This window comes from Chiloscyllium punctatum, chromosome 31, assembly GCF_047496795.1.
Source record: "Chiloscyllium punctatum isolate Juve2018m chromosome 31, sChiPun1.3, whole genome shotgun sequence".
NCBI lineage: Eukaryota > Metazoa > Chordata > Chondrichthyes > Orectolobiformes > Hemiscylliidae > Chiloscyllium > Chiloscyllium punctatum.
In genome coordinates, this window is record NC_092769.1 from 23,016,407 (window position 1) to 23,304,764 (window position 288,358).

Sequence of the window (288,358 nt, forward strand, 5' to 3'; positions counted from 1 at the left end):
CCCTCACCGGCAAGCAAACACCCCCACATTGTACCAACGTAACACACATCTGCCCACACCACTCCCACCATCAAGCTCACCAACACACATTCCTCCACAATCACACACACTTTTCCACAAGACGCACACCGTCACGCTCACCCCCACACACTGCACCACCCTCTCACACACTGCCCCACACCACACCCACCGTCACGCTCACCCACACACACTCCAGTATGATCACACACAGTGACCCACATCACCCTCAATTCATGCTCACCCCCACAAACTCCACCACCATCACACACAATGTCCCACACCACTCTCACTTCACGCTCACCCACATACATTCCAACACCGACACACACTGTCGCTCACCACACCCACCATCACGCGCACCCCCACACTCTCCAGCACCATCACACACACTGCCCAACCAGACCCACACCGTCACGCTTACCCACACACTCCACCACAATCACACACAGTGCCCCGCAACATCCACACCTCACACTCACTCCCAACACTCCACCACCATCACACACACTAACCCACACCACCCTCACCATCACGCTAACCCCCACACACTCCACAACACTCACACACACTGCCCCACACCAGCCCAACCTACACGCTCACCCCCACACATTCCACCACACTCACACACAGTGCCCACACCACCCACATTGTCACGCCCACACCCACACACTATACCACCCTCAAACAAACTTTCCCACTCCCACCCATCATGCTCGCACCCACACACTCCACCTCCATTACACATACTGATCTACACACGCCCACCGTCAAACTCGCCCCAAATACTCCACCAACCTTACACACACTGCCCCATTCCACCCACACCGTCACGCTCATCCCCACACTCTCCACCTCCATCACACTCACTGCCACACACCATGCTCATCGTCACGTTCACACCCACAAATTCCACACCAAATCACACACAGTGCCCCGCAACATCCACACCTCACGCTCACTCCCAACACGCCACCACTATCACTCACACTAACCCACACCACCCTCACCGTCACGCTCACACCCACACACATCCCACCACCATCACACGCACTGCCCCACACCACCCCCACCGTCACGGTCACCCAAACGCACTCCATCACGATCACACACACTAAACCACAACACCCTCACCGTCACGCTCAGACCCACACACAATCCACCACCCTCACACACACTGCCCAACACAACCGAAACCATCACGCTAACCCCCACACACTCCACAACACTCACACACACTGCCCCACACCACCCACATCATCACGCACACACCCACACACTATACCACCCTCACACACACTTTCCCACTCCCACCCATCATGCTCGCACCAACATACTCCACGACCATCACACACACTGCCCCACACTACCCCCACGATAACGCACGCACCCACACACTCCACCACCATTACACATACTGATCTGCACAACCCCCACCGTCACGCTCGCCCCAAATAATCCACCACCCTTACACACACTGCCCCATTCCACCCACACCGTCACGCTCATCCCCACACTCTCCACCACCATCACACTCACTGCAACACACCGCGCTCACCGTCACGTTCACCCGCACACACTCCACCACCCTCACGAACACTGCCCCACACAACCCCCACTGTCAGGCTCACCACCACTTACTCCACCACCATCTCACACACACTGCCCTACTGCACCCTCAGCATCACGCTCACACCCACACACTCCACCACCATCACACACACTGCCCCACACCACCCCAACCGTCACGCTCAGCCCCACACAATCCAGCACCATAACACAAACTGCCCCAAATCACCCCCACCATCACGCTCACCACCACACTCTCCTCCACACTCACACACATTGCCCCACCAGACCAACACCGTCATGGTCAACAACACACACTACACCACCCTCACACACACTGCCCCGCACCATCCTCACCTCACGCTCACTCCCACACACTCCACCAACCTCACACACACTGCCCCACACCACCCTGACCGTCACGTTCAACCCCACACATTCCAACACCCTCACACACGCAGCTCCACATCACCCCCACCGTCACGCTCACTCCCACACACTCCACACCCTCTCACACACAGCCCTAAAACCCCCACCTGAACGCTCACCCACCCCTAATCCACCACCCTCACACACACTGCCCCACACCACCCTCACAGTCACGCTCACCCCCACACACTCCACCACTATCTCACACACTGCCCCACACCACACCCACCGTCATTTTCAACCCCACACACTCCACAACCCTCACATACACAGCTCCACATCACCCCCACCATCACGCTCACCCCCACACACTCCACCACCCACTCACACACCTACCCAAACAACCCCCACCTTGAGGCTCACCCACACACAATCCACCGTCCTCACACACACTGCCACCCACATTCGACAACATCACGCTAACCCGCACACACCAAACAACACTCGCACACACTGCCCCACACCAGCCCCACCTACAAGCTCACCCCACACATTCCACTAACCTCACACACAGTGCCCACACTACCCACAGCATCACGCCCACACCCACACACTCTACCACCCTCACACACACTTTCCTACTTCCACCATCATGCTCGCACCCACATACTCCACCACCATCACACACACTGCCCCACACCCACACACTCCACCACCATCACACATACTGATCCACACTACCCCCACCATCACGCTCGCCCCACATACTCCACCACCCTTACACACACTGCACCATTCCATCCACACCGTCAGGCTCACCCCCACACACTCCACCACCATCACACTCACTGCACCACACCACGCTCACCGTCACGTTCACCTGCACTCACTCCACCACCCTCATGAAGACTGCCACACACAACCCCCACTGTCACGCTCACCACCACTTACTCCACCACCATCACACACACAGCCCCACGCCACCCTCAGCATCACGCTCACACCCACACACTCCACCACCATAACACCCCACACACTGCACCACCCTCACACACACTGTTCCACCGGACGCACACCGTAATGGGCACCACACACACTACACCACCCTCACACACACTGCCCTGCACCATCCTCATCTCACGCTCATCCCCACACACTCCACCACCCTCACACACACTACCCCACACCACCCCCAGCGTCACGCTCACACCCACACACTCCACCAACCTCACACACACTGGCCCACACCACTCTGACCGTCACGTTCATCCCCACACAATCCACCACCTTCACACACGCAGCTCCACATCACCCCCACTGTCACGCTCACCCCCACACACTCCACACCCTCTCACACACAGCCTCCAAAAACCCCCACCTGCACGCTCACCCACACGCAATCCACCACCATCACACACAATGCCCCACACCACCCTGATCATCGCACTCACACCCACACACTCCAACACCATCTCACACACTGCCCCACACCACACCCACCGTCATGTTCAACCCCACCAATCCAACACCCGCGTGCACACAGCTCGACATCAACCCCACCATCACGCTCACCCCGACACACTCCACCACCCTCTCACACACCGACCCAAACAACCCCCAGTTTCACGCTCATCACAAACAATCCGCCACCCTCACACACACTGCCCCACACCACCCTTACCGTCACGCTCACCCCCACACATTCTGCCACCATCACACACTGCCGCACACCACCCTGACCATCATACTCACACCCACACTCTCCAACACCATGTCACACACCCCCACACGCTCCAACACCATCTCACACACTGCCCCACAGAAACCCCACTGTCACACTCACCACCACACTCTCCACCACCCTCACACACTCTGCTCCACATCACCCCCACCAACAGGCTCATTCTCAAACAAAAGACCCACATCACAAACACAAACACAGCCCCACACCACCCCCTCTGTCACATACACCCCCACACACTCCACCACCCTCACAGACACTGCCGCACACCACCCCACTGTTACGCTCCCCGTCACATACTCCACCACCCTCACAGACACTGCCCCACACCACCCACACCGTCACGCTCATCCCTATACACGCTACCACCCTCACACACATTGCCCCATACGACCCTCACCATCATGCTCACCGCCCCACACTCCATCACCTTCACACACACTGCTCCACATCACCCCCACCGTCACGTTCAACCCCACACACACCACCGCCCTCACACACACAGCCACACACAACCCCCACCGTCAAGCTCGCCCACACACAAACCACTACCCTCACACACACTGCCCCACACCACCCTCACTGTCACACTCACCCACACACACTCCACCACCATCACACAAACACTGCCCCACACCACCCCAACGTGACGCTCACCACAACACACTCCACCACCATTACACACACTGCCCCACAACACCATCACCGTCACGCTCACACCCCCACACACTCTATTACCATCACGCACACTGCCCTAAACCACCTAACCATCACGCTCACAACCACACACTCTATCACCTTCTCACACATTGTCCCACACCACCCCCACCGTCACGCTCACCCCCACACACTCCAATACCATCCCACACACTGCTCCACACCAACCCCACCGTCTCACTCACCCCACACACTCCACCACCATCACACACACTGCCACACACCAAGCCAACCATCACACTCACCCACACACTCCAACACCATCTCACACACTTCACCACACCAACCCCACCGTCACGCTCAACCCCACACACGACCACCTTCTCACACATTGCCCCACACCACCCCCACCGTCAGGCTCACCCACACACATTCCACCACCCTCACACACACTGCCCCACACCACGCACACCCTCACGCTCAAACCCACACAGTCCACAACCCTCACACACGCTCCACCACACTACCCTCAATTCACGCTCACGCCCACACGCTCCATCACCCTCACACACACTGCCCCACACGACCCCCAACATCACACTCAAACCCCTACACATTCACCACCATCACACACCCTGCCCCACACCAGCCCCACCGTCATGCTCATCTCAACACACTCCGCAACCCGCACACACACAGCTCCACATCACCCTAACTGTCACGCCCGCCCCCACGCACTCCACCACCAACACACAAACAGTGCCCCACACCACCCCCATTGTGATGGTCACTTCCACACATGCCGCAACCATAACACACACTGCCCCACACCACCCGCACTGTCACGCTCACCACCACACACTCCATCACAAGCGCACTCACTGCACCACACCACCCGCACCGTCACGCTCACCACCACACACTCCACCACCCTCACACACACTGCCCCACAACACCCACACTGTCATGCTCATCCCTATACACTCCAACACCCTCACAAATATTGCCCCACACAACCCCCACTGTCACATCAACACACCCACACACTCCATCTCCATCACACACACTGCACCACACCACCCCCACCGTCATGCTCACCCACACACACTCCACCACCCTCACACACACTGCCCCACAAAACCCTCACCATCACGCTCATCCCCACACACTCCACCACCATCACACACACTGCCCCACACCACCCTGACCATCACACTCACGCCCACACACTCCAACACCATCTCACAGACTGCCCCACACCACACTCACCGTGACGCTCACCCCGACACAATCCATCACGCTGACGCATACTGCCCCATTCCACCCCCACCATCATGCTCACACCCACACCCTCCACCAGCATCACACACACTGCCCATAACACCCTGACCATCATGCTCACATCCACACACTCCACAACCATCTCACATACTGCCCTACACCACCCCCACATTCACGCTCTCCCCCACACACTCCACCACCATCACACAAACACTGCACTTCACCACTCCATTGTGAAGCTCACACCCCCGCACCCTGCACCACTATCCCACACACTGCCCCACACCACTCTCACCGTCTCACTCACCCCTGCACACTTGACCACTCACACAAGCACAGCCCCACACATCCCCCACCGACACACTCACACCAACACTCTCCAACACCATCACACACATTGCCCCACAGAACCACCAACAGGGTCATTCTCAAACAAACCACCACCATCACACACACAGCCCCACACCACCCCCTCCATCATGCACACCCCCACACACTACATCACCATCACACACACTGTTCCACACCACCAACACGCTCATGCTCATACCCACACAATCCACAACCGAAACAAACGTTAGCCCACACCACCCCCACCGTCTCGCTCACCCCCACACACTCCACCACACTTACACACACTGCCCCACACCACCCCCACCGTCATGCTCACCCCCACACACTCCACCATCCTTACACACACTGCCCCACACCACCCTCACCGTCACGCTCACACCTACACTCTCCACCACCATCAGACAAACACTGCCACACATCACTCCCATCGTGACACTCACACCCACACACTCCACCACCATCACCCACACAGCCGCACACCACCTTCACCATCACTCTCACACCCACACACTCCATCACTCTCACACACACTACCACACACCACCACCACCTTCATGCTCACCACCACACACTGCACCACGCTCACACACACTGCCCCACACCACATTCACCATCACGCTCACACCCACACACTCCACCACTATCACACACACACTTCCCTACACCACCCTCACCATCACGCTCACACCCACACACTCCACCACCCTCACACACAGTGCCCCACACCACAATCACCATCACACTCACACCCACACACTCCATCACTCTCACACACACTGCCACACACCACCACCACCTTCATGCTCACCCCCACACACTGCACCACGCTCACACACACTGCCCCACACCACATTCACCATCACGCTCACACCAACACACTCCACCACTATCACACACACACTTCACTACACCACCCTTACCGTCACGCTCACGCCCACACACTCCACCACCAACACGCACAAACTGCTCCACACCACCCCAATCGTGACGCTCACCCCCACACACTCCACCACCCTCACACACGCTGCCTCACATCTCCCTCACCGTCATGCTTACACTCACTCACTCCACCGACATCACACACACTGCCCTGTACCACCCCCACTGTCATGCTCACCCCACACACTCCATCACCCTTACACACAATGCCCCACACGACCCCCACCCTCACGCACAACCCCCACACACTACACAACACTGTCACACAGTGCCACAAACCACCCCCACAGTCACGCTCACACCCACACACTCCACCACACTCTCACACACACTGCCCCAAACCACCCTCACTGTCATGCTCACCCCCACACACTCCACCACCTTCACACACACTGCCCACACCACCATCACCATCACGCTCACACACATACACTCCGCCATCATCACATACACTGCCCCACACCACCCTCACCATCAGGCACAACGCCACACACTCCACCATCATTACACACAGTGCCCCACACCAACCCCACCGTCATGCTCACCCCCACACCCTACACCACACTGTTCCACATTGCCCCACACCACCCCCACGCCACGCTCACCCCCACACACTCTACGAAAATGACACACAATGCCTTACACCACCCTCACCGTCTCACTCACACCCACACACTACACCATCATCACACACGCTGCCCCACACCACCCCAACTCTCAAGCAAACACCCCCACACACTCCACCACTCCAACACACGGTGCCCCACACAATCCCACCGTCACGCTCACCCCCACACACTCCACCACCCCCACACACACTACCACCCTGTCACACATTGCTCCACACGACCCATACCCTCATGCTCAAACCACACAGTACACAACCCTCACACACGCTACCCCACACCACCCCCACAGTCACGCTCACCCCCACACACTCCATCACACTCACACACACTGCCCCACACCATCCGAACAGTCATGCTCACCCTCACAAACTCCACCACCATCACACATGCACTGCCCCACACCACGCTCACAATCATGCTCACCCCCACACATTCCATCACCCTCACACACACTGCCCCACACCACCCTCACCGTCACGCTCACTCCCCCACACACTCCACCACCATCACACACACTGCCCCTGACCACCCTGACTATCACAGTCACACCCACACGCTCCAACACCATCTCTCACACTGCCCCACGCCGCCCCCAGTCACGCTCACCCCACACGCTCCAACACAATCTCACACACTGCCCCACAGAAACCCCACCGTCACGCTAATACCCACACCTTACACCACCATCACCCACACTGCCCCACACCACCCTCACCGTCATGACAACACAAACACACACTCCACCAACATCACACAAAGACTGCCCCACACCACCCCCATCGTTACTTTCACCCCCATACACAACACCACCCTCTCACACACTGCCCCACAAAACACTCACCATCACGCTCACACCCACACACTCCACCACCATCACACACACTGCCCTATACCACCTCCACAATCACGCTCAACCCCACACGCTCCTCCACCCTCACACAAAGTTCTCCACACCACCCCCAGCGTCACCGACACTCCCACACACTCCACCACACAGTCATACAGTGACCAACACCAACCCCACATCACTCTCACAGCCACACACTCCACCACCCTCACATACACTGCCCCACAACACCCTCACCATCAAGCTCATCCCCACGCACTCAACAACCATCACACAACACTGCTCCAAACCACCCCCACCATCACGCTAGCCGCCACAAACTCCACCACCTTAACACACTGTGCCCTGCACCAATACCATCTTTACGCTCACACCCACACACTCCACCACCATTAAACATACTGCCCCACATCACCCCCACCGTCGCGCTTACCCTCACACACTCCACCACCATCGCACACACTGCTCTACACCACTACACCGTCACCCTCACTAGCACACACTCCACCACCCTCAAACACACTACCCCACGTCAACCCCGCCATCTCTCTCACACCCACACACTCCACCACACTCACACACATTCCCCCAATCCATGCCCCCAGTCACGCTCACCCACACACACTCCACCACCATCACACATACTGCCCCACACCATCCCCACCATCACACTCACCCCCACACGCTCCTCTACCCTCACACACACTGCCCCACACCACCTAAATTGTCACACACCCTCCTCATTCCTGAAGAAGGGCTTATGCCCAAAACATCGTTTCTCCTGCTCCTTGGATGCTGCCTGACCTGCTGCGCTTTTCCAACGACACATTTTTCAGCTCAGTGTCACACACTCCACCAGAATCTCACACTGCGCCATACCACCCCCACCATCACACTCATCCCCACACACTCCACCACCAACAACACACACATTGCCCCACACCATCCCCACCGTCCCGCTGAAACCCCCACTCACTCCACCATCATAACACACTCCACCATCATCACACACACTGCCCTACAATAGCCCCACCGTCACGCTAACCCCCACACATTCCACCACACTCACACACACTTCCCCACTCCACCCACACCATCACGCTCACCCCCACACTCCACCAAACTCACACACACCCCCACACCACCCTCACCGTCACGCTTCACCCCACACCCCACCACAAACATACACACCTCCCCAGTCCTCGCACACCATCACGCTCACCTCCACACACTCCACCACCATCACACACACTGCCACACACCACCCTCACTATCATACATCTCCACACACAACATTATCACACACGCTGCCCCAGACCATCCTCAGCGTCACGTTCACCCCACAAACTCCACCAACATCACACACATTGCCCTACTCCACCCTCACCATCACGCTCACACACACACACTCTGCCACTATGACGCACTCTGCCCCACAACTGTCACGCACATCCCACACACACCATCGTCTCACACACACAGCCTCACACCACCATCACCGTTAGGCTAGACTCCGCACACTCCACCACCATCACACACGCTTCATCCCACACCACCCTGATTGTCACGCTCACCCCCACACCATCCACCACCATCACACAAACACTGCCCCACACTACACTCATCGTGAAGCTCAGCCCTACCCACCCCACCACTATCACACATACTGCCCCACACCACCCTCACCGTCGAGCTCAGAACCACACACTCCAATCACCCCCACCGTCACACTCACACCCACACATTCCACCACACTCTCACACAGTACCCCACACTACCCCCACAGCCACGCTCACACCCACCCACACCACCACCCTCTTACAAATTGCCCCACACTGTCATGCTCACACCCTCACACTTCACCACCATCACAAAAACACTGCCCCACAACACCCCCATTGTGACGCTTACCCCCGCAAATTCCACCACCCTCACACACACTGCCCCACACCACCCTCACTGTCACCCTCACACACACACTCCACCACCATCACAAAGACTGCCCTACACCACCCACACCCTCACGCTCACCGCCACACACCCCACCACCCTCACACATACTGCCCCACACCACCCACACCATCATGCTCACCCTCACACAATACACCACACTCACACACACTGCACAACACCACCCCCATGGTCACGCTCACACCCACACACTCCACCACCATCAAGCACAGTCCTGCACATCACCTGCACCATCACGCTCACCCACATACACTCCACCACTATCACACACACTGTCCCACACCACCCACACCATCACGCTCCTACCCATACAGTCCACAACCCTCACACACGCTGCACCACATGACCCCAACGTCACGCTCACCCCACACACTCCACCCCATCACACACACCGCTTCACAACACCCTCACAGACACGCTCACCCGCGCACACTCAACCACACTGTTACATACACTGCTGCACAGCACCCCCGCAGTCACGCTCACCCCACACACTACACCACGCTCTCACACACACTGCCCCACACCACCCTCACCGTCACGATCACCCCCACACACTCCACCACCCTCCCACACACTGCCTCGCACCACCCCTATCGTGATGCTCACCCCACACTCACCAACACCCTCAAACACACTGCCCCACACCACCCTCACTGTCATGCTCACACTCACACACTCCACCACCATCAAACATACTCCCCCACAGCACCCCCACCGTCATGCTCGCCTCCACACATTCCAACACCCTCACACACTGTGCCCGTCAATAACACGACTTTCACGCTCACCCCTGTTTAGTCCTTACTTTCTTAAAAAAATGATATTACGTTAGCAGCCCTCCAGTCTTTTAACAGCTCACCTGTGGAAATCAATGTTACAAATATATCAGCAAAATGCTGAGCAATCTCTTTCTTTGCTTCCCACATACATGTGGGATACAACTGTTCAGGTCCCAGGGATTTGTTCACCTTTATTTGTTTTAAAGTGTCCAACACCTCCTTGTAATATAGACACTTTCAAGGTATCACTATATACTTCTTCCTCTCTCGCTCTTGTAACCTCCTCCACATTAAATACTGAGGAGAAATATTTGTTTAGTATCCCTCCAATCTCCTGTGGTTCCTTATACAGGTAGCCTTACTGATCTTTAATGGGTCCTATTCTCTCCCTAATTAATGTTTTGACATTAAAAGATGTGTATAATTTCTTCAATGCCTCGTTAACCGTATTTCTAAAGCCATCTCTTGTCCCCAATTTTCTGGCCCGATTTCCCATTGACTATACACTTGCTGCCCTTACACAGGATTCACTTGTTCTCTGCTCTGTTTATCTGACATATGCCTCCTTTCTTACCTCGATCAGAACAGCAATATATCAAGCCATCCAGCACTCCCTGCACCCACCAGCCTTGCCCCTCTCACTAATGGTAACACGTTGGCTCTGGACTCACTGAAACCAAGTTTTGATGGCCTTGCATTTTCCAACCATCCCTTTACCTGTGAATAGGGTATTCCAATCAGCCTTTTACCGGGCTCACGTAATACTTTCAATGTTGACCTTATTCAAAGTTAGAACCTTAATATTTACATCAGGTCTTTCCTATTCCAAAACTATTTTAAAACAAATATTTATGCATAACAGACTTGAAAGTGAAATAAGCACTTCCTGCCCCTCTGTAACAGGCTAGAGAGGCTGAATAGTCTCCTCGTGGCCCTCTGTAATAGACAGTAAAGACTGAAAGACCTCCTCCTGTCATTTTGTAACAGACCCGAGACATTAATTCACACAGCAAACCGTGGATTACGAGCTGCCATTAAACTGCATCTGATGGAGGTCCAACCCTTCTCAGTTACAGAAGCACAAACAACACAATGTACTCCAGATGCCCTCTCAGCTGCACTTAATACAGCTGCAGCGTCACATCTCATCGTTTTGAATGAGTCTGTTGGCAAAATATTTTAGATTTCCACCTTTTCAAGTAGCAACAGGCTATTATGTGCTGAATGGCCTTCGCTTATCCCTTTGTAAGCAGTCTCAATGCTCTGTCTCAAGGTTATGAAAGGGTTTGATAACAGGGCACTTAAAACCAGGAGGACCCTCACACTGGTCAATAAGTTTTATACTTTGGGGTAAGGTATCTAGAAACTTGCCCACTCAACTTTTTGTTATGCAACCGATCTGTTATTTTATAACTGCCTCCTTTCATAAACAGAGTGGAATATATATAGACCCCTGCAGTGCCTTTTAATACTCTCATATACAAGTTTTAAAAAAAAAGATTCAGAAGATTTAAAGATTTTTGGTCCATCCCTCAGCAACCATCATCCATTCCTGCCACACCCGGTAAATGTTCCCATTTATAGTGATGTGAAAAATGATGTGTGGAACTGGTTAACTGAACCTGTTTGCTTAGTCATTATTTGCAGATGCCGGTGTTGGACTGGGGTGTACAAAGTAAAAAATCACACAACACCAGTTTTTCGTCCAACAGGTTTAATTGGAAGCACACTAGCTTTCAGAGCTCCGCTCCTTCATCAGGTGATAGTGGAGGACACGCTTCTAAGGCACAGAATTTATCGCAAAATATTACAGTGTGATGTAACTGAAATTATCCATTGAAAATTACCCTGATTGTCTGTTGAGTCTTTCATCTGTTCGAATACCATGATAGTTTCATTTCTTTCATGTGTAAATCACAAAGTCTTTTTCTTTTAAATTTGCATTCTCAGGTTTGCTGTAACAACGAGTGTTAGCTAGACAATATGTTGAACGTGTTAGCCCCTGTGTTCTCTGTTTATACCATAATGTTTAGATTGATTCTAATCTGAAAAGTGAGTTAACAGTGTTTTACATGAATTCATGCAGTTTTTGAGCTTAGAGTTCTATATGAATGCATGCAGTTTTTGAGCAAAGTACAATGTAACTCTGCAAGTACAAATTCACCCCACAAAATAAATGTGTACATGTGGGTCTTTGTCTGTTTGTATGTGTGTGTTTGTCTGGGTTGGGGGTTGTGAGTGTGAGAGGGAGTGTATATGTGTGTGTAGTGATGTAGAGTGTCTTACATGATGTGAGAGGGTGCATGTGTGAGTGTGGGAGTGTGTGCGTATCTGGGGGGGGTTGAGTATCAGTGAGAGAGAGTGTATATGTGTGTGCATGAGTGTAAAGTGGTCTATGTCTCTGAGCGGATGCTTGTGAGAATTTGTATGTCTGTAAGGGTATGTGTGAGTGTCTATGTGCTTGTCTGTGTAAATGTGTGTGCGTATGTATATGCTTGTTTAGGAATGCCTGTGTGTGTGTGTGTGTGTGTGTGTGTGTGTGTGTGTGTGTGTGTGTGTGTGTGTGTGTGTGTGTGTGTGTGTGTGTGTGTGTGTGTGTGTGTGTGTGTGTAGTGCAATGGTGGTCACCTCTAATGTGACATGAACCCAAGGCCCCGGTTGAGACCCTCCCTATGGGAACCGGAATTTGCAATCAGCCTCTGCTCGGCCACTTTTCGCTGCTGCCTGTCCCGAGGTCCATCGTGAAGGATGGTCACCAGAAGGTCTGAGGTTGAATGTCCGGGACCACTGAAGTGTTCCCCAACTGGGAGGGGACACTCCTGTCTGTTGAGCGTTGTGTGATACCCATTCATCTGTTGTCGTAGCCTTTGCTCGGTTACCCAGTGATTGTTCAGTGACTGTGAATAATGCCAATCTCTATGGATTCCAATTATCCCGGTGGAGGGTTTCCATCTTTTAATGATAAATGGGCGCCGTTCCATGTGTTATCCCATAACATGAGCGGGAGCATCACTGACAGCACTGACAGGGAACAGCAGATTTAGAGAGTGGGGGAGGAGAGATCAGAATCTGAGAACATTCGGCTGGAATGTTCCAAACATGGATCAGAATCTGGGAACATTAGACTGGCATGTTCCAACAATAGACAGGAAGTTATCCAGTTATGTTTGGCGTCTTTCTGTACTTTATTGGTTGCCATTATCATTGCGGATCTATTACGCTCTTCTCATTATTCAATATTTTTATTGTCCTTTCCTGTCGATAGTTGGTGTTCCTGGTAAGTGTTACCGTCCAGAATTTTTGTTTTATAAACCGGTTATGACTGTATTACTGTTCTTTTATGTAGTCTACACTTCTTGTCACTATTATTTTCCTGTTGAAACTCTCATTCCAGTTATTCACTCTACAGACCACTACTAACTACATGAATGAATGTGTTCAATTACTGTCTCCCTCTCTGAGCTGGCAGTGTTACTCTCTATGTTAACCTACTCAATTTCAGCGGAGACCTACAATTTATTGTACCATTGCCTTTGTTATTTAAATATTAAGAGCAGGGAGGTCACTCTCTACTGTTCTGGTTACAAACTCCACTTCCTTCCACCGTTTCCATCACATCCCTGGCCAATATCTGCGACTGAAACAAACAAGTCACAACTGTGGGAGATCCCTTTGACCATGAGCTGATTCATGACACTATATCCTGACCATTTCTAACTTGAAATACTCCCCACTCCAGAATATATCTCACTGGTTTATTCCATCTGCTGTTTGAACCTTGAGCTATGAAGTACAGGCTTAGTGAAGTTAATGATCTGCTGCTGACACTCCCGGCTTCACACCTGCCGAAGCAAATCTGATTCGACCTCACACCAAACTCCCATCCATGTGTCATACATGTCCACGCCGATGTATATTGTTATTGTGTCTGGCAATGCCTTTATGTTGATATTCGCATACACTTTATCTCATCTGTCCATGAAACTTCTCTCGTTCTCTCTCCATCGATGAACAAAAAGCCTCCCAGTTGTTCATATTTAAAATAATTTCCCCCATTTGCATTCCTTCGTAAACAATGAGTTTCGCATTCAACCCAGCCAATCGCGCACAAACACGCACTCTGTCTCAGTCTCTGATGAACACACACACAGCAACTCTTCTCATTGTAGACATTGTAGTAAACTGATGCGAGTATAGTTAGCATATGATAGTAAAGTTTGCAATACTCTCCATGCTGAGCAGATAGTACAGTTTACTGAGCAACACACTCGCATGGTCTGCACAGCTCTCCATGCTGGGCTGTCATCTTGTCCCAGTTTATGTTGCTTGTGGTTTTCTGTGAAGCAGATTGAGAATTTGATGTAACAAACCATTTCAGCTGATCTGACAACGCCAGCGGTGCAGAACTGCTGTCTGAAAACAGTTTAAGTAAATAACTGATAAAGCCATTAGGTTTCATTAAAGAGGTGGTAACAATGGAAGGGCAGTGGCCAGCTCTCCCAGACCAGGTTTTCTCATTTTGTTTTTAGCTGCAGCATTCAGAAGCTGTTGGGGATCCCAGGAGGGTTGGAAGCTTCAATTCATGATCCCTAGCTGCTTTTCTCTCTGAGATCTCTGTTGATGTTGTTTCCCCCGGATTGGAAAACTGCTGTAAGGATCTGTATTCGAATATATCTTTATGCCAAGCGGTGTAAACCAAGCAGGTACTGTATCTATTGTTTATGTAAGTGTTTCAACACAAGCTATCCTGAAATGTTCTTTTCATTGATTGCATTTTGACTCAAGCATTTAAATAGATTATACTTTGCTTAATGTCGAGTGATTTGTCCAGTCACAACAGAACTGGTACGCACACTTCACATCTACATTCAAAATAAGGAAAGGTTTAGGTCTTAGCGGCCTTCTTAAAACATTCTTGTGGGATCTGTTCTTCTCCACAGCACTTGTAGGCGAGGAGTTTGTGACTTGCACCTGTAATTGAAAATTTACTGGAGGGGCTGGTGATGGTTTCCTGGAGGTTGTGCTGTGAGCTGCCTCAGAATTCAGGGAGACCTGAGGATTTGGTGACCCAACTCTCGATGGAACATGGGGACTGTAGTTGTAGCATCGGAGCCTGCAACATGAACAACAAATGGAGAAGAGGCTGCAGAGAGGGGATGCTCTGTAACCACGCAGTGAATGTGTCTGGGTAAAGAGATCTACTGTATCCACCCCGGGTGTTCCAGGAACAACTTCCCAAACTACACTTAACTCAGGAGCAGAATGTGAGCTGTCCATGACTAAACAAATGGCTGTTTACAGAATGGTGTCAACTCCTTCAACACGACCTGCAGCTTCATACCAAGGGTAACTGTTAGGGTAAATGTTTCATTCAATTTCTGTGATCTGAAACTTTCCAGGCAGGACTAGCTGACATATCCATCATCTTCAAGTATCTCAATATCAATGTCACCATTCGGTGATGGAGGATGTATATGGTGGATGAGGTAAATGCATTGTTTCTTCCACAGCAGAGAGCTACCGGGTGTATCCTTATTTTCCCAGTATAGTGGGATTCCCGATGGTGTACGTGGCAGCTGCGGAGTTACCATGTCAATGGGGAGAGTTAGCGGAACTGAAGGAGCTCTCTTTCTATTAATGTGACAGTGTGTCCATGCACAGTACATCACGTTGGTCAATACCTCTGTCCTGACAGCAGCTACAGTTCCTTCATTCAGAAGCAGGCAGACATTCTTATCGTCTTCGGGTCTCCATGTAAAAAGGAATTAATGTATTTTGTATAAAGGCCATCCCCTTGATACACATTTCAAAACATCATCCCACCAACAACCAACCACAACAAAATATTTCATGTATACGGAGAGCAATGGGGTCACTTGGACCATCAATGTGCAGACGATCAGGGATGGAGCAAAACCTCTCATGTCTGAACGGTTCTGAGTGAATCCCCAGTACTTAGTTTCATTAAGTCCTGTAATCCCTCTCCATTTTAGTAACTTACTCCCTTCAATTAATCCTGTAAGTGAAATTACAGGTTATATCATGTTATATTCCACCGGCCAAACTATGATCTGTTGGTTTTAACACTTTGTATCTATCTGCAGACTCTCCACCCTCTCTTGATAATGTAATCTCTTCCTTATCACAGAAACTTCACCAAACCCAGTATCAGTACATCTGTTCCATCCCACTGATCATTGATATAGATTGTAAATAGTTGAGGACCCAACGGCGGTCGCTATATGACTCAACATTTTATAACCTGTCCAACTAATTAAGACTGATTTATCCGGAGAGCCTCTTTCCTGTTTGATAACCACTCCTCCCCATTCCTGTGTAAAATATTCGAAGGGCTGAATAAGAACAAGGAGCATCAGTCAGCTATTCAGCCCATTAAGCCTGCTCCGCTATTGAATCCGATCATGGTTGATGTCATCTCTGCTCCACCATTGAATACAATCATGGTTGATGTCATTTCTGCTCCACCATTGAATACAAACATGGCTGATGTAATCACTGGTCCGCCATTGAATACAAAAATGGCTGATGTCATCTCTGCTCCACCATTGAATAAAATCATGGTTGATGTCATTTCTGCTCCACCATTGAATACAAACATGGCTGATGTAATCACTGGTCCGCCATTGAATACAAAAACGGCTGATGTCATCTCTGCTCCACCATTGAATACAAACATGGCTGAAGTCATCTCTGCTCCACTATTGAATACAATCATGAATGATGTCTTCTCTGCTCCACCATTGAATACAATCAGAGCTGATGTAATCTCTGCTCCGCCATTGAATACAATCATGGTTGATGTCATTTCTGCTCCACCATTGAATACAAACATGGCTGATGTAATCACTGGTCCGCCATTGAATACAAAAATGGCTGATGTCATCTCTGCTCCAACATTGAATACAATCATGGCTGATGTAATCACTGGTCCAGCATTGAATGCAAACATGGCTGATGTCATCTCTGCTCCACCATTGAATACAAACATGGCTGAAGTCATCTCTGCTCCACTATTGAATACAATCATGGATGATGTCTTCTCTGCTCCACCATTGAATACAATCAGGGCTGATGTCATCTCTGCTCTACCATTGAATACAATCAGAGCTGATGTAATCTCTGCTCCGCCATTGACAACAATCATGGCTGATATCATCTCTGCTCCACCATTGAATACAATCATGGCTGATGTCATCTCTGGTCCACCGTTGAATGCAAACATGTTTGATGTCATTAGTGCTCCACTATTGAATACAATCATGGCTGATGTCATTTCGGCTCCACCATTGAATACACTCATGGCTGGTGTAATTGCAGCCTCTGTTCCACTTTCCTGCCATCTCTGAATCCTAAAATTCTGGGGTCTCATGGTCGATTGCGCCACATGAGAAAATATCCACCCGACATCTACACAATCAATTACTCTTAGCATTTTGCAGATCTCAATGACATCTCCTTTCATTCCTATAAACTTGAGAATATCGGCTTTAACTGATCCATTTCTCTTCATTAGATAACCGTTTCATCTCTGGAATCAATCTAATGAACCTCTTCTGAATTACCTCCAATGCAAATGCATCCTTCCACAAGTCAGGGTACCTAAACTGTACACCAGTTGCAGCCTCGCTAATGCCTTGCATAGCTACATTAACACATCTTGCCTTTCTACTCTGTCATTTTCCAAAAGAAACACTGAAATTACGCTTGCATTTCTCATTACTTGCAGTACCCGCATGCAGGTTTTCTGTGATATGCAAGTGGACAACAATATCCCTCTGCTCCTAAACATTTTTAAGTTTATCTACGTTTAGATAATAACTTGCCTTTCTATTACGCTGGCCAATTTGAATAGCCCATACTTATCCGATTAATTTTCATTGCCAAATTATGACCATTCAACTAACCTATCCATATTTATTTTTATATCTCTTCCATCTTCATTCTGAAGTAACTTCCCACCAATGTTAATGTCCTCTGAAAATAGCATTTTCTATCCCGTCAACTGTGTAATAATATCGAACGTAAATAGTTGAGGCATGAGGACCGAAATCTCTGGAACCCCACAAATTGCATTTTCCAAAAGAAAATGACACGTTTATTCCATCTTACTGCATTTTGTTGGTTAACCAATCCTCCATCCAAGCTAATAAATTACTCATAAACCCATGTTCTCTGATCTTACTACTTACTCAAAGGAGAAGCGGTATATCCGATGCCTTCAGGAAGACCAAATACATTCCATCTCCAGGAATCCTACTGTCCAACTTGTTTGTCACATCCTTAAGTAATTCAAGCAAACAATTCGTCCTCGGTTTATCCTTCATAAAACCGTGTTCACTCTGATGGATTGTGGTATAACTTTGCAAATGTCCTCAACAACGGATTCTAATAATTTGCCTTAAATTGAAACAGTTTTATCGTTAATTTTTAACGTAATGTATACAGTTATTATAAATTCATCCCTTTTGATAACCTTTACGTTTTCTTTGAATTCCTGTTTAACGGGCACACGTTTTTAAAGGATCTTCTCCAATTGCTGTGCAAGAGGCATGTGTGGCTGAATGGATTCATCATCCTGCTGGTGTACAAACTCGTTGGGCTGATGTCTTTCTGGTTTTCCGATATTCTCATCTCTATGGCCAGAATGACCTCCTCTTGGTGATGGGTTAGAGGGTTGTGGGATTATGGAATATTCGTTTTGCTATGTAACATTTTGAGGGAAGATGGGTCTTCTCATACTTCTCCATAAGAGGTTGGAGGTACTGAACGGTCTCGTCATATATCCCTGAGATGGGGCTGAGGGAGTGATTGGTCTTCTGTTCTCAGACAACAGACACTTGTCTGAATTACCTCCAATTTTCTTATTAAGAAAATGTCCCCGATACTTTGTACCTTATCCAATTCCCCAACAAAGGATCGGAGGGGCTGAATGACCTCTTGTTATCCCAGTGCACCAAATCTCCAGTCATTGTGTGGTCTCTTCCAGTTCCTGTGTTACAGACTTGAGAAGGTTGAATGGACTGATCCTCGTGCTGTGTAACAGGATATTGGTGCAGCATAGCCTACTCTGGGTCCAGTTCTTTGACTTGAGGGGCTGATTGGCCTCCTCCTGTAACCTTACATCAGGCTCCAGGGTTGAAAAATCTTGTTCTGTTCTGGTGTAAAAGGGTCGAAAGCGTGAATATCCTTCTGCTGTTCCTGTGAAACAAGGTGGAGAAATGGAATAGATACCTCCATTTATTGTGTAATTGGCTTCTTTTGCTGACTGCTTCTGGTGTTCGATGTAAAAATATGATCATCTTTCATTCTTCTAAGCACAACCTGATCATCCTTTCCTTATAAGTCAATACCTTCATTGCAGGAATCAGTTGAGAGAACCATCTCTGAGCTGATTCGAATGTAACAATATCCTTTCGTCAGTGAGGAGATTAAATCTGTACACACTACTCCAGATGTGATCTCACTAAGATCCTGTACAGCAGCAGTAATGCTTTAGCAGCCTTCTGTAAGGTTCCCATCCAGGTTACAGCAGTCTCAGCTGGCTGGGGAAATACACAGCCTTGTTGAAAGATCATTGTCCTTCTCTACTCAACAGCATAACAGGAGATCTGAAGAACAGCATAAATGATGTGGTGAGATGATCTCTATCATTAATTGACCCAGAGCCCACGTCGTTCAGATTCTACAAAATCTAATAAGGTGGAGCTCAGAAACAGCAAGGAGGAGCAAACATTAATGGGAGTTATATATCAAAGTAATAAAACAGGAAAGTAAGACATACACGTTTGTGGCTACTGTAGTAATAATGTACTGTTTAATATGTATCTAAGCAGTGTTAAAAATACTGAATGCGACTCCTGGGAAAAATGGATCTCATGAGCATGTGTGAGATGGTTTTATTAGCTGTATGTCAAGCACCGAGCTCGAGTACAGGTTATTTAGGAATTGATGTTGGATGATCAGAAGAGCTAATTGAAAACTTTGCTGTAAAGAATTTTTTATTATATTAGATTACTAACAGTGTGGAAACAGGCCCTTCGGCCCAACAAATCCACACTGACCATCCGAGGAGCAACCCATACAGACCCATTCCCCTACATTTACCCCTTCATCCAGCACTCCCGGCAATTTAGCTTGGCCAATTCACCAAACCTGTACATTTTTGGCTGTGAGAAGAAACGGGAGGACCCTATGGAAACCCACGCAGACACGGGGGAATGTGCAAACTCCACACAGACAGTTGCCTGAGGCGGGAATTCAACTCGGGTCTCTGGCGCTGTGAGGCAGCAGTGCTAACCACTGTGCCACCCTGCAGCCCACCAGTGGGATCAGTGGCCACAATGCATTGTTTTTTTTTAATGATCTTTGGGAACACGGCAATTTTTGTTTTATTTGAAGTAACCGTTAGAAATCTGAGTCATGCAAGCCATGAAGGTGTGAGGAGGAAGTGGGGACTGCAGATGCTGGAGATCAGAGTAGAAGAGTATGGTGCTGGAAAAGCACAATCAGGCAGCATACTACGAGCAGGAGAATCGATGTTTTGAGCATAAGCCCTTCATCAGGATGAGGCTTGTGGGCGAAGGGGGCTGGGGGATAAATTAAAAGGGGGTGTGGCAAAGGGGAGATAGCTGGGAATGCGATAGGTAGATGAAGGTGCGGCTGAACGTGATAGGTGATGAACGTAGATAGAACGCTTCATCGACTGCATCCATTACACCCAATGTGGTTTTCTCGACATTGGAGAGACAGGACACCAACTTGTGGAGCATTTCAGAGAATATCGCTGGGACAGCCACATTGACCAACTCCACCGTGTTGTGGCTGAACACTTTAACTCCACAACCCACTCTGCCAAGGACATGAGGGTTCTGGACCTGCTCCATCACCACTCCCTAAGCACCAGAAGCCTGGAGAAAGATCCTGCCTTGGGATCCTCCAACCACAAGGGATCATGGTGGATTTCACCAGTTTCCCCATGTCCCGAAAGCCCATCTTATCCCAGTCCAACCTTCCAACTCAGCACCGCCCTTTTGAACATTCCTATGTGTCCACCTTCCATCCAATCAGCCCCACCTTCATCTACCTATTAGATGAAAGCAGGCAGCTTCGGAAAATGCCAAGTGTTGTAGTAAGCCAGTGGCTTCAGACAAATGTAAGGCCCAGTAAAGGATGGCCAAGAAACTGAGAAGAAAATCTAAAAAGGAAAAGCATGCAAACAACAGAAAAGCAAAAGACTGCTAAAAAGCTTCTGTCACTGTATGAAACCAAATCAAAAACAAGGTCAAATGTTGTACAGTGAGTGTGCAGACAGGATCATTTATTGTCGAGAACAGAGAAATCACAGGGAAAAGAAACAGTTAATTTGTGTCCATCTTCAAGGAAGAATATCCAGAAATTCTCCCAAAAATACCAACAGACCATGGGACTTATGTCAGTAAAGTCAAAGCTCATTCATATCAGAGATTAGGTCGTCATTGAAAAGAGAGCCGGATTTAGTATTGATAAATCTGACAGACCAGATGTAGTTCATACAAGAATTTCCGATGAAGCATCAATAGGCATTTTGGTTGCAATGCGGATTTTCATGTTATTTTCCAACACATTACTGAAAGGCATTTAGCCAATCTGAATAAGGTGAAGGTTATAAATATTATCCGACAGTTTAAGAAAGGATAAAGATGAGAGCGGTGAACTACGGACCAGTTAACTTGTCATCCGCTGTCGGGTATCTATTAGAATCACTTACAAAGAATGTGCTGCTAGATATATAGAAGGTAATGGCAAAACTGGGGAGCATGATAACGCATCGATGAAATGGAAGCCACAAGTGGCAAACACTTTTTGGAATGGTTTGAAGATGATTCTTGTAGACGTAGGCAATGAAGAACCATTGGATAACTTATCGTTGGATATTCAGGAGCAATGTTTTAAGTACTCACACAGTAAGCTCATAAGAAAAAATTAAAGCGCAAGGTATTGGGAAAAATATATGCAAGCGGGACAGTTAAAATTAGGTTGACATTCATGTGAATGTAATTGCAATTTAGAACATGTCGTGCACCAGTTGCACAGAATGTTGGTGAGACTAAACTTAAAGTATTGTGCACCGTTTGGATTCCCAATCTAAGATGCAATATACTGACTACAGAGGAAATGCAAAAGGTATTATCCAGATTAATCCCTAAAATGGCAAGATTGTCTGATGTGGAAACTCAGCCTGTGATCTTGAGTTTCAAAGGTGATTGTAGTGAAACTTAGAAATATCGAGGGGACTGAATAACAGAGAGATAAGGAGAAGTGCAAACAGGCGAGATTAGCGAGAATCCCACGATATTCTACACGTACAAGTAGAATAGAATAATCAACCAACAGTTCGTGTCCATTAGAAACCAAAGGAGACAATCTGTGTGTGAAGCTGGAGAACATTGATAGGTTTTTACATGAACCCTTCACATCTGTTTTACTTGGGAGAAGGAGGAGGCACGTACAGAATTCGAGCAAATGGACTGGAAAGTTCTTGAACAGATTGACGGAAAATACGAGCAGGGATTTGAGGCTTTATCCGGTATAAAATTGGACCAATCCCCCGGTCTGGATGAATTGTATGACAGGCTGCTGTCAGGGGCAAAGGAAGAAAGACCCTGACTGAAAATTTTATTTAGAATCTGACCATAGTGGAGGAGCCAGAGAAAAGGAGAACAACTAATAAGATTCCACTTCACAGTAAGGGTGGGAGAGATAGACCAGGTAACTATAGACAAGCGAGTGTCAGAACATTGTTAGGGAAACTACTGAAGATAATAGGGAAGGAGAATATTGAACTCCAATCAGAGTGGCAAGGTTTGATCAGGGATAATCTTCATGACTTTATCAGAGAGAAGTCACATCTAATGAATTTGATTGAATTAGTTTGAGGAGGTCGATTATTTAGTTTTGCAGCAAGGCCTTTGACAAAGTTCCACATGGGAAACTGAAAAATAAAGTGAAGTCTCACAGTATCAAGGCTAACTTGACAAGTTACAACAAAAGATGTCTTAGTGTCAGGAGACAGAGTGTGGTGGGAGAAGGCTGCTTGCGTCACTGCAGACTAGTATCCCCTAGTGTACCACAGGAATCAGTGCTGTGTCCCTTATTTTTTGTGGTATTCATAGTTGGTGTAGATGTGGGGAGGTGCGTAGAGGAGGTAGGAGTTGTGAGAAGGAAGTTTGCGTTTGAAACAATGATTGGCCGGGTGGTTTGCAGTGAGGAGGAAGGCTTTATGCTGCAGGATCAATGGCAGATGGAATGTAAACCTGGAAGAAGGAACCAGACAGTAGAGTACTCAACGAATGGCACCACAATAGGAAGCTCAGAGTGTGCTCCTCCACACATCCCTGAATGTGACTGGACAGGGTAATTGACTAGTTAAGAATTGGACCTTGGGTGCAGCATTTATTTATCAGTGTGTAGATTATAAGAGCTATGCAGGGCTTTGGTTATGCCAAGATGAAATTCTGTGCGGAGTTCTGGGAACAACATTACAGGAAGGATGTGATTGTACTGGAGGGTGTGCAGAGGAGATTAGCCAGGACGCTCCCTGGGATGGAGCATATCAGCTATGGAGAGAGGCTGGATAAGCTCGGGTTGCTTACTGTGGATCAGAGGAGGCTGCGGGGGATGTGATTCAGAAGGATAAAATAACTAGGGACGTGCACAGGGTGGATAGATGACAGCTGTTCCTTTTACTCAGAGGGTCAAGAACAAGGGAGCACACTTTTAAAGTGAAGGGTTTGAAGTACAGAGAGGATTTAATTTTTTTTCACCCAGAGGGTGTTGGGGTCTGGAATGCACTTGCTGAGAAGGGAGTATCATAGGTTACCCCACAACAGTTAGAAAGTGCTTGTTCGAGCACTTGGAAGTGTCATAGCATTCCCAGTTATGGGCCTGGTGTTGGAAAGTAGGACTAATATAGATCTTGCTGTATTTCTCGTGGCACAGAGTCTATTCTCCTGTGAGTGTATGGTGTCAAGTGTTGAGCATCTGAAGGCAGATATTGAAGGGTTTATGAAGAGTATATTCACAAGGGTGAAAAGTTAAACTTTAATAGCTTGTTAAATCACGTCAACGTGAGACGTATGAGAAAAAAAGTGCAGCTTCCTTACAAATTGAAACCAGAGAATGGGTAATGGGGAAGAGTAAAATGGCAGAATTATGAGGCCATTACTTCAGTTCTGTCTTCACAGAACTTTCTGACAATGCTAGGAAAACCAGGTCTGGTGTGGGAAAATGATATAGTACATGGAACATAGAACCTAATAAGCAAATGGTTTAGGAGAATTTATTGGGACTGAAAATAATGGTCATGGACAACAAGAACATAGATTTATGTAATGGGAATTATGATTGAGAAACAGACTGGGAGACAACTGAAAGAGAAACAATGGATGTAATTCATTTGGATTTTCAGAAAGACTTTGGTAAAGCACCAAGCCTACTTTGCAAAATCAAATCTTAGTGGATTGGAGCTAATATATGGGCATGTTTCTAGAGTGGGACAGCTGGCAGGAAACAATGAATAGAATTAAACAGACTCATAAAGCAGCAGCCTGACATTATCTGTAAGGTATAGGGTGTAAGTTTGATCGCTGATTTGTAGGTTTGCTATCCAGACGTTTCATTACCTGGCTAGGTAACATCATCAGTGGCGACCTCCAAGTGAAGCGAAGCTGTTGTCTGCTGCTTTCTATTTATATGTTTGCCCTGGATGGCGTTCCTGGGGTTTGTGGTGATGCCATTTCCTGTTCATATTCTGAGGGGTTGACAGATGGTTTCTAGATCTATTTGTTTGTTTATGGCATTGTGGTTGGAGTGCCAGGCCTCTAGGAATTCTCTGGCATATCTTTGCTTAGCCTGTCGGAGGATAGATGTGTTGTCCTATACTCAAATGGTGTTTTTTTTTCTCCGTGTGTAGGGCTACGAGGGAGAGGGAGTCGTGTATTTTTGTGGCTAGCTGGTGTTCGTGGATCCTGGTCGCTAACTTTCTTCCTGTTTTCCCTACGTAGTATTTGTGGCAGTCCTTGCATGAAATTTTGTAGATGACGTTGGTTTTGTCCATGGGTTTTATTGGGTCTTCTAAGCTTGTTAGTTTTTGTTTGAAAATGTCGGTGAGTTTGTGTGCTACTAGGATTCTGAGGGGTTTTAGTAGTCTGGCTGTCATTTCTGAAACGTCTTTGATGTTTGGTAAGGTGGTTAGGGGTTCTGGCTGTGTTTGGTCTGCTTGCCGTGGTTTGTTCTTGAGAAGTCTGCGAATTGTATTTTTTGAGTATCCGTTCATCTTGAATACGTTGTATAGGTGGTTCTCTATTTTCCGAAGTTCGTCTGTGCTGCAGTGTGAGGTGGATCATTGGAATAGTGTTCTGATACAGTTTCATTTGTGTGTGATGGGATGATTGCTGTTGTAGTTAAGCATTTGGTTAGTGTAAGCTATGATTCTATGAGTATGACTATGTCCCAACACCCCATCATCTTCCCCGAATATCTCTTGTCTCACCAGCAGGACGGACACAGCAGAAGTGGCTTCATAGTGGGATACAGTTGGAAGGAATTGCTCTGGGAGTCCTCATAAGTGACTCTGTATCCCATGAAGTCTCATGGCGTTAGTTAACATATGGGAAAGGAAACCTCCTGCTGATTGCCATGTACCAGCCTCTCTCCACTGATGAATCAGGACTCCTCCATGCTGAACAACACTTGAAGGAAACACTGATGATGGTAAGTACGCAAAATGTACTCGGGGTGGGGGATTTCAATGTCTACCACCAAGGGTGGCTCTGAATCAGCATTACTGATCAAGCTGGTCGGATCCTAAAGGATATAACAGCTAGACTGGGTCTGTGGCAGGTGGTGAAAGAACCAACTAGAGGAAAATACATCTTTCACCACATCCTTACTATTCTGCCAATTGCAGAAGTATCTGCCCATGACAATATTGGTAAGAGTGACAACTGCATTGTCATTGTGGAGACAAGTCACACCTCCACATTGAGAATAAGTTGATCATTTTGAGTAGCACTATCACCGTACTAAATAGGACAGACTTCGAACAGAGCTAGCAGCTCAAGTCTGTGTTTCCATAAGGTATTGTGGGTCAGCAATAGCAGCAGGATTGTCCTCCCGCACAACATCATGGCCTGGCATATCCCCCTCACAGCAATTATCATCAAGCCAGAGGATCAACTTTGGTTCAATGGAGTGTGCAGGAGGGCAGGAGCAGCACCGGCCACACTTGACATTGAGATGAAGCCACCAAACAGGACTACTTGTGTGCCAGACAACAGAAGCAGTAAGTGATAGACAGAGCTAAGTGATCCCGCAAGCATTGGATCAGATCTAAGCTCTGCAATCCTTCCGCTTCTCATCGAGAAACACTCGGGACAATGAAACAATTCACTGGAGGAATATATTCCACAAGTATCCCTATCCTTAATGATGGAAGAGCCCAACACTTCAGTATATACGATGAGGCTGATGCATTCGCAACAATCTTCAGTCAGAGATGCTGAGTGGATGATCCATCTCAGCCTCCTCCAGTGGTCCTCAACAATTCCGTTACCAGTCATAATTCGATTCAGTCCACCCGATATCGAGAAACGGTTGGAGACACTGGATGCTCCCTAAAGAGTACACATGCTGACAACAATATGGCTATAGTACTGAAAACGTGTGCTCCAGAATTTGTCACTGCCCTCGCTAAGCTGTTCCGATACTGTTACAACAACGACATTTACCCGATTATGTGGAAAATTACCCAAGTACCCCCTACACATAAAAAGCAGAACAAATCCAATCCGGCCAATTACCAACCCATCTTTACTCAGTAAAATGGTGGAAGGTGTCAGTGTTTTCAAGCAGTACCTGCTCAGCAACAACCTGGTCAATGATGTTCAGTCTGGGCTCCACCAGGGTCACACAGCTCCTGACCTCATTACCTTGGTTCAAACATGGACAAAAGAGCTGAATTCCAGAGGTGGGGTGAAAATGACAGCCCTTTAAAACAAGGCAGCCTTCGACCAAGTGTGGTATCAACGAACCTTAGCAAAATTGGAATAAATGGGTATCCGGGGCAAACAGCCCCTGGTTAGAATCATACCTGACACGTAGGAATATGGTCATGATTGATAAAGGTCAGTGAACTCAGCTCCAGGACAAGTCTGTAGGAGTCCCTCGGGCAGTGGTCTATGCCCAAACATCTTCAGGGCTGCTTCATCAATGAGCTTCCGTGTGTTACAAGGTCAGAAGTGGGGATGTTCGCCAATGATTGCACAATGTTCAGCAACATTTGTGGCTCCTCAGATACTGTAACAGGCCATATCCATATGGGACAATTTCGGGACAGTGTCCAGGCTGAGACGTGGTAAGTAATATTGACGCCACATATATGCCAGACGGTGACCATCACCACTAAACTACAATCTAATCACTGCCCCTTGGCATTCAATGGTGTTACCATCATTAAATCCGCCAGTATCAAAATCCTGGGGGGTAATCGTTGCTCAGAAACTCACTGGACATGCCGTGTAAACACAGTAACTACAAGAGCAGGTCAGAAGCAAGGAACACTGCGGCGAGCAACTCATCCTGACTTCCAAAAACCTGTCCATTATCTACAATGCATAAGACAGAAGTGTGATAGAATACTTCCCATTTGCCAGGATGAGTGCATCCCCAACAACACTCACGACGCTTGATACCATACAGGACAAAGCATTGAGTTTGAATGTCGTTTCATCCACAATGCTCCACCATCAACGCTCAGCAGCAGCAGTTTTTTTTACTATCTACAAGTTGCACTGAAATGGTTAACCAAAGATCCTCAGACACCATCTTCCCAGCACACGACAACATCTATCCAGAAGGACAAGGCAACAGATATATGGGAACACCACCATCTTAAAGATCACCCCCAAGCCATTCACTATCCTGATTTGGAAATATATCACTGTTCCTTCACAGTCACTGGGTCAGAATCCTGGGATTCCCTCTCTCATTGCATTGTGGATCAACCACAGTAGGTGGACTACAACGGTACAACAAGGCAGCTCACCAACACCTTCTCAAGGGGGACAAGGAACAGGCAACAAATGCTGGCCCAACCAGAGACACACAGATTCACGAAATAAAGGAACTGGGGAAAAAACACAGAGGAAGGTTGCTGAGGTACCGCAGGGATCTGTGCTCAGGCCCCAGCTGCTCACAATACCCATTAAATATTTGGTTGCGGATATCAAATACAATATATCCCAGTCTGCTGACAGCACTAAAGGCTGTGGGATTGTGGGTGCGTGAGGAGGATGTAAAACAGCTCCAAGGTGACTGAGACAAGTGGAGTGACTGGGCAAATACGTGGCAGATTGAGAGCAAGGTGGGTAGAGGTGACGGTGTGCCCTTTGGTGGGAACAAGAGATTGTCAGCCTATGTTTGAAACATGTTGATCTACAAAGCGATCTTCTTGTTGTTTCCTTCTGAGCAGCGCTCCACGGTCCCTGCAGCACAGTGATTTCTCAACCCAGATGTCAATACTGGGAATGGCATTTTAACAGTGACCGATGTACATAGACCCACAAAGTGGGGAGCTGTAACATTGAAAAGGATCTGGATCTCCCTGTACACCAGTCACTGAAAGCAATTTTACAGGAACAGAAAGCAGTTAGGTATATAAATGGTGCGTTTACCTTCATTTCAGGAGGATTTGAATCCAGTATTAAGGGAGCTGTACAGGGTCTTGGAGAGACCCAACCTCGAAAATTGTGCAGAATTGTGTGCAGTTTTGGTCTCCTTAACTTATAAAGGACAAACCTGACATTGCGAGATAGCAGTGAAGGATGACCAGACTGATCTCTGTGATGACAGGCTTGTTGTGGGAACAGAGTTTGGGGCGACTGGGCCTGTATTCCATGGGCTTTAGGAAAATGAGTGGTGATCTCAGTGAGATATATAAAACTCTGACAGGGTGTGACAGATTGCAAGCAGGGATGATAAATCCCCAGTAAGTGGTGTCTAAAATAAGGGCCCACCGTATTAGGTACAGGTAGGTCATTCTGCATCGAGATGAGAATAAATATCTGCACTCAGCGACTGGTGAACCTGGGGAATTCGCTCACACCCTGGAGGCCAAGACAATGAATATATATAAGGATTTACAGGCAATAAAGGGATGAGGGGAGAGCATCAATACGGTGTGGAAATAAAAGGCCAGTCATAATTATACTGAATTGGGTAGTAAACTCGATGGAACAAGGGGAGTACTGTACTTCCTAATTTATAGCTTCGCAAGGTTAATCACATTAATGGATATATTCATTGAGTGGGATAAGTGCATTGAGGAGATGTTGGGACATGAACTGGAATGGGGGAGGCTCAATGTGTTGCACGACCTCCTCCTTTCGTGGTCTTTCTGTGTTGTCTGTGGGAAAATTGTCACAAACTCTCAGATGTTCGGAAGGAGGTCTCTGCAGGGGTGACAGGATTGTGTTTACCGTTCCCTTTTCCGACACGGAGGCTGGTGCCGGGTGTTCTGTCTGGTTTTATCATTTAAGAGCTCGGAACAGTTTGATACAATAGAGTGTCTTGCTTGGCCGTTTCAGAGACCATTGAAGAGTTTATCACATGTCTGTGTGTCTAGAGTCGCTTTTAGTCCAGACCAGGAAAGCACGTGAGATTCACTTCCTGAAAGAACATTGGGAAAGCAAATTGGTGTTTAGAATTGACATTGGCTTCAAGGTCACTGTTGCTGACACCAGATTTTACATCTTAATATTTTATTAATTATTTTTAACTTCGACAATCAGCCAGAGCATTAGCCTGGCCTGGATTAGTAATCCAGTGACATCTCCACAACAGCACCATCTCCACATGGAGACCAATAAGAAACCACACTGAGCAGGTTATGTCTGGGTTGTTGTGTGGGCGGCACAGTGGCACAGCGGCACAGCAGTTAGCACTGCTGTCTTACAGCGCTGGAGGCCCGGGTTCAACTCCCACCTCAGGCGACTGACTGTGTGGGGTTTACACGTTCTCCCCGTGTCTGCGTGGAGTTTCTCCGGTTTCATCCCACAGTTCAAAGATGTGCTAAATTGCCCATAGTATTAGGTAAGGGGTATGGGTGGGTTGCACTTCGGCGGGTGGGTGTGGACTTGTTGGGCTGAAGGGCCTGTTTCCACACAGTGATGTGATTAAATCTAATCTTGCTAGCTCTGTTAAAAATAACTCACACCAATTTGACTACCGTGATTGTCCTGAGAGAGTGGCTATGGTCCAAATGTAACTAATCTCCTCTTAGGGGATTGGACATAGCTGAATAATTTTCCACATTGCCAGGGAGATGTCAGAGTTGGATCTGGAATGAAACAGCTTCCCCAGGGACATGGCCTCTTGTGCAGCACAAGTAATTAGTCCTATTGCAGGAGTGGGGTCAGGATGCTGTGCATTTGTCGAATCTACAGTGTTCAGCTGTTTCTTCATGTCACATGCAGTGAATCGAATTGATTAAAGACTGGCATCTGTGATTGTGTGGGGATCATGATGAAGGTGAGTTGGATTATCCATACAGCACTTCTAGCTGAGGATGTTGCAGATAAAGCATCCTTGTATTTTACTCTGATGTGTAGGTCTGTTCGATTATTCAGAATGGGGATGTTTGTGGATCCCTTTCCTCCAGTCATTTGTTTAATCATCCACCACAATTTATGACTGAATGTGGCAGGAATGCGGAGCTTCCATTAGGTTTAGGTTCACATGGTTCTAACCCTGACATGTTCACTCACAGTCATTACTGAAACATAAATGGTGTTGACGGTAATGGCAGGCTAAGGAGATTATCCCCGGGCAAAATGTTACAGGTGGTGGTTGAATGGTGTTCTGCTTCTCCTGCTGCTGTGGTCTACAGCACGGCATGAATACGCAGTTTTGAGTTGCAATATCTGAAATGCAACTCTGCTGTCTGTCCCCGAGTTCACATTGAGATCCTTTCACCCATCAGCCCTGCACTCAATGATTTACTCTGGTTTCTGATTTGGTAACACTTTCATTTTCATAATCTCATTCTGCTGAGGTCATGCTTCCAATCTGACACATTCCATAAAAACATTTAACTGATCTTCATTCAATTGTTTAATTCATCTGAATCGTTTTCCTTGAGTAGTACCATCTTCTCCCTTTAAATTAATTGTGTTTCCCTCTGTTTCTCTCCCTGACCATGATTAAGAGCTCCATCGTGTCAGTGATGCCAGCCTTATGTAGTTTCAGAGCCAAACTATTCTCTGGATTCCCAATCATCTTCACCACATTGTATGTTTCCTCTTTTGGTTTGATGCCTTGTCCTCCCATAAGTATGTTTCATCTTTTTTTGGGGAGAATTTCTGATATCCTCCGAATTAACCACAGAAATTCCTGCCTTTGCGGTTCCATGGTCTTCCCTGCTCGGCTCTCCTTCCAATAAACTCTGGCCAGCTCCTCCCGAATGTCTTTGTAGTTACATTGCTCAATTATAATCACATTACATCAAAAAGGCAGCAATAGATATAAACCGAAAAAAGGAGTTTTGAGAGATGGGACATAAAGAATAATTGGCAAATTTATTAACTAGATACAAAGAGAGAATGAGAGAGAGAATATAGATGAGGAAATTTGAAAGATGATAGAATTAGATTATTGAAAAAAGTAGATGCAAATTCCTAAATGTTTTGGCAATTCCTATGTGCTGAGGTCCTTTGTTCAGTGCATGTACAACAGAGTAATCTGTTCAAATGCTGGGTCTGATACCAGAATTTAAATCTTCAATAACATGACAGACACTAGCTATGGAAAGAACCCAGCAGGCCAATATTTTGAATTCCCTGGAGAAAGGGGATTAACTGAAATAAGTTGGTATACCAGAAACAAGAGTTTATAACACACATCCTGATAAGAATGAGAGATTACAGTCGAGAATTCCAGAAAAGGAGGGAACATTGAGAGAAGAGGAACATAACACTTTAGATGAGCATCGAACAATGATTTATAAATTTTATACATCATGTGCATCATTTTTCGATAACTGTGCCTCCCTTATTCGTTTAGAATGTGTTGTTCCCATCCAAAAAATATCTGATTAAACAATATATGCAAAATCATTTTTTTGCCATTGAAATTGTCCTGTTGTCGCGTTATCAAGATATATGAACACCAACTGGCCATCAAATGGCATGACCCACTATCACTATGTTCCATAAAACAGACAAAGAAGGGCACCACTTTGACTTGAACAACATACACACATACAAAGACATACAAGGACGTTCTTAGAGGAATGGCATTCTAACCAGTAATCCATCAATAAATACATCAATTTAGATCCTGTCTGCCTTCTCTTGGAATTAAACGGGAAATGACATCACCCACCTTAAGAAACCAAGACGTATAAATAGAGAGGCTGGACATACCACCAACAGTTCAGCGGGACTCTCACTGATAATGTCATCTAGTCATGGTGACGAAACGTCTTAAAATAAGCCTTCAAGTTCACCGAGCTAACTTGCATGCACATAAATTGTTATTTTTCGTTAATTAGTTGAGTTTCGGAGTTCTCTGTCACACACGTTTTAACAGATTTAGATGTGAGGTGAGCTTTTCTGGGTGTGTGGTTTTAATTAACAGAGGGGTTCGATATTGATGTCATAGCAGTTTGCGGCCTTGTCGCATGGGATTTGAACTGATTTGGGATACAAAAGGCCCCAGCAGATTCCAACACGTGGCAATTAGTGACCTCGATCTTCAAATAAAACCGATGGGAAAATTCATTTAATTTTGTTAACTTGTGGTTGGTTAAATTAAAAGTGAGAGAAATGGCTTTTAACATTGCTAAAGTGGTTCCCAAATTTGCCAAGGAAGTTTACAAAGACAGAAGAAGGAATATGTTTAGAATTAGCAAATAGGTTGGAATTGGGTTTAACCAAGGACAAAAGGAAAGCTGAAATTGTAATGGAGATGGTCAACACTTTGGTGAATCAAAGAAACAGGCAACTGCAGTAGAGTTAGAAATACTAAAATTGCAAATATGGCAACTGGAGTTAGAAGATGAAAAAGGGATAGAAACAGAAAGAGAACAAAGAGAAAGGGAAAGATACGAAAAAGGGGGAGAAAATTTGAAATTCAGAAGCTGGGAATTAGACAAGAAAGTTAAATTAACAGGAGAGAGATGAAGGGAAAACGTAGGGACGTATACAGCTTTGTTAATACATTGCTGTATTTCGGTGAGAAAAATGTAAAAATCTGTTTTTATTTGATTTTTTAAAAAATGGCTCAGCAGATGGCGTGTCCAGTGAAATTGTGGGTAATGTTCCTTCAGACTAAGCGGGTGGGCACAGCTAGTGAGGTATGTGCACCGCTGTCAGATGAAGGGTCAAGAGATTATGCAGATGTCAAACGGGGTATTTTGAGCGGTTATGCACTGTTACTAAAAGAATACCGACAGAGATTCCGAAATATAGAGGCGAAACCAGGTCAGACTTATGTTGCATTTGAAAGAGTTAACCACAGTCACTTTGATAGATGGGTGCTGGCCTTAAAAATGGATAAGACCTGTGAGGCTCGAAGACAGATTATTCTGCTGGAGGAGTTTAAGGACTCATTTCCTGAGACGGTAAGAATTTGTGTGAATGAACAGAAAGTTCAAGAAGTGAGAAGCACGGCAGAAATGGCTGGGAAAAATGCATTGGTGCATGAGATGAAATTTAGCTTCTGGGAGGATTTTCATCCGGTGAGGGATAGAAATTGGGAGATGGGGAGATCCTACACGACAAAGTGAACAGTAGAGCACACTGACAATAGTTTCGTAAAGTTGAAAAAAGAAGCCCAAGGGGGTTGAAAGGAGGTGAAAGGCCTCAGGTGTTCTCACTGCAAGGAAGTGAAACACATAAAGTTACAGTGCTGATGGTTTAAGAAAGGCAATAGGAAAAAGGTGTTTTCACTGCAGTAAGCTGGGACACACAATGCTGGGCATTGAAGGGAGACACTTTGGGATGTGGCAAAAGAGGCTAAGCCAGTGGCATGAGTGAAACTGGTAAAGGAAACCCCAACTGGAGCCGATGAGCTGCAGGGGAGTGAACAGCCGAAGCAAGGGCTAGGTATGGAGTTAGTACCTGATCTCCGTAAAGAATTTGCTTCTATGGATAAAATTTACTCAGAAAGGGCGGGGGGATGGGGGGGAAGGTGAAGGACAAGAAATTAATTTTTTTATGAGATACGAGATCTGCTCAGTCTCTAATAGTTGAGAAGTGAGGTGCCTGAAAAGCACAACACATCAGGCAGCATCTGAAGAGCAGGAAAATCGACATATCAGGCTTAAACCCATCGTCAGGAATGTGGTTTGCGGACAAGGGGGCTGAAAGATAAATAGGAGGGTAGGATCTGGGCTGGCGAGAGGGTCACTGGGAAGGCTATAGGAAGATGTAGGTGGGAATGATGACAGTGATATGTCGGAGAGGAGGGTGGAGTCGATAGGTGGAAAGGAAGATGGACAATTCAGACAGTTCAAGAGGGCGGTGCTAAATTGAACGGTTGGATCTGGGATGAGGTTGGGTGAGGGAAGGTTTGGAAATTGGTGAAGTCGATGTTGATGTTGCATAGTTTGAGGGGTCCAGCTGTCCTACCACCTATCCACTTCACCCTCCTCTCCGACCTATCAACACCACGCCCCACCTGCTTACACCTATCACCTTCCAAGTTACCTTCCACCCAGCTCTACCCCCACTCTCCTATTTATTTCTCAGCCCCCTTCCCCCTTCCTTACCCCCTCCCCCAATTTCCTGATGAAGGAACTATGCCTGAAACGTTAACTCTCCTGCCTCCCAGATACTGCCTGACCTGCTGTGCTTTTCCAGCACCATAGTTTTTAACACGGATCGCCAGCATCTGCAGTCCTCACTTTCTCACAGCCCCTAATAGTAAGAGATGGAAGTATTTTCACTCTTTCTGACATGTTACTCAAAAGCGTGAGAAATTGTGGAAGTTAAGGTTGGGGGACAGAAACATCAGGTTGGAGTACCAAATCAAGATTGGTGAAGTAAAAGTGAGAGTGAGTGACAGACTGTCAGTTCCAGGAATACGGTTTATTCTTGGGAACGGTTTAGCAGGATCCAAGGTGGGAGAGACACCCCTTGTAGTGGAGAAGTCAAATGAAAACTGGGGAACTGAGGAGTTAAAATAAATGTACCCAGGAATTTTTCCACACTGTGTACTAACAAAATCCCACTGTCATGAGTTACAGCATGAAGGAAAACTAAAGAAAAAGACAAAGGAGTTGATGTTCAGTTAACTGAAACCCTGTTTGATGTAATGGTGCAGGAAAATTACTGAACATGGAGAGAAACGGTAGGTCAGTGCAGAAGGAAAATGGGCCGAAGTGCACTAGATCATGTTACCGGGAGCATACTGTGTTATGGGTAGCACAGGAACTAACTGCAGGCGGTCACCTCGGTGCACTGAAGACTCGGGCTAAGGTACAGAAGCATTTCTACTGGCCTGGAATGCACAAGGACGTGGTTAATTTTGTTGTACATGTCAAACATGCTAAATGGTAGGTACGTCATAGGCAGTAATAAAACCAGCACGTTTGTTGCCAATTCCTGCATTTGAAGAACCTTTCCTGTAGGTTATGATTAATTGTGTAGCTCCCCTTTCGAAAATAATAGTGGAAACTAATATTTGCTGACCATAATGGATGTGTCTCCCAGATTTCTAGAGGCAATTCCATTACGGAGTGTGAAGGCAAAACGGGAGGTAGAGGGGTTGGTAGCTTTCTTTTCTCGCTGTTGCGTAACCAGAGAGTGTCAGTCAGACCAAGGGTCTCATTTTACCACTCAGCTGTTTAAGGAAGTCATGGAAAGCTTTGGCATACAGTACTTCAAATCAAGTGCGCCCCATCCTGAATCCCAGGGAGCCTTGAAAAGTTGTCATCAGACAATGAAGACCATGTTAACAGCGTAATGATTGGGATAAAGGTGTCCCATTAAATTACTTATCATAAAAGATGCCCCAAATAAATCTACTTCGTTTACTTCATTTGAGTTAATATTCGAACATGAATTGAGAGGTCCTTTAAAATTTATTGCATATAATTTGACAGGACTAAAGTCGGAGATCTCACACTTGGATTATGTATGTGAGGTGAGGGAGAGTTTAAATGGAGTAGGTGAGTTTGCTCAACAGCACCTGAAGTGGGGACGGCATAGAGTAAAGCAGGTGTGGATGACGTATTAGTATTGCCAGCAGTGGTAGAAAATCCCTTCAAAGCCAGCTTTAGTGGCCGATTTCAAATTAAAAAATGTTGAGTCAATTAAATTATCTCGTAAAGATACCGGATATGACAAAAACGTTATCAAGTATGTCATGTGAATGAATAATGCTCCGGCAACAGTTAAGACTCAGGAATAGAGTTGCGGCCAGATGAACAAATTGTGCACTTTATTTGTATGATGTAGTGATATTTAGCATGTGAGTGATTACAAGAAGCAAACTTGGTAATAAACTTAAAGAAAACAAAAGTCGTGAAGGCAGAGGTGACGTTCTTGGGACATTACATTGGACATGGAAGGTTGACCCCATGGAACACAAAGACGAAGGGCTTGAGGAATTTCCACGACCATCTTCGAAGAAAGAGTTGCTTCAGTTTTTCGAACTGAGTGGCTTCTATCGGAAGTTTGTTGCACCACTGCTGGATTTCCCAAAGATGAACAGAGAATTGTGGTGGACAGAACAATTCCAGGAGGCATTTGAGAATTTTAAAGCAGGTTTAATCACCGCACCAGTTTTATCTGCACCAAATATTTTGAAACACTTTGGAAATTGTGTCTGATGCTCTGGATATAGCGGTCGGAGATGTATTGATGCAGAACGGTGATAATGGAATTGAATTTCAAATTTGCTACTTGTCAAAAAGCTCAATATCCAACAGAAATAAATACAACATCCCCATTATTGAAAAAGAATGATTGAATTCTGTACTGGCCTGACAGTATTTTAATGTTGACATGACAAACAAATTGTCAGAGACAGTTGTGGACAATAACGACAATCCTCTCATATTGTTTGAGATATTAAAAGACCAAAATATGAGACTATTTCATTGGAGTCTTATGTTACCAACTTTAACCTGACAAAATGGGTATTCTGTGGGTCGTAAAAATGTTACAGAGGTAAAAACAATGACTGCAGATGCTGGAAGCCAGATTCTGGATTAGTGGTGCTGGAAGAGCACAGCATTTCAGGCAGCATCCAAGGAGCTTTGAAATCGACGTTTCGGGCAAAAGCCCTTCTGTTTTATCGTGAATTTAAAGGAAGAAGCTTTGGTAAAAATTTGACTTATAACAGTGTGCAGAAACAATATGAATTGGTATAACTGAGATTAATACTTTTGTATTTCATAAAAATGGGATTAAGAATTAGAGGAAAAGAAATGAAGCCATCTTTTCATTCTGTTTGTTCACATATTTTTCTTCCTGAAGGGGAGATGTTATGAAGCTGAAAGCATGTCTGGTCACTTTAAGACAGAACGGGTTTTGCTGAATAGAAAGTACAGCCACAGATGCCTGCTAAAGGTCAGACTGTTCCACATGTCACCATTAGCTGGGAATTGGATATCTGAGTTTTGGTTGCTGTTTTGTCAACAATTCAAATGCAATCCAGGAGTTTAAATAACTCTCAGGATACCAGAATCCAACGGAATGTGAATATTATTGTTTGGACACCTGGAAGCAATCAAATTGTGAGAATTATTGTTTCATGGGGAGTATATAATCTCAGCATTTTGAACACTAGAGGGAGAGCCACTGCCATCCAACAACAGGGTAACTTCTGTAGAGCAGGAGTGCTAACTGGCCATTTCAAGCACTCGCTATCAAAGATACATGTTCATATCAAACCTACTTGCAGTAAAAGAAAAGACCCAGGGAGATCAGCAGCTGGAAGACTGAACAAAGCGGGGAATATGGAGACATTGTGTACTGAAATTGTAATGTTTAATATGTGGGTTGTTGGAACAGCATATTTTTAACAGAGTTGGAGTCAGATAGTAAGTAGCTAAGACAAGCGGGGCTTTGATTTGTGAATAGTTGTTGTTTAGAGTTCACTATTACAGTTGGGAAACTAACTTGCTAATGTTTGTTTAAATAGTGGAATGTAGGAGATCTGTGTCACTCATATTTTTACAGATTACGAGGTGAGGCGAGCTTTTCTGGGTGTTTGGTTTTAATTAACAGAGGGGTTCTGCTCTACCTTGTAAATGCCCATCCACACTAACCCCATTTCCCTGCAGTTGGCCCATATCCTTCGAGTCCTTTCCTATCCACATATTTATCCAAATGCTTTTGAAATGTTGTTAATGTATCCCCTCAGCCACATCTGCTAGCAACTCATCCACGTAGCAGCCTCTGTGTAAAGAAGTGGTCCCTCAGGTTCTCTTTTATTCCTTACCCTCTAACCTTAAACTGATCCCATCTCGTCCTCGATTCTCTGAACCTTCGAAAAGACTGAGAACATGCACCCTATCCATAGCCCTCATGAACATATACAGCTCTATAAGGTCCCCCCCCCCCCCCAGTATCATACACTCGAAAGAAAAATCTTAGTTTGTCCAACCTCTCCCTATAACTCAAACCTTTGGGTCCTGGTAACGGCATTGTAAATTTCTTCTGCACTGTTTCTAATTTCATAACATCGTCCCTATAACAAAGGTGACAAAACTGAACACAATACTCCAAGTGCGGCCTTACCAATGTCCTATGTAACTGCAATATAAATTCCCAACTTCTATACTCAATGTCCTGCCTGATGAAGGCCAGTGTCCCAAATGCCTTTTTCACTGTCCTGTCTACCTGTGACTCCACTCTCAGAGAACCATGCACCTGAATGCCAAGGTTTCTCTGCCCACTACATCCCGTCAGGCGCTCCCATTCACCATGAAACTCCTACCTTGATTTGAGTTTCCAAAATGCAAGACCTCACACATCTATATTAAATTCCATCCTTTTCTAGGCCCACTTCCCCACCTTTTTAAGGTCCTGCTGCAACTTCTGATAAACTTCCTCACTGATCACGCTACCACTTATTTTAATGTAATCTGCAAATTTACTAATCATGCCTTGTACATTCTCAACCAAATCATAGATAACAAACAGCTATGGACCCAGCCTCCACGCTGAAAAGCATCCTTCCACAAAACCATCTGCTTCCTACCATCAAGCCAACTGTGTATCCAATTGGCCAGTTTCCCCAGCATTCCACGCGATGTAACCTTACCGAGCATGCTGCCATTTGGAAACTGATCAAAGGCCTGACTAAAATCCATAGAGACTACGTTTACCGCTCTGCCTCGTCAACCTTCTTGGTCACTTAATCAAAGAACTCTAACAAATTTTGGAAGCATGATCTCCTAATCACAACCGGTTCGTATCAAGACCTGTGTAAGTCATTGGTGCAGTCAATGGTATTCTGCGCTTCATTGTAAGATGATTTCAGTACATAATTAAAGCCATCTTCCTGATGTTGTAGAGCTTTGCTGAGAGAGTATTTGGGGCACTGAATTGATCACCTTTGTCTGGGATGAGCTCCTTACCACAGACACGGGTGATAGTAACATGAGGATAGAGTGAATAAACTGAGTGTTTAATCTGAGGAGCTGTGAGAGAAGAAGAAATGGTGATGTTAAACCACGAGGAGTGGCAGCGATCACTTATTTTCAAAAGAGACATTGATAGGGTGAGAAATTGCATACTTTAACCAGGATTGATTGGTTTCATTATTGCCATGTGTACCTCAGTACAGGTAAACACTTTATTTATGAGCAATGGAGGCAGATCATAATACCCATGGCCAGACAGATCATAGGGTGGAAATATGCTTGGACAGAGTAAGGCATACAGGTTACACTGAACAGGACATGCACTAGACAAGATCAACATGAACACGATCACCATTATTTGAACTTAGAGAGTCCGTTCATCAGTCTAACGTGGCTTTCCTAATAGTTTATATGGCTACATTAACTCTCCCCACGTTATTGTGCAGTCGGCGTGTGAACCCTGTCCTGAACGTCAGGTTGCTCACAATCCCCAACAGCTGCCACAATACCTTCCATCTAAAACAGGTAGCCTTTCCTAACAGCTTCCGCCCTACATAGAAAACACCAGGCTATCTTCTAGGAGATGCAAGATACCTTCTGGAGACTTCACACAAGACATATGGCTTCCCTTATCACCACTAGAAAACCACGTTAAGGGCCCACGTGTGTATCATGAGCAACGGAGCCAAGAGAAACAACGTGGAGCAGTCTGTCTGTGCAGCCTCTGCTCCAATTGTTCATCAGTTAGGAGAGAGTGAGGACTGACGATGCTGGAGATCAAAGTAGAGAGTGGATCGTTGGAAAAGCACAGCAGGTCAGCAGCATCCGATGAGCAGGAAAATCAAAGTTTTGGGCATAAGACATTCAGCAGGAATCAGCATCAATTACCTCATTCTGCTCCCGTGTAAGTACATTGAAGCAGAAATGGCCTCCTACTGTTCCTGTGTAAGTGGCTCAAGGGACTCACTGGCTTCTTCCTTGTCCAATTGGACAGGGCCAAGGGCCTGACTGGGTTACCCATGGTTCCTGTTTGACAGTTAGATGTGCTGACAAGTGCGACAATGCTGCAGCTTTTAGAGTTTATTTTGTCTGGTTTATTTTGAGAGAGATTGAACGATTGTTACCAACCTGGCTAGTTCAGACCTCTTGAGTAAACAGCTAACGAGGACTTCGGTTAATTTTAATGCAGCCTGAATGGTTGTGGCCAGCTCTCATAGATTAGGATCTCTGGGTTTTGGTTTCTCAGTAACATCAAAAATTATAGGTGTCTCCACAGAGTTGGAAGCGTCAGTGAATGTCTCCTGGCTGCTACTCTCTGAATTTTCTCTTGATGCTGTTTTCAATTCCTGGATTGGAGAAATATTTGTGACATTCTGTGTCTGAATTTTCCTTTTTGCCAAGGGCTGTGTTTATGGCAGTTTCCTATGTTGGAATAGTTCACTAGTAATAGTTCTGAGATCTATTATTCTGTTAAGCTGTCCAATAGAATTACGTTATTCTAAAATACGTTTTCTTTGGTTTTATTTCACCTTCCGTGTTGAAATAAATGGTGTTTTGCTTACCACCGAATAGTTTGATCAGTCGCATTGCATCTGTAACAGAAACCTTACATTTCCTTTAAAATAAGAAAATGTTAGAGTCTAGGCTACTGCCTTCAAACATTTTCGAAGGTCTCTGGTGTGATCCATCAAACTATACTCCTCTTCCTGAGTAATAGGATGGAGGCACTGAATGGGCTGTCCCTCTTCTTCTCCAATAGTGTCAATGGGCTGAAAGACTTCCTCATATTCCTGTGAAACCAGCGTGAGGTGCTGAATTAACTCTTGTTTTACTGTGGCAATGTGCAGTGCCCGCCAGTGCTTTTACATGAATGTTACAGTCACTTTAACAGCACAAGTCTCAATGGAGTCTGGATCCTGTTACACACGGACAAAGACCAGTTCAAGAGCTGACGGCGGACAAAAGGTTCTGAATATTGTGTAATCTTCAGTGATCATCCCCACTTCTGATCTTATGGTGGGGAGGATTTGAGCGGGGAGACATTGATGAAGCAGCTGAAGATGTTTGTGAAAAGGAAGCTGCCCCACAGATGTGACCCAGGACTGAGATGATGAACATTTTACTTTGTGCCATGTTTGACACCAAACACTGGGGAGTTTACTCTGATTCCCATTAAGTCCAGTTTTGTTAAGCTCCTTGATGTCAACAGAAGTCAACCACTGCCTTGATATCGGGGCCAGTCATTTTTACCTGAATCCTTGTCTCTTTTGTTCACATCAATAAACCATGATATAGGAGCAGCGAGTGCTTTCTTCAAACAGGTGGTATTGAATGTCAGGATTTCTATTCTCAGGATTGTTCGGGGAGCGAGATGACTGAAATTATTGAAGAGGAGGTAGATGGATACTGACCTATCAGAGAGGTGAGGGCGATGAGGAATTGGGCATTAAAGGGGATTTCTGACCGAGAGCAGATCAGACGATCTTAGTGAAGGGCAAGGCAGGTTTGTGGGGAGTGAACGACCTGCCCCTAATTCTGATGTTCTCACACTCTGTTATTGGAAAGTTAGTGTGTGTTATTTTCATGAATGTTCTGTTATTGTATATTGCAGTCAGGGAGACCAGACGATTTTGTCAGCCATTGCTTGGTGAGGTATGTGGGCTGTATTCACAGTGAATCTGGGTCTGCAACATGACCAACAAATAGAGCACAAGTTGCAGATAGGGGAAGCTTTGGAAAGAAAGATGAGGGGCCTGTTTCATACCCAGCCTGGAGTTTACAATTATATTTCCCAAATCACCTCAAAGCGCGTGTGACAGGCTTGAGAGGCTGAATGGTCTCTTCTGTTTCTGTGTACCAGGTAACAGGAGAAAATAGCCTCCAACTGCTCCTGTCTAGCAGGTGTGAGGTGTTGAATGCAACACAGAAACATGGGACTGAGGAACAGGAGCGGGTCATTCGATACTTTGAGCCTTCTCCACCAGGCACTAAGACTGTGGTTCAATCAATGCGAACATAGAGGCATGATAAACTTACAGTGAAGAGAATTCCAACTTGAAAGGACCTTTCAGAATTTTTCATCATCCCTCTTATAGAATCGGGAAGTCATGCAGAACAGAAACAGACCCATTAATCCAATCTGTTCACTCCGATCAGATATCAAATCTGATCCAGTCCCATTTGCCAGCATTTGGTAAATATCCCTCCTCTTTCAGATACTTTTTTAATGTGCGATTGTAACCGCCTTCAGCACTTCCTCTGACAGCACTTTCTGTACAGACACCACTCTCTGTGTGAAACATTTACCTTCCAGTCCCTTCTAAATCTTTCGCCCTCTCGCCTTCAGCCTTTGCCCTCTTATTCTGGACTCCCCTACCCTGGGGAGCAGAGAGTGGCTGTTCAGAATATCCTCTATAATGTCACCCCTCAACCTCTGAAACTTCGCGGGAAACACCTCAACCTCATCAACTTCTCCCTAAAGCTCAAACCACCAGTCCTGGAACATTCGTGTAAGTCATTTCTGCAGAAAACCGAGTTGTACACAGTTTTCTTAAAGTGGCCTCACCAACATCATGTACAGATGCAACATGCCACCATAACTCCTTTACTCAATGCTCTGAGTGATGAAGGCAAATGTGCCAAATGTGTTCAGCACCAATCTGTCGACCTGCGACTCCACTTTCAAGGAACAATGTCCCTGCAGACCTCGGTCGCTTGGTTCTACAATACTCCCCAGGACCTTACCATTAAGTGTATAATTTCTGCACTGATTTGCCTTCCCAAAATGCAAAGCCTCGTAATTAACTAAATTAAACTTCAAATGTCACTCCTTACCCCTTTGTCCCATCTAATTGTGGTCTTGTTGCAATCTGAGATAATCTACTACACCACCTTTCTGATGTCATCTGTGACCTTACTAACTATGGCCCCAATATTCGCATCTAAATCCTTTACATAAATTATGAAATGCAGTGAAATCAGTCCTGATTCTTGCAGCACACTACTGCTCACAAGCCTCCAGTCTGAAAAATGTCCCTCTTCCTTCAAGCCTATCGTGACTAGCTTCTTCTGCATCCCACTTGACTGAAACTTACTCATATGTCTACCAATCAGAATGAAATACTAGCTATGAAGAGAGGCTGAGTAGGTTAGGTTTATTTTCACTTGAAAAAAAGAGATTGACGAGGGACCTGATTGAGATTTACAAAATCATGAAGGGTATAGACAGGATGGACACAGACAAGTTTTTTCGTAAGGTGAAGGATTCAATAACGAGAGATCGTGCTTTCACGGTGAGCGGTGGAACGTTTAAGGGGAAATACGCGGCAAGTACTTCACACAGAGAGTGGTGGGCATTTGGAACGCGTTGCTAGCAGAGGTGGTAGAGGCAGCCACGGTAGATTCATTTAAGACGAGTCTGGACAGATGCATGAGTAGGTGGGGATCAGAGGGTACAGATGCTTAGGAATTGGGCGACAGGTTTCGACAGCACATTTGGATCAGCTCAGGCTTGGAGGGGGAAGGGCCTGTTCCTGGGCTGTACATTTTCTTTGCTCTTTGTTCTTTAAATGAACACCTTGCTGAAGTCCACGTAGACAATGTCTATCATACTGCCTTCATCAATCTTCTTTGTCACTTCTTCACAAAACTCAACCAAATTAATGAGACATGATTTCCCATGCAGAAAGCCACACTGTCTACCCTGATCAGCCCTTAACTTCCCAAATGTATTTAAATCCTGTCACCGAGAATTCCCTCCAACAACTTACCCACCACAGACATCAGGCTCACTGGTCTATAGTTCCCCGGCTTTTTGGATCACTGTTTCCTTTTCTAGTCCCACTCCTCCACTGCTTACAACAAATTTTAAATGTAACCGGGTTGGTGATATGGCCGATGATATTGGTCTCAGACTGGTTAAGGGTCAGATTTAGGAACAAGTCAGGCTAGTTTCTTTAATCTGCTAAGATGTTATTCTGCGTCTGAAGATATTGTACTCACACAACTGATAGCAATGGGATTTCATCCTGGGAGAATTGGATTTGGTTGAATTCCCTTTGCTTTAGGCAGTGAGGAGATTCCAGTGGTCAGGGATCACCCAAAGGGTAGCACGGTGGTTCGCACTGCTGCCTCACATCACCAGGGACATGGGGTTGATTCCAGTCTTGAGTGACTGTCGATGTGGAGTTTGCACATTCTCCCCTTGTCTGTGTGAGCTTCTAAATGTGCGATCTAGTTTCCTACCACAGCTCAAACTATGTAGGTTCGGTGGATTGGTCATTCTAAATTGTCCGTAGTGTTCAGTGATTTCTAGGTTAGGTGCACTAGCCAGGGGTAAATATAGGGAAATGGGTTTGTAAGGTTGTATGGACTTGTTGGGCCGAAGGGTCTGTTTCAACACTGCAGGGATTCCATAAAAATAAGAATGGTAACGATAACTTTCGAGTTTTTTTTAGCTCGCACACATTGTTGTGATGAAGAACAATGAAGGAGAGACAGTGTAACAGGCCATTCCTTCTCGGGCAGGTTACACTTTCTCCCTCTTTGAGCTGAATCACACAGTAATGTCATCCTCTCCCAATATGGACCATGTGAGGTCTCCTTGTACATTGTGCATCATATTCCCTGTTCCATGCAGGTGCATCATTGCTGCTGTCATACACAGAGCCATACTCTTAGCAGAAAATGGTCTCGGTCGATTTGAAATATGTTTACATGGCCCTGCGTCATTAAAAAATAAAATGTTTAATTAAGTCAGAATACCTGTGTTAAAATGAATGCATTTTTTAAAGAAAGACAGAAATTGCTGGAAAAGCTCAGCAGGTCTGTAAGAATCCAGATTCCTTTTACATGCTGTAATTGTACCAGCCTCCACCACTTTCTCTGGCAGCTCATTCCATACTCACACCATCCTCTGCGTGAAAAGGTGCCCTTTAGGCCACATCAAAACCTTTCCCCTCTCACTTCCAAACAATGCCCTCTAGTTTTGGACGTCCAGTGTGGTAGGGGCCACAGTATATCTCTGTAACAGCGTTGAAGTTGGATTGAGGGAGCAACACATTGTGGGCGGCACGGTGGCTTGCACTGTTGCCTCACAGCGCCAGATTCCCGGGTTCATTTCCCACCTCAGGCAATTGACTGTGTGTTGTTTGAACATTGTCTGCGTGGGTTTCCTTCAGGTGCTCTGGTCTCCTCCCACAGTCCAAAAATTTGTAGGTTAGGTGAATTGGCTACACTAAATCACCCGTAGTGTTCGGTGTAGGGGAATGGGTCTGGGTGGGTGCGCTTCGGCGGGTCGGTGTGGACATTGTGGGCCGAAGGGCCTGTTTCCACACTGTAAGTAATCTAATCTAATAAAGAAATACTCAATTTGCCTCGTAAACTGTTAAAATATGACGGACAGAAAACTCCCAAATTCCACTGATTAATTAAAAACACCAATTTATTTTTCACTCTGAAAGTAAATAATTTACATTAACTATTCACAACTAGGAGACCCCCCCTTTCTCTGAACTGCTTATCACCCGACTCCAGCTCTATAGCAATATACTGTTGCTGGGTCTGCCATCCTCTCATACCACAGGTGCTTGTCAGCTCTCAGTTCAGAACAGCATTCACCCTCGCTTAAAGGTACAGTACATACTTTCGAATTCATCACATTATACCCCTGTGGAGATTCTGAAACATCCACGACCCATCGAGGTGTCCCTGTCCTCTCCGACTCATACCAGGGTCCTCCCCACATGGCGGGGGGAGGGGGGAGGGAACGGATATCGGGCACTCCACCACCTGGCTTCGCCCTTTCTGTACTATTCCAGGCTGTTTCTCCTGGAATGGGAGAAGCAAAGGGAACGAGGGTGGGAGCGGGTGGCCCTGATGTTAGCGCTGGTGTAGGTGGGGATAATGGTAAATGGTGAGGTTTTCAGAGGGAGCCTGTCGACAGCTTTGTATCCATGCAGTGTTATTGATGTGGGGGTATAGTGGACGGGGTGACAGACAGAGAGAGAGAGTGTGTGAGAGATAGACAGAGACAGAGAGAGACAAACAGAGAGACAGAGACAGAGACACACAGCGAGAGAGGGAAGGTGCTGCATTCTGCAGTGAGAGTGGTGGAGCATGAGCCTTGTTCGGTGTCGGTACTATAACAGGTACACACTGAGTGTGAAGGAGCAGAGAGAATACGGTGACCCTTATTCTGACAGAGTGGGCAAGGTTATCGATGCTTGTCATGTATTGCTGGGCATTTCTTCAGACCACAGATACTGCACTGACCTGGGTGAGGAGCTCAGACCATGCTCGGTGGGTCTGGTGGTGTGGCATCCTCTGGGAAGAGAATGGTCCCCCTCTGTACTAGCCCATCCATCAGGACCTCCGTGTCCCTGTCGACAAACCCTTATCTGCCAAGCTCAGGGTAAACTTTGCAGGGCAGCGCAAGGTTGAGAAAGCTCAACCTTGTACCCAATGGCCTTTTAAAGATGGCGCCAGTGTCAGGGATCAGGGAATATCCAGGGGCATCCGAGGGATGGTGAGTACCTCCAGCCATGATGGGGAGGACAATCGGTTTAATATTGAATGAGAGGGACACCATGGGGTGGGGTTTGGTAGTTAATGAGGTGAGTTCGATAAGATAGCACCAGGAAACTAGCTCAACCCCGTGTGGATGATCCCTCTGTCACAGACCATGAAAATGTCACTGAGACAAATTATTGTTAGATTTAGCCCAATGAGTTAAAGACTCTGCTGACCCTACACCCAGATACAAAACTGCAGAACAAATACTCATCCAATACTCTGCATCATCTGAACTCCCACCAATATCCTGTTCACCTACCATTCCTGGAAACACTGGCTTATGTTACACGATGCTGTTAAATGTTTTCCTTTCAGCATTCTGACACCTGGGAACACATCCTTCCATCACACTGTCTCTCAGTCTCCACCTCTCTGTCTATTTCCCATACCCTTCCCATTTGTTATTGTTTAAACGGATTCCCCCTCCATCTCTGTATCTCTGTGGCAGTGATGTTCACACTCATAGCACCCACTTGTCAGGGCACAATGGAGAGATGGATTTGGAAATGGATGACAGCTGCACATCCTGTGACTTCCAGCATGGGCTGCAAGTTTCCCCACACTGGGCAGGGATCTAACACAGTGTTACAGATCATTGCACTGGGGTGGTGTACACAGTCCTACATGCTGGAGGGTAACTGCTCCTGGGTTACAGATTAATATACAGATGATCACTGCACATTCCGCTGTGCTGGTCAGACTATCTGGTTGAGGTTTATAGATAATGCAATGATGTGGTCTGCACAGCTCACCGCGCTGGACAGATATATGATCTGGAATAATAGATCATTGCCCTGATCTGATCTGTGCAGTGTTTCTCTCTGGACAGATTGCTGGATTGTATTGATCAGTGCAATGTATGAATCTGGACAGATTGCAGTGTTGTACTGAGCAGTACACTGGCCTGGTCTGCACAGTGTTCCACGGTGAACAGATATCTCCTCTGGGTGTATGGTTTCTGGGCTGGTTCTGTGACGTGGATTGAGAATGTGGTATATCTAACCCTTTCAGCTGATCTGGGAATGCCTTTAGTTCCCATTCCTGTGATTGGACCCTCCGTCTCTCACCCCATTAATGTTACAGTGTGTTCAGGCACGGTACATCAGGTTGGTGGGTTGGGTAGGGGGGGAAGGGGATGGACAGGTCAAGGGGTTCCTCGGAACGTTCTGTCCCCAACATTCTATCACTGACATTCCCTGGAATGTTCTGTCCCCGACATTCTAATACTGACATTCCCCGGAATGTTCCATCCCCAACATTCTATAACTGACATTCCCAGGAACGTTCTGTCCCTGACATTGCTTGTGAACGGCCGGACGTCAGTGAATTGAACAAACGATAAGATCCTGAGGGAAGAGATTCCGTTCCAGAGAGAAGGAGACACTGTTCCGAAGTCACCTCAGGCAGTTAAAGGGGTGAATACGTTTTCCCTGCGTTTACATTTCTTCCCGACACAGGATCGACCACAATTTGGCCAAAAATACAGAAATTTCAGAACTCCATTTGTCTTCAGGAAACTGGGAGAGAATCCTTCAGGACAGCAACGTTTCCACCCTCCGTATTAGGAACTGGAAAGAAGTGACCTGTGTCTGCTCTCGAGTGATCGAGTGTGTGGGAATGTTCTAGAAACCATCTGTCCTTATGGATGTGTCTCTCTGTGTTTGGGGAGGGAGGGTTTCTTGTGGTTAATGTCACATTTTTGTCAGTAATTCCGACCTTCCCGTTTGTTATTCCATTTCCAATTACTTTAATAAATCCCTGAATACAGGGACACATTTGAAAATCTCACTGGGTCCCAGATCAAACGGGTCTCTTTGCCTCCAGGCTGATGGATAATGGGTTTGTTTTCATTCCTCACAGTTAACGTAGTGACCATCTACGTCCTGCTTTATAAAGATTGTGGATTGTCTCCATGTGTCAGATGTTACCTGGGGGCCATGGCAGCGGCGGATCTCCTGGTCATTATCCTCGACCTGATCCTGAGACACATTCCCATTGTTTATTGGGAACAGTTTTATTTCCTGGAGTCCATCCCCGTGTGTAATATTCACGCCGTTCTGTTTTATGCAGCCACTGACTGTTCTGTCTGGTTCACCGTCACTTTCACCTTTGATCGGTTTGTGGCCATTTGTTGCCAGAAGCTGAAAAGTAAATATTGCAGTGAGAAAACGGCGGCTGTGGTTCTGGCAACAGTGACTGTGCTGAGCTGTTTAAAGAATATTTTTTGGTATTTTATGCTCTCGCCTTGGTATTCGCTAATGAACCAGCCCTGGCTTTGTTATGCAACACTCGCTATTGAATCCTCCAGTGTCTGGGTCACAATCGAGTTCCTCCACCACATTCTAACCCCGTGTGTCCCATTTCTCCTGATTCTGCTGATCAATGTTCTCACCGTCAGACACATTTTAGTGACCAGCAGAGCCCGCAGGAGACTCCGCGCTCACACCAATGGGGCCGCTAAGTCTGACACAGAAATGAGAAACCGAAAAAAATCCATCGTTTTACTGTTTGCGATCTCGGCCAATTTCATCCTGTTATGGTCAACGTTCATGCTGTATTCTATATGGAAACGGATGTATTTGATTGGGTATCAGTCTGTGTATCTCAATAACTTTGTGGGGGAATTGGGCTTCATGCTGCAGATCTTCAGTTACAGCACAAACACTGTGATTTATGTCGTGACGCAGACTAAGTTCAGACTGCAGCTGAAGAATGTGCTGAAATATCCCTTCACCCAAATAAATAAATCAATCAAATTCCCTCATTAATCAATCCATCCGGGATTTTCTTTTTTCAGTTCAGTGTTTCAGCCATGGAGCAGCCTGTCTCTATGGCAACAGACTGATGGGAGCGCTGGTTTTCTCCATCCTTATCCCCCAGGGGGGTTACAGGGAAACATTTCAATGTTTCTCTCAACTCAGCGGCCAGTTAGAATTGGCACAATTTCACGGACTGTACCCATCACTTCCATTTGTAACCAATAAAAATGCTCATTAAAGCGTGCCGAGCAACAGAGTGACCGATGTTGTAATGTGTCTTTGTGTTGAAGAAGCTGACTTGGAGAGATTCAGACTCAGCCCCAAGTCCTGGTCCTCAGAGAAGGGGAGGGCACCGTGCCCTGATCTCAGGGGCTGGGTTTAACTCCCTCTGTCCGCCAATTTGAACGTGGCCTCCGATCTCCTCTTCCTCACTTTTCCTCGTCGATTCTCTCCCCCCCCTCTCTCTTTCTGCACTCTCTCTATTTCTCACCAGCTCTCCCTTTCACTCTCCCTCACCCCTCTCTCACACACACCCATCCCCACCTCGGTTTCCCTACCTGTCTCCATTCTTCTCTGTCACTCTCCCCTAAACTCTCACTCTCCTGCCGAATCTGTCTCTCTCCCGCAATTCCGTCTCTTCACCATTTCCCCCTTCCTCCTCCCACCTCTCTCTATCTTTTCATCTCGCACACGCCTGCACACGCATCCTCACCACCAACCCACCTCGCTCGCCCCCCCTCCCCCCCCCCACACACATCAGTCTCTGGGTCAGAGGGAGAGGGAAGAACCAGGGAGACAGAATGTGTCAGAGGGAGAGGGAGGGATGGAGGGAGGGACAGGAGCGAGAGAGATTCAGTCAAAGAGAACGGAGGGAGGAGGGAAAGGAGGGAGGAGTGAAAAAAGAGAGAGACACTGAGGGAGGGGGATCGGGAGTGAGAGAAGGTGGAGAGAGAGTGAAGGATCAGGGAGAGGGAGATGGGGAAAGGGAGGGATAGGGCGAGGGAGCAGTGAGATACGGGAGGAGATAATGAGAGAGAGGGGGCGAGAGAAAGAGTGGTGTGAGAGGCAGGTGAGGGAGGGAACGAGAGAGGGGCGCAATAGAGAGGAGGTGAGAAAGACGGGGTGAGAAGGGGCGATAGAGGTGACCCGAAGGAGGGGATGAGGGAGGTGTCGAGAGAGGGGACGAGAGAGTGGACGATAGAGGGGGTAAGAGAGGTGATGAGAGAGGCAGTAGAGAGAGGGAGAGGGAGCAATACAGCAGGCGAGAATGGGGGTGAGAGGGAAGGGTGAGACAGAGCAGGCTAGAGAGAGGGGCGAGGGTTGGGGGTCGAGAGAGGGGGTGAGAGAGATAAGGCAAGAGAGGGGCGAGAGGGAATGAGAGAGGGTGTGAGAGAGGGGGGCGAGAGAGGGGTGCAAGGTAGGGCATGAGAGATGGGGTATGAGGGGGCAAGAGAGGGAGCTTGAGAGGGGGAGAAGTGGGGGTCGAGAGAGATTGAGTCGAGGGAAGGGGGTCGAGAGATTGAGGGGGTCAGTCAGGTCGCGAGAGAGCGGGCAAGAGTTGGGTGTAAGAGAGGGATGGCTAGAGAGAGGGGTGAGGGGAGGGAGTGAGAGATGGGTAAAGGGGGTGGGGTCGAGATAGAGTGAGGGCGAGAGAGGGGGCGTGATAGAGAGGCCATGAGACAGGAGGGGATAGAGGGGGACGAGCGAAGGGGCCTAGAGAGATTGCGGCGGGGGGGCAGATGGGGGCGTGAGAGTGGTGCAAGAGAGGGGGTTGAGAGAGCGCCCGAGAGAGAGGGGATCTGACAGGGGGGCGAGGGGAGGCGAGAGAGCGGGGCGAGAGAGAGGGACGAGAGAGGGTGCAAGAGAGGGGGCAAGCGAAGGATTGTGGGGGGACGACATCGCCGGGCTAGGGAGGGGAAAGCGAAAGAGGGAGAGTGGGTGGGAAAGGGGGCCAAAGGGGGTCTAGAGAGGAGGATGGTGAGAGGCATGAGAGGGTGTAGAAAGAGAGGTAGATAGAGAGTGGAGCGTGAGAGAAGTGGCGAGAGAGGGGTAAGAGAAAGATGTGAGAGCGAATGAGAGAGTGGGGGACAAGAGAGGCGAACGAGCGAGGTGATGACAGATGGGGTAAGAGAGAAGTTGGGCAAGGTGAATGGATTGAGAAAGGTTGGGGGGAGAGGGGGGGACGAGACGGGGCGGGGGGGCGAGAGAGGGGGGCGAGGGGGGGCGAGAGAGTGGCGAGAGAGGGGGGTGAGAGAGGGGCGAGACAGATTGGCGAGAGAGATGGGGTAAGGGAGATGGTGAGAGAGGGGGTAGAGAGAGGGCGAGGGGTACGTGAGACGGGGTTTGAGAGGGGGCGAGGGAGGGGGAAGAGAGAGCAAAACTGAGGGGGCGAGACAGGGGGCGAGAATGGGGTTGAGAGGGAAGGGGCGAGACAGAGGGGGCTGAAGAGAGGGGTGAGGGGGTCAAGAGAGGGTGTGCGAGAGAGGGGGCGAAAGAGGGAATGAGGGGGATGAGAGATGGGGGAGAGAGGGGGGCGAAAGTGGGGGCAAGGTAGAGCATGTGAGATGGGATAAGAGAGGGCGCGAATGAGGGAGCTTGCAGCCGGGCGAGGGAGGGGGTTGAGAGAGGAAGTTTAGAGAAGAGGATCAAGAGAGAGGGGCAAGACAGGGGGCGATAATGGGGGTGAGAGGGAAGGGGGTGAGAGAGAGTGGGGCTAGAGATGCGGGGTGAGGGGAATAGGTCGAGAGACTTTGGGTGGAGAGTGCGGAGAGAGAGGGACGAGAGAGGGGGCTAAAAGAGAGGAGTGAGAGGAGGGGTTCGAGAGAGGTTGAGTCGAGAGAGTGTGGTGGAGAGAGAGAGGGGTCAGACAGGTTGTGAGAGAGAGGCACCGAGAGAGCACAGACGAGTGAGGGGGTAAAGAGAGGGACGGCTCGAGAGAGGAGCGAGAGAGTGGTGAAAGGAAGTGGGCTCGAGAAGGAGTGGGGGCGAGAGAGGGGACGTGCTGGAGAGGCCATGAGAGAGGAGGCAATAGAGGGGACGAGCGAAGGGGCCCATAGAGATTGGGACCAGAGTGGAGGGCCTGATGGGATGTGAGAGTGGGGCAAGTGAGAGAGTTGAGAGAGTACCCGAGAGAGAGGGGGCCTGAGAGAGGAGGGTGAGGGGAGGTAAGAGAGATGGACGAGATGGGGATAAGAGAAGGGTTGACGGGTTGGCGAGATCTCCGAGCTAGAGAGAGGAACGAGAAAGGGGTAGAGAGGGGGGCAAGAGGGGGTCTAGAGAAGGGGCTAAAGAGAGGCTTGAGAGAGAGGGTGTAGAGAGCGAGGGAGAGAGAGTGGGGCGTGAGAGAAGTGGCGAGAGGGGGGACCAGAGAGAGAGGGGAGAGGCGGGCGAGAGAGAGAGGTGAGAGAGAGTGGGAGGCGAGAGAGAGGCAATGAGAGAGTGGGTGCGAGAGAGGCGAACGAGGGAGGTGATGAGAGATGGGGTAAGAGAGAAGTCGGGGAAGGGGAATGGGCTGAGAGAGGTTGGGTGGCGAGAGGGGGCGAGAGAGAAGGGGAAAGAAATGGGAGAGAATGGGGGAGAGGAAAGTGGCGAGAGAGAGGGAGCTAGAGTGAGCCGCGAGGGGTAGGGGCCGAGAGAGGTTGGTATGAAAGAGGGGATGAAAGAGAGTGGGGCGAGAGAGAGTGGGGCGAGAGAGAGTCGTTCAAGAGAGAATGGGGCTAGAGGGAGGGGGTGAGAGAGGGGGCGAGAAGGTGACGAGAGATAGAGGAGCTAGGAGACGAGGCGAGAGAGAGGGAACGGACCAAGAGGGGGGTGACGGGAGGTAGTGAAAGATAGGGGGTCGACAGACGGGGGCACGAGTGAGAGGGAACGAGAGAGAGGAGTGCAAGAGATGGGTGCGGGGTGGGAGAGTGGGTGAAAAACGGGCAGAGGGAGAAGTGCGAGAGACGGGTTAGAGATTTTGGGGTGAGGGGAAGGGGCAAGAGAGCGGGGGCAGAAGGAGGGGGAGTGGGGTGGGAGTGAGAGAGTGAGGGGGCAGGAGAGGGTGCGAGAGATGAAATGAGAAAAGGGGCGAGATAGAGGGCGCGAGAGAGGTGGCTACAGGTTGGGGCGAGAGAGCAGGGCGAGAGGTAGGTGAGAGAGGAGATAAGAGATAGGGGCACGAGAGAGAGTGGACGAGACTGGGGACGAGAGTGGGGTCAAGAGTGGGGACAAGAGTGGGGGGCGTGAGAGAAGGGAGAAAGAGGTGGGAGACTGGTGGGGGTGAGAGACTGGGGCGAGACGCAGGCGAGGTAGCGGACTAGAGAATACGAAAGAGGTGGAGAGAGAGGGGACGAGAGAGTGAGAGACAAAGGGGGCGTGAGAGTGGTGTTGATAGAAGTGAACAAGATGGAAGCGGTAAGAGAGAGGGGGCGAGTAATGGGGTGAGAGAGGGGACGAGAGAGGGGTAGGAGAAATAGGCTGTCCAGAGAGGGGGGAAAAGGGGGATGGGAAGAGAGAGTGGGGGCGAGAGAGGGGAGAGAGATTGCATGAGAGATGAGGCAAGAGAGGGTCGAGACAGGAAAGACAGGTGGAGAGGGAGGCCAGCGAAGGGGCTTGAGAGAGGGCTTGGGGTGAGGGAGGTGGGCAAGGGAGGGGACCAAGAGAGGGGGACAAGAGAGAGGGGGGCAGGAGCGTGCGAGTCGAGATGGGGGCGAAAATGAGGGCGAGAGGGAAGGGGTGGGAGAGAGGGATCGGGGGAGGGGTGTGAGAGAGTGTGTGGTCAAGAGAGGGAGGTGAGGGAAGTGAGCGAGAGAGTGAGGCACGAGAGAGGGGACGGCAGAGGGGGGCAACAGATGGGGCAAGAGATGGAGTACAAGAGAGGGAAGTGATCGGTGGACGAGGGAGGGAAAGAGGGAGAGGGCGAGAGAGAGGGGGTGATACACTGGGTGAGAGTGGGGACGAGAGAGGTGTGCAAGAATTAGGGAATCCAGAGAGGGGGCAATTGAGAGAGGGGAAGAGAGAGAGAGGGAGCGACGGAGGGGGGCAACAGACAGATGGAGAGCGAGAGAGGGGAGTGAGAGTTGGGCGATGGAGGGAACGAGCGAGAGGATGAAATAGAGGGGGCGAGACAGGGGAGAGAGAGGGGACGAGAGAGGGGTACGAGAAATAGGGTGTCCAGAGAAGTTCCAAGAGAGAGAGAGGGGAACAGAGAGTGGGGGCAAGAGAGGGGAGTGAGAGAGGGCGAGAGCAATGGGGTAAGAGAGGGGGCGAGAGAGGAAACAGTGGTGGAGAGGGAGGCGAGTGAAGGGGCTTGAGAGAGGATTGGAGTGAGGGATATGGACGAGAGAGGGGACCAAGAGAGGGGGACAAGAGGGAGGGGGACAAGTGAGAGCGATTTGAGACAGGGGGCGAGAATGCGGGCGAGAGGGAAGTGGTGAGAGAGAGGGGTCGAGAGAGGGGTGTGAGGGAGAGTGTTGTTGAGAGTGAGAGGTGAGGGAAGGGGGCGAGAGAGTGAGGTGCAAGAGAGGGGGCGACAGAGAGGGGGCAACAGACAGGGCGACAGATGGGGTGCGAGAGAGGGGAGAGAAAGGTGGGCGATGGAGGGGACGAGAGAGATGGGGCGTGGGAGAGGGGCGAGTGAGAGGGGCGAGAAAGAGGGAGTGAGAGGGGTCGACAGAGGTGGATGTGAGTGAGAGGATGATACACGGGCGAGCGAGGGGGCGAGATAGATGGTACATGTGAGGGAGACGAGAGATAGTGGGTCGAGACAGGGGCAAGAGAGAGAGGGGAAGAGAGAGCGGGGACGAGAGAGCGGGGATGAGAGAGTAGGGGACAATAGAGCGGAGCAAGAGACAGCGTGAGAGTCGCAGGAAGAGGGGGCGAGAGCGGAAGTAGAGAGGGGAGAGCGGTGTGAGAATAGTCTTGAGAGGGGGCTTGGGAGTGGGTGAAGGAGGGGGCGAGCGAGGGGTTCGAGAGAGGGAGGACAAGAGAGGGGGTGAGAGAGAAGGGGTGAGAGTGAGGGTTGAGGGGAGGGAGCGAGAGATGGGTCGAGGGAGGTGGGGTCGAAAGGGACTGGGGTGAGAGAGGAGGAGGGAAAGAGGGGCCGAGAGAATGGATTTACGAGAGGGGGCGAGGAAGGGTGCAGGGGGTCGAAAGAGAGGGGGCGAGAGAGTTAGGCAAGAGGGGACGAGACGGTAGACTGAGAGTGGGGCGAGAGAGGGGCGTTAAAGGGGGCCAGGGAGCGGGGAGAGAGAGAGGGCTGAGAGAGAGGGGTCTAGAGACAGGGCGCGAAAGAGAGAGGGCGAGAGGAAGGAGTGCGAGAGAGAGTGTTGCGAGAGTGGGGGGCGAGGGAACGGGCGAGAGAGGGGATGAGAGAGTGGGCGAGAGAGGGGTGCGAGAGAGAGGTTTGAGAGAGGGAGCATGGGAGGGCGCAAGAGAGAGAGGGGCGAGAGATGGAGGTGGGCGAGGGAAGGCATTGAGAGAGAGGGGCGAGAGAGGTTGTGAGTGAGGGGATGAGAATGGGCAACAGAGAGGGGAGCGAGAGAGAGGTAGCACAGAGAGAGTGGACGAGAAAGAGGGCAAGAGAGGTGGCTGAGAGAGAGCGGACAAGAGGGAGTGTGTGAAAGGGAGTAGAGAGGGGGGAGCGAGAGAGAGGGGGAGAGAGAGAGGGGGTGAGAGAGGGGTGTAAGAGAAGGGGGTAAGAGAGGCAGCGTGGGAGGGGGCGGCGAGAGAGAGGGGCGAGAGACAGGAGTGCACGAGAGTGGTACAAGAGAGGGAGGTCTGAGAGTCGGTAAGAGAGGGGGTGAGAGAATGGTGTGAGAGACGGAGCATGGGAGGGGTCAGGTGATTCGGGGAGAGAAAGTGGAGCGAGGAGACTGGGCGAGAGAGAGGGGGCGTGGGGCGGGAGGGAATAGAGGTGGGGCGAGAGAGAGGGGCGGCGAGAGAGGGTATGAGAGAGAGGAGTGCAAGAGAGTGGGGCGAGAAAGTGGATTGAGAGAGGGACCGTGGGAATGGGTGACAGAGAGAGAAGACAGATAGAGGTGGGAGACTGGAGGGAGTGAGACAGTGACTGCAGGAGGGTGTGAGTGAGGGAATGACAGTGGGCGACAGTGAGGGTGGCGAGAGAGAGGTGGCAGAGAGAGAGTGGACGAGAAAAATGCCGAGAGAGGTGGGAGAGAGGGTGGGTGAGAGATGGGGATAAGAGAGAGGGGGCTGAGAGAGGAGGGTGAGAGAGAGTTGGCGTGAGGGAGGGGAGCAGGAGGGAGGGGAGCGAGAGGGAGGGGAGTGAGAGAGGGCGCAGGAGAGGTGGGGTTAGAGACAGAGGGCGAAAGAGGGGGTGAGAGAGAGGAATGCAAGAGAGGAGTGCGAGAGAGGGGTGCGAGCGAGGACGGCAAGAGAAGTGGCGAGAGATTGAGGTGGGTGAGGGGAGGGATTGAGAGGGGGGGCGAGATCGGGTGCGAGTGGATGACGGTGAGGGGTCGAGAGAGAGATAGCAGAGAGACACTGTCAGCGAAAGAGGGCTAGAGAAGTGGAATAGAGAGTGGGTGAGAGAGGGGGCAAGAGAGAGGGGGAGAAAGAAGTTGGGTGAGAGAGATGTAGGGCAGGGGAAGGAGCTAGATGGGCGTACGAGAGAAAGGGACGGGGCGACAGGGGTCGTGGGACGGGGAAAGAGGGTTCAAGAGAGAGGGAGGTGATAGAGAGGGTGTGAGAGAGAGGCAGCTGAGAGAAGGGGGCCGAGAGAAGGGGGTCCGTGAGAGGCAGGCAAGAGAGGGGGAACAAGAGAGAGGGTGAGACAGAAGGATGAGAGAGAAGATCGAGAGAGGGGCCAGAGAGACAGGTGGAGAGAGAGAGAGAGGGAACGAGAGAGAGGGATGTGAGTGTGACAGAGTGAGAGGCGGGTGAGGGAGGTGGCGTGAGAGGGGGTGAAAGCGGGTCTAGAGAAGAGGTCTACAGAGAAGCTTGAGAGAGGGGGCGAAAGACAGTGGGGGGTGTGAGAGGGGCGAGAGAGTGGGGTGACAGAGTGTGGGCGAGAGAAAGTTAGCGAGAGAGAGGGGATAGAGAGAGGGGCCAAGAGAGAATGGAGAGCAAGGGGGCGAGCGAGGGTTCAAGCGAGGGGGGGGGGGAGAGAGAGAGTGGGGAGAGAGAGGCGGTCTAGAGAGAGGGGGCCGAGAGAGAGGGGGCCGAGTGAGAGAGGATGGAGAGAGGGGGCCGAGAGAGAGAGGATGGAGAGAGGGGGCGGATCGAGTTGGTGAGAGAGAGGAGGCAAATGAGGGGGAGAGAGAGAGCGGGTGAAGAGAGGGTCGAGAGATGGGGCGAGAGAGAGTGAGATGAGAGGAGGTGGGGCGAGAGAGAGTCCGTCGAAAGAGAATGGGGCAAGAGGGAAGCGGTGAGAGAGAGGGGGGTGAGTGAGCGACGAGAAATAGATGGGTTAGGAGACGGGACGAGAAAGAGGGAAGGGACCAAGATGGGGGGGCGATGGGAGGTAGTGAGAGAGAGGGGGCACGACTGACAGGGGGCACGTGTTACGGGATGAGAGAGAGGAGTGCAACAGATGTGTGGGGGCAGAAGAGTGGGTGAGAAAAGGGTAGAGGGAGCAGTGCGAGAGAGGGGTGAGAGATAGTGGGGTGAGGGGAATGGGCAAGAGCGCGGGGGCCGAGATAAGAGGGGGCGAGGGCAGTGAGTGAGAGAGAAGAAATGAGGTAGAGAGAGAGAGGAAATGAGAGAGAGAGAGGTGCAAGAGAGAGAGGGGCGCGAGAGAGAGGGGACGAGAGAGGGGACGAGAGAGGGGACGACAGACGGGGGAGTGAGAGGTGGGGGCGAGCGAACCGGGTGAGACGCAGGCAAGGAAGGGGACTAGAGAGGGCGAGAGAGGTGGAGACAGAGGGGATGAGAGAGTGAGTGAGACAGGGGGCGCGAGAGAGAGGTGTTGATAGAAGTGGACGAGATAGAAGGAGCAAGAGAGATGTGACGAGACAGGGGTACGAGAAATAGGGTGTCTAGAGTGGGGCAAAAGAGAGAGGGGAAGATAGAGTGGGGGCGAGAGAGGGGAGAGAGAGGGGGCATGAGAGATGAGGTAAGAGAGGGGCGAGAGAGGAAACAGAGGTGGAGAAGGAGGCCAGCGAAGGGGCTTGAGAGAGGACTTTGGGTGAGGGAGATGGGGGATGGGGGGACGAAGAGAGTGGGACAAGAGAGGGGGGCGCAAGAGCGTGCGAGTCGAGACGGGGGCGACAATGAGGCTGAGACGGATGGGGTGTGAGAGAGGGATCGAGAGTAGGGGTGTGAGAGAGAGTGTGGTCTAGAGAGAGAGGTGAGGGAAGTGGGTAAGAGAGTGAGGCGCGAGAGAGGGGATGGCAGAGGTCGGCATCTGACGGGGCGACAGATGGGGTGCAAGAGAGGGAAACAAGAGGTGGACAAGTGAGAGGATGACGCGGGGACGAGAGCGAGGGGGCGATATATTGGATGAGAGAGGGGACGACAGAGGTGTACGAGAAATAGGGAGTCCAGAGAGGGGCAAGAGAGAGGGAAAAGAAAAGAAAGAGGGAGCGACAGAGGGGGGCAACAGAAGGGGCGACAGATGGGTTGCAAGAGAGGGGAGCGAGAGGTGGACGAGGGAGGCGACGAGGGAGAGGACGAGAGAGAGAGGGCGAGACAGGGAGTGAGAGAAGGAATGAGAGATAGATTAAGAGGGCGAGAGAGTAAAGAGAGGTGGAGAGGGAGGCGAGCGAATGGGCTTGAGAGAGGATTGGATGTGAGGGATGTGGGGGAGAGAGGGGACCAATAGAGGGGGAGAAAAGAGAATGAGGTGAGACAGGGGGTGACATTAGGGGCGAGAGGGAAGGGGTGAGAGAGAGAGGGGTAGGGAGGGGGTGTGAGGGAGAGTGTTGTCTCGAGAGAGGTGAGGGAAGATAGGGTGCGTGAGAGGGGAGCGAGAGGTAGGCGAGGGAGGGGACGAGAGGAGGGGCGAGAGAGAGGGGGCTGACAGAAAGGGGCCAGGTGAGGGGTTGAGAGAGTGGACTGTCGAGTGAGAGGGGAGCAAGCAGGGGGCGAGAGAGGTTGCAAGCGGGGGGAGCAAGAGAAAGGGCGAGAGATGTGTTGAGAGAGGGGTCGAGATAGTGGGGCGAGAGAGTGAGCGAGTGTTGGGCGCGGGAGGGGTCAGTAGTGGGAGGTGAAAGGGAGGCTAGAGAGGGGGCTACAGAGTGGGGTTGATAGAAGGGACTAGAGAGGGGGCAAAATAGGAGGAGGGTGAGAGGGTGGGGGCAACGACATGGGTTATGGGAGGTCAGAAGGGAGTGAGAGAGAGGAGGCGAGTAACATGTGGGCGAGAGAGGGGGAAAGAGAGTGGACGCGAGACAGGGGTGCAAGAGAGAGGGGTGTGAGAGAGATGTAGGTAATAGAGAGATGGGCAAGGGAGGGGGATGACAAAGGCGGGTGTGAGAGAAGTAAGATAAAGGATGGGCGAGAGAGAGACGTGCAAGAGAGAGGGGGGAGAGAGAGGGGACGAGTGAGAGTTGGGCGAGAGTGAGTTGGCAAGAGAGAGGGGGACGAGAGATGGTGGAGAGAGAGAGAGAGAGAGGTGGGGTGAGAGAGGTTGGATGAGAGAGGAAAAAGAGAGTGAGTGGGCGAGAGTGAGGGGGCAAGCGAGTGGGGCGAGAGGGGGGAGAGAGTGGGGCGAGTGAGAGATGGGAGAGAAAGAGGGGGTGGAGAGAGGGAGGCGAGAGAGGGGGCAAGTGGGAGGAGGTGGAGGGAGGGGGTGTGAGAGAAAGGTGAGAGACCGAGTGGGCGCGAGAGAAGGAGCAAGAGAGAGGGGGAGCAAGAGAGTGTGGAGAGACATGGGGAGAGAGAGATGTTGGGTGAGAGTGATGTGAGGCGAGAAAGAGGTTGAGCAAGAGAGAATGGGCGGGGGCGTGAGCGAGAGTGGGGGAGAGAGTGGGTTCCGAGAGAAGGGAGCAAGACAGGGCATGAGAGATGCGGCGAGAGAGGAGGAAAAGTGAAAGGGGACGAGAGGGGTGAGAGAGTGCTTGAGAGGGGGCTTGAGAGGGGCCTTGAGAGTGGCTTTGAAGGGGTCAAGGGAGATGGGGCAAGGGAGAAAGGCGGGGCGAAAGAGCGAGGCGGGGCGAGAGAGCGAGGCGGGGCGAGAGAGCGAGGCAGGGCGAGAGAGGGAGCTGGGGTGAGAGAGCAAAGCGGGGCGAGAGAGCGATGCGGGGCGAGAGAGAGGCGGGGCGAGACAGAGGTAGGGCGAGAGAGAGGCGGGGCGAGAGAGAGGCGGGGCGAGAGAGAGGCGGGGCGGGAGAAAGAGGCGGGGCGAGAGAGAGAGAGGCGGGGCGAGAGAGGGGGGGCGATAGAGGTGGGCAAGAGGGGGGTGAGAGAGAAGTGGTTGAGAGTGGGGGCGAGAGAGATGGGGGTGCGAGAGAGAGGGGGCGAGAGCAAGGAGTGAGAGAGACGGGGGGAGAGAGAGGGGTCGAGAGAGGGGGAGAGAGAGAGTGAGAGAGGGGGAGAGCGAGAGTGAGGGAGAGAGAGGGGTCGAGAGAGAGGGGAGAGAGAGAGTGAGAGAGAAGGGAGAGAGAGATGGTGTAAGGGAGAGGGGGCATGTGAGAGATGGTCGAGAGAGGGCGCAAGGGGGGTGAGCAGGAGGGGGCGAGAGAGGGGTAAGAGAGAGTTGAGGGAGAGAGGGGGCAAGAGACAGGGGTAAGCGAGAGGGGGAGAGAGAGATGGGAGAGACCGGGAGAGAGAGAGATGGGGAGAGAGAGGTGGAGCAAGAGAGAGGTGAGGCCAGGGAAAGAGGGCGAGAGAGACGGGGCAAGAGAGGGGACAAGAGAGAAGGGTCTGAGAGAGAGGGGATTGAGGGTGGGTGGGAAGTGAAAGAGATAGAGGGGTGTGAGAGAGTGGGGGTGCTAGAGAGGGGGTGAGATAGAGGGGGCGTGATAGAGTGAAGCGAGAGAAAGGGGGATGAGAGAGAGGACGATGAGAGCGGGGGAGAGAGAGTTGGAGGGAGAGAGTTGGCGAGACAAATTGGGAGAGAGGGGAAGAGAGACGGGGAGAGAGAGGGGGATGAGGGAGAGGGGGATGAGAGAGAGGGGGGCGAGAGAGAGATGGGCGAGAGATGGTGGGGAGAGAGAGGTGGAGAGATAGATGGCGAGCTGAAGGGGAGAGAGAAGTGGAGCGAGAGAGAAGGGGCGAGAGAGAGGGGTCGACAGAGGGGGTGAAAGTGGGAGGGGGCAATTGGGAGGGTAGCGAGAGAGGGGGTGAGGGTGTGCGAGTGAGAGGGGCAAGAGAGCGGGGGTGAGTGACTTGGGGCGAGAGAGAGAGGAGAGCAAGAGAGAGGGTGGAAGAGAGAGATGGAGGCGGGAGAGAGGAGACGAGAGAGAAGAATCGAGAGAAAGAGGCGAGAGAGATGGGGAGAGAGGGGGAGAGAGAGAGGTGGGCGAGTGAGAGGGGCGCGAGACAGGGGGGCGAATGAGCATGGGGTGAGAGAGAGGGGGTTGAGAGAGAGGGGTGTGAGAGAGAGTGGGGCGAAAGGGAGAGGGGTCCAGAGAGTGTGGGGAGAGAGAGGGGTGTAAGAGAGGGTAGCGAGAGAGGGCCTGAGAGATGGCGTGAGAGAGGCGCCAGTGAGGGGCCTTTATAGGCGGCTTGACAGCGACCTTGAGAGGGGAGTTGAGAGTTTGGGGATAGAAAAGTGGGCGAGAGAGTGGGGGAGAGAGAGAGATAGAGAAAGTGAGAGTGGGATAGAGTGGGGGAGAGAGAGAGAGTGGGGGAGAGAGAGAGTGGCGGAGAGAGAGAGTGGGTGAAAGAGAGAGAGAGAGTGGGGAACAGAGAGAGAGGGTGGGAGAGACAGTGGGGGAGAGAGAGAGTGGGGTGAGAGAGATAGTGGGGAGGAGAGAGAGGGGGTGAGAGAGAGTGGGGGAGAGAGAGTGGGGGAGATAGAGAGAGTGAGGGAGAGAGAGTGGGGGAGAGAGAGAGGGGGAGAAATAGAGAGTGGAGGAGAGAAAGGGGGGGAGAGAGAGAGAGTGGGGAGAGAGAGAGATTGGGGGAGAGAGAGAGAGTGGGAGAGAGAGAGAGTGGGGAGAGAGAGTAAGTGGGGGAGAGAGAGTGGGGGAGAGAGAGAGTGGGGAACAGAGAGAGAGTGTGGGAGAGGGAGTGTCAGGGAGAGAGAGAGTGGGGTTGAGAGAGATAGTGGGGGAGAGAGATAGAGGGGGTGAGAGAGAGTGGGGGAGAGAGAGTGGGGGAGAGAGAGGGAGTGAGGGAGAGAGAGTGGGGGAGAGAGAGGGGGGGAGAAATAGAGTGGAAAAGAGAGAGGGGGAGAGAGTGGGGAGAGAGAGAGAGTGGGGGAGAGAGAGTGGGAGAGAGAGAGAGAGTGGGAGAGAGAGAGTGGGGAGAGAGAGAGTGAGTGGGGGAAAGAGAGTGGTGGAGAGAGAGTGGTGGAGAGAGTGGGGGAGAGAGAGAGTGGGGAAGAGAGAGAGAGTGGGAGAGAGAGAGTGCGGAGAGAGAGAGAGTGGGGAAGAGAGAGTGGGGGAGAGAGAGAGAGTGCGGGAGAGAGAGAGTGGGGGAGAGAGAGAGTGGGGGAGAGAGAGAGTGTGGGAGAGAGAGAGTGGCGGAGAGAGAGTGTGTGGGGGAGAGAGAGAGAGAGAGAGGAGAGACAGAGAGTGTGGGGAGACAGAGAGTGGGGGAGAGAGAGTGGGTGGGAGAGAGAGTTTGGAGAGAGAGAGTGGGAGAGTGGGGGGAGAGAGAGTGGGGGAGAGAGAGAGTGGGGGAAGAGAGAGGGGGGGGAGAGAGAGAGTGGGGGAGAAAGAGAGTGAGTGGGGGAGAGAGAGTGGGGGAGAAAGAGAGTCAGTGGGGGAGAGAGAGTGGGGGAGAGAGAGTGGTGGAGAGAGAGTGGGGGAGAGAGAGAGTGGGAGAGAGAGACTGGGGGAGACAGAGAGTTGGGGAGAGAGAGAGTGAGGAGAGAGAGAGTGGGGGAGAGAGAGAGTGAGGGAGAGAGAGAGTGGAGGGGGAGAGAGAGGGGGGAGAGAGAGTGGGGAGAGAGAGAGTGGGGGAGAAAATGAGTGAGTGGGGAGAGAGAGTGGGGGAGAGAGTGGTGGAGAGAGAGAGTGGGGGAAAGAGAGAGAGTGAGGGAGAGAGACAGAGTGGGGGAGAGAGATTGGGGAGAGGGAGATAGAGGGGGAGAGAGACAGTGAGTGGGGGAGAGAGAGAGTGTGGGAGAGAGAGAGAGAGAGAGGGGAGAGAAAGAGAGTGGGGGAGACAGAGAGTGGGGGAGAGAGAGTGTGGGGGAGAGAGAGAGAGTGGGGAGAGAGAGAGTGGGAGAGAGAGAGAGTGGGGGGAGAGACAGTGGCGGAGAGAGAGAGTGGGGGAAGAGAGAGAGTGGGAGAGAGAGAGAGAGTGGGGGGAGAGAGTGGGGGGAGAGAGTGAGTGGGGGAGAGAGAGTGGGGGAGAGAGAGAGTGGGGGAGAGAGAGAGTGTGGGAGAGAGAGAGTGGCAGAGAGAGAGAGAGTGTGGGGGAGAGAGAGAGGGAGAGGGGAGAGACAGAGAGTGGGGGAGACAGAGAGTGGGGGAGAGAGAGTGGGAGAGAGAGAGAGTGGGGGAAGAGAGAGAGGGGGAGAGAGAGAGTGGGGGAGAAAGAGATTGAGTGGGGGAGAGAGAGTGGGGGAGAAAGAGAGTCAGTGGGGGAGAGAGTGGGGGAGAGAGAGTGGTGGAGAGAGAGTGGGGGAGAGAGAGAGTGGAAGAGAGAGACTGGGGGAGAGAGAGAGTTGGGGAGAGAGAGAGAGTGAGGAGAGAGAGAGTGGGGGAGAAAATGAGTGAGTGGGGAGAGAGAGTGGGGGAGAGAGTGGTGGAGAGAGAGAGTGGGGGAACGAGAGAGAGTGAGGGAGAGAGACAGAGTGGGGGAGAGAGGGATTGGGGAGAGAGAGATAGAGGGGGAGAGAGAGAGTGAGTGGGGGAGAGAGAGAGTAGTGGGGAAGAGAGAGAGAGAGAGGGAGAGAGTTTGGGGGAGAGAGAGAGTGGGGGGAGAGAGAGAGGGGAGAGAGAGAGTGGGGAGAGTGAGAGTGGGGGAGAAAGAGAGTGAGTGGGGAGAGAGAGTGGGGAGAGAGAGTGGTGGAGAGAGAGTGGGGGAAAGAGAGAGAGTGAGGGAGAGAGACGGAGTGGGGAGAGAGAGTGTGTGGGGGGAGAGAGAGATTGGGGAGAGGGAGATAGAGGGGGAGAAAGAGAGTGAGTGGGGGAGAGAGAGAGTAGTGGGGAAGAGAGAGAGAGTGGGGGAGAGAGTTTTGGGGAGAGAGAGTGGGAGAGAGAGAGTGGGGGAGAGAGAGTGGGGGAAAGAGAGAGTGGGGGAGAGAGAGAGAGATTGAGCAGAGAAAGTGGAGGCGAGAGAGAGAGTGAGGGAGAGAGAGAGAGTGGGGAGAAAGAGAGTGGGGGATAAAGAGAGTGAGTGGGGGAGAGAGAGAGTAGTGGGGAAGAGAGAGAGAGTGGGGGAGAGAGTTTGGGGGAGAGAGAGTGGGAGAGAGAGAGTGGGGGAGAGAGAGTGGGGGAAAGAGAGGGTGGGGGAGAGAGAGAGATTGAGCAGAGAAAGTGGAGGCGAGAGAGAGAGTGAGGGAGAGAGAGAGAGAGTGGGGAGAAAGAGAGTGGGGGAGAAAGAGAGTGAGTGGGGGAGAGAGAGTGGGGGAGAGAGAGTGGTGGAGAGAGAGAGAGTGGGGGAAAGAGAGAGTTTGAGGGAGAGAGAGAGTGGGGGAGAGAGAGTGTGTGGGGGAGAGGGAGAGACGAGAGAGAGAGATTGGGGAGAGAGATAGAGGGGGAGAGAGAGTGAGTGGGGGAGAGAGAGAGTGAGTGGGGAAGAGAGAGAGAGTGGGAGAGAGAGTGGGGGAGAGAGAGAGTGGGGGAATGAGAGAGAGTATGGGAGAGAGAGGGGGAGAGACAGTGGGGTGCGAGAGAGGGGAGCAAGAGCTTGCTTGAGAGATGGGGCAAGAGAGGGGGCGAGAGAGGGCGAGAGAGGGGCTTGAGGGCGGCCTTGAAAAGCGACTGGATAGGTGATTTGAGGGGGGGGCGAGGAAGGCGGTGTGAGACTGTTGGGCAACAGATAGGACGCGAGTGAGAGGTGGGCAAAAGAGATGTGGGCAAGACAGGGAGTCGACAGAGAGTGTGGTGAGAGACAGCGGGATGAGAGAGGGGAGCCAAGAGTTGGGTTTGAGAGAGTGCGGCGAGAGAGGAGGGCGAGAGCATAGGCCGAGAGAGAGTGGGGTGAGAGCAGGGGCGAACAATGTTGTTGAGGGTGAGAGAGGAAGCAAGAGAGCGGGTGAGAGCGGGACAGAGAGGGTGGGGCGAGTGAGACGGGGTGAGAGAAGGTTGCGAAAGAGGGATGGTGAGAGGGGCTGAAAGAGGGGCTAGAGAGTGAGTGGGCGCGAGAGAGAGGGTGAGAGGATGGAGTGCGAGAGGAAGTGAGAGAGGGTGTGAGATAGGTGTTGAGAGAGTGGAGCGAGAGAGAGGGGTGAGAGAGAGGGGGTGTCGAGAGAGAGGTGGGCGGGAGGGAAATGACAGGAGGAGGCAGGCGAGAAAGGGGTCTAGAAAGAATTGGTCGAGTGAGAAAGGGGTCGAGAGAATGGGTACGAGAGAGTGGGTGAGCGAGGGGTTGAGAGAGGGGGGCGGGTGGGGGAGGTGGGAGAGAGAGGGGGTAGAGAGAGGGAGCGAGAGAGAGGTTGGCAAGAGAGACGGGGTCGAGAGAGATAGAGAGGCGTCGACAAAGAGTGGGCGAGAGAGAGGAGGTCGAGAGAAAGGGAGCCAGAGGGGATGGTGGGCGAGAGAGGGGGTCGAGCAATGGGGCTAAGTGATGGCCTAGTGGTATTATTGCTGGAGCATTTATCCAAAACCCCAGCTGGTTTTCAGTGGAGACAGGTTTGAATCCCACCATCAGATATGGTGGAATTTGAAAGCAATCATTTTTAAAAATGTTATTAATAATCCATAAATAGGTATGAAAGTATTGCGGATGGACGAAAATCCCAAACACAGGTATTAACCAGTCTGCCATGCAGAACCTTGTCAAAGGCATTGCTAAAGTTAATGTGGACGTCGTATGCTGCTCTGCTTTGATCTGTCACTTGTCTACCTCCACGAACACTCAGTCAGGTATGTGAGACATAATTTTCGACACACAAATCCATGATGTTTATCGCTAATCTGTCCTTGCCTTTCCAAATGCATGATGATCCTTTCTCTCAGAACCTCCTCCAAAAACTTAACCACCTCTGCCATCAGTCTCACTGGTTTGGTACAAATATCTCTGTGAGGGGCCCTACAATTTCTTCCCGAGATTCTCACAAGGCGCTGGGATACATCTGATCATGTCCCAAGGCTTTATGAACTTTGTTTGCATTTTAAGACATCCAGCACCTCCTGTTCTCCAATGAGAATTCTTTTCAAGACATCACTATTTAATTTCTCAAGTTCCCGAGCTTCCATGTCTTTTTGCACAGTAAATTCTAACGCAAGATATTTGTTCTGTATCTCCCACATCAACAGTGATTCCACACAGACAGCCTCATTGACCTTTAAGGGGCCCTATTCCCTCCCTAGTTATTTTTTAGCCCTTGTTGAAACATGTCAAAATGCTTCTGAAATTTCAAGTATCCCCCGACTTTCTCTCCCACCCCCCAACCGTTATCTATTCTGCCAGTTACAGTCACACCAAAATATGGAATCCAACAGATTTAAAAATATTCCTCTCTTGTAAAATCACGTGTTGCCCATTGTTTCTAAAAATCCAAATATTATTTATTGCTATATACTTTACAATACTCTCCTGCACCTTTCCAACTTACTGGCAAGCTAACAGTGTTTGGTTTCATACTGAGTGCACAAACGGTTTTGGGAATTCTTGTGGATCAATCTGTAAAAAGGTAGTTTACAGGGTCAGCAGGTAAAAATGAAGGCAAATCAAATGCTGGCATTCATTACAGAGGGAATGCAGTCAAAAATAGGGAGGTCTTTCTAAAACGATGCAAGGTACAAGTCAGACCACACCAAGGTTATAATGAACAGTATGCGTGCCCTAAGGAAAGACATTCTTGTGTTGGAGGCAGACCAGGGAAGGTTCACTCAGCTGATCCTGGAGATGGCGGGAATTTCCAACGAGAAGAGGTGGAGTAGATTGACCTTGAATCCATTGGGGTATTGAAGAATGGGAGAGAAATTGAATGATAGTCCAGGATTCTGAGGGGCTTTGCCAGGGTAGATGCCGTGAAGTTAGAATATCGAACAGTACAGAACAGTAATAGACCCTTCGGCCCATCATGGCTGTGCTGACCATGATGTTATTCTAAACTAATCCCATCTACCTACATATGGGCGATATCCCTCTATTCTCTGCCTGTTCATGTTGCTGTCTAAAATCCACTTCAAAACTTTGTTCTCGTTGTCACTTCTGTATCCAATTTATCAACTGCTTTGAATTCCAAAGATTATGGTTTGATCTTCCAGATCTCCCTTCGTATTTCTCACCTCCACCAAAGCGACTCGAAATTTTGATTCCCGGATTAAACTGGTTGTCTCACTGGTACACTGACTGTATCCTAACCTAACAACACAACTGGACTTTGTTTGGCTTTTTGCTGATGGCGCTGAAATCCTTCACTAATCACATCCCAGCCATGGTTATTCTGCAGCCACATCTCCATAATCACAGTTCGATTGTATCTGTTCACTACAGGTAATGCTATCATTCCATCTGTCTTGCTGCAAATGCAGGGCTCGTTTCACTGAGAGAGGGTCTTTGAGGGGTGGATCGAGGTCACAGAGTTAGAGAGCCGTTTGCGGGCTGGACAGGCTTAAGGACAGTTACAGGTGCCAGAGAATGTTCGTAGGAGAAAAGAATTATTGTTTGAAGGAAATTACAAAGACAGCGCCGCTTTGATTAGATTCCACATAAGGATATGTGTAGGGTTGTGGCTCCTTACAGGGATTATGTTGAGCAGGGTGTAGATACATTTGGACGATTTGAGGATGTGGTACACTTAACAACAGTATGGTATCTGAATAATATTACAGGCATAGCGAGGATAGTATGGACTGAAGAATATTACAGGGATAGGGAGAATGGTATGGACTATAGAATATTAAACAGATAGGGAGGATGGTATGCACTGCAGAATGTTAGAGGGATAGGGTGGACTGTATGGACTGGAGACTTTTGCAGGGAGGTGGTATGGACTGAAAAATATTAAAGGGATAGTGAGGAAGTTACGGACTGGAGTAAGTTCGAGGCAGAGCTGATTTTAAGGGCTGGAAGTTATTTCAGAAAGAAGTGATTGTTGTGCATGCACGAAGATATGACAGGGATCAGGAGGCATGTTGAAACTGGAGGAGGTTACAGTCATCGAGAGGGCTGTGAGAGACTTGAGTAATTTATGAGCATAGGATGGAGCTGCTTACAGATAGAAAGGAGTATATAGTGGCCTCAAAGCAGTGACACCAATACATAGGTATATCGAAAATAAAGGATTTGAAGGGATTACACAGACCGGGAAGGGTGTACGCATTGGAGGAGATCATTGGAGAAGGATGGCTTCGGAGACTAAACAATGTTAAAAAAAAGGGTGTTGTAACAGTGGAACAGGTTTCTGCAAGTTGGAGCATATAGACCTGAAGGAGGTTACACAGTTAGCATGCCTTTCAGGTCTGGTGTGGACTACACAGTATTGGGGGTTGTAGTGACTGGAGGCATTTCCACAGATAAAGAGAGTACCAGTGATAGAATTCACAAAAACAGGGAGGATTGTAGGGTTTGCAGGTCACTACAGAAATTAGAAGAGTTGTAACATGGAGGGGCATGGAGAAATGAGATGTTATAGAATTTCAGAAGTTTGAAATTACTGCAGGCAGTCGGAGATCATGGCAGAGTTGTAAGGTCAAGTGGAGGTTCCAGAGCTTGGGAGGATTGCAGGGACTTTATGAATGTGTACATGGAAATAGGGTTGTCGGGACTGAATCTCTGAACAGAGACAGAGAGAACAGCACGGGATTACAGAGATATGGTGAGTCGTGGTCTCTGGTGGAAGTTCCACGTTGATGACTGTTTTGTGGTAGACACAAAGCAGGGTGTACTTGGAGAAGGAGCATATGGTGGGTATCAATTCTCTAGATGCCTTTAGATAGAGGTGGACACCGCAGGGGATACAGTGTTTTATCTCCACCGCTGCCCCCTCCCCACAACTCAACTTTGATTTCGTCCCTTCTCACTTCTGTCACTTGGAATGGTTTGCTTGGCCCGTATTGGGCTTTGTTTGGAAATATCAAATTGGTTACACGGGTGGTTTACTGCTGGTGATGATATGTCTAGATTAGAGTGGTGCTGGAAAAGCACAGCAGGTCAGGCAGGATCCGAGGAGCCGGAAAAATCAACGTTTTGGCAAAAGTCCTTTTCCATCACCACTCTAATCTAGGCTCTGGTTTCCAGCATCTGCAGTCCTCACTTTTGCACTGCTGGTGATTATTTGTTAACCAAAAGCAAAATGGCATAATGATGGTTTTGATGGTGGGAAGGATGCTGTGATAACATTTCTGGGTCGGAGAAATGGGGAAAAAGAACGCTTCACAGCTCACAGAATGAGAACTGAAAAGCAGTTAAATCAAACCAAAGGTTCAGACAGGGAGGGAATATTTCCCTGAAGTTTGAGTAGCTGGAAAGCGATGATGTCCGTGAATAGACAGGATTATGTTTCACAGAGTGGTTGAAAGTTTTACAACTGTTATATTCAGAGAGTTTAATTTTTCTTTAATTTTATTTGTTGTGGACGAAACTTTTACAACATTTTAAAACCAAAATTTACAAACCTTGTGTTAAAGACAAATGTTAAATAAAATCCATCTTAACCATCCCTCACTGAAAGCTGATGTGGAGGTGCAATCTCCTGGAGAATCCCTGCCCTGCTTACTTTTTTCTACCCGGGCTCCATGGCCATTTACATACCTGGGAGATAGCAGCAGGAGGCCATTCGGCCTTTGAATCCTGCTCCACCATTCAAAGGGAAACAGCTGACCATCCAGCTCAGTCTCCTGTTCCTGCTGTGTTCCAATCCCCTTTTTTGACTTTATCTCGAAAAACTACATCTAACTCCTCCTGTGGCTTCACTGCCTTTTGTTCCCGTGATATTGTTGTGTTACTGTGTGAGTGTAGGCAGGGGTAATGTGATGGTGCTGCCTCCTGGAGAATGCACTCAGCATCCCTCATCATCCTGCAGTAACATCAATTGGGTTTCAGCAACGAGAGATAGAAACTATTTCCAGGATATGGGCATCACTGGCTCCGCCAGCATTTATTCCCCATCACTAGTTACCCTTGTGAAGATGGTAGCGAGCTGCTGTCTTGAACCATTCACAGTCCATTTGGCGCAGATAGACCGACAATGCTGGGAGGGAGAGTGTTGCAGGAATTTAGCCGAGTGATTCTCTGTCTTTGGTTCTTCAAATGCTGGTTAACTTAATCATGATTAAGTTGTCTAGATCATGAGCTGTGAACTCGCTGGCGTTTCATCAAGCTGGATATCTGAGTGAACTGCATCCCACACTCAGAGCAGGAGAATGGCCTCTCCCCAGTGCGTATTCGCTGGAGTACAGGGAGGCTGGATGGTGTACTGAACACAGTCCCAATGTGCGAGCACCTGAATGGTCTCGCACTGGTCTCCTGTGATGGGGAGAGATATTCACCATGCCAGGGGATACTGGGTAAAGATTCCTCACACAGGGGTCTCGTGAGAGAAGGTCAGGACAAACTGTACACATTCACGAAAGAATCAATAATGAGAAGGCACAGATGTAAAGGGATTGACAAAAGAAGTACATGTGACATGAGACAAAACGTTTTCTTGCAGACAAAGTTTATGGTTAGGAATGATCTGCCAAAGAGTGTGGTGGAGTCAGGTACAATGAAGAGAATAGAATTGAACAGTTACTGGAAGTGGATGAAAGGGAAGGTTGATGGGATAAAGGTCGAAGAATAGCATTGCATGAGGTGATCCTTTGGAGAGCTGATGAGCCAAACAGCCTACTTTTGCGCAGTAATAATTCTGTGAACATTTCATTCTGAGCCCTCTAAGGAAATATCATTTCAGTATGATTTCCTAACAATCCTCCCTCCCTCCCACCTCAAATGCCTTCATCACCATAACACCTCACAATTACTGAAGCCTCATTTTGACACTGCAAACCTTCTAATGTCTGCAAAACCCTCTTGTCCTGATATTCCTCCCTATCTCTGTAACTCCCTCCACCCTCCAGTGCCCTTCTGGGGAACTTGGCAGAGGAGGGAAGATTTGTAGAGTCCGGGCCATGTTACGGAGGTAGAATCCTGGGAATTACAGATTTAGTCTAATGTTTGTTGTATTGCAGATTATTGGCGGGACTCTATATACAGGATTTATAACTGCTTGGAAAATCATAGTTAAATTTTAGACAGTCAGCATGGGTTTGTGAGGGGTCAGGTCATGTCTCACAAACCTTATTGAATTCTTTGAGGATATGACAGAATACGTTGATAGCTCGTTCAGAAAAGAAGGATGATTGGGATACAGGGAAATCTATCTGTCTGGATACAGGATTGGATGGCCCACAGAAGACAGAGATTGGCAGCAGATGGAGAGAATTGAGCCTGGAGCTCAGTGACCAGTGGTGTTCTGCAACAGTTGGCTCTGGGACTCTGTTCTTTGTGATTTTTTATAAATGATTTGGATGTGGATGTTGGAGAGTGGGTTAGTAAGTTTGTCAATAACATGAAGGTTGGTTGAGTGGTGGGTAATGTGGAGGGCTGTTGTAGTTTGCAATGGGGCATTGACAGGACGCAGAGCTGGGCTGGAAGTGGCAGATGGAGTTCAATCTGGAAAAGTGTGAAGTGATTCATTCTGGAAGGTCGAATTTAAATGCAGAATACTGAGTGAAAGTCAGAATACTTGGCATTGTGGAGGAACAGAGAGATCATGGGGTGCATGTCCATTATTCCCTCAATTTGCCACGCACGTTGATTGGGTTGTTAAGAAGGCATATGTTGTGTTAGCTTTCCTTCGCAAGGGGATTGATTTTAAGAGCCGTGAGATTTTACTGCATCTTTATAGCGTCCTGGTGAGACCACACTTGGAATATTGTGTTCATTTCTGGTCCCATTTTTACAGCAAGGATGTGCAAGTTTTAGAGAGTGGACACAGGAGATTTACCAGGATGCTGCCTGGAATAGAGGGCATTTCTTATGAAGAAAGTTTGAGGGAGCTAATGCTTTTCTCATTGGAGTGAAGAAGGGGGTGGGGCGACCTGGTAGAGGTGAACAAGATGATGAGAATCACTCAGAGAGTGAATTGTCAGAGACTTTTCCTCCCATGGAATAAATGGCTATTGCAAGGCGGCATAATTTTAAGGTGATTGGAGGATGGATAAGAGGATAGAGAATGGTAGGTGGTTGGAATGCACTGTCAATGGTGATAGTAAAATTAGACACATTCGGGACATTTAATAGACTCTTGGACAGATACATGGATAATAGTAAAATGAAGGGTATGTAGGTTAGTTTGATCTTACAGTTGGATAATAGGTTGGCATGAAATCATTGCTGATGGTTCTTGGGTGGAACTGTTCTGTGTTCTATGTTCTGTCTGGTAAACTGGGTAATAAACTCAGGTCATTGCCAGAAGGATATGGCATTCAGGAGGAGCTAGTGAACGATACAAAATTTGCTTGATATTTGTGAACAGAGAGTGATGGGTGACATGTTGTTTTTCTGACTGCAGGCATGTGACCAGTGGTGTAGTGGGTCCACTGTTGTTTGTCATATGGATAAATAGTTTGGGTGGGAATATTCGTTTCTTGGTAAGAAAGCTTCTGGGCTGACACTGAAATTGGTGGTAAAGTGGTTAGTGGAGAAGATTATATATGATACAACAAGATTAACAGTACTGCTGGCATAATGTGCTGAAGAATAGCATATGGAGTTTAATTAGATCATGTGAAGTGTTCCATTTTGATGAAACAAACCAGGGCGGGACTTGTACAGTTAATGTTCGGGCCCTGGGTAGTGTTGTCACTCAAAGACACAGGGATGCAGGTACATAGTTCTTTGAATCTGGTGTCACAGGTAGACAGGCTGGTGAAGCAGGTGTTTGGGACGGTTACCCTCATTGGGGAGAGCATTGAGAGTAGGAGACGGATGTCATGGTGTATCTCTAAAAGACATTGGTGAGGCTATCATAAAAAAACATTGTTGTTCAGTAGGAAGAACTCATCTGGTTCACTGACCTCCTTTGGTGAAGGACATCGGACATTCTAACCTGGTCTGGATGATATGTTACTCCAGACGCACAGCAATATGGCTGACTTCAAGCTGCCCTCTGGATAATTACTAGTGGGGTCAAAGAATTTTCGTCCAGGCAGTGACACCCTCATCCCATGAATGAATAAATAAATGAACATATGTCCCTCCCTATCTCTGCAAACACCTCCAGCTGCAGCAATCCGTACTGGCTTTTCAACACCAATCAGGCCCTGACCACTCTCTGTAACATCTCACCACCTCCAGCAACTTCACCTCTCCCTGTTCATATCGTGTCAATAAACCCTGACAATGATTCCCCTTCCCACAGCCCTTGCCTGCTAGCAGACCCTTTGCAATCCATTTAACATTTACTCCTCAAACACTCTCTCACTTCAAGATTTTAACTATTTTGTGGTGATCCTGTCAACCTCATAATCTAGTATGATCCCTTTTGTCCTGAGAGAGAGACCAGTGGGATTTCTTGCTGAGGTTTTTACTGTTTCAATAAAATGTCCTTTTGTTGAGTGTTTTCTACTGTTCCATTAAATGTATTGAAACATTGAAATGGGAATGCTCAGAAATACTGGCAGTATCTGTGGTGCGAAAGCAGAATCAATATATGGTAGGACACTGGCTCTGGCCAGGTTACTACTCTCATAGTAATCAGGGATGTGTAGGTTAGGTGTATTAGTCACGGTTAAATGTAGCGTATGAGAATAGGCTAAAGGGTCTGGGTGGGTTACTCTTTGGAGGGTCAGTGTGGGTATGTTGGGCCAAATGGCCTTTTTTCATGATTCGACGATTCTATGCATTCTTCATAAAAAGTGTCTTTGGTGCGAGGATCAGGGATGTCTCCGAGAATGCTCAGGGCATACTGAAGGAGAGGGTTTACAGCCAGTGGTACACATTGGTATCAATAACATTGGCAGGAAATGTGACAAGATCCTGCAAGGACAGTGCAGGGAGATTGGCCTGAGTGGAAATGCAGGATATCCAGGTTTGGAATCTTGGGTTACTCCTCGTGCTAGGTGGAAGTGGGATAAGGAAGATGAAGAGAGAAAACTTTAATATGTGGTTGAAGAACTGGTTCAGGAAGAGGGTTTCAGATTTAGGCTCGTTGGGCTTTTGTCCAGGGCAGGTGAGCCCTGAAAAAAAGGCCAGGGTCCATTTTAACTGGAGTGACACCAACATCCTGGCAGGGAGGTTTGATGATGCATCTTGGGTGGAGATAAATGAATAATGCAGGGGACTGAAATCCAGAGCAGCAGGACAGCAACTGATGTGAAATTAGAGTTTAATAGAATAGGCAGGGCCAGTCTAATGATTATGCTGAGGAAAAAAATCATAGCAATTTTAAAAATGTGAGTGGAAATAATAGGTTCAGTATTATCGGAGAACAAAAATAAGAATGGAGCGTCTGGAGTGCGCCAAAAGTATTAAAGGTGTTAAACAAATCCAATAGAACTTCCGTAAATACTTTGTACCTAAATGCATGGAATATTTGGAAAAATGAAAGCACAAACAGAGTTAAAAAGATACGGCCTGGTGGGGCTAACAGAAAGGTGGTTACAGGAAGGTCAGTGTTGAGAAGTGAAATGTCCAAGGGTACTAATTACTCAGACACGAACGTACAGCAGGTTGAGTTGCTGCATTGATTAAGAATGATATCAAGCCTGCATTAAAAATGACATTAGCACGAGAGACCAAAATGACAAATCAGTTTGGATCCAAATAAAGCACATGGAAACAAACCTGCTTCTTGGAGTAATTTCATGCCACAATACTCCCATCCTCCAAACATACTTTCAAAAACCAGGGAATAACAATGGCTTGTGAGAAGGGCACAAGAGTGAGCAATCTGTATATGCATATTGGCTTAATCAATCAATTTGGCAAGGGTAGCCTCAAATAACGATGCGCAGAATGTATGAGGGATTATTTCTTAGAACAACAAACCAGAAAACTGGCTTTTAGATTTGGTGTGAATAATGAAGAAGGAGTGATAAATCATCTTATAGTAGAGGAACCTCTAGAAAGAGTGACCATAACATGCTGGAGTTTCACATTCAGATTCAAAGATACAAGTGTTTTAGTATCGGACAGGGATAAATATGTGGAAGGATTGGCCCGAGTGGACTCGAAAAAATAACATTGAAGGGCAGAACATTTGAATAACAATGGCAAATACTTAGGAAGATAGTAAAAACTAATCAATTAAAGTTCATACCTTAACAAAGAAGACTATGATAAGATGAAAGTGATGTCCTGGTGGTATTATCGCCAACTGCTGATTCAGCGATCAAGATAATATTCTCGGAACTCAGATTCAAATGCTGCCACTGCAAATGCTAGAATCTAAATTCAACATCAATCTGCAATTAAGCTTTACAGATTAATGGTGAGATCACTTTCACTTCAAAATTATGTCTCCTTTGTATTGAGCACTCGAGTAAGGGGAAGAGCTGCTCTCTGTTCCAACTGTCCAAAAACCTCATGCTCTTAAATGCCTCAAGCAGGAACTCCTCTCAACCTCCTCTGCTTCAAAAACATCTAACCCCTCATCATAGTTTGAGTACTCTCTCTTCTCTTGTTACTTCTGAAATGTATCACCTCACATTTATCAGTCAAATCTCATCAGCCATTTATCTAGCCACCTGAACAAGCCATTTATATCATTTTTAAACTAGCATGTTCCTCCTCACTGTGAACCACCCACCTAACCTTTGTGTCATCCATAACATTATTTATCATTCCCTCCAAAATCCATCCCTCACATTCTCATCATCATCACTTATGAAGCTCACAGATAAGACTTGTCTTATTTCTTCTGTTCTTCAGATGTTTTTCAAAGGAGAAGAATTAAGAATTCCAGTTTCTTGTTCTTCCTATTTTTGGTGAATTTACAGCGTGACGCAGTTGAGGACTTTTTATGAGAGAGCCACAGATGTTTTTGGACATGGAGCTGAATTCTCCTTTTATACTATTCTTCTCTGTATGTTTTATTCATAATGCTTGCAAGTGTTTAATATTGGACTAGGTCGGGCTTACTTCGTCTGCTACATTTATATTTTACGTGGACCTGGATAATGTTCTTTGTAACATTCCCCTGCAATACTCAGAGCAGAAGGAATTTTTCATCTGCAGGATGGTCACAGGCTCATATGATTGCTTGAAAGAGCTGGAGAGATGAGGATAAAGATTCAATTAAATGCTGCACAATTACACACGGTAGGAGATCAAATCATATCGCCAAGTCTACCTTGCATTTGAAACAAATTATTAGAGCATATGCCCAATCTTCTTTAAATTGTAAAAAAAAAAGTTTTAATACGTGTTCTTAGAGCAGTATGGATCTTACAGCCGCTCGTGGGATTGCAAGCATAGTTAAAGATTAATTATAGTTTTTTATTCAATTTAATGTAGTTCATATTGTTTATTAATATAAGATTATTTTTCCATTTTGTTTTATTAAAATTCAAAACCAAACCATAAACAAACACGCAAAATAATATTTTTCTCAAAACGAACATTGTTTTAATGAGCTTTTCAACGGGGGCGGGGAGGAATCTACAAAAGAAACTAGAAAAGTCTATATATGTTTCAAAAGTCTTCTTCTTAGTTTTAAATGCAAAAGTTTTTTTTGTTTCAAAAAGTATTTTTAAATAGGAAGGATGTGCCGTTATTCTGGAGAGACCTACAAGCGTTCAGCTCTGGAGAAGACTTTTTTCCTCGAGAAATTTATTAAAGAGGAATATCTTTGTTGAGTTAGTTTTCCAAATGGTTAATTTTATTCATTTTTTATATGTTTGATAAGTATCAGGATGTATTTTCTAGTTTAATGTCATGAAAAATTCTGTTTATAGGCATAACAATATTAAGGCCAGATATTTCAGTTAGAGAGGGAGAAAGCTGGGAGTTATTATCCATCAAAATCAGTCGGACAGCTGGGTGACTGTCAGGACAGGTAAGAAGGTAGTTCAACAATCTCCGGTGGCTATTCCTCTATCAAACAGGTGTTCAGCTTTTGGAACTGATGAAGGGGTTAGTCTCTCTGAGGAAAATTGAAGTGCCATCGGTTATTGGACTGTTGGAAAAATTCTTATGTTAGGCAGCATTTGAGAAGGTTTTTTATAATTATTGAGACAGGGGTCTCTCCTGTCAGAGGCATAAACAGGAGATTCTGTGGCAGTTAGCGAAAATTTAGGATAGTTTATTGGTTTCCCGGTACTAGGATTAAGAACGTCTCCGAAACTCTCAAGCATATTTGTAAAGATGTGATTTAGAAGCCAGAAATTATTGTATATATTGGTATGAATGACATTTTTAGGGAAAAGATTAAAACAGTCCGGAGGGAATTAAAGAGGTGATGTAGAGGATTAAAAAGAAAACCTTAAAATAGGAATTTCTGGTTTGCTCCCAATGACAAATTCAAGCAGGGAAGGGAAAAAAAGGAGAAAAATCAATGGCATGAAGAGCTGCTGTGTTATTGACAGATTCAGAATTTCCGGAGATTGGGATGTCTTTTGGAATAGAAAAGGCCCGTTCCAAAAGGATTGGTCGAATCTAAACGGAAAAGCCACCGATATCTTAGCAGGGAGATTTGCTCATCCTATAAAGAAAGACTTTATATTGACAGACGAGGCAAGTGGAGGTACTCTAATTAGCAGTGTAAATTGTAGGTTGGATGGAGAAATCTCTGAATATGATGAGAACATGCCAGTTGGAAAAGAAAGATGAGAGTATCAGAGTATATAGTAATTCTGAAGAACGGAAATGCATTTACTTCAGTGCAATGGGTTTTACAGGGAAGGCTGATCTACTCAGCGCATGTTTCATAACATTGGATAGGGACATTATAGCTATTATACGAAATTGGGTGAAAGATGTTCAAGATCTTTCAATAAGAACAGGCAAGGCGGTAAAAGAGGAGGAGGTGTGCTTTTTTTAGCCAAGGATAGTATAACGCTGGCTCTGAGAACTTTTGCTGAGGATTCATCTATTGAGGTAGTGTGGGCTGAGGCGACAAACAGGAGAGGAGCGGTCACACTGCTTGGAGTTTTTTTTATAGCCTCCGCAGAGTTCCAGGGAGGTGGAAGAGAGGATTAGCAAAATTATTCTGGGTATGAGTGAAAGAAACAGGGCGGTCAATATGGGGGACTTTAAATTTCCGAACATTAAGTGGAAATGATATAACTCTCGTACATCGGATGGATCAGTTATTGTACAATGTTTACAGGAAGGTTTCCTGACACATTATGTCGAAGGGCCGACAAGAGGGGAGGCCACAATGGATCTGGTGCTTGGTAGTGAGCCAGGTAAAGTGTTTGATTTAGTTGCAATTGAACACTTTGGAGAGAGTGACCATAATTCAGCGATATTTAGTTTAGTGATGGAAAGGGATAGGTACATGCCAAAGGTCAAGTGTTATTGATGGGGTAAGGGCAATTACAATGCGATTAGGCAAGGATTAGGATGCATAGAATGGGGTAGCAAAATACAGGGGATGCAGACAGTGGAAATGTGGAGCTGGTTTCAGGAACAGTTATTGTGTGTCCTTGATAGGCATGTCACTGTGGGACGAAGTGAAAAGGAACGGGAACCGTGGTTTACGAAAGAAATTGCATCGTTTGTTAAGAAGAAGAAAGAAGCTTATGTGTTGATGAGGCAAAATATTCAGATGAGACGATGGAGAATTACAGATCAGCTAGGAAGGATTTGAAGAGAGAGTTAAGAAGAGAATAGAGAGGAGACGAGCAGTCTTTTGCAAATTGAATAACGGAGAGCCCTAAAACTTTCTAGAGGTATGTGAGGAATAAAAGGATGATTAGGTTAGGAATAGGGCCAGTCAAAGACAGAAGCGGGATGTTGAGTGTGCACCTTGTGGAGATCGGAGAGTTACTAATCGAACATTTCTCACCCGTTATCACTCAAGAAAAGGAGAATATTGTAGAGGAGAAGAATGAGGTACAAGATATTACACTAGAAACTATCGAGGTTCATTACAAACAGGTGTTTTCAATTCCGGAAGGAGTGCAAGTAGAGAAGTCCCCTGGACCGAATGGGATTTAACCAAGGATTCTCTGGGAAGCTAGGGAGGAGATAGCAGAGCCTTTGGCTTTTATATTTGAGACGTCATTGTCTACCGGTTTAGTACTCGAGGACTGTAGCATTGCAAATGTTGTGCACTTGTTCAAGAAGGGCAGTAGAGATGATTCATGTAATTAAAGACCAGTGAGCCTTACTTCTGTTGGAGGAAAGGTTGTGGAAAGGATTATGTATAATCCTCTAGCAAGCAACAATTTGATTTCAGATATTCAATATGGTTTCGTCAAAGGCAGGTCGTGTCTCACAAATCTCATTGATCTTTTTGAGAAGGTTACCAAGCATGTAGGTGAGGGTAGGGCAGTTGACGTGGTATACATGGACTTTGGTAAAGTCTTTCATAAGGTTCCACATGGTAGGCTGTTGCAGAAAATGCAGAGGCGGTGTTGGCGGTGATTTTGCAGTTTGGATTTGAAACTAGCTTTCTGAAAGAAGGCAGCCAGTGGTGGTTGACAGAAAATATTCAACCTGGAGTCCGATGACTAGTGGTGTGCCACAAGAGCCGGTTTTGGGAAAACTGCTGTTTGTCTTTTTTAAAATTGACTTAGACGCAGACACAGGTAAATGGATTAATACATTTGCAGACGACACTAAAGTCGGTGGTGCAGTGGGCAGTTTGGAAGAATGTTACAGGTTGCAGGGGGACTTGGATAAACAACAGAATTGGGCTGAGGTTGCAAATGGAGTTCAATGCAGCTAAATGTGAGGTGATGCACTTTGGGAAGAAAAACAGAAAGGCAGATTGCTGGGTCAATGGAAATATTCTTTGTAGTGTGGGTGTGCAAAAGGATCTTGGAGTCTATGTACATCGATACCTGCAAGTTGCCTTCCAGGCAGATAGTGCTGTTAAAAAGGCATACGATTTGTGAAGTTTCATTCGTAGAGGGATTGAGGTTCCGGAGCCGCAATATCATGCTGCAACTGAACATAACGCTGGTGCGGCCACACTTGGAATATTGTGTACATTTCTGGTCACCCCATTACAAAAAAGATGTGGATGCATTGGATAATGTGAAGATGTAGGGGGTAGTGTAATTTTTAAACGGTTAGCTGCATTTTAGTCTTTTCTACCTTATAGTAAACACAAGCAGACACTCGAAACTGTTGCCGGACCTCCCCCATGTTTACATGAATGAAACAAATGTAACAGCTTTCCTCGATAGTTGAGAGACCGCCCTTAACCACAGTTGTACAACATCATCCATATAAGGAAAGAACGGGGAGCTCGAACACTGATTGGCCAAGTGAATAACAAAATAATCGCAGGCACCAGAACCCAAATAAGGAAAACAGTGGGGAACCCGAGCACTCATTAGTCAAGACAGCAGTAGGAGATCCAGCCCACATATACGTGTATATAATGCGTGGCGATTATTATGCTTGTGTGTGGACCTTTGGGAACAACGCCCGACTTTGCAAAGTTGAATGAAAAAGTTTTGGACAGACTCCTCCGTGTCTTTGTTGCTGGGAAGGGAAATAAAAAGTGCCGGAGATGGGGCTGGAGAGCCACTTATCTCGCAAAATTGGGGGCTCGTCCGGGATGAAATAATTATTGCCGGGGGAGGGGGGGGGGGCAGTCTCTTCGGCTCACGGATCAAGCCTGATTACAACAAAGAAGCGTCTAGTATATATTTATACTTCTCACTGATCAGCTTGGTCTGTCGGCTGTCGGCCAAGAGAGGATGTGACCCGGCTCATTTAAATATAATTTTGAATCCTGGAAAAGGAACACACGGACGAGTGCTGGGACGACCGGTTAGTGACTATACATGGGGGTACATACATTTAAAAAGGCCAGACAACACCGTGCACGGATCAAGGTAAGTTTCTTTTGTTCTTCCTTGTTGGCCGCGTGGTTTTGACGGTCTTCTGTGAAAACGCTTTGGGCGTTTAAGACCAGGACCGAAGATAAACCACTGGAAATTGTGGTTTTGACGGTCATCTGTGAAAACGCTTTGGGCGTTTAAGACGAGTACCGAAGATAGACCATGGGAAATCAGACTTCTAGATTTACTAAGTAAAAGTCAGGGAAGACTGCAAGTGGGAAAGAAATACCCCCCGATAGTCCATTAGGACGGAAGTTAAGTCTATGGACGGACAGCAGTCGTAGAACGAAGGACTTAAAGAAAGAGACCATGATAAATTATTGTTGTTTTATATGGACCAAAGAACCTATCCGCGCCCCCTCGGTAGTTTGGCCCGAGTATGGGTCTGATGAAGACTGGGTGTGTCAAATCCTAAATGTATATGTTAACAGAAAACAACCGTTTGACCCAGAGGAGAGCAAATATGCTGCCGCCTGGTTGGCGGGCGACGGCGAGAGTCCCACGCGTCTCTATCCTCTGATTCCCCAAACAGACCCGAGGAAGCCCCAGATGTCTTGGGACATCCTCACCGACGGTTTGCCACCGTCTGCCCCGCCCCCGTATATACCACCCGCGCATAACCAGGCGTCCAGCGCGGACCTCCCTCCTGCGACGGATAAATCCGAGTCCCAGCAGGCTACGACCAATGAGGAAAGGACTGCTGGGGGGGGGGGGAGCACAGGAGGGGGCGCAGAACTCACCCCAGGCACTAGGAAATCAGTCCGACTCGAGATGCGGAAAGGTCGAGAAGAGGGATTGAGAGCTGGGAGGAGTGACAATATTGAACAGCTGAACCCCTTCCGAGAGGTGCCGTTTGGGAACGAACGGACCGGGTTCGTAGTCCAACCTTTAAATTCTGGGGATATCCGGCAACTCCGTAATGAACTACCCCGTCTACTGGACGACCCCGTCAGTGTGGGAATACAACTGGACCAATTTCTGGGGCCCAGTATATACACATGGGCTGAACTGCAGGCCATGATGAGAATACTATTTAATTACGATGAAATTGTTATCATCCGGAATAGTGCAATGGCCATTTGGGATAGGGAGCATCAGGACGGCCCTCAACGTGGAGAGCAGAAGTACCCCGTAGAGGACCCCCGGTGGGATCATAACGACGCGGGGAGACGGGCAAATATGACAGATCTCAGAAGCCTTATAATCAGGGGGAATCCAAACCTGCGTTCCCAAACAGCGGAATTTAGCGAAAGCATTTGAAGTTGGACAGAAAAAGGATGAATCCCCGAGTGAGTTTTTAGACCGTTTGCGGGAGTCCATGCGAAAGTATTCAGGTTTAGACCCCGATGGGGAAATAGGCAAGGGCATGCTTAAGGTGCACTTTGTGACTAAGTCATGGCCTGACATTCAGAAGAAATTACAGAAAGTGGAGGATTGGGCTGAAAAGGATGTTGCAGAATTATTACGGGAAGCACAGAAGGTGTACGTTCAGAGGGATGTAATAAGGGAGAAACATAAGACAAAATGATGGTGGCAGCCGTACGGGAAGCTTGTAAGTCCACCGGAATGGGGGAGGGAGGTTATGGGGTGGAAAGAGGAACGTCGAAGAAAAGTTGGAGAGGGAGAGAAGCGAGACGGGGCAGAAGTGAGAGAGGAGGATCTTATGGAATTGAGCGCCCTCAGAAGGTCAGATGTTACCATTGTGGGAAACTGGGACACTTCAAAAGGGATTGTCCCGAGTTTAAAAGGGAAAGAGAAGGGATGTATGAAATGGAGTGTGAACAAATGGATTAGGGAAGTCAGGGGAGGATCCGAACACGGGCCTACCAAGAACCCCTGGTAAATTTACGGGTGGGCCCATTTAGACAAGATGTTACCTTCTTAGTTGACACAGGCGCCGGCAGGTCCTCAATTCCCCTCCATCCTCGGGGGGTTGGCTTCCAAGCTAAAACATTAAACATTTCAGGAGTTAAGGGTGGGGTTTTTAGTGCGAAAATATTCGAACCACAACCCTTGCGGCTGGAGGAGGAGGAGCTCCAAGTGGAACTCCTTCACCTCCCCCATCTTCCCTATGGGTTGTTGGGACTGGATTTGATAGTCCGTTTCGGATTACGAATAGAAGTGGGAGAAGAGGAAGAATTAGCCACTACCATGTCATACCTTAGTGAGTCCCGATTGACAGAGATATACCCTAGGGTTTGGGTCGCGAAAGGGAACCGGGGGGGACTCGCAATTCGACCTGTGGAGGTAAAATTAAAGCCCCAGAGCCCCGACATCAGAGTGCGCCAATACCCCATCTCTTGGGAAGGGAGGCAGGGCCTGAAGACAGTTATGGAAGACCTAATAAAAGATGGATTGGTAGAGCCCTGTACGTCACCATACAATTCCCCCATCCTGCCGGTCTGGAAGTCGGACGGAAGCTACCGAATGGTTCAAGACCTATGGGAAGTAAATAAAATTGTCCAAGTACGGCACCCTGTGGTACCGAACCCATTCACTATTCTGGGGCGAATACCCCCGGACCACGGCTGGTTTAGTGTTATAGACTTAAAGGATGCCTTCTGGGCGTGTCCCCTGGACAAGGACAGTAGGGATCTTTTTGCTTTTGAATGGGAGGATCCTGATACTGGCAGAAAACAGCAGTACAGGTGGACCGTGCTCCCCCAAGGATTCACTGAGTCCCCGACTCTGTTTGGGCAGATTCTGGAACAATTATTGGAGGGACTAACCTTGTCCCCGGCCCTTAAGCTTATACAATACGTGGACGATCTCCTTTTATCCGGACCCGCGGACGTCCTACTTGGGACTAATGCCCTGTTAAATTACCTAGCTGAGAAGGGGTTAAGAGTGAGTCAGAAGAAGCTCCAATATGTCGAAAAAGAGGTTAAGTACCTGGGACACTTGATAAGCCAGGGACAAAAACGAATAAGTCCGGAAAGAGTGCGGGCAATAATCGAACTAGGCCTCCCAACGACCAAAAGGGAGTTGCGGAAGTTCTTGGGACTCTTAGGCTATTGTCGGTTATGGATAGACGACTATGCCCCCCTTACTAAAGACTTGTACCTAAAACTCATTGAGGAGGCACCCAACAGAATAAAATGGGAGGAGGAGAAAAAGTTAATTGGAATCCTAAAAGAAAAATTGATGGCCGCACCTGTTTTAAGCTTGCCGGATTTTAGTAAGACATTTCGTCTCTTTGTGAACTCCAGAAAGGGAACCGCTCTTGCAGTATTGACCCAGGATTGGGGGAAAAAAGGAAGCCCGTGGCTTTCCTGTCAAAAATTCTGGATCCAGTCTCCCGAGGGTGGCCGGAGTGTGTCCAAGCGGTGGCAGCCACGGCAAAGCTGGTAGAGGAAAGCAGGAAGTTGACTTTCGGGGCCCCCTTGACAGTCACTACTCCCCACCAGGTTAGAACTATCCTGAATCAGAAGGCCGGGAGGTGGCTGACTGACTCGAGAATTCTGAAATATGAAGCCATATTGTTAGACCGAGAAGACCTCCGAATAGAAGTCGGGGGCTGCCAGAACCCGGCGGACTTTCTTTGGAAAGGGGAAGGGGAGGAGGAACTGGAACACTGCTGTTCAGACATAATAGAGTACCAGAGTAAAGTGAGGGAAGATCTGAAGGATACCCCCTTACATGCAGGAAGGCGGTGGTACATTGACGGGTCCTCTCGAGTGATAGATGGGAAGAGACACAACGGTTATGCAGTCATTAGTGAGACTGGTTGGGAATTAGTGGAAAGTGTACGGCTACCGAATGCCTGGTCCGCACAAACGTGCGAATTGTACGCCTTGCACCGGGCTCTGAGGAATTTAAAGGGAATAGCCGGGACAATCTACACTGACTCTAAGTATGCCTTTGGGGTAGTACACACCTTTGGGAAGATCTGGAAAGAAAGGGGAATGATAATAGTGGAGGAAAGGAGTTGGTCCACGAGGAACTAGTAGCCATGATCTTGGAGGATTTGTTGCTGCCACAAGAGATTGCTGTAGTACATGTGAAAGGACTCCAAAAAGACGATAAAATAGAGACCCTGGGGAATCAATTGGCAGATGAACAGGCAAAATTGGCTGGGATGGGGAAGGAAGAAATAAACTGCCTGGTAAGGATTCCCCAGATATCCGAAATTACCGAAGTGCCCACGTTTACTGACAAAGAAGAAACTCTTCTTGCGTCTCTGGGTGGTACAAAGGATAGGGAAGGCAAGTGGACCTTACCCGAATGGCCGCCAGCTACTAAATCGTCCGTTGACGCGGGACATTATTGCCCGTCTACACCAAGGGGGTCACTGGGGCGCCCAGGCACTGTGTGATGCCTTCCTGCGCCGATATGCTCACCCTGGTCTGTACACGGTAGCCAAGCAGGTCACAGGAGATTGCATAACATGTTGAAAGATTAACAAAAGGGGGCTGCGGCAGCATGCAAGACAAGGGGGTAGGAGTCCGGCCTATAGGCCGTTTGAGTATGTCCAGGTCGATTACACTGAGATCCCCCCCATAGGTCGCCTGAAGTATCTATTAGTAGTTGTAGATCACCTGACAGGATGGGTGGAGGCTTTCCCCACTACCACGGCAATGGCAACTCAGGTTAGCAAGATTCTACTCGAGCAAATCATCCCACGATTTGGGCTACCCCGCGCTATTGACTCTGACCAAGGGAGCCACTTCACCTCAACCATCCTCCAGAATGTAGTGCAAGCAATGGGGATTGACTGGGATTTGCACACCCCCTGGCATCCCCCCTCCTCGGGCAAGGTCGAAAGAATGAACCAGACCATCAAAAAGCAGCTAACCAAACTCACTAGTGAAATCGGCCTGCCTTGGAACAAATGCCTACCCCTTGCCCGATTGCAAATTCGCACCCAGCCAAGGCGGGATTTGGGCGTCTCCCCTTTCGAAATGCTGTTTGGCCTCCCGTTCCATGGGCCGAAGGGGGAATCTCCTGTATTCGAGTCTCGGGATATGTTTGTGCAAAAATATGTGGTGGCTCTGGGGTCTGCTCTAACCCGTTTACGCCAACAGGGACTTTTGGCACAGACGCCGCCCCTCGAGTTTGCGGTGCACACCGTCAAGCCGGGCCAGTGGGTCCTGATTAAAAGCTGGAAGCAACGTACCCTCGATCAAACTTGGGACGGTCCCTTCCTGGTACTTTTGACTACCGAAACGGCTGTCCGTACGGCCGAAAAGGGCTGCACACATTACACTCGAGTCAAGGGACCAGTGCCACAACCGACGGAGGACGAACGAACCTCTCTGACAAAGGCATCCAAAGAACAGAGACCCTGAGAACGAACTAATCAGACTTTGGCGAGTCTCAAGGAACTGTGCCCTCTGGCTACAGGTGTCGCGATAAAATGCGGTCAATCGTATTGTTAACTTGCTGTGCCATTATCCTTGGGCTGGGTCATAGTGTGCGTGTTACCCAATTTGGCCTCCGGAAAAAACAACTAGAGGACCGTCAGTGGTTCTCCATCTCCGTTCTTGCCAACAAACCAACATAGACATTTAGCTTAGACCTATGTGGGTTGGTGCCCTGTAGGACTAAAAGTGAACGGAATCGAACTCAGCGGAACCTAGAGAGAAAAAGGGGATGCCAGGGTCAGACGTTAGTATTACAATTGCATGGTAGGGAAGGCCTAAATAGGCCTCCTGCCCCCGGGGTCCAGGCTATGGTGTCAGTTGTCCGTGATCCCATCACCCCTGGACGGGATTGTGGGCAGAATCAGTGCAATCCGCTCTATCTGACCGTAAAGAACTTGGGAAAGAACGGGGCGAGCCTTAATGGAACCATACTGGGTATTCGAGTTGGGGGCGAGGCAGGACGGGAGGGGTTGCAACTGTGCAGCACGTATATCACGGTCATTGAAGCTGAGTCTGGGGGCTCATCCACCACTGATGAGCAGGAAAAGATTAGAATAATTGAGGTGACGGATTTGGAAAAGACCTTTGAAATAGAAACAGGATACGGGGAGGCGAATGCCTGGATGGAATGGGTCAAATATACTGTGAGGAGCATGAAAAAGAGTGATTGCTACGCATGCACGAGTGCCCGCCCTAACCCTCAGGTGGTCCCATTCCCGCTGGAATGGGAGAAACACCCACGAGCCTTGGACTGCATGATAAGGCTGTACCAGGACCGAGAGGCCTGGAACGACTCCACTTGTCGACCCTTGAGTTTGAAGTTTCCCCCCGTCAGGGCTGAGGGGGCGCCCCGCCCGCCATCATTCTCAGGGGTAACGGGTACGCACCAGGTCTGCGTCTCTCGGACGGGACTACAGTGGGACAATGATGTGGGGACATTTGACACGTGCAGTGGATCAATTCGGCTGGTCAATGAAACTACCGGGGGCGGGAATTACTCCCACATTCATCTGCCTAGGGCAGACCTCTGGTGGTACTGTGGTGGGAGGGTTCTTCGACTGACCCTGCCCCAAAAATGGACGGGCACTTGTGCAATCGTTCAATTGGCCATCCCATTCACCCTGGCATTCGAAAAACAAGAGTAACCCCGTTCTAGTGGAAGAACTGAGAGAGCTTTGGAGACCTCTTTCGATGATAACATATATTTAGATGCCATAGGGGTCCCCAGGGGTGTTCCTGACGAATACAAGGCTAGGAACCAGATCGCGGCGGGTTTTGAGTCGTCACTGTTCTGGTGGGTGACCATCAATAAGAATGTGGATTGGATTAATTATATTTACTACAATCAGCAGAGGTTCATTAATTATACCCGGGATGCAGTGAAAGGAATAGCAGGTCAACTGGACGCCACTAGTAGGATGGCGTGGGAAAATAGGTTGGCCTTAGACATGATGTTGGCAGAGAAGGGGGGTGTTTGTGTAATGATAGGCACTCAGTGCTGCACTTTCATCCCCAACAACACAGCCCCTGATGGGTCCATCACCCGCGCCAGGATGGACTCACCACATTGGCGGACGAACTGGCCGAAAACTCGGGCATCGACTCTGGCCTCACGGACTGGTTGGAAGCTTGGTTCGGTAAATGGACGGGGGTGGTCGTTCCCTTTATTGTCTCATGTATAGTGGTGGCAGGGGTACTCACTGCCCTTGGGTGTTGCGTTATTCCCTGTGTCCGGGGATTAACACAACGACTGATCGAAACCGTCCTTACTAAGAGGGATGTTCCCTATGGGCTGGTTGAACGAATGAATCTCGAGATGGAACAACGTGAATCCCTCTTGGGCGGGGGCCGTATTAGAGACGGGCAGGTTGATGAACAAGCTCGGGAGTTATTAAATGCCCTGGAGAAGAAACTTACGGTTTAAAAATTACAGACCGTAAGAAAAGACACGGGGGATTTGTAGGGGGTAGTGTAATTTTTAAACGGTTAGCTGCATTTTAGTCTTTTCTACCTTATAGTAAACACAAGCAGACACTCGAAACTGTTGCCGGACCTCCCCCATGTTTATATGAATGAAACAATTATAACAGGTTTCCTCGATAGTTGAGAGACCACCCTTAACAACAGTTGTACAACATCATCCATATAAGGAAAGAACGGGGAGCTCGAACACTGATTGGCCAAGTGAATAACAAAATAATCGCAGGCACCAGAACCCAAATAAGGAAAACAGTGGGGAATCCTAGCACTCGTTGGTCAAGACAGCAGTAGGAGACCCAGCCCACATATACATGTATATAATGCGTGGAGATTACCATGCTTGTGTGTGTGTACCTTTGGGAACAACACCGACTTTGCAAAGTTGAATGAAAAAGTTTTGGACAGACTCCTCCGTGTCTTTGTTGCTGGGAAGGGAAATAAAAAGTGCCGTAGATGGGGCCGGACAGCCACTTATCTCGCACAACCCTGACACTTAGGTCAACGAAGTGATTCCCAGACACTCTGGCAGACTGCAAATCAAACGGGAAAATACCTTGGGAAACCAAATCATTTCTGATTAGAGTGTAGGGAATCCCATCTGCTGAATAGACAGAGTCCTCACGATCAACACTTTCTTTGTTCTACCGGCCTACAAAGTTTACCACTTCTAATATTCGAGAAAGGAATTCTGATTATAAAATGTTTTAAAAACAGGAACAATCTTCTGAAGACATTTCCAATTTGAATTAGAATTTTTTACCCTTTCACACGGTAACAGCCGTTCCTGAGGAAGGAGTTTCCAAGAGCTGTGTCCCAGAGCTGGGCAGGAAGCCGCTGATTGAAACTGCAGTGGCCCCTTTCTGTTGGCAGCAGGGGCTTGTAGAGAGTGGGGTCACATTTTGCTGCACGTGACTGTCTCACTCATTGAGGACTTAGGGTCAGTCATCGATGAGTTGTCGCGGTTGTATTGTCAGTACATGGTCGATCTCAATACTTGATGTGAAATATTTGAGGCTCTGTGCTCTTTTTGGGCTAGGACAACCAACATTTCAGCCAAATGCTCTGACCATTTGAGACACAGCAACTGGCAGCAAAATTGTGCGTGTACACATCCAAACGCAGAGTGATCGAGAGGATGTGGACAGCAGTAGTTCTCATTATTTTAAGAATCAGTTGCTCATGTTCCCGTGTTTATCCCAGAGAGGGTGAGAGACCCGAGGAGTAACAAACACACCCACAAAGCAATATCAGGACCTGTGTAGTTCTGTCATAAAAAGCTGCCTGCAGTGGTTCTATTGCAAGGTTTGGTTCAAGCCCACGACGCAATAGAGACTGGATCCTAAACCCAGCACATTAAACCTCTCTGGATTAGTGGTGCTGGAAGAGCACAGCAGTTCAGGCAGCATCCAAGGAGCAGTAAAATAGACGTTTCTGGCAAAAGCCCTTCATCAGGAATACAGGGTTTTGCCCGAAACGTCGATTTTACTGCTCCTCGGATGCTGCCTGTACTGCTGCGCTCTTCAACACTACTAATCCTGAATCTGGTCTCCAGCATCTGCATTCATTGCTTTTACCCACATTAAACCACTCGGCGACGCTCGCTGATGATAACTAAGCGCCAAACCTGTCAAGACTAATGTGTCAGCATCGCTTCACTTCAGGCAATATCCCCTGACACTTTCTATGAATACCTTAGCATAATTTGAAATGTTTACACGGTCTGGACATTATTGAGAAGCTGAATATTCTTCGACAGTTTTCCCCGGAGCTTCTGGCCTGAGGGATGTCCTTGGAAAAGTTTACAAAATCATGAGGTAGAAGAGCAAAGAACATATTCATTCTACACCTTTTCAGAAGTTACATGAGTTTACAGTGAGATAGCATAGGTTTAATGTGAGAGCAGTACAAAATTGAAAGGGACATGAGCGACACTTGTTTTTAATACAGACATTTTTGTGCGTGTGGAATAAATTGCCACATTTAGTGGCAGAGTTTGGTTTACTCACAACACTTCAAAGGCATCTAAATGGGTATGCAGACAGGAATTGTTCGGAGAGATAAGGGACAAATATTGGCAAATATATTTAGATTAGTTACTGTCATCTGTTCAACAGGTGCAAGTTGGATAGGAAGGTTTGCTTCCGTGCTCGGTAATTCTGTGACACTCCAGTACCTGACAACAGTTTGAATAGACCACTTGCAAAAACGCATGCTGTTTGTTACTAAGTCAGCGTGTTTGAATTTTATTTTTTTTTTGAGGCGTAATGTTTTGAAATGACACAGAGAGGAATGTTTTCCAGACATTTACAGACAATGACCATTCTCCTTGATACATTCCCAAATTCTCCATCAAATAATTTCGTTGACTAAAAAAAACCTCACAAATCGTGTTATCCCCTTAACACTCCAGTGAATCCAAAAATTGACAGCTCTTTCGGTGGACCAGGTGCAAAACTCATTATCAGACACACAAACTCATTACTTCTGTCTGTGGGGCAGTGCGAGACGTGTATGTCAAGAACTGCTCACACAAATAACACCGAAGCAATTCCAAACGGAGCTTCCCGACATTCTGGAGATTTAGTGCATTGCCAAGTAAAAGAAAGTGCTCAAGTAACATTAAACAAAACAGAAAAATGTGCCATGCAAAGTGAATATTACCAATTATATTCTCGATTAAATTAGGTCAACAATGCGGTGGTGCCTCCATCTGATCGAGCTAGCCAATCTCCAGCCTCCCTCACCAGGACAGTAATGAACGAAATGAGAGAAATATAACAAAGTTTCACGTTGCGATTGCCCACCTTTTAGCCATGACAACAAAAAAACGACGGAACGGATTCAGTGCAGGATCTGGCTTCACAACAGCGGTGAAATAACGACGTCCACTCACTTTCAGGGAAAACTGTGAACAAGTCACATTGTCCAGAATATGAATACACAGCGCAGGCTGTTTAATTCCCATATTCTACTGCTGCCCCGACATTCATACGAAAATGTACCTTTCAAAGAGAGCGTTTGTAGCTGTGGAATGACAGTGGCAGCTGCTTCCCCTCGCTCTTACTGCCGCCCTTGGTCGTGTAGGGGCTGCAATTCTCATCTTACACGCGGTAGTTGAGTGTGCAATTCTCTGTTGTGGAAAAGCGGAGTGTTTTGGAGCAGAAAGATGTGAAGTTCGGATGCTTCTGGTGTTCTTGTTGAAAAGTTCGGTGACACTAGGAAGAAGGTTTGCACACTTTTCGTCCCTTTCTGGGTGACAATCTCAGCGCTGCAGAGGTTCCTGTGAAGCGCTGCTCTCATGTTTTGGTCCGAATTCATTTGGTTTCATTCCCGCTGCTTCCGTTTGTTGGGATTGCAGATTGGGTCCAACGGATGGAATCCATGGATAAGTGCCCTTCTTCCATGAATTGTCTGGCTGTCTTCTGCTTGCCCTGTCCTATTATTGTTGTGCTATTCTAGTCGAATGTGTGGCCCCTGCCGTTTGTACACATTGCGACTAGGGACTGTTGGACTGACGCCCACACAAATTCTTTGCCAAGAACCAATATCCACCCACCTTCATTCGCAAATGCATGGCACACAAAGTTCGCAACGAGGATTTGCTATGAGGTAATTTTTAAATCATGCTTCCCTGTGTTAAAAACAAATTCTGGAAAACGATATCCAGATTCCTCCGAACACTCGGACATATGACAGCACAGAAACCGAGGACCTCACTCAGACAACAACTCATGAGAAAACAAGGCCCAATACCCCATCATGTGCCGTTCAAACGTGGTTGACGAGATTCCACGCATGGACTGCACGAAACACGACATAGGAGAAAGAGGCTGACAACGAGAGAACTGCATTCATAATTTCATCTGGACTGTAAACGCCTCGGACAGCTGTTCCTTGCAGTTATGCACAGAATATTGAATGTCTCTGATTCCAGGGCTTGGAATTCGGATGATATGACCGTCTGCAGCACTGGTTACTTCCTTATGTGAGGTAACTCCTGATGGAACACAGGCCACACTCTATTGCTCATTGAGAAATACATCCAAAATAGGACCTTAGAGCAGCATTTCTGTTGTCCTGCTGGTGCTGTCCCTGACATGCCCTGTGGCACTGCACTTATTCTGTGTTACCTGAGGGTTCGGCACATTGTTCCACGATCGTATTATGGGCAGAAATCTGCATTTTAGCTTCAATAACGGGTGTATGAAGCGTAGGTCCACCATTCTCTATTCTATTTTTCTCTTCCTATGCACAACTGCAATACAGTAAAGGATCAATTGATATTGAAAGATGATATACAGAGGCGTGTGAAATACCGAAGTTTGAATGACATTTATGCAATGGTTAGAGATTACCTTGATTCAGGAAAAAAGGATGTAAAGTCTGTTTGGCTGCAGTTGAGGAACAGTGAGGAATGGACTCACAAGCACGTGTAGTTTACAAGCCCACTCGCAGGAACCACAAAGCGAAATAAATCGTACAAGGGGGAAAAATGTGTGTGAGTGACAAAAATGGCAATAGTCATGCGTGATCTTATCTTCCCATCTAAAACTCTCGGTTCCATGGTAAAACCGTTTGGAGAACCAAAATCAAAAAAAAAATCCCACATGTCCCATAAAACATCACGAGGGATATCTTGGTAATTGATTACTCTACTGGTGACTTAATTTTACTATTTTCTTGGAAACCACCTCTTTTATTGTGAGCATCAGAAAAGGCTTTGTTTTGCCAGCAAGAATTAAATATGTGATTAACCTTTGTTCGTTTCATGTATAAGAACACTGTGACTCCTCTGCACCGCACTTCTTTTGCATTTCTATCGATTTTAACACTAGTGTGTCTTTTGATTCTTCCCAACAAGGTATATGACCTCGCATTAACTACACGAAACTGCATCTGCCAAGAATACTCCAATTGTTGGAGGGAATCCTGAGGAAAAGAATGTACATGTATTTGGAAAGGCAAGGACTGATTCGGGATTGTTAACATGGCTTTGTGCGTCGGAAATCATGTCTCACAAACTTGATTGAGTTTTATAAAGAAGTAACAAAGAAGATTGATGAGGGCAGAGCAGTAAATGTGATCCATACGGTCTTCAGTAAGGCGTGCAATAATGTTCCCCATGGGAAACTGATTGGCAAGGTTAGATCTCATGTAACAGCAGTGGACTTAACACCAACCCTGGTGGTACGTCGCCAGGACCTAGACACCAAGAAGAACATGTTCCATCAACTACAACACTGTTTTCTATTGGCAAGCCAATTACTGATCAAAGCTGGAATCTCTCCCACAATTCCATTCCTCCGCATTTTGTATAATAGCCTATTGTGGGGAAACTTATCGAACAACTTGCTGAAACCCAAATACACCACATCAACCGGGTTACTGTCATCTACCTGTTTGGTCACTTTGTCAAAAAAGTCAACAAGGTTCGTTAGGCAAGGTCTAACCATCACAAAACCGTGCTGACTGTCCCTGATCAGATTATTCATTTCGAGATGGTCATAAATCCTATCGGTAATAACCTTTTCCAACACGTTACCAACAACTGCAGTGATACTCACTGGTCCGTAATTACCAGGGTTGTCTCTACGAAACTTTTTGCACAAGAGAACAACATATGCTATGCTCCATTCCACGGGCTCTATTCCTGTAGACAACGATGATTTGACGATCAATTCGAAAGGCTCATCAATCTCTTCCCTTGCTTCTCAGAAGGATCCTATACAGATCCCATCCGGCCCAGGGGACTTGACTGTTTTCACAACCTTCAGTATTTCTATACCTAATCCTTGTGAACCTCAATCTCTACTACACTAGATGCAAGTATCTCTGTATCTTCCTCGCCAACATTTTCATTTTCTATAGCGAACACTGTCGAAAAATATTAATTTAGTGCTTCCCCTATCTCCTCTGACTCCACACAGAACTTCCCACTATTATCCTTGATTGTCCCAAATTTAACTCTCGTCATTCTTAGAGATAATGCTTTAAATATGGAACATTTCTGATGAAGAACTCGAGTTTCCCAAGTCTACCTGGGTTGCAAGACAAGCTTTCTGAACTTCGAGTAGAAATTGTTCCAGCAGGAAAAGCATTCACAACGTATGCCAGCAAGACCCGAACCTACGTGGGGAAAGCCAAATGGACGTCTAAAGCCATCGCCGTAACCACTCGGCTATGACTACAGACAAAACTACAACCTTGAGCAGTGACCAAATCAGCTGTGAACTCATTAACAGCTGCCGCTGACTTGGGTTAAATTCTTCCATCTCCTTTCATACCTTTGCTGACATTTCTAAGGTGCGAGACACCAATGTAAAAGAAGAAAAGCACAAAGTTAGGAATAGATATTTGCAGCCAAACTGAGTCAAAATTATTTATTGAAAGGAAAATCACACTTGGCAATTTGCTAGATCTTTTTGCGAACATGACCAGCAGAGGTAATCAAGGGAGCTATTGATCTGAGTATTCTTGGACATGAAACAAACAAAGGTTAGTGACATATTCATTTCTTTTTCTGGCGAACGAAATGATCTTTCCTGATGGTTACAATGAAAGAGATGGTTCCCAATAAAAGACAGAGATTAAGTCGCTTGTAGATATACTTCAATGTGATACGATTCACTTTCAGCCCCTAATTATCCCAGAGATGGAGGGGGTGAGTTACTTTTCTTCACTCTTCAAATCCACAGCATGGAGGTAGAGACATGAAACCGCTAGAGATGGAGTTCTTGAATTGGGAACCAGCGACACTGAAGGAACTAGGCAAAAGTGAGGACTGCAGATGATGGAAACTCGATTTTAGATCAGAGTGAATCTGGAAAAGCACAGCAGCATCGGAGGAGCAGGAACGTCGGTGTTTCTGTTGCCAGTCTTTCTGTGTTCTGCAAACAAGTTTCGCTTTTGGCTCAGATTTCCAGCAACTGCAGCAATTTATATTATGTTAACCTTCATAATGTTTTGGACAAAACCAATGACCTGCTCGCTTGGGAAAATTGGCAGAAGTACTGGTACACCGATATGTTAGCTGAACAATACAACCATTCCATGAGCGGGAACATGATTCGGGCCACGGTGCTGAGAGTACCGAATCCTCACAAGTAAATAACAAGACAAGGCGAAAGATATTATCGAATTTGGTGTAAATAAGACACCCTTTATGAACATTTTCCTTGCAGATAATTTTCAACTTGTCCTCGAAGATTTACAAAGTGGGAAAAGGCCATTCCACCTTGTGCATTGCAGCTAATCAGAGAGCCATCTATTCTAGTCGCAGTTTCCAACTTTGGCCCAAAGTCTCATGTGTTCTAATGTTCCCAGGGCAAATGTCAATGACTTTATCGTGTGTTCGTAAATGGCACAATAATGGGGCAGATGTATGACACTTCCACAACGACTTGTAACTCTTTTGAGGAACTCATGCTCATTTTCACCCACAAAGGGAGACACACAGAAAGATACCCCCAAACCGACAGAGGTCTCCGTTGTGGTGAGCTGGATTTTGAAATGGACAATAGGACAAATGCAAAAGCACAGAAGCGACGTCCCGACAGGACTTCACAGAGGAGCGTCAGCGTGAACCACAGTTGAAGCGAAAAATTCCCCATGAGCCAGGCAGGATTACGGACCGATTATCTTCTGATCTGAAGTCAGACACGTTATCCATTACGCCACTGGCACAAAGGACATGTGGAATGTTGGCAGAATGTCGATATGTAATGCCATGGACTTTCACGGAATCAGAATTAATAAGGTGAACAAGCAGCGAAGATAATCACCAACACTGCTTCACTTCGAAGTTTCCAATTTGTGAAGCAGTGCCTTTCACTGGCAAAGGAGAAACATTTGTCCTCAGCTGTTTGCTTCAGTGTCTCCTCCTTCTCTGCTGGAAGTTTCCATCGTTTTATTCACAGTCCCGACGCGATTTCATGATCCACTCCAGTGAAAACGTGTCATGGTGTCGTCCAAGCAAGACCCTGCCGAAACTCAGCGAGAGACATCTGATCATTTCGAGCTCAGGATGTGGAATTAGACGAGCTGCGTGACACCTTTTATTGGCGCCGCCACTTCACTGCAAATTAGCGGCTCAAAACGAGCCGTTGTTCGCATCAGCTTGATGTGTACCTTCCTGCAGTGCATTTGCTAAACAACATCAGATAGATCCCATCCGGCCCAGCTGACTCATCTGTTTTCACACTCTGCAGTATTTCCAATATCTCTTCCTTGTGAACCTCAATCTCTTCTAGTCTAGACGCAAGTATCTCTGTATCTTCCTCGCCAACATTTTCATTATCTATAGCGAACTCTGTCGAAAAATATTTATTTAGTGCATCCTCTATCTCCTCTGATTCCACACACAACTGCCCACTATTACCCTTGATTGTCCCAAATTTTACTCTCGTCGTTCTTTAATTGCTGACATTCCTATGGAAAGCCTGATTCTATCTGCCAACAACTTCTCTGTCTCCTTCTGGCTCTTCTCCGATCTCCTTTTAGGTCTTTCCTGATATCGGTGGAATCCTCTAGCGCTCTGAGTGTTAACGTTTTGTCCTAACATGAGACTTCTTGTTCTTCTTGACCAGGGATTCCACTTCCTTAGTTAACCACGGCTCATGCATTCTATATCTTCCTCCCTGCCTGACAGGTACATACTTATCTAGGACACACAGGAGCTTTTCCTTGAATAAGCTCCACATTTTTAATGTGCTCACCCCCTACAGTTTCCTACACCATTTATCACTTCATAAACCTTACCTCATGGCATCGTAATTTCCCTTCCACCAGCTGAAACTCTTGATCTGTGGAGTACACCTATCCCTTTCCATCACGAAAGTAAACCTGAGAGAATTGTGATCGCTGTCTCCACAGTGCTCACCTACTTCCAAATCTAAAACCTGGCCAGGCTCGTTACCCAGTACTAAATCGAAAGTGGCTTCTTCCCTTGAAGGCATGTCTACATACTGTGTCAGGAAGCCCTTCCGCACACACTGGACCACCAAAACTGACCCATCTATTGTGCTCGTACTATAGTGATCTCAGTCAATATTTGGATATTGTCTTGAGTGTTCCAGAGTTTTTCATTGTCCCACAGTCCAGATGAAGTTTGTATTCCTCACGTACGGGAGCGAGAATTCTTTCAATGTCTCAGATCAGTTCCTGTGCCGAGAACATCAGAGTCAATGTCCCTTCCTCTACTCGGACTGACAATTTACACTTCTTCAATCTCCTATGATTCCATTTCCCAAAGAGTTTCTCAAGATTTCCAAAGCTGGAGCCTAAATTATATGGTTTGCTTCCTAAACATTTTTCCAACTGCTAACTGACCATTTTTTCACAGTATCTCTTCACAATCCTCTGGCTTGCACCATGTCCAGGGATGAGAAGTCCCATTTGGTGGAGAGAGTTCCAAGGCTGGTGAGTTTCACTTTGGAACAAAGATGGTTAAGTGGCAATTTCCTGTGGTTGTTTGTAATGATGGGAGAGGGAGCGGTGGGGAATGAGCACTCTGACGAGCAGGAGGAAATGTTGCCAATGAGCAGAGTCAGAGAACAGAGGACAAGGGATGAAAGGAATCTAATGAAAAGCAGCACTTCTGCTCAGGGCGTTCAATAACAACTGCAGAAACCCGATGTGTCGAGCAGTGTATCTGGAAAGAGAAACAGTGATAATGTTTTAAATGTGGAGCATTTCTGATGAAGAACTCGAGTTTCTCAAGTCTAATCAAATTACAGGCCTGGTTTGCAAATCAGGCTTTTAGAACTTTGAATTGTTCCAGCAGGAAAGCACTCATAACGTAGTCAGCAGGATTCGACAAAAACTGAACCATCTATAGTACTCGTATTGTCGTGATCCCAGTCAATATTTGGATAGTGTCTTGAATGTTCCAGTGTTTTTCATTGTCCCAGAGTCCAGATGAACGTTGGCAGATTCTCGATATGTAATGCCATGGACTTTCACGGAATCAGAATTCAAAAGGTGAACAAGCAGCGAAGATAATCACCAACACTGCTTCACTTCGAAGTTTCCAATTTGTGAAGCAGTGCCTTTCACTGGCAAAGGAGAAACATTTGTCCTCAGCTGCATGCTTCAGGGTCGCCTCCTTCTCTGCTGGAAGTTTCCATCGTTTTATTCACAGTCCCGACGCGATTTCATGATCCACTCCAGTGAAAACGTCTCATGGTGTCGTCCAAGCAAGACCCTGCCGAAACTCAGCGAGAGACATCTGATCATTTCGAGCTCAGGATGTGGAATTAGACGAGCTGCATGACACCTTTTATTGGCGCCGCCACTTCACTGCAAATTAGCCGCTCAAAACCAGCCGTTGTTCCCATCAGCTTGATGTGTACATTCCTGCAGTGCATTTGCTAAACCACTCGGTCATGACTACAGACAGCACCGCACCCTTGAGCATTGCCCAAATCAGCCGTGATCTCATTGATAGCTGCCGCTGACTTGATGAGTGAAATGCATCCATCTGCTTTCATACCATTGCTGTCATTTGTAAGGTGCGAGACACCAATGTAAAAGAAGACAAACACAAGTTAGGAAAAGATATTTGCAGCCAAATTGAGTCAAAATTATTCATTGAAAGGAGCTATTGATCTGAGTATTCTTGCACATGAAACAAACAATGCTTAGTGACATATTCATTTCTTTTTCTGGCGAAGGAACTGGTATTTCCAGATGCTCACAATGAAAGAGAATTTTCCCAATTAAAGAAGGCAAATATATCCCATCTCACGCAGACACCATCGTGAGCGCTGCTGTTTCACAATGCCACAGAGTCAGGGTCAATTCCCGCGTCAAGCAACTGAATGTGTGGAGTTTGCACATTCTCCCCGTGGCTGCGTGCGCTTGCTCTGGTTTTCTCCCACAGTCCAAAAATGTACCGGTTAGTTGAAATTGCCGTGCTAAATTGACGGGGTTAAAGGAGAGGAATGCATTTGGGCTCGGGCAGGTCGGTGTGGAGTTGCTGGGCCGAAGGACCTGTTTGCACATTGTAAGTATTCTAACCTACAGTAATCAATGACCAAGGTACAGCGCACGTTGTTTGATGGGGCAGATATAACTTTTCGATTGTTTTTCTTCAAAGTTTCTTTACAATTCAAACAGGAGAGGAAGAAGGGAGATGAATGCCTCCCATAATTCTTGCCTTCTTTTATCATTCACAGGCGGTATTTTTTCCTGTACGCTTTTGTTTACACTATGGTTACTGTTAGTGTTCTTGTCAGCCACATCGGCTGGTTTCCTCTTTCCTCAATGTTCCTCATCTCTACCCAAACACACTTTCCATCCTTATCTCCTGAATCAAAGTAATCTCTAACCATTGTATAATTGCCACGGAAACTGGGCTTTTCACACGCCTGTGTATGTCATTTCCCAATATTAATTGATCGTTTACTGTGTTGCAGTTGCACACAAGAAGAGGAAAACAAAATAGAGGCCGGTGGTCCTGGGTTTCAAACATACGTAATGGCAGCTAAAACGCAGGTTACTGCATACAATGTGATCATAGAAGCATGCACCAAACCGTCAGGAAGCACACAATAAGAACAATGCTGGATGTCATGTCAGGAACAGGACGAGAAAAAGAACAGTAATACGTCTCTTGGGTACTATTTTGGACGTATTTCTCAATGAGGTATCGTGTTTTACATATGTTCCATTGAGATTTACCTGCAGACGGTCGAGTTCCAAGTCCCGGAGTCAGACACACTCAGTGCCCTGCGTGTACCCACAAGGAACAACTGTGAATGGGGTTTACAGGGCAACTGAACTGCCTGAATGCAGCTCGATGGTCGTCTCCCTGCTTCTCCTCTATAGTTTTCTGTGCAGTCCCTGCGTGCAATCTTGTCAATTACGTTTGTCCGGCACAAGATGGGCATTGGTCACTTGTCCCTGAGAGAGGCTGTTGGTTTATGTGTTGTCATACTTCCGAGTGGAAGGAGGAATCTGGCTGTCAGTTCCCAGAAGCTTACTTTAATAAATGGAAGCGTGCTTTTTAACTTGCCGCGTGGCATATACTCGTTGCAAAGTTCGTGCACTGCGAATCACGTTGCGGGACTATCCAATTTTGGCAAAGAATTTGTGTGGCAGTCACGAGTTGCCACGACCAGCTATCCCTAATAGCAATACGGACAAATGGCAAGAACTACAAATTCGATTAGAGCAACACAAGTTTAATGTGACAGGGCAAACAGAAGGCAACCAGAAGATCTCTGGGTGTAGGGCAATCACCCAAGGTACCTTTTCATATGAAAGTCTGTGCATCAGTAGAATCTGGGAACAAAGTATTCTATGTTCGTTATTAAGTTTCCAGACAACTTGCGTTGTTCCCCGTTTACTCTGAATGTGAATAGACATAGTTATTTCACCGTTATTTCGAAAGAAGATCCTGCATTGAATTTTGATGTTGTGGCGAAAAGGTGGGCAATCGCGATGTGAAACATTGCTGTGCTTTCATTTCCTTCATTACTGTCCTGGTGAGGGAGAAGGGTGATTGGCTCTCTCGATCAGATGGGGGCACCGGCGCATTGATGGCCTAATTTAATCACGGATATACTTGGAAATGTTCACTTTTAATGGTTCGTTGTTGTGTTTAGTTTTATGATACTTGAGCACTTTCTGGGAATTGGCAATACACTAAATCTCCAGTCGGTTTGGAATTGCCTCGCTGTTACTTGTGCGAGCAGTTCATGTCAGAGACAACTCACAGTGCCTCACAGACAGCACTTAAGCTTCGGTGTGTCTGATTATGGTACTGCCTTTTCAGTTTTGATTCTGTTCCACGATAAGAGCTGTCAGTTTTTGGATTCGCTGGAGAGCAAAGTGGGTAATGCGATATGTGAGGTATTTTTCTTCAGCCAAAAACTTAATGGCGAACTTGGGAAAGTGTCAAGGAGAATGGTCATGGCAGCAAATATCCGGAAAAACTTCATCTCTGGATCGGTTGGGCTCATCCACCCTCCAAACAAAATAGCCAAACTCGCTGGCTGAGTTACAAGCATCATGCATTTCTTTGCAAATGGTGTGTTCAAACCGTTGCCGGTGGCTGGAGCATCTCAGACTTGTCGAGCATGGAAACATCTTGCCCTTGCTGAATAGATAACCGAATTATGGCTTCATATTTCAGAATCCTCGAGTCAGTCAGCCACCTCCCGGCCTTCTGATTCAGGATAGTTCTAACCTGGTGGGGAGTAGTGACTGTCAAGGGGGCCCCGAAAGTCAACTTCCTGCTTTCCTCTACCAGCTTTGCCGTGGCTGCCACCGCTTGGACACACTCCGGCCACCCTCGGGAGACTGGATCCAGAATTTTTGACAGGAAAGCCACGGGCTTCCTTTTTCCCCCCCAATCCTGGGTCAATACTCCAAGAGCGGTTCCCTTTCTGGAGTTCACAAAGAGATGAAATGTCTTACTAAAATCAGGCAAGCTTAAAACAGGTGCGGCAATCAATTTTTCTTTTATGATTCCAATTAACTTTTTCTCCTCCTCTTCCCATTTTATTCTGTTGGGTGCCTCCTCAATGAGTTTTAGGTACAAGTCTTTAGTAAGGGGGGCATAGTCGTCTATCCATAACCGACAATAGCCTAAGAGTCCCAAGAACTTCCGCAACTCCCTTTTGGTCGTTGGGAGGCCTAGTTCGATTATTGCCCGCACTCTTTCCGGACTTATTCGTTTCTGTCCCTGGCTTATCAAGTGTCCCAGGTACTTAACCTCTTTCTCGACATATTGGAGCTTCTTCTGACTCACTCTTAACCCCTTCTCAGCTAGGTAATTTAACAGGGCATTAGTCCCAAGTAGGACGTCCTCCTTCGTGGGTCCGGATAAAAGGAGATCGTCCACGTATTGTATTAGCTTAAGGGCCGGGGACAAGGTTAATCCCTCCAATAATTGTTCCAGAATCTGCCCGAACAGAGTCGGGGACTCAGTGAATCCTTGGGGGAGCACGGTCCACCTGTACTGCTGTTTTCTGCCAGTATCAGGATCCTCCCATTCAAAAGCCCAGAAGGCATCCTTTAAGTCTATAACACTAAACCAGCCGTGGTCCGGGGGTATTCGCCCCAGAATAGTGGATGGGTTAAGTACCACAGGGTGCCGTACTTGGACAATTTTATTTACTTCCCATAGGTCTTGGACCATTCGGTAGCTCCCGTCCGACTTCCGGACCGGCAGGATGGGGGAATTGTATCGTGACATACAGGGCTCTACCAATCCATCTTTTATTAGGTCTTCCATAACTGTCTTCAGGCCCTGCCTCCCTTCCCAATAGATGGGGTATTGGCGCACTCTGACGTCGGGGCTCTGGGGCTTTAATTTTACCTCCACAGGTCGAATTGCGAGTCCCCCCCGGTTCCCTTTCGCGACCCAAACCCTAGGGTCTATCTCTGTCAATCGGGACTCACTAAGGTATGACATGGTAACGGCTAATTCTTCCTCTTCTCCCACTTCTGTTCGCAATCCGAAACGGACTATCAAATCCAGTCCCAACAACCTATAGTGAAGATGGGGGAGGTGAAGGAGTTCCACCTGGAGCTCCACCTCCTCCAGCCGCAAGGGTTGTGGTTCGAATATTTTCGCACAAAAAACCCCACCCTTAACTCCTGAAATGTTTAATGTTTTAGTTTGGAAGCCAACCCCCCTAGGATGGAGGGGATGAGAGAGAGGGGTTAGAGAGAGAGGGTGAGAGAGAGAAGGGGTGGGAGAGAGAGGGGTGTGTGTGTGTGAAAGAGAGAGAGGTGAGAGAGAGAGGGTGAGAGAGAGGAGTGAGAGAGGCGGGAGAGAGAGGGGAGAGAGATGAGTGAGAGAGGGGGGCGGGAGGGGTGGAGAGAGAGGGGGAGAGAAGATAAGGGAGCTAGAGAGGTGAGAGAAAGAGATGGGTGTCAGAGAGAGGAGTTTGAGAGAGAGAGGGGCTGTAAGAGAGGGGTGAGAGAGGGAGGTGAGAGGGGTAGGTAGGTGAGTTGGTGTGTGGGAGATGGGGGTGGGAGAGGGGTTGGGGGGTGAGGTAGGTAGGGGGGAGATAAAGGGGGTGTGAGGGGCGTGGGAGAGAGAGGTGTGTGAGAGGGAGCTGGATGAGAGGGGGTGAGGGGGGCTGATAGAGAGAAGTGGGCGAGAGAGAGAGAGTGAGAGTGAGTGAGAGGTTGGTGAGAGATGGGGAATGAGAGAGAGGGGAGGGTGAGAGAGAGGGGGTTGAGAGAGAGAGAGCGACGGGAGTGAGAGAGAGAGGGTGGGAGAGGGAGAGGAAGAGACAGAGAGGGTGAGAATGAGGGGGTGTGAGAGAGAGGCGTGAGAGAGAGGGAGTGAGAAGGAGAGAGAGGGGATGAGAACGAGATAGAGAGAGGGTGGGAGAGAGAAGGGGTGAGAGAGAGGGGGTGAGAGAGAGAGGGGTGAGAGAGCGAGGTTGAGATAGAGAGGGGTTGAGTGAGAGAAGGCGGTGAGAGAACGAAGGTGGGTGAGAGAGGGGAATGAGAGAGAGGGGGTGAGAGAGAGCAGTTGAGAGAGAGGGGCTGAGAGGGGGGAGAGAGACGTTGAGAGAGAGAGGGGTGAGAGAGGGGTTGAGAGAAAGAGAATGAGAGACAGAAACGAGGGGAAAGGGGGTGAGAGAGAGAGGGTTAGAGAGAGACGGGAGACAGGGGGTTGAGAAAGATGGGTTGCGAGAGAGAGGAGGTGAGGGGGAAGACTGAGTGAGAGGGAGACGGATAGAGAGAGTGACAGACAGAGAGAACGATAGAGCAAAAGTGAGAGTGACAGACAGAGAGAGAATGATCGACAGAGAGAGAGAGAGAGTTCGAGCGAGAGAGAGCGAACAAGAGAGACCGTGAGATAAGAGAGAGAGGGAGGCAAGAGAGAGGGAGAGAGGCAGGGAGAGAGAGCGTGAGAAGAGGGTGAGAGAGAGAGAGAGAGCAAGAGTAAGAGAGCGAGCGGAAGAGTGAGAGAGAGAGAGAGGATGCGAGAGAGAGAGAGGGGGGGTGAGGGAGGGGTGCGAGAGAGGGGTGCGAGAGAGAGGGGCGAGAGAGGAGGGGAGAGAGGAGGAGAGAGAGGGCGAGGGAGGGGGAGGGAGAGGGAAGGGAGAGGGGGCGGGATTGGGGGAAGAGAGAGGGCGCAGAGAGGGGGAGAGAGAGGGGGCAGAGAGAGGGAGAGAGAAGGGTGAGAGAGAGGCAATGAGAGAGGGGGAAGAGACAGGCGGAGAGAGGGAGGTGAGAGAGAGGTTTTGTGAGAGAGGGAGTGAGAAACAGGGGTGTGAGAGAGAGAAGGGGTATGAGAGAGAAAGGGTGGGCGACAGAGGGGGTGGGAGAGAGAGAGAGATGTGGGCTAAGAGAGAGAGAGTGTGTGGAGAGAATGAGAGTGGGGTGAGAGAGTGAGCTGGAAGTGAGGGAGAGGGGTGTGAGAAACGGGGGAGAGAGGGGTAGAGAGTGGGGGGGCAAGAGAGGGGAGAGAAAGGGGGGAGAGAGAGATGAGAGAGAGGGGGTGAGAGAGAGGGGGGTGAGAAAGAGAGAGTGTGAGTGAAAAAGAGAGAGTGTAAGTGAGAAATGAGAGCGTGAGTGAGAAAGAGAGAGCGGGTGAGAGAGAAGGGGTGAGAGAGATGGGGTGGGGTGAGAGGGGGTGAGAGATAAGGGGTGTGAGACAGAGGGGGAGGGACAGAGAGAGAGACTGTGGTGAGAGAGAGAGAGGGGTGAGAGAGTGAGATGGGAGTGAGAGAGAGGGGAAGTGAGAGAGGGGTAAGAGAGAGAGGGAGTGAGAGAGAGGGAGTGTGAGAGAGAGGGGTAAGAGAGCGAGGGGTGAGAGAGAGGGGTTGAGAGAGAGAGAGGGGTTGAGAGATAGATGGGGATGAGAGAGAGAGAAGGGGGGTGAGACAGAGAGGGGGTGAGAGAGAAAGGAGCGGGAGCGCGGTTGAGAGAGGGGTTGAGAGAGTGGGAGAGACGGGTTGAGAGAGGGTAGTTGAGAGAGAGGGGATGAGATAGGGGTTTAGAGAGAAGGGGAGAGAGAGGGGGAGGGGGGAGAGAGATGGGGAGAAGGGGTTGTGAGGAGGAGAGGGGTGAGAGAGCGGGTGAAAGAGGGGGCAGAGAGAGGGGGAGAGAAAGGTGAGAGAGAAGAGGAGAGAGAGGGGAGAGAGAAGAGGGAGAGAGAGTAGAGAGAGGGGGGAGAGAGATGGGGAGGGGGAGTGAAGGGGAAGGAGTGGAGGAGAGGTGGAGAGAGGGGGTGAGAGAGAGGGGAGAGAGGGGGTGAGAGAGAGGTGTTGAGAGAGAGAGGGTTAGAGAGTGAAGGGGTGTGAGAGAGAAGGGGTGTGAGACAGAGGGGGTGGAAGAGAGAGACGTGGGGTGAGAGAGAGATTCGGGTGGGAGAGTGAGAGTGGGGTGAGTGAGTGAGATGGGAGTGAGAGAGAGGGGATGTGAGAGACAGGGGGAGAGAGGGGGTAGAGATTGGGGCCTATAGAGGGGGGGAGAGAGAGGGGAGAGAGAGGGGGAGAGAGGGGGGTGAGAGAGGGGATGAAAAATTTGGGCAGAGAGAGGGGGAGAGAGAGGGGGTTTGAGAGAGGGGGTGAGAAAGAGAGAGTGAGTAAAGAAGTGAGAGAGTAGAACTGAGAAAGAGAGAGTGATTGAGAAAGAGAGCGCGGGTGAGAGAGAGGGGGTGAGAGAGAGGGAGTGGGGTGAGATAGGAGTGAGAGAGAAGGGGTGATTTAGAGACAGAAAGTGGGGAGGGGATAGTGAAAGAGTGGAGTGAGAAGGAGAGGGTGTGAGAGAGAATGGGCGAGAGAGAGGGTTGAGCGAGAGTGGTGGGGGGGAGGGTTTAGAGAGAGAGAACGAGGGGTAAGAAAGAACGGGTGTGAGAGAGGGAGAGAGGGTGAGGGGGTGAGAGAGGCAGGGATCAGAGAGAAGGGCTGAGATAGAGGGGCTGAGAGAGAGAGGGGTGAGAGAATAAGGGTTGGAGTGAGTGAGGGGATGAGAGAGTCAGCTGGGTTGAGAGAGGGGGTGTTGAGAGAGAGGGGGTGAGAGAGAGAGGGAGTGAGAGAGAGGGTGAGAGAGAGGATTGAGAGAGAGGGTGAGAGAGAGAGGAGTGAGAGATAGAGGGGTTGAGATAGAGGGGGGATGAGAGAGAGGGGGCTAGGGTGAGAGAGAGAGGGACAAGAGAGAAAGGGTTGAGAGACAGAGGGGGGGTGAAAGAGTGAGGGTGTGAGAGAGTGAGACGATGAGAGTGTGAGGGTGGTTGACAGGGAGGGAGTGAGAGAGAGGGACGAGAGAGAGAGGGGCGAGAGAGAGAGGGGTTGAGAGAGAGAGGGGTTTGAGAGAGAGGGGGTGAGAGAGGGAGCGGGTGAGTGAGAGTGGGCGATATGAGGGGGTGAGAGGAAGGGGAGAGACAAAGGGGGAGAGACAAAGGGGGAGTGAGAGTGGGTCTGAGAAAGATTGGACGTGAGACAGAGAGGGGATTGGGAGAGAGGGGAGAGAGAGAGAGGGGTTGAGGGAGAGAGGTGATGAGAGAAAGGGGTTCAGAGAGAGTGGGGGAGATTCAGAGAGGGGTTGAGAGACAAGGGGGTAGAGAGAGGGATTGAGAGAGGGATAGAGGATGATAGAGAGGGGTTAGAGAGAGAGGGTGAGAGAGAGAAGGGGTGGGAGAGAGAGGGGTGGATGAAGGAGTGGTGTGAGTGAGAGGGCGATGTGAGGGGAGTTAGAGAGAAAAGGGGAGAAACAAAGGGGAATAGAGTGGAGGGAATAGAGAGAAAGACTGGAGGTGAAACAGAGAGGGGCTGGGAGAAAGGGCCTGGGAGAGAGAGGGGTTGAGAGAAATGGGGTGAGAGTGAGATGTGGTGAGAGAGAGAGGGAGTGAGAAGGAGAGACGGGGATGAGAAAGAGACAGAGAGAGGGTGGGAGAGAGGGAAGGGGCGAGGGAGAGAGGGGTAAGAGAGAGGGGGTGTGAGAGAGAGTGTGGGTGAGGATGTAAGAGAGAGAGTTTGGGAATGAGAGAGAGAGGAGTGAGATAGAGCGGTTGAGGGGGGTGAGAGGGGGGGTGAGAGAGAGAGAGCGGTGTGAGAGAGAAATGGGTAAGAGAGAGAGATAGAGAGCAAGAGGTGAGAGAGAGGGGGTTTAGAGAGAGAGGGGGTTGGAGAGAGCGAGAGAGAGTGGGTGAGAGAGAGAGGAAGATGAGGGGGGTGAGAGAGAGAGGGTGTGAGAGAGGGATTGAGAGAGGGGGGGTGAGAGAGAAAGGGGTGAGAGAGAGAGGGGTGAGAAAGGGAGAGAGTGCTGAGAAAAGGAGAGGGGAAGAAAGAGAGGGGAGAGAGAGAGGGCTGAGAATGAGAGAGAGGGGAGAGAGAGAAGGTCAGAGAAAGAGTGAATGTGAGGGGGGTCAGAGAGAGGAGGTGGGAGAGAGAGTGGGAGAGAGAGGGGGTGAGAGAGAGGAATTGAGAGAAAGGGGAGAGATAGAGAAGGGGTGAGAGAGAAAGGGGGACAGCGAGAGAAAGAGGGATGAGAGAGATGGGACGCGAGAGAGAGAGAGCAAAAGGTGTGAGAGAGGGGGTGAGATAGACAGTCAATGATGTGTTGAGAGAGAGAGAGAGACAGGCTGAGTTAGAGAGACAGGGGTGAGAGAGAGCGGGTGAGAGGGAGGTAAGAGAGAGAGGGGTGAAAGAGAGAGAGGGGGTGAGAGAGAGGGGATTAGATAGAGAGGGGGGAAAGAGAGATGGGGTGTGAGAGAGATCAGGGTGGGAGAGACTGGGGAGAGAGAGAGAGGGCTGAGTGAGAGAGAGGGGTGAGACAGAGGTGTGTGAGAGAGAGAATGGTAAGATAGAGAGGGGTGAGAGAGAGAGGTGTGCGAGAGAGAGGGGGGTAAGATAGAGAGGGGTGAGAGAGAGAAGTGCGAGAGAGAAGCGGTGTGAGAGAGTGGGTAAGAGAGAGAGTGGTGAGAGAGAGGGTGAGAAAGAGGTGTATGAGAGAGAGGGGGAAGAGAGAGAGAGGAGTTCGAGAGAAAGGATGAGAGAGAGAGGATGACAGAGAGAGGGGTGTGAGAGAGATGAGGTTGAGAGAGAGATGTGAGAGACAGGGGCTGAAACAGAGGGCCTGAGAGAGACTGGGTGAGAGAGGGGGTGAGAGAGAAGGGGTGAGAGAGAGGGGGTGAGAGAAAGAGAGGTGAGAGAGAGAGGGGTAAGAAATGGAGGGGTTGGAGAGAGGGAGGGTGAGAGACGGTGTGAGAGAGAGGGGTGAGACAGAGGGTGAGAGAGAGGTTGAGAGAGAGGTGTGTGAGAGAGATAGGATAAGAGAGAGAGTGTTGAGAGAGAGGGTTGAGAGCGAGAGGGTTGAGAGCGAGAGGGTGAGAGAGAGCGAGGGGTTGAGAGAGACAGGGGGTTGAGAGAGAGGTGTGTGTGAGAGAGAGAGGGTAAGAGAGAGGGGGTAAGAGAGAGTGTTGAGAGAGAGAGAGGGTGAGAGAGAGAGGAGTGTGAGAGAGACAGGGGTTTGAGAGAGAGGTGTGTGAGAGAGAGGGGTTGTGAGAGAGCAAGGCGCTTAAAGAGAGGGGGTTAGAGAGAGAGGTGAGAGAGAGAGGGGGTTGAAAGAGAGAGACGGGTGAGAGAGAGAGAGAGAGGGGTGAGAGAGGGGGGTGTGTGACAGAGAGGGATGTAAGAGAGAGGGGCGAGTGAGAGAGAACGGGTGAGAAAGAGAGAAGGGTGTAAGAGAGAGAGGGGGTGAGAGAGAGGGTGAAAGAGAGGTGTGTGAGAGAGGGAGGTGTGAGAGAGATAGGAGCTGAAAGAGAGGGCCTGAGAGAGAGGGGATGAGAGAGGGTGTGAGAGAGAAGGGCTGAGAGAGAGAGGGTGACAGAGAGAGAGGTGAGACAGAGAGAGAGACAGGTGTAAGAGAGAGAGGGGTAGGAGAGAAAGAGGGCGAGAGAGAGGGGGATGTAAGAGAGAGGGGTGTCAGATTAGAGAGGGTGAGAGAGAGCGTGAGAGAGAGAGGGGTGAGAGTGTGAGAGGAGTGAGAGAGAGGGGTGAGAGAGAGAAGCGGTGTAAGAGAGAGAGAGGGGTGAGAGAGAGAGGTGTGAGAGAGAGAGGGGTGAGAGAGAGAGAGGGATGAGAGAGTGAGGAAGGGGTGAGAGAGAGAAGGGCTCTGAGAGCGATCAGGGTGGGAGAGACTGAGGTGAGGGAGGGGATGTGTGTGAGAGAGAGGGGCTGCGAACGAGAGGGTGAGAGAAAAAGGGTGAAAGAGAAAGCTTGAGAGAGAAGGGTGTGTGTGTGAGAGAGACGGGTAAGAGAGAGAGGGGTGAGAGAGAGAGAGAGGTGAGAGAAAGAGGGGTGACAGAGAGAGAGGGGGTGAGTTAGAGAGCGGGTGTAAGAGAGATCGGGGTGGAAGAGAGAGCGGGTGTGAAAGAGACCGGGGTGAGAGAGAGAGAGACAGGCTGAGAGAGAGAGGGTGAAAGAGAGGGGGTGAGAGAGAAGGGTGAGAGAGAGGGGGTGAGAGAGAGAGGATGAGAGAGAGACGGATAAGAGAGAGCGAGGGGTGAGGGAGAGAAAGGGGTGAGGGAGAGAGTAGGTGTGAGAGAGATCAGGGTGGAAGAGAGAGCTGGTGCGAAAGAGACAGGGGGTGACAGAGAGACAGGCTGAGAGAGAGAGGGGGTGAGAGAGAGACGGGCAAGAGAGAGAGAGGGGTGAGAGACAGAGAGGGTTGAGAGAGAGAGGGGGGTGAGAGAGAGAGGGGGTGTGAGAGAGATCAGGGTGGAAGATAGAGAGGGGTGAAAGAGAGAAGGGGTGAGAGCGGGACAGGCTGAGAGAGAGAGAGACAGGGTGGGGGGTGAGAGAGAGGGTTTGAGAAAGAGGGGTAAGAGAGGGAGGGGTGAGAGAAAGAAGGGGTGTGAGAGAGATCGGGGTGGAAGAGACAGCAGGTGCGAAAGAGATGTGGCTGAGAGAGACAGGCTGAGTTAGAGAGACAGGGGTGAGAGAGAGGGGGTGAGATAGAGTGAGGGGAAAGAGAGAAGAGGGGTGAGAGAGACTGAGGGTGAGAGAGAGAGTGTGAGTGGGAGAGGTGTGTGAGAGAGGGGAAAGTGAGAGAGAGGATGAGGGAGAGAGGCGTGATAGAGAAGGTTTGTGAGAGAGATCAGGGTGGGAGAGACTGGAGAGATAGGGGGCTGAGAGAGAGAGAGAGGGCTGAGAGAGAGGGGGTGAGAGAGAGAGAGGGAGAGAGAGAGGGAGAGAGAGAGGGGGGGTGAGAGAGAGGTGGGTGAGAAAGAGGTTTGTGAGAGTGAGAGAGGGGTAAGAGAGAGGGCTGAGAGAGAGAGAGGGTGAGAGAGAGAAGCGGTGTGAGAGAGGGGGGTAAGAGAGAGAGGGGTGAGATAGAGAGGTGTGTGAGAGAGAGGGTGAGATGGAGATGTGTGTGAGACAGGGGAAAGTGAGAGAAAGGATGAGGGAGAGAGGGGTGTGAGAGGGACGGGGTTGAGAGAGGGGTGTGTGAGAAAGAGGGGCTGAAAGAGAGGGCCTGAGAGAGGGGGGTGAGAGAGGGGTGAGAGAGAAGGGGGAGGAGAGAGAGGGTGAGAGAAAGAGAGGTGAGAGAGAGAGAGGGGTAAGAAATGGAGGTGTAGCAGAGAGAGAGAGTGAGAGAGGGGGTGAGAGAGAGGGGGCGAGAGAGAGGGTGAGAGAGGGGTGTGAGAGAGAGGGGTAAAAGAAAGAGGGGTAAGGTAGAGAGGGTTGAGAGAGAGAGGGTGAGAGGGAGAGACAGGTGTGAGAGAGGGAGGGGCTGAAAGAGAGGGCCTGAGAGAGATGGGGTGAGAGAGGGTGACAGAGAGAGGTGAGAGATAGAGAGAGGGGTAGGAGAGAGAAAGGGCGAGAGATAGGGCAATGTGAGAGAGAGGGGTGTCAGAATAGAGAGAGTGAGAGTGAGGGTGAGAGAGAGGGGTGAGAGTGAGAGAGGGGTGAAAGAGAGAGAATTGGTTTAAGAGAGATAGCGGGGTGAGAGAGAGAGAGAGAGAGGGCCTGAGAGAGAGAGAGAGAGGGTGAGAGAGAGAGGTGTGAGAGAGAGGTGTGAGAGAGAGGGATGAAGAGAGAGGGATGAGAGAGTGAGCGAGGGGTGAGAGATCAGGGTGGGAGAGACTGGGGAGAGAGAGGGGATGAGAGAGAGAGAGGGGGCCTCCGAAAGAGAGGGTGAGAGATAAGGGGTGAGAGAGATAGGTGTGTGTGTGTGAGAGAGAGAGAGACGGGTAAGAGAGAGAAGGGTGAGGGAGAGAGAGCAGGTGAGAAAGAGACAGGGGGTGAAAGAGAGACAGTCTGAGAGAGAGGGCCTGAGAGAGATGGGGTGAGAGAGGGTGACAGAGAGAGGTGAGAGATAGAGAGAGGGGTAGGAGAGAGAAAGGGCGAGAGAGAGGGCAATGTGAGAGACAGGGGTGTCAGAATAGAGAGAGTGAGAGTGAGGGTGAGAGAGAGGGGTGAGAGTGAGAGAGGGGTGAAAGAGAGAGAATTGGTTTAAGAGAGATAGCGGGGTGAGAGAGAGAGAGAGAGGGCCTGAGAGAGAGAGAGGGTGAGAGAGAGAGGGGTGAGAGAGAGAGGTGTGAGAGAGAGGGATGAAGAGAGAGGGATGAGAGAGTGAGCGAGGGGTGAGAGAGAGAGGGGCTGTGAGAGATCAGGGTGGGAGAGACTGGGGAGAGAGAGGGGATGAGAGAGAGAGAGGGGGGGCTCCGAAAGAGAGGCGTGAGTGAGACGGGGTGGGAGAGAGAGAGAAGGGTGTGAGAGAGGGCGGTGAGAGAGAGGGTAAGAGAGAGAGGGTTAAGAGAGAGAGGGGTAAGAGTGGGGGGTGGTTAGAGAGAGGGGGGTTAGAGAGAGGGTGTGTTACAGAGAGGGTGTGAGGGTGAATGAGGGACAGGGGGCTGAGAGAGAGAAATGTGAGAGAGAATGAGAGTGGTGAGAGTGGGAGGGGATAAGAGAGTGAGAGGGCTAAGAAAGAGAGGGTGTGAGAGAGTGAGAGAGAGTGAGAGGGTGAGAGAGAGGGGAGAGAGAGGGGATCACAGATAAAGCGGGGAGAAGGAGGGAGGGGGAAGAGAGAGAGAGAGAGGGGTTAGAGAGAGAGGGGTGAGAGAGAGGGCGTGAGAGAGAGAGAGGGGTTAGAGAGAGAGAGAGGGATGTGAGAGTGAGGGGGTGAGAGAGGATGTGTGAAAAAGAGGGGTGAAAGAGAGGCGGGTGTGACAGAAAGGGGATGAGAGAGAGAGGGTGAAAGAGGGGCATGAGAGACGGGGTGAGTGAGAGAGGGTGATAGAGAGATGGGTGAGAGACAGAGAGGGCCTGAGAGAGAGGGTGTGAAAGAGATTGGGTGAGAAAGGGAGGGTGAGAGAGAGGGGTGAGAAAGTGAGAGGGCTGGAAGAGAGGGCCTGAGAGAGGGGGGATGAGAGATGCAGTGAGAGAGAAGGGGTGAGAGAGAGAGGTATGAGAGAGAGAATGTGTGAGAGAGAGGGGGTGAGAGAGAGAGTGAGCTGTGTGTGAGAGAGAGAGGGGTAAGAGAGAGACGTGTGTGACAGAGACAGAGGGGTGAGAGAGAGGTATGTGGGGGGTGTGTGAGAGGGAGAGGGGCTGAAAGAGAGAGAGATGGGTAAGAGTGAGAGGGAGAGGTAAGAGAGAGAGAGGTGAAATAGAGAGAGGGGTGAGAGAGAGGGATAGAGAGAGAGGCGTGAGAGAGATGGTGTGTGAGAGAGATCGGGGGGAGAGACTGGGGAAAGAGAGGGTCCTGAGAGAGAGGGGTGAGAGAGAGAGAGGGGTAATAGAAAGTGGGGTGTGAGAGAGAGAGAGGGGTGAGAGAGAGATGTAAGAAGGTGGTGAAAGAGAGAGATGGGTAAGAGATAGAAGGGTGAGAGAGAGAGGGGGTTGAGAGAGAGGGGTGAGAAAGGGGGGGTAAGGTAGAGAGGTGGTGAGGTAGAGAGAGTGTGTGAGAGAGATCGGGGTGGAATAGAGAGTGGGTGAGAAAGAGACAGGGGTGAGAGAGAGACAGGCTGAGAGAGAAACGTGTGAGAGAGAGGGGTAAGAGAGAGACGGTGAGAGAGAAAGGGTGAGAGAGAGAGGGGGGGGAGAGTGAGAGGGGTAAGAGAGAGAGGTCAGGGTGGGAGAGACTGGGGAGAGAGAGGCTGAGAGCGAGGGGCTGCGAAAGAGAGGGTGAGAAAGAAGGTGTGAGAGAGAGAGAGGCTGAGAGAGATAAGTGTGAGAGAGAGAGATGGGTAAGAGAGAGAAGGGTGAAAGAGAGAGGGGTGAGAGAGAGAGAGGGTGAGAGAGAGAGGGGTGAGAGAGATAGGGGTGAGAGAGAGAGAGGGTGAGAGAGAGGAGTGTGAGAGAGAGGGTGGGAGAGAGAGGGATCAGAGAGAGAGGGATGCGAGAGATAGGGTGAGAGTGAGAGGGGCTGATAGAGACATCAGGGTGGGAGAGACTGGGGGAGAGAGAGGGGCACAGAGAGAGAGGCTGCGAAAGAAAGGGATGAGAGAGAGAAGTGTGTGAAAGAGAGAGACACAGGTAAGAGAGAGAAGGGTGAGAGAGCGAGAGAGAGCGGTGAGAGAGAGAGAGGGTGAGGGAGAGAGCGTATGTGAGAGAGATCGGGGTGGAAGAGAGAGCGGGTGTGAAAGAGACAGGAGGTGAGAGGGAGACAGGCTGAGCGAGAGAGAGAGAGGGTGAAAGAGAGGGTGAGAGAGAGAGAGGGGTGAGAGAAAGAGGGGTGAGAGAGTGAGGGGTGAGAGAGAAGGGGTGTGGGAGAGATCGGGGTGGAAGAGAGCAGGTGAGAAAGAGACAGAGGATGACAGAGAGACAGGCTGAGAGAAAGAGAGAGAGAGAGGGTGAGAGGGAGGGGTAAGAGAGAGGAGGTGAGAGAGAGATGTAAGAGAGAGAGAGTGGTGAAAGAAAGAGGGTGTGAGAGAGAGGGCCTGAGAGAGAGGGGGTGAGAGAGAGGGGCTGAGAGAGAAAAGGTGAGAGAGAGGGGTGAGTGTGAGAGAGGTGTGAGAGAGAGTGGGGTAAGGGAGAGAGAGGTGAAAGAGAGAGTGGGGTGAGAGAGATCAGGTTGGGAGAGACTGGGGAGAGTGAGAGAGGGGGCTGAGAGAGAGAGGGCTGAGAGAAAGTGGGTGAGAGAGGGGATGAGAGAGAAGGGGTGAGAGAGAGAGGGTGAGAGAGTGTGGTGTGAGAGAGAGAGGTAAGAGAGAGAGGGGTGAGAGAGGGAGAGGGGTGAGAGAGAGGGTGTGTGAGAGAGATCAGGATGGGAGAGACTGGGGAAAGAGGGGGGCTGAGAGAGAGAGGGCTGAGAGAGAAGGGGTGAGAGAGGGGTGTGAGAAAAGGGGTAAGAGGGGTAAGAGAGAGAGGTGTGAGCGAGAGGGATGAGGGAGGGGGAGGGGTGAGAGAGAGAGAGTTGTGAGAGAGATTGAAGTGGAAGAGAGAACGGGTGAGAAAGAGAGAGGGGTGAGAGAGACAGGCTGAGAGAGAGAGAGGGTGAGAGAGAAGGTGTGAGAGAGGCGTGAGAGAGCGAGAGAGGGGGTAAGAGAGAATGAGTGGAAAGAGTGAGGGGTGAGAGGGTGAAAGCGAGAGGGGGGATTAGAGAGATCGGGGTGGGAGAGAGAGCGGGTGAGAAAGAAGAGAGGGGTGAGAGAGAGTGGGGGATTGAGAGTGGGGGAAATAGTGGGGCAGAGAGTGGGGAGAGGGGGAGAGAGGGGGTGAGAGAGGGGTGAGAGAGAGGGGGAGAGAGAGGGAGAGAGAGAGGGGGAGATAAAGGGGTGAGAGAGGCCAGAGAGAGTGGGGAGAGAGGGGTGGGGAAGGGGATGAGAGAGGGGGAGAGAGGGGAGTGAGAGAGGTACGAAAGAGAGAGGGAGAGAGAGGGGGGAGAGAGGGGGAGAGAAAAGGGGTGAGAGAGAGGCGGGAGAGAGGGGGGAGAGATAAAGGGGAGGGAAGGGGATGGAGAGGGAAAGGGGAGAGAGAGCGAGGGGGAGAGAGAGGGGAAGGGTGTTGAGAGCGAGGGGGTGAGAGAAAGGTGGTGAGAGAAGGGAGAGATAGAGGAGGGAGAGAGAGAAGGGAGAGAAAGGGGAGAGGGTGAGAGGGGGAATGAGAGCGAGGGGGTGAGAGAAAGGGGGTGAGAGAGGGGGAGAGAAGGGGAGAGGAGAGAGAGGGGGTGGGGGAGAGAAAGGGAGAGTGGGTGAGTGAGAGAGGTGGAGTGAGAGAGGGGGAAGAGAGCACAAGAGGGGGCGAGAGAGAGGGGAAGAGAGTGAGAGGTGGGGAGAGAGAGAGGGTGAGAGAGAGATGGGTTGAGAGTGAGAGGGGGTGAGAGAGAGGGGTGAGAGAGAGGGGTGAGCGAGCGAGAGAGGGGGCGAGCGAGAGAGGGTGGGGCAAGGGGGGCAAAAGAGAGAGAGAGAGAGAGAGGTGCAAATGAGTGGGAGGGAGGGGACGGAAATGAGACAGAGAGTCTGAGAGCGAGAGAGCGCACGAGAAGGGGACAAGAGAGAGAGAGAGACAGTGATAGAGAGAAAGATAGATAGCAAGGAGGCAGAGCGTGATAGGGAGAGATAGAGGGCGATCCAGTGACAGAGGGATGACAGAGAGAGGGACGCCAGGGAGAGAGAAGTCGGGTGAGAGAGAGAGTTTGGGTGGAGATTGAGTGAGGGGGTGAGAGAGAAAGAGAGGGTGAGAAAGAGAGAATGAGAGGGAGGGGGTGAGAGAGAGGGGGAGAGCGAGAGAGAGTCAGAGAGAGATGTCCCAGGGAGGACGAGTAGAGCAGAGGTGAGAGCAGGTCCCTCACAAGATGATGGGAATGAAGCCGATTATGTTGCTGTTTCTTACCCAGCTCTGTGTCGATGTCCTGTCTTCCGGGTCTGAATACAGAAGGTCACTAACCCCTCCCTGTGCTGTTTACTGTGAGTGATCTTACCGGCTGCAGGATTTACTGAAGGCTGCAGACCTCCCTCTCCATCCCTCCCTGACTGACCAACCGTCTTTGATGTGGTTATGGACGAGACAAGAGTTAGGAATTCGGCTGAGACAGGAACATCCTGATGAGCTACAGGAGACAGAGAAACAGACAGAATGGGAAATTAGGCTGATGCAGTGAGGGTTACACATGGAGAATGGCCCTGAGTCCCACAGAGATCTGGAAAATACCAGTCTCCATCCCTGGCCTGTTCTGCTGCGTCTCTCTGGAATGGGAAATTCCATTGGCTCAGGATCTGGAGTAGCTGCAAGAGTGAGAGTCACTGACAGAGGCAGCAATCAGACCCACACAGTGAGGGATACCACATGGAGAGAGACTGAGTGATATCACCAGAGTGCAGGAAGGTATCAGGATCACACAATGGTCATGATAAAAGGGTTGAGATTCATGGTGCACGGGGATCAGGACTCAGTGACAGGTGAGATACGAGTGGGACAGGTGATGGCCTCGTGCTATTCTCACCCGACTGTTCATCCAGATGTTAATGCCGGTGTCCAGTATAACCCATCCAACTGCCTAATATCCTTTTAGGAAGGAAATCTATAATAGACAGCGGGTCTGGCCGACACATGATCCAGACCCAGAGTTGACTCTAAACTGCTCTCTGTAATCATCCAGCAAGGCACTCAGCTCAAGGGCAGCTCGGGGTGGGCATGCGATGCTGGCCAGCCAGAGACAGCAACATCCCATGAGTGAATTAAACACAACACTGTTGGGAGTTGTCCCTTAGGTTCCTTTTCTATCTTTCCCCTCTCATCCTGAACATAGGCCCTTCAGTTCTGGACTACCCCACCCCTGGGAACAGTGTCCTGGCCAATCATGTCGGTAGGCTGATGGGCAGGACTTTAAACTGACAGAGAGGATGCAGGGCCAGGGTTCAGGTGAAAGGAGCTTTCCAAATCCAAAGAGAAATGGCAATCTAGCTGAAGACAAGCAGAAAGGAACAGGAAGAGACAGAGTTTAACTGAAACTGTACGTCAGTGAATTGGACTGTGACAAGAAATTGTGGAAAGAGTCAGTTGTGATGTTCTTTTCTGTCCTGGATAAAGTCTCTGCAATAAGGTGGATGGACTGGGGCACAGAGATAAATGAGATTTAGTGGTGACGGGGTGAACAAAAGGTGGAACATGAATATTTTATTGTACACCTCCTTGAGGGGTCTCAGGAAGTGCAGGATGGGTAACCCTGACAGTAATGGGTAACAAAGGCATTACAGAGAAAGCATTTGGCCTCAGATGACGAAGCTGAATCAGTCTGAATGCAGATTCTGGGTAACACGTGTCAGAAACAGAAGCAGGAGAACAGTTCAGAGGCTGCCTAACAGCATTTCATTGCTCAGCCCTGTTACACATTCCAATGTATTCCTCTGTAATACAAAGACACTGTGATAATTCTGGGAGACTTCAGTCTTTGTATAATCTGGGACAGTCACATCGGCAAAAGGGATGTTCTCCGAACTCCTCTTTGAATGTTTGTGTCAGTGTTTCTTTGAATAACACATTGTGCAAATGGCCAGGGAGGTGGCTATCTCAGATCGACCGTTGGGTGATGACGTTGAGGGAAGGAGTCATGTCACACTGAAATTTCCTCTGGGAAATTGTAGTGTAGTGGAATTCAGCGTGATGATGGATTTTTAAAGTGACCATAAAGCACACCCAACTATCACAACCAAAGCCATTGACATGTGTTTGAGAGGGGAACAGACTAAGGTAAACAGGGGAAACAGTGAAGTGTATGGCTGGAAATGGACAGTGGAAAACATTTACAGTCATAGAGATGTACAGCACAGAAACAGGGCCTTCGGTCCAACTCATCCACACCACCGACATATCCTAACATAATCTCATCACATTTGCCAGCACTTGGCCCAAATTCCCCTCAACCCTTCCTGTTCGTATACCCATCCAGGTGCCTTTTAAATGCAGTAATTGTACCAGTCTCCACCACTTCATCTGGCAGGTCATTCCATACACGCAACACCCTCCACATCAAAACGTTATCCCTTAGGTTCCTTTTATATCTTTCCCCTCTCATCCTGAACCTATGCCCTCCAGTTCTGGCCTACCCCACCCCAGGGAAAAGACCTTGCCTGTTAAACCTAACCATGCCTCTCATAGCTTTATAATCCTCCATATGGGTTACCCCTTGGTCTCAGACATTCCAGGGAAAACATCCCCAGCCCATTTAACCTCTCTCTTTAGCTCAAATCCTCCAATCCTGTCAGCATCTTTGCAAATCTTTTTTGAACCTTTTCAATTTACACAACATCATTCTGATAGGGAGGAGACAAGAATTGCACGCAATATGACAAAACTGGCTTATCCAATGTCCTATACAGCCACAAGATGACCTCCCAACTCCTCTACTCAATGCACTGATCAGTAAACACAAGCAGACCAAACACCTTCTTCACTATCCTATCGACCCACAATTCTCCTTTCAAGGAACAATGAACCTACACTCCAAGGTGTCTTTGTTCAGAAACATTCCCTGGGAGCTTAACATTAAGTGTTCAAGTCCTGCGAAGAGTTGCTTTTCCAAAATGCAGCACCTCCCATTTATCTAAATTAAACTCCATCTCCCACTCCTCAGCCCATTGGCCCATCAGTTCACCATCCCGTTGTAATGTGAAGTAACATTCTTCACTGTCCACTACCCCTCCAATTTTGGTATCATCTGCAAACTTACTAACTATACCTGCTATGTTCACATTCAAATCATTTATATAATTAATGGAAAGTAGTGGACGCAGCACCGATCCTTGTGGCACTCCACTGGTCACAGGTCTCCAGTCTGAAAAAAAACACCCTCCACAACCACCCTCTGTCTTCTACCTTCGTGCCAGTTCTGTCTCCAAATGGCTGGTTTTCCCTGTATTCCATGAGATCGATCCTTGCTCTCCAATCTCCCATGTGGAAACATTTCGAATACCTAACTGAAGTCCATATCACTCACATCCACCGCTCTGACCTCATCAATCCTTTTGTTACTTCTTCAAAAAATATCTTGAGCCATGATTTCCCATGCACAAAGCAATGCTGACTATCCCCAATTAGACATTGCCTTTCTAAACACATATAATTCCTGTCCCTCATGTATCCGTCTTTCCACGTGCCCACGACTGACGTCAGGCGAACCAGTCTGTAGTTCCCTGTCTTGACCTTACCACCCGTCTTAAACAGTGGCACCACGTTAGCCCAACCTGCAGTCTTCTGGCACCTCACCTGACTGATCCCTACCCAACACTGGACTCACCCCCTCTCTGACTGATCCCTACCCAACAATGCAATCTCCCCCCCCCACACTGATCCCTACCCAACACTGCAATCCTCCCCCTGACTGATCCCTACCCAACACTGCACTCACCCCCTCCCTGACTGATACCTACCCAACACAGCAATCTCCCCCTCCCTGACGGATCCCTACCCAACACTGCACTCACCCCCTACCTGACTGATCCCTACCCAACACTGCAATCTCCCACTCCTCGACTGATCCCTACCCAACACTGCAATCTCCCCCTCCCTGACTGATCCCTACCCAACACTGCAATCTCCCCCTCCCTGACTGATCCCTACCCAACACTGCAATCTCCCCCTCCCTGACTGATCCCTACCCAACACTGCAATCTCCCCCTTCCTTAGTGATACCTACACAACTCTGTACTCACCACTCCCCGCTCCCCGAAGGTTAGATCGCATGGAATCCAGGGGGCATTGGCAAGCTGAGTATACAATTGGCTTGATGTTAGAAAGCAGAGGGGAACAGTCAGACTGGAGGCCGGTGACCTATGGTGTGCCTCAGCGGTCATAGAATCATAGAATCCCTCCTCTGTGGAAACAGGCCCTTCGGCCCAACAAGTCTACTGGCCCTCTGAAGATTATTTCACTCAAACCCATTCCCCTACTTTATTACTCTGCATTTACCCCTGACTAATGCAACTTACTAACACATCCATGAACACTATAGGCAATTGAGCATGGCCGATTTACCTGACCTGTCTATCTTTGGACTTTGGGAGGAAACCGGAGCACCCAGAGGAAACCCACGCAGACATGAGGAGAACGTACAAACTCAGTTGGGGTGGCATAGTGGCTCAGTGGTTGGCACTGCTGCCTCACAGCGCCAGGGACCGGGGTTCGACCGCAGCCCCCGGTGACTGTCTGTGTGGAGTTTGCACATTCTCCCTGTGTCTGTGTGGGTTTCCTCCGGGTGCTCCGGTTTCCTCCCCATTCCAAAAATGTGCAGGTCAGATGAATTGGCCAGGCTAAATTGCCCATAGTGCTAGGTGCATTCGTCCAGGGTAACTATTGGGCAGGGAGAATGGCTCAGGGTGGGTTATTCTTTGGCAGGTCGGTGGGGACTTGTTGGGCCAAATGGCCTGTTTCCATACTGTAGGAAATCTAACCCTAACAGGATCTAACCCACACAGACCATCCTGTGAGGTTGGAATTGAACCCAGATCCATGGTGCTGTGAAGCAGAAGTGCCAACCACTGATCCATTGTGGCACTGAGCTGGTCAGTGATAGGCCCATGGCTGTTTGTTATCTATATCAATGATTTGGATGAGGATGTTTAAGGCATGATTAGTAAGTTTGTAGATTACACTAAAATAAGTGAGGAAGGGTCTCAGCAATTGCAAAAGGGCCTTGATCAGCTGGGAAATTGGGCTTAGAAATGGCAAATGGAGTTTATTACAGACAAGTGCGAGATCTTGCATTTTGGAAAGTCACATCAAGCCTGGGGTTTCATGAGGAATGGTAGGACCTGAAGGAGTGTAGTGGAGCAGAGAGACCTTGGATTCCAGGAGCACGGCTCTCTGAACTCAGGGAGAAGGGGCAGTGAAGAAGGATTTTGGCACAATGAGCCCTTCACCAGTCAGGGCATGGAATATCGAAGTTGGGAAGTTCTGTTGTAGTTGTGCAGGATGTTAGTGAGGCCGCACTTGGAGTATTGTGCTCAGTTTTACCAACCTTGCTATAGGAATGATGTTATTAAACTGGAAAGAGTGCAGAAGAAACTTATAAGGATGTTGCCAGAACTCAACTAGACAGATGTGGAGAGAGGTTGGACAAGCAAGGACATTTTCTTTCATGTGTAGGAGACTGAGGGGGTGTCCTTTTAGAGATGTTTAAGATCATGGGAGGCATGGATAGGGTGAATGCACTCAGTCTTTATTCAAGGCTTGGAGAATTGAGGATGAAAGGGCATCAGTTTAAGATGAAAGGGGAAGATTAAAAGGGAACCTGAGGGACAATGCTTTTACACAGAGGGTGGTACACAAACGGAATGAACTACCAGTGCAAGTGGTCAAGGAAGATACATTTAAGAACATTTAAAAGACACTTGGACAAATACATGGAGAGGAACGTATTGGAAGGATATGGGTCAAGTGCAGGGAAATGGGGTTAGTGTGGATGGGCCAGTTTGGGCCAAAGAGCCTGTCTCCATGCTGTAGAACTCTATGACTATGAGTATACCCAGGTGTCCCATAATACAGAAGCGGCCAAAGCAATCAGAACACGAGCCGGTCCAAATGTGAAACAGTCCTGCAGAATTTCACAGGAAGCCAGCCTGGCCTTGCAGCGAAAGATTCCTGGTACAGGAGCTGTAGTGAGAAGCCCATAGAGAACTGGGGAAGGAAGCTGGAAAGCTCACTCCACTGCCGATAGCCTGGAGGACCCCCGGCTGGGATAAGGCAGCTGGGATCCGGTAACCCCAGGGAAATCTACAGGCTGTGACAGAGCTAGGTTTCTGACACAATGAGCAGGACAGAAGGTTGCAGGAAAATCTCACCCACATGGGACTACTCCAGTTACAATTGGGAAGAGCACAATCCAGTGAAAGGAGGGTCTCTGGGGATGGGGAGGCAGCCTCAGGTTACATTGACAATCTGGAAGGACAGTGTATGAGCTCCAAGCAGCTGCATGGGTCCTGTACACCTGCAACATGGAACAACACACATCAGGCCCTAGTAGGAGGTGCCAGGAGCAAATACAATCCCTAGGGAACCAGGGCTCCTCCCAGAATGGGATAATGTGTGCCTTTGGGGTTCTACCTCCCCAGGGAGATAATGACAGGCCCCACACTGACACATCCACACCCTCCCACGGATGGGGAATCCCACTGCCTGTCTCCCAGGTAACTGCACCTTTTGCCCCCAGTTCTGGCCCACAGCCGAACTCAGATTCCTTGAATCCTGTGGTTACCCAGTGTAAAGCCGCTTATGGTCTCACTCCGTACACAACAGCCGTTCCAGGCACCCAGCTGGTGGGCAGCACCAAAAAGGCCACTCTGTTTGTTCCTGTCTCAAACCCAGATACATTTTTGGATGAGATAGACCGACAGTCTGTCATACACGGACTGGATGCTGACAAACAAATTAAATTAATCACCAAGTGACTTTGTCCACCAGGCCCTGAGGGACAACAGTGAGCGAGGGGCATCCATGATGAAATGAAGGCAGCAATCCTTCATGCTCGAGAAAAGTCCCATCCCGGATTAGTGACAAACAGTTTAAATATTTGTTCCAGGAGAACACCCACACGAACATGTCTCATTGACAGTTACAGCAGCTCACCAACGACTGGGTTAATTACAGCTGCAAGGACACTTCGGTGGGGCACTGGGCTTGGTGCGAGGGATTCCAATTATCCCAAGTGACAAAGTTAGGATGGAGATCTTTGAAGTCGAAAGTATTGGAAATATATTTAAAAAGTGGATGGGTTATCATGATTCCCTCCCACATGCTGTGGAGACTGAGAGGACATTGACAGGGACCACACTTACGTAAATGTGAAGGAACAGGCCAGACCATGACATTCCCATCGCCTGTCATTAACGAATTCGGCTCCTCTCACATCAAGCTGTGGTCCGAACTACACTCACCTTGATATATCTCGGGATCCCGGTGGTTAGGATTGCAGGCTGTTACAGATGGGTACGATCATGGTGAATAATGCCTGGATACATCCCCAGGGACTGGAAGGTAGATGGAACTCCCCGGGTGATCACCTTAGTTTCATTCATTTGCAGTGTTTGAGTGTTCCTGGCTGGGCCCAGTATTGATTGCCTGTCCGTAGCTGCTCGGGAGCTGGTTTTGGTGGTGAGCTGCCCCCTTGAACTGTTGCAGGTGGTGGATCCACAATGTCCTTACGGAGGGAATTCCTGGAGTTTGAGCCAGCAGGTCTCATTCACTTGCATTTATTCTGCCCACCGGATGTTGACTATGCATTACAATTCTGTATGGATTCTCAGAACGGAATATGTTTTGTCAAAACAGTTCGGAGTGCCACAGTCACTCAGTGGTTAGCACCGTTACCTCACAGCGCCAGAGACCTGGGTTTGATTCCATTCCTGAGCGACTGTCTGTGTGGAGTTTGTACATTCTCCCGACACCTGCATGGGTTTTCTCCCACTGTTCAATGGTGGGCATTTTTGACAGATTGCCCATAGTGTCGAGGGATATTCAGGTTAGCTGGAATAGCCATGGGAAATTTAGGGTTTCACAGATATCATCAGGGGATGGATCTGAGTTGGATTCTCTTCAGAGGGTCATTGTGGACTCGATGGGCTGAAGGGCCTGTTTCTGCTCTGTAGGGATTCTATGGTATCACTTATCAGCCATATGACAATCAGCTTGACCAATGTACAAAATGGTTTTCGCTCAAACAGCAGGCTACTCTGACAACAAACATAACCAGCTTTTAAAATTAGGTTTGTTATTCATTGTATAAGCTTCTTTCTATTCAAAAGACTGGGTGGGGGAGGGGGAATTGGTGAAATGTTGCTGCCTCCTTGCTAAAACACAGATAGACAGCCAAGAGATGCTGGGTATATTGGACAAGTTATACTCCCAAATCACAAAAGCCAGACAGCAGCCAGTTGTTTATCCCATCAGCACAATGTCAAAGGCAACAGTTCTCCTGGGTAGACATGTCCCTAATAACGTCTCCACTAAACAAAGGAGGGCCCAGACAGGAAGGTACCGGATCCTGCTACACAAAGAAACTAACAGGAACAAGCCATCCAAATGATTAGCAACGCTTCAAACTAATAACTGATTCTCCGAATTGGCCAGAAATATAGAAAATTCTGAGAAACCATCCAGAAATGAACAAAACCAGGGATCACCTGCAGACTGATCTCTTGAATTTTCTGGAGGCTTTCTGAGGTGATCAACATGGCAAGGGACAGAGACCAGCTCACCATGCAGAGAGAGGGAGAGAGAGAGGGAGAGAGATACAAGCTGAAGGAAACCCCAGGAGCATGGGAGACAGGGAGTGTGAAAAACCATTGAGAGAGAGAGAGCTGGAAACAACTGGAATACTGAGTGTCACCCCTTCAGTCTGTCCATGCTTTAACGCCTGTTTGTCTCAGTCTGACTTCCCTTTCTCTCTTTGTCCTTCTCTCTCCCTGTCTGTCTCTTTCTCTCAATCTGCCTTTCTCTCACACCCTCCCTCTCACTGTCTGTCACTGCCCCTTCTTTCTCTCATCCCCTTCTCCATCCCCACTCTCTCTACTCTCTCTTTTTCTCACCCTCCCTTTCTCTTTTTCTTCATTTCAGACCTCAAGATGCTCACCCTATTTTGACCCCCCTAAAAACATTTGCCCCTCATTTTAACTCTCCTCACAAATTTATTCCCTTCCCCAAATACCTTCCCTCCTAAATACCTACCTTACCCACTGTGCCCCCCTCAAATATTTGGATGCCCCCCCCAACGTTGCTGTGAGCCCCAATCCCTGGGGCAGAGGGAGTTGAGTGGAAAAGTGTGGAGCTGGAAAAGCCCAGCAGGTCAGGCCTGAACCGTCGACACTCCTGGCTGAACCTCTGTGCTTCCCCAGCTCCACACTTTGTAACTCTGACTTTCCAACATCTGCAGTCCTCACTTTCTCACACCGATAGATGAGTCTGGGTTGACTGACTGGCCTCTGACGGTTTTAATGCACAGCAAGATCCCAGTCCGAGAATTACAGAAGGTTTGTATCACAGATGGAGTCCTTTCTGCTCATCATCCCCCCTCACCCTTTAAATGATCCTGGACCGGTTCAGGATCCTCATGATTGGCCCCTGAATGGCTTCATTGACTATCCTTCCTGTGGAGACCTCTTCTCCACCCTGTCTCAGACTTTGCATCACATGCTATCCCTCCCTCCATCTCTCTCTGACAACAGCCCCTCCTTTCCCCACCAACCCCAAAGCCCCATCAAACCCTCCCCCTGTCTCTGGCTGTCCCACTCTGTCCTTGTCTCCCACTCTCCCCCTTCACATGCAGACTCACAGGCCCTGGGCTGGAGGACATAGTGCAGAGACTAACTCGCCTTTTGACTGACTGCTGTAATGCACAGCAAGACCCCACTCTGAAACCATCGCCAAGTACACACACTGTCCTTCTCCCTCAATATATGCCCTTCTCACTCTCTCTCCCTCCCTGTCTCTCTCACTCTGTCCTTTTCTCACTCCACCTCCTTGACTCTTACTGCCCATTTCTCTCTCTCCACTTTCTCCATCTCCACTCTCTCCATGTCTCGCTCTCTTTTTATCACTCTCCCTTTCTCTTTCTCTTTTTCTCTATTTCAGACGCACTCAGAAAAGTACTTCATGTTCCTTCCATTCACCCCCTCCCCACAGTCGGTGTAAAACCTAGGAGAGACCAGGCACTGAGGCAAGGTCTTCCCATTGCCCCTTCCCCAATCACTGGGACAGAGCAGAGGGGTCCAGGGAGAAAGAGGGAGAGAAACTGCAGGAGAGAAAGAGAGATGGACGGACAGACAGTGAGAGGGAGGGAGAGAACAAGAGAAAGACAGGCAGGCAGAGGGGGGTAGAGGAAGTGAGAAGAACTGAGAGAGAGCAGGACAGAGACAGACAGAGAGAGAGAGAGTGAAACTCCAGGAAGAGAAATACAATGTCAGACAGATGCAAGATGAAAATGTGGACAGGGAGAGAAATTCAGGCAGACAGCAAGACAGAAATCCCAGGGAGAGATATGGAACAGAGAGAGAGAGAGGAGTTGCAACAGCAGAGAGATAGAGCTGAGAGAGTGGGGTGGTGGTGGGGGCTGTGATGTTGCTAGAGTGATGTACAGACAGGAATAGCAAGATCCCACGGAGCTGAGAGACAGATGCAGAGAGAGATGAGCAAGGTGTTAGTTTTGTGAAAGATTAATTGATTAAGCATTCCTGAAAAACCTGGTGAGGTGACAAAGGAGGAAGGGAATCTACTGGGAATTGTAAACAGGACAGAGATGTGAAGGATGTTGAAAGATAGGGATTGAAGGAAAGATGTGGGAGAGAAAACTGGGAACACAAAAATAGACATGAGAGCTGCAGAGAGAGAGGGAAGCAGTGAAATCTGTGAGATCAGATCCCTCTCTAGCATTTTGCTCCTTTGTCTCTCCCCGTTCCCACAGACGGCCTGAATCTCCTGTTCCTATTTCGGATGGTCTTATGTTCTTAACACCACCTCCCAGCTCTTGGCCCCCACACTGGAGGTTATGACTCCACAAGGCCCTGATCTGTAGAGTGCTGCACTCTTCCGTGAGTCTCGGAGGGAACCAGCCTGATTTGGATTGGAGTTGCAGCCTTTCAGTGAGAAGTGAAATCTCCTTGAGGCTCCCCTCAGTCTCTCACTGTAAGGTGGAGCAGGCCAGTCTCGGGGAAGCAAACAGCAGGCCAGGTCTGCCCTGTCCTCCAGCTCCATTTCAGAAGGCCACATGGGAGGGGCTTGTTTCCTTCATCAGCTTCCCGTGTTCTCCCTTCTGGGTTAGAGTGGGGGCCGAATGGCACTGCTTCTGGCTCCTATTGAGGTGCAGGCTGTCTATGATTGGGTTATACAGGACATGCCCCTGGAGTGAGGTTGGTTAGCTCAGTTGGCTGGGCATTTAGATTACCACACTAGCTAGTATTACTCTGGAGGACGGGGTAAAAACAATGACTGCAGATGCTGAAAACCAAATACTGGATTAGTGGTGCTGGAAGAACACAGCAGTTCAGGCAGCATCCAACGAGCAGCGAAATCGACGTTTCGGGCAAAAGCCCTTCATCAGGAATTACTCTGAAGGACTCTCCTTCCCAACCTCTCCCCCTCAGCTGGGCCATGGTGACCCTCTGATTTAAACACCACCAGACACCACTCTGTAATGAGGAGCTGTCCCATGCTCCGGTAAGACTACGGTCATATTATATTGGTTTGTACCTGGAGCACTATGTGCAGGACTAGTCACTGCATTGCCAGAAGGATGTTAGTGTGTGGGGAGGTTTACTGGATGAATCCCCACTGGAATGAACAGCACTCTCTTTCCCCCAGTTAAGCCACCCTGACAGGTTTTGAGTCGTTGGAGACACAAGGACCAATTCACCTGAAACAGCAGCTGGGCACACAACAAGACTGGCTAGTTTACACACACACACACACACACACACACACACACACACACACACACACACACACACACACACACACACACACACACACACTCACTCCCTCAAACACACGCATTCCTCTCTCTCTCACACACACGCACACAAACACACACTCAGACAGGCACATCCATAAACACATAATCCCTCTCTCATACACATAGACACACAGAGATACACACACATGCACTCTCTCTCTCACACACACAGACACACACTCGCTCTCTGTCTCTCTCTCTCTCACACAGAGATACACACACACAACCACGATTACTGAACAAACATGGAGGAAGGTTCAATGGAGAGATTACTTCTCCTAGGACTGAACCCTGATCTCGCATGATGACTGCTCTAGGGAGACAGGCAGCAACTGCAAATGACTTGTTGGATTTTCCTGTGCACCACGTCTTACATCGACAGTGTTGGTCTGTTTGGGTGCCTGCTTTTCTGGAGAGTCTCCAAGCACCAAGTGACCATACATTGACAACAGTTTTCCTCCAATCCATGTTTAAGACACATGGTGATGTTATTTTTCAATGGTTGTTTAAAAAGATCTGAATCTTCTAAAATGGACGTGGCCTCCATCCCAAATTGCGACACCTGTGTGCCTTGCGGACCCTGAGGGAATGATCAGTGAAGTGTATCTGTACCTTCCTATATTCTGCACCTTGTTCCACCAGATAGTGCTCCCTCATACCTCAGAAAGCACCACTCCATTGTGTTTACCCACAATGCCCCTCAGACAGTACCTCCACAAAATATTGACACCGTTAACACCTCAGAACACAGCCCTGCCCAACTTTCAGACTGCATTCATCCACAAACCCCTTCAGATTGTAAGGACCCACATCCACCGCAGTCCAAGATTGGAGCCCCGGTCCTCAGAACATTATTGGGTCTCTTGATAAATCCTTGAATTCTTACAGTGTAAAATCAGGCCATTCATCCCATCAGGTCCACATCGGCTGTCTGAAAAGCATCCCACCTACACTCACACTCTCTATTCTATCCCTGTAATGTTGCATATCCCATGGCCACCCCACCTAACCAGCATATATTTGGATTGTGGGTAGAAACCGGAACATCCAGAGGAAACCCACAGATACAGGGAGAATGTGTAAACTCCACACAGACAGTGGCTGGGAGCTCGAATCAAAGTTGCATCCTTGGTGCTGTGAGGAAGCAGTGCTTACCACTGAGGCACCGTGCTGTCTTGTCTCCCTGGATGTCATGTCATCTAACCTTTTACTAACCAGTCTCCCATGTGAAACCTTCTCATCTACCTTCTCAGTCAACCCTTCAAAACCTCTATCAAGTTGGATAAACCATCTCCACAAGCCATGCTGACCATCCCTAATCAATTCTTGCTTTTCCAAATGCATGTAAATTGTCTCTCAGAATGCCCTCCAACAGCTTACCCACCACTGCCATCAGGCTCACAGCTCCATAGTTCAATGGCTGTTCCTTGCAGCCTTACTTCAATAATGGCACATCATTAATCACCCTCCAGTCTTCAGGCACCTCACACGTTGCCACTGATCGGTCCCTCTGACAAGGCCATCTACATCCTTCTGTAATCTAAGGCTATCATGCTCAGTATTTATCACCCAACCAATCTTCATATCATTCATGAACCCAATGATTAACCCTCCACCATTCAAACCTAAATCTTTTCGATCAACCACATCAGCAAGACCCCAACAGTGAGACATGAACAGACAGAGATTTCTAATTGGGCCATCACTGTCTGCTTCCTGCCACTCAGCATTCTGCGCCTAATTCCTTGGATCTTGAGTTTTTATGCTCACTATCAGTTTCCAATATGGGTCCTGATAAAAGCCTGACTGACCTCCAAGCAGGCGACAGGAAAGTATTGCCCTTATTTACACACCTGGTCACCTCCTTAAAAAGTGCAATCCCATTGGTCAGACCTGACCTCCCCTTATCACAAGCATTCTGACTGTTCTTCATGAACTCCAGTCTCTTTAAATGCTGATTAATTCTATATCCCAAAATTGCTTCCAACAGACGTCCCACCCACGATATTAGCCTGACTGGCCTGGAGCTGCCTGGTATATCCCATGTCCCTTCTTGAATAACAGTACCACATGGTCAGTCCGACGACACCTCTCCTGTGGCCAGAGGGGATTTGAAAATGTTTGCAAGTGTAACTGCTCCTTCCTCCATCACCTTATTCGGTAAACTGAGATACATTTCCACCGTCTTTGGAGATTTATTGGGTTGTAAGAAGGCCAGACCACCCAGAACCATCTCTCTCAATATATATGCTCATTGATTTAATTGTATCACAGAGCATCTTCACGATTTCATACCAACCCGGTCCCAATGAGCATTGACAAAATTAATCCATTCACTGTAGCCTCTGGGTCCATGCACAAATTCTCACTGTGTTCCACAACCTAATCTTTCTGTCATTATCAATTCACTCTTAATGTCACTGTAAAGTCCTTTCAGATTTTTATTTCCTCTCTTAGTATTCCTCTCTCCCAGGCCATTAGCCTGCGATATGATTTGGAGGAGTGTGGGATGTCAGTCTGGATGTGGAGTAGCATTGGGAAGCTCAGAAATAAGGAACACACGATTGTGCTGAGTGTGGGGCAGTGGGATTCATTTGGGATGAGCACATGAAAGCTGAGGAATAAACCTTAGCCCTGCAGCATGAAAATATCCCTTGGAGCTGGTAGGTCAGTCACACGAAACGAAAACTTGATCCTTGGGAAAAGAGGGTGGTAACCAAATGAAGACGGTCTGTTTGAACACAGTCTCTGGAATCTGGACGTGGGAATCATTGCTGAGCAGGGTATGTAGGAAGCAGAGGCAGAAATGTACTGAACAATTTCAGATATTCCTCTTAGGCCACAAGACATGGAAGCAGAAATTAGGCCATTCAGCCCATTTGATAGTGTGGCACTCACACAGTCCTGACTCTCTTACAATGCAGGTATCCCCCAGACTGATGTGCTGACAGTGCAGCACTCCCTCAGAAATGATCCTCTGACAGTGTGGCACTCCCTCAGTACTGACTCTCTGACACTGCAGCACTCCCTCAGTACTGACTCTCTGTCAGTGCAGCACTCCCTCAGTACTGACTCTCTGTCAGTGCAGCACTCCCTCAATACTAACATTCTCACAGTGCAGCACTACCCCCAGATTGATCCTCTGACATTGCGGCAATCCCCCATTACTAACCCCCCTGATAGCGCAGCACTCCCTCAGTAGTATCCTCACACAGTGGAGCACTCCCTCAGTACTGACCCTCTGACAGTGCAGCCCTCCCTCAGTAATGACCCTCTGACAGTGCAGCACTCCCTCAGTACTGACCCTCCGACAGTACGGCACACCCGCAGTGCTGACTCTCTGACAGTGCAGCCCTCCCTCAAACTGACCCTCTGAGAGTCCAGCACTCCCTCAGAACTGACCCTCTGACAGTGCAACACTCCCTCAGTACTGACCCTCTCACAGTGTAGCAATCCCTGAGTACTGAACCACTCACAGTGCGGCGCTCCCACAGTATAGAACCTCTGAGAGTGTAGCACTCCTTCAGCACTGACCCTCCGACAGTGCATCTCTCCCACAGTACAGTCTCTCCGACAATGCAGCTCTCAACAGTACAGACGCTCTGACACTGCAGCACTCCCTCAGTACTGACTCTCTGTCAGTGCAGCACTCCCTCAGTACTGACTCTCTGTCAGTGCAGCACTCCCTCAGTACTAACATTCTCACAGTGCAGCACTACCCCCAGATTGATCCTCTGACAGTGCGGCAATCCCCCATTACTAACCTCCCTGATAGCGCAGCACTCCCTCAGTAGTATCCTCACACAGTGCAGCACTCCCTCAGTACTGACCCTCTGAAAGTGCAGCCGTCCCTCAGTAATGACACTCTGACAGTGCAGCACTCCCTCAGTACTGACCCTTCGACAGTACGGCACACCCGCAGTGCTGACTCTCTGACAGTGCAGCCCACCCTCAAACTGACCCTCTGAGAGTCCAGCACTCCATCAGAACTGACCCTCTGACAGTGCAACACTCCCTCAGTACTGACCCTCTCACAGTGTAGCAATCCCTGAGTACTGAACCACTCACAGTGCGGCGCTCCCACAGTATAGACCCTCTGAGAGTGCAGCACTCCTTCAGCACTGACCCTCCGACAGTGCATCTCTCCCACAGTACAGTCTCTCCGACAATGCAGCTCTCAACAGTACAGACCCTCTGACAGTGCAGCACTCCCTCAGTACTGACCCTCCGGCAGTGCAGCACTACCTCCGTACTGACCCTCTGACAGTGCAGCCCTCCCTCAGTACTGACCCTCTATCATTGCAGCTCTCACTCAGCACTGCTCCTTTGACACTGCAGCACACCCTCAGAAATGACGCTCTGACACAACAGCATTCTCTCAGTACTCACCCTCTGACTCTGCAGCACTCTCTTTGCACTGACATTTCTACAGTGCAGCATTCCCTCTGTACTGATACTCATACAGTGTGGCATTCCCTCAGTACTGACCATCCGACAATGTAGCACTCCCTCAATACAGATGCTCTTACAGAGCAGCACTCCCTCGATACCGACCCTCCGATAACGTGGCATTTTATCAGTACTGACTCTCCGACAGACCAGAACTCCCTCAGCACTGACACTCTGACTGTGCGGCACTGCCTCAGTCCTGCACTTCTGGAAGTCCAGCACTGCCTCAGTAATGACCCTTTGAGTGTGCATCACTCTCTCAGTACTGACCCTTTGGCAGTGCAGCACTCCCTCAGGACTGACCCTCTGAAACAACACTCCCTCAGAACTGACACACTGACCGTGTAGCGCTCCCTCAGTAATGACCCTTTGAGTGTGCATCACTCTCTCAGTACTGACCCTTTGGCAGTGCAGCACTCCCTCAGGACTGACCCTCTGAAACAACACTCCCTCAGAACTGACACACTGACCGTGTAGCGCTCCCTCAGTAATGACCCTTTGAGTGTGCATCACTCTCTCAGTACTGACCCTCTGGCAATGCAGCAATCACTCAGTACTGACTGTCTGACACATAGTGTGGAGCTTCCTCAGTACTGACCCCCTCACAGTGCGGTGATCCCTCAGTACTGACCCCCTCACAGCGCGGCGATCCCTAAATACTAATCCCCTCAGAGTGTGGTGCTCCCTCAGTACGGACCCCCTCACATCGCGGTGATCCCTCAGCACTGATCCCCTCAGAGTGAGATGCTCCCTCAGTACTAACCCCATCAGAGTGCGGTGCTTCCTCAGTTCTAACGCTTTCACAGTGCAGCGCTCCCTCAGTAGTAACCCTCTCACAGTGCGACACTCTGACATCATGGCCATCCATTAGTACTGACAGTCAGAGAGTGCGCACTTCATCATTACTGACTCTCTCACTGCACAGCAATCCCTCCATCCTGACTCACTGACAATGCAGCACTACGTCCACACTGATCCTCTGATAATGCTGCACTCCCTCCACACTGACCCTCTGACAATTCTGCTCTCCCTCCACACTGACCCTCTGACAATGCTGCACTTCCACCAAACTGATTTTTGTGTCCTCTTTGTCGACAGGAGTAGTGCCAGCGGACTGGAGGCTAGCAAACGTGGTTCCCTTGTTCAAGAAGGGGAGTAGGGATAATCCTAGTAACTATAGGCCAGTGAGTCTCACTTCTGTTGTGGGCAATGTCTTAGAGAGAATTGTAAGGGATAGGATTTATGCACATCTGGATAAGAATGATGTGATCAAGGATAGTCAGCATGGTTTTGTGAAGGGCAGGTCGTGCCTCACAAACCTTATTGAATTCTTTGAGAAGGTGACTAAGGAGGTAGATGAGGGGAAAGCGGTAGATGTGGTATATATGGATTTTAGTAAGGCGTTTGATAAGGTCCCCCATGGTAGGCTACTGCAGAAAATACAGAGATATGGCATTGAGGGTGAGTTGGAGGTTTGGATTAGGAATTGGCTCTCTGGAAGAAGACAGAGGGTAGTAGTTGATGGCAAAGGTTCATCTTGGAGTGCCGTCACTAGCGGTGTTCCGCAAGGATCTGTTTTGGGACAATTGCTGTTTGTCATTTTTATAAATGACCTGGAGGAAGGGTTAGAAGGTTGGGTGAGCAAGTTTGCGGATGATACGAAAGTCGGAGGAGTTGTAGACAGTGAGGAAGGATATGGCAGGTTACAGCGGGATATAGAGAAGCTGCAGAGCTGGGCAGAAAGGTGGCAAATGGAGTTCAATGTAGCTAAGTGTGAAGTGATTCACTTTGGTAAGAGTAATAAAAAGATGGATTACTGGGCTAATGGTAGACTACTTGGTAGTGTGGAAGAGCAGAGGGATCTTGGTGTCCATGTACACAGATCTCTGAAAGTTGCCACCCAGGTAAATAGTGCAGTGAAGAAGGCATATGGCGTACTGGCTTTTATTGGTAGAGGAATTGAGTTCCGGAGTCCTGAGGTTATGCTGCAGTTGTATAAGACTCTGGTGCGGCCGCATCTGGAATATTGTGCGCAGTTTTGGTCGCCATACAAGAGGAAGGATGTGGAGGCACTGGAACGGGTGCAGAGGAAGTTTACCAGGATGTTGCCTGGTATGGTAGGAAAATCCTATGAGGAAAGGCTGAGGCACTTGGGGTTGTTTTCATTGGAGAAAAGAAGGTTTAGCGGTGATTTGATAGAGGTATACAAGATGATTAGGGGGTTAGATCGGGTTGACAGTGAGAACCTTTTTCCACGTATGGAGTCAGCTATTACAAGGGGGCATAGCTTTAAATTAAGGGGGGGTAGATATAGGACTGATGTTAGGGGTAGGTTCTTCACTCAGCGAGTCGTAAGTTCATGGAATGCCCTGCCAGTAGCAGTAGTGGACTCTCCCTCTTTATGGGTATTTAAGCGGGCATTGGATAGGTATATGGAGGATAGTGGATTAGTGCAGGTAAGGTGGGCTTTGATCGGCGCAACATCGAGGGCTGAAGGGCCTGTACTGCGCTGTATTCTTCTATGTTCTATGTTTATGATCCTCTGACAATGATGTACTCACTCCACACTGACCCTCTGACAACGCTACACTACCTCCAAACTGACTCTCTGACAATGGTGCACTCCCTCTACACTGATCCTCTGACAATGCTGCACTTCCTCCACACTGAACCTCTGACAATGCTGCACTCCCTTCATACTGACCCTCTGACAATGCTGCACTTTCTCCACACTGACCCTCTGATAATGCTGCACCCCCTCCACACTGACCCTCTGACAATGCTTCACTCCCTCCACACTGACTCTCTGACAATGCTGCACCCCCTCCACAGGAATCCTCTGATAATGCTGCACCCCCTCCACACAGACCCTCTGATAATGCAGCACTCCCACCAAACCGATCCTCTGAAAATGCTTCACTCCCTCCACACTGACTCGCTGACAATGCTGTACCCCATCCATACTGATTCTCTGACAGTGCTGCACCCCGTCCATACTGATCCTCTGCCAATGCTGCACCCTCTCCACATTGATCCTCTGACAATGCTGCACCCCCTCCCTACTGATCCTCTGATAATTCTGCACTCCTTCCACACTGATCCTCTGACAATGCTGCACTCCCTCCACATTGATCCTCTGATAATGATGCACTCCCTCCACACTGATCCTCTGACAATGCTGCACCCCCTCCACACTGATCCTCTGACAATGCTGCACTCCCTCCACATTGATCCTCTGATAATGCTGCACTCACTCCACACTGATCCTCTGACAATGCTGCACTCCCTCCACACTGATCCTCTGACAATGCTGCACCCCCTCCACACTGATCCTCTGATAATGCTGCACTCCCTCCACACTGGCCGTCTGAAAATGCTGCACTCCCTCCACACTGATCGTCTGACAATGCTGCTCTCCCTCCACACTGACCCTCAGACAAGGCTGCTCTCCCTCCACACTTACACACTGACAATGCTGCACTCCCTCCACACTGACCCTCTGACAATGCCGCACTCCCTCCACACTGACCCTCTGACAATGCTGCACTCACTCCACACTGGTCCACTGACAATGCTGCACTCCCTCCACACTGACCCTCTGACAATGCTGCACTCCCTCCACACTGGTCCACTGACAATGCTGCACTCGCTCCACACTGACCCTCTGACAATTCTGCACTCCCTCCACACTGACCCTCTGACAATGCTGCACTCCCTTCCCACTGATTCTATGACAATGCTGAACTCCCTCCACACTGATCCTCTGACAATGCTGCCCTCCCTCCACATTGATCCTCTGATAATGCTGCACTCCCACCACACTGATCCTCTGACAATGCTGCTTTCCCTCCATACTGATCCTCTGACAATGCTGCACTCCCTCCATACTGACTCTCTGACAATGCTGCACACCCACCACACTGATCCTCTGACAATGCTGCTTTCCCCCCACACTGATGCTCTGACAATGCTTCACTCCCTCCACACTGACTCTCTGACAATGCTGCACCCCCTCCACACCGATCCTCTGACAATGCTGCACCCCCTCCACACCGATCCTCTGATAATGCTGCACACCCTCCACACTGATTCTCTGATAATGTTGCACTCCCTCCACACTGATGCTCTGACAATGCTTCACTCCCTCCACACTGACTCTCTGACAATGATGCACCCTCTCCATACTGATCCTCTGATAATGCTGCACCCCCTCCACACTGATCCTCTGATAATGCTGCACTCCATCCACACTGATCCTCTGACAATGCTGCACTCCCTCCACACTGATCCTCTGACAATGCTGCACTCCCTCCACACTGATCCTCTGACAATGCTGCACTCCCTGCACACTGATCCTCTGACAATGCTGCACTCCCTCCACACTGATCCTCTGACAATGCTGCACTCCCTCCACACTGATCCTCTGACAATGCTGCACTCCCTCCACATTGATCCTCTGATAATGCTGCACTCCCTCCACACTGATCCTCTAACAATGCTGCACTCCCTCCATACTGATCCTCTGACAATGCTGCATTCCCTCCACATTGATCCTCTGATAATGCTGCACTCCCTCCACACTGATCCTCTGACAATGCTGCACTCTCTCCACACTGATCCTCTGACAATGCTGCACTCCCTCCACACTGATCCTCTGACAATGCTGCACTCCCTCCACACTGATCCTCTAACAATGCTGCACTCCCTCCATACTGATCCTCTGACAATGCTGCACTCCCTCCACACTGACTCTCTGACAATACTGCACCCCCTCCATACCGATCCTCTGACAATACTGCACCCCCTCCATACTGATACTCTGATAATGCTGCACCCCCTCCACACTGATCCTCTGATAATGCTGCACCCCCTCCACAATGATCCTCTGACAATGCTCCACTCCCTACACACTGACCCACTGACAATGCTGCACTCCCTCCACACTGATCCTCTGACAATGCTGCAGTCCCTCCACACTGATCCTCTGACAATGCTGCACCCCCTCCACACTGATCCTCTGACAATGCTGCTCCCCCTCCGCACTGATCCTCTATAATGCTGCACTACCTCCATACTGATCCTCTGACAATGCTGCTCCCCCTCCACACTGATCCTCTGACAATGCTCCACCCCCTCCACACTGATCCTCTGGCAATGCTGCTCCCCCTCCGCACTGAGCCTCTGATAATGCTGCACACCCTCCATACTGATCCTCTGACAATGCTGCTCCCCCTTCACACTGAACCTCTGACAATGCTGCACCCCCTCCACACTGATCCTCTGACAATGCTGCACCCCCTCCCTACTGATCCTCTGATAATTCTGCACTCCTTCCACAGTGATCCTCTGACAATGCTGCACTCCCTCCACATTGAACCTCTGATAATGCTCCACTTTTCCACACTCATCCTCTGACAATGCTGCACCCCCTCCATACTGATCCTCTGACAATGCTGCACCCCCTCCACACTGATCCTCTAAGAATGCTGCACCCCCTCCACACTGATCCTCTGACACTGCTGCACTCCCTCTACTCTGATCCTCTGACAATGCTGCTCTCCCTCCATACTGACCCGCTGACAATGCTGCACTCCCTCCATACTGACCCTCTGACAATGCTGCAACCCTCCTCACTGATCCTCTGATAATGCTGCACTCCCTCCACACTGATCCTCTGACAATGCTGCACTCCCTCCATACTGATCCTCTGACAATGCTGCACCCCCTCCATACTGATGCTCTGATAATGCTGCACCCCTCCATACTGATTCTCTGATAATGCTGCACTCCCTCCACACTGATTCTCTGACAATGCTGCACACCCTCCATACTGATCCTCTGACAATGCTGCACCCCCTCCACACTGATCCTCTAACAATGCTGCACTCCCTTCACATTGATCCTCTGATAATGCTGCACTCCCTCCACACTGATCCTCTGATTATGCTGCACTCCCTCCACATTGATCCTCTGATAATGCTGCACTCCCTCCACACTGATCCTCTGACAATGCTGCACTCCCTCCACACTGATCCTCTGACAATGCTGCAACCCCTCCACACTGATCCTCTGACAATGCTGCTCCCCCTCCGCACTGAGCCTCTGATAATGCTGCACACCCTCCATACTGATCCTCTGACAATGCTGCACTCCCTCCACACTGATCCTCTGACAATGCTGCAACCCCTCCACACTGATCCTCTGACACTGCTGCTCCCCCTCCGCACTGAGCCTCTGATAATGCTGCACACCCTCCACACTGATCCTCTGACAATGCTGCACTCCCTCCAAACTGATTCTCTGACAATGCTGCTCCCCCTTCACACTGATACTCTGACAATGCTGCACCCCCTCCACACTGATCCTCTGACAATGCTGCACTCCCTCCACATTGATCCTCTGATAATGCTCCACTTTTCCACACTCATCCTCTGACAATGCTGCACCGCCTCCATACTGATCCTCTGACAATGCTGCACCCCCTCCACGGTGATCCTCTAATAATGCTGCACCCCCTCCACACTGACCCTCTGACAATGCTGCACTCCCTCCACACTGATCCTCTGACAATGCTGCACCCCCTCCACGCTGATCCTCTGATAATGCTGCACTCCCTCCACACTGGCCGTCTGAAAATGCTGCACTCCCTCCACACTGATCGTCTGACAATGCTGCTCTCCCTCCACACTGACCCTCTGACAAGGCTGCTCTCCCTCCACACTGACCCTCTGACAATGCTGCACTTCCACCACACTGATTTTTGTGTCCTCTTTGTCGACAGGAGTAGTGCCAGCGGACTGGAGGCTAGCAAACGTGGTTCCCTTGTTCAAGAAGGGGAGTAGGGATAATCCTAGTAACTATAGGCCAGTGAGTCTCACTTCTGTTGTGGGCAAAGTCTTAGAGAGAATTGTAAGGGATAGGATTTATGCACATCTGGATAAGAATGATGTGATCAAGGATAGTCAGCATGGTTTTGTGAAGGGCAGGTCGTGCCTCACAAACCTTATTGAATTCTTTGAGAAGGTGACTAAGGAGGTAGATGAGGGGAAAGCGGTAGATGTGGTATATATGGATTTTAGTAAGGCGTTTGATAAGGTCCCCCATGGTAGGCTACTGCAGAAAATACAGAGATATGGCATTGAGGGTGAGTTGGAGGTTTGGATTAGGAATTGGCTCTCTGGAAGAAGACAGAGGGTAGTAGTTGATGGCAAAGGTTCATCTTGGAGTGCCGTCACTAGCGGTGTTCCGCAAGGATCTGTTTTGGGACAATTGCTGTTTGTCATTTTTATAAATGACCTGGAGGAAGGGTTAGAAGGTTGGGTGAGCAAGTTTGCGGATGATACGAAAGTCGGAGGAGTTGTAGACAGTGAGGAAGGATATGGCAGGTTACAGCGGGATATAGAGAAGCTACAGAGCTGGGCAGAAAGGTGGCAAATGGAGTTCAATGTAGCTAAGTGTGAAGTAATTCACTTTGGTAAGAGTAATAAAAAGATGGATTACTGGGCTAATGGTAGACTACTTGGTAGTGTGGAAGAGCAGAGGGATCTTGGTGTCCATGTACACAGATCTCTGAAAGTTGCCACCCAGGTAAATAGTGCAGTGAAGAAGGCATATGGCGTACTGGCTTTTATTGGTAGAGGAATTGAGTTCCGGAGTCCTGAGGTTATGCTGCAGTTGTATAAGACTCTGGTACGGCCGCATCTGGAATATTGTGTGCAGTTTTGGTCGCCATACAAGAGGAAGGATGTGGAGGCACTGGAACGGGTGCAGAGGAAGTTTACCAGGATGTTGCCTGGTATGGTAGGAAAATCCTATGAGGAAAGGCTGAGGCACTTGGGGTTGTTTTCATTGGAGAAAAGAAGGTTTAGGGGTGATTTGATAGAGGTGTACAAGATGATTAGGGGGTTAGATCGGGTTGACAGTGAGAACCTTTTTCCACGTATGGAGTCAGCTATTACAAGGTGGCATAGCTTTAAATTAAGGGGGGGTAGATATAGGACTGATGTTAGGGGTAGGTTCTTCACTCAGCGAGTCGTAAGTTCATGGAATGCCCTGCCAGTAGCAGTAGTGGACTCTCCCTCTTTATGGGTATTTAAGCGGGCATTGGATAGGTATATGGAGGATAGTGGATTAGTGCAGGTAAGGTGGGCTTTGATCGGCGCAACATCGAGGGCTGAAGGGCCTGTACTGCGCTGTATTCTTCTATGTTCTATGTTTATGATCCTCTGACAATGATGTACTCACTCCACACTGACCCTCTGACAACGCTACACTACCTCCAAACTGATCCTCTGACAATGCTGCAATCCCCCGTCCTGACTCTCTGACAATGGTGCACTCCCTCTACACTGATCCTCTGACAATGCTGCACTTCCTCCACACTGAAACTCTGACAATGCTGCACTCCCTTCATACTGACCCTCTGAAAATGCTGCACTTTCTCCACACTGACCCTCTGATAATGCTGCACCCCCTCCACACTGACCCTCTGACAATGCTTCACTCCCTCCACACTGACTCTCTGACAATGCTGCACCCCCTCCACAGGAATCCTCTGATAATGCTGCACCCCCTCCACACAGACCCTCTGATAATGCAGCACTCCCACCATACTGATCCTCTGACAATGCTGCACTCCCTCCACACTGACTCGCTGACAATGCTGTACCCCATCCATACTGATTCTCTGACAGTGCTGCATCCCGTCCATACTGATCCTCTGCCAATGCTGCACCCTCTCCACATTGATCCTCTGACAATGCTGCACCCCCTCCCTACTGATCCTCTGATAATTCTGCACTCCTTCCACACTGATCCTCTGACAATGCTGCACTCCCTCCACATTGATCCTTTGATAATGATGCACTCCCTCCACACTGATCCTCTGACAATGCTGCACCCCCTCCACACTGATCCTCTGACAATGCTGCACTCCCTCCACATTGATCCTCTGATAATGCTGCACTCACTCCACACTGATCCTCTGACAATGCTGCACTCCCTCCACACTGATCCTCTGACAATGCTGCACCCCCTCCACACTGATCCTCTGATAATGCTGCACTCCCTCCACACTGTCCGTCTGAAAATGCTGCACTCCCTCCACACTGATCGTCTGACAATGCTGCTCTCCCTCCACACTGACCCTCAGACAAGGCTGCTCTCCCTCCACACTGACCCACTGACAATGCTGCACTCCCTCCACACTGACCCTCTGTCAATGCCGCACTCCCTCCACACTGACCCTCTGACAATGCTGCACTCCCTCCACACTGGTCCACTGACAATGCTGCACTCCCTCCACACTGACCCTCTGACAATTCTGCACTCCCTTCACACTGACCCTCTGACAATGCTGCACTCCCTTCACACTGATTCTATGACAATGCTGAAATCCCTCCACACTGATCCTCTGACAATGCTGCCCTCCCTCCACATTGATCCTCTGATAATGCTGCACTCCCACCACACTGATCCTCTGACAATGCTGCACTCCCTCCACACTGACTCTCTGACAATGCTGCACACCCTCCATACTGATCCTCTGACAATGCTGCACCCCCTCCATACTGATCCTCTGACAATGCTGTACCCCCTCCACACTGATCCTGTGATAATGCTGCACCCCCTCCACACTGATGCTCTGACAATGCTTCACTCCCTCCACACTGACTCTCTGACAATGCTGCACCCCCTCCACACCGATACTCTGATAATGCTGCACACCCTCCACACTGATTCTCTGATAATGTTGCACTCCCTCCACACTGATGCTCTGACAATGCTTCACTCCCTCCACACTGACTCTCTGACAATGATGCACCCTCTCCATACTGATCCTCTGATAATGCTGCACCCCCTCCACACTGATCCTCTGATAATGCTGCACTCCATCCACACTGATCCTCTGACAATGCTGCACTCCCTCCACACTGATCCTCTGACAATGCTGCACTCCCTCCACACTGATCCTCTGACAATGCTGCACTCCCTCCACACTGATCCTCTGACAATGCTGCACTCCCTCCACATTGATCCTCTGATAATGCTGCACTCCCTCCACACTGTTCCTCTGACAATGCTGCACTCTCTCCACACTGATCCTCTGACAATGCTGCACTCCCTCCACACTGATCCTCTGACAATGCTGCACTCCCTCCACACTGATCCTCTAACAATGCTGCACTCCCTCCATACTGATCCTCTGACAATGCTGCACTCCCTCCACACTGACTCTCTGACAATACTGCACCCCCTCCATACCGATCCTCTGACAATACTGCACCCCCTCCACACTGATCCTCTGACAATGCTGCCCTCCCTCCACATTGATCCTCTGATAATGCTGCACTCCCACCACACTGATCCTCTGACAATGCTGCACCCCCTCCATACTGATCCTCTGACAATGCTGTACCCCCTCCACACTGATCCTGTGATAATGCTGCACCCCCTCCACACTGATGCTCTGACAATGCTTCACTCCCTCCACACTGACTCTCTGACAATGCTGCACCCCCTCCACACCGATCCTCTGATAATGCTGCACACCCTCCACACTGATTCTCTGATAATGTTGCACTCCCTCCACACTGATGCTCTGACAATGCTTCACTCCCTCCACACTGACTCTCTGACAATGATGCACCCTCTCCATACTGATCCTCTGATAATGCTGCACCCCCTCCACACTGATCCTCTGATAATGCTGCACTCCATCCACACTGATCCTCTGACAATGCTGCACTCCCTCCACACTGATCCTCTGACAATGCTGCACTCCCTCCACACTGATCCTCTGACAATGCTGCACTCCCTCCATACTGATCCTCTTTCAATGCTGCACTCCCTCCACACTGATCCTCTGACAATGCTGCACTCCCTCCACATTGATCCTCTGATAATGCTGCACTCCCTCCACACTGATCCTCTAACAATGCTGCACTCCCTCCATACTGATCCTCTGACAATGCTGCATTCCCTCCACATTGATCCTCTGATAATGCTGCACTCCCTCCACACTGATCGTCTGACAATGCTGCACTCTCTCCACACTGATCCTCTGACAATGCTGCACTCCCTCCACACTGATCCTCTGACAATGCTGCACTCACTCCACACTGATCCTCTAACAGTGCTGCACTCCCTCCATACTGATCCTCTGACAATGCTGCACTCCCTCCACACTGACTCTCTGACAATACTGCACACCCTCCATACCAATCCTCTGACAATACTGCACCCCCTCCATACTGATCCTCTGATAATGCTGCACCCCCTCCACAATGATCCTCTGACAATGCTCCACTACCTCCACACTGACCCACTGACAATGCTGCACTCCCTCCACACTGATCCTCTGACAATGCTGCAGTCCCTCCACACTGATCCTCTGACAATGCTGCACCCCCTCCACACTGGTCCTCTGACAATGCTGCTCCCCCTCCGCACTGATCCTCTATAATGCTGCACTACCTCCATACTGATCCTCTGACAATGCTGCTCCCCCTACACACTGATCCTCTGACAATGCTGCACCCCCTCCACACTGATCCTCTGGCAATGCTGCTCCCCCTCCGCACTGAGCCTCTGATAATGCTGCACTACCTCCATACTGATCCTCTGACAATGCTGCTCCCCCTTCACACTGATCCTCTGACAATGCTGCACCCCCTCCCTACTGATCCTCTGATAATGCTGCACTCCTTTCACAGCGATCCTCTGACAATGCTGCATTCCCTCCACATTGAACCTCTGATAATGCTCCACTTTTCCACACTCATCCTCTGACAATGCTGCACCTCCTCCATACTGATCTTCTGACAATGCTGCACCCCCTCCACACTGATCCTCTAATAATGCTGCTCCCCCTCCACACTGATCCTCTGACACTGCTGCACTCCCTCTACACTGATCCTCTGACAATGCTGTTCTCCCTCCATACTGACCCTCTGACAATGCTGCACTCCCTCCATACTGACCCTCTGACAATGCTGCAACCCTCCTCACTGATCCTCTGATAATGCTGCACTCCCTCCACACTGATCCTCTGACAATGCTGCACTCCCTCCACCCTGATCCTCTGATAATGCTGCACCCCTCCATACTGATTCTCTGATAATGCTGCACTCCCTCCACACTGATTCTCTGACAATGCTGAACACCCTCCATACTGATCCTCTGACAATGCTGCACCCCCTCCATACTGATCCTCTGACAATGCTGCACTCCCTTCACATTGATCCTCTGATAATGCTGCACTCCCTCCACACTGATCCTCTGACAATGCTGCACTCTCTCCACACTGATCCTCTGACAATGCTGCACTCCCTCCACACTGATCCTCTGACAATGCTGCACTCCCTCCACACTGATCCTCTAACAGTGCTGCACTCCCTCCATACTGATCCTCTGACAATGCTGCACTCCCTCCACACTGACTCTCTGACAATACTGCACCCCCTCCATACCGATCCTCTGACAATACTGCACCCCCTCCATACTGATCCTCTGATAATGCTGCACCCCCTCCACAATGATCCTCTGACAATGCTCCACTCCCTCCACACTGACCCACTGACAATGCTGCACTCCCTCCACACTGATCCTCTGACAATGCTGCACTCCCTCCACACTGATCCTCTAACAGTGCTGCACTCCCTCCATACTGATCCTCTGACAATGCTGCACTCCCTCCACACTGACTCTCTGACAATACTGCACCCCCTCCATACCGATCCTCTGACAATACTGCACCCCCTCCATACTGATCCTCTGATAATGCTGCACCCCCTCCATACTGATCCTCTGACAATGCTGCTCCCCCTCTACACTGATCCTCTGACAATGCTGCACCCCCTCCACACTGATCCTCTGGCAATGCTGCTCCCCCTCCGCACTGAGCCTCTGATAATGCTGCACTACCTCCATACTGATCCTCTGACAATGCTGCTCCCCCTTCACACTGATCCTCTGACAATGCTGCACCCCCTCAACACTGATCCTCTGACAATGCTGCACCCCCTCCCTACTGATCCTCTGATAATTCTGCACTCCTTTCACAGTGATCCTCTGACAATGCTGCACTCCCTCCACATTGAACCTCTGATAATGCTCCACTTTTCCACACTCATCCTCTGACAATGCTGCACCCCCTCCATACTGATCTTCTGACAATGCTGCACCCCCTCCACACTGATCCTCTAATAATGCTGCACCCCCTCCACACTGATCCTCTGACACTGCTGGACTCCCTCTACACTGATCCTCTGACAATGCTGCTCTCCCTCCATACTGACCCTCTGACAATGCTGCACTCCCTCCATACTGACCCTCTGACAATGCTGCAACCCTCCTCACTGATCCTCTGATAATGCTGCACTCCCTCCACACTGATCCTCTGACAATGCTGCACTCCCTCCACCCTGATCCTCTGATAATGCTGCACCCCTCCATACTGATTCTCTGATAATGCTGCACTCCCTCCACACTGATTCTCTGACAATGCTGAACACCCTCCATACTGATCCTCTGACAATGCTGCACCCCCTCCATACTGATCCTCTGACAATGCTGCACTCCCTTCACATTGATCCTCTGATAATGCTGCACTCCCTCCACACTGATCCTCTGACAATGCTGCACTCTCTCCACACTGATCCTCTGACAATGCTGCACTCCCTCCACACTGATCCTCTGACAATGCTGCACTCCCTCCACACTGATCCTCTAACAGTGCTGCACTCCCTCCATACTGATCCTCTGACAATGCTGCACTCCCTCCACACTGACTCTCTGACAATACTGCACCCCCTCCATACCGATCCTCTGACAATACTGCACCCCCTCCATACTGATCCTCTGATAATGCTGCACCCCCTCCACAATGATCCTCTGACAATGCTGCACTCCCTCCACATTGATCCTCTGAAAATGCTCCAATTTTCCCCACTCATCCTCTGACAATGCTGCACCCCCTCCATACTGATCCTCTGACAATGCTGCACCCCCTCCACACTGATCCTCTAATAATGCTGCACCCCCTCCACACTGATCCTCTGACACTGCTGCACTCCCTCTACACTGATCCTCTGACAATGCTGCTCTCCCTCCATACTGACCCTCTGACAATGCTGCACTCCCTCCATACTGACCCTCTGACAATGCTGCAACCCTCCTCACTGATCCTCTGATAATGCTGCACTCCCTCCACACTGATCCTCTGACAATGCTGCACTCCCTCCATACTGATCTTCTGACAATGCTGCACCCCCTCCTTACTGATCCTCTGATAATGCTGCACCCCTCCACACTGATCCTCTGATAATGCTGCACTCCCTCCATACTGATCCTCTGATAATGCTTCACCCGCTCCACACTGATCCTTTGACAATGCTGCACCCCCTCCATACTGATTCTCTGACAATGCTGCACTCCCTCCACACTGATCGTCTGACAATGCTGCTCTCCCTCCACACTGATCCTCTGACAATTTTGCACCCACTCCTCACTGACCCTCTGACAATGCTGCCCTCCCTCCATACTGACCCTCTGACAATTCTGCACTCCCTCTACACTGATCCTCTGATAATGCTGCACTCCCTCCACACTGATCCTCTGACAATGCTGCACTCCCTCCATACTGACCCTCTGACAATGCTGCATTCCCTCCACACTGATCCTCTGACACTGCTGCACTCCCTCTACACTGATCCTCTGACAATGCTGCACTCCCTCCACACTGATCCTCTGACAATGCTGCACTACCTCCATCCTGATGCTCTGATAGTGATGCACTCCCTCAGTAATCACTGTCTGACCGTGTGGAAGTGGTCCTATACTGACCCTCTGACAGTGTGGCCCAATCTCAGGACAAAACCTCTGACACTACAGCACTTCCTCAGTACTGACTCATAGACAGGGTAGTACTCCCTCCGTACTGACCCATTGCCTCGGTCCTGCCCCTCTGACAGTCCAACAGTGCCTCAGTACTGTCTATCTGATAGTGCAGCACTCCTTCAGTACTGACCCTCTGACAGTGTAGCACTCCCTCAGTACTCACCCTCTGACAGTGTGGAAGTGGCCCTATACTGACCCTCCAACAGTGTGGCCTAATCTCAGGCCAAAACCTCTGACAGTACAGCACTGCATCATAACTGACTCTCTGACATTTCAGCACTGCCTCAGTACTGACTCATTGACAGTGTAGTACTCTCTCAGTACTGACCCTCTGCCTCAGTCTTGCACCTCTGACAGTACAGCAGTGCCTCAGGGTACTGTCGATTTGACAGTGTAGCACTCTCTCTGTACTAACCCTCTGACCGTGCAGCACTCCCTCAGTACTGACCCTCTGGCAATGAGGCACTCCCTCAGTACTGACCCTCTGATGGTGCAGTGCTCTCTCAGTGCAGATCCTCTGACAGGGAGGCTTGCCATCTGGACTGACCCTCTGACAGTGTGGTGCTCACTCAGTACTAACTCTCTGACAGTGCAGCACTCTCTCGGTACTGACCATCTGACAGTGCAGCACTCTCTCGGTACTGACCCTCTGACAGTGCAGCACTCTCTCGGTACTGACCCTCTGACAGTGCAGCACTCTCTCGGTACTGACCCTCTGACAGTGCAGCACTCTCTCTGTACTGACCATCTGACAGTGCAGCACTCTCTCGGTACTGACTCTCTGACAGTGCAGCACTCTCTCGGTACTGACCCTCTGAAATAGCACTCACTCAGAACTGACACTCTCACTGTATAGCGCTCCCTCAGTACTGACCTTTTGAGAGTGCATGCTCCCTCAGTTCTGACCCTCTGACAGTGTAGTGCTCGTTCAGTCCTGACCCTCTGATGGTGAAGTGCTCTCAGAGTACAGAGCTTCAGACAGTGCGGCATTCCCTCTGGATTGAACCGCTGACAGTGTGGTGCGCCCTCAGTCCTGACCCTTTGACAGTGTAGTACTCCTCAGAAATGGCCCTCTGGTAATGCAGCAGTCCCTCACTACTGACTGTCTGATAGTGCGGTGATCCCTCAGTACTCACCCTCTGACAGTGCAGCACTCCCTCAGTACTGACCCTCTGACAGTGCAGCACTCCCTCTCTCCGGACGCTCACACAGTGCAGAGCTTCCTCAGTACAGACCATCTGACTGTGTGGCTCTGCCCCCATACCGACCATGTGACAGTGTGGTACACCCTCAGTACTGACCTCTGACAGTGCAGCACTCCCTCTCTCCGGACGCTCACACAGTGCAGAGCTTCCTCAGTACAGACCATCTGACTGTGTGGCTCTGCCCCCATACCGACCATGTGACAATGTGGTACACCCTCAGTACTGATCCTCTGACAGTGCAGCTCTTTGACAGTGCAGCGCTCCTTTAGTTCTGACATTGTTACAGTGTAGTTCTCCCTCAGTACTAACCCTCTGAGAATGCACCGCTCCATCAGTACTGACCCTCTGACAGTGCAGCACTCCCTTAGTACTGACCATCTGACAGTGCAGCGCTCCATCAGTACTGACCCTCTGACAGTGCAGCACTCCCTCAGTACTGACCCTCTCACAGTGCGGCGCTCCATCAGTACTGACCCTCTGACAGTGCAGCGCTCCCTCAGTACTGACCCTCTGAAACTGCAGTACTCCCTCAGTACTGACCCTCTGACACTGCAGCACTCCCTCAGTACTGACCCTCTGACAGTGCAGCGCTCCATCAGTACTGACCCTCTGACAGTGCAGCACTCCCTCAGTACTGACCCTCTGACAGTGCAGCACTCCCTCAGTACTGACCCTCTCACAATGCGGAGCTCCATCAGTACTGACCCTCTGACATTGCAGCACTCCCTCAGTACTGACCATCTTACAGTGCAACACTCCCACAGTACTAACCCTCTGACAGTACAGCACTCCCTCATCACTGACCCTCCGACAGTGAAGCTCTCCCTCAGTACTGACCATCTTACAGTGCATCACTCCCACAGTACTAACCCTCTGACAGTACAGCACTCCCTAGGTACTGACCCTCTGGCAGTGCAGCACTCCCTCAGGGCTTCATGGTAATTTCAGACATGATAGAGATGGAACCAACAATGTTGGCATCACGAACCTGTTAGCTGACTTTAATGACCCCCCTTTGTAGCAGAGGGATTCAATCCCTCTGTCAGTGCAGCACTCCCTCAGTGTTGACCTTCCTACAGTGCAGCACTCCCTCAGTACTGACCCTCTAACAGTGCAGCACTCCCTCAGTACTGACCTTCCGACAGTGCAGCACTTCCTCAGTGTTGACCTTCCGACAGTGCAGCACTTCCTCAGTGTTGACCTTCCGACAGTGCAGCACTTCCTCAGTGTTGACCTTCCGACCGCGCAGCACTCCTTCAGCACTGACCCAGTTTTTTTTCTATTTCACAGAGTCTTGTGGAAATTTGGACACATAGGGTTTGCAGATTCTGAGGAAGCATGAGAGAGACACACAAACCAAACCCTGTCTGAAACTCTCTGCAATAGACTATTCAGAGGCACAGAGTCACTGAGATGAAACTCTCTGCAATAGACTATTCAGAGGCACAGAGTCACAGAGATGCACAGCTTGGAAATGGACGCTCCTGTCCAACTTGTCCATACCAACCAGATATTCTCATCTCATTTCATTCCATTTGCTAGCACTTGGCTGATATCCGTCTAAACCCTTCCTATTCACATACTCATCCTGATGCCTTTTAAATGTCGCAATTATACCAGCCCCCATCACTTCCTCTGGCAGCTACCTGCATGCCCTTGAATAAGTGCTCAAACATTCATACTGTCGATACAAACTCTAATAAACACCAACCTACGAAAGGATATCATTGTCATTTTCAACTGACCCTTTGCTTCTTCATTACGCTGATTTGAACAGAGGTAAAGAAACAGAGTTAGTGACCATCGACCTTCACCCTGTTATAAAACTTACTTTCAAATGTGGCTTGTATGTGATTCCCACACCCTCTAATAGTTGCCTGGAAGGAGGGAGTGGGGTGTACTCTCCTGCTGCAGTCCTTGGGTGTCCCACAGTGATGTTAGGGAGGGAGCTCCTGGAGTTTGACCTGAACCATGTAATGAGCTCTCTTACTGGAGTGCCTTTTTTAAAGTTGGGAAGTTAATATAGACCAGGAGGACCCGAGAGCTGCTGTCTTCTCAGAGAGAGAGGCCTGGTGGGTCACACACCTCAGGTGAGGGGCGAGGTTGAGAAGCTGGGGCCTTCATGGTCATTTCAGACATGATAGAGATTGAGCCAACAATGTTGGCATCACGAACTTGTTAGCTGAGGTAACTGACCCCCTCCCCCCCTTTGTAGCAGAGGGATTCAATCCCTTGAATAGAGCAAGCTTGAGAATTCAACACTAAAATCAATCTGTACGGACGCGCTAGAGACCTGAAACATCAATACAGAGATTGCTGAAGAAGCTCAGCATGTCCTGCAGCATCTCTGAGGGGAGAGGGAGAAAGAGACAGAGAGAGAGTTCACCTTTCAATCCAGTGATTTCTGCGGTAAAGTTCCTTCAGAACAGACCGTTTTGAGGAAGGGTCACTTGACAAAGGCACTTCACAAAGATCCTGATCATTGTAACTTTGTGATGTTAGTTCAGAAGGAACAGCTCAGACCTAACATTTCGGTGTGCCTTTGTTCTGTATCTGTTCTCCCATGTAGCCCGCCCTCCGAATACAATACCTTACACAGCCTTAAACCTGTTTGTCAACTTTCAGCAGAAGCAGCCTCAGGGCATTGCACACAGACTGAATTACTCAGTGACGCTTGGATCAGGTCAAGTTCTCAAGTCAACAGATGTTGGGGAAATTCAGCACAATTCAGCAGGTAGCAATAGTGAAGAGAGAGAGGAACAATTCGCATTCCAAGTGACTCTTCCTCAAAACGGTCTGTTCTGAAGGAACTTTCCCGCAGAAATCACTGGATTGAAAGGTGAACTCTCTCTCTGTCTTTTTCTCCCTCTCCCTTCAGAGATGCTGCCGGACATGTTTAGCTTCTTCAGCAATCTCTGTATTGATGTTTCAGGTCTCTAGTGCGTCCGTACATATTGATTTTAGTGTTGAATTCTCAAGCTTACTCTATTAAAGGGATTGAATACCTCTGCTACAAAGGGGGGTCAGTTACCATAGCTAACAGGTTCGTGATGCCAACATTGTTGGTTCGATCTCTATCATGTCTGAAACGACCATGAAGGTCCCAGCTTCTCAACCTCGCCCCTCACCTGAGCTGTGGGACCCACCAGGCTTCTCTCTCTGACAAGACAGCAGCTCTCGGGTCCTCCTGGTCTATAATAACTTCCCAACCTTAAAAAGGCACTCCAGTAAGAGAGCTCTTTATATGGTTCAGGTCAAACTCCTGGAGCTCCCTCCCTAACATTACTGTGGGACACCCAAGGACTGCAGCAGGAGAGGACACCCCACCCCCACCTTCCAGGCAACTATTAGAGGGTGTGGGAATCACATACAAGCCACATTTGAAAATAAGTTTTACAACAGGGTGACGGTGGATGGTCACTAACTCTGTTTCTTTACCTCTGTTCAAATCAGCGTAATGAAGAAGCTAAGGGTGGGTTGAAAATGACAGAGGGTCAGTACTGAGGGAGCACCATACTGTCAGATGGTCAGTACAGAGAGAGTGCTACACTGTCAGCTGGTCAGTATTGAGGCACTGCTGGACTGTCAGAGGTGCAGGACCGAGCCAGAGGGTTAGTACTGAGGGAGTGCTAAACTGTCAATGGGTCAGTACTGAGGGAGTGCTGCATTGTCAATGAGCCAGTACTGAGGGAGTGCTGTACTGTCAGAGGTTTTGTCCTGAGATTGGGCCACACTGTCGGAGGGTCAGTATAGGGCCACTTCCACACTGTCAGAGAGTCAGTACTGAGGGATTGCATCACTATCAGAGGATCAGTGTGGAGGGAGTGCTGTATTGACAGAGGATCAGTATAGAGGGAGTGCAGCATTGTCAGAGGATCAGTATGGAGGGAGTGCAGCATTGTCAGAGAGTCAGGACGGAGGGATTGCAGTGCAGTGAGAGGGTCAGTAATGATGAAGTGCGCACTCTCTGATGGTCAGTTCTAATGGATGGCCATGCTCTCAGAGTGTCGCACTGTGAGAGGGTTACTACTGAGGGAGCGCTGCACTGTGAAAGGGTTAGAACTGAGGGAGCACCGCACTCTGAGGTGATTAGTACTGAGGGACCACCATGATGTGAGGGGGTCAGTACTGAGGGAGCACCACACTATGTGTCGGACAGTCAGTACTGAGTGATTGCTGCATTGCCAGAGGGTCAGTACTGAGAGAGTGATGCACACTCAAAGGGTCATTACTGAGGGAGCGCGACACGGTCAGTATGTCAGTTCTGAGGGAGTGTTGTTTCAGAGGGTCAGTCCTGAGGGAGTGCTGCATTGCCAAAGGGTCAGTACTGAGGGAGTGCTGGACTATCAGAAGTGCAGGACTGAGGCAGTGCCGCACAGTCAGAGTGTCAGTGCTGAGGGAGTTCTGCTCTGTCGGAGGATCAGTACTGAGAAAATGTCACGTTATCGGAGGGTCGGTATCGAGGGTGTGCGGCACTGTAAGCGCATCGGTATTAAGGGAGGGCTACATTGTCGGAGGGTCAGTACTGAGGGAGTGCCACATTGTAGAAAAGTCATCATAAAGAGAGTGCTGCAGTGTCAGAGTGTCAGTACTGAGGGAATGCTGTTGTCTCAGAGCGTCATTTCTGAGGGTGTGCTGCAGTGTCAAAGGAGCAGTGCTGAGAAAGAGCTGCACTGTCAGAGGGTCAGTACTGAGGGAGTGCTGCACTGTCAGAGGGTCAGTACTGAGGGAGTGCTGCACTGTCAGAGGGTCAGTACTGAGGGAGTGCTGCACTGTCGGAGGGTCAGTACTGAGGGAGTGCTGCACTGTCAGAGGGTCAGTACTAAGTGAGTGCTGCACTGTCAGAGGGTCTGTACTGTTGAGAGCTGCATTGTCGGAGAGACTGTACTGTGGGAGAGATGCACTGTCGGAGGGTCAGTGCTGAGGGAGTGCTGCACTCTCAGAGGGTCTGTACTGTGGGAGAGCTGCATTGTTGGAGGATCAGTACTGAGGGAGCACTGTGCTGTCAGAGGGTCAGTACTGAGGGAGTGCTGCACTGTCGGAGGGTCAGTACGGAGGGAGAGCTCCACTGTCAGAGGGTCAGTACTGAGAGAGAGCTGCACTGTCAGAGGGTCAGTACTGAGGCAGTGCTGCACTGTCAGAGGGTCAGTACTGAGAGAGAGCTGCACTGTCACAAGACCACTGTCTTGTGGTCTACGAGGAAGATCTGAAATTATTCAGTACATTTCTGCCTCTGCTTCCTACAAACCCTGCTCAGCAATGATTCCCATGTCCAGATTCCAGAGACTGTGTTCAAACAGACCGCCTTCATTTGGTTACCACCCTCTTTTCCCAGTGTTGGAGTTTCCGTTTCGTGTGACTGACCTGCCAGCTCAAAGGGATATTCTCATGCTGCAGGGCTGAGGTTTATTCCTCAGCTTCCGTGTGCTCATCCCAAATGAATCCCACTGCCCCACACTCAGCACAATCGTGTGTTCCTTATTCCTGAGCTTCCCAATGCTAATCCACATTCGGAATGACATCCCACACTCCTCAAAATCGTATCACAGGCTAATTGCCTGGGAGAGAGGAATGCGAAGAGAGGAAATAAAAATCTGAAAGTATCTTACAGTGACATTAAGAGTGAATTGATAATGACAGAAAGATTAGGTTGTGGAACACAGTGAGAATTTGTGCATGGACCCAGAGGCTACAGTGAATGGATTAATTTTGTCAATGCTCATTGGGACCGGGTTGGTATGAAATCGTGAAGATGCTCTGTGATACAATTAAATCAATGAGCATATATATAGAGAGAGATGGTTCTGGGTGGTCTGGCCTTCTTACAACCCAATAAATCTCCAAAGACGGTGGAAATGTATCTCAGTTTACCGAATAAGGTGATGGAGGAAGGAGCAGGTACACTTGCAAACATTTTCAAATCCCCTCTGGCCACAGAAGAGGTGTCGTCGGACTGACCATGTGGTACTGTTATTCAAGAAGGGACATGGGATATACCAGGCAGCTACAGGCCAGTCAGGCTAATATCGTGGGTGGGGCGTCTGTTGGAAGCAATTTTGGGAGATAGAATTAATCAGCATTTAAAGAGACTGGAGTTCACGAAGAACAGTCAGAATGGTTGTGTTGAGGGGAGCTCGGATCTGACCAATGGGATTGCACTTTTTAAGGAGGTGACCAGGTGTGTAAATAGGGGCAATGCTTTCCTGTCGCCTGCTTGGAGGTCTGTAAGGCTTTTATCAGGATCAATATTGGAAACTGATAGTGAACATAAAAACTCAAGATCCAAGGAATGTGGCAGGAAGCAGTCAGTGATGGCCCAGTTAGAAATCTCTGTCTGTTCATGTCTCACTGTTGGGGTCTTGCTGATGTGGTTGATCGAAAAGATTTAGGTTTGAATGGTGGAGGGTTAATCATTGGGTTCATGAATGATATGAAGATTGGTTGGGTGATAAATACTGAGCATGATAGCCTTAGATTACAGAAGGATGTAGATGGCCTTGTCAGATGGACCGATCAGTGGCAACGTGTGAGGTGCCTGAAGACTGGAGGGTGATTAATGATGTGCCATTATTGAAGTAAGGCTGCAAGGAACAGCCATTGAACTATGGAGCTGTGAGCATGATGGCAGTGGTGGGTAAGCTGTTGGAAGGCATTCTGAGAGACAACTTACATGCATTTGGAAAAGCAAAGATTGATTAGGGATGGTCAGCTTGGCTTTGTTTGTGGAAATGATGTGTCCAAGTTGATAGAGCTTTTGAAGGGATGACCAAGGAGACAGATGAGAAGGTTTCACATGGGAGGTTGCTTAGTAAAAGGTTAGATGACATGGCATCCAGGGAGAGAGGACAGCACAGTGTCTCCGTGGTTTGATTCTAACTCCCGGTGACTGTCTTGTGGAGTTTACACATTCTCTCTGTATCTGTGCGGGTTCCCTCCAGGCGATCCAGTTTCCTCCCACCACCCAAATATGCCATGGGAAATGCAGCATTACAGGGATAGAGTAGAGGATGTGAGTCTGAGTGGGATGCTGTTCAGACAGTCAGTGTGGAGCCAATGGACGGAATGGCTTGTTTCTACACTGTAGGAATTCTAAAATTAATCCAGAGAGACAAGTCACGTTCTTGGGACCTGGGCTCCAATCTTGGACAGGGGTGGATGTGGGTCCTTACAGTCTGAAGGGGTTTGAACGCAATCTGAGGGGGGAGCTGGGCTACATCCTGAAATGTTGAGGATGTGAATGTTTTGTGGAGCTACTGTCTCAGGGGCTTTGGGGTTAAACAAAACAAAGTGACGCTTTCTTCGGTATTGAGGGAGAACTTTCTGAGGTATTGAGGGAGAAATATCTGAGGAATTGAGGGAGCATTATTAGAGCTACTGAGCGAGAACTATCTGAGCTATTGAGGGAGCAATTTCTGAGGTATTTAGGGAGTACTATCTGAGGTACTGAGGGAGCACTATCTGAGGTATTGAGGGAGCACTGTCTGAGGTACTGAGGGAAACTTATCTGAGGTATTGAGGGAGCACTTCCTGAGGTACTGAGGGAGGACTATCTGAGGTACTGAGGGACCACTTTCTGAGGGATTGAAGGAGCAATTTCTGAGGTATTGAGGGAGCACTATCTAAGGTATTGATGGAGAACTATCTGAGATATTGAGGAAGCACTTTCTGAGGTACTGAGGGAAACTTATCTGAGGTATTGAGGGAGCACTTCCTGAGGTACTGAGGGAGGACTATCTGAGGTATTGAGGGAGCACTATCTGAGGTATTGAGGGAGAACCACCTGAGGTACTGAGGGAGAACTATGTGAGGTACTGAGAGAACACTTTCTGAGGTATTGAGGGAGAGCTATCTGAGGTATTGAGGGAGCACTTTCTGAGGTATTGAGGGAGCAGTATCTGAGGTATTGAGGGAGCACCATCTGAGGTACTGATGGAGAACTATCTGAGGTATTGAGGGAGTACTATCTGAGGTATTGAGGGAGAACTATCTGAGGTATTGAGGTAGAACTATCTGAGGTACTGAGGGAGCACTGTCTCAGGTACTAAGGGAGAAATATCTGAGCTATTGAGCGAGCACAATCTGAGGTACTGAGGGAGCGCTTTCTGAGGTATTGAGGTAGAACTATCTGGGGTATTCAGGGAGCACTATCTCGTGGTACAGAGTGCAGAGGATAGAAAGGAACAGATACAATTCCCTGATCATTTCCACAGGGTCCCCGAAGCACTCTGGTGTCGTAATTTGAAATGGAAGCCACTCCCCATTTCAGAAGATTCAGATCATTTTAAACAATCAGTGAAAAATAACAGCAGCATGTGTCTGAAACGTGGTTTGGGGGAAAACTTTCATCAATCTATTGTCACCTGTTGCCTGGAGACATTTTAGAAAAGCAGGCACCTAAACAGAATAATGCTGTCGATGCAAGAGGTGTTGCACAGGAAGATCCAACATGTCCATCTGCAGCTGCTGCCTGTCTCCCTGGAGCAGTCATCATGTGAGATCAGGGTTCAGTCCTCGGAGAAATCATTTCTCCAGCAATACCTCAACCATGCCTTTACAGGTGTGTGTGTGTGTGTGTGTGTGTGTGTGTGAATGTGTGTATTGTGTGTGTGTGTTGTGTGTGTGTATGTGTATGTGTGTGTATGTGTGTGTGTGTATGTGTGTGTGTATGTGTGTGTGTGTGTATGTGTGTGTATGTGTGTGTGTATGTGTGTGTGTATGAGTGTGTGTGTATGTGTGTGTGTTGGTCTGTGTGAGTGTCTGTGTGTCTGTATGTGCTTGTGTGTCAGTGTCTGTGTATATGTATGCGTTCGTCTGTGTGTGTGTTGTTGGTGCTTTGAGCTGCTGCTCTCCCTCTCTCCCTCCCAAACTGGATCCCTGATGATTTTCACCCTTCACTCCCACCTGTACAGTGGTGTGAGGAGGCCAGGTTTGTGTGTGTGAAAGAGTGGATGCATGTGTATCTCTGTGTGTCTGTATATGTGTGCGTGAGAGAGAAAGTGAATGTTTGTGTGTGTGTGTGTGTGTGTGTGTGTGTGTGTGTGTGTGTGTGTGTGTGTGTGTGTGTGTATAAACTAGCCAATCTTATGAATATAAAATCCAGCTGCTGCTTCACGTGAAATGGTCCTCGTGTCTCCAAAGACGCAAAGGCTGCAAGAGTGAATTAACTGGGGGAAAGAGAGTGCTGTTCATTCCAGTGGGGATTCATCCAGTAAACCTTCCCCACACACTAACATCCCTCTGGCAATGCAGTGACTAGTCCTGCACACAGAGCTCCAGGTACAAACCAATGTAATGTCACCATAGTCTTACCAGAGCATGGGACAGCTCTTCATTACAGAGCGGTGTCTGGTGGGGATTTAATCAGAGGGTCACCAGGGCCCAGCTGAGGGGAGAGGTTGGGAAGGAGAGTCCTTCAGGGTAACCCCAGCTGGTGTGGGAATTAAACACACGCTAGTGGTTTTACTCTGCATTATAAACCAACTGTCCAGCTAACTGAGCTAACTGACTTCACTCCAGGGTCATGTCCTGTATAACCCAATCATAGCCAGCCTGCACCTCAATAAGAGCCAGGAGAAAGGCCATTCGGCCTCCACCCTAACCCAGAAGGGAGAGTACGGGAAGCTGATGAAGGAAACAAGCCCCTACCATGTGACCTTCTGAAATGGAGCTGGAGGACAGGGCAGACCTGGCCTGCTGTTTGCTTCCCCGAGACTGGCCTGCTCCACCTTACAGTGAGAGACTGAGGGGAATCTCAAGATTTCACTTCTCACTGAGAGGCTGCAACTCCAATCCAAATGAGGCTGGTTCCCTCCGAGACTCACGGAAGAGTGCAGCACTCTACAGATCAGGGCCTTGTGGAGTCATAACCTCCAGTGTGGGGGAAAAGAGCTGGGAGGTCGTGTTAACGACATAAGACCATCCGAAATAGGAACAGGAGGAGACCATTCATCACCTCGAGCCTGCTCTACTATTCCATAGGATCTTGGATGATTTAGCATTTGATTTGGGAGCTGAAACCCGGACAGTACAGAGACAGAATCAAATTATTCTGCTATAAGGAATCATCAGACAGGGGGTGGAACCAGAGAGAGAGAACACACACACACACACACACACACACACACACACACACACACACACACACACACACACACACACACACACACACGTTGTGGGATTCCGGCTGTCTGTGGTAATTTTACCACAAGATGCGAGCTCTACACTGAGGAGAGACAAAGGTGCAAAATGCTAGAGAGGGCAGCTGCACAATCTGATCCCACCGATCTCACTGTTTCCCACTCCCATGAGAGCTCTTATGTATATTTCTGTGTTCCCAGCTGTCTCTCCCACATTTTTCCTTCAATCCCTATCTCACAACATCCTTCATATCTCTGCCCTGTTGACATTTCCCTGCAGATTCCCTTCCTCCAACACTCTGCCCCTTTGTCACCCCATCATGTTTTTCAGGAATGCTTAATTATTCAATCTTCTACAAAACCAACACCTTGCTCATCTCTCTCTGCATCTTTCTCTCAGCTCAGTGAGATCTTGCCTTTCTTGTCTGTAAATCATTCTCGTTGCATCGCAGCACCCACCCCCCACTCCACTCTCTCAGCTCTGTGCTGCTGCTGCAACCTCTCTCTCTCTCTCTCTCTCTCTCTCCTATATCTCTCCCTGGGTTTTATCTCTTGCTGTCTATCTGACCTTCACTCCCTGTCTTTGCCTCCCCTTTTCCCCCTTGTATCTGTCTGACATTGTATTTCTCTTCCTGGGGTTTTACACTCTCTCTCTCGCCCTTTCTCTCTCTGCCTCTCTCCTGCTCTTTTTCTGTTCTTCTCACTTTCTCTCCCACCCTCTGCCTGCCTGTCTTTCTCGTGTTCTCTCCCTCCCTCTCACTGTCCGTCTACCCATCTCTCTATCTCTCTTGTAGTTTCTCTCCCTCTGTCTCCCTAGACCCCTGTCCCAGTGACTGGGGATGGGACATTGGGAAGAGTTGGTCTCTGTGGCGCTGGATGCTGTGCAGTTAATGCAGGGGGATCAACCTTTTCCTGGTCTCTCCCGAACGTTACCCCGACTATGGGGAGCGGGTGAGTGTAAGGGACATAAAAGTACTTTTCTCATTGAGTCTGAAATGAAGAAAAAGTGAAGGGGAGGGTGACAAAAACAGAAAGAGAGACATGGAGAGAGTCGGGATGGAAAAATTGAGGAGAGAGAGAGATGGGCAGTGAGAAACAGGGAGAGGAAGAAGGACACATATGGAGGGAGAAGGACAGTGTGCGTGGATGGGGAATGGTTGCAGAGTGGGATCTTTCTGTGCATGACAGCAGTCAGTCAAAAGGTGTGTTCGTCTCTGCACCATGTTCTCCAGCCAAGGAGCTGTGGGTCGACATGGGAAGGGGGAGATTGGGAGACAAGGGGGGAGTGGGAGAGCCAGAGATGGGGGAACTGTTTGATGGGGTTTTGGGGTTGGTGGAGAAAGGAGAGGCTGCTGTGAGAGACAGAGAGATTGAGGGAGGGACAGCATGAGACGCAAAGTCTGAGACAGGATGGAGAAGAGGTGTTCAAAGTTTGGGAGAAGATTTGTAGCTCGGGTGCTCGTTGTTATGGTTCTGTTCGCCGAGCTGGGAATTTGTGTTGCAGATGTTTCGACCCCTGTATTTAACAAACACATCGACCTGGACCCAATATACCGGGCATTGCAACGGACAGCTGGAACTGACAACCGGAAGTGGCAGATTCAAACCACAACAAATGCCGGAGGAAACATCACATAAACGCTTCACAGGAGGCTCCCAAACACTGAGGATGTCACCTAGACAGGGGACGAAACGTCTGTAACACAAATTCCCAGCTCGGCGAACAGAACCACAACACGGAGAAGAGGTCTCCTCAGAAAGGATAGTCAGTGAGGCCATTCAGGGGACAATCCTCAGGATCCTGAACAGGACCAAGATCATTTAATGGGGGAGGAGAGAATGGGCAGAAAGAAGTCCATCTGTGATACAAGCCTTCTATCATTCTGGGACTGGGATCTTGCTGTGCATTAAAACAGCCACAGGCCAGTCAGTCAACCCAGACTCATTTACCTGTGTGAGAAAGTGAGGACTGCAGATGCTGGAAAGTCAGAGTTACAAAGTGTGGAGCTGGGGAAGCACAGCGGGTCAGCCAGGAGAGTCAAAGGTTCAGGCCTGACCTGCTGGGCTTTTCCAGCTCCACACTTTTCCACTCAACTCCCTCTGTCCCAGGGAGTGGGGCTCACAGCAGTATTGGGGGCAGTGAAATATTTGAGGGGGGCTAATTTGGTGAGGCAATTATTTGGGAGGGAAGATAATTGGGAAAGGGGATAAATTGGGGAGGACAGTGAAAATGAAGGGCATAGTATTTTTGAGGGGGTACAAAATTGGGTGAGATCTTTCAGGTCTGAAATAACGAAAAACAGAAAGGGAGGGTGAGAAAAAGAGACAGAGATGGAGAGAGTGGGTATGGAGAAGGGGGATGGGAGAAAGGTGTGCAGAGAGAGATAGGGAGAGGGAGAGAGTAAGAGAAAGAGTTTGTGTGAGAGAGAGAGAAACAGACAGAAGGACAGAGAGAGGGAGAGAAGGGGAAGTCAGACTAAGACTGAGGAGTTAAAACATGGACAGACTGAAGGGGTGACACTTGTTATTCCAGTAGGTTCCAACTCTCTCCCTCAATGGATTTTCACATTCCCTCTCTCCCATGCCCCTGGGCTTTGCTTCAGCCTGTCTCTCTCTCTCTCTCTCTCTGGTTCTGCTTCTGGGTCTGCGAAACTGTTTTCTCTCGCCCTCTCTCTCTCTGGATGGTCAGATGGTCTCTGTCTCTTGCCATGCTGGTCTCCTCAGAAGGCCTCCAGAGATTCAGGCAATCAGTCTGCAGATAAACCCTGTTTTTGTTCATTTCTGGATGGTTTTCAGGAACTTTCTCTCGTTCTGGCCAATTCGGAGAATCCGTTAATAGTTTGAAGCATTGCCAATCATTTGGATGGCTTGTTGCTGTTAGTTTCTTTGTGTAGCAGGACCTGATGCCTTCCTGTCTGGGCCCTCATTTGTTTGGTGGATACGTCCGTCCAGAATAACTGTTGCCTTTTACATTATGCTGTGTCTGCGCTGTGCCTGGTGTGCGTGTTTTGTGATTTGGGAGATTTCCTTGGCCAATAAACCTTGGCTGTCTATCTGTGTTTTAGCAAGGAGGTTGTGACATCTCCCCCAACTCATCCACTTGAGTGGAAAGAAAAGAAGCTTATGCAATAAATTACAAACCTAATTTTAAAAGCTGGTTATGCTTGTTGTCAGAGTAGCCAGCTGTCTGTGCAAAAGCCATCGTGTACGTTTTCCAAACCGATGGTCTTATCGCTTCACTTGGAGGTCCCCACTGAGGATTCTACCCAGCCAGGTAATGAAACATCTGGATATCAAACCTATCAGCGAGCAAACCTACACCCTAAGTCTGAGAGCTGATAAGTGATATCATAAAATCTTGACAGAACAGAATCAGACCATTCGGCCCATTGAATCCACAATGACCCTCTGAAGAGAATCCAACTCAGACCCACTCCCCCAATGACATCCTTGAAACCCTGCATTTCCTATGGCTATTCCAGCTAGTCCGAATATCCCTTGACACAATGGGCAATTTAATATGGCCAATCTGTCGTAATGGCAACTATGGGCAGGAAATCAAATCTGGCCCAGCCAGGAACACTCAAACACTGCAAATGAATTAAACTAAGGTGATCACCCGGGGAGTTCCATCTACCTTCCAGCCCCTGGGGGGTGTGTCCAGGCATGATTCACCATGATCGTACCCATCTGTTACAGCCTGCAATCCTAACCACCGGTATCCCGAGATATATCAAGGTGAGTGCGGTTAGGACCAAAACCGATGTGAGAGGAGCCGAATTCTTGGATAACAGGCAATGGGAATGTTATGGTATGACCTGTTCCTTCCCATTTACATAAGTATGGTCCCTGGCAATGTTCCCTCTATCTCCACAGTAAGTGGGAGGTAATCATGGTAACCCATCCAAATACCGTTTTTATACAACTCCAATAATTTGGACTTCATCCTAACTTTGGTCACTTGGGTTAAGTAGAATCCGTCATAACAAGCCCAGGTGTCCCACCGAGAGTGTCCTTCCAGCTGTTATTAACCCAGCCCTTGGTGAGCTGCTGTCACTGACAGTGAGAGATGTTGGTGTGGGGGTTCTCCTGGAACAAATATTGATGCTGTTTGTCACTAACCGGGATGGGACTTTCCCTTGGCTGGCCTGTCTGAACTCTTCCTCCCTCATCTGTTCCATCATCCCGTTACTGCACAGGATGTGGTTTTACTGCTCACCGTCATCTCTGATTGGGCCGTGAGTTATCTGGTTAATCGTGTTGGCGTGACCCTCCAGTTTGGCCACTAAGTGATGGTTAGCCTGATTCTCCACGAGTTGTCCCATGGTCTCCTCTGGGTTTTCTGTATTCAGTCTTTCTCAGGTTCATTAGAGAGTTGTTGGGTCAGGATCCTGAGTTTATTCTCCAAATTAGCCAAGTCAACGTACTGACCGGTAACACTCCTGCCCTGCATACCATGGCTACATCATTAAGGAGTTCTCTTTTCTTTTGTCTGTAAAATACTTTTCTGGGTTCTGTGTTTTCCCTCAAATATCCCTGTCCTTTGTCCCATTATCCTGTGGGTCAGTTGGGAACATGAGTATTTTAATGGGGAAGGACACCACTCTGATTACTGTATCCCTGATACATTCATTATGATTTGTGTCAGTTTGTGATAAATGTTCGTGAACAAGGAATTCCCTGTGAGTTTAGTGACTAGTCCATTATGAGAGCATGGTATGTGTGGGACAAGCTTGGGGAGGAGCCTTCCCTCCTGGTCTCGGCCCGTTTTTAATTTTGTTTCTGAGGAATTCGCCCTGGTGGGCTTCCTGGGATATCACTGTCCGAAAATGACCCCTAGTCCAGGGTGTGTGCTCGGTATCCTACTACCATGCACCCATTCTCCAGGAAACTCTACCAATCGCTTCTGATCCCTGAGCTCCTGTAACACAATGTGGAAATCCCGAAAGTCTATTTCGTATTCAGCAATTAATTAGCAGAGAGCCCAAGCCTCATTACAGGCGCGTCTGACGGCTGGAATCCCAGGTTTCCCTCCTCCTTTCTGAGATATGGGAGACAAAGGGTCGGGCCCAGTTTCTCATCACTAAGAGAGATGCAGGTCATATCCACAAAAATCCAGACAAACTGGGCCCAGAGTCTCCGGGCGAAGCTGACGGGGGGAGGGGAGGGGCATTCCTTTGGTTGTTGTTCTGCATTTATGTAGCGCCTGTGCAGGATATGCCTTATCCTGCCCTTGCGCAGTGAGGACCACTGCCTTCATCTCATCATGGATGTCCCTCCATAGCTGTTGGCCCTCAGGGAGGGCTGAATGGCCTGCTGGACTAAGGCACATGGCGATTCATTTGGTTTGCTCCTCAGCATCCACTCTGTGTATGACAGACTGTCAGTCAATCTCATCCAAACATGTATCTGTGACAGAGAGGGGATCTTTTTGGTGCTGCCCACCAGCTGGGTGCCTGGAATGACTGTTGTGTACGGAGTGAGACCATAAGTTGCTTGACACTGGGTAACCACAGGATTCATGGAATCTGAGTTCGGCTGTGGGTCAGGGCAGTGGGCAAAAGGTGCAGTTACCTGGGAGACAGGCAGTGGCAGTCCCCATCTGTGAGCGGGTGTGGATGTGTCAGTGTGGAGCCTGTCATTACCTCCCTGGGGAGGTAGAAGCCCAAAGGCACACATTATCCCATTCTGGGAGGAGTCCTAGTTCCCTAGGGATTGTATTTGTTCCTGACACCTCCTACTAGGGCCTGATGTGTGTTGCTCTGTGTTGCAGAGGTACAGGACCCATACAGCTGCTTGGAGCTCATACACTGTCCTTCCAGATTGTCCATGTAACCTGAGGCTGCCTCCCCATCCCCAGAGACCCTCCTTTCACTGGATTGTGCTCTTCCCAATTGTAACTGGAGTAGTCCCATGTGGGTGAGATTTTCCTGCAACCTTCTGTCCTGCTCATTGTGTCAGAAACCTAGCTCTGTCACAGCCAGTAGTTTTCCCTGGGGTTACCGGATCCCAGCTGCCTTATCCCAGCCGGGGGTCCTCCAGGCTATCGGCAGTGGAGTGAGCTTTCCAGCTTCCTTCCTCAGTTCTCTTTGGGCATCTCACCACAGCTCCTGTACCAGGAATCCTTCACTTCACGGCCAGGCTGGCTTCCTGCCAAATTCTGCAGGACTGTTTCACAATTATCCCGGCTCGTGTTCGTGTTTCTTTGGCTGCTTCTGTATTATGGGACACCTGGGTATGTTCATAGAGTCATAGAGTTCTACAGCATAGATACAGGCTCTTTGGCCCAAACTGGCCCATCCACACTAACCCCGTTTCCTTGCGCTTGGCCCATATCCTTCCAATACGTTCCTCTCCATGTATTTGTCCAAGTGCCTTTTAAATGTTATTAAATGTATCCTCCTTGACCACTTGCACTGGTAGTTCATTCCGTAAGTGTACCACCCTCTGGGTAAAAACATTGTCCCTCAGGTTCCCTTTTAATCTTCCCCTTTCACCTTAAACTGATGCCCTTTCATCCTTGATTCCCCAATCCTTGGATAAAGACTGAGTGCATTCACCCTATCCATGCCTCCCATGATCTTAAACACCTCTAAAAGGACACGCCCTCAGTCTCCTACACATGAAAGAAAATGTCCTTGCTTGTCCAAACTCTCTCTATATTTGTCTAGTTGAGTTCTGGCAACATCCTTGTGTACCTTTTGCAGTTTAATAACATCCTTCCTATAGCAAGGTGGATAAAACTGAACACAATATTCCAAGTGCGGCCTCACTAACATCCTGCACAACTACAACAGAACTTCCCAACTTCGATATTCCATGCCTTGACTGGTGAAGGGCCCAGTGTGCCAAAAGCCTTCTTCACTGCCCTGACTACCTGAGTTCAGAGAGCCGTGTCCTTGAATCCAAGGTCCCTCTGTTCCACTACACTCCTTCAGGCCCTACCATTCCCCATGAAACCCCAGTCTTGATGTGACTTTCCGAAATGCGAGATCTCGCCTATGTCTGTACTAAACACCATTTGTCATTTCTCAGCCCAATTCCCCAGCTGATCAAGGCCCTGTTGCAATTGCTGAGAACCTTCCTCACTTATTTTAGTGTAATCTGAAAACTTTTTAATCATGCCTAAAACGTCCTCATCCAAATCATTGATATAGATAACAAACAGCAACGGGCCGAGCACTGACCAGCTCAGTGGCACAGTGGCTCAGTGCTTAGAACTGCTGCCTCACAGCACCGTGGATCTGGGTTCAATTCCAACCTCACAGGATGGTTTGTGTAGGTTAGATCCTGTTAGGGTTAGATTTCCTACAGTATGGAAACAGGCCATTTGGCACAACAAGTCCACACCGACCTGCTGAAGAGTAACCCACCCAGTGCCATTCTTCCTGCCCAATATTTACCCTTGACGAATGCACCCAGCACGATGGGCAATTTAGCCTGGCCAATTCATCTGACCTGCACATTTTTGGATTGTGGGAGGAAACTGGAGCACCCAAAGGAAACCCACGCAGACACAGCGAGAATGTGTAAACTCCACACAGACAGTCACTTGAGGCTGGGGTGGAATCCGAGTCCCTGACGCTGTGATGCAGCAGGGCCAACCACTGAGGCACCAAGCCACACCAACTGAGTTTGTACGTTCTCCACATGTCTGCGTGGGTTTCCTCTGGGTGCTCCGATTTCCTCCCACAGTCCGAAGATATGCAGGTCAGGTAAATTGGCCATGCTCAATTGCCTATAGTGTTCATGGATGTGTAAGTAAGTTGCATTAGTCAGGGGTAAATGTAGAGTAATAAAGTATGGGAATGGGTTGAGTGGAATAATCTTCAGAGGGCCAGTGGACTTTTTGGGTCGAAGGGCCTAGTTCCACAGAGGAGGGATTCTATGTTTCTATGACCGCTGAGGCACACCACTCGTCACAGGCCTCCAGCCTGACTGTTACCCTCTGCTTCCTACCATCAAGCCAATTGTGTATCCAGTTTGCCAATGTCCCCAGGATTCCATGCGATCTAACCTTCTGGTGGGGGGGGGGGGGGGGAGGGGGAGTGAGTGCAGAGTTGTGAAGGTATCACTAAGGAAGGGGGGGATTGCAGTGATGGGTAGGGATCAGTCAGGGAGGGAGAGATTACAGTGTTGGGTAGGGATCAGTCAGGGAGGGGCTGATTGCAGTGTTGTGTGGGGATCAGTCAGGGAGAGTGAGATTGCAGTCTTGGGTAAGGATCAGTCAGGGAGGGGGTGAGTGCAATTTTGGGTAGGGATCAGTCAGGGAGGGGGTGATTGCAGTGTTAGGTAGAGATCAGTCAGGGAGGGGGTGAGTGCAGTGTTGTGTAGGGATCTGTCAGGGAGAGGGAGATTGCAGTGTTGTGTAGGGATCAGTCAGGGAGGGGGTGAGTGCAGTGTTGGGTAGGGATCAGTCAGGGAGGGGGAGATTGAAGTGTTGGGTAGGGATCAGTCAGGGAGGGGGTGAGTGCAGTGTTGGGTAGGGATCAGTCAGGGAGGGGGTGAGTGCCGTGTTGTGAAGGGATCAGTCAGGGAGGGGGAGATTTCAGTGTTGGGTCGGGATCAGTCAGGGAGGGGGGGATTGCAGTGTTGTGTAGGGATCAGTCAGGGAGGGGGTGAGTGCAGTGTTGGGTAGGGATCAGTCAGGGAGGGGGTGATTGCAGTGTTGGGTAGGGATCAGTCAGGGAGGGGGAGATTGCAGTGTTGGGTAGGGATCAGTCAGGGAGGGGGTGAGTGCCGTGTTGTGAAGGGATCAGTCAGGGAGGGGGAGATTTCAGTGTTGGGTCGGGATCAGTCAGGGAGGGGGAGATTGCAGTGTTGTGTAGGGATCAGTCAGGGAGGGGGTGAGTGCAGTGTTGGGTATGGATCAGTCAGGGAGGGGGAGATTACAGTGTTGGGTAAGGATCAGTCAGGGAGGGGGAGATTGCAGTGTTGGGTCGGGATCAGTCAGGGAGGGGGAGATTGCAGTGTTGGGTAGGGATCAGTCAGGGAGGGGGTGATTGCAGTGTTAGGTAGGGATCAGTCAGGGAGGGGGAGATTGCAGTGTTGGGTCGGGATCAGTCAGGGAGGGGGAGATTGCAGTGTTGGTTAGGGATCAGTCAGGGAGGGGGAGATTGCAGTGTTGGGTAGGGATCAGTCAGGGAGGGGGTGATTGCAGTGTTAGGTAGGGATCAGTCAGGGAGGGGGAGATTGCAGTGTTGGGTAGGGATCAGTCAGGGAGGGGGTGAGTTCAGTGTTGGGTAGGGATAGAGGGAAATCAGGAGGGAAAAAGGGGACATGATATTGTTTGGCAAATATGTTTAAGGAGAATGTGAGTGATGTGGACTTCAGTAAGGTATTCGAAATGTTTCCACATGGGAGATTGGAGAGCAAGGATAGATCTCACGGAATTAGGGAAAACCAGCCATTTGGAGACAGAACTGGCACGAAGGTAGAAGACAGAGGGTGGTTGTGGAGGGTTGTTTTTTTCAGACTGGAGACCTGTGACCAGTGGAGTGCCACAAGGATCGGTGCTGTGTCCACTACTTTCCATTAATTATATAAATGATTTGGATGTGAACACAGCAGGTATAGTTCGTAAGTTTGCAGGTGACACCAAAATTGGAGGTGTAGTGGACAGTGAAGAATGTTACTTCACATTACAATGGGATGGTGAACTGATGGGCCAATGGGCTGAGGATTGGCAGATGGAGCTTCATTTAGATAAACGTGAGGTGCTGCATTTTGGGAAAGCATCTCTTCGCAGGACTGATACACTTAATGTTAAGGTCCCAGGGAATGTTTCTGAACAAAGAGACCTTGGAGTGCAGGTTCATTGTTCCTTGAAACGAGAATTGTGGGTCGATTGGATAGTGAAGAAGGTGTTTGGTATGCTTGTGTTTACTGATCAGTGCATTGACTAGAGGAGTTAGGAGGTCATGTTGTGGCTGTACAGGACATTGGATAAGCCAGTTTTGGCATATTGCATGCAATTCTTGTCTCCTCCCTGTCGGAATGATGTTGTGTAATTTGAAAGGTTTCAGAAAAGATTTGCAAAGACGCTGACAGGATTGGAGGATTTGAGCTAAAGAGAGAGGTTAAATGGGCTGGGGATGTTTTCCCTGGAATGTCTGTGGCCGAGAGGTAACCCATATGGATGTTTATAAAGCCATGAGGGGCATGGTTAGGTTTAACACACAAGGTCTTTTCCCTGGGGTGGGGTAGTCCAGAACTGGAGGGCCGAGGTTCAGGATGAGAGGGGAAAGATATAAAAGGAACGTAAGGGACAACGTTTTGATGTGGAGGGTGTTGTGTGTATGGAATGACCTGCCAGATGAAGTGGTGGAGACTGGTACAATTACTGTATTTAACAGGCATCTGGATGGGTATACGAACAGGAAAGGTTGAGGGGAATTTGGGCCAAGTGCTGGCAAGTGAGACAAAATTATGTTAGCGTATGTGGGCAACGTGAACGAGATGGACTGAAGGCCCTGTTTCTCTGCTGTCCATCTCTATGACTGTGAATGTTTTCCACTGTCCATTACCAGCCACACACTTCACTGTTTCCCCTGTTTACCTTGCTCAGTTCCCCTCTCAAACACATGTCAATGGCTTTGGTTGTGATTGTTGGGTGTGCTTTATGGTCATCCATCATCACGCTGAATTCAACTACACTGCAATTTCCCAGAGGATATCTCAGTGGGACATTACTCCTTCACTCAGCATCATCACCCAACGGTCGATCTGAGATAGTCACCTCCCTGGCCGTTTGCACAACGTCTTATTCAAAGAAACACTGACAGAAACATTCAAAGAGGAGTTCGGAGAACATCACTTTTGCCGATGTGACTGTCCCAGATTGTACAAAGTCTGAAGTCTCCCAGAATTATCACAGTGCCTTTCTATTACAGAGGAATACATTGGAATGTGTAACAGGGCTGAGCAATGAAATGCTGTTAGGCAGCCTCTAAACTGTCCTCCTGCTTCTGTTTTTGACACACGTTACCCAGAATCTGCTTTCAGACTGATTCACCTTCATCATCTGAGGCCAAATGCTTTCTCTGTAATGCCTTTGTTACCCATTACTGTCAGGGTTACCCATCCCGCACTCCCTGAGACCCCTCAAGGAGGTGAACAATGAAATATTCATCTTCCACCTTTTGTTCACCCCGTCACCACTAAATCTCATTTATCTCTGTGCCACAGTCCATCCACCTTATTGCAGAGACATTATCCAGTCCAAAAAAGAACATTACGATTGACTCTTTCCACAATTTCTTGTCAGAGTCCAATTCACTGATGTGCAGTTTCAGTTAAACTCTGCCTCTTCCTGTTCCTTTCTGCTTGCCTTCAGCTACATTGCCTTTTCTCTTTGGATTTTAAAAGCTACTTTCACCTGAATCCTCTGCATCCTCTCTGTCAGTTTAAAGTCCTGTCCATAAGCTTACCGACATGATTGGCCAGGACACTGCTCCCAGCAGTGTTATGTTTAATTCAGTCATGGGATGTTGCTGTCTCTGGCTGGCCAGCATCGCATGCCCACCCCGAGCTGCCCTTGAGCTGAGTGCCTTGCTGGATGATTACAGAGAGCAGTTTAGAGTCAACCCAATCGCTCTGGGTCTGGATCATGTGTAGGCCAGACCCGCTGTCTATAATAGATTTCCTTCCTAAAAGGATATTAAGCAATTAGATGGTTATACTGGACCCCAGCATTAACATCTGGATGAACAGTCGGGTGAGAATAGCACGAGGCCATCACCTGTCCCACTCGTAGCTCACCTGTCACTGAGTACTGATCCCCGTGCAACATGAATCAAACCCCTTTCACTGTGACCATTGTGTGATCCTGATACCTTCCTGCACTCTGGTGATATCACTCAGTCTCTCTCCATGAGGTATCCCTCACTGTGTGGGTCTAAGTGCTGCCTCTGTCAGCATCTCTCACACTTGCAGCTACTCCAGATCCTGAGCCAATGGAATTCCCCATTCCAGAGAGACACAGCGGCACAGGCCAGGGATGGAGACTGGGATTTTCCAGATCTCTGTGGGACTCAGTGCCATCCTCCATGTGTAACCCTCACTGCATCAGTCTAATTTCCCATTCTGTCTGTTTCTCTGTCTCCTGTCGGTCATCAGGATGTTCCTGTCTCAGCCGAATTCCTAACTCTTGTCTCGTCCATAACCACATCAAAGACGGTTGGTCGGTCAGAGAGACATGAAGAGGGAGGTCTGGAGCCTTCAGTAAATCCTGCAGCCGGTAAGATAACTCACAGTAAACAGCACAGGGAGGGGTTAGTGACCTTCTGTATTCAGACCTGGAAGACAGGACATAGACACAGAGCTGGGTAAGGAACAGCAACATTCTAGGCTTCATTCACATCATCTTGTGAGGGACCTGTATTCACCTCTGCTGTACTGGTCCTCCCTGAGACATCTCTCTCTGACTCTCTCTCTTTCTCTCTCTTTCTCCCTCACTCACCCCCTCACTCTCATTCTCTCTTTCTCACCCTCTCTTTCTCTCTCACCCCCTCACTCACTCTCCACCCAAACTCTCTCTCTCACCCGACTTCTCTCTCCCTCGCGTCCCTCTCTCTCTCATCCCTCTGTCACTGAATCGCCCTCTATCTCTCCCTATCACGCTCTGCCTCCTCGCTATCCATCTTTCTCTCTCTCTCACTCTCTCTCTCTCTCTCTCTCGTCCCCTTCTCGTGCGCTCTCTCGCTCTCAGACTCTCTGTCTCATTTCCGTCCCCTCCCTCCCGCTCATTTGCACCTCTATCTCTCTCTTGCCCCCCTTGCCCCCTCTCTCTCGCTCGCTCGCCCCTCTCTCTCACCCCTCTCTCTCACCACCTCTCACTCTCAGCCTATCTTTCTCTCAACCTCTATCTCTCCCCACCTCTCACTCTCTTCCCATCTCTCTCTGCCCCTTTTGTGCTCTCTTCCCCCTCTCTCACTCCACCTCTCTCACTTACCCCTCTCTCCCTTTCTCTCCCCACCCCCTCTCTCCCCTCTCCACTTCTCTGCCCCCACCCCCTTTCTCTCACCCCGTCGCTCTCATTCCCCCCACCCTCTCCCCTTTCTCTCCCTCCTCTCTCTCCCTCCTCTCTCTCCCCCCTCTCTCACCCCCTTTCTCTCAACCCCTTGCTCTCAACCCCCCTCCACTCTCTCTCCCCCCTCTCTCCTCTCTCTCTCTTTCCCTCTCTCCCCACTCTCTCACCCCACTCCATCCCCCTTCCCTCCCCTTTCTCTCCCACCCTCTCTCTCCCGCCTCTCTCTCACCCCATTTCTGTCCACCTCTCTCCCCCTGTCTCTCGCCCTCTCTCTCTCATACCTCTCTCACACACCTCTCTCCCCCTTTCTCATCACCTTCCCCACCCCTCTCTCCCCACTCTCCGGCCTCTCTCACCCCTTTCTCTCCCCCTCCCCCCTCCCCCTCTCCCCACTCTCTGCCCACTCTCTCCCCCACTCTCACTCCCCCATTCTCTCTCACCCCCTCTCTTCTTTCTCACCTGCACTCTCTCCCACCCCGATCTCTCTCAACCCCCCTCTCGCTAGCAATCTCTCATCCCTCACTCTCCTTCCACTCACACTCTCTTACCCCCTCTCTCACCCCCTCTCTCACCCCTCTCTCCCTCACCCCACTCTCTCTCACCTCTCTCTCTCTCACCTCTCTCTCTCTCACCCTTATCTCTCTCAGCATTTCTATCTCACGCCTTCTCTCTCACCCCTTCTGTCGCAGCCCCTCTCTCTCTCAGCCCCTCTCTCTCTCTCCCCAGTCTCTCCCACCCAGATCTCTCTCAGAGCTCCGCTCTCCCTCACCCCTCTCTCTCACACACCTCTCTCTCACGCTCTCTCTCGTGCATTCTCTCTCTCACCCCCTCTCTCTCTTATCCTCTCTTTCACACACCGCTTCTCTCTCTCTCAGCCGTCTCTCACTCTCACCCCTTTCTCTGTCTCTCATCCCACTCTCTCTCACCCTCTCTATCTCACCCCTTCTCTCTCACACCCTCTCTCACCCCCTCTCTCTCAGGCCCTCTCTTTCAGTCCCTTGCTCTCTCACACCACCCTCTCTCTCACACATCTCTCTCTCAACCCTGTCTCTCACTCCCCTTTCTCACACACCCTTCCGCCTGTCTCAACTTTCTCTCACAATCTCTCTCTCACCCCTTCTCTCTCACCCCCTCTCTCACAGGCCCTCTCTTTCAGCCCCTCTCTCTCTCACACAACTCTCTCTCACCCTCTCTCTCAATCCCCTCTCTCTCTCTCACTCTTCTCTCTCTCTCTCACCCTCTATCTCTCTCATCCCCTCTCTCTTACCCCTCTCTCTCACACACACCTCTCTCTCACCCTTTCTCTCACCCTCTCTCTCTTACCCCTATCTCTCACACACCTCTCTCTCACACCCTATCTCTCACCCTCCTCTCTCACACCATCTCTCTCATACCTCTCTCTCTCACCCCTTCTCTCTCACCCCTCTCTTTCAGCCAATCTCACTCTCTCACCCCCTCTCTCTTATCCTCTCTTTCACACACCGCTTCTTTCTCTCTCAGCCGTCTCTCACTCTCACCCCTTTCTCTGTGTCTCATCCCACTCTCTCTCACCCTTTTCTATCTCACCCCATTCTCTCTCACACCCTCCTTCACCCCCTCTCTCTCAGGCCCTCACTTTCAGTCCCTCGCTCTCTCACACACCTCTCTCTCAACCCCCGTCTCTCTCAACCCCTCTCTGTCTCTCACCCTATCGCTCTCAACCCTCTCTCTCTCAACCTTCTCTCTCTTACCCCTCTCTCACACACCTCTCTCTCACCCCCTCTCTCACCCCCTCTCTCTCAGGCCCTCTCTTTCAGCCCATCTCTCTCACATCTCTCTCTCTCATCTTCTCTCTCACTCCTCTCTATCTTCCCCCTCTCTCACACACACCTCTGTCTCTCACCCTCTCTCTCACCACCCTCTCTCTCACCCTCTCTCTCTCTCACCCCTTCTCTCTCACTCCCCTCCCTCACCCCCTCTCTCTCAGGGCCTCTCTTTCAGCTCATCTATCTCACACCCCTCTCTATTTCATCCTCTCTCTCTCATCCTCTCTCTCTCTCACTCCTATCTCTCTTCCCGCTCTCTGTCTCACACCTCTCTCTCTTACCCTCTCTCTCACCCCCTCTCTCTCTAACCCCTCTCTCTCTTACGCCTCTCTCTCACACCGCTTCTCTCTCTCACCCGCTCTCTCTCTCACCCCCCTCTCTCTCATCCCTCTCTAACTTACCCCTCTCTCTCTCTCACCCCGCTCTCTCTCACCCCTCTCTATCTTACCCCTCTATCACACACACGTCTCTCTCACCCCTTCTCAGCCCTCTCTCTCTCAGCCCCTCTCTCTCTCTCTCCAGTCTCTCCCACCCTGATCGCTCTCACACCCCTCTCTCTCTTTCCCCTCTCTCTATCTAACCCCCTCTCTCTCACACCTGTCTCTCTCTCACCCCCCTCTCTCTTTCAACCCTCTCTCTCTCTCTCTTACCTCCCTCTCACCCACTCTATCTCACCCCTGTCTCTCTAACTCAGCCTGTCTCACTCTCTCTCACCCCAGTCTCTTTCTCAGCCTTTCTCTCTTCCACCCCAATCTCTTTCACGCCCGCTCTCTAACTCACCGCCCCTCTTTCTCTCACCCTTCTCTCTTTCACCTGTCTCTCTCTCTCTCAGACCCTTTTCTCTCACCGTCTCTTTCACAGCCCCTCTCTCTCTCTCATCCCCTCTCTCACCCCAGTCTCTCCCACCCTGATCTCTCTCAGAGCCCCTCTCTCTCTCACCCCTCCCTCACTCTCTCATCCCTCTCTCATCCCTCTCTGTCTCACTTTCTCTCTCTCACCCCTCTCTGTCTCACCTTCTCTCTCTCACCCTCTCTCTCACTCATTCTCTCTCACCCTCTCTCAGGCCCTCTCTTTCAGGCCCTCGCACTCTCTCACGCCTCTCTCTCTTACCCCTCTCTCTCTCACTCCCCTCTCTCTCTTACACCCCTCTCTCTCTCTCACCCATCTCTCAATCTCACTCCCCTCTCTCTCTCTCACCTTCTCTCTCTCTCACCCCTCTCTCTCAGGAACTCGCGCTCTCACACCCCCTCTCGCTCACACAACTCTCTCTCAACCCCGTCTCTCTCACACTCCTCTTTCTCGATCATTCTCTCTCTCTCAACCCTCTCTCTCTCTTACCCTCTCTCTCTTACCCTCTCTCTCTCACACACCTCTCTCTCACACCTTTCTCTCTCTCTCACCCTCTTTCTCTCCTACCCCCCTCTCTATCTTACCCCTCTCTCTCACCCTCTCCCTCTAACCACTTCTCTCTCTCCCTCTCTCTCATCCCCTCTCTCTCAGGCCCTCTCTTTCAGCTCCTATCTCTCTCACACCTCCCTCTCTCACACACCTCTCTTTCACCCTCTCTCTCACCCCCTCTCTCTCTTACACCCTTCTCTCTTTCTCACCCGTTCTCTCTCACTCGCCCCTCTCTCTTACATCCCTCTCTGTCACACACCCCCCTCTCTCACCCCTCTCTCTCTCTCTCACCCGTCTCTCTCTTTCAACCCCTCTCTCTCTCACCTCTCTCTCTAACCCCCTCTCTTTAAGCGCCTTGCTCTCTCACAACCCCTCTCTCTCACACACCTCTCTCTCAAACCCCTGTCTCTCTCACACTCCTCTCTCTCTCACCCTCTCTCTCTCTCAACACTCTCTCTTACCCCCTCTCTCTTACCCTCTCTCTCTCACACAGCTCTCTCTCAACCTCTCTCTCTCTCACACCCCTCTCTCTCACACCCTCTTTCTCTCATCTCTCTCTCTCTCTTACCCCTTCTCTCTCACCCCTCTCTCTCACCCCTCGCACTCTCTCACCCCCTCTCTCTCACACCTCTCTCTCACCCTCTCTCTCAGGCCCTCTCTTTCAGCCCTCTCTCTCACACACCTCCCTCTCTCTCACAAACCTCTCTCTAACCCTCTCTCTCAACCCTCTCTCTCTCACACCCTTCTCTCTCTCTCACCCTTCTCTCTCTCTCTCACCCTCTCTCTCTCACCCTCTCTCACTCAACCCTCTCTCTCTTACCCCTCTCTCACACACACACACCTCTCTATCTCTCACCCTATCTCTCTCCTACCCCTCTCTCTCTCACCCTCTCTCTCTCACCCCTTCTCTCTCACCCCCTCTCTCTCAGGCCCACTCTTTCAGACCCTCTCTCTTACACCTCCCTCTCTCTCACACACCTCTCTCTCACCCTCTCTCTCACGCCCCTCTCTCTTACCCCTCTCTCTCACACACCTCTCTCTCACCCTGAATCTCTCTCACCCCCTCTCTCTCATATCTCTCTGTCACCCCTTCTCTCTTACCCCTCTCACTCACCCCTCTCTCAGGCCCTCTCTTTCAGCCCCTCTCACTCTCGCACCCCTCTCTCTCACCCCTTTCTCTGTTACCCCCCTCTCTCACACCTCTCTCGCACACCTCTCTCTCTCACTCCCTCTCTCACCCCCTCTCTCACTGCCCCGTCTATGACCCCTCTCTCTCTCACCCCCTATTTCTCACACACCCTCTCTCTCTCATCCCCCTCACTCTCACACCCCTCTCTCTCTCTCCCCCCTCTCACTCTTACAACCCTCTCTCTATCACACCCTCTCTGTCTCATACATCTCTCTCTCACCCCTTCTCTCTCACCCCTCTCTCAGGCCCTCTCTTTCAGCCCCTCTCACTCTCTAACCCCCTCTCTCTCACACCTCTCTCACTCACCTCCCTCTCTCTCTCTCACACCCTTCTCTCTCACTCACCCTATTTCTCTCACACACCTCTCTCACCCTTTCTATCTCCCCCTCTCTCTCTCTAACCCTTACTCTCTCACGTACCTATCTCTCACCCTCTCTCTCACCCCCCTCTCTCTCATACCTCTCTCTCTCACCCCTTCTCTCTCACCGCCTCTCTCATCCCCCCTCTCACACCTCTCTCTCACCCCACTCTCTCACCCCTCTCTCTCTCACACCTCTCTGTCACACCCCCTCTCTTTTACCCATCTCTCTCACAACCCTCTATTACCACTCTTTCTCTCTCATGCCCTCCTTCTCACCCCTCTCTCCCTCTCACGCCTCCCTCTCTCACCCCCTCTCTCTGTCACCCCGCTCTATCTGTCATCCTCTCTCTCCCCTCTCTCTCACCCCTCACTCTCTCTCACACGCTCTTTTTCTTAGCCCTCTCACTCTCTTACACCCTCCCACACTCTCCACTCTCATTCTCTCTCACCCCTCTCTCTCAGCCCCCTGTCTTTTACCCACCCTCACACCCTCTCTGTCACTCCCTCTCTCTCTAACATCCCCTCTCTCATCTCCGCTCTCTCACCCCTTTCTCGCTTTCCCCTCTCTCTCACCCCTCTCTCTTATCCCGCTCGCTCTTCCCCTCTCTCTTTCAACCCCTCTCTCTTACCTCTCTCTCTCACCCCCTCTCTCTACCCCACTCTCACTCACCCCTTTCTCTTTCTCACCCGCTCTCTCCCCCACCCTGATCTTTCTCATCCTCCCTCTCTCTCACCCTCTCACCCTTCTCTCACTTTCACTTCTCGCTCTCTTATCCCCTCTCTCTCACGCCCCTCTCTCACGCCTCTCTCTCATCTTCTCTCTCTTTCTCTGCCTATTTCTCTTTCACCCCCTCTCTCTTTCTCCCCAGCTCTCTCTTCTCTCCGATCTCTCTCACAACCCCTCTCTCTCACCCCTTCTCTCTCATCGCTCTCTCTCACCCCTCCCTCAGGCCGTCTCTATCAGCCCCTCTCACTCCCTCACCCCTCTCTCCCTCACCCCCCACTCTCTCACCCCCTCTCTCTCACCCTGTCTCTCTCACCCATTCTCTCTCGCCCCCTCTCTCAGGCCGTCTCTCTCTCTCACCCCCCCTCTCTCTCAGCTCCCTCTCTCTCTTACACCCCGCTCTCTGTCACAACCCCTCTCTCTCACCCCTCTCTCTCTCACACTTATCTGTCTCATCCCTCTCTCTCACCCCCCTCTCTCACCCCTCTGTCATAGCCCCTCTCTTTCTCACCCCCCCCCTCACATCTCTCTCTCTCTCTCACCCCGCTCTGTCACCCCCTGTCTCCCTCACCCCGCTCTATCTGTCATCCTCTCTCTACCCTCTCTCTCACCCCTCACTCTCTCTCACACGCTCTCTTTCTTAGACCGCTCACTCTCCTACCCCCACCCACTCTCTCCACTCTCATTCTCTCTCACCCCCTCTCTCTCAGCCCCCTGTCTTTCACCCACCCTCACACCCTCTCTCCCACTCCCTCTCTCTCAAACACCCCCTCTCTCTCATCCCCGCGCTCTCACCCCTCTCTCGCTTACCCCTCTCTCTCACCCCTCTCTCTTTCAACCCCTTCTCTCTTACTTCTCTCTCTAACCCCCCACTCTCCCCCACTCTCTCCCCCCTCTCCCCCACTCTCGCTCACCCCCTTTCTCTTTCTCACCCGCTCTATCCCCCACCCTGATCTTTCTCATCCTCCCTCTCTCTCACCCTCTCACCCTTCTCTTTCACCTCTCGCTCTCTTACCCCCTCTCTCTCACGCCTCTCTCTCATCTTCTCTCTCTCACCCTCTCTTTCTCTGCCTATTTCTCTTTCGCCCCCTCTCTCTTTCTCCCCAGCTCTCTCTTCCACTCCGATCTCTCTCACCCCCCCTCACAAACCTCTCTCTCTCTCACCCCTTCTCACTCATCGCGCTCTCTCACCCCTCCCTTAGGCCCTCTCTATCAGCGCCTCTTACTCTCTCACCCCTCTCTCTCCCTCACTCCTCACTCTCTCACCCCCTCTCTTTCACCCATTCTCTCTCACCCCCTCTCTCAGGCCCTCTCTCTCTCTCACCCCTCTCTCTGTCAGCTCCCTCTCTCTCTTACACCCCTCTCTCTGTCACACCCCCTCTCTCTCTCACCCCTCTATCTCTCTCACACCTCTCTGTCTCATCCCTCTCTCTCACCCTCCCTCTCACCCCCTCTCCCACCTCACCCTCTCCCAACCCATCTCTCTCACCCCTCTCTCTCACCCTTCTCTCTCTCACCCCCTCTGTCACACCCCTCTCTTTCTCACCCCCTCACATCTCTCTCTCTCACTCCCTCTCTCTCTCATCCCCTCTCTCCCTCACCCCGCTCTATCTGTTATCCCCTCTCTCTCACCCACCGCCCTCTCTCACAGTCTCTCTTTCATAGCCCTCTAACTCTCTTACCCCCGCTCTCTCACGCCTCTCTCTCACTTCTCTCTCACCCTCTATTTCTCTGCCTGTCTCTCTCTCACCCCCCTCTCTTTCTCACCCATTCTCTCTTCCACTCCGATCTCTCTCACACCCCCTCTCTCTCTCTCTCACCACTATCTATATTACCCTCTCTCTCTCTCCTATCTCTCTCTCACCCGCTCTTTCACCCTTCTCTCTCACCCCTCTCACCCCCTCTCTCAGTCCCCTCTCTCTATCAGACCCCCCTCCTCAGTCTCTCCCACCTGATCTCTCTCACACACCTTCTCTCTCATGCCTGTCTCTCTCACCCTCTCTCTCTCACCCCTCTCTTTCTTATCCCTCTCTCTATCTCACCCCCTCTCTCTCAGGCCCTCTCTCTCTCACCACCTCTCTCTCTTATCTCTCCCTCTCACCCTCTCTCTCACCTCCTTCTCTCTGTTTCAGCCTCCCTCTCTCTCACCATTTCTCTCTCACCCTTGTCTCTCTTACCCCCCCCCTCTCACACCTCTCTCTCACCCCTCTCTCTCTCACCACTTCTCTCTCAAACTCTCTCTCTCATACCTCTCTCCCTCCCCCTACTCTCTCCCCGCCTCTCTCATTCCACCTCTCTCAGGCACTCTCTTTCTGCCTCTCTCACTCTCTCACCCTTCTCTCTCTCTCTCTCACCCCTCTCTCTCACACCTCTCTCTCACCCTCTCTCTCACTCCTTCTCTCTCAGCCCTCTCTCTCATCCCTCTCTCTCAGCCCTCTCTCTCTCTCAGCTCCCTCCCTCTCTCCCCAGTCTCTCCCACCCAGATCTCTCTCACACACCTTCTCTCTCATGCCTGTCTCTCTCTCCCTCTCTCTCTCTCACCCCTCTCTTACTTATCCCTCTCTCTATCTCACCCCCTCTCTCTCAGGCCCTCTCTCTCTCACACCCTCTCTCTCTTATCTCTCCGTCGCACCCTCTCTCTCACCTCCTTCTCTCTGTTTCACTCACTCTCTTACCCCCACCCACTCTCTCCACTCTCATTGTCTCTCACCCCCCTCTCTCTCAGCCCCCTGTCTTTCACCCACCCTCACACCCTCTCTCTCACTCCCTCTCTCTCTCAAACACCCCCTCTCTCTCATCTTCGCTCTCTCACCCCTCTCTCTTTCAACCCCTTCTCTCTTACGTCTCTCTCTAACCCCCTCTTTCTCCCCCACTCTCTACCCCCTCTCTCCCCCACTCTCACTCACCCCCTTTCTCTTTCTCACCCGCTCTATCCCCCACCCTGATCTTTCTCATCCACCCTCTCTCTCACCCTCTCGCCCTTCTCTCTTTCACCTCTCGCTCTCTTACCCCCTCTCTCTCACGCCTCTCACTCATCTTCTCTCTCTCACCCTCTCTTTCTCTGCCTATTTCTCTTTCGCCCCCTCTCTCTTTCTCCCCAGCTCTCTCTTCCACTCCGATCTCTCTCACACCACCCGCCTCTCACAAACCTCTCTCTCTCTTACCCCTTCTCTCTCATCGCGCTCTCTCACCCCTCCCTCAGGCCCTCTCTATCAGCCCCTCTTACTCTCTCACCCCTCTCTCTCCCGCACTCCTCACTCTCTCACCCCCTCTCTCTCACCCATTCTCTCTCACCCCCTCTCTCAGCTCCTCTCTCTCTCACCCCCTCTCTCTCTTATCTCTCCCTCGCACCCTCTCTCTCACCTCCTTCTCTCTGTCTCACCCTCCCTCTCTCTCAACCTTTCTCTCTCAGCCTTCTTTCTCTCACCCCGTCTCTCTCTTATCTCTCCCTCTCATCCTCTCTCTCACCTCCTTCTCTCTGTTTCACCCTCCTTCTCTCTCACCCTTTCTCTCTCACCCTTCTCTCTCTAACCCACCTCTCTCTCTCACACACCTCTCTCTCACCCTTCTCTCTCACCCCTTCTCTCTGAAACCCTCTCTCTCTCATACCTCTCTCCCTCCCCCCTACTCTCTCACCGCCTCTCTCATCCCACCTCTCTCAGTCCCTCTCTTTCAGCCTCTCTCACTCTCTCACCCTTCTCTCTCTCTCTCTCACCCCTCTCTCACACCCCCACCCTCTCTCTCTCTCTCTCAGCCTGTCTCGATCTCACCCCTTCTGTCTTTCACACCTGCTCTCTCTTCCACCCCGATCTCTCACCAACCTCTCTCTCATCCCCACACTCTCTCTCACCCACTTCTCTCTCTCTCAGCCACCTCACCCCCTCTCACCCAGCTCTCTCTCACATGCCTCACTCTCTCCCAAACCCCCATATCTCGTCTATCTCCCCCCACCTTACTCAACCCTCTCCCACACCCTCTCCCACCCCCAACCCCCACACACCCCCTCACCCACCAACCCCTCTCACCCACTTCTCTCACCCCCCCCTCTTACAGCCCCTCTCTCTCTCAAACCCCTCTCTCTGTCACCCCTCTCTTTCTCTCACCACTCTAACTCTCTCACCTTCTCTCCCCCTCCCTCTCCCCCTCTCTCACCCCCTCTCTCACTCCTCTCTCACCCTCTCTCTCTCTCACCTCTCTCTCTCACACACACACCCCTCTCTCTCACGCCTTCTCTCTCTCATCCAGTCCCTCTCTCACGCCCTCTCACTCTCACACCCTCCCTCTCTCCCCCCTTTCTCTCCACCTTCCTGCTCACCCCTCTCTCTCTCACAACCCCTCTCTCACGCTCCCTCTCTCATCCCGTCCCTCTTTCCCCCTCCCACTCTCATCCATCCTCTCTCAGACTCTCCCTATCTCACCCCTCTCTCTCAGCCCCTCCCGCTCTCACCCACCCTCTCTTGCACCCCCTGTCTTTCTCACCCCCTTCTCTCTCACTGCCTCTCTCTCTCTCACCGTTTCTCTCTCACCTTGTTACCTCTCTCCCCCTCGCTCTCTCTCACCCCGTCTCTCTACACCCTGCTTTCTCAGTCTCCACCCTCTCTCCCCTTTACACCCTCTCTCTCCCCCGCCCTCTCTCTTATCCCCTCCTCTCTCTCGCTCTATTACTTTCTGTCTTTCGCTCCCTTTTTCTCTCTCTCATTCCCCTTCCCTCTCATGCTCTGTCTAACGCCCCCGCTCTCTCTCTCTCTGTATACCCCCTCTCTCGCACCCTCTTTCTCTCGTTCACCCCATTTCTCTCTCTCTTTTGACCTCTTTCTTCCTCCGTCCTCCTTGCTCTCGCTCTGTCTCTCTCTAGCGCCCACTCTCACCTCATCTCCCTCACACCCCTCTAACTCTCTCATCTGTTCACTCGTTCTCTCTCTCTGTCTCTCTCTCTGTCTCTCTCAACCTATCATTCACTGTCTATCTCACCTCCTTTCTCACCCCTTTCGCTCTCTCTCTCGCGTCCCATCTCTCTCATCCCTCTTTCTCTCGCTGTCCCCCTTTCTCTCTCACCCCTTCTCTATCTCTCCCCCTTTCTCTCAATCCCTCTCTCTCACCCCCTCTCTCTCCTACTCTCTCTCCCACCTCCTCTCTCACCCCCCTCACATTCACTCTTTCTCTGACCTTCTCTTTCTCTCCCCTCTCTCACATTCTCAGCCCTCTCTCTCTCCTCTCTCCCTTTCTCCCCCTCTCCTCTTTTCTCAGCCCTCTCTCCCTTTCTCACCCCTCTGTCTCTCACCCTTTCTCTCTCACCCCCTGTCTCTCAACCCCTCTTCTCAGCCTCTCTCTTACCCTCTCTCTCTCACCCCCCTCATCCTGCTGTCTCTCTCACCCGCTCTCTATCGCTCTCTCAAACCCCCTCTCTCTCTAAACCCCCTCTCTCTCACCCCTTGCTCTCTCTCTCTCTTACCCATCTCTCTCACACCTCTCTCTCTCACCCCCTCTCTCTCACCCCCGCAACCACACTCTCACTCCTCTCTCTCTTTCCCAAACTCTCTCTCTCTTACATCCTCACCAGCACTCTCTCTCACACCCCCTCTCTCTCTTACCCCTATCTCTCTCGCCCCCTCCCTCTCTCCCACCCTCTCTCTGTCTCTCATCCCCTTTCTCTCCTTCTCACTCCTCTCTCTCACCCCATCTCTCTCTCACCCCATTTCTCTCAACCCCTCTCTCTCCCATGCCCTTTCTCCCAGCCACTCTCTGTCTCAACTCCAGTCTTTCTCTGACCCACTCTCTCCCTCTTTGTCTCTCCCCCTTTCTCTCTCACCCCCCTCACATCGCCCTCTCTCACTCACCCCACTCCCTCACTCACCCCTCTGTCTCCCACCCCCTCTCTCTCACCCTCTTTCTAACCCCTCTCTCTCATCCTCTCTCCCTCTCTCAACCCCTCTCTCTACACTCTTCTCTGTCAACCCCTCTCTCACTCTCCCCCACTCTCTCTGAACCCCTTTCTCTCAGCCTCACTCTCTCTCAACCCCTCTCTCTCTCATAAACCCCTCTCTGTCTCACGTCCAATCTTTCTCTGACCCACTCTCACTCACCCTTTGTCTCTCCCCCTTTGTCTCTCACCTTCCTCTCAACCCCTCATATCGCCCTCTCTCACTCACCCGCTCCCTCTCTCTCACCCCCTCTCTCTCTCAACCCCCTCTCTCTCTCAGCCCCATCTCTGTCTCACCCCCTTCTCTCCCTCAAACCTCTCTCTCAACCCCTCTCTCACACTCCCCCACTCTCTTCAACCCCTCTCTCTGCACTCTCTCTCTCACTCCCTCTCTCTCTCTCACCCCCTTCTCTGTGCCACTCTCTGTGCCACTCTCTCTGTGGCCCTCACTCTGCCCCCCTCTCTCTCTGCCCCCCTCTATTTGTCCCACTCTGTCTGCCCCCATCTTTCTTTGTCCCGCCTCTCACTGTCCCCCTCTCTCTCTGTGACCCCCTCTCTCTGTACGCCTCTTTGACCACTCACTCTGACACCCTATCTCTCCCGCACTCTGTCCCCCTCTCTCTGTCCCCCTCTCTCTGACTCCCTTCTCTGTCCCCATCTCTCTGACTCTCTCTCTCTCTCCCCCACTCTGTCCCCCTCTCTCTGTCCCCCCTCTCTGTCCCCCTCTCTCTGACTCCCTCTCTCTCCCCCACTCTGACCCCCTCTCTCTGTCCACCTCACTCTGTCCCCTCTCTCTGACCCCCTCTATTTCCCCCACTCTCTGTGCCACTCTGTCGCCTTCATTCTGCCCCCTCTCTCTCTGCCCCCCTCTATTTGTCCCACTCTGTCTGCCCCCATCTCTCTCTGTCCCCCTCTCTCACTGTCCCCCCTCTCTCTGTCCCCCTCTCTCTGTCCGCCTGTTTGTCCACCTCGCTCTGACACCCTATCTCTCCCCCACTCTGGCCCCCTCTCTCTGTCCCCCTCTCTCTGTCCCCCTCTCTCTGACTCCCTCTCCCTCCCCCACTCTGTCCCCTCTCTCTGTCCCCCTCTCTCTGTCCTCCTCTCTCTGACTCCTTCTCTCTCCCCCACTCTGTCTCCCTCTCTCTGACTCCCTCTCCCTCCCCCACTCTGTCCCCTCTCCCTGTCCACCTCTCTCTGTCCTCCTCTCTCTGACTCCTTCTCTCTCCCCCACTCTGTCTCCCTCTCTCTGTCCCCCTCTCTGACCCCCTCCACCTCCCCCTCTCTCTGTCCCCCTCTCTCTATCCCCTCTCTCTCTGTCACCCCTTTCTCTTTCCCCCCGCTCTCTGTCCCCCCTCTCCCTGTCCCTCTCTCTCTGTCACCTTCTCTGACCCCCTCTCACTCTGCCCCTCTCACACTGCCCCTCTCAATCGGCCCCCCTCTCTCTGTCCCCACTCCCTCTGCCCCCTCTCTCTGTGCCCGCCGTCCCCCCTCTCTCTGATGGCCTCTTTCTGCCCCCGCTCTCTCCCCCGCTCTTAGTCCCCTCTCTCTATCCCTCCTATCTCTGCCCCATCTCTCTCTGTCCCCCTGTCTCTCTGTCCCCCTTTCTCTGTCCCCCCTTCTCTCACCCCCTCTATCTCCCCACTCTCTGTCCTCTCTCTGTGTCACCCTCTCTCTGCTCTCCTCTCTGTGTCCCCCCTCTCTGTCCCGCCTCTCTGTCCCGCCTCTATCTGTTCACCCTCTCTGTCGCTATCTCTCAGTCCCCCTCTCTCTGTACCCCTCTCCCTGTCCCTGTCTCTCCATCCCCCTCTCTCTGACACCCTCTATCTCCCCCACTCTCTGTCCCCTCTATCTGTCCCCCTCTCTCTCCCACCCGCCTCTCTCGGACCCCCTCTCTCTCCCACCCGCCTCTCTGTCCCCCTCTCTCTGTCCCCTCTATCTCTCTCCAGCTCTCTGCACCCCACTCTCTGTCGCCCGCTCTCTGCACCGTCTCTTTCTGACCAGCTCTCTGTACCCCACTCTCTGACCCCCTCTCACTGTCCCCCTCTCTCTGTCCCCCTCTCTCTGACCCCCTCTCTCTCCCCCACTCTGTACCCCTCTCTCCCCCCACACTCTGTCCTCCACTCTTTCTGTCCCCGTCTCCCTCTGTCCCGCTCTCCCTCTGCCCGCCTCTCTCTCTCTGCACCGCTCACTTTCTGTCACCCTTTATCTGTGACCATCACTCTGTCCCTCTCTCTCTGTCCCCCCTCCCTCTGTCCCCCTCTCTCTGTCCCCTCTCTCTGCCCCCTTCTATCTCCCCCACTTTCTGTGCCCCTCTCTCTGTCACCCTCACTCTGCCCCCCTCTCTTTCTGCCCCCCTCACTCTGTCCCCCTCTGGCTGCCCCCATCTCTCTCTGTCCCCCTCTCACACTGTCCCCTCTCTCTCTGTCCTCCTCTCTCTGTCCCTCTCACTCTCTGCCCCCTTCTCTCTCTGTCCCCATCCCTCTGTTCCCCTCACTGTCCCCGTCTCTCTGACTCCCTCTCTCTCCCCATTCTGTACCCCTCTCTCTGTCCCCTCTCTCTGCCTCCCTCTATCTCCCCCACTCTCTGTGCCCCTCTCTCTATCCCCCACTCTCGTTGCCCCCCTCACTCTGTTGCCCTCTCTCTCTGTCACCCTCTCTCTCTGTCACCTTCTCTTCCCCCCCTCTCTCCCTGTCCCCCTCTCTCTCTGTCCCACTCTCTGTCTGACCCCTCTCTCTCCCCCACACCCCGTCCCCCTCTCTCTATACCCCCTCACTCTGTCCCACTCTCTCTGCCCCCCTCACTCTGTCCTCCTCTGTCTGCCCCATCTCTCTCTCTTCCCTCTCTCTCTGTCCCCCTCGCTCTCTGTCCTCCTCACTCTCTGTCCCCCTCTCTCTCTGTCACACCCCTCTCTCTCCCCTCTCTCTGTCCCCCCTCTCTCTGAACCCGTCTCTCTCTGTCTCCCTCTCCCTAGTGACCCCTTTCTCTCTGTCCCCCTCACTCTGACCCCCTCTCACTTTCCCCCTCTCTGTCCCCTCTCTCTGACTCCCTCTCTCTCCCCCACTCTGTCCCCCCCTCTCTCTCCCCCTCTCACTGTCCCCCTCTCTCTGTTCCGCTCTCTCTATCCCACTCTCTATCCCACTCTCTGTCCCTTTCTCTCTGTCCCCCCCCTGTCCCTCTCTCTCTGACTCCCTCTCTCTCCCCCACTCTGTTCCCCTCTCTCTGTCCCCCTCTATATCCACCTCTCTCTGTCCCTCTCTCTCTTTTCCCCTCTCTCTGACCCCCTCTATCTCCCCCACTCTCTGTGCCCCTCTCTCTGTCGCCCTCTCTCTGCCCACCTCTCTCTCTGCCCCCCTCACTCTGTCCTCCTCTGTCTGCCCCATTTCTCTCTCTTACCCTCTCTCTCTATCCCCCTCTCTCTCTGTCCCCCTCACTCTCTGCCCCCTTCTCTCTCTGTCCCTCTCTCTCTAACGCCATCTCTCTGCCCGCCTCTCTCTGTCCAACGTTGTCTCTGTCCCCCCCGTCTGTCCTTCTCTCTCCCTGCCCCCTCTCTCTGTCGTCCAATCTCTCTGTCCCCTTCTCTATCTGACCCTCTCTATCTCCCCATCTCTGTGCCCTGCTCTCTGTCGCCCTCTCTCTGCCCACTCTCTTTTCCCCTCTCTCTCTGCCCCCATCTCTCTCTGCCCCCCTCACTCTGCCCCCATCTTCATCTGCCCTTCTCTCTCTCTGTCCTTCTCTCCCTCTGTCCCACTCTCTCTCAGTCCCGCTCTCTCTCTGTCCTCCTCTCTCTCTGTCCCCCTCTCGCTTTCCCCCCTCTCTCTCTCCCCCCCCTCTCTGACCCACCACTGTCCGCCCCTCTCTGTCCCCCTCTCTCTCTGTCCCCCTCTCTCTCTGTCCACCTCTCTCTCTGACCCCATCTCTCTCTGTCCGCCTCTCTCTGTCCGCCTCTCTCTGTCCCTCTCTCTCTGTCCGCCTGTCTCTCTGTCCCCTTCTCTCTCTGCACCCATCTCTCCCTGCCCCTCTCTCTCTCTGTCCTGCTCTCCCTCTGTCCCGCTCTCTTTCTGTCCCGATCTCTCTCTGTCCTCCCTCTCTCTCTCCCCCCTCTCTGTCCCCTACTCTCTCTGTCCCCCTCTCTCTCTGTCCCCCCCTCTCTCTCTGTCCTGCTCTCCCTCTGTCCCGCTCTCTCTCTGTCCCGCTCTCTCTCTGTCCTCCTCTCTCTCTCTGTCTCCCTCTCTCTCTGTCCCCACTCTCTCTCTTCCCCCTCTCTGACCCCCCACTATCCGCTCCTCTCTGTCCCCCTCTCTCTCTGTCCCCCTCTCTCTCTGTCCACCTCTCTCTCTGACCCCCTCTCTCTCTGTCCCCCTCTCTCTGTCCCCCTCTCTCTGTCCCTGTCTCTCTGTCCGCCTGTCTCTCTGTCCCCCTCTCTCTCTGCCCCCATCAATCCCTGCCCCTCTCTCTCTCTGTCCTGCTCTCCCTCTGTCCCGCTCTCTTTCTGTCCCGATCTCTCTCTGTCCCCTTTCTCTCTCTGTCCCCTTCTCTCTCTGTCCCCCTCTCTCTCTGTCCTCCCTCTCTCTCTCCCCCCTCTCTGTCCCCTACTCTCTCTGTCCCCGTCTCTCTCTGTCCCCCCTCTCTCTCTGTCCTGCTCTCCCTCTGTCCCGCTCTCTCTCTGTCCCGCTCTCTCTCTGTCCTCCTCTCTCTCTGTCTCCCTCTCTCTCTGTCCCCACTCTCTCTCTTCCCCCCCTCTGACCCCCCACTATCCGCCCCCTCTCTGTCCCCCCTCTCTCTCTCCCTCCCTCTCTCTCTGTCCCTTTCTCTCTCTGTCCGCCTCTCTCTCTGACCCCCTCTCTCTCTGACCGCCTCTCTCTCCCCTCTCTCTGTCCCACTCTATCTCTCTCCCCTTCTCTCTCCGTCCCCCTCTCTCTCTGACCGTCTCGATCTCCCCCTCTCTCTGTCTCCCTCTCTCTGTCCTCCTCTCTCAGTCCCCCTCTCTCTGTCCCACTCTCTCTCTGTCCCACTCTCTCTGTCCCACTCTCTCTCTGTCCCACTCTCTCTGTCACCGTCTCTCTGTCCCCCCTCCCACTGTCCCCCTCTCTCTGCCCCCTCGTCCCCCTCTCTCTAATGCCCTCTTTCTGCCCCCTCTCTGTCCCCTGTCTCTCTGTCCCCCTCTCTCTGTCCCCCTCTCTCTGTCCCCCCTCTCGCTAAACCCCTCTATGTCCCCCACTCTCTGTCCCCCTATCTCTGTCACCCCCTCTCTGTGCCCTCTCTCTCTGTCCCCTCTCTCTCTATGCGCCTCTCTCTGACACCCTCTATCTCCCCCACTATCTATCCTCCTCTGTCTGTCCCTCTCCCTCTGACCACCCTCTATCTCCCACTCGCTCTATACCCCTCTATCTGCCCCCCTCTCTCTCTGTCCCGCTCTCTCTGTTGCCCTCTCTCTGACCCCCTCTCTCTGTTGCCCTCTCTCTGACCCCCTCTCTCTCTGAACCCCTCTCTCTCTGTCCCCCCTCTCTGACGCCCTCTCTCTGACCCTCTTTCTCTGCCCCTCTCTCTGTGAGCCCGTCTCTGACCCTCTCTCTCTTCCCCTCTCTCTATGTGCCCGTCTCTCTCTGTCCCCCCTCTCTCTGCCCCCTCTGTCTTTCCCCTCTCTCTCTCCCCTCTCTCTGTCCCCCTCTCTCTGTTCCCCTCTCTCTCTGTTCCCCTCTCTCTGTCTCCGTCTCTGTCCCGCTCTCTCCGCCCCCTCCCTCTCTGCCCCCTCTCTCTGCCCCCCTCTTTCTCTGCCCCCCTCACTCTGTCCCCCTTTCTCGCCCTCTCTCTGCCTCTCTCTCTGCCCCCTGTCTCTCTGTCCACCCCTCTCTCTGCCCCCCACTCTCCTGCCCCCCTCTGCCCCCTCTCTCTGCCCCATCTGTCTCTGCCCCTCTCTCTCTGCCCCCCCACTCTCTGTCCCCCCCTCTGTCCCCCCTCTCTCTGTACCCCCTCTCTCTGTTCCCCTCTCTCTCTGTTACCCTCCCTCTGTCTCCGTCTCTGTCCCCCTCTCACTGCCCCCCTCTCTCTCTACCCCCTCTCTCTCTGCCCCCCTCTCACTCTATCCCCCTCTCTCTCTCGCCCTCTCTCTGCCCCCCCTCTGTCTGCCCTCCTCTCTCTGTCCCCCACTCTCTCTGTCCGCCTCTCTCTCTGTCCCCTTCTCTCTCTGTCCCCCACTCTCTCTGTCCCCCTCTCTTTCTGTCGCCCACTCTCTCTGTACCCGTCTCTCTTTGTCCCCCTCTCTCTCGCCCTCTCCCTGCCCCCCCCCTCTCTCTCCCCCTCTCTCTGCCCCCTCTCTCTGCCCCCTCTCTCTCTGACCCCCCTCTCTCTGAACCCCCTCTCTCTCTGCCCCATCTCTCTCTGCCCTCTCTCTCTCTGCCCCCCTCGCTCTCTCCTTCTCTCTCTGTCCTTCTCTCTCTCAGTTCCCCTTTCTCTTTGTCCCCCTCTCTCTGTCCCCCTCTCTCTCTATCCCCCTCTCTCTCTGCCCCCCTCTCTCTGACCACCCTCTCTCTGTCCCCCTCTCTCTGTCCTTATCTCTCTCAGTTCCCCTTTCTCTCTGACCCCCCTCTCTCTGCCCCCTCTCTCTCTGTCCCCCTCTCTCTCTCTGACCCCCTCTCTTTCTGTCCCCCTCTCTCTCTGTCCCCCTCTCTCTGTCCTTCTCTCTCTCAGTTCCCCTTTTTCTCTGACCCCCTCTCTCTGCCCCCTCTCTCTCTGCCCGCTCTCTCTGTCCCCGCTCTCTCTGTCCCCCTCTCTCTGACACCCCCACACTCTCTGTCCCCTTAATCTCTGTCCCCCCTCTCTCAGTCCCCTCTCTCTCTCTCTGACCCCCCTCTCTCTGCCCCCTCTCTGTCTGCCCCCTCTCTCTCTCTGTCCCCCTCTCTCTGTCCTTCTCTCTCTCAGTTCCCCTTTCTCTCTGCCCCCTCTCTCTCTGCCGTCTCTCTCTGTCCCCCTCTCTCTCTGTCCCCCTCTCTCTGACCCCCCCACTCTCTGTCCCCTCTGTCTCTGACCCCTCTCTCATTATGTCCTCCCCTATTTTTCTCTCTCTCCCTCCCTCTCCTTATCTCTCCCTTCCCTCTCTCTCTCTCTGTCTCTCCCTGCTCCTTCGTTCTCTCTCCATCTTCTCTCACTCTCGATCCGCCTACATTAGTCTCTCTCTCCCCAGCTCCCTCCTTTTCTCTTCTGACTGAATCTCTCTCCCTCCTGTCCCGCCCTTTCTCTCTCTCTGACACACCCTGTCTCCCTGGTTCTTCCCTCTCCCTCTGACCCAGAGACTGGGTTTGGTGGTGAAGTTGCATGTGGGGGTGTGTGGGGGTGAGATGGAATTGCGGGAGGGAGACAGAGATGGCAGGAGAGAGAGAGTGAGGGTGTGTGGGAGAGAGAAGAATGGAGGCAGGTGGAGAAACTCATGTTGGGGGTGTAAGAGAGAGTGGGGGAGAGTGAGGCAGAAAGAATAGCGGAGGCTGGTGGAGAAACCGGGGTTGGGGGTGTTTTCTGAGAGGGGACCAGAGAGAGTGAAAGGGAGAGGTGGTGAGAAAGAGATAGTGTGCAGAAAGAGAGAGAGGGGGAATGAATTGAGGAGGAAAAGTGGGGGTGAGGAAATGGGGAGACCAGGTTGGAGTGGGGGGGACAGAGGGAGTTAAACCCAGCTCCTGAGCTCAGGGCGCGGTGTCCTCCCCTTCTCTGAGGACCAGGACTTGGGGCTGAGTCTGTCTATCTCCAGCTCAGCTTCTCCAACACAAAGACACACAAAAACATCGGTCACTCTGCAGCTCAGCACGCTTTAATCAACATTTTTATTGGTTACAAATGGAAGTGATGGATACAGTGAGGGGCCTTTTCTCACTGGCCCCTCAGTTGTGAGAAACATTGAAATGTTTCCCTGTAACCCCCCTGGGGGATCAGGATGGACAAACCAGCTCTACCCTCAGTCTGTTACCATAGCGACAGGCTGCTCCATCGCTGAAACACTGAACTGAAATGAGAAAATCCCGGATGGATTGATTAATGAGGGAATTTGATGGATGGATGGATTTGGGTGAACGGATATTTCAGCACGTTCTTCAGCTGCTGCCTGAACTTAGTCTGGATCACGGCATAAATCGCGGTGTTAGTGCAGCAACTGAGGAGCTGCAGCATGAAGCCCAATTCCTGCACAAAGAAATGGAGATTCACAGACCGATACCCAATCAACCACATCCGTCTCGATATAGAATACAGCATTAACGTTGACCATAACAGGATGAAATTGGCCGAGATCACAAACAGTAAAATGATGGATTTTTTTCGGTTTCTCATTTCAGTGTCAGACTGAGTGTCCCCATTGGTGTGAGCGCGGAGTCTCCTGCGGGCTCTGCTGGTCACTAAAATGTGTCTGACGGTGAGAACATTGAGCAGCAGAATCAGGAGAAATGGGACACCCGGGGTTAGAATGTTGTGGAGGAACTCGATTGTGACCCAGACAATGGAGAATCGAACAGCGCGTGTTGCCTCACAAAACCAGGGGACGTTCCACAGCAAATACCAAGCCCTGAGCATAAAATACCAGAAAATGTTCTTCAAACAGCTCAGCACAGTCACTGCTCCCAGAACCACAGCCGCCGTTTTCTCACTGCAATATTTACTTTTCAGCTTCTGGCAACAAATGGCCACAAACCGATCAAAGGTGAAAGTGACGGTGAACCAGACAGAGCAGTCAGTGGCTGCATAAAGCAGGACCGCGTGGATATTACACACGCGGACGGAGTACACCAGGAAATAAAACTGTTCATCAAAAACAATGGGAATGTGTCTCAGGATCAGGTCGAGGATAATGACCAGGAGATCCGCCGCTGCCATGGCCCCCAGGTAACGTCTGACACATGGAGACAATCCACAATCTTTATAAAGCAGGACGTAGATGGTCACTACGTTAACTGTGAGGAAGGAAAACAAACCCATTATCCATCAGCCTGGAGGCAAAGGGACCCGTTTGATCGGGGACCCAGTGAGATTTTCAAATGTGTCCCTGTATTCAGGGATTTATTAAAATAATTGGAGCTGGAATAACAAATGGGAAGGTCGGAATTACTGACAAAAATGTGACATAAACCACAAGAAACCCCCCCTACCCAAACACACAGAGACACATCCATAAGGACAGATGGTTTCTAGAACATTCCCACACACTCGAACACTCGAGAACAGACACAGGTCACTCATTCCCAGTTCCTAATACGGAGGGTGGGAACGTTGCTGTCCTGAAGGATTCTCTCCCAGTTTCCTGAAGACAAACGGAGTTTGGGAATTTCTGTATTTTGGTCTAAATTGTGGTCGATCCAGTGTCGGGAAGAAATGTAAACGCAGTGAAAACGTATTCACCCCTTTAACTGCCTGAGGGGCCTTTGGAACAGTGTCTCCTTCTCCCTGGAACGGGATCTCTTCCCTCGGGATCTTATCATTTGTTCATTGAAAGAACAAAGACCAAAGAAAATTTACAGCCCAGGAACAGGCACTTCACCCTCCAAGCCTGAGCCGATCCAAATGTACTGTCTAAATCTGTCGGTCAATTCCTCAGCATCTGTATCCCTCTGCTCCCCACCGAATCATGCATCTGTCCAGACGCATCTTAAATGAATCTACCGTGCCTGCCTCTACCACCTCTGCTAGCAACGCGTTCCAAATGCCCACCACCCTCTGTGAGAAGTACTTACCGCGTGTATCCCCCTTAAACTTTCCACCTCTCACTTTGAAAGCACGACCTCTCGTTATTAAATCCTTCAACCTGGGAAAAAGCTTGTCTCTATCCACCCTGGCTATACCCTTCCTGATTTTGCAAACCTTAATCAGGTCCCCCCCCCCCCCCAATCTCCTTTTTTTTGGTGAAAATAAACCTAACCTACACATCCTATCTTCAAAGCTAGTATTTCATTCTGATTGGTAGACAGATTAGTAAGTTTCAGTCACATGGGATACAGAAGAAGCTAGTCACAACTAGCTTGAAGGAAGAGGGGCATTTTTCAGACTGGAGGCTTGTGAGCAGCAGTGTGCTGTAAGAATCAGTACTGAGTTCACTGCATTTCATCATTTATGTAAAGGTTTTAGATGTGAATATTGGGGCCATAGTTAGTAGGGCTACAGATGACATCAGAAATGTGGTGTAGTAGATTATCTCAGAGTAAAACAAGACAACAATTAGATGGGACAAAGGGTCAAGGAGTAACAGGTGAAGTTTAATTTAGAATAATTGAAGCTTTGCATTTTGGGAAGGCAAATCAGTGCAGACATTATATACTTCATGGTCAGGTCCTGGGGCGTGTTGTGAAACAAACGGACACAGGGCTGCAGGTGCATTGTTCCTTGAAAGTGGAGTTGCAGGTAGACAGTGTGGTGCAGAACACATTTGGCACATTTGCCTTAATCAGTCAGAGCATTGAATATAGGAGATGTGGTGGTATGTTGCATCTATACAGGACGTTGGTGAGGCCACTTTACGAATACTGCGTACAACTCGGTTTTCTGCAGAAATGACTTACACAGCTGTCCCAGGACTGGAGGTTTGAGCTTTAGGGAGAGGCTGATTAGGTTGAGGTGTTTCCCCCTGGAGTGTCAGAGGCTGAGGGGTGACATTATAGAGGTTTATAAAACCATCAGGGGCATGGATATTCTGAACAGCCACGTTCTGCTCTCCAGGATAGGGGGTGTCCAGAACAAGAGGGCAGAGGTTGAAGGGGAGAGGACGAATGATTTAGAAGGGACCTGAAGATAAATGTTTCACACAGAGCGTGGTGTGTGTACAGAAAGTGCTGTCAGAGGAGGTGCTGAAGGCGGTTACAATCTAACATTTAAAAAGTATCTGAGAGGAGGGATATTGGCTAAATGCCGGCAAATGGGACTGGATCAGATTTGATATCTGATCGTAGTGAACAGATTGGACTAACGGGTCTGTTTCTGTTCTGCATGACTCTCTGATTCTATAAGAGGGATGACGAAAAATTCTGAACGGACCTTTCAAGTGGGAATTCTCTTCACTGGAAGTTTATTGTGCCTCTATGTTCTAATTGATTGAAAGCTGCATTACTAAATATTTGACAGAGAAGTGAGTCACGGATATTGGGATACAGACAGGAAAGTGGGGCTGAGACCCCAACCTGATCAGCCACAATCTTCGTTCCTGGTGGAGAAGGGTCAAAATATCTAATGACCCGCTCCTGCTCCTCAGTCCCATGTTTCTGTGCTCCATTCAGCCCCTCATACCTGCTAGACAGGAACAGTTGGAGGCTACTTACTCCTATAACCTGATGCACAGAAACAGAGGATACCATTCAGCCTCTCAAGGCTGTCATACATGCTTTGATGTGATTTGGGAAATGTAATAGGAAAATCCAGGCACGGGTATGAAAGAGTCCCCTCATCTCTCTTTATAGAGCTTCCCCTCTCTGCAACTTGTGCTTCAGTTGTTGGTCACGTTGTAGACTCAGATTCACTGTGAATGCAGCCCATATACCTCACCCAGAGATGGCTCACAAAATCATCTGCTCTCCCTGACTGCAATATTCAAAACATAACACTCATGAAAATAACACCCACTAACTTTCCAATAACAGAATGTGAGAACATCAGAAACAGGGACAGGTCGTTCACTCCCCAAACCTGCCTTGTCCTTCACTAAGATCGTGACTGATCTGCTCCTGGTCTCAAATCATCTTTCATACCCAATTCTTCATAGCCCTCACCACTCTGACAGGTCAATATCCATCGACCTCCTCTTCAAATACTTTCAGTAATCTCGCTCCCAGAACACTCCTGAGAAGTGAAATCCTGACATTCAAGAGCATTTGTTTGAAGAAAACACTTGCTGCTCCAATATCATGGCCTATTGAAATGAACAAAAGAAGTTGAGACAAGGGTTCAGGTAAAAATGACTGGCCCTGATATTACGGCAGTGGTTGGCTTTTGTTGACATCAAGGAGCTTAACAAAACTGCACTTAATGGGAATCAGAGTAACCTCTCCAGTGTTTGGAGTCAAACATGGCACAAAGGAAGATGTTCATCATCTCAGTCCTGGGTCACCTCTGTGGGAGATCCTCAGAGTAGCTTCCACTTCACAAACAGCTTCAGCTGCTTCATCAATGTCTCCCCACCTTCACCCTCCCCACCATAAGATCAGAAGTGAGGATGGTCACCGAACATTCGACAATGTTCAGAACATTTTGTCTCCCGTCCGCTCCTGAACTGGTCTTTGTCCGTGTGTCGCAGGATCCAGACTCCATTGAGACTTGTGCTGTTAAAGTGTCCGTAACATTCATGTAACAGCACTTCCTGACACTGAACATTGCCACAGTAAAATAAGAATTCATTCAGCACCTCGCGCTGGATTCACAGGAATATGAGGAAGCCATTCAGCCCATTGACACTATTGGAGAAGAACAGGGACAGCCCATTCAGTGCCTCCAGCCTATTACTCAGAAAGAGAAGGAGTCTAGTGTGATGGACCACACCAGAGCGCCTGGAAAATATTTGAAGGCGGTAGCCTAGACCCTATTTTTATTTTAATGGAAATGTAAAATGTCTGTTCTAGACGCAATGTGACTGGTCAAAGTACTTGGTGTGAAGCAAAACACCATTTATTGAAACACGAAAGATAAAATGAAATCAAAGAAAGAGGAATCTAGAAAAACTTAATTGTATTGGACAAGTTAACAGAATAATAGACCTAGGAACTATTACTAATGAACTGTTCCAATATAGGAAAATCCCATAAACACAGCTCTTGGCAGAAAGGAATATTCAGACACATAATGTCGCAAACATTTCTCTAATCCAGGAATTAAAAACAGCACCAAGAGAAAACTCAGGGAAAGTAGCATGAGACATTCACTGAAGCTTCCAACTCTGTGGAGACCCCAATAGTTTCTGATGTTACTGAGAAACCAAAACCCAGAGATCCTAATCTGTGAGAGCTGGCCACACCCATTCAGGCTGCATTAAAATAAACACAAGGCCTCTCTCGTTGTTTACTCGAGTGGTCTTAACTAGCCAGGTTGGTAATGGTTGTTCAATCTCTCTCTTAAAAGAAACCCGGACAAAATAACCTCTTAAAACTGCAGCATCATCACACTTATCAGTACATCGAACTTTCAAAAAGAACCAGGGGTAAGCCAATCCGTCCCTTGACCCTGTCCAATCGGACGAGGAAGAAGCCATTCAGTTCGTTGGGTCACTTACACAGCAATGGGATGAGGCCATTCAGCCCCTTGAGTCACTTTCACAGGAACAGTAAGAGGCCATTCCCCCCTCAACGTACTTACACAGGGACAGAATGAGGCAATTGATGCTGATTCCTGATGAATGTCTTATGCCCGAAACATCGATTCTCCAGCTCCTCGGATGCTGCCTGACCTGCTGTGCTTTTCCAACAATCGATGCTGTACTCTGATCTCCAGCATCGGCAGTCCTTACTGTCTCCAGAATGATGCTCCAACATGATGAACAAGTGGGGCAGAGGCTGCACAGACAGACTGCTCCATGTTGTTCCTCCTGGCTCCGTTGCTTATAATACACACGTGGGACTTTAATGTGGTTTTCTAATGGTGAGGAGGGAAGCCATATGTCTTGTGTGAAGTCTCAAGAAGGCATATTTCATCTCTGAGATGCCAGCCTGGTGTTCTCTGTGCAGGGCGGAAGTTGTTAAGAAAAGCTACCTGTTTCAGATGGAAGGTATTGTGGCTGCTGTTGGGGATTGTGAGCAACATGACGTTCAGTACGGGTTCACTCGCCAACTGCACAGTTAATTTAGGCATATAAACTGTTAGGAAGGTCACGTTAGACTGATGAATGGACTCTCTAAGTTCAAATAGTGCTGATCTTGTTCATGTTGATCTTGTCTAGTTGCACGTCCTGTGCTGTGTAACCTGTATGCCTTACTCTGTCCAAGTCTATTTCCACCCTATGATCTGTCTGGCCATGCTTACTATGATCTGCCTCCACTGCTCATAAATAAAGTGTTTCCCTGTACTGAGGTACACGTGACAATAAATCACACCAATCAATCCTGGGCAAAGTCTGGAATTTCTCTCCTTGTCAATGTCTCTTTTGGAAATAAGAGTCCGCTGCCACTCCTCGAGTTTCAGCATCACCATTTCTTTATCTCTCACAGTTCTACAGATTAAACACTCAGCTTCTTTACTCTCTCCTCATGTTACCATCACCCGTGTCTGTGGTAAGGAGACTATTCCTTACAAAGGAGATCAAATCTGTACAGAGTGCCCCTAATGCTCTCTCAGCAAGGCTCGACAACAGCAGGAAGATGGCTTTACTTATGTACTCGAATCATCTTACAATGAAAGACAGCATACCATTGACTGCACTCATTAAGTACACAGGGTTTGATTTGGAGCAGTCAGCATAGACTTGTGAGTGGGAGATCATGCTTCCCAAATTTGTTAGAGTTCTTTGATGAAGTGACCAGGAAGGTTGACGAGGACAGAGTGGTAGACGTAGTCTCCATTTATTTCAGTAAGGCCTTTGTTAAGGTTCCACATGGCAGGCTGCTCTGGAAGGTTACATCACGTGGAATGCTGGGGGAACTGGCCAATTGGATACACAGTTGGCTTGATGGTAGGAAGCAGAGGGTTTAGTGGAAGGATACTTGTCAGACTGGAGGCTATTATCTATGATTATCTATGATTATCTATGACTACAGACACATATACTTGTGATAAAACTTTTCAATGATCTCTGAATCGGCCAAGCAAGACACTGTATTGTATCAAACTGCTCTGAGGTCTTAAAAGGATAAACCTGGACAGAACACCCGGCCCCAGCCTTAGTATCGGAAAAAGGGAACGGGAAACACAGTCCTGTTGACCCTGCAGAAACCTTCTTCCTAACATCTGAGAGCTTGTGACAGCATTTAAACAGTTTTCCCACAGAATGCACAGAAACATCAGGAATGGAGTAGGCCATACAACACATTGAGCCTACCTCATTGTCGTTCATGTTCAAACATCTCCACAATGCACTTATCCCACGCATATATATATATATATATCCGTTAATGTAATTAATCGTGGCAAGCTATAAAATAGGAAGTGCAGTAGTCCCTTTGGTCCATCGAGTTTGCTCCCAATTAAATACAATGATACCTCGACCTTTATTTCCACACCGTACTCCTGCTCTCCCACCATCCCTTTCCTGTCTCTAAACCTATATTTATATTCAGTGTCTTGGTTTCCATGTCCGAGCACATTCCCCAGGTTCTCCAGTCTCTGAGGGCAGACGTTTATTGGTATCTCAGTGCAGAATATCCTGTCTGTATCTAATACTGTGGCCCCTTGTTTTAGACATCAAAGCCTGGGGAATTATCATCCCTGCTTCCATTCTGTCTCACCCTGTCAGGGTTTTATATATCTCACTGAGATCTTCACACATTTTCCTAAACCCCATGGAATACAGGCCCAGTCGCCCCCAAACTCTGCTCCCACAGCAAGCCTGTCATCCTAGATATCGGTCTGGTCATCTTTCGCTGCTCTCCCTCAATGTCAGATTTGCCCTTTATTAGGTACAGAGACCAAACCTGCACACAATATTGCACAATGTTCAAGATGGGGTCTCACTAAGGCCCTGTACAGCAGCAGTAAGACACCCTTACTCCTGGACTCAAATCCCCCTGAAATGAAGGTCAACATCCCATTTACCTTCCTAACTGCTTTCTGCTCCTGCAATATTGCTTTCAGTGACTGGTCTGCAGGGAGATCCAGATCCTTTGCAATGTTACAGCTCCCCACTTGTTAGGTCTATGTACACTGGGCAGCGTGTGAATGCCATTCCCAGTATTGCCTTCTGGGTTCAGACCTCACTGCGCTGCAGGGACCTCAGAGGCTGCGCAGAAGGAAACAACAAAAAGGAGCAAGCGTCCCTTTGCAGACCAACATGTTTCAAACAATCCCTTTTCCAACGATAGGCTTCCAGCCTATTGTTCCCACCAAAGGGCACACTGTCACCTCTCCCCACATTGCTCTCCATCTGCCACGTATTTACCCATTCACTCCTCTTGTCTTAGTCACCTTGAAGTTTTTTTACAACCTCCTCACCCACTCGCAATCCAACATCCTTTAGTTCTGTCAGCAGGTTGCGATATATTGTACTTGATTCCTGCAACCAAATGTTTAATGGGTATTGTGAACAGATGGGGCCTGAGCACTGATCTCTGTGATATCCCAGCAACCTTCCTCTGTTATGTTATTTAAATAATATTTATTTCCTGAATCTGGGTGTGACTGGCTGGGCCAGCATTTATTGCTTGTCCCTAGTTGCCCTTGAGAAGGTGGTAGTGAACTGCCTTGTTGAACCGCTGCAGTCCACTGTGGATTCAGTCATGGTAACACCATTGAATGACAAGGGGCAGGTTAGATTGTATTTTAGTGGTGATGTTCACGGTCTGGCATTTGTGTGGCGTGAATATTGCTTGCCACTTGTCAGCCTGGATACTGTCCAGGTCTTGTTGCATTTGAACATGGACTGCTTCAGTATCTGAAGAACCACAAATGTTGCTGAACATGGTGCAATCATTGGCGAACATCCCCACTTCTGACCTTAAAATGGAGGCAAGGTCATTGATGAAGCAGCCCTGAAGATGTATGGGCCTAGGCCACTGCCCGAGGGACTCCTACAGATTTATCCTGGAGCTGAGTTGACTGGCCTTTATCAACCATGACCATCTTCCTACGTGTCAGGTATGATTCTAACCAGCGGGGAGATTGCCCCTGATACCCATTGATTCCAGTTTTGCTAAGGCCCCTTGATAACACACTTGGTCTAAGGCAGCCTTGTTTTAAAGGGCAATCATTCTCACCCCACCTCGGGAATTCAGCTCTTTTGTCCATGTTTGAACCATGGTAATGAGGTCAGGAGCTGAGTGACCCTGGTGGAGCCCAACCTGAGCGTCATTGACCAGGGTATTGCTGAGCAGGTGCTGCTTGAACGCATTGAGACCTTCCACCACTTTACTGATGATTGAGAGTAGATTGATGGGGTGGTAATTGGCCGGATTGGATTTGTTCTGCTTTTTATATACAGGAGATACTTGTGTTATTTTCGACGTAATCGGGGAAATGTCATTGTTGTAACGGTATTGGAACAGCTTGGTGAGGGCAGTGACAAGGTCTTGAGAACAACTTTTCAGTACTATTGCCAGAGTGTTGACAGAGTATGTACCCTCTGGAGTATCAAGTGTCTCCAACTGAATCTGGATATCGCGTGGACTGAACCAAATTGGCTGATGGCTGGTAACTGAATTGCTGAGGACGACTGGAGGAGGGTGAGGTGGATCATCCACTCAGCACTTCTGACTGAAGATTATTGCGAATGCATAAACGTTATCTTTTGCACTGAAGTGCTGGTCTCTTCAATCATTCAGGATGGAGATACTTGTGGAATCTCTTTTTCCAATGACTTGTTTAATTGTCCATAACTATTCTCAACTAGAAGTGGAAGGACTGCCGAGACCGGAACTGTTGCTTGTGGAATCACTTAGCCTGTCTGTCACTTACTGCTTGTGCTGTTTGGTGCACAAGCAGTCCTGGTTGGTGGCTTCATCAGGCTGACACCTCATTTTCAGGTATGCCCGGTGCTGCTCCTGCCCTCCTGCACACTCCATTGAATCAAGGTTGATCCTCTGTCTTGATGGTAATTGTTGTGAGGGGGATATGCCAGGCCATGAGGTTGTGGTTGAGTACAATTCTGCTGCTATCGATGCCCCACAACACGTTATGGAAACCCAGATTTGAGCTTCTAGATTTGTTTGAAGGTGATAGTGCCACCCAAAATTATGGAGGTTATTCTCAATGTGAAGGTGTGACTTTATCTCCACAATGACTATGCAGTGGTTACTCTTACCCGACATTGTCATGGACAGAAACTTGTGCAACTGGCAGATTAGTAAGGCTGTGGTCAAATATGGCTTTTCCCTCTTGTGGGTTCCTTCACCACCTGCCATCGACCCAGTATATCAGTTAAATCCTTTAGGACCCGGCCAGCTCAATCAGTAATGCTGCAGCTGAGTTACTCTTGATGGGGGACATTGAAATCCCTCACCCAAAGTACGTTTTGTGCCCTTGCCACCCTTAGAGCTTCCTCCAAGTGTTGATCAGCATAGAGGAGTACTGACTCATCAGCTGAGAGAGGCTGCTACATGGTAATCAGCAGGAGATTGCCTTTCCGATGTGCAAACTAACGACATGAGACTTCATGGGATACAGGTCACTGTTGAGGACTCCCAGAGCAATTCCCTTCCAACTGTATCCCACTGTGCCGCCATTTCTGTTGTGTATGTCCTGCTTGTGAGAGAGGAGATATTCGGGGAAGGTGATGGGTGTCAGGGATATAGTCATACTTACAGAATCTGACCTTAAATACAATGTCAGGCTGTTGCTTCACAAGTCTGTTTATTTCTATTCACTGTTTCCTGCCAGCTGTCCCATTCTAGAAGCATGTCCATATATTCGCTCCAATCCACTAAGATTTGATTTTGCAAACTAGGCTGGGAGGTTTATCAACATGTTTTTTTAGAAAATCCACGTGTTTTACATCCATTGCTTCTCTTTCATTTGTCTCCCAAACAGTTTCTGAAACATAATTCCCATTTCATAAATCTATGTTAGTGTTGTCTCTGACCATTATTTTCAGTCCCAATAATTTCTCCCAAACCATTTACTTACTATGTTCTATGTTCCATGTACTATTTCGTTTCCCACACTGGACTTTCCTGGTATTGTCAGATAGGTCTGTGAAGACAGAACTGAAGTTGTGGATTCATAGTTTCCCTTGAAAGTGCCGTCACAGGTAGACAGCGCAGTGATGAAGGCATTTGGTGATCTTCCCTTTATTGGTGCATGCTTTGAGTCGAAGCATTTGCATGACATTTTAAATCTGTACAGGACATTGGTTTGGCCACTTTTGTAATATTGCCTTTAATTCTGGTCTCCCCGCTGTCGGAAATTCGTTGTCAAACTTGAAAGGGTGCAGAAGAGATTTAAAAGAATGTTGCAGGTGTTGGAGGGTTAGAGTCACAGGGAGAGTTTGAATAGGCTGGGGCTATTTTCAAGTGTTGAGACTGGGGCGAGGGGTATACTTAAAGGGGTTTATAAAATCATGAGTGGCATAGATAAGGTAAACAGTCAATGTCTTCCCAGGATAGACGAGTCCAAAATTAGAAGACAAAAGTTTAAGGTGAGAGGAGAATGATTTAAAAAGGGACATGAGGGACAACATTTTCACACATAGACCGCTGTGTGTATGGATTGAACCGACAAAAGAGGTGGTGGAGGCAGGTACAGTTACACCATTTAAAAGGCATTTGGATGGATATATGCATGGGAAGGGTTTAGAGGGAGCTGGGCCAATTGCTGGCAAGGGGGACGAGATTAATTTAGGATATTTGGCGGTATGGATGACCAGACTGAACGATCTTTTTCCGTGCTGTACATCTCTGAGAGTCTATTGACATTTCAGTGTATAACACGGGAACAGGAGGAGGCGATTCAGCATCTGAATTTTGCCAGGCGGCTTGTTTGCTCAATCACAGAGAGTCAAATACAAAAATACATCATTCAGATTTTGATGGTGCTTTACAGAAACGGGGAAAGGCCTTTAGTCACGAAAAAGCTGTAAAGAATGTGAAGAGGCAATTCCTTCCCCCACCTCCATTCCACAGGAGCAGCAGGTGAGCACAGAGCTATTGGAGCCTGTTACTCACCAGCAGGAGGAGGACATCTACTTTCACAAATTTGGGATCAGGAGGGAGTCATTCAATTGCTTGAAACTGTGGCACAGGGACAGGAGACAGTCACTCAACTGTTCGAGACAGGGACACAGGAATAGGAGGCAGTTATTCAACTGCTCAAAACTGGGGCACAGGGAAATCTGGAGGCGAGTGAGGCCCGAGGATCCTGTTACGCAGGAACAGGAGGAGGTGACTCACTCCCCACCAGTATGGGACACTGGGAGAGAAGGGGAGTTTGCTTGGAACAAACAGAAATATGTGATAAGTTGCATCAGTTGTCCATTCAATCCTGCCCCACCATTCACTAAGACCACGGCTGATCTGATTGTGATTCCCTCATTCCATTTTACAGAGCTTCCCCTCTCTGCAGCCTCTGCTCCATTTGTTGATCATGTTGCAGACCCAGATACTGTAACAACAGTTACCATGACTCATCCAGAGGGTCGGGTCTAACTGGATGAGTCAGGATTTGAAGAGTCCAGTCAGAAGAATTAAAACAAAAATAAAGGCATAGCCGGATGTTTAGTGCTCTCACATTCACAATCTAACTCACATAACCATTACATATTTAGGCTGGAACCCTGTGTAGATCCGGCTAGTGAACTGCTGAATGCAACCCAGCTATGTCCGGAGTGAAACTCTGTGCAGCCCACACCAATGCTGGATCTATAATCCTGGGCTAAATGTCCAGCGTGGGGGTTGTGCAGTCCACACTGGTTCATTCATATATCAACCCAGGCTGTTGCATTGTTCGGCAACACTGTGTTAGATCGCAACTCAGTGTGGGGAAACTTGTAGCTAATTTTGGAACTGACAGGATGTGCAGTTCCCATCCATTTCCAGCTCCATATCTCCACTGTGTCTTGACAAGGGATGCTGCGAATGTGAAAGTCACTGCGAGGAAGAGATGTAAATGGAAACAATTTAAATACCAATAGTTCTGATTAAGGCGCTTATCACTCTAGTATTTAAAGATGAAATAACTGAGATAATATCCAATGAGATTTTGTAAATGATGCAAACAATAAGAGGGGTTGGTAACGTTATAGTGGTTGCACTATAAGCCTTCAAATAATCAATGGGAATTAGAGGAACAAATATGCAGGAAGACTGGCGAGACTTGCAGGAGCAATAGGTTTGTCATAATAGGTGATTTTAATTTTCCTAACATAGACTGGGACTTCCAGCGGGTTAAGAACTTAGGTGGAACGTAACTTGTTAAGCGTGTTCAGGAAAGCTTCCACAAGCAGCATGTACAGGGTCCTACTCGGGAAGGGACAAACTCGACCTACTGTTGGGAAACAGGGCAGGATAGGTGACGGAGGTAAAGTGGGGGAGCATTTTGGGAAAAGTGACCAGAGATGTATTAATGTTAAAATAGGTATGGTAGGGAAAAGAATTGGCCCACAGATTCAAGTTCTAAATTAGGGCAAGGCGAATTTTGTTGAAATTCGACAGGGGATTGCAGGGCTTGATTGGAGTAGTGTGTTTCCAGATAAAAGGATCCATGGCAAGTGGGAGGGCTTCAAAGTGAGATAGCTCGAGTTCAAGGTCTGCATGTTCCTGTGAGGGTGAAGGGAAAGTGAGGCTGGAAGAGAGAATCCTGGATCACAAGAGATATTGAGGCTCAGACCAGAAAGAAAGGAGGTGTCACTCAAGTACAGGCAGCTGGGACCAAGGGAATCTCTGGAGGTACACATGGGTTCCAGGAGTTTACTGAAGAAGGAAATCAGCAGGGCTAAAGTGGGGTATGAGATAGCCTTGACTGAGCAGATCAAGATGAATCCAAATTCAGTATAGTAAATAAAAAGAACAACTAGAGAGAGATAGGACGTCTTACAATCCAAAATGGACATGCATGTGTAAAACCTCAAGAGATGGGCGAGGTCCTCAATTTCCCCTCTGTGTTTATCATGAAGAAAGACATGAAGACCTGTGAACTTTGGGAGGTTAGTTGTGATATCTTGGTACAGTCAATATCACAGTAGAGGTGCTGATGGACATATTAGAATGCATAAAGTCTGATAAATCTCTTGGTCCTGACCAGATATACCAAAGAGCACTGCACAAGGCGAGAGAAGGTAGTTCAGGGGCAAGGTCTCGGAAGACTGGGCAGTAGCAAATGTAGTGCCCTTATTCAGAAGGGCTGCAAAGAAAAGCCTGGGAAATATAGACCAGTAAGCTTCACATCTGTTCCTGGAAACCACTTGAGAAGGTTCGGAGATATAAGATATGGATGTATTTGGGAAGACAGAGTTTGACTTGGAGCAGTCGGCATAGCTTTGTGCGTGGCAGATCATGCCTGACAAATTTTGATAGAGATTTTTGAGGAAGTGACCTGGAAGGTTGACGAGGAAAGATGGTGGACAAAGTCTACATGGATTTCAGTAAGGCCTTTGATAAGTTTCCACATGGTAGGCCGCTCTTGAAGGTTAGATCGCATGGACTCCAATGTAAACTGGCAAATTGGCGACACAATTGGCTTAATGTTCTGAAACAAATGGAAGTATGCTTGTCAGACTGGAGGCCTGTAACTAGTGGAGTGCCTTAGTGGTCGGTCCTGGGCCCATTGCTGTTTGTTATCTATATCAATGATTTGGACCGGAGTGCACAACGCAACATTAGTAGGTTTGCAGATGACACTAAATTAGGAGACATCATTTACAGTGAGGAACGTTATCAGAAATTGCAGCAGTACCTTGATCAGCTGGGGAAGTGGGCTGAGAAATAGCAAATGGAGTTTAATTTAGATAAGTGTGACGTCTTGCATTTTGGAAAGTCAAATCCAGGTAGGAGTTTAGTGATGAATGATAGTGCCTTAAGGAGTGTAGTGGAACAAACGGACGTTGGAGATCAGGTGCACGGCTGTCTGAAATTTGAGTCACAGATACACAGGACAGTGAAGAAGGCTGTTGGCACATTGGCCTTCATCAACGCATTGAGTATAGAAAGTGGGACGTTATGCTGCAATTGTACAGGATGTTGGTAAGGCTGCAGTTGGAGTATTGTGTTCATCTTGCTCTAGAAAGGATATTATTGAACTAGAAAGTATGCAGAACAAATTTGCAAAGATGTTTCCTGGGCTAAAAGCTCTAAGTTATAGGCAGAGGTTGGACAGGTTAGAACCTATTTCTTTACAGCTTAGGAAACCGAGGGGGTTCTTATAGAAGTGTAGCCCTTATAAAATCATGAGAGGCGTGCATGGGGTGAATACTTCAAACTTTTTTCTCAAGTTTGGTGAATCGAAGACTAGAGGACATCCATTAATGTTTGGAAAGGATTAAAAAATATAAAAAGGAAACTGAGGGGCAACTTTTTTACATAAAGTGTGGTACTCATATGGACTGAGCTGTCAGTGGAAGTGGTTGAGGTGGATACAATAACAACATTGAAAAGGCATTTGGACAAATACACAGATAGGAAAGGATTAGAGGGATACAGAACAAGGGCATGGACATGGGGTGAGTCTGGATGTACATTTTGGGTGCCATGGACCAGCTAGGCCAAATGACCAGTCATACTGGAAGTCTCGTGCAATATGACTGTAAATGAGTGTGTTTTGGGGTGGAGATAGGATGCGGGTGGGGGGGGGGGGAGACTGAGATAAAATGTCGTGGAAGGATATGTTCACAGGTTTCAGAATGAAGGCATTTCGATAGTATCATGCAACACGGGTCAGTATTTCGAAGAATTATGAGTGAAAGGGATAATGCTGTGAGTTCAGGCGATGGAGAGTTTTGGATGAGCATTTGTTCTGCAGCTTTGTAACTGCGAATGAGGACAGCAGAGTCTTCGCCTCACTGGGCTGAATCTAACAAATAACTGTCGCAATGACATTTTAATTAAGTGTGACAGAGGGGTTATCTGCACAAGGCCGAGCTAGTTTCCTGGTGCTATCTTACCAAACTCATCTCATTAACTAGCCACCCCACTCCATAGTGTCCCTCTCATACAATGCCAGCCCGATTCTGCCACCCATCATGACTGGAGGTACTCACAATCGCCTGGATGCCCCTGGATATTCTGTGATCCCTGATACTGGTGCCATCTTTAAAAGATCAATGGGCACACGGTTGTGCTTTCTCAGTTTGGAGCTGACATGCACATTTTCCCCAAACATGGCAGCGAAGGGGAAATTACACCACGGTTTGTCGACAGCAACACGGAGGTCCTGGTGGATGGGCAAGTACAAAAGGGGACCATTCTCTTCCCAGAGGGGGCCACACTGCCAGACCCACCGAGCATGGTATGCTCGCACCACCCAGCTCAGTGCAGTATCTACGGTCTGAAGAAATGCCCAGCAATACAGGACAAGCTTCAATAACCTTCCCCACTCTGTAGGGATAAGGGTCACCGTATTCTCTCTGCTCCCTCACACTCACTGTATATCTGTTATAGCACTGACCCCCGAACAAGGCACATACTCCACCACTCCCCCTACTACATGCAGCAATTTCCCTCTCTTTCTCTCTTGCCTTTCTAATGCCCCCCACATAGTTATAGATTATTCTGGGGAATGCCAATTATGGAATGTTCCAGGTATTGTTCCAACTTATTCCCAGTTTCAGGAAAACGGCTGTGCCCCAATGTGTAACACGTAAGAAGATGGAGTAGAGATGTACGTTTTTCAAATCACACACAATTAAAATCCATCATGAGGCCATTCATTCCTTCAAATATGCTCCAACATTCAATACGTTTGGGGGTGATCTGATGGTTTTCTCAGCTCCATGTTACAGGAACTTTCAGTCATTCAACCCCCAGGTTCCTGTTACTGAGCAGACGATTCTCAGACACTTTCTACCCCGGGTTTCTTCCACCATGTGTTCAGAAGGCATTTCCCATGGGGATGGACTATCCTTACAATATATTTCATCTGATTTATAAATTCATGCAACAGTCATCATGCTTTCCACAGACCAATCAAAAACATGCACTTATTTTATGGTTATCGGTATTCAACCAGAATTAGTCATTCTGGTTATTTCACTTGTGTCACCTTATTGTGTTCAGCCAAAGACAGCTTCCAAACACTTGTCTCAATATAAAATATGATCTCTAGCAGAGAACGTTTTTGTCTCAAATACACCTTTTTCCTTGTCATTAAAATTTCTCTTGCCCTTTTTCTGCGGCTGATTCTGTGAGTAGCAGTTACAGTCTCCCACTCAGTTGGTTGGATGGTTGGTTTGTGATGCAGAGGGAGGCCACCAGCGCAGGTTCAATTCCCCACAATTCCCCAGAGGTTACCATGAAGGGGATCCTCTCTCAACCTTGCCCTATCACCCGTGTGGTGACCTTCAACGTAAACCACCACGAGTGGTCTCTCTAATGACAGTTATTTCGGACACTAATCTATCCATTTTAGCATTTTAATTTTTAGCAAGATTTTTTATTGAAAAAGATATTTTTATTATTATATTAAACCAATAACAAAACAACTCAATTAACTGAACAAAATTACACCCATGTGCTTGCATATACAAAATAAGTTAAAGTCTCTAAACGGACAGAAGAAAAACAAAAATAAACAATAAATAATAAATAAATAAGAACAAAGTGATAGCTCTCGTTCTTTGAGAGCATCAACTGATACACATTCATACGTTCATAATTCCTAATATGTGATTCATTAGACAATATCGTCATGGCTATATAAAAGACCTTTTTAGAGTGGCAAGTAAGCCTGCATCGCGGTAATCCAGAAAGGGTTGCCATACCTTATATAAATCTCTGCTTTTCGGTGCACCATACTAATGAGAACGTCCAAAGGGATATTCTCCATGACGAGATACTAAAGGAGTATTGTGCATCAGTATTTACTGTGGAAAATGATATGGAAGATATAAATTGTAGTGAAATAGATGGCGACACCTTGCAAAATGTCGATATTACTGACGAGGAAGGGCTGGATGTCTTGAAGCGGGTAAAGGTGGATAAATCCCCAGGACCTGATCGGGTGACCCCAGAACTCTGTGGGAAGCTAGAGAAGTGATTGCTGGGCGTCTTGCTGAGATATTTGTAATATGGATAGTCACAGGTGAGGTGCCGGAAGACTGGAGGTTCGCTAACGATGTGCTATTGTATAAGAAGGGTGTTAAGGACAAGCCAGGGAATTATAGACCAGTGAGCCTGACGTTGGTGATGGGTAAGTTGTTGGAGGGAATCGTGAGGGCCAGGATGTGCTTGTATTTGGAAAGGCAAGGACTGAATAGGGATAGTCAACTTGACTTTGTGCGTGAGAAATCATGTCTCACAAACTTGATTTAGTTTCTTGAGGAAGTAACAAAGAGGATTGAGGATGGCAGAGGGGTAGATTTGATCTATATGGACTTCAGTAAGGGTTTTGATGAGGTTCCCCATGGGAGACTGAATGGCATGGTTAGATCTCATGGAATACATGGAGAACTAGCCATTTGGATACAGGACTGGCTCAAAGGTAGAAAACATAGGGTGGTCGTGAAGGGTTGTTTTTCAGACTGGAGGCCTGTGACAAGTTCAGTGCCACAAGTATCGGTGCAGGATTCACTACATTTTGTCATTGACATATATGTTTTGGAATGCAAGCATAAGAGGTACAATTAGTAAGTTTGCAGATGACACCAAAATTGGAGGTGCAGTGGAGAGCGGAGAGGGTCACCTCAGATGAACCAAATGGCCAATGGGCTGAGAAGTAGCAGATGAAGTTTGATTCAGATAAATGCGAGGTGCTGCATTTTGGGAAAGACAATCTTAGGAGGACTTTTACACTTAATGGTAAGGTCGCAGGGAGTGTTGCTGAACAAAGAGACCTTGGAGTGCAGGTTCAAAGTTCCCTGAAAAGGGAGTTGCAGGTAGATAGGATAGTGATGAAGGCGTTCCTTTATTGGTCAGAATATAGAGTAGAGGAGTTGTAAGATCATGTTGCGGCTGTACAGGACACTAGTTCGGCCAGTGTTGGAATAGTGCTTGCAATTCTGGTATCCTTCCTATCGGAAAGATGTTGTGAAACTTGAAAGGGTTCAGAAAAGATTTCAAGGATGTTGCCAGCATTGGAGTATTTGAGCTATAGAGAGAGGTTGAACAGACTGGGGCTGTTTTTCCTGGAGCGACGGAGTCTGAGTGCTGACATTATAGAGTTTTACAAAGTTATGAGGGGCATGGATAGGGTAAATGGGTAAAGTCTTTTCCCAGGGGTCGGGAGTCAGAACGAGATGGTATAAGTTTAGCGTGAGAGGGGAAAGATATAATAGAGAACTACAGGGCAACTATTTCATGCAGAGAATGGTACATCTATGGAATGAACGGCCAGGTGATGTCGGGGAGGCTGATACAAGTGTAACATTTAAGAGGCATTTGGATGGGTAAATGAATAAGAAGGGTTTGGAGGGATATGGGCCGGGTGCTGGCAGGTGGGTCTAGATTGGTTTGGGATATCTGGCCGGCATGGACGGGTTGGACCAAAGGGTCTGTTTCCATGCTGTACATCTCTATGACTCTATGACTTATATTAATCTCTGTTTTTTTTGTTGCACCATGCTGGTGTGAAAGTCCAAAGGGATATTCTCCATGATGAGTTTACAAAGTCCTAACAGATCTGGGGAGTTTTCAGACATACAACACAACATAATATTTTCCCTAGCCCAGAAAGTAAGGATATATTTTTTTCCCATGTGCATCTGTGTAAGATATTCTGGGCAGGCCCAGGAAAAGAGAAACCGGGTCCACCTCCAATTCGGTCCCCATGACCCACTCTAGCACAACTAACGCAGTGCTCCAATATATACGAAGCCTGCAGCAGGACCACATGCAATGAGTCAGAGTGCCTGTAGTCATTCTGCATTTAGGACACGCTGAAGATAATCCCACTTTGAATTTTGAGTGAAAATCTGGGGTCCGATGACCATGTGAAAAATTTTCAACTGCATGGAATGGGTCCTATTTCAGATCAAAATCCTTAGAGCATTTTCACAAATATCCTCCCTTGTCTCGGAAGAGATCTAAACCCCCAACTCTCTCGCACAGACGTCATGAAGCTGCACAGTCTTGTCTGAGCGGACACTATTCAACTAATGTTAAAGGGTATTGACAGAGAGCGTATTCTTAGCAGTAAGAACCCACTTCTCGGTATCGGATCTATAAGTGTCTGTTATAAGTAATTTTTTAATCAAATCTCTAATTTGGAAAAAAAAACAGAAGGAGTCTCTACTAGGTAGCCCATACTTACGAATTATTTGAACAAATGATATAATTATTTCTCCCTCAAGTAACACGTGGTGGCTCAGTGGTTTGCACTGCTGACTCACAGCACCAGGGTCATGGGTTTGGTTCCAGCCTTGGGTGACTGGCTGTGTGGAGTTAGTATCTTCTCAACAGTGTCTGCGTAGGTTTCCTCCCACAGTCACGCAGATGTGCAGGTTAGATGAATTAGTCATTGCTAAATCGCTCATAGTGTTCCAGGATCTGTAAGTTGGGGCATTAATCAGGGTAAATATAGCATGGTAGAGGAATGGGTCTGAGCGGGTCACTCTTCAGAGGGTCGAAGTGGACTTGCTGGGCCCAAGGACCTGATTCCACACTGCAGGGCTTCTACTAATTCTAAATCACCCAAGCAAGGTATCCCCCTCGCTGCCCACAGTTTAAACCTGGAATCCATTATCCCTGGTTGACAACCTGGTATACTAATTATAGGGGTTAAGAAACATGGTTTTGGCTGTATTGCCCTCAATCTGACGGATTGTCCTTCATGCTTTAACAGTATTGATCATCATTAGTTTCTGACAATACTCCATAAACGTTGTCAATTTATCTAAGAACGACAGACTAAAAGGGTTCACTTTGTCTGAGAAGGCTCAATGTCTAGCCATATTGACGCCAAGACTACAGCGGCCCAGGCACTCAAATACATTGAAAAAAAAACTTAATTGATTGCTATTAATCGGGGAGATCAACTCCCAACAATCTTTGGGGCAGTTGCAATTTTGTTAGCTTGATAAAGAATCGCTTATGGTGCCAAATAAAAGAGCTAAACCAGCCATCTTTTTCAAAAAAAACTTTGATTAGATTACTTACAGTGTGGAAACAGGCCCTTCGGCCCAACAAGTCCACACTGACCCGACGAAGCACAACCCATTCCCCTACATTTACCCCTTCACCTAACACTATGGGCAATTTAGCATGGCCAAATCACCTAACTTGCACATTTTTCTACTGTGGGAGGAAACCGGAGCACCCAGAGAAAACCCAAGCAGACACGGGGAGAATGTGCAAACTCCATGCAGCCAGTCGCCTGAGGTGGGAAGTGACCCGGGTCACTGGCAGTATGAGGCAGCAGTGCTAACCACTGTGCCACAGTGCAGCGCACATGCCTCATCTGTCTGGAAAACATCAAAGAAAGCATTCACACGGGGTGTAGGAAATGAGGAAGGACATTCATTTTAATAACAGCTATCCGACCTAGCCAGGATTTTGGAAATGCCTCCCAACTTTGAAGGTCTTGTTTAATTTTGTCCAACAAATGGACATAGTTCACGTTAAATAAATGATCAAAGACAGATATAATGAATATATTGAAATAGGGAAACCACCCCAGTGACCATTTAAAAGGAAAGGAGGATTTAGCCTCAGTATCAGGTATTTCCCTAAGACCTCCCATAGGCATGGTCTCCAACTTTGTAAAAGTACTTTATCGCCCGGAAAGGCAACAAGCGAATTAATGCATTGCATTACATGACCTACCGAAATTGCGGGATTTGACAAAAACATAAGACCCTCATCTGCATACAATGTAATCTTTCATGACTTCTATCCCACCTCTGGGGCTGATATGTTGACATCCTACGGATGGCCTCCGCCAGTGGCTCAATCCCCAAAGTAAACAACAATGGTGAAAGGTGTCAATCTTGTCGGCTGCCTGGAGCAATATTGATATTACTGGTTGGCACACCATTAGTGAGAACTGCAGCCAGAGGATCACGGTAAATTACCCTCACCCATTTGATAAAAACTTTCATAGACCAAACCGTTCTAATGTACAGAAGAGATCCGGCCACTGAACCCAATCAAATGCCTTCTCTCATCTAAAGAGATCAATAATCCCTGGACAGATTGATGTTGACACTCTTGGATCATATTGAGTAAATTCTTAACATTGTAGGAAGATCTGCCGCCCTTTATAAAGCCTGTTTAGTCCTCTTTGGTAATGTAAGGCAGCAAAGTTTCCAGCCTTCATGCACGGGTTTCAGACGGGATTTTGAGACCAACATTTAAAAGTGAGATTAGCGAGTAAGAAGCACAATCCTCCGGGGTCTTCATTTCTTCAGCATCAGAGAGATATGAGCCTCTCTAAAGGATGGAGGGAGGGGTTTGCGACTGTATGAGTGACGGAACACGTTAAACATCAGCCCTGACAATAGGTTTATAAATTAATTATAAAACTTACGAGGAAATCTGTCAGGAACGTGCACCTTTACATTCTGAAGCTGCCTCACACCCTCCTGCGCTGACAATGGTGCATTAAGGCACAACACCTATTCAGGGGTTACTCCTGGAAGACCCAGGTTCTTGAAAAATGACTCCATCTTAATCCATCTATCCTCAAGATGTTCAGTCTGAAATAATTCGATGAAAAATCTCGGACAGGCGGCATTAATCTTTTTGTAATTGAAGGTAATGATCCAAGTACCCTCCCTAATTGAGGTAATGGCTTTAAAGGGGCAAGACAGAATAAATACCTGCCTGGCTTATCACCATGTTCAAACAGCCTTTGTTTTGCAAAAGTAAGTACCTTCTTGGCTGTCTGTGTGAGCGTGGAATTCACTGTAGACCGAAGCATTGTGATCCTCTGCAGCTTACCACTCAGGGTCTGTCACAGTATGCCCTCTTGGCTGGCCTCAGCTCTGCCTCAAACCAGCGTTCCTGCTCCCCCTTCTGCGACATCCTAAGGATGAATTAATCCCTCGGCAGAAGCCTTAGCAATTTCCCATCGAATGGATGGTTTACGGGTTAGATTTGAATTAATGGCTAAGAAAGATCTGAATTCATTGCAGTGGGTGGCAAGGTGGCACAGTGGTTAGCACTGCTGCCTCACAGCACCAGAGACACCAGTTCAATTCCTCCCTTAGGTGACAGTTTGTGTGGAGTTTACACATTACCCCTGTGTCTGCGTGAGTTTTCTCCGGGTGCTCCGGTTTCCTCCCACAGTCCAAACATGTGCAGGTCAGGTGAATTGGCCATGCGAAATTGCCTGTAGTGTTAGGTGAAGGGGTATACGTCAGCGAATGGGTCTGTGTGGGTTGCTCTTCGGCGGGTCGGTGTGGACTTGTTGGGCCGAAGGGCCTGTTTCTACACTGTAAGTAATCTAATCTAAATACTCAATTAACCAACTAGTCTTAATACTAAAGAGATTGATCCGCTAGTTTCTCGAAGCTGTTATATTGCACTTAATCTTAATCAATAAGTATACTGCTTCATGGTCAGAAATGTTAATATTCCTAATTGTGCAGGATGCCACCGAATCTAAGATTGTTGCAGGAATGGGGAAGATAGCAACCCTCGTGTGGCATTTATGCCGGTTAAAGAAGATAATAAACTCCTTACTTTTGATGTGGATCTGCCTCCAGACATCCACCAGCTCTCTTTCTGCACACATATCCACTAATTGCTTACATTATAACGAGGGTATTGGGGCACTTTAGGGCATTCTGTCCACCGTGGGGTCCATAAGACAGTTGAAATCTTCTACAATAATGTGCCACGATGCAAGATAACTGATTTTGGAAAATGCATCTACCAGGATTTTAAGAGGGTGCGCCGGGGGTGGGGGGTGGGGAGGTGGTGCAATAAACATTCAAAATACTGTATTATTTACCATAGTTCAAGGCTTTGGGGATTATGAACCTCCCGTGATTATCAAATACAACCCAGTAGGTTAAATGGAAGATTCTTTTTATCCATTATGGCTTCTCCCCAACTCGTAATATTAAAAGAGGAGAAATAAACCCGATCAAACGCGATCAAAAGTCAAATGTTCTTTGTCATCAAGGTGCATCTCCTGCAATAGGACAACATCCATCCTCTCTTTTTAAGACTACAAAGTAAATTTTTCCTCTTTTCTGGCTAATGGCTCCCCTTAATGCTCCAGGTACACCATTTAAGCACATCATTACCTAGAACACAGTGTAGCAACATTTGAACTCGAGACACGAAGAACTCGAATTACTGATCATTAATAAACAACGTCTCATAGAGCTTAAAAACTACACACATTAAAACTACTTCAACTGCAAAATCTCAAATCTTTCCAAAACTAAGCATTTTAAGTAAATGGCTGTGACGGAGTGGGTTAGGGAAGCACTTTGCCCGTTTTGTGATGCAGAGCCCAACAAAGCAGACCTTTCAGATTGCCACCATCTTGAATTTCCCATTAACATTTTATCGATATTATCATTTCATTTTGCATTATATTCCTGGATGTGCTGGAGCAGTGTGATTTTTTTTTACCACTGTCAGCATTTCCCCAACACTGCACATTCCTGCCATTCCTCGATAATCCTTTACTCCGTTATTCTTTGTGAACCTTCTGTCTGTGCCTCAAACATATTCAATATCTCTGCCTCCAATGCTCTGCAGGGAAGAGAGTTCCAAATACTCTCACCATTGAGAAAACAAAAATTAACTTCATCTGTGAATGAGATTATTTTTGTCTCCTTACCTGAGAAATGATATAATTAAATTGGAAGCAGTTCATAGATATTTCACTTCATGTATTCCAGGGATGAGGGTTTTATATTATGAAGGCTTTAACAGGTTACTCTTGGAATGAGAGGTGATCTTATTGAAACATACAAAACCTAGAGGAGAGTGATCAGATAGATACCCATTGGATGTTTGTATAGTAAAACTTCTTGTTGTTTTTATAGAATCTCGACATTGTGGAAGCAGGACATTCCGTCCATCAAGTCCACATTGATCCTCGTAAAAGTATGCCCCCCGGACCTGCCCCCGTACTGTATCCATGTAACCCTGCATTTCCCATCACTAACCTATCTAACCAACATATCCCTGGGCGCCTTAGGCAATTTAGAATAGCCAATCCGCTCTAAGCTGGATACCTTTGGACATTGGGAGGAAACCCACACAGACATGGGGAGAATGTTCAAAATCCACATCGAGGGTTGCCCGAGGTTGGAATTGAACGCAGCTACTTGGTGATGGAAGGTAGCAGTGCTAACCACAGATCCACCATGCACATCCCTTAGTTATATTAGTTACTTGTGGCTGACTAAAGAAATCTTCCTGACTTGTTCCTGTCACTGAACCCTACTCCGTCTGAGAACTTTATCATCGGCCATATCACCAACCTGGTTACATTTAAAATTATGTGTCAGCAGTGAAGGAATGGGACGAGAAAAGGAAACAGTGATACCCTCCAACCTCCATCAGAGCAGGAATTAGGAGAAATACACAAAGTAGGATTTCAGTCAAGGGGAAATTCTCTTACCCAGAAGTTTGGGATGGCTGGATCTTTAAATTATATCTAAGCTGGCTTTGTCTGATTTTCCATGGACAGGTTAATCAGAGATAATGGTGCATGGAAAGAAACGTGCAGCTGGGATCACAATGAGATGAATCATGACCTGGTGGAGTAGTGTCAAAGGGCCGAATGACCATCATGTGTCCCTCAGCCCTATGTTCTGATGTTCCATTCAGCCCTCGGACATGCTAAACAGGGGCAAATCGAGGCCACTCCGATGGTTAGGTGGCGTTTTGGACATTTACTTGGAAAATCCAGACTGGATCAGGAAGTGACCACCACCCCCACCCCCAATCCCTGTTTCCAGGCTTCTCCTCTTTGTATCTTCTGCTCCAGATTTGGGTCATGTTGCAGACCCAGATACGCTGGGAATACAGCGACATACCCCACCTAGGGTTAAAACAACAAATCCTCTGCCTTCTCTGATTGCAACATTGTACAACACGATTTCCAGCAAAATAACCCGTTACTTTCCAAAAGCATAACATGTGAAATGAATAAATAGGAACAGGAGTAGGTCAATCGGCCCCTCAAGCTACCCTTTGATTTCATAAGAACATGGCTGATCTACTCCAGGGCTCAACTCCACTTTCTTCCCGACTCCTTGTATCCCTCCACACCTCTCCGAGTTAGGGAATTACAGACATTCACTACCTTCGGAGAGAAGACATTATTCTGCATCTCAGATTGAAATCGATGTTCCTTATTCGGTATCTATGTCCTCGAGTTCAACACTTTGCCCAACAATGGAAACAACTTCTCAATATCTACCTTCTCTAACCCCTTCTGTGTCTTGTATCTTTCAGCAGTATCACTCCTCATTCATTTAAACCCCAATGAATTATCGCCTCACCATCTTAGAGATTCTCAATAACACAACCCTTTCTTCCCAGGAAACCGTCGAATGTACCAACCAAGTTCCTTGCTGCATTATCATGCTGACTTTATGTTTCATACACAGGAAGACTCCAATCCCTTTGTACTGTTCCTTTTCTGGAAGTCCTCTTCATTAAATAACAGCCTGCCTTTTGATTCTCAGTGTCATCCTCAAACTCGGATGTATGTTGCACTCAACTCCCTCCTTCAGGCTGTTAGCATAGATTGCAAATAACTGATGCCATCAGACTGATATTTGTGGTACTCCAGCAGATACACCTTTATCATAAAGATCCATTAATCCTGAATCTCCGATTTCTGTGTTAAGCAATCATCATCCCACGTTAATACAGTATCCGACATCCTGGAGCTTCTGTTTTGTGTAAGAACTTTTGTTTTGTAATACCTTGTGGAAAATCTCTGGAAAGCCTGGTATCCACCAGATCGCCTTTATCAAGTCCACTTGTTACATTTACAGGTATCTCCAGAAATACTTTGCATGATTTTACAGGGCAAAATATCATTTCCCTTTCACAAAACCACCCTGACTCTGCGTGAAGCTTTTCTAAATGTCCATGCTGGGCAGATCTTCCAAACTATACTAGTCCCATCTGCTTTCATTTGGTCCATATGCCTCTAAATGTTTCCCATTCATATGTTTGTCCAAATGCGTTTTACATGTTGTAGCTGTCCTTGCATCTCCCACTCTTCCTCTGGAAGCGCATTCCATACCCACACCGCCCTCTGTGTAAAAACGCTGACCCTTCATCCCTTTTAAATCTACCCTCTTTCACCTTAAACCTATTCCCTCTATGTTTGGATTCCCCTATCCTGTGGAAAAGACCTTGGCTATTCACCCTATCCATACCTCTCATGATTTTATATGTTTCTTTCATGTCACCCCTCAACATCCTACACTGCAACTGATGCTAACTTCAAGAACAAGCGTTTAAAGATAAGCACTGCAAAATTAAACTATATTAAAAATGACAGGTAACCAACACTCAGCCCAAACATCATACTGTGATTTGTTTTTCTACATGTTACAATACTAAGGCAGCATGAAACGCTTACTAGTGCCAATAAGAAGTCAAGCACCTGAATTCCTTTGTCGAAAGGGGGTGACGATCACGACAGTGAAAACGTATCTGTGGCCAGATCTATATATTACCACATGGTCAACATTCTCCCTCCTGGTCTCCGTATTACTTTGTCTGGTTGTGTCTTCTTTATCTTGCATTCAATAAAGAGAACCCCTTTCCCCCAGTAACCCTTAATTTCGACCGGTTATACAGAATCTTCTCATTCCCCACTGCTAAAAGTCCATTTATCTTTTGACACACCGTCTTTTTCCTGCCACCCATCCTCCACTTCTGGCGAGGGATTAAAATACCATTTTGCAATTGTATTCAGTTTTGAAGAATTGTCATTTGGACTGGAAACGCTAACTCTGTTTCTCTTTCTCTGCAGATGTTGACAGACCTGCTGAGTTTCTCCAGAAATGAATAGGCGCAGAAAATGTTTCAATTAAACAAATGACTATGGATACTGGAAATAAAAATACAAAAAGCTTTATAGAAGGTTCACTGGAACTGGAAGTTTAGCTCTGCATTCACTCCTGAAAATTCTGCAACATCTTTAGCCATTTCTTCAGCAATTTCCGTTTGTTGAACAATTTCCAACGACATATTGTCAAAGATGCCCAAACATCCTGTCCAACATGGAGTGCCGTAAACTGGAAACTGAATAGCAACACATGGTGACAAGTTCCTTGACTCTGAAACTGCATCAGGCTGGCATCACTGATACTGCAGAGCTCTGAATCATGGTCAGGGAGAAAAACAGAAGGAAACACAGTCACTTCAAATACAGAAGATGGCATTACTGAAAGGAAAAGATTCAGATGAGTACCTTAAATTGATATTGTTTATGTAACAAATTGGAGGTGTCACACAAGGAAAAGCTTCCAGCAGAATGAGAATATGAAAATGGAAGTATTTCCGCATGAGAAACCAGAGTAGGTCACTGAATACAGGGCTGATGGGTGAATGGGTCTCGGTGTGAACTGGGGGGCATTCAGTAGTATTGAATTGTAGATATTGCAGCTAAAATTGGGTTATCATCTGATGTTGTAGATTTCAATGACAATCTGTAACTTTTCCCCCAGGATAGTCCATCCGTCTACCATTTCCATCAAGCCGATCCATGGGTCAGTGATGAGTGTGGGTGAACATGGTCAGGTCGGAATCACGTGCACCTAAACCTGATGACAATTCATTAAAGCAACCGCACTTGACTGGTTACACTATGAACAGCAGGACTAACATCTGATACAGACAGAGAGATGAGCCCAAGACTAACATATCAGATCTAAGCTCTGTCGTCCTGTCAAATCCATGGATAAAAGTCGATGAACCATTAAACAACTTACTGGAGGAGAGGACTCCACAAATATCCCCATCCGAAATGATAGAACAGCCCTGTGCTTCCATGTAGACGATGCAGTATCTGCACCATCCTCAGCCAGACGTGTTGAGTCGATTACCCACCTCACCCTCACTATGATGCCCTCAGAATCACAGATGGCCGTCTTCAACCAATTCAATTCACTGCACGTGACATGAAGAAACAGCTGGACACTGTCGATATGACAAAGGCATTTGGCCCTGACACCATTCCTGCAATAGGACTGAGGACTTTTGCTACACAACAAGCCGTGTACCTGAGGAAGCTGTTTCATTCCAGCTCCAACTCTAACATCTCCCTGGCAATGTGGGTAATTAGCAACTGCAGTCCTCACTTTCTCCTAATGTGGGTAATTACTCAACTATGTCCCATCCCCCAAGAAGGGAATAATTACAATCGGACCAATTACCACGCCCTCAGTCCCATCACGATAGTCAAATTGGTTGGGGCTATTTTTGACAGAGCTGTCAAACAGCACAGAAATAATCGGTTCACTGTGGTTTTACGATCGGCCCCCATGTGGAGATGGTGCTGTTGTGGAATTGTCATTGGATTGCTAATCCAGACCAGGACAATTCTCTGGCAACTGGTGCAAGTTAAAAACAATTAATAAAATATCGAGATCTAATACCTGGTGTCAGTAATAGTGATTATTTGTTCAATGTCGATTATAGACGATGATCTCCTTCCCCAGTATACATTCAGGAAGTGAATCTCCCGTGCTTTCCTGGTCTGACGTAAAAGTGACTCCAGACACACAGACATGTTATAAACTCTTCAATGGTCTCTGAAACGGCCAAGCAAGGCACTCAATTGTATCAAACTGCTCCGAGGTTTTAAAGGATAAACTCAGAGAGAACACCCGGCACCAGCCTCGTTATCAGAAAAGGGAACAGGAAACACAATCCTGTCGACCCTGCAGAAACCTCCTTCCTAACAGCTGAGAGCTTGTGACAGCATTTACAGAGCTTTCCCACACACTGCACAGAAGCATCGGGAAAGGAATACATCATACAACTCATTGAGCTTTCCCTATTCTAGTTAATGGCCGAACATCTCCTCAAAGCAGTTTTCCCCATACAATATTCATATCCCTTAATATGTTTAAACGTTGTGAAACATAAAATGAGAACTGGTGTAGTTTATTCAGCCCACCAATTTTGCGCCTCCATTCTATGTACAGGCGGTTCACCGATAACGCGTGTTGATTAAATACAATTTGGCTGCAATGCAATTAATGAACCTTTTTCTATAAAGTCAACTCGTGTTCACTGTGATGCGATTCCTTGCCAGACACCAGCTGAACAGCAAACCTTGCCTCAAGATCCCTTTATCTACAATAGGTACAATCATTGTGTTCAGCTAAAACAGGAATGCAATCCGCTCTGCATGCCTTGAAACTGAGCCGGAAACTGGGAATTGTAGTTTATATTTAGAAACAACTTTATTTCAAACTGTGGCGAGAATCTTGGGAAGAACTGGAATTCCCCATCGGCATCACGTAGTCAGTCAGCCCCCGCGCACTTTCTGGTGAAGATTGTGGTGAAAGGTACAGTGCTCTAGTGAGTGACTGTCGTGTGAAAGCGTTACAACATGTAATTTAAAGATTTATTTAGACTGTCCGAGTGTGTGTTAGACCAAATTTAATTTTTGGTTTTTACTGATATTTTTCGGGGTTCGGCACTTACCCTCTTTTATCCATAGACCCCATTATTAATATTGCACAATTTTCTACAACACAGTGTTGCAAAGGAACACAGTTCCTGCGTTATTAGAGAATAACTTGGAATGATAGCTGATTTTCTATCTTCACACCATACTCCTGCTCTCTCCCTATCCCTTTAGTTTTCAGAAAGCTTTATTTATATTCAGGCCCTTGACATCCACAGCCTGATCTGGGAGAGAGTACCCCTGGTTCACCACTCTCTGAGTGCAGGCATTTATTCTCATTTCAATGCAAAGTGGCCTGTCTGTACCTAATATTGTAGCCCCTTGTTTTAGACGTACCAGCCGCGGGAATTTCCATCCCTGCTTTTAATCTGTTTCGCCCTGTCAGAGTGTTATATATTTCACTGAGATTTCCACTCATTTTCCTAAACCCCATGGAATACAGGTCCAGTCGCTCCAAACTCTGCTCCCACAACAAGTCTGTCATCCCAGAGATCAGTTTGGTCATCCTTTACTGCTCTCCCTCAATGTCAGGTGTGTCCTCTGGTAGGAAAACAGACCAAAACTGCACACAATACTGCACAATGTTCGAGATGGGGTCTCACCAAGGCCCTGTACAGCTGCATAAGATACACTTACTCCTGTACTCAAATCCCCCTGAAATGAAAGTGAATACAGCATTTATCTTCCTACCCGCTTTCTGCTCCTGCGATATTGCTTTCAGTGACTGGTGTACAGGGAGATCCAGATTCCTTTCAAAGTTACAGTTCCCCACGTGCTGGGCCGATATACAATAGTCAGCGTGCCAATGCCATTCCCAGTGTTGACTTCTGGCTTGAGAACTCACTGCCCTACATGGACTCGGAGGGCTATGCAGAAATTAACAAAAATGCAGCTTAAGTTCATTCATAGAGCAACATTTTTCAACCACTCCTTTTTCAAATGAGAGGCCGCCATTCTATTGTTCCCATCAAAGTACACAACATTTCATCTCCTTCATTACTCTCCATCTGCCACGTATTTGCCCAGTTACTCCACTTGTCTCAATCACCTTGGAACTTTTTTACATCCTCCTCATCCACTCACAGGCTGACATCGTTTAGTGCTGTCAGCAGACTTGGGAATATTGCAGTTGCGCTCCACACCCGAGATATGATGTGTATTGGGAATAGCTTGAGCCCAAGCCACGATCCTTTCTCTATCCTCCCAGCCTTCCAATAAAAAAAACATTGTTTAATTCCTACTCACTGTTTCCTGCCAGCTCTCCCATTCTAAATCTATGACCATATATTAGCCTGAGTTACACAGGATTCGAATTTGCAGAATAGGCTTTGGCTTTGAGATTCCATTCGTATGGCATTGATACCTTCTACATAATTCTCCTAAAATCCACTTTCTCAAATATGGTTTCCATTTCATAAATCTCTGTTGACTTTGTCTATGCCCATTAATTTCAGTGGAATACTTTCTCGAAACTGTTTAGCTGCTAATTTCATTCTATCCCTTTTTCTCACCAGAATAAAGTTCCCTCGTATTACTAGGAAGTTTTCTTTTTTGTTTTATTTTCTTCTGTGAAGGCATAACTGATGTATTTGCTCCAACGTTCTGCTATTTTCCTGTCCTCAATTATCTGGTATCAGATAGTAAGAAATCTGCACCTTTTTGCTCTTAATTTTTCCCTTGACATATTTTCAGAAAATATTTCAAGTTCTCTCTTATCAACTGTGTTAAGATATTCTTCAGAAACCCATCAATTCCTACTTTAAGCTACTCAATGATTGATCTATCACAGCCATACAATCACAGAAGCAAAGTCTCTGTACGACCAGAAATACAGCACGGTCTACATTAGGCCCACTTTCCGACACAAGACCTTAGCCGTGAATCTTAAAGTATTTGAAGTGCACAGCCGTGTCATTTCTAATGGGTTGAGGTTACCAGGACAACTGCACTCTCAAGAAGTGCATTCCAGACTCCAACACCCTCTGGTTGAAAAACAATTCTCAAATCTTCACTAAACCGCAAACCCTTCACTTTAAAAGTGGGGCCCTTTGACTAAAAGCAGCAGCTGCTGTCTATCCACACTCTCCATGTACCTCGTAATCCTATTCTTCTGAATCACAGACCTCTCAGCCTTCTCTCCTCCAAACTAAACAACCTGAGCTTAGCTGATATGCTTCATCCCAGGCAACATCCTGGTGAATATTCTCTGTACCCCCTCCAGTACAATCACATACTTCCTGTAATGTTGTTCCCAGAACTACACACAGAATTCCATCTTGCCCTCATCAAAGTTCTGCATAGTTCTTATAACCTATGCCTAGATGAATAAAGGCTATGTTTATATTCCCCTATCCATCCCCAAATTGTGTATTAACCTGTTCAATCACATTCAGCGATATGTGGAGAAGCACCCTCTGAGCTTCCTAGTGTGCTGCCATACATTGAGTACTCCCCTGTCTGGTTCCTTCTCCCAAAGTGTATCATCTCATAGTTATCAGAGTTACATTCCATCTGCCAATTGATCCACCCATCTGACCATTCCATCTGTATCATCCTGTAACATAAGGCCATCCTCCTCACTGCCAATCACCCGGCCAATCTTTGTCTCAAACACAAACTTATTTATTACATACCCCACCCCTCATCCATTTTCACAGAAGCATAATTTATGAATACTACAAATAATAAGGTTAAAAATCTGTCAACATCAGTTACATCACGTGGTTCTGCACATTGATGAAGAAGCAGTGTTTCGAAAGCTTGTGCTGCCGGATAGATCTGTTAGACTGTAGTCTGGTGTTATGCTATTTTTACATTTGTCCACCCCAGCCCAACACTAGCACCTCCGAATCACAAATAATAAGGGACCCAGCACTGATGCCTGTGGTACACCATTGGACACTGGGTTCCAGTCACACAAACAGCCTTCTACACTCCCCTCTTTCTCCTACTACTAAAGTTGATTTAGATGCAACTTGGCAAGTCACTAATGAGACCTACCTATTTACTGGTTATTCTGTTCCGCTTGACACACTTATAGATTGTCTGTGGATTCTCCGTAATCTTGCCCTGCCTTGCCCCTGTGTTAGTCAGTCCCTTCCACGTGCAGAATTTCCTACTTTTTTCATTCTTCAATGGTCTGTCCTTATCCTGCCATTATTTGCCTTGAATGTGGATTAGACAGCCTGATAAACATCTGTTAATTTCCAACTTGTCGTATGTTTTGTGAGTTTTATAACGTTGACAGTGACCCAACTCTCATTCTTTGAAACTCAAAGAACACAGGCGGAGTTTCCTCATCACGCAATCTCACCACCTGAGGGATTTATCTGGATAATGTGCATTTCACTTCCTCTGTGCTCAGTATATTCTTTCTCAGATTTGGTCACCAAAACTGTTCTCAATATTTCAGGTACAGTCTCACCAACACTCTGTGAAACTGCTTCAACATATCTTTACATCTATATTCTGACTCCCTTAAAGGAAGGCAAACCAAACTTTAAGTTTCTATTTACATATATTCCTCCAAATACCCTTCACATCATTGCATTTTGGAACTCACTGTGTGAGTTCTTATAGAAAGCCTTCTGATAATCTAAAGTATGCCAATTCTACTGGATCCCCAATATCTATGCTGTAAGAATCAACTTCAAACAATTCCAAAGTTTGTCAAGTATGATGTCCCTTTCAGAAATGCAAACTGAGTCTCTCCATTATTGCTGTTAATGTCTAAGTATCCAATATCGCATCCTATATAATAGATTCCAACAGTTTCCCGACAAATGTAAAGTTAATTTGTCAGCAGTTCTCCACACTATCTCTTCTTCCCTTTGTAGATGCTAGGATCCCTACCATTCATCTATCGTGCTTGGATCATGTTTACTCATGTACATTTATCTACACCAGCTTCCAGACTCTGCAGAATGTACAGGAAAATCAAACGCCGTCATCGACAATGCAATTAATACTTCTCTTTGTGATTTATTTCTGAAGATTTTGGTACGAAGTACATCTGGTTTGTCAAGATTAGCAATGCTCAATCCAGCTGCATGTTTAATATTGCCTTGTTACTGATATGAATTGACTTTATGTCTTTACTTCTGCAAGTCTTATACGATCACTTCGTATTTCTGGGTGATTTTCTGGATCTTACTCCATTAAGACAGATGGAAAGTAACTGGCCATTTGTTTTGCCATTTCCCTGTTATCCACCAGAAACTCGTCTCTCCCGATTGCAAATTTCCACATTTGACTATGTTTTTCATTCCTTTGAAATATAAATCGTAGATTTTTGCAATCTTTGTGTTCCTGCTTGTTTGCATGCATGTTCGCTTTTTGATTTCCTGATCAGTTTCATGACCCTCCTTTTCTGTATTGCAATTTTCTGAGAATTCTCAGGATTCCACAAAGTCTGGAATTCTTCTGAAGTCACTTCCTGTGATTAATATCTTCTTTAATTTGTTAATTTAATCATCATTAAGTCACTTACTCACTCTTTGGTGTTTTCGCCTGAAATAAGTAGTCATATCAGTATTTCTATAAACCTCCTGGTCCTGACCGGATATATTGGGGAACACTGCAGGAGGACAGAGAAGTAATAGCGGGGGCCTTGGTTGGTACTTTTGTATCATCGGTAGCCAACGGGTGAGGTCCCGGAGGACTGGAGTGTAGCGAATGTTGTGCCCTTATTCAAGAAGAGCTACAAAGAAAAACCTGGTACCTATAGACCAGTAAACCTGACATCTCTAGTAGGTAAGTTTCTTGATAAGGTTCTGAGAGAGAAGATATACATGGATTTGGAAAGGCAGGGTGTGATTATGAGCAGTCAGCATGGTTTTGTGCATGGGGAATCATGGTTCAAATATTTGTTAGAGTGCTTTGGTGAAATGACAAGTAAATTGGTGGCATACCTGGTGTATATGGATTTCAGTAAGGCCTTCGGTAAGGTTCCACATGGTATGCTGCTTTGGAAGTTTAGATCACATGGAATTGAGGGGGAGCTGGCAAATCAAATCCAAAATTTGCTTGATGGTAGGAAACATTGGGTAATAGTGGGAGCATGCTTATCAGACTGAAGGCCTGTGATGAGAGGAATGCCTCAGGGGTAGTTCTGGAACTATTACTGTTTGTTTTATGCATGCATATTATATATATATTTACATATTACACACATCTATGATTTAGATGAGAATGTACAGGCATGAATTATAAGTTTCAAGGTGACACTAAAATAGACGGTGTCGTGGACAGTGAGGAAGACTATCAGGAATTTCAGAAATTACAGCAGTGCCTTGATCAGGTGAGGAAGTGGGCCGAGAAATGGCAAATGGAGTTTAATACAGATAAGTGTAAGTTCTTGCATTTTAGACAGTCAAAGCAAGGTAGGAGTTTCATGGTGAATAGCAGGGTCTTTAGGAGGGTATTGAAACAAAGGGACATTGGAATTCAGGTTCAAAGTTCTCTGAAAGTGGAGTCACAGGTAGATAGGGCAGTGAAAAAGGCATTTGGCAGACTGACCTTCATCAGTCAGAGCAATGAGTTTCGAAATTAGGGAGTTATGTTGCAGTTATACAGGATGCTGGTGATGCAATAGTGGTAGTGTTATGTTCAGTGTTGTTCACTTTGCTATCGGAAGGATGTTATTAAACTGGAAATAGTGCAGAAGAAACTTACAAGGATGTTGCCCGGACTCAATGATCTGAGTTATTGTGAGAGGTTGGGCAAGCTAGGAGTTTTTACTTTAGAGTGTGAGACTGAGGGCGGATCTGATAGAAGTGTATAAGATCATGGGAAGCATGGATAGAGTGAATGCACTCTGTCTTTTTTCCCCAGGGTTGAGCAACCATGGACCAGAGGGCATTAATTTAAGTTACGAGGGGAAAGTGTAAAAGGGAACCTGAGGGGCAATTTCCTTTACACACAGGGTGGTATGCACATGGAATGAGCTGCCAGCAGAAGTGTTTGAGGCGGGTACATTCACAAAATTTAAAATGCATTTGGACAAATATACGGATAGGAAAGCATGAGAAGGATACAGGGCAAGTGCAGGGAAATGTGGTTAATGTGAATGGACATTTCGTTCGGAATGGACCAGTTCCGGCTGAAGGGCCTGTCTCCGTGCTGTCGGATTGTATGACTCTCACAATCATTGCTTGTTCCACTGAATGTTATATTTTACTTCCCCAATTCACTGGAGCGTTATTAACCCTCCACTCTCCGAGCTTCCATGATGCGTGACCAGAATGTTCAAACATTCGATATTGTATTCAGACGCCGTGGAAAAATGCAACATATTGATGTCACTATTCCTCCAAAGCTGCTTCAGAGAAAGGTTATTAATTAGTCCTCCTGACCACACAACACCAAATCTGAATTAACCTGCTCTCTAGTTTGGTTCACAAAATACTGTTCAACCGACCTGATACACACTTACGGAAGTTATTCTTCACAGTATTGGTAGTCACTTAGTTAATGCAGTTTCGGTGCAACTTGAGACAATCCAGTATTACTGCAGCACCCATGATTATTTGCTACTCATTCACAGGATGAGGGCGTCGCTGGATAACCAGCATTTATTGCCCATGGCAGAGGGCAGGTAAGAGTCAGCTGCGTTGTCTTGAGTCTGGAGTCACATGCAGGCCACACCAAGTAAGGACAGTAGTATCCTTCCCTCAAAAACATCAGTGAACCAGATGAGATTTTCTAACAATCGACAATGGATTCCTGGTCATCATAAACCCTTGATTCCAGATACATATTGAATTCAAATTCCACCATCTGCTATGGCAGGGTTTGAAATCATATCCCCAGAATATTACCTGGATCTCTGGGTTAAGAGCCCAGCGATAATGTCACTATGTCATTGCTTTCCCTTGCATTAACTTACATACCTAATTTCCAGAACATATGATGTAAAGTATTTGAGTGATAGATTTGGGTTTGATATATGACACACTAATATTTGCTTCACCTTGCTCTTTGTAAGATCCACCCAAACTGATTCTTTTGGATGTGATGGAAAAGGTCTGTGGCGTTCTTAGCGATAGACTTCGACAAGACGTTCAGGGAGACTCACCTCAACGCTGACATGATCTGAAGAATTGGTCAGCAATACAGGACAAGCATCAATATTCTCTCCCCCCACTTTGCCAGGATAAGTGTCACCATATTCTTCTGCTCCCTCACACTCACCGTATATCTGTTACAACACCTACCCCCGACCAAGGCCCACACTCTATCTCCAAATAAGGCTCAAGCACGACCACACTCACTGTTGAATTCGCACCTTCCCTCCCCGACTTTTTCTGTCACTGACACAATAGCTGTGCACACGAATACCACTGCATGGATACAACACTGTGGTCAGGCTCCCTCCGGACATCTCACCCTTCCCCCTTCCACGACACCAGCACTAATAGTAGGGGTAACCACTCCCACCCTCACTCCATCCCTCCTCTTCACCAATTCCAGGAGAAACAGCCTGGAATAGGACATAAAGGGCCAAGCCGGGTGTTAGAATGACTGATATCGGTTCCCTCACCCACTACCTCGACATGTGGGGAGGATCCTGGAAAGAGCCACAGAGGACCAGGACACCTTGTGTGGAGATTGTGAAACATTGACATCCCACCAACCAAGTAAGCAGCAATGTTCAGGAAAGAGCAATTCTCAATTCAAACTTGCTGGCAGTTCCAATCTCATCTCTCTACCTTTTCAGGCTTAGTTAAAAGCATTAATGAAAGACTAAAAGTAAAAATAATGTTTATTCTCTTCAGTAAAAATGTTAAAAAGAAAAAAAGTAAACGGAATAAGTTCATTAGGAAAAATCTAAAATATGACGTTCATTCAAAATTATGGGCATTCCCTCACAAATATTCGACATTATTTCTCACACCAAAACTTCTTACAAGTGTTTGTATTCTTGTGTCTGCTTCTTTAATTTCAACGGAATATCGTGCCCTGCTATCAGATGCTCATTGTAAATGTCGGTTCCTCTCTGAACTTTTCATAAACTGTCAATATATTTCCAAATAACTGGATGTTTCACATCAAATTCGGAATGTCATCGCCTGTGGGCAGCTTCTGCAATATTTTTGGGTTTGTCCTCATTGTTTAAAGTCCTTTCACATAAATTCCACATTCCAACTGGAAAAAGCGGTGGACACCGACCATTTCCTCTGCGTAATCTTCTACCTCCATAGTTATCCTCGAACCAGTCCAGCAGCGGTTGCAGTTCATCTGGAAGCGCATCAGACAAATGTTCAATAGCTTCATGAATGTTTTCAATCGAATAAATGCAAGATCAATTATCATTTTAGCTCTGAAATAAAACTCTGAGTCAATGTTACACTTACTCAAGTGTCTTTTTAACATTTTTACTAAATGGAATAAACATTATTTTTATTGTTATTGCTTAGACTAATGCTTTTTTCGAAGCCTGAAAAGGAATAAATATGAGCTGCGCTGAAATAGTGCTGCGTCTATAAGTGTCTGCGGCAAAATGGGCTGCACCAAACAGACCCCACCAAACAGAATGAAGTATTCAGTAAATTACACAGCACATGGGGACGCCATATAACCATTCCAGTCTGTTATGCAGAAGCAGGGGCGCCCTAGGTAGCTGTCAGGAAATGCAGAGTATAGATCATTACTCATTTTGTGTTTGGAAAGATGTAACGAGTGGAATTCTTCAGGGATCTGTATGAGGTCATCAACAAATTACAATCTATTCTAATGAACCGGATGAAGGAGATGGAGCTCAGTTTGATCATGCACCAGGATAGTCATTCAATAAGATGTCAAATGGAGACAGAGCATCTGCAATGGGATACAGACAGGGGAAGGACAGATCACCTGAAATTGGATACAGACGGGGGGATGGCAGAGGGTCTGCAATGGGATACAGACAGAGGGACGGCAGAGAATCTGCAATGGGATACAGACGGGGGAGAGCAGAGCGTCTGCAATGGGGTACAGACAGGGGGGAGGGCAGAGCGTCTGCAATGAGATACAGACAGCGGAGGGCAGAGCAACGGCAGTGCATCTACAATGGGATACAGACAGGGGGAGGACAGAGCGTTTGCAATGGGAGACAGACTGGGGGAGGGCCGAGCATCTGCAATGGGAGACAGACTGGGGAAGGGATGCAACTCTGCAATGGGCTGCAGATAGGGGAAGGGAAGAGCGTCTGCAACGGGATACTGATGGGTGAGGGCAGAGCGTCTACAATGGGATACTGATGGGTGAGGGCAGAGGGTCTGCTATTGGATATAGACGGGGAGGCAGAGCATCTGCAATGGGATACTGACGGGGGAGAGCAGTGCTTCTGCAATGGGATACTGACAGGAGGAGGGCTGAACGTCTGCAATGGGACACAGACGGGGGAGGGCAGAGCATCTGCGGTGGGATACAGACAGGGAGAGGACAGAGCAACTGCAATGGGATACAGACGGGGGGAGGGCAGAGCATCTGCGATAGGAGTCAGACTGGGGGCGGGCAGAGGGTCTGGAATGGGACGCAGTCAGAGAAAGGACAGATCATCTGCAATGGGATACAGACGAAGGAGGGCAGAATGTCTGCAATGGGATATGGACGAGGGAGGGCAGAGCATCTGCAGTGGGATACAGACAGTGGAGGGAACACTGTCTACAGTGGGATACAGATAGAGGAGGGAAAAGCGTCTGCAATGGGATATAGACAGCGGAGGGCCGAGCGAAGGCAGTGCGTCTACACTGGGATACATACAGGGGAAGGGCAGAGCATCTGAAAGGGAGACAGACTGGAGAAGGGATGCACGTCTGCAATGGGATACAGGCAGGGAGTGGGAAGAGTGTCTGCAATGGGATACTGATGGGTGAGGGCAGAGTGTCTGCAATGGGATCCAGACAGGGGAAGGGCAAAGCATCTGCAATGGGATACTGATGGGTGAGGGCAGAGTGTCTGCATTGGAATCCAAACAGGGGAAGGCAAAGCATCTACAATGGGATACAGACAGGGGAAAGGCAAAGCGTCTGCAATGGGATACTGATGGGCGAGGGCAGTGCATCTGCAATGGGATACAGATGGGGAGACAGAGCATCGGCAATGGGATACTGACGGAGGAGGGCAGATTGTCTGCAATGGGACACAGACAGTGGGAGTGCAGAACGTCTGAAATTGGACACAGATTGGGGGAGGGCACAGCAACAAGCAATGGCATGCAGAGGATGGCTGTGAGCAAAGTTGCAGCAGAAAAAAAGCAGTTCAATATATATGATGGAAATTTTCTGATTTGGGGAAAGGACGAAACAGCAGAAATTTATTTAAATGCAAGGAGAATGCAGAACACAGTGTTACAGAGGGATTTGTGTGTCTTAGTACATGAATCACATCAAATTAACCTGAAGATGTAGCAAGTGATTTGGAAGGTAAATGTCGTGATTCTGTTTCATGCAAGGGGTGTTGGGTATGATTTTAGTGATGTTTTCTGCATCAGTACAGGGCATTGCTGAGATTACATCTGTTGTATTATTTGAAGTTATAACAGCCTAAACTGAAAAAAAAAACAATATTGCTTTCGAAACGTCTCAAAGATGTTTCTCTTTACGCATTCTTGGAATGAAGGCATTACGTTATGAAGAATTAACAGTTCGGCCTGACAGTGAGGGATGTTTTATTGACCATACAAGATCTTGAGAAGAGTGCAGTTGGTGAATACTGGATGAATATTTCTTCTCGTGTAAGAGAATAAAACTGGGGAAATTCTTTAAGAATAAGTCAGTTTCAAAGGAAAGGTCACTGGACAGAAAAATTGAACTGTGAATTCTCTTCCTACATGCTGACAGACAAGCTGAGCTTTTCCAGCAATTACTGTATATATTTAAGAATATTCATTTTAACACAGATATTGTGAAGACATGAAACGCTTATTTTTACATTATGCAAGCACATATTAACAGATCTTCAAAACAATTACGACCATTTATTGTGAATGAATTGATTCTGCAATAACGCACTGACCTGGAGTCAAAAATGTAATGGAGTCATATAGTTCAGACAATGTTCAAGAAGAGCTCGCGGAGTCCAGTGTGGGACTGATAACATTACCGATTTAACTTACAGATGGAAAATATAGCCTATCTGTGGAGAAACATTCTATTGCTCCCTTTCTGTTTCCCTATCGCTCATCACAGCAATGTGTGGTGTGAGAAAAGCCCAGTCGTCTTTCCCACTAATGGAGGATTCTTAATGAGGATTCATTGGAATTTCCCGATTGCCTGAAGCAAAACAGTTCAGCCAAATTCAACTGTTTCATGAAGAAATCCCATTGTCAGAAGGCAGTGCAATTAGAATAACTACAGAAGTAATTATCTGACACGATGGTGAGGAGAACAGACAGGAGATTCTGTGGTTGCAAATGGGAATCCGGAATGGTGTGTTGCCTCCCACTTGCCAGGTCCAGGATGTCTCAGAGCGGCTGCAGAACGTTCTCACCGGGGGTGGGGGGGGGGGGGGGGTGGGGGTGGGGGTTGGGTTGTAGCGGGAAGCAGCCAGAAGTCATTGTGCACATTGGAACAAAGGACAGAGTGACACAGGTAGAAATAGTGATGACATCCTGCAGAGTGATTGTGGAGAGCTAGGGAAAAGGAGAAAAGACAGGACGATGACAGTGGTAATATCCAGTGTATTTCCAGTGCTCCATGCTAGTGAAGGTAAGAACAGGAGGATATGGCAGATGAAGGAGTAGCTAAAGAATTGGTGCAGGGGGCAGAGATTTTTGGGGCAAGGTGACGTGTTCAGGAAGGACGGGTTGTACCTGAACTGGAAGGGGACCAATATCCTGGCAGTCAGGTTTGCAACTGCTGCAAGGGAGGATTTCAACTAGATTGGCTGGGGTAGATTGGGGGAGTGGGTGTGGTGCGTGTGTGATCCTCAATAGTAGGGAGACAAGTGCGAGGCTGGAAGGAGATGCAGTAATCAGAAACAGTAAAATGAAAAGACAGGTCAGGCTAGACAATGATAGGGAGCAAGGAATGCCTGTTGGATTAAATTGCAACTGTTTCAATGCAAGATGGCTGACAGGTAAGGCCGATGAACTCAGGGCATGGATCGGTGCGTGTGACTGTGATATTATAGCAATTACTGAAACATGGCTAAGGGAGGGACAGCACCGGCAGCTTAAAGTACCAGGGTACAGGTGCTTTATGCGGGACAGAGATGGTGGAAGGAGGAGACAGGGAGTTTCATTGTTGATTAAGGCGAGTACCACAGTAGTAAACGGAGATAAAATAACTGATGGATCATCCTGTGAGGATTTGTCTGGGGAGCTAATAAATAAGAAGGGAATGGTGATAGTATTGGGATTGTACTATAGACCCCCAAATAATAAACAAGGAATTAGGGGAACAAAAATATGTCGACAGACTGGGGAGACTTGCAGGGCCAATAGGATTGCATTAGTAGGAGATTTTAATTTTCCGAACATAGACTGGGAATGACATAGAATTAAGGACTGAGATGGGGTGTATTTATTAAGTGTGTTCAGAATAGTTTCCTCAAGCAGTAAGTAGAGGGTGCAACTCGGGAAGGGACGAAGTGTGACCTACTGTAAGATCTGGGGCAGGACAGGTGACTGAGGTGACAGTGGTGGGCACTCCAGAACCAGTGACCATAGTTCTATTAATTTTTAAATAGTTATGGAGAAGGACAAAACTGCTCCACATGTTCAAGTTCAAACGTGGGGCAAGGCGAATTTTGGTGGAATGAGACAGGAGCTTGTAGGGGTTGGTTGTAGGAGTTTGTTTGCAGGCGAAGGGACCTCCTGCAAGTGGGAGGACTTTAAAAGTGAAATGTCGACAGTTCAAGGTCTATATGTTACTGTAAGGGTAAAAAACAAGGTTGGTAGGAAGAGGGAACCTCGGATGTCAGGAGATATTGAGGCTTTGACCAGCAAAAAAGGAGGCGTGGCTCAGGTCCAGTCAGCTTGGATCGAGGGAATACCCGGAGGTATACAGGGGATACAGTAGTTTACTGAAGAAGGAAATCGGGAGGGTGAAAAGGGGGCACAAGATAGCTTTGGCTGAGAAGATTAGGGTGAATCCAAAGAGGTTCTTTAAGTATATTAAAGAAAAAGGAATAACGAAATGAGAATATGACCCCTCGAGTTCCAAAGTGGACATGCACGTCTAGAACCGTAGGAGATTTGCGAGATTCTCAATGAATATTTCTCCTCTGCCTTTACCGTGGAGAAAAACATGAAGTCTAGGGAGGTTAACAAAGGTAGTAGTGTTATCTTGGGGTGAGTCATTATCACAGGAGAAGACGTGTTGGATGCATTAGAATGTATGAAGGTGGATAAATCTCCTGGTGCTAAACAGATGCATCCAGAAATACTGCAAGAGGCTACAGAAGAAACTACGGGGACCCTGGTTAATACTTTTGCATGATCGTTAGCTACAGTTTAGGCTCCAGAATATTGGAGATTAGCAAATGTTGTGCCATTATTCAAGAAGGGAATCAAAGAAAAATCTGGGATCTATAGACCAAGAAACCTAACAACTGTGGTAGGTACGTTACTTGAGAAGACTCTGAGGGATGAGATATACATGCATTTTGAAAGATAAGGTTTGATTAGAAATAGTTTTTGGACAGATTCCCTACAGTATGTGAACAGGCCATTTGGCCCAACAAGATCACACCGACTCTCCAAACAGAAACCCACCCAGTCCCATTCCCCTGCCCTATATTTACCCCTGACGAATGCACATAACACTACGGGTAACTTGGCATGGACAATTCACCTGACCTATGCATCTTTGGATTGTAGAAGGAAAATGGAGCACGCATAGGAAACACACACAAATACAGTGAGAATGGGCAAACTCCACACAAAGAGTCACCCGAAGCTGGAACCAAACCCGGATCCATAACACTATGAGGCAGCAGTAGTAACTCCGGAATCACCATGCCAGCTTTACCTTTTTCAACACAGTTCAAGGACACAGGTACAAAATCTATTCTGCCCTTCATCCATGATGAACGTTCCAATATTACATATCTTGGATAATTTATTCTCCACTGAAAATGTCATCTTATTATTATTTACTAATTCGTATGTTATTATTAATTTTAGTAATTATCATTAATAGATGTTTTTAGACTGGAAAGATTTGTGAGTGGGAGATCATGCCTCTCAAATTTGTTTGAGTTCATTGATGAAGTGACCAGAAATGTTGATGAGGGTCGGGCGGTATCCGGAGTCTGTATGGTTTTCACTAAGGCCTTTGACAAGGTTACCATTGATAGGCTGTTCTGGAAGGTTGGAATCTCATGGGAGCTGCAAATTGTACACACAATTGGCTTCATGGTAGTAAGCAGAGGGTAATAGTGGAAGGATGCTCTCAGACTGGAGGCCTGTGACACATGAAGTGCCTCAGGGGTCGCTGCTGGGCCCATTGCTGTTTGTTATCTGTGTCAATGATATTCTTGCGAATGTACAAGGCATGGTTAGGAAACTTGAACATGACACTAAAATAGGTGGTATCGTGGACAGTGAGGACGTATATCAGAAATTGCAGCCGGACCTTGATCAAACTGGAGAAGTGGGCCGAGGAATATTTTGGCATCGTTAGATCAAGGTAGGAGTTTCATGTTAATTGGTAGGACCTTAAGGAGTGTAGCAGAGCAGAGGGACCATGGGGTTTAGATCGATCGTTCTCTGAAAGTGGGGTCATAGTTAGACATGGTAGTGAAGTAGGCTTTTGCCACACGAGCAAGCATTGGTCAGGATATGGAGGAGAGCAGTTGGGAAGTTATGTTACAGTTATACAGATGTTGGTGGGGCTGCACTTGTAGTGTTGTGTTCAGTTTTAGTTACATTGCGATCAGGAGGATGTTTTTAATTTCGAATGTGTGCAGACGGATTTTACAAAAAATATTCCCAGGTCTCAACAGTATGAATTGTAGGGAGAGGTTGGACAAGCGAGGACTTTTTTCTTTGGTGAATAGGAGACTGAGAGGGATCTTATAGAAGTTTACATGGATAGGATAGATCCAGCCTTTTTTTCCGAGAGTTGGGGAATCGAGGAGGAGAGGGCATCAATTTAAGGTGAGAGGGGAAAGAATAAAAGGGAAACTGATGGAAACTGTTTTACACAGAGAGTGGTACACAAAAGGAATGAGCTGCCAACGGACGTGGTTGCAGCATTTATAATAACGATATTTAAACGGCATTTGGGCAGTATCATGTACAGGAAAGGTCGAGAATGCTAAGGGCCAAGTGCTGGGAAATGAGGTTAGTGTGCTTGGATATTTGGGTCAGCATGGACGAGTTTGGGCCAAAGGGCCTCTCTGCCTCTCTCCATGCTGTAGGACGTGATGACTCTACAAATAGAACAGCATTTGGGTCAAACTCTCATTTTTCCTTTGGTCATGAGTTTGAATCATATTTGGACAATGTTCTTTCAAGTTAACTTTGCAGATATTTCGCTTTTCAGTTTATTATCGACAATCCATGTGTGTGCGCGTGCGTGTGTATGTGTGTGTGTGTGCGTGTGCGTGTGTGTATCTGTGTGTGTTTCTCAGCAAAATATCAATGTACATATTTGCAATATCCTCTCGTCATTCCCCTTTCCATCATAGTTTGAGTACATTTGTTTTGGTCATAAACGTGTTGTTTCAGCAGATTAAAGAAATCTGCTTGACTTGTTCCTAACACTGATCCTGACACACTCTGAGAACTATATCATTGGCCATATCACCAACTTAGTTATTTTTTTTTGTGGCCAGTGGAGGAGTGGGGCTAGAAAAGGGAGAAGTAAGCCAAAATAACACAGGGAATTATCGACTCAATCAGCCAACGTTAGCGCCGAGGCGTTCGTTGGAGAGGATTCAGAGGGATAGAATTTACATCTATTTAGAAAAACAAGGACTGATTAGGGATAGTCAACACGGATTTGTGTGATGGAAATCATGTCTAATAAATGTGATTGCGTATTATGAAGAGGTGACAAAGAAGATTGTAGAAGACACTGTCGTAGATATTGTTTACACAGACTTCAGCAAGGCATTTAATAAGGTACTTCATCGTAGGCAGATTACTAAGATTAGGTCATATGTAATCTAGGAAAAACTAACCAATTGGATACAAAATTGGATTGAAGGTAATGGATTGTTTTCCAGACTGAAGACCTGTGGCCAGTGGTGTGCTGAAAGAATCAGTGGTAAGCTCACTGCTTTTCATTATGGATGTAAACAATTTTGATGTGATTATCGGAGGCATGGTTCGTCAGCTTACAGATAACAACACCAACGTGGTGCAGTGGACAGTGAAGAATATAACGGGATCCTTGACGATCAATGAGCCAAGGACTGGCAGGTGGAGTTTAATTTAGATATTTGTGAGGTTTTGCATTTTGGTAAGTTAAAGCAGGATAGTGCCCTTGGGATTGTTGCTGAACAAAGAGACCTCCGGGTGAAGGTTCATAGTTCCTTGAAAGTGTAGTTTAGGTCGGTAGAGTGGTGAGGAATTAGATTACTTACAGTGTGGAAACAGGCCCTTCGGCCCAACAAGTCCACACCGACCCCGCCGAAGCGTAACCCACTCAGACCCATTCTCCTACATTTACCCCTTCATCTAACACTACGGGCAATTTAGCATGGTCAATTCACCTAACCTGCACATTTTTGGATTGTGGGAGGAAACCGGAGCACCCGGAGGAAACCCACGCAGACACGGGGAGAATGTGCAAACTCCACACAATCAGTCGCCTGAGGCGGGAATTGAACCCGGGTCTCTGGAGCTGTGAGGCAGCAGTGCTAACCACTGTGCCACCGGACCAGCTTTCACCACTTCCTCTGACAGTACACCCACCAGCCTCTGTATGAAAATGTTTCACCTCAGGTCCCTTCTATGTCTTTGCCATTTCACCTTCACACTATACGGTCTAGTTCTGTACGCCCTTGCCCATTCAGACTATCTATGCCCCTCATGTTTTAAAACATCTGTCATATCATCATTCAGCCTCTGACAGTCCAGAGGAAAAAAACCTCAACCTGTTCATCATCTCCCTGTAGCTTAAACCCTCAGGTTCCAGAAAATCCTTTTAAATCTTTTCTGCACCCGTTCAAGCTTAACAACATCCATCCTTTAGCAGAGTCAACTGACATGTAAGCAGTATCCTTAAAGTGGCCTCACCTACGTCCTGTACAAGCACAACACGTTACTCCAATTCCTAAAATCAATGTTCTGACCAATTAAGGCAAGCATGCCGCCCTCATGTATTTGACTCTACTACCACCGCTGGCAGTGCATTCGACACACCCACCACTCTCTGTGTAAAAACTCTATCACTGATATCTCCCCTTCCTCCAATTGCATTACAATTATGCCACTTAGTCATAGACATTTCTGCCCTGGGAAAATGCTTCTGGCTATTCACTTTCTATGCCTCTCATCATCTTGTACATCTCCAGTGACAAAAGCCCTCGCTCCCTCATGGTTTCTTCAGAAGACCTGCCCTCGAGTCCAGGCAGCATCCTGATAAATCTCCTCCTGGTCAATCGCACTTAATGAGAATTAACTAAGAGCTCTACACTTTTTGGAGTTATTCATTGTACAAGGGAAGATAATTATCATTGGTTGCCATCAATCATCTCAGCCGTGGGACACATCTGCAGGAGATCCTCAGCGTAGTTTCCTCAGCCCAGGCATCTCCAGTTTGTCATCATCGAATCCCTACAGTGAGGAAGGAGACTTTTCAGCCCATTGAGTCCAAACTGAGCAGATTAGATTCCCTACAGTGTGGAGAAAGGCACTTCGGCCCAACCAGTCCATACCGACCCTCCGAAAAGTAACCCACCCAGACACATTTGCCTCTGACTAATGCACCTAACATATTGGACAACTTAGCATGGCAAAATGACCCGTCCTGAACATCTTCGAACTGTGGGAGGAAACCGGAGTACCCGGAAGAAACTCATGCAGACAAGTGGGGAATGGGCAAACTCCACACAGACAGTTGCCCAAGGCTGGAATCGAACCTGGGACCCTGGCGCTGTGAATCAGCAGTGTAAGCTACTGATCCACCGTGCCAGCAGAAGAGGGGCATTCACTGAAGTTTACAAAGTTTTCAGGACAAGTTGTCCCTCTTCAGCTCTTGAAACAATCTGTGACTATGTGCAGCAAGACTTGGATAACATTCAAGATCGTGCTGTTAAAGTCTGGGTAACAGTTCTGTACCAACACAGTACATTTACACAGTGAGAGGAGGAGTTCATTCAGCACCTCAATCTGGTTTCACAAGAATGTGAGGAAGCCATTCATCCCATCCCATCAAACTACTGGACAAGAAGAAGGATAGACCATTCAGTCCCTCTTGCCTGTTGCACAGGAAGTCAGGGAGTCTACTCTCTCCCACATGTCACATACATGGGAACAGACAGAACCATTTCACACCCGGAGTCAGTTACAAAGGATCAGGAAGAGGTTATTCAGCTTGTCAAGCCACTAACGCAGGAACAGGAAAGTGTCAGAGATGCTCCAACATCACAAACAAATGGAGCAGGGGCTGCACAGACAGACTGCTCCAATTTGATCCACACGACTTAATTACTCATGGCACATATGTGTTACTTTAACATGGTTTTCTGGCAGTCGGAATGAAGCCAACATTTTTCAGCCATTCTCCAAGTTACCTTCCATCTCCAAGAAGGCAGTCCCATGGTCTCCGTGGAGGTCGGAAACTGGTGGGGAATAACTAACTGTTTCAGAATGAAGGTATTTTGGCTGCTGACAGGATTGTGTACAAAGTGACATTCAATGCAGTGTCACACAGTAACTGTGCATTAAAGTGTTCAGAGTTCATTCAGAGCCTGTACCTCACTGTCAATCGACATGGGAGCTCTGCAGATGCAGATGTCGTGAATCAAACATCCAATGAAAAGCATGAAATTTTCACCCGATTCAGCTGTTTGGGACATAATGAATTTCTGTCCATATCCATCAAGCTTCAACTTCTTATTATCTCACAGCGCTACAGATTAAACACAGTTACTGCACACTCTCCTCATGGTAACATCATGCCAGTGTTTAGTCTGGTCAAAATACTTTCCACTCTCTCAGTGACAAAGGGATCATTGTTTATAAAGCAGACCAAATCTTTACAAAATGCACCAAATACTCTCTCAAAAAATACGATCAGTTGGAAAGATATTCTAACTTTTGTACTTCAATCATTTTGCATGAAGAACCACATATTATTTAGTTCCTGCCCCCGTATGAATTCTGTCAATGACTTATGACCAAGGACATCCAGGTCCTTTTCAACAAAAGCAATCGCCAACCTCTCTATCATTTAATAAATATAAATGTACATGATGATATCGGTTGTTCACATCTGAATCATTATTCTACCTTGTGAACAGCTATTGCCCAAACACTGATCCTGCTGCCACCCATCAATCCTTCACTCCAGAGAAAAACAGAATTCTTCTCATATCTCTATTACCTAATTTTGAATCCATGTGGTATATATTCCACGCCTACCTACCCATGGACTCTAACATTCCCCACTCACCTGTATTCAAACATGTCAAGCGTCTTCTAAAAATACAAATACTCCAATCCCATTGGTTCTCAACTGTCAATGTTACAACGGACAATGTCCACGAACAAGTTTATCAAAGATCATTTCCCTTTCCTGAATCTAGGCCGAATGAACCAAATCAAATTATTATTCTCCAAGTATGTAGTTGTCAATTTCCTTATAAAACGTTCCAATATTTTTTCTCACAGCTGACATCAAGCTATTTAGTTTTCGGTTTTCCCTCTCCATCCTGATTTAAATATTTAAGTTTACAATAGGTGTTTTCCAGTCTGCGGCATTCTTTCCAGAACCTAACTAGCTTTGAAGAATAATCAGCAATTCTTTCATTAGCTCTGTTCTGATCTCAATCACTCTGGGATGGAGCTCATCAGATGCAGCAACTTAGGAAACTTCAATTCAATTGGAATTTCAATAACATACTCTTCATTACTTCTGATTTCCTGCAGTCTCCCATTTTTACATTCACTCTGTTCCATAATATTTCTGCAAATTAGTTTCTGTACCATCCCCTGTGGAGATTGAACCAATGCATTCCTCTCAACAGGCAGGTGGTTTCTGACTGCTTGTGAATACATTGGAGGACTGCACTACGGAGATGGATATATTACCCACTGCTGCCTGGAAATTTCCAGAATCAATCCAGTTTAATTCATCGTGAGTGTCAGCACAGTCCTGTCTCTGGTGTGAGATGACTGGTTATACTGAAGGACGGGATACAGCTCAATGACCACCTTAATGTTGAGACAAGCTGGTATTACACATTACACCTGAATAGGTGCAGCATAGACAAATTTTCCTGGAAATCCCAGAGAGTATAGTACAGTGCCCTGCTCCTCCCTATTTACACAGCTTCCCTTCTTTGTCGTCATAGCTCCATTTGTTTACCATGGACCCAGACACACTGTAAATGCAGTATTCAGAGTGGGGTCCCCAGGCCCTCGGGGTTCCCTGAATGAACCCAGTAGCTGACATCACAATCCTGAGAACACCATCCACAGACCCTCCACTGACTTTCTAGATGACAGCAGCAAGTCAATTCCCCACACCCACAGTGCATTCAATCAGTGTTGAAAATGCCTCGGTCTCCTCAGTTTCTTTTCCTGGCTGAGAAAGCTGTTACATCTCCAAACAGTCGCACAGTAACAGTTCCTCTCTCCAAAGAAGCAGTTGACAATGGAACATTACGTTTCTCTCTATCTCAGAGACTATAAGTATTGTTGATGGAGTTGATCACCACACTCAGAGAGGAGAGATAGAGGAACATAACTCACGGTAAGCAGGGACATCCCATAATAAATTAGATATTCAAGAATATGTGAAAAGGGGAATTGTCAGAATAACATCCCATTCTGTTTTCCTTCCAGTCCATCATCAGCAATCCTTTTGCTTGCTTTTCCTTTCTCTCTCTCTCTCTCTCTCTCTCTTGCTGGACATCATCCACTCAACACAAACCGCCCGCTCACTCTTCCAACCAACCCTGATATCATAATATTATTTTTCAGTTGCATTCAGTTTTGATAGGGTCACTGAACTCGAAACACTATTTGTGTTTCTTCAGACAGATTGCAATACCTGCTGAGATTCTTCAACATTCGTTCAGACGTTGGAAAATTTTATTTCAGATCGTCAGCATCCGCATTTCCTTGGTTATTTCACCTTTAATGTTGTTGTTTCGCGGGATGCAAGCATCACTGGCAAGGGCAGCATTTTTTGTCCATCCTAACTTCCCTTGACCACGCGGCCATTTGTCAAGACAATATGGAGACAACCAGATTGTTGTGGATCTGAGGTGACACTTAGTTCAGACAGGGCAAACATGTTAGGTTTCTTTACCAAAGTTTATTCATAAAATAAGAAAAGAAATCCTGGTGGTGTATGGTTGCTATGAGTGAAATTGTATTTCATTCCAATTTTTGTCATTGGAATTCAAATATAGTCATCGACTTTGGTAGGATTTCAGACAATGCTTTTAGAGTTATAACCCGTGCCTCTGAATTACACAGTCAGTGATATTATTACTCTGTTTAAGAGTACCTGTTGTGAAGTAACTGTACAGACAAGAACAAGTTTGTGGTCAAACTATTTGTAACAGGAAGAGATGTCAGAAGAGAACTGGGTCCATAAAATCTGTCGTTAACGAAGGGGTAGGTGATGGCGAAGTCAGCAACAGAACTCAGGCAGAGCTGGAAATTGGGGATATTATGAAGGGGGTGTCAGCAGGTTTGATGACAGAGAGAATACGGAGACATAAAGCAGTACACGGCAAAAAGGGACTCAATATTCCGAACAGGCTTGTTCCTTCTCAGATGCTTATGAGTAAGTACTTTGGAAATGCATGAGAAGGAAGTGGTGTTTGTGACTGAAAGTTGATGTATTTGTTAAATATAATCAACCAGAATAGCAAGAACATTCAGCATCATTTATAGAATTGACAGAGATAGACTTACCAGGAACACCAATAATAGCGAGGATGGGATAGTACCCAGCTTGAATAATCATTAGTACGGCTCGTATCCGCGTCTCTAACCGTGGCCAATCCTGAGAAATCAAGTGTAGACCCCAGGATAAAGCCCTGTCTATTGTTGGAACATTCCAGTCTAATGTTCTCAGATTCTGATCCATTGTTGGAACATTCCGGTCTAATGTTCTCAGATTCTGATCCATTGTTGGAACATTCCGGTCTAATGTTCTCAGATTCTGATCCATTGTTGGAACATTCCAGACTAATGTTCTCAGATTCGGATCCATTGTTGGAACATTCCAGTCGAATGTTCTCAGATTCTGATCCATTGTTGGAATATTCCAGCCTAATGTTCTCAGATTCAAATCCATTGTTGGACCATTATAATGTTCTCAGATTCTGATTTTTCTCTTTTCCTCTGTAGCTGCTGATCCCAATCTTGTTGAGGTTGACTCTGCGCCGAATACTATGGCATAACAAGTTGAAAAAGTCCGTAATTATGGAAGAGGGAAATCCTCCAGTGACTCAGTTAGGTCTAGGAAGACTGATATTAATCACAGTCACTGAACAAACAGCTCCAGTTAACCCATTTCACGGCAACTCTGATATATCACAATAATACTTGCTGTGGGTGGGATTTTGATATCACTGATTATTGGCCTAATAGCATATTTCCAGTTGTAAATATAGAGGTGATGGAGAGAGATAATTCTTTATCTTCACAAGCTCGATGATTCAGCTGTGTGTTGGCAGCGTATACATTTCTGGGCTCCCGAGGACGTCTGTGTCTGATCACCAGGCCTGCTGCATCTTTTCGTTTTATTTATTAATGTTTAACTTTGACTTTTGTCTGTCCAGTATTTACGGCTTAAATGGGTTTAAGCATTTTTGAGAGACACCTACGGAGCCATCGACGATGTAGATACCGTCCATTCCTTGTGTTCTTGCAGCCATGGCCCGGTCCTGTGGAGTGATTGTCAAGATCTCCCAGAACCAGGATTCTTAGTTTTACCTTTCGGTAGTTATTGCTGGGGTCTCAGCAGAGTTGGAAGGCAGGAAATCTCTCCCGGATGTTACACAATCTCTGTGAGATCTCTCTCGGAACTGTCTTTTGATGTTCTTTCCTCCTGGATTGGGGAACTGCATGTGAGACAATCTGTTTCCTGACATTTTGACATTTGTGTGCTTATTGGACGATACCATATTGGAGCAGTTACTGTATAGGTATTAAGTAAACTATTTTTCTGCTAAGTTTTCCAACAGAATTAAGTTATTGGAAGTTCCTCTTCCTTTTGTTGTCTTTTATCGACAGTATTCGAATAAATTGTGTTTTGCTTAATGTCAAATAGTTCGACCAAGTAAATTTTATCTGAAACATATCACCTCACATTTACCAGCGGAATGAGCCAAGCTGGAGGAGTGATAGTCATGTCAGGAATTATATCAGATACTCAATCGATCTCTCAGATCCAGCCCGGACACGTATAAGCCCAGATGAGGTACCTGCTCAGCATGAAGCACTGCGTAGACCAGGCTGGTGTACTGCTCAGCAATCCGTCCAGGATCGAACACTGTTTCGAATTCACAAGTTCACAACTTATCGGTCCAACAGTGCACTGAGCTTAAAACTTGGATAGATAATCTTTTCAGCACAGGGCGTTGTGCAGAACACACAAAGGCATTGTTCTATACACACGGACTGGATATCCGTGCAGTATGGGGAGCTGTGCAATGAATAGCAGTGAATTTATCTATTAATCTGGAGCAGTTACCTTCCCAGCATACACACCTGTGTACACCAATCACTGCATTGCTCAGTAACACTGTGTTAGATCACTGCCCAGCGTGGGGAAACTTGCAGCTCAGAGATAGATGACGGGGGAATCAGTTTTAATACCAACAAATGGGAGGAGCTTGGTTTAAAGCGAGGGGGAGATTGAGAGAGAATTTCACAGAAGTTTCTGATAGTAGATTTAAAAATTGTGAAATGAAAACATTTCGATAGCAACTTGCAATATAGATCACTTATTCCAGGAATGATGGGTGAGCAGGATATTGGTGTAAGTTAAGATGATGGAGAGTTTTGGATAAGCATTTGTCCTGCAGCTTTGTAACTGGGAGTTGGATCGGCAGAGTCTTCGACTCATTGGACTAAATCGAACAATAATTTGTCTCAGTGCCATTTTCATTGAGTGCGACAGAAGGAATGTCTGCACGAGGCCGAGCTAGTTTCCTGGTGTTATCTTATCGAACTCACCTCATTAACTACCCACCGCATCCCATGATGTCCCTCTCATTCAATACCAGCCTGACTTTCCCACCCATCATGGCTGTAGTTACACACCATCGCCCGGGTACCCCTGGATATTCAGTGATCCCTGGCACTGCTGCCATCGTTAAAAGGACAAGTTTGGAGCTGCCCTGCACAGTTTAACCAAGCATGGCAGATTAGGGAAATTACACCACAGCTTGTCAACAGGGGCACGGAGGGCTGGGTGAATGGTCTGATATAAAGCGGGACCATTCTCTTCCCAGAGGGATCCGCACCACCAAACTCATCGAGTATGATCTGAGCACACCACTCAGCTCAGTGCAGTATCTGCGGTCTGAAGAAATGTCCAGCAATACAGGAAAAGCATCAATAACCTTCTCCGCTCTGGCAGGATAAGGGTCACTGTATTCTCTGAACTCTCTCACACTAACTGAATATCTGTTAGCGCCTTCCCCAGAATAAGGCTCCATCACTCTCACCACTGCAATGCAGCACCTTCTCTCTCTCTCTCTCTCTCACCTACCCAATACCCCCACATGGTTATAAAATGTTCTTATGATTGCAGTTTCTAGAATTCTCTGGATGATGTCATTTGTACAATGTTCCAGATAATTTTCAAAATAATTCAACTTTAGCAAACTGTTCTTCCCCCGGTATGTAACCCATCAGAGGAAGGAGCAGAGTTTCCATTTTTTTTAATCACTCAGGATGAAAGCGCCTCAAGAGTCCATTAAGCCTCTTAAATATACTCCGCTATTCAGACAAAGAGAGCACTTAGACACTTGAAGACTCACTCTCTTCTTGAAGACAGGCGCCACTCTGGAGTTATAGCCAGTTTCATTGGAACACTCCTGTAATCTTGAGAGTTATGGAATATTTCACACAGTGCCACCAGTCACTCTGTAACCACTTCTATTAAAGCAAGCTATGAATTGCTGGTGAGCTGTTTACCCTTGGTCTTTTCTGTTTGAGAAAGGCCTTGTACGTTTTGTCAGAGACAATGCAAAACTTTCATCTGACTACAATTTTGTTTATAATGTTGAAACTCTTTGTGCCTTCCCCTGTGAGGAACGATGTAAAATACTGTTTTAAATTCTCTGCCTGTTCCCTGAAACCAGTTCCCCAGTCACAAGCTCCCGGTGTCCCACATATTCTCTCCTGGCTTTCTTCCAAGGGTCACAATACATCATAAACTTTTTTTTATTTGATATGGGAAAACTCTTGCGGTTAGTTTCTTTTCATGTTTCTTGCCAGTTTTGGAATATTTTTCTTTGTATTTTGTTTTATACAATCTGCTTCTGGTTCCAAAAGTAAACTTCCCAAATGTGGCCGACGTCAGAGCGCCCCAATCTGCATTCTTCTTTGTGATGGATTAACATACTTCACAGACTTTGTACATCATGGGTGGTTCATCTTCACATCTTCATATCATCTTCTTTTTGATAGGAGTCAATCGTTACTGAGCATTATTAAGCAGTACCTGCTTAAATGTCCGTCCCCCCCACCACACACACACACACACCTGCTGACCTTCACCTACGTCTGTTTTCACACTCCATGTTTGACCAGATATATGACAAATATCTGCATTTGAAATGCCTGGCTCTTTTCAATCATTGAGGGGGAACCTACTATGTGGCTGAACACATAATCAGCTGTGGGTGTCTCCATTCTCACAGTTTCCCTGCCTCTGTCATTTCTGTAATATGATGCCGCATTCCTTTGGGAAGGTTAATACATGTCATCCTTTTCACTCGAACGTGAAATCCCTTCACTCTGATGGACTGAGCTTTCAGCTGTGACTGTCCCGTCTCCCTCACTTCTGCTCTCACTCCGTCCCCTCCTTCGCAGAACAATGATAGGTCTCCCTTGTCCTCACTTCCTACTGCACTAGAATCTACATTCACTGAATCAATGCCGCTTCCACCACCTCCAGCAGGACAGCACCATCAAACACATCTTCCACTCCCGTCCACTGTCAGCATTTCACAGGGACCACTCCTTCTGTGGCACCCTCCATCATCCCGCACACTTCCCCACACCCCCATGGCACCTTCCCATGTAAATGCAGGAGCTGCAACATTTGCCCATTCACCTCTTCCCTCCTCACTGTCCAAGGCCCTATACACACCTTCCAGGTAAAGCAGCATTTCACGTGTACACTTTCAATCCAGTTTTCTGTCATTGCTGCTCACAATGCTGTCTCCTTTACACTAGTGAGCCAAAGAGAAACTGTTTTGAGGAACATCTCCTCTCTGTCTATAGAAATGACCCTGGCCTTCTGTTGCACCCCATTTCAATAACCTGTATTGCTCTCATGATTATGAGTATTCTTTTAGAAGTTAATGATGGGTTGGACCAGAGAGAGATACCTATCTGAACTTCCAGAAGGCCTCTGATATGGTACCGCACAGGAGGCTGCAGAGTAAGATAAGGACCCATGGTGTCAGAGACCAGGTACAAGTATGGATAAAAGGTTAGCTCTCTGATAGATGCAGAGTGAGGATAAAATTGTCCCTCTCAGGACGGCAGCCGGTAACTACCAGTGTTCCACAAGAGCCAATGTTGAGACCACAACATTTCACTTTATAGGTTAATGATCTGAGTGGCGGGGCAGAAGACATTCTGGCTACGTTTGCAGATGATGCAAAGATAGGTGGAGGGGCATGTAGTATTGAGGAGGCAGGGAGCCTGCAGAAAGATTTCGACAGTTTAGGAGAGTGGGAAAAGGAGTAGCAGATGGAACACAATGTGGGAGAGTGTGAGGTAATGCACTTTGGTATGAAGAATACAGGCATGGACTATTTACTAAATGGAAAAAAAATCAGAAATCTGAGTAACAAAGGAACTTGGATTCCAAGCCCAGGATTCGCCTTAGATAAACTTGCAGGTTGAGTCAGTTAAGAAGGAAGATGCAATGTTGTCATTCATCTCGAGACGGGTAGGATATACTGGTGGAGATTCTGAGGCTTTTTAAGGCTCTGGTCAGACCACATTTCCAGTATTTTGTGCCTCATACCTCAGGAAGGATATATTAGCCTTGGTGTGTGTCAAGAGAAGGTTCACCAGAAATGAAAAGCTGAACACATGAGGAACATTGGAAAACACTGGGTTTATACTCGATGGAAATTAGAAGGATGAGGGGGGGATCCAGTTGAAACTTGCAGAATCTGAATGGCCTGGATACAGACAAAATTGGGAACCCGTTTGCACTGGCAAGAGGACACAGGCTTAGAGCAAAGGGAAAATCCATTAGAATGAAGACAAGATGAAACGTCTTTAGCAAGAGAGTGGTGAAATTGTGGAATTCCTTACCACAGAAGGCTGTCGAAACCAGATCATTTGGCACCAACGATATAGCCAGGAAAGGGACTGAGGATCTGAAAAGTGACCACAGAGAGTTAGTTTGGAAGCTGAAGAGCAGGACGAGTAGAGCAGTGATCTCTGGTTTGCTACCAGGGCCACGAGCTAGTGAGATGAGGAACAGTCAGCGAATGCCGACTTACACATGGCTGCGGGGCTGGTGCAGGAGGGAGGGTTACAGATACCTAGACCATCGGGATACCTTCTGGGTAAGGTCGGGCCTGTACAGGAAGGACGCGTTGCACCTGAACTGGAGGGGCACAAGTGACCTATTTGGGATGTTTGCTTGTGTGATTCTGGCGGGTTTGAACTAGTTTGGCAGGGGGGTAGGGATCAGACCACATGCCTGAGAGGCGGTTAGTTGCAGACGGGACAGTGACAGGATATATTGAACCTATCAGTAAGATTTCTCACGCGATGAAAAAAAGGGATCAGTTAAAGTGCGTCTGCTTTAATGCAAGGAATGTCTGAAATAAGAGTGACAAACTTAGAGCATGGATCAGTACTTGGGGCTACAATGTCATGGCCATAACCGAGACGTAGATTTCACGGGGGCAGGGATGGTTGCTTGATGTTCCAGGGTTTAGAATGTTTAAAAATCTTTAGGGGTGGCGCGGTGGTGCAGTGGTTGGCACTGCTGCCTCACAGCACCAGAAAACCGGGTCCAATTCAATTGGAGGACAGTGTTGAGAGGGATCTCACAGGGCTATGTCCTTGGGTCTCTGCTCTTTGTAGTTTTTATAAATGACTTAGATGAGGAGGTTATGGGGTGGGTTAGTAAATTTGCTGATGACACAAAGTTTGGAGGTGTCGTTGATAGTATTGAGGGCTTGTGTAGGCTGCAGCGCGACATAGACAGGATGCAGAGCTGGGCTAAGAAATGGCAGATGGAGTTCAACCTGGGTAAATGCGAAGTGATGCATTTTGGAAGGTCAAATTCAAATCCTGAATATAGCATTAAATACGGGATTCTTGGCAGTGTGGAGGAACAGAGGGATGTGGGTGCGCAAGTGCATAGATCCCTCAAAGTTGCCACCCAAGTGGATAGGGTGTCAAGAAAGCATATGGTGTGTTGGCTTTGATTAACAGGGGGATAGAGTTTAAGAGCAGTGAGGTTTTGCTGCAGCTCTACAAGTCCCTGGTGAGACCACACTTGGAATATTATGTCCACTTGTGGACCCCATAGTATAGGAAAGATACAGAGGCTTTGGAGAGGGTGCAAAGAAAGTTTACCAGGATGCTGCCTGTACTGGAGGGATGCTTTATGAAGAAAGGTTGAGCAAGCTCTGTTGGTGGAAGCAGAGTCATTGGGGACATTTATGCGACTGCTGGACATGCAAATGGATAGCAGTGAGTTGAGGGCTGCGGAGGTTAAATTACTACATTTTACATTAGGATTAAATCTCGGGACAACATCGTGGCCCAAAGGGCCTGTTCTGTGCTGTACTGTTCTATGTTCTATGTTCTATTTAGTATATTTAAAACAGACTCAGATAAGTTCTTGATTGACAAGGGGATCAAAGGTTACTGAGAGTAAGCGCAACCCACGCTCGAGTAACACCTCACTTTACACATTGGTACGTTACAGTCTGTAGGAGTTAATATTCAATTCCATAAATTCCCAGCCTGAACCCACTATGGCTGTTCTCCATTTTCCGTACACTCTCCCTCCTGGGCTCCCTAAGTTCGTGTCTTGTTTATGTTCCATTCAACAGAGAAAATCAATTTCTAATATTTACACATTAGTTTACACCCATTGTATATCTGTGTCTCTTTCACCACAATTTCAAGCCTATTTGTCTTTCACAGTGGGCCTCCAAACACTCTTTCCCACCTCTGCCAAGATACTAAAGCGCTCACTTTCCAATCCTTTACACGCCTGAAGAAGATTTGCACTGGACTTGAAACATTAACATTGTTTCTCTGTCTTTGCAGATGTTGCCAGACCCACTGAGTTCCTTCTAAAATGAAAAGTTACAGAATACATTTTCAATATAGCTCACTGGGTGCTTTGAGGAACAGTCACAGAACCCGAAAGATTAACTCTGTTTTCACTCCACAGATGCTGTCAGACTTGGCAGTGTCTTCAGCAATTTCTGTTTTTGAATCAGTTTCAAACATGTCTGTCAAAGCTGCTCATACACCCTGACCAACATGGAGCGCCATACACCGGGAAGTGAATGATAATGCAGGTATACACATTCATTTGATCTGAAACTACATAAGGCTGTCATTACTGACACTACCGAGCTCTTAACCATGGTCATGGAGAGAAACAGAGGGAAACACATTCGCTTTAAACAGAAGATGGCATTACTGGAGGAGAAAATATTCAGGTGAAAATGTTAAATGCGTTTGAGGAATGCGACAAATTCCAGGCATGGCATCATGAAGATACCCTAACAGGATGAGAACCTAATAAATATGGATGCGTTCCCACATCAGAAACCAGGATAGGGCACTGTGTACAGGGGAGAAGGGTGATCGGGTCCACGTGCGAATTGAGGACAGGCAGCAGAATTGTACTGCAGATATTGCAGCTCAAACTGGGCATTCATGTGATACTGCAAATCATAGCAGCTGTAGTAACAGCAGCAGTAGTAGAATTATATTCAACCACAATATAATCTCTCAGTCTACCATTACGATGAAGCCGATCTCCGCCTCAGTGATGAGTGTGGGTGAACATGCCACGGTCAGAACTGTGTGTACCTAAACCTGAAGACTATCCATTCAAGCTACCACAATTACTGCTTACATTTACAAACAGCAGAACTAACATTTTGTAGAGAGGGCGCCATGATCCCAAGACTATGACCACTTCTTTTAAAACCAGCTGTGAGTTACTGCTGGCCTGTCTACCCTTACTCTTACCTGTTAGAAAAATCCTTGTTCCTTTTGTTAGAGACGGTTCAGGAACTTCCCTCCTATTACCATTTGGTTTACATCATTGAGACACTTACTGTACCTTCCCCTGTGAGGAAAGATGTAAAACGTGGGTGTAAATTATCTGTCTGCTCCCTGTAGCCAATTATTCAGTCACTCCCTCCAATCATGCGCAATATACTTTCCTGCTTTAAATTCTACCTCAGGTCACACACTCATCTTGAACTTTTTTTATATTCTCGGAAAAGCTCATGCTACTTGTTTTTGTACTTCATGCCAATTTACTACATCATGTCTTTTCTCCCCTTTTCCTTGCTTTCTCGATTCATAATGGGCGGCACGGTGGCACAGTGGTTAGCACTGCTGCCTCACAGCGCCTGAGACCCGGGTTCAATTCCCGCCTCAGGCGACTGACTGTGTGGAGTTTGCACGTTCTCCCCGTGTCTGCGTGGGTTTCCTCCGGGTGCTCCGGTTTCCTCCCACAGTCCAAAGATGTGCAGGCCAGGTGAATTGGCCATGCTAAATTGCCCATAGTGTTAGGTAAGGGGTAAATGTAGATGTAGGGGTATGGGTGGGTTACGCTTCGGCGGGGCGGTGTGGACTTGTTGGGCTGAAGGGCCTGTTTCCACACTGTAAGTAATCTAATCTAATCTAATCTAATCATACAGTCATATCGCACACAAACAGACCCTTTGGTCCAACTTGTCCATGCTTACTAGGTTTTCCAAACTAAACTGGTCTCAAATGATTGCATTTTGTCATTATGCCTGTAAGCTTTTCCCATTCGTATGTTTGTCCTAATGAGTTTTAAATGTTGTAGCTGTACTTACTCCTCCCACTCTTCCTCAAACTGCTCATTCCATATACACACATCACCCTCTGTGTGAAAGCATTGACCCTTCGTCCATTTCAAATCTTCCCTCTTTCACCTTTAACCTATGCCTTCTATGGTTGAACTCCCCCATCCGTGGAAAAAAAAACCTTGGCTGGTCACTCTACTCATACCTCTCATGATTTTATAAATTTTTACAATGTCATCCCTCAACCTCCTACATGCTATCTGACACCAGCTTCACGAACAAGCGTTTAATGATAAGTACTGCAAATTTGAGACAGTATTCAAATGACAGGTAAATAACACAGCCCAAGCTTCATACTGTGATTTGTTTTTCTCCATGTTACAATACTAAGGCAGCATGAAACTCTTACGAGTACCAATAAGAGGTCAAACACGTGAATTGCTTTGTCCAAATCGTGTGATGATCTCTACAGTGAAAGCGCATCTCTGGCCTGAACCATATAAGAAGGGGAATTCTTGTATCACACGGTCAGCGTCTACCTTCAGCAGAGTGAGATGGAGGCTGAGTATACTTTTTGAAATTTGGATCACAGTGTGAATTCAGTGCAAAGGGGGAGAGGTGTTTTCAATAAGGTTTACTCAAAGAAGGAAACTTTCCGGAGTGAGATGTGAATGGGAGGGTGGAAAACAGCATGAATGGAGAGGCCGAGCCACACTGAGACCAGAGCAAAGTGGCAGCACAAAACGCAGCTTGATGCTACAGCAGAGTAGGTAGACTTGATCAAAGAGTTTCAGGTGAAGTGGGTTGCGGACCATAATGTGAGAGAATGTACTCTGTAATTTGAGACTAAGATCCTGGAATCAGGAAGGGGAGATGGACAGGGAAGAGGATGGAACAGCAATGGCAGTGTTTTCTGGAGAGTAAATCAGGAAGCACAGCTGAAATGCATCCCTAACATCAGCTTATGGTCCCTGAAATAAACATTCTAAATCTGGACCTAAACTATTCCTCATCAATAGTATCCTTGAGAGCTTTTGTCAACCATGTGTGGTTCGTCTGCTTATCGAGTTCTTCTTTTGAACAGAAACAAGAATTACTTAGAGGTTTGGGATATCTGCTTGAATGTCTGCTAACGTATACTCACTGGCCTTCCACTGGGTCTATTTTCACATTATGCGTTAGACCAGATGTGAGGCAGAAATCCTCGGTTTAGATGCCTGGTTCATTTCAATCATTCAGGGGGAGCTTCTGCATGTGGCTGAACACATGATCAGCGGAGGCTGACCCCATTCTCCAAGTTTCTCCAACTCTGTTATTTCTGTTTGATGATGCAACATTCATGTGAGCTTCGTTTAACGTGACCTCATTTTCCTTCAAACCAGAAACCCCCTAACTCTGGTGGCCAGGGCCTTCAGATGTCACTATCCCATCTCCCATGGTGTTGCCCTCAATCCGTCCCTTTCATCCTTGAAAAATGTTAGATTCCTACTTGTCCACACTTCCTCTGAGAATTGAGGATCAAAATTGCCATTTCCACCATCTCCAGCAGGCCAGCACCATCAAACACATCTGCCTTTCCCGCCAACAGTCAGTATTTCACAGGGGCCGTTCCCTCAATGACCCCTCCATCACCCCGAATAGTTCCCACTCCACATAACACCTTCCCATGCAATTGCAGAGAATACAACACTTGTCCATTCACCTCTTCCCTCCTCACTGCCCAAGGCACCAAACATACCTTCCAGGTGAAGCAGCATTTCACATGTAAACTTTCAATCTGGTCTCCTATCATTGCTGCTCATAATGCAGTCTCTCTATATTGGCGAGACCAAACAGAGATTGCTTTGAGGAACACTCCCACTCTGTCTGTGGAAATAATCTTGACCTTCTCATTGCTTCCCATTTCAATAACCTACCTTGCTCTCATGCTAACATTTCGGCCTTGGGCTGCTGCAATGTTCCAAGGAAGCACAACCCAAGCTCGAGTAACAACTCACTTTAATCTTTTGTACATTACATCCTGTAGGAGTTAATGTACAATTCATAACTTCACAGTCTGACCCCATTATAGCTATTCTCCAGTTTCTGTACTTTCTCCATCCGGGCCTCTCAATGACCTTTGTCTGGTTATGTCTTTATCTTTCACTCAATAGAGATAATCCTTTTTCCCCATTCACAGCTTAACTTAAAGCTATTTCACATGATCGTCTAATTCACCACTATTAAAAGCATGTTTATCATTTGCCACATCCTCTTTTACCCGTCAACCCCCCTCCCCACATCTGTCTAGGGACTATAAAGCTCATTTTCCAATCCTTTTCAGTTCTCAAGAAGTGTCATACTGGACTTGAAACGCTAACTCTGTTTCTCTGTCTCTGCAGATGATACCAGACCTGTTGAGTTTGTCTAGAAATAAATAGGCTCAGAACAAATTTTCAATTGAACAAATAACTATAGATACTGGAAATGAAAATGCAAAAATTGCTGGAGATAATGGGAGATTTGTAGAAGGGTCACTAGCCCTGAAAGTTTAACTCTACTTGCACTCCACGAGATGCTGCCAGATCTGCTGAGTTTCTTCAGCAATTTCTGTTTTTGAACAAGTTCCATAGATGTGTGTTAAAGCTGCTCAAACTCTTTGCCTAACACGGAAAGCCGTGCACTGGGAAGTGACCTATAATGCAAGATGCACGAATTCCTTGATCTGAAACTGCATAAGGCTTGCATCACTGACACTGCAGAGCGCTTATCATGCTCAGGAAGAGAAACAGAGGGGAACACATTCACATCAAATATAGAAGAACGCATTAGTGGAATGGAAAAGATTCAGATGCAAACGTTAAGGGGTTTGAGTAATGTAACAAATTGGAGGTGTGACACCAGGGAGAGACCTTCAGCAGAATGAGAATAGGAAAATGGAAGTGTTACCACATCAGAAACCAGATTAAGACATTGGGTTCAGGGCTGATGGGTGAATGGGTCTTGATGTAAATTGGGGGAGAGTCAGTAGAATTGAAGTGAACATATTGGAGCTCAAAGTGGGCATTCATGTGGTGCTTTAGAATCACAACAGCAGTAGAATTGTATTCAACTACAATCTGTAACATTTTCCCCAGGGCAATCCCTCAGCCTACCATTACCATCAAGCTGATCTATGGTTCAGCGACGAGTGTGGGTGAACACGATTGGGTCGGAACCATGTGTACTTAAACCTGATGACAATCCATTAAAGCTACCGCACTTGACTGGTTATATTCGAAACAGCAGGACTAACATCTGATACAGAGGGTGAAATGATCGCAAGACTAAAAGATCAGATCGAAGTTCTGCAGTGCTGCCACATCCAGACATAAATGTCGATGGACTATTAAACAACTCACTGGAGGAGAGGACTCCATAAATATCTCCATCCGAAATCACGGGACAGCCCTGTACATCAGTATAAAAGACATGGTTGTATTATCTGCACCGTCCTCAGCCAGAAGTGTTGAGATGATGATCCACCTCACCATCGCCATGCTGCCCGCAGAATCACAGATGCCAGTCTTTAATCGCTCTGATTCACTGTATGTCACATGAAGAAACAGCTGAACACAGTAAATACGACAAAGGCAATGGGTCCTGACACTATTCCTGCAATGGGACTGAAAACTTGTGCTGCACAACAAGCCGTGTCCCTGGGGAAGCTGTTTCATTCCAGCTCCAACTCTGACATCTCCCTGGCATTGTGGAAAATTACTCAACTATGTCCAATCCCATAACAACGGAATAACTGCAGTCTGACCATTTACCACACCCTGAGCCCCATCGCGATAGTCACATTGGTGGGAGTTCTTTTTGACAGAGCTGTCAAGCAGCACAGAAATAACCAGCTCAGTGTGGTTTCAGATAGATCCCCATGTGGAGATGGTGCAGTTGTGGAAAAGTCACTGGATTACTAATCCAGACCAGGCTAATGCTGTGGCAGCTGATGGACGTTAAAATTCATAAAATATCGAGATGTAAAATATCGAGATGTCGATTGTAAACATCAATTTCCTTCCTCAATGTATTTTCAGGAGGTGAATCTCCCGTGCTTTCCTGGTCTGGCCTAAACGTGACTCCAGACACACAGACATGTGATACACTCTTCAATGGTCTCTGAAACGGACAAACAAGACACTCTGTTGTATCAAACTGTTCCGGGGTCTTAAAGGATAAAACTTTACAGATCACCCGGCACCAGACTCAGTATTGGAACGGCAAATACTACCGTATTGACTCTGCAGAGATTTCCTTCCGAACATCTGAGAGCAGGTGGAAGGATTTACAGAGCTTTCCCACAGACTGCACAGAATCATCGGGAAAGGAATAGGTCATTCAACACACTGAGTATCCTTTATTCTAGTTCATGGTGAAAATCTCCTCAATTCAGTTTTCCCCACACAGTGTTCGTAACCTTTAGTATGTTTAAACATCGGAACATATAAAATCGGATCTGTTGTAATCGCTTTGGTCTCTCAATTTTGATCCTCCATTCAATATACAGGCAGTTATCCAATAAATGTGTGTTTATTAAATGAAATTTCGCTGCAACACAGTTAGTGAATTGTGCCCCTTTCTTTATAAAGCGAGTTTCCATTCACTGTTATGGGAGACCGTCTCTGGCACCAGCTGAACAGCAAATCCCAGCCTCAGGATCCCTCTGTCTGCCAAATGCACCCTCAGTGTATTCAGCTAAAGCAGGAATATAATCCGCTCTGCAAGCCTTACAACTGAGCTTGAATGTGGGATTTGTAGTCTACATTTAGAAGGAAATTAATTTCAAACCCAGAGCGGAATATCTTGGAGAGAACTGGAATTCTGCATCGGCATCACGTGGTCAGTCAGCCCGCGCGCTTTCTGAAGTAGATCTTGGTGAAAGGTGCAGGGCTGTAGTCAGTGACTGTCGTGTTAAAGTGTGACATTTACTCGACTAATTCATTACAAAATACGGTTTAAAGATTTATGCAGCCTTGGTTTGGATGGAATGGATGAGGGTTGCTGAGGGATAGACTATAAATTGTTTAATCTTTTTATCTGTCATCCCTGTATGTGGGAGTATTGTAGGAAGACTGCACTGTTGTATATGATTCACCCTGTTTATAAAGGGGGCAGGAATAAAATAACAGACGGGCTGCACAAAATGTTTAGTGGAGAAGTTTCTAGATCCCTTTGTCAATGCTGCTCCAAGTTTGAAATTCCCTGTTATCAAGTCCTTTGTTAACCTTGTGACATCATTCAGAGCATTCAAACTGCTGCTCAGGAACAGGGAGAAACAGGAGGTAGTGACTCAACTGCTTGATACTGGGACACAGGAGCAGGAGACAGTCTTACAACTGTTCGAGATTGGGACACAGGAACTGGAGGTAGTCACTCAACTACTCGATACTGAGACACAGGAACAGGAGGCAGTCACTCACTGCTCTAGACTGGGATACAGAGAAATCTGGAAGCTAGTGAGGCCTCAGATTTCTGTTCCCCAGAAACAGGAGGAGGTGACTCACTACCCAACAGTCTTGGACACTGGGAGAAAAGGGAGATTGGCTTGTTACTAACAGAAATATCTGAATAAGTTGCGTGAGCAAGCCATTCAATCCTGCTCCAACATTCTTCAAAACCATGACTGATCTGATTGCAATTCCCTCATTCCATTTTACAGAGATTCCCCTCTCTGCAGTCTCTGCTCCATTTGTTGGTCATGTTGCAGATCCAGATACTGTAACTACAGTCACCATATTTCATCCAGAATTGGGTCACCAAAGTTTAAAACACAGCCTCCAGGAAACCATCCCCAGCACTTCCACGAGCGTACAAAAACTAGAGTTAAGTCAAATGTCAGTAAAATGCAAGTGAGAAGCCTGGTCTGAATCACGAACACTTCTGGGGATTCCTCATGTTACTGAGCACATGAGCAGCAGAGAATGATTAACGCAGGCATTCAATGGATAGGCACAGAGCAAGTTACAACGATGTGCCTCAAATCTGCTAAAACCCCACTCTCCAACATGGAGTACAGGGCAGGACACTGGACACACAGAGAGACAACACATGCACACAGACCCACACGGACACACAGACACATTAGCATCTTTTGGATATAACTAGATAAGTTATGCTTAAATAATGGGATCAAGGCTTGTTGTGAGATGGCAGGAGAATTGGCTTGAAAAGCATGTCAGCCATGATCAATAGCTCAGTAGACTGGATGGGCAAAATGGCCTTTTTATTGTAATTATTTACAAATATTTACTGTAATTATTTACGTTCTATGGTACATGCATTTGTCTGTGTTTGTGTGTATACTTGTGCGCGTGTGTCCGTGTTTTTGTCTCTGTGTTTGAGTGTGTTTGAGTGTGTCTCTGTATGTTTGTGCTCCTCTGTATTTTCAGAAATGGAAATGTCAATGTACATTTTTTAAAAACTTCTATTCTGTTTGACATTCACCTTGCCATCACAGTTTGAGGAACTTTGTTTTCGTCATGAATTTGTTGTTTTAACAAATGAAGGAAATCAACCTGACCTCTTCTTAGGATGACCCTGATCCAATGTGAGACCTATAACATTTGCCATATCATCAAAATGGTTATACCGATAATTTGCTGTGACCAATGGAAGAGTGGCTGTAGAAAATAAAACAGCTACCCAACAACCCAAGGAACTCTGGACCAGTGAGCCTGACATCAGTGGTGGGTGAGTTGTTGGAGGGGATTCCGAGGGATAGCCAATTGCATGCATTTTCAAAGGCAAGGATTGATTGGGGATAGTCACCATAGCTTTTTGCATGAGAAATCGCGTTGTACGAATTTGACTGAGTTTGTTCAAGAGGAGACAAAGCAGATTGATGAAGGCAGTGTTGTAGATGTTTTCCATTTAGACTGGAACAAGTTGTTCAACAAGATTCTGCATATTAGGCAAGTTAGTAAGGTTAGATTACATGGGAACCAGCGCACCCAAGCCAATTGAATACAAAATTAGATTGAAGGGAGGAGACAGAGGTTGGTAGAAGATTGCTTTTCAGACTGGAGGACTGTTTTAAGGTACGAGGGGAAACAATTTAGAGGGAAGTTAGATACAATGTTTTCATACAGAGGGAGGTGTCCATATGGAATTATCTCCCAGCGGAAGTGGTGGAGTCTGGCGTCTTGATGGGTATCTGAACAAGGAGGTTTAGATGAATATGAGCCAAATACTCTCAAATCAGACTCGATCACAATGGGATATCTGGTCAGCACCTACACATTTACATGATTTATGACTCTATAAGAGGGATGAGCAGAAATTCTAAACAGGCATTTCAAGTTAGAATTCACTTCCCCACAAGTTTGACATGTCTCTTTGGTTATATTTATTCAATGCTGAGTTAGTTAAATATTGGATAGAGAAGTGATTCTTGGATAATAGCACACAGACAGGAAAGTGGAGCTGAGAGCACAACTTGATCAGCCACATTCTTAGTCCCTGGTAGAGAAGGCTCAAAGTGTCCATTGACCCACTCCTGCTCCTCAGTCCCATGTTTCTGTGTTCCATTCAGCCCATCAAACCTGCGAGACAGGAGCAATTAAAGGCTATTTACTCCTTTCACAGAAAAAGAGGAGACCATTCAGCCCCTCAAAACTGTCAAACCCAGTTTGGTCTGGTTTTAAAATGTAGTAGGAAAACCCAGGCAGGACTATGAAAGAGGGTCCTCATCACTCCTAACTGAGCTTCCCCTTTCTGCAACCTGTGTTTCGTTTGTTGGTCAAGTTGTAGATCCATTTTCACTGTGAGTACAGCCCCCATTCCTCACCTAGAGATGGTCCAGACAATCTGGTAATATTCAATAACAGAACTTCCAGGAAAGTAACAGCCTCTACTTTCCAATAATAGAACGTGAGAAGGCCACAAACAGGGATATGCCATTCATCCACGGGCTACCCACCCCCCTCGCCCCCCCCCAACCCACAAGCAGATCTTCTCCCACAATAAGATCATAAGGTCTAATATCCTCTTTCATGTCCAATTCGTGTCTGAGCCCTCAACTCTGACTGGTGAAAAAGCACTCCCTGCCCCACACTGTGCCCAATTGATATGAGCAAAAGACGTGAACACAAAGGCTCAGGGAAGAGTGACCGGCCCTAACATCAAGGCATCATTTATCTAAGGACGGTCTCAAGGAGCCTGACCAGGATTGCACTTAATGGGAATGAGTTGTAAACTTCCCCGGTTAGAGTGATTTAAAGCATAACGCACAATGATTGTGGTTTGTGGACAAAAATCCATGCAGTCCTGGACAAATCTGCAAACGTTCCTCAAGGTAGCTTCCTCAGCACAAACATCTTCAGCTGCTTTATAACTGTCTTGCCACCACCATAAGATTAGAAGTGGGGGTGTTCACGGAAGATCACACAATATTCAGGAAAAAATGTCCCCATTCAGCTCCTGAACGAGCCTGTGTCCATGTGCAGCAAGACCTGGACAACATTCAGGCTTGTGCTGTTGGAAGTATCGGTAACATTCATGCAGCAGTGCTGCTGGGCACTGCACATTTCCACAGATAAAATGAGGAGATTATTCAGCTCCTCACGCTAGCTTCACAGGAATATGAGGAAGCCTTTCAGCTCATTGAAATTATTGGAGAAGTGTAGAGATAGCCTACATAGTAACCAATTATACAGGAAGTGAAGGAGTCACGTGTAATGGATGACAGCAGAAATCCTCAAAAATATTTGAAGGCATTGGCCTCGACTCTATTAATAATTAAGTGTTCTGATACATGTACTTGGCAAAAAGGAAAGATCAGACACAGGTTCTCAGATGCAGTTCTCCAATCAAGGAGGGAAAACAAATCAAGTGAAAATTTAGAGAAAGTTGCAGCCAGGAGACTTCCACTGAAGCGTCCAACGCTGTGGAGACCTCAATAGTTTCTGGTGTTACTGAGAAACCAAAACACTTCCTGTAAAGTGGCTGCCTGAACTGCACACAGTATTCTATCTATGGCCTAACCAATGGCATGTTTAACTCATATTTTGTCGCCTTGATGAATAAACATTATGCCTATAGTCCCGTGTGATTTCTTAACTGGCTATTATACTGTCCAGTCACATTCACGGATGTGTGGAGAAACACTCTCTGACGTCCCTAGTGTTCTGCTATTCATTGAATTCTCCCCTGTCTGTTTACTTCTTACAAAGTGCATCAGCTCATATTTATCAGGGTTCCATTCCATCGGCCATTGATCTGACCATCTGACCATTCCACCTGTATTTTCCTGTATCATAAGGCATTCCTCCTCACTGTCAACCACCTGGCCAATCTTTGTGTCAAACACAAAATTACTTATTATGCTTAGCCCCCACCCCCCACCACCCCCTCCACATTCACATTTACATCATTTATGAATACCACCAATAATTTGATACCCTGCACTGCTCGCTGTGGTACACCACCAGACACTGGTCTATCTCTACCACCTTTCCAGTAACTTGGGACCACATAGCTGTTCTCCAGTCCTCTAGCACCTCCCTTGTGTGGTCAGATTCGACTAAAACATTTCGGTCAGGACATTCCCTCTCCTGTCTCCAACAGCATCCTGCGATACAACTCATCCGGACTTTACATTATCCAAAACCATCAATCCCAACTTGCATCTTTTTCAAAATGTTCGAGAGTTTCCCAGTCCATCTTCTTGAATTCTGTACCTGCATCTTCCTTATCCTAACTAAAACAGATGTGAAGCTCTCGTGTTACAGTCTATCAATGTTCCCCAGTTTCACATACTGATTACCCCCTTGGTTTCGAAATGGATCCGAATTTTACCCTGGTTGTTCAGCAATGGAGGAGATCTGAACCATGCTGGAATTGATCTCAGCCAAGCTGCAGAAGCATGACCAGGAGATCCAGCATCTCGGGCCACATGTTGTGGAGGTGGAAGAGTGGGATGCACCTGAGGAAACCATGGCAGAATCCTCAGCGGGTCGGGTCCAAGCCCTAGAATGGTAAGTCCAGGCCTTAGTACAGAAGGTCGAGGACCTCGAAAATTGGAGCTGTCAGAAGAACACCAGCTTGGTCAGGCTACCGGAATGGGAACAAGAATGCCAGCTCGTCAGCTTTTTGGAACAATGGCTCACACAATTTTTGAAACTGTAAGTCAGAGCAGACTGGGTGAGCATCGAGCGGGCCCACCGATTCGCAGTGTGCAGGTCCGGATCGGGCCAGTATCCCTGTCCAGTCTTTGTGCTACTCCAGCACGATAGAGAACAACAGGTGCTGGAAGCTTCTTGAGACGTGGGGCACGTCGTATATTTAAGGGGAGAATTTAACTGACGTATAGACCCGAGGTGGATAGGAGGTCGAGGGATATCGCGGGTATTTCCCCGCCACCCAGGCAACTGGTGGACCTGAACAGGTAGCTGGGTTGGTGGATGTGTGAGATGTGTTCACCCTGAAGATAGGGACTTCACCTTTTTTTCTAACCCACATAAATGCTATACTTGGATTAGCGTGTTGTTTGCCCCATTGGTATTTTTAAATTCGATGCTGTCCATTAAAATTGGGAACGATTTCTGATCATGTGGCAGTGTACATGGAGGTCAAGGATGGTGGCGATGGGACAGGCTCACGGCACTGGCACGTGGATCCTTTCCTCCTGAAGGATAGAAAATTCATTGCGTATTTTTTAGGGGAATTTAATTTGTTTTGGAACATGAACTTGTGCACGACCAGTAATCCGACGGTGCTCTGGGAGACTGCCAAAGTCTATACAAGGGATTTGATTATTTCTTACTTGGTGACTCAGAAGCGGCAGAAGGGAGAACAGTAGCGTATGCTTGAGGCTCGGCTGAAGAGAGCTGACACACCACATTTTGTCAGAGCGTCTATAACTGAATTGCAGCAGATTACAGCCGTCAGGATTGCTCTGAATGCTGCACTCACCCAGAGAGCAAAGAGGGAGATTTCCTTTGCGAAACAGAAGGTATTCGAGCATGGTGATAACCAGGCAGATGTTAGGCAATCTTGGCCAGAAAGAAGAATGCTGCTATTGTCACCCACGATCCCAAAAATATTAATGCAGAGTTCAGGAAATTCTACTCTGGGTTGTTCCAGTCAGCGGGCTGGGAGGATAGATTGGCGACGATGGAGTCCTTTATTAAGACCTTGGACCTCCAAGGTCTAAGTTCTGAGCAGTCGTCTCTTTAGAATGCCCCTCTGATAATCAGAGGGATACAGGAGAGATTGAGGCAGCTTCAGAGTGGTAAAGCCCCTGGCCCAGATGGACTTTCAGAGTGAGTTTTAGAAGGAGTTCATAGACATGCTGGCTGGGCCAGTGTTGGATATGTACAATTATTCGTACAGTCAGGACTGCCTCCCATCCTCTTTGAGAGAAGGAAATATTCATCTTAGTCTCAAGAGAGGGAAAGTCACAGAGGATTGCACTTTGTATGTGACCATTCATTATTAAACGTGGACTTCAAAATTTTGTCGAAAATGCTGGCTTTGAAGGTCAATTGTGAAAGAGGACCATTTTAACTAGGGGCCGTAGGTCCTCTGATAATATTAGAAGAGTGCTAAGTATGGTTCCAGTCTGCCAGCAAGATTCGATTCCAGATTCGGTAGTCTCCCTGGATGCAGAGAAAGCATTTCACTGGATGGAATAGATGTGCATCTTTTATGTCCTTGAATGGTTTGGTCTTGGAGGGGTCTTCGCCAGGTGGGTGGCAGTGTTATATAGTGACCTGAAAGCAGTGGATTTCCCTAATGGTATAAGGTCTGACAATTTTAGTATTGCCAGTGGCAGCCAGCAAAGTTGCCCCCTTTCACTGTTATCATTTACATTAATGATTGAGCCGTTGGCATCCGGGGGGACGCCAATATCACTGGCAAGGAGGTAGGACCAGGAAGGAATAAGATCAGATGGCGTTCCTCTATTTCTAACTATCCCAAAGATATCTGTGTCCTGTTTAATACGAATGATTAATTTATTTGGATATTTCTCAGGATATAAAATCAATTTTATGAAATCGGAGGCCATTCCTGTTGGGGGTCTTATTGGAGTACCCGTTCTTGGGGTGGAATCTGATTTCCATCGAGATGGTCACAAGGATGTTTAGGTATTTTTATCATCCAAGCCTTCGATTAATTATATAAAGCTAACTTCGTGCAGTTGCTAGAGAATATAAGACAGAAACATCCAATATTCTGTTTGGGTTAGCTCTGGTTAAAATGAATGTCCTTCCTTGTTTATGATACCCCATGCCAATTCTCCCTTTGACGCTGCCCAGGCAGGCGCTATGGAGGCTTAACAGTTGGCTTTGATCTGTCATCTGGCGTCACAGATGGCCTCCTATTAACCTGGACATATTGCAGCTTCCACAGTGAATGGGGGCGTGTAGATTTTCCATAGTTTAAGAAATACCAACCAAGTTCCTTGCTTTCTCATAAGGCTGATTGGGATTGTCAGGACCCATGGTTAATTTGGCTGGACATCCAGGCCTTCTAGGCAAATTGTCCCCTCATTAATCTGTTGTTCATGGACAAGATGAGGACTGTTATGGAGAATTGCAAAAACCGATTGTCCCTAACACAGTGAAAGCATGGAGAATGGTGGGACAATACTGGATTAGTGGTGCTGGAAGAGCACAGCAGTTCAGGCAGCATCCAACGAGCAGCGAAATCGACGTTTCGGACAAAATCCCTTCATCAGGAAGTTGAGGGTACTTTACTAAACAAAAACTTCGGCTTTCACTCCCATTGTAGGATTGGTAGGATTCCAGCGGGATTTATGAATTCTGGCTTTAGGCTCTGGGAGTCCAGATGAGTTTCCTGTTTGGGAGAATTTTTTGACAGGGAGATCATGATGAATTTTGAGCAGCTGAGCCAGGAATATGAGGTATCTGGGAGGGACCTCTTTTGTTACTTTCAGCTTCAGGACTTGATACAGAAAAAAGACTATATTATACTTCATCTCTGTAAGTCAAATGTGGAGACGAGAATGCTTCAGAGTACGGGCATTCTGTCGTTCAGCGTCTTCTGTCATTTATTAGTCGGTAGTGTCTCAAAGGACATTGACCCTGTTACAACAGCACAGGAAGAGGCTATTCAGACCCTGGAGCCTGATATACAGTTACGGGAGGAGGCCAGTCAGCTCCTCGAGTCGATAACACTGGGCCCAGAGTCGGCCATGCACACCAGTATCCTGTTATGCAGCAATAGGATCAGTCTATTCAGCCTCCTCAAGTCTGTAACATAGGAACTGGAAGAGGGACTGGAGATTGGTGCACTGGGATACCAGGAGGATATTCAGTCCCATAGAGCCTGTTGCACGGGAATTGGAGAAGGATGCAACCTATAAGATTTCTTATGGGAAAGGAGGAAGAAGTTTACCTCACGTGTCTCATGTATGGGAAAAGAAGAAGGCCAATCATTCCCTCAGTCCTACATCAGGGATGCAGGAGAGACCGTTCAGTATCTCCAGCCTGTCATGGAGGAATATGATAAAGTGTTTTCAGCCCCTCAAACTGTTACACAGCAACAGGAAGATTGCATAAGCCCTCACGACTCTTATGCATCAACAGGAGGAGGACAGGCAGACCATCGAGATGGTGATTTGGAACACCAGAAAGACATCAGCCCACCGACTTTGTGCACAAGGAAGAGAATGAGTCCATTCAGCGACTCCGACCTGTCACAGAGCAATCAGAGCAGGTCATTTCACGTCATGTGCCAATTATACAGGATTGGAGCAAACAAAGAGATTATAGAGAAGTAAGAATTTAGAATGATCACCTTCGTGATGGAATATATAGTAGTGAGAAAACTGTTGAAATTTAAGAAATATTGTTAAAGTCGATTATTCAGGAATTAATGACAAGAAATTTGAAAGGTCAAACCACAATCCATCAGAATCAACATGATTTTGATCATGGGGATCCTAGAGATGAAATATTTGGACTTCCAGAAGGTATTGAATAGCTCTGCACAAATGATTAATCTGCAGAATAAGATCGTTTACAATTAAAAGTAATTTATCAGCTTGGATAGAGGCTTGGTAAGGCAACACAATGCAGTGAGATGGAAAAATACGGGTCATTTTCTGTTGACAAAATTCAACTTTTAGGAAACCATATGTCTTGGTCCCCAGGCCCCAACTATTTACAATGTATAGTCTTACGTAGTTGATAGGATAGAACATGTTATAACCAAATTAACAAATGACACTAACTCAGTTGAGAAATTGCAATGAAGATGCAAGAACGTTAGAAAATGTATATGGATAGGTTGGGGCAACATTTGACAGAAGAAACTGAACAACGAAAAGTATGAGTGTATCCGTTTGGATCAGTGTAGCAGAAAGGCAAATTATGGCACGGTGGCACAGTGGTTAGCACTGCTGCTTCACAGCGCCAGAGACCCGGGTTCAATTCCCACCTCAGGTGACTGACTGTGTGGAGTTTGCACGTTCTCCCTGTGTCTGCGTGGGTTTCCTCCGGGTGCTCCGGTTTCCTCCCACAGTCCAAAGATGTGCAGGTCAGGTAAATTGGCCATGCTAAATTGCCCGTAGTGTTAGGTAAGGGGTATGTGTGGGTTGCGGGTCGGTGTGGACTTGTTGGGCCGAAGGGCCTGTTTCCACACTGTAATGTAATGTAATCTAAAAAAATGGAGAGAGACTTCAGAATGATTAGGTACAGAGGGATCTGACTGTCCGCGTCCATACTACAGAATACTCCGATGTAGGTACAGCAGATAATGAGAAAGGCAAGTGCAACTTTGGCATTAATTTCTAAAACAATGGATTATAAAGGGAGGGAGGTATGAGATGGCAACTGAGTACTGTGTGCAGTTTTGGTGTCCTGACTGTAGGAGAGATGTATTTGCCACGGAGGCAGTTCAGAAGTGGTTTACTCGATTGACTCCAGAGATGAGGAGATTGTCCTCTGAAGGGAGATTGAGCAGTTAATGCCAACACTGCCTGCAGTATAGAAAAATGAGAGGAGATGTCAGAGGTCTGGACGATGTTAAAGGTGATTGACAATGTAGATGTGAAGTTGATATTTCCTCATGTGGGACAATCTCGAACGATCCGAAAACCATAGTTTTAGGATGAGGTGGGGGAGAAATGAAACAAGGCTGAGGAGAACATACTTCTGTCACAGGGTTGGGAATCTGTGTAATTCACTGGCGCAGAGTGCAGTAGGTGCTGGGATATTGAGTAAGTGAAGGAATATGGAGAGCGGACAGGAACGTGGAACTGAGGCCGCAATAACATCAGCTAAGATTGTATTCAATGTCGGAACAGGCCTGAGGGGTTGGATTGCCGAACTGATGCTCCTCGTTCTTATTCAGCCCTTTGAATGTGTTACACATAAATGGGAGAGGACTGGTGATCAAACAGGAAGCAGAAACTCTGGATAAATCAGCCTTAGTCAGTTTGACAGAACGTCACCAGTGACCAGTGCTAGGTCCACAGCTCTTGACAATCTGTATCAATGATCAGGAGGAGTGGAACAAATGTACTGTAACTATGTATGCCGATTAAACTAAGATAAACAGGAAACTAAATTATCAAGGGAAGGTGGAGAGTCTGTAATTGGATATGGACAGGTGAAGTCAATGGATAAACATTTAGCAAATGGGATTAAAGATAATATATAATCTGTCACTTTCCTTAGGAAGAATGGTAGGTTGTATGTTACTGAAACGGAAAAAATACTGCAGGACGTAGTGATGGAGTGTGTACAGGAGGGTTCATTCTGACCCGATCAGACACGGGAAGTGTTGCTCCATCCCTTTGATGTTCCCAGGGACCCAATTGCTCTCACCACCAAATATATTCTCCGTCTCCAAATGGTGATGTTGACGTCGGCATACTGGGAGATGATGGACTTATCACCCACTCCTGCCTGGAAAGATCGGGATCATAGAAGCTGAGTGAAACAGTGACCCCGGCAGCACCGTCCTCCCCTGGTGTGAAGATGCAGATCGTCTTGAAGGAAGTGACACCACTCTGTGACCTGCTCCTTGTTCAATCAGGGTCCCCTCACACTCTGCTCCTGAGTTAAATGTAACTTGGGAAGCTGTTCCTGGAAAACCCAGAGTGGATACAGCAGATCCCTTTCCCCAAGCACACTCACTCCATGGTTTCAGATCTTCCTCTCTGTGCAGCCTCTGCTCCATTTGTTGTTCATCTTACAGACGCAGGTGTTGTAACTACAGTCCCCATGCTCCATCCAAAGTTGGGTCACCAAATCCTCAAGTCTCCCTGAATGTCTGAGGCGGGTCACACACAACCTCCAGCAAACCATCCACTAACCTCCACTAATTTTTCTATAACAGGAGTCAGTCAGAAGCCACTCAGCTCCAAGTTCGATGCCAGCTCTTTTACAATTATACTCGAGATGTTTCCTCGTGTTATTGACCACACAATCATCTGAGACGGACAAGCACAGGTGTTCAGTGGACACGCACAGTCCAAGGTTCAAAGGCGTGTCTAAAGCTGCCGGAACCCCTGACCAACATAGAGCACCACATGGGGCACACCAGGAAGTGAACAATAGCCCAGTACACACACACACCCCTGTCCAATGATCACCACATGGGGCACACCAGGAAGTGAACAATAGACCAGCATGCACACACACCTATCCAATGATCACCACATGGGGCACACCGGGAAGTGAACAGCAGCCAAGCACACACACCCCTGTCCATGGAGCAGTACATGAGACACACCAGGAAGTTATCGACAGCCCAGCACACACCTCCCTGTCTATGAACTACTACATGGAACACACCTGGAAATGAACAACAGCCCAGCACACACACCCCTGTCTATTGAGCACCACATGGAACACACCGGGAAGTGAACAGAAGCCTGACACATACCAGTTCATTGTTTCTGAGCTTCGCAATGCCAGCTCTTGATACACAAGGGATCCAAATCGGACCCACAACCGGGACGTACAGGAGACCACAAGCCATACATTTTGCACATTGTTTCTGAGCTTCATAATGATTTCCCTGGGATTCCAGGGATATGAGCACCAACGGCCAAGTTAAGGTACAGAAAGACGGATATTCATGTTATAATTGGATGATTACTTGATAGACAAGTTCAGTAAACGTGGCTCTTCTCAGACAAATGGGATTAACTGGATGAGTAGTACTTTCTTAGGTCCAATAACAAAAATAAGAATATAAAGTAAATGAGCTGACAAATCAGCTGAAATCCACGTCACAGAATCAGACACCATGATCCAGATGATATATCTGTGCAGCATGTAGCAGTGTTCAGACCAGGCTAGTGTACTGCTCAATACAACCCAGCAATCTGTGCAGACCATACCAGTCCATGAACTGCCTCTCCAGCAGTTATATATTACAGTAGTATTTACCCTCCCAGCATGTAGAGCAGTGGACGCCACCCCAGAGCATGGATCTGTAAACCAGGAGCAGTTACCCTACCAGCATGAAGGACTGTGTATCCCACCCCAGTGCTTTGAACTGTAAACCAGGAGCAGTTACCCTCACAGCATGTAGGACTGTGTACACTGCCCCAGTGCATTGTTCAGTAACACTGTGTTAGATCACTGCCCAGCGAGGGGAAACCTGCAGCCCATGCTGGAAGTGACAGGATGTGCAGCTCCCATCTATTTACAGCTCCATATTTCCATTGTATCAGTGGATGTAGAATATCTGAAGAGGAAGAAGGAAAATGACATAGGGTTAAGTCGGCAAGGATCAGACAAGGCTGTCGAGGGTTACAAGGTAGTCAGGAAGGAAGTGAAGAATAATCTCAGGAGAGCGAGAAGCGGGCATGAAAAAGACTTGGTGAGTAGGATTAAAGTAAAACTTAAGATGTTCTATACTTTTGTGAGGAACAAGATGATGCATTTAGAGAGGGTGGAGCTCATCAGGATAGTGGAGGGAACTTGCACCAGGAGTCGGAGGAGATAGGGGAACATAGAACATAGAACACGACAGCGCAGTACAGGCCCTTCGGCCCTCGAAGTTGCGCCGACCTGTCATACTAATCTGAAACCTATCTAACCTACACTATTCCATGTACATCCATATGCTTGTCCAGTGACGACTTAAATGTACTTAAAGTTGGCGAATCTACTACTGTTGCAGGCAAAGCATTCCAATGCTCTCTCTTTAGGTCTTTCCTGTCTACCTTGTAACCCTCAAGTGCCCTAACTGAACCTTCACATCTCATCCTAACATAAGTCGCCGTCTTCCACTTGACCAGAGATTCCACTTCATTCGTAAACCATGGCTCCCGCACTCTACAGCTTCCTCCCTGCCTGACAGGTACATAGATATCAATGACAAACAGTAGCTTTTCCTTGAATAAGCTCCACATTTCTAATGTGCCCATACCCTGCAGTTTCCTTCCCCATCATATGCTTCCTAAATCTTGCCTAATGGCATCTAAATGCCTTTCCCTCAGCTGTAACTCTTGCCCAGTGGTATACACCTATCCCTTTCTATCACTAAAGTAAACATAACAGAATTGCGATTGCTATCACCAAACTGCTTCCAAGTCTAACACCTGACCAGGCTCATTATCCAGTTTCAAAACTAATGTGGCTTTGCCCCTTGTAGGCCTGTCTATACACTATGTCAGGAAGACCTCCTGCACACACTGGACAAAATCTGACCCCTCTATAATACTCGTACTACAGTGTTCCCGTTCAATATTTCAAAAGTTGAAGTTGCCCATTATATCTGCCCTGTCTCTGTCACTCATACCGAGAATCATCTTTGCTATTCTTTGCTCTACATCGCTGGAACTATTCGGAGGCCTTTCGAAAACTCCCAACTGGGTGACCTCTCCTTTCCTGTTTCTAACTTCAACCCATTCCACTTCAGATGACGAGTCCTCAAACATCCTTTCTGCAACTGCAATACTGTCCTTGACCAAAAATGTAACACCTCCCCCTCTTTTACCATCTTCTCTTTTCTTACTGAAACATTTAAATCCTGGAACCTGCAACAACTATTCCTGTCCCTGCTCTAACCATGTCTCCAAAATGGCCACAACATTGAAGTCCCAGCTACCAACCCATGCTGCATGTTCACCCACCTTATTCCGGATGCTCCTGGCGTTGAAGTGAACACACTTCAAACCAACCTCTTGCTTGCCGGTGCCGTCTTGCATCCCTGAAACTGGATATTGGACCTCCCTACTCTCAACCCTTTCTATATAACTACAATTTTGGTTACCATCCCCCTGCTGGATTAGTTTAAACCCACCCCAATAGCCTTAGCGAAATCCCCCCCCCCCCCCCCCAGGATATTGGTACCCCTCTGGTTCAGATGAAGCCCATCCTGCTTGTAGAGGTCCCACCTACCCCAGAAAGAGCCCCAATTATCCAGGAATCCAAAACCCTCCCTCCTGCACCATCCCTGTAGCCACGTGTTCACCTTCTCTCTCTCTCCCTATTCGTTGCCTCACTAGCACGTGGCACGGGCAAGAAACCTGAGCCTTGAAGAGTATTTCCACTGCAACTGCATCCAAGCAATTCTGACCAAACCATTTGTAAGGTGATGCGATTAATTTATTACACGTTCTTTGAATTGAAATATTCTATAATTCTTCCCTAGAAGGTGTAAGTGAGAAAGGATTGAAAAGTCCTGAAACTGGCCCAGTGGTGGTGGTAATATATCTAGGTATCAGACAAAACTGTTCTGTGCATCCAGAGATATTTTCAAAACCAAACAGCCGTGCAATGTGAGATATTCCCAGTATTTAATGTCCTCTGGGAGAAAAAAATGACACTTGTGCAGTGGCTTGGGGAGACTAGCAGGGGGTGGCATTGTATGACTATAATCTTAACAGGTACAGACGTAGAGGTGGAGGAGGGGAGTAAGGGTTTATCTCAATTTCAATGGATTTACCCCCAAAATCACATAGCCATCATTTCACAGAGATGCACACAAACATACATAGACACATTAAACACACAACAGACATACATACAGATATGGACACTTACACACAAACACATGCACACGCCTGCACACACAGTGGTTTCTTTAAGATAGAGATAAGTATATTTTTCATGAATAAGGGAATCAATGGTCAGTTGGTGAGGGAAGGAGAATGTGGCTGAGAAACATTTTAGCCATGACCAAACGGCACAGCAGATCCAAGGGGCTAAATGGCCTAATTGTGTTCCAATTGCCTATTTTGTGAAGGGATTCATTTTGGAAATTGAATTTGAATGCTGATTACTGCTTCAAATGTAGGATTCGTAGCAGTGTGGAGGAACAAACGGATCTTGGGGTCCATGTCTGCAGGTCTCTCATTTGCCACCTAAGTTGATAGGGTTGTTAAGAAGGCGTATGGTGTGTTGGTTTTCATTAGCGGCGGACTGAGTTGAAGAGTCGCAAGATTATGCTATAAAGCTCTGGTGAGACCACATTTGAAATGTTCTGGTTGCCTCATTATGGAAAGGATATGGAAGCTTTAGAGCAGGTGCAGAGGAGATTTACCAGAATGCTGCCTGGACTAGAAGGCTTGTCTTATGAAGAAAGGTTGAGGGAGCTATGACTTTTCTCATTGGAGTAAAGAAGGATGAGAGGTAACTTGATAGAGCTGAACAAGATGGTGAGAGTTACAGACAGAGGAAATAGCCAGATTCTTCTTCCCAGGGTGAAAATGGTTGTCACGAGGTGAGCATAATTTTAAGGTGTTTAGAGAAAGGTTTTGGAAGATGTCAAAGGCAGTGAGACACCAGCCCCCCTCCCCCCCCCCCCCCACAAACCGGGCCCCTAGGTAGTGTGAGACAGCCGTGCTAACCACTGAGACACCATGCCCCCTCCCCCTCCCCCAAACCGGGTTCTTGATACTGTGAGGCAGTCCTGCTAACCACTGAGACACCATGCCCCCCTCCCCCTCCTCCCAAACCGGGTCCCTGATACTGTGAGGCAGTCCTGCTAACCACTGAGACACGATACCTCCCTCCCCCTTCCCCCGAACCGGGTCCCTGGTACTGCGAGACAGCCGTGCTCACCACTGACACACCATGCACCCCCTCCCACTCCCACTCTTCCCCAAACCAGGTCCCTGGTACTGTGAGACTGTAGTGCTAACCACTGAGACACCATGCCCCCTCCCCCTCCCCACAAAACCGGGGTCCCTGGTACTGTGAGACAGCCGTCCTAACCACTGAGACACCATGCCCCCCTCCCCCTCCCCACAAAACGGGGTCCCTGGTACTGGGAGACAGCCGTCCGAACCACTGAGACACCATGGTCCCCTCCCCCACCCTTCAAACCGTTTCCCTGCTACTGTGAGACAGCCGTGCTAACCACTGAGACTCCATGCCCCCCTCCCCCTCCTGATTAAACCGGGTCCCAGGTACTGTGAGACAGCCGTGCTCACCACTGAGACACCATGCCCCCCTCCCCTCCCCTCCCCCAAACCGCGTCCCTGGTACTTTGAGACAGCTGTGTTAGCGACTGAGACACCATGTCCCAATTCCCCACACCCATCCCTCCAACCGGGTCCATGGTACTGTGAGACAGCCGTACTAAACACTGAGACATTATGCCCCCTCCCCCTCCCCCCCAACCGGGTCCCTGCTACTGTGAGACAGCTGTCCGAACCACTGAGACACCATGCCCCCCTCCCCCACCCCCAAACCGGGTTCCTGGTACTGAGAGACAGCCGTGCTAACAACTGAGACACCATGCATCCTCCCCCTCCCCATCCCCCTATCCGTGTGCCTGGTACTGTGAAACAGCCATGCTAACCACTGAGACACCATTCCCTCGTCCCCGCCCCCTCCCCAAAACGGATTCACTGTGCACGGTAATACTGGGGAAAATGTGAATAAAAGTGATGAGCTTCGAGCTATGATGTTGTGGCCATAGTCGAGACGTGGGTTTCTCAGGGGCAGGAATGGTTGCTGGATGTTCCAGGGTTTAGAACATTTAAAAAGAATAGGGAGGAGGTAAAAAGAGGAGGTGTGTAGCACTGCTAATCAGAGAGAATATCACAGCTACAGAAGTTACAATTATCGTGGAGGGTCTGCCTACTGAGTCAGTATGCGTGGAAATTAGGAACAGTAAGGCAGCAATCACCTCATTACGGGATTACTACAGGCCCCCCAATAGAAGCAGGGAGATTGAAGAAAGCATTGGTCGGCAGATTTTGGAAAGGTGTGAATGAATTTGGGTAGTTGTAATGGGTGACTAACTTTCCCAATATTGTTTGGAACCACCTTCCAGCAGATGGTTTGGAAGGAGCTGTTTTTGTAAGGTGGGTTCAGGAGGGTTTCCTAACTCAGTACGTTGACAGGCCGACGAAGGGAAAGGACATTTTGGATTTGGTGCTCGGCAATGAGCCGGGGCAGGTGTCAAATCTTGCGGTGAGAGAGCATTTTGGTGATAGTAACCACAACTGCCTCATATTCTACTTAGCTATGGAGAAGGAGAGAAGCAGGTAGAATGGGAGGATATTTTGTTGGGGAAAAGGAAACTATGATACTATCAGACTGCGTTGCGAAGCATGGACTGGGAGCAATTGTTCCATGGAAAGGCCACTCTAGACATGTGGAGACGGTTTAAGGAACAGTTGTTGCGAGTGATGCATAAATGCGCTCCTTTGAGACAGGCACGGAAGGGTAAGATAGAGGAATCTTGGATGAAGAGAGCGGAGGAGCTTCTCGTCAAAAGAAAGAAGGCAGCTTACGTAAGGTGGAGGAAGGAAGGGTCTTGATCAGCTCTAGAGGATTACAGGCAGGCGAGGAAGGAGCTCAAAAATGGCCTGAGGAGAGCCAGGAGGGGGCAGGAAAAAGGATTGGCAGGAAGGATTAGGAAGAATAATGGTCAAAGAATGAGTAGGGTCGATCAGGGATAGCATCGCGAACTTGTGTACAGAGTCTGAGCAGGGAGGGGAAGCCCTAAATGAGGTTTTTGCTTCTGTCTTTACGAAAGAAAAGGACCTTGTAGTGAATGGAACCATTGAGGAGCAGGTAATCATGCTGCAACAGATCGATTGAGGAAGCTGATGTGCTGAACATTTTGACAAACATTAATCTTAACAAGTCGCCAGGGCCAGACCAGAATTGTCCTCGGCTGCTTTGGGAAGTGAGAAATGTGATTGCTTCGCAACTTGCGAAGATCCTTACATCCTCGTTCTCCATTGGATTCGTACCTGAGGACTGGAGGGAGGCAAATGTAATTCCTCTCTTCAAGAAAGGAAATAGGGAAATCCCCGGAAATTACAGACCAGTCAGTCTCACGTCTGTCATCTTCAAGGTGTTAGAAAGGATTCTGAGGGATAGCATTTATGAACATCTGGAAGAGCATGGCTTGATTAAAGGCAGTCAGCACGGCTTTGTGAGGGGCAGGTCATGCCTCACAAATCTTATCGAGTTCTTTGAGGATGTCACTAGACAAGTTGATGAGGGTCGAGCGGTGGATATGGTGTATCTGGACTTCAGTTAGGCATTTGATTAGGTTCCCCATGGTAGGCTCGTTCAGAAGGTCAGGAAGAATGGGATACAGGGAAATTTAGCTGTCTCGATACAGAATTGGCTGGTCGACAGAAGACAGCGAGTTGTAGTGGAAGGAAAATATTCTGCCTGGAAGTCAGTGGTGAATGGTGTTACACAGGGCTCTGTTCTTGGGCCTCTACTGTTTGTAATTTTTATTAATGACTTGGATGAGGAGATTGAAGGATTGGTTAGCAAGTTTGCAGAGGACACAAAGGTTGTAGGTATCATTGACAGTATACAGGACTGTTGTAGGCTGCAGCATGACATTGCCAGGATGCAGAGATGGGCTGAGATGTGGTAGATGGAATTCAAACTGGATAAATGCGAGGTGATGCATTTTGGAAGATCAAATTTGAATGTTGAGTACAGGATTAATGGCCGGATTCTTGGCAGTGTGGAGGAACAGCGGGATCTTGGTGTGCAGGTACAGAGATCCCTTAAAATTTCCACCCAGGTGGACAGGGTTATTAAGAAAGCATATGGTGTTTTGGCTTTCATTAACAGGGGGATTGAGATTAAGAGCCGTGAGATCTTGTTGCAGCTCTATAAAACTTTGGTTAGACCGCACTTGGAATACTGTGTCCAGTTCTGGTCGCCCTACTATAGGAAAGATGTGGATGCTTTGGAGAGGGTTCAGAGGAGGTTGACCAGGATGCTGCCTGGACTGGAGGGCTTATCTTACGAAGAGAGGTTGACTGAGCTCGGACTTTTTTCGTTGGAAAAGAGAAGGAAGAGAGGGGACCTAATTGAGGTGTAAAAGATAATGAGAGGCATAGATAGAGTTGATAGCCAAAATCTTTTTCCTAGTGTAGCAATCGTTAACATGAGGGATCATAGTTTTAAGCCGTTGGGTGGAAAGTATAGAGAGGATATCAGAGGCGGGTTCTTTACACAGAGAGTTGTGAGAGCATGGAATGCGTTGCCAGCAGCAGTTGTGGAAGCGAGGTCATTGGGGATATTTAAGAGTCTGCTGGACATGCATATGGTCACAGACATTTGAGAGTTCATACATTAGGTGTACCTCACATGAGGATCAATGGTCGACACAACATCGTGGGCTGAAGGGCCTGCTCTGTGCTGCACTGTTCTATGTTCTATGTTCTAAACAGTAAACAGTGACAAAACACCATAGATGAGTCAGGATCTGGAGGTAGAAACATAGGCAGCATTTTGAGTCTGATATGATCCTCTTCTGAAAAATTCATATTGGAATCAAAAAGTTAATTGTGTTTCTCTCTGATCAGAACCTGCAAATGTTTTCCTGCACTTGCAACTTAGTTACTCTTCTGGAAAGTGGATATTTGTCTGATCTGAAAGGGAACAGCAAAGCTGCCATTTATGTTGACGCTCAAGAATTTGGTTATGGTTTTTGAATGAAAAATGAAAAACTATGTGCCTGACAGCTCCCCAAATACCGATAGTTTATTGCCATTGTCAGAATGCATTATAAAAATGTTGAACTCGGTGGTCATGAAATTACATGATCAATTCTCTGAAAGTAACTGATTGTTAACAATTGGGACCAGTACTTAAATGTCTTATCATGCTCCTGATGTCACTGGCATTGTACTCATCCAGCAAGATCTTACCTTTCCGAGAGTTTCCATATATCTATGAAAACATAAAATATCTTTGTATTTTTTAACAAGACATATTCATCCAGGGTTTTGGAAGGCACTAGCAAGGGTAGAGTTTATTTGTCATCCTCAATGGCTCTGGAATAAATGACACAGAGTTGCCCTGTTTTACCTCTTCAATCCAAAGTGATGCAGATCCAGACAGAGCTGTTTGTAGGGGCATTCCAAGATTTTTAACAAATACTTGTGAAGGATCAGCAAATTAGTCCCTAGTCAGGATGACATGCAACTTGGAAGATACCTTTCAGAGACTGATTTTTCTCTTGTTCCCATTCCCATTGCAGAATGTACTCTAATTCCCATTAACAACAGTTTTGCTCAGGGTCCTTGATTCTACCTTCAGTCAAGTCCTGCTTCGATTGAAAGGGAAGTCACTCTGATCTCACCTCGAATTACACGGGAATATCAGTTGAAAGAATAAGAAGCAAAGACAAGAACACTGATTGTTTGAGCAATATCCTCGCAAAATTCAAAAGAAGATTGATGCATGATCTTCCTTAATGCATTATTTCAACATGACATCACTTTTCAAACAATATTCAAATCGGTGGGTGTTTGTTCTTTTAACTTGCATTCAATTCAGTGTAGAAATGAGAACGTGAATTATCTTCCAAAGTGTGTTTATAATCCAGAATTTAATTCAATCTTTATCATCATTGCTCTAGCTCTTTCAAACAAAATTAATAAATGAGCCTGTGTCCATCCTGCAGATGAAAAAGTTCTTTCAGCTCTGACTATTGCAGCGAATGTTGTAATGAATAAGTTGCAGGCCCACATAAAATGAAAATGCTGCAGGGCAAGGTGCCAAACGCTAGGCTAAGATTAATTATGTCCAAGCATTATGAATAATACATGCAGAGGGGCGGAGTATAAAAGCAGGATTCAGCTCCCTGTCCAAAATACTGTTTGTGGCTCCCTCACAAAAGACCACAACTGATTCACGGTGTAAATTCACCAAAATAGGAAAAACAAGAGACTGGAATTCCCGATTCTGCAACTACATTTGTAGAACAGGAAGAAAATCAAGGTTTGTTTCTGAAATTCATACATTGTGATGATCAGAATGAGGGAGATGGGGGGGGGGTGGGACATGTTAATGGATGATAAACAATGTTGTAGATGACACAATGATTATCCAAGTGGGTCACAGTGAGAAGGAACGTGTTGGTTACAGGAGGGTACAAACAGATTTTCGGATGGCCAGATCAATGACTGATAAAAGGTTACACTGAGATGTGTGAGATGCTGCACTTTGGAAGATGTAACAAGACAAGGGAGAGCACAAACCATGAAGATCGGTTAGATTTGCTTTTGGAGCAGAGAAAGGTGAGGGGTGAACCTGACAGAGGTGTATTATAGCATGACAGGTATGGGACGAGTCGACAGACAACAACTATGCCCCTTAGTAAAAGGGTCAAAAACAATGGGAAATAGGTTTGGAGTCAAAGAGAATATACTAACAGAGGATTTGTGAAATCTGTTTCGAACCCAGAGCATGATATGTGTCAAAAATGCATTGCCTGGGAGGATGGTTCAGGAAGGTAACCTCACAAACATTATAAAACGCTTGTATCAGCACTGGGTGGTGCAGACTGGACGAGCCTTGACTTTATTACGTTATTCCATGTGGTGGCAGCCATGAAATGTCTGATATATTCTGAAGCAGCAACCAATTGGACTTGGTTTGTTCCAACGAACTGTGCTCAGTAAGTGGTGAGATTACAAACCAGCATCATCCCATGGAGTATCAGCACTTACTCAACCTAGGACAGCCCAGCCATCTCGGAAATCATCCAGGATAATTCACATGTAAGTGTAAGAATCGTCCATCACAGCATCAACATTATTCCAGCTGTTTGACACCATTATTTTAAGTTCACCAAGAAACAGAATTCACTTCATTATTATATAGACTTCTCGTGTAAGGTTGTTATTTCTCTGAAGACTAATAAATTCCTTCCCATATATTCGTATTGACAAACAGTCTGTTATCCTGCGAGATGTTCCTCACCAGTAATATTTACTCCAAGTTAAACCAGCACATGAGATGCACTGCTGGCACTCCCTCCCAACAGCCACTTGGATGGACCAACATCAACTGGACTGGAACGTCTCAAGGACAATTAATGCTGGTCGAGCTTCATTAAAATCCCAAATGAACTAAAAAGACAATCCGATTTTATAATAATTATTAAACAACGAGGGCATTTTGTTGATCTGAAGAGTTTGTCGCTTCTTTGAAATTGTGAGAACGGTGTTATTTTATTTTCAGTATCAAAAGACAACAGAAATGTAAAACCTAGCAGCAGGAGTAAGGAATCAAAACAACTCCATCAGGTGATAATGTCGTGGATGACCTGATTATGACTTCAATCGCACACTCCTCATTTGCCCTTACAATGTTCGTGCATCATTCTTAGTCAAGAATCTGCCTGCCTCTGCCTTAGGAATATTTAATGTCTTATCCTCCATCGCTATCTCGAAAGAGAATTGTACAAAAACACAACACTCTGAGAGGATGACACCAAATCACCATCTTCTTAACAGAGACATTTTTCTGTTTTACTCTCCATCCACTCATGGTAATCTCTCACACAAGGTGAAATATTGTTGTAGAATTCAACTTGAAAGACTACTTGGAATATTTTGAGGTTAAGCAAGACCACATGTTGTTCGCCTAAACCCCAGCAGATCCAGAGCCAGTCATTTCGAGATTTTCTCCTGAAATAAACGCTCCTCACAAGAGTCAGCTGAGTGAATATTCTCTGGGTTGCATTTCATATCATTGTGGCCATCGCTCTCTTGATGTGGTTACACCACTACATGGTAAATCTATACAAAATCGTCCCAACTTTTAAATATATTCTGTTTCAGAAAGTTTCAACATTTGTCTTATCTCCCAAAAAAATTGATGTTCACGTAAAATTTTTATTTTGTAATTCAATTGCCCGGTTCCTCTGTGCCTAAATCCAATCTCTCCACTGAAATAATACACTCCATTTCCATTCAACCCACCAATATCTTTTAGTACAGACACATTTTTCCTACTATGTTCCATACACCAATATTTGCCTCTTCACTTGACTCACCTTAATCTCCTTATCGACTCATGTACTCTTCATATCTTCCTTCTCGGTTTCAAGTCTTTTTTTAGATTAGTTACAGTGTGAAGACAGGCCCTTTGGCCCAACAAGTCCATACCGACCCGCCGAAGCGCAACTCACCCAGACCCATTCTCCTACATTTACCCCTTTACCTAACACTACGGGCAATTAAGCTTGGCCAATTCATCTAAATTGCACATTTTTAGACTGTGGGAGGAAACCGGAGCACCCGGAGAAAACCCACGCTGAAGTTTGCATTCTTCCGTAATAAAGACAGAATATTTGGCCAAAGAAATACACTGTGGCCATATAGAAAAGTAATTGACAATGAAATATTGTTATTTCATGTCTAAACTATAAATTTGAGACAATGCTAAAATGTTTTGCAGTCGCATCACTCAGTTCCATTACTTAAAATAGAGTCAGATGGTGTGGAATGTGTGTGGGTAGAATTGAGGAACCGTAAAGGTGAAAACCCGCAGTTGAAGTTATGTACAGGTCTACAAATCGTAGTCAGAAGCTGGGGCGTATGATAGACGAGGAGATAGAAACGATATGTAGGAAAGGCAAAGTTACAATGACTGGGGAGATTTAAATATGCAGGTGGACTGGGAAAATCAGTGGTAGTGGTTTGCAAGGAAAGGAATTTGTGGAATGTCTACAAGATGGCTTTTTGGAGCAGCTTATGGTGCAGGCAACGAGGGAACGGGCAATACTGGATTTAGAGCTGTGCAGTGAGGCAGACTTGATCAGGAAGCTTAAGGTGAAGGAACCTTCGGAGGCAGTGATCATACTATGATTGAACCTACTGTTCGATTTGAGAGGGAGAAAGTAGAATCGGAGTTAATATTACAGATAACTAAAGACACCTTCAAAGACACAAGGGAGGAGCTGGATAGAATTGACTGGGAGAGGAGCTGAGCAGGAAACACAGTGGAACAATAATGGCGGGAGTTTCTTGGAGCAATTTAGGAGTCACAGCAGAGATTTATCCCGAGGTAAAAGATGCATTGTACAGCGAAGATGAGGCAACCATGGATGACTGGGACAGTCATGGCTAGGCTAAAAGGAAAATAGAAAGCAGATAATGTAGCAAAGAGCAGTGCGAAACCAGAGGACTTGGAAGCTTCAAAGATGAACAGATGGCAACAAAATAAGAAATAAGGACGGAGAAAATTAAACACGAGGTTAAGCTATCCAGTGATTTCAAGGACAACTGTAAGAGTATCTTTAGACATATAAAGGGCAAAAGAGAAGCAAAAGTGGATATTGGGGCACTGGAAAATGACGCTGGAGAGATAGTCACGTGGAATAAATAATAGATGAGAAACTGAATAACTATTACGAGAGTGGGCAAAGAAGTGGCAGATGGAGTACAACTTGGGATAGTGCGAGGTGATGCACATTAGTAGGCAGAATACGGGCGTAGACTACTTTGTAAGTGGAGAGAAAAATCAGAAGTCTGAAGTGCAAAGAGAGTTGCGAGTTCCAGTTCAGGATTGTCTCTAGATAAACTTGTAGGTTAAGTCAGCAATTAGGAAGGTGTTGTTTCTGGTGCACAGTGTGATTGAAATCTTATATTCAGCAAAAGAACCGAGTTAATTCTTACAAACAATATGTGTTTTTTGAACACAATTAATATTAGAACAATAAAACGTATTATAACGTAATGATAAACGCTACACATTATCTTATGCTTTAACTTAACTTTGAATGATCACAAACCACCCCACTAGAAGTTGACCGGTCTCGACTTGGTGATGTCTTCTTGTTCTTCTGATGATCTTGGAGGTGTCTTCTCTTTCACTGGTTATTCTCCAGTTACTGCACTGAGTGGGGTTTTGTGGTGATTCTTATCCTTCCAAGTCTTGACGCCCTTTTGGGAAGGTAAGGAGGATCTGTCAATGGAATGATCAGGTTCATTTACCCGGATCAATCAGACTCAATCATGGGTTGGCTCAAGGGAAACATTCCATTGTCCCATTCAGGTCCAACGTCAGGTGAGTATTTCATGATCTGTAGTTTCAGGTTTGTTTGCAAACCGTCTGTGGGTAGCTGCAGCCTGTCTGGATTCTGCAGCATGTGGATTAGCACAGAGACTTTAGCCAAAGCTGGGGTCCATTTCATAGCTTACTCTAATAATTGTTCATTTTTGTAACTCCATGGTAAATTCATTATTGCCCATCGTCAGATTTATCTTTCATGTGGCCCGTCCGGTCAGAAACGCCTTCACCCTGAGAGTGGTGAATCAATAGTAAGGATGGCAGTTTCCTTACCTAAAGGACATTAGTGAACCAGGTGGGTTTTTCTTGGCAATCGATTCATAACCACCATCAGTCTCTTAATTCCAGATTTGAATTTATGCTCCCCTACTTGCTGTGGCAGGATTTGGACCCAGGTCACCAGAACATTATCTGGGCTTATCACGTAAGAATTCAGTTATAACACGACGAGGCCACTGACTTGCCCAATCCTCCATAGTGTGACTAACACGTGCAGTATGATATGCACTAGGATTTGCCTTCATGTTATCCTTGATTTCCTTATCAAGATATGGATGTTTGTTTCCCCGTTATGCAACTCCTGTTCGGTCTTCAGTATATCCCTAATTATTTGCCAAATTTCTTCATCTGCCTGCATTTGACTATTCTTTTCTCCCACCCCCACCCACCAAGGCCAAATCCTTCCTTAGGCCAGTATAATTACCATTGCCTAACACTAATACTCTGAAGTATGTCTCAGTCTTCACACTTCCAACATGAACGTGAAACTCCAGCATGTTGTGTTTACTCCTTCCAAGGTAAAGCTCATTCGCAAATCCTTCCTTGTTACATAATATCAAATCTAAATTAGCCTATTCTCTGGTTGGTTCCATGCCATCCTGCTCTCAGAAATAATCTCTCATACACTCCATGAATTTTTATTCGAGGATATCAGTCTCAAGTTGATTAACTGAGTCAATTTGCATGTTCAAAACACCTATAATTAAAATTGTGCCCCTGTTACAAGCCCTCACTATATTCTACCTCAGAAGTACTTTGGGGGGACAGTGGCTGAAAATTCCTCTTCCCAAGAGGTTTCTTCTTTTGCTTTTTATTTGCACTGAGACGGATTTCAAATATTTTTTGGCACAAAACAGTTTGAAAAGGTCTGAGTTCCCACTCGCACAAACAAATGTTTATTTTCTTTACATGAACCACATTTCACAGTAAATATTGAGGAATTAAGAGGGCTAAAAGTGGTCATGAGGAATCTTTAGCAAACAGGGTTGAGAAAAAAATCCCAAAGACTACGTTTCATATATAAGCAACAAGAGGGTAACTCGAGAACTGTTTGGCCCACACAAGGACAAAGGAAGAAAGTTATGCATGGAGTCGGAGAAAATGGGTGAGATTCTTAGCGAGTACTTTGCTTCTGTATTCACCAAGGAGAGGGACATGATGGATGTTGAGGTTAGGGATAGGTCTTTGCGTACTCTGGGTCAAGTCGACATAAAGAGGGAGGAAGTTTTGGATATATTAAAAGTTAGAAATGTAGACAAGCTCCCAGGTCTGGATGAGATCTAACCACAGATTACTGAGGGATGTGAGTGAGGAAATAACTGGGGCTTTAACAAATATCTTTGCAGGACCCTTGTACATGGGTGAGGTCCTGGAGGACAGGAGCATTGCTAATGCTGTCTCCTTGTTTAAGAAGGATAGCAGGAATTATCCAGGTATTTATAGACCGGCGAGCCTCAGATCAGTGGTAGGGAAGCTTCTGGAGAAGATACTGAGGGACTTGAGGAAGGTATTTTATTAGGTTCTCCAGGGTAGGCTGATGGAGAAGGTGATGCCGCATGGGGTCCAGGATGTTTCATCGAGATGGATAGAGAACTGGCTGGCTAATAGGAGACAGACAGTAGTAAGGGGAAGGGGATTTCTAAAAATGGAGACCTATCACCAGTGGTATGCAACAGCGATCTGTACTGGGACCACTGTTGTTTGTGATATATGTCAGTGATTTGGAGGATCAGTTGCCTGATTAGCAAGTTTGCAGATGACACCAAGATTGGTGGACTAGCAGATAATGAAGGGGAATGTCAGAAAATGCAGCATAATATTGAGAGATTGGAGAGATGGGCACAGAAATGACATATAGAGTTCAGACTGTGCAAATGCGAGGCGATGCATTTTGGAAGATTAGCTTCAAGAGCAACAATACAGTAAACGGAAAGGTCTTGGGAAAAATTGACATACCGTGAGACCTGGGTCCATTGTTTCCTGAAATGTCAGTAAACTGGTCAAGGCAACATAAGGCATGCTTTCCTTCATTGGATCAGCTGTTGAGTCCAAACGTTGGCAGGTCATATTACAGTTGCATAGGACTTTGGTTTCACCGCATTTGAAATACTGCATACATTTCTGGTCACCACGTTACCAAAAAGATGTGGATGCTTTGAATAGAGTGAAGAATAGGTTCACCAGGATGTTGCCTGGAATGGAGGGTGCTGGTTATGAAGAAAGATTGAGTAGATTAGGATTTTTTAATTATAAAGATAAAGCTTGAGGGGGACCTGATTGAGGTCTACAAAATCAAGAGAGGTATAGACAGGGTGGATAGCAAGAAGCTTTTCCCCCAGATTTTGGAACTCAATTACTAGGCGTCATGACTTCAAAGTAAGAGGGGAAGGGTTTAGGGTAGATATATGTGGGAAGTTCTTTACACATATGGTGGTGGCAGCCTGGAATATGTTACCAGCAGAGGAGATAGGGGCAGGTACAATAGCGTTATCTAAGATGTATCTGACAGACACATGAATGTTCAGGCAGCAGAGGGATGCATCCTCTTAGAAAATAGGTGGCACGCTTAGAAAATAGGAGGATCTGGATCAGCACAGATTAGGAGGGCCAAAGGGTCTGTTCCTGACTTGGAATGTTCTTTGTTCTTTATCATTCATTCTAAAAATAGCAAGATTTCGACTTATTGTATGCTACAATTTAATGATATAAACCATTTATTTGACAATACATATCAAATTATTGTCATTTCTAAATTACAGCCACAGAGTCAAAGAGATGTACAGCATGGAAACTGTTCCTTCGGTCCAACCCGTCCATGCCGACCAGATAACACAAACCAATCTAGTCCCACCTGCCAGAACTCAGCCCATATCCCTCTAAATCCTTTCTATTCATATACCTATCCAGACACCATCTAAATGTTGCAATTGTACTTACTTCCACCACTTCCTCTGGCTGCTCATTCCATACACAAACCACCCTCTGTGTGAAAAGGTTGCACCTTGCATCTCTTTTATATTTTTCCTTCCCAACCT